The sequence below is a fragment of the Cyprinus carpio genome, chromosome B10 (assembly GCF_018340385.1).
Source record: "Cyprinus carpio isolate SPL01 chromosome B10, ASM1834038v1, whole genome shotgun sequence".
NCBI lineage: Eukaryota > Metazoa > Chordata > Actinopteri > Cypriniformes > Cyprinidae > Cyprinus > Cyprinus carpio.
The window spans coordinates 6,248,675-6,535,130 of record NC_056606.1 but is presented as its reverse complement, the minus strand read 5'-3'; the positions used below and the strand labels follow the sequence as shown (position 1 = coordinate 6,535,130).

Genomic DNA, 286,456 nt, shown 5'->3' with positions numbered 1-286,456 from the left:
AGCTAGCGCCAACCAAACGTAACCAGAGCTGCTCAAGCATTCACCTCCCCCCCCCCCCCCCCCCCCCCCCCCCCCCCCCCCCCCCCCCCCCCCCCCCCCCCTCCCCCCCCCCCCCCCCCCCCCCCCCCCCCCCCCCGCAACCGTGAGACACACGCAATTGACTCGTTTCACACGCTTTCAAAAACTTGACCGGTCTGAATAAAGTAAGTGCGCGCGCGGCCGGGGCGCTCTCTCTCTCTCGAATATCATCGAAGACATTTCAAGCTTTTAGGTAATGTTACATTTTAGATCAGCTTGGTAGAGACGGGCTTTGGTAGATAACAGATCGGATCTGTGGGTAAGTTATAGCTAGCTAGTTATCAAACGCAGCTACGGTTAGCCATCGCTAAGATTAGCACGTTTATCGAACAGACATACATTTCTATGTTATAACTTCCCGAAAAAAATAGCAAACATATAAAACAAACTTCTAGCGAAATACTAACAGCATCTTACTTACCAATCCAAAAGATGTTGCAAGAGTCGAACCTCATTTCTTTCAAGTCCATCAGTTGGTCTCCAGCGATGGAAAGCATGCCGATGTTTACTCTGGTTCGGATCCTTTTCTTATCGGATTTGATTTGTGATAGATAACTGAAATGAAAGTAGTGGGCTGTACCTTCCACACGATAGACATCAGATACGCCCACAAGCCGTGCGAGTTATTCGTGTATTGCAGGTTGGCTGGTGGTTATGGTTGCCCGCATACCGCCTCCCATGGCTGAAACTGGTATACGATGTCGGGCCGTGGCTAGTAATGCTAATGCTAATTAAGGTTGATATCTCTGCAGCACTATAACTTGACATTTTTTTTATGACATCATTGCCCTTATTTTTTCTCATTCTTTTGAAGTTTATCTGTGGAAATTATCCAGATAGTATGTATATTTAAAAGAAAAAGCCTTTTAAGACTAAGTTAATCTGTGGAAATTATACATTATTATTAATATTAAAATAAAGATACCTTATCATTTTTTTATTATCAAATATTACCAGTACATTATTACAGATATAATATATAGCTTGCTTATTAAGAATGTAGACATAAACTAAGGTTAAATATGTTTTGAATATGTTTTTAAACAGATAGATAGACAGACAGACAGACAGACAGGCAGACAGATAGATAGATAGATAGATAGATAGATAGATAGATAGATATATAAACTAAAAAATTAATTTTACATTTAAAAACATACATAAAGAACTAGAAAAGAATCATAGATAGAAACTAAAACATTAATTTTACATTTTATAACATGCTTTATGTACTTGCAAAGAATTTTGACTTTCAATTCTTAAATGTGACCCTGGACCACAAAACCAGTCATAATGGTCTTTTTTTTTTTTTTTTTTTTTTTTGAAATTGAGATTTATACATCATCTGAAAGCTGAATAAATAAGATTTCCATTGATGTATGGTCTGTTTGGATAGAACAATATTTGGCAGAGATACAAATATTTGTAAAACTTGAACAAAAGGGTGCAAAAAAATAAAAATACTGAGAAAATCGCTTTTAAAGTTGTCCAAATTAAAAAAATAAAAAACCATTACAATAAACATAAATTAAGTTTTGATATATTTACAGTTGAAAATGTATAAAATATCTTCATGGAAGTTAATATCCTAATGATTTTTGGCATAAAAGAAAAATCAATAATTTTGACTATACAATGCATTGTTGGCTACTGCTACAATATAACCGTGTGAATTATGACTGGTTTTGTGGTCCGGGGTCATCATTTTGAAATTGTATTTCAATTCACAATTTATGAAATTACAGAAATTATACAAATACATTTGTTATCTAATGCTAAGACACTTTCATCTTCTTGCAGTTTGCTCAGAGGTCTCAGATTCACTGTTCTTTTAGTTGCGTTGTGGACCATGCACATCTTGTCAAATAGCTATATAACAATCCAGTAAGGTGAGTATGATTGACGAGATGCACAATGACTTCAATGTTTATCAATCAGCTCCCAGACAAGCGCATGAATCTGATCCATCCAGAGCTCAACTGCATAATCCAATCAAGAGTATGAAAATGTGTGCATTGACAATAAATCAGTACTGTGATTGTTCAAGTACGGAAGGCCAGAAGGAATGCAGAGTAGTCCGGCTCTCAGAGTTCCTGTAAGAGCAGTCTTTTTGAAAAACATCTCCTTGGCTGTTTTAAAGCAAGGCCGGTCTCTCCAGTAGAGCAACATACCAATGACACAATCTCCACACACACATGCACACCGCTTACAGTGTTTCAATTCCTGTTCATTTAAACTAGGGCGTGTTTCTATGATACTACGAGTCTCTGCTTACGCACAAGAACAAAAGAGCATACTGTTTTTCATAAAATAACATCTGGTACTACCTGTGACGTAAGTAGACATTGATTGGCCAGACGCGTTCGAAAACGCCCTCACCCACCATTATTTAAAACACTGTGTAACATACTGCAAACACTGTTTCAACTTATTTTGCAAGTATGATGAACAGCGATAAATATACGGACGCTAAAGTGCAGGCACTTGTAGCAAATGTAGCACTGCCAGTTGTTGTTGGAGATTCTTAGTCCTCCTTTCTGTTCTATCAATCGCTTTACATATACGTCGACATTCCATGTTCAATATTGTGAAACCCGCGAGACACAACAAAAACACAGCTCCGATCACAACGTACTCCATCCTCCTGTTGTTAATGTTGTTCTTCTTTGTTAACGTTGTTAAGCTGTGCACAAATGATGTTGCTGTCGACCGGCTTACGCCACATCCTAGTACACACTCTCGGTGCGAATGCATCCCTTTAAATAGTACTGGGAAACAGTTCACGCAAAATCGTCCCAGTACTTTATTACTGTACATTTAGTTCTGGAACTAAAGCGGTGCGAAAGGCCTTATAATGCCCCAGTCATCTATCTAAGAGGTGACATAACCTAATAAGCATGCATGTTTTTGCATAAATGCATAAATTAGTGAGCTTCAACCTCCAATATTATAATCTGATTACACCAGATCTTCCCTCTGCAGTTTTATCAAATCAGCATCATAATGTTCTATGCAATAAAATGAAGATGAGTACCCAAATTATAGCTACCACCAGGGCCTTCCTTAGGTGGGTGCAACTGGTGCGGTCACACGTTTTTTTAGGGGGCCCCGTGGCGAACGGAGGGGTGCACAGATCACGAGCTGTTTCTCCCTCACCTTACTCGTTCCACTCTTCCTTTATAACCTTTGCTTTCTTGTCATTCCTTGTGAGTAGATTGTTTGGTGTGTTCTATCTTCACGTTGTTATCAGTGTTTTTATTCAAGCACTTCCCTTGTTTCACTGTACCCCAGGACACCTAGTGAGGAGAGACAGTCGCTCGTTGCCTCGCTATCTCTCTGGTCGCCTGTCCTGTGCAAACACTGGGTCTGGGACAGCTTCTACAGCCCGTGAGGTCTGCATTACTCTGCCGGCCAGCTCTGGAGTCCCCAAGGACTAGTTCGCTGTTTTTGTTATTGTTCTATTGTTTTGACTTTGCCTTGTGAGAAATAAATCTCTTTTTTGCACCTACTTCTCTGCATTTGAGTCCTCTGTTATCCCGGGGATCTGACAGGATGGGGGTCGAGATTTTGAAGCAAAATTAAGTGCATCCATTCATCATGAAAAAATGCTCCACACAACTCTGGGGGGTTAATAAAGGTCTTCTGAAGCAAATCGGTGTGTTTGTGTAAGAAAAATATTCATATTTAAAACTCTATAAAAAAATTTAATCTATAAACAGTGTTTATTGCGTTTGAAATATGGATATTTTCTTACAAAAACGCATCGATTCGCTACAGGAGGCCTTTATTCACACCCCGGAGCCATGTGAAGCTCATTTTATTATGGATGCTCGCGTTTTATTTGACGTCTTGTGGACTGTTAAAAAAAAAACACCCACCCACTGCAATGATAATACTTGGAAGAGCCAGGACAATTTTTAATATAACTCTGACTCGATTCGTCTGAAAGAAGAAAGTCATATACAGTACAGCTAGGATGCCTCGTGGGTGAGTAAAACAAAGGGTAATTTTCATTTTTGGGTGAACTAACCCTTTAACACCCATCAAACTCTTAACTCAGTATTTAACTTCGGTGTAACTCACTTCTGTTATGTACATGTTTGTGCTACTGACATGTACAGTGATAACTCAAATTTCATGGCTTGTTGAGGAGAGGTGTACTATTACTTTAAGATTAGACTAACAATGGACAAACTGATGGGAAAAAATTTGAAGAAAAGGTCTGATAGACTTACATAATTAAAGGAACCTGGGCTATATATGAAGACCAGAATATCATGGAGACTTGGGGGTTGATTTGAGCTAGTGAGCACCCACACAGTACATTCTAGCAATGCCCTAACTACTACCAAGAGCACCGCAGAAATGGCATAGCAATGCTCTGGCAACCACCCACAGCACCTTGGCATTGTGGCAGCAGGTATTACATCGGCAAGCACCACTCACATTTGTACAATGTAAAAAATCAATTTCCTTTTCAAAGTTGGAACAGTTGCCTACAAGGAAGCTTCCAATAACCAGCCGACTGGTTATTTTGGAAGTTATGTGATTGTGTGTGAGTGTGTCTGCGTCCATTTGTGACAAGCAGCGCTAGTCTCTCCACTACACTTCCATGTCTGGATGCCCAAGACTGACAGTCGGGTTGTCTGTCCCCATGGGGCTTCCATCCTGACCTGCCAAACCCAGAACATACAGTCCTCCTCTCGCCCCTACCTGAACACAGCAGGACAAAAGCGGCACAGATGGCCAGCACTCTCTCCATCCCCCTACCTCCCCCTTCCCAACCTCTCTCTCTTTCTCTCAATATGACCGCTTCCCTCTTCAATCGTATCACAACAAGCCTGACATTCAACACCGCCCTCAGGAGTTAGCTTTTATCTGTCCTTCTTGAGGAGGTTATGTGCAGGTGCACTTCCTGCCTACCTACTGACACCAGTTCAAGTAAATGCACTGAGAGGATTTCCACATAAGGGCCTTCTTCAATTCAGCCGAAAATCCAGCCAACCTTGCCAATTTTCCAGTTGCATCAGGACCATTCCAGATGACTAGAAATAGAGAGAGAGACCGGGAAAGGGGTAAGAGTGACAGCTGGGTTGCAGGCCACTTCTGTATCCTGACCTTAATGACAGGTGACCATTTCAAAGCTGAGAGCCTGTGGAAGCTGCATGAAAATAACCAGGGGACTAGCCGGAAGAAGATGCCCCTTAGAGGAATAAAGCCAATATACACATCTTGGTGATGTCATTTCAGAGGCCGAGAACGTTATTACATTTTGGTGAAAGTATACAGTGACAGATATTTTGTTGGAATAAGACCAGGAACGTGCATTAAGAAAGTTAAAAGGGTCAGTTTTGATTTCATGATGACTTTAACCTACTTTTGTTATAGATGCTCAAGAGAAGTATAAACAAGTTTAAGGTGACTTTTAGGACAAGCCCTTTACCATATCTGCATTCTTGTAATCAGAAAGAGAGGATGTTGGGGGAGGGGTGGCACATACACCACCTGGACATCCACTCTGCGCCAGGGCGGCAGGAGTCACGCTGACATTCACCAGATGGTAGTGGCCAGCGTGGCACGAGCTGTGGGCACCAGCAGCGGAGAGGTGCCGACGAGCTCAGCAGGTGGCACAGAGATGGAGACAGGGGCAATGGGGAACGAAGGTCTGCCGGGCGGCACAGACAGACTGTGTGCGTGAGAAAACAACAACACTCGTCTGATCCCCTCATCAGTCTCTGTTTTTAATTTCCAGCAGATGCACAGTGTCAACAACCTTCCCATTCAACAGGTCTGATACACAGTGTCAGCTGTTGGCAGTAAACGGACACTGTTTTGTCTCGGCATGATTGATGAATCTCTCGTCTCATAGGGCAGCAAGGCCAATAGGAAAAGAAAACTGAAAAGCAGGTGGGTTATTTGGTGCAATTCCTGAGTTTCTGTGTGTGGGTGTTAGATTAGACATTTTAGGATACATGCTTTGTCTATGTTTTCTAAATTACTTCTCCTTTTTCCCACTGTCTCTGTCTGTACTTCTTTCCTATACACACATTTACAAACACGCACACACATACACCTGTCATCTACTTTACAAAAAGTCTGGTTACTGAGTAAACCTTCATAATGAACATCTGTCACCATTAATGGATGAAGGCAAGTTGATAGTTCAGATCTTCAGACACAGGCATTATATTTCAGAACATTCTCATTAGCTCCTCCCCGCTGTCTTTTAATGACCTCATTTGAGAGACATTTAAAATTGACCAATCCCATTATTCTAAAAGAATATGTAAAGGAAAAAAAAGTTGTGTTCTAATTAGTTGAACCAATTTGTTGTCTACTGCCTATGAGTCTACACAGGCAACATCTTAACAGGAAACTGAATGAATAAGTGACTGATTCAGCATGCTCTATGCAAAGAGCAACACAAATAGCACTCCTTATGCAAAGTGCAAAACTCAGCTTAATATCAATAGAGTTTGACGTTGGCATGTTGGTATGCTAACAATGCAATGCTCCAGTTTACTTAAAAAATACATTGTTTAGATTTAACAAAACTTATCGATGTATTTATTTTCTACATTTCTCTCAATTCGTCTGACATCTTGGATAAATGTTTTCACCAAAAACTAATATCAATGCATTCTGGAATTTTAGTTTCTTGGAATCATTACAAATAGAAATAATTCCGAAAGAACAAAACAATAACACCAGAAGGCAATCACTGTAATCTGCACTTTCCTGTTGGGCTAGATCAGTTTCTGTTCAGGAAACAAACAGACCTTTAAAGAATGTGCAACGAAAGATGAAAGAAAATAACAGTCAAGCCACTGCAAGTTCCCTACCCTACCTACTCTAAGTGCTTGGTTATAGTACAAGTTTTTAGCAAAATTAGCTTTACAATACTATACCATACAGTATATATACATATATATAGTATTAGACGACTTCAGACCGAACTACACAGTGCTGAGTAAATGCATCATCTTACGCCAAAGCATTCTGAAATTGTACGTAATCTTGTTCTGCGTTCACACAGAGCACATTACCGGTAATTTATTGGTAATGTTACAACTTTTCATTCCAGTAAATTGCCAGAATTAATTTACCGGTATTTTTGAAAGGTCCTGTTCACACATGATATCTTAATTGTAATTTACCGGTAATTTACCAGTAAAGACTGTATGTGTAAAAGGGGCTTTTGCAACTACATGTCAACTAGCAGTCATTAGAGTAATAGTAGACTGTGTGCTTAAAGGGATAGTTCACCCAAAAATGAAAATTCTGTCATTAATTACTCACCCTCATGCTGTTCCAAACCTTTAAAGGGATACTCCACCCCAAAATTAAAATTTTGTCATTAATCACTTACCCCCATGTCATTCGAAGAAGAGCATACGCAGCATACGGTGATATGGAGAGACACAGAGGAGACTGTTGACAAAGGAATTGTTGAATAAAGTCTTTATTTTTGTTTTCTTCACTTACAAAAAGTGTTCCTGTTGCTTCATATAACCCAGATTGCACGTCTGATGACAGATGGAGTATTCTGACGATGACTTTCATACCTTTTATGGACCTTGACACTGTTATTTATTTGGCAGTCTATGGGACAGTCACAGGCCTCCTGGTTTTCATCCAAAATATCTTAAATTGTGTTCCGAAGACGAACAAAGCTTTTATGGGTTTGGAACGACATGGGGGTAAGTGATTAATGACAAAATGTTAATTTTGGGGTGGAGTATCCCTTTAAGACCTTCGTTCATCTTCAGAACACAAATTCAGATTTTTTTTTTGTTGAATTCTGAGAGCTCTCTGACCCTCCCATAGACAGCAAGGATCCTTACACAATTAAGGTCCAGAACCGTAGTAATGACATCGTTAAAATAATCCATGTAACATCAGTGGTTCAATCATAATTTTATGAATCTACAAGAATACTGTTTGTGTACAAAGAAAACAAAAATAACTTTATTCAACAATTCGCCTCCTCCGCAGCACCCTATAGCACCATTTTGGAGAGTATTTTACATTGCTGTTTACATTGTTTACGCTTTGATGTGAACGTAAATAATGTAACTGCGTACATACGTTGCATATGTTGTTTATGTATGTGATACTCTCCAAAATGGTGCTATAAGGTGCCGCAGAGGAGACGAATTAATCTTGCAAGAACATCTCCACTTAGATTTTTAATGAACTCTCTTATGCTCACCAAGGATGCATTTATTTGATCAAAAATACAGTTATACGGTAATATTGTGAAATATTTTCAATATATATACAGTTTATATATATATATATATATATGGTTTAAAAAAGTTGCTACTGGCAAACCTACACTATTAAAACAAGCTATTGTTGTGTTACTAAAAAGTTTAGTAGTGTGTGATAAAGAGAAAGTTTGAATCTCTTCCTGCAGGAAGTTGCACTGAGGAACTGAGGAGCTCATAGTTTGACACTGAGGTTCTGCCTGAGCATGTCAGTATTTTCTTGACCCCCTTTGGCTTAGCTTACCCTCAACTGTCGAGGAACCACCGCCAAACCCCCCTTCACCCATCTCCCCTATTCTACAAGACCGAAAGATCCTTTCATCTTTTCTTATTTATCCTCCATTTCTGTCTTTCTCTCAGGAGTCACTTCGGCCTTCAAGCCCACACGCTATCACTTCAAAGGACGAGCAAACAGGAAGGAGAGAGAGGACGGGGAGGGCGAGCGAAAGTGAGAGAGAAAGTGATTTTGATCTGACAGTCAAGCAGGAAATAAGACAATAAAAAACACACAACAAAAGCCCACTACTTCAGTTTCACAAACAGACTGCACTTGAAGAGTGAACACTTAACCTACATTTTCCAAAGAAAACTATTTATGGTTTTACCAATGACAAATACTGAAACATCAACTTACTCTCATTAGAGTATTTGTAGTCTTTTGTGATTTTGGTTAGGGTTAAAAGAATACGTTGAGTGAATTTCACCATGAAACTCCATTCACAACACATTTTACTTCTATAATGTGACATATTACTATTTAAAACCGTTCTTTTTTTTCTTTCTTTTTTTTTTAATTAAGAATATTTGAACTGAATTTATTAACTGGGAATATACTGGATTGTAAAAAGTATGCATTACAAACCAGAATAGAGCCTAAAATGAAAATGGTTATGAAGAATAATATTTATAAACGAAATAATTAAAACAACATAAAAAAAATTAATAATATATTATTATAATACGTAAACAGCATTTCTACCCAATATTAGAATATAAGAGAAACATTTTCTCTTCACATTTATTTGTAAAGGTTTTCATGTATTTATTTAATATTTAAAAAAATATTTTCTTTCTTTCTTTATAAAACACTTTCACACAACTACCAGTTGATCCAAAGTGCTGTACAATACAGCTAAAATAAAACAAATAAGAAACCACAAAACATCAAAACACAATATAAAAATACAAATGACATGGCTAGATAAAAGCTATTGACAAAAGATTTTTTAAGCAGGTATTGGGCGCAACTCTAATAGAAGCTGATAATTTGTTCCATAGACTAGGACCAGCAACAGCGAAGGCTCGATCACTTCTGCAGTGGAACCTTGATCTAGGAACAGAGAGGAGATTACTGGATCTTAGGGACCTATTTGGTTTATAAGTAGAGATTGCCTCAGAGAGATATGATGGGGGCTTGATTATGCAGAGATGTAAAAACAAAGGTTAAAATTTAAAAAAAAATAATTCTAAATTTGACTGGTAACCAGTTTAATGAAATAAGAATGGGCGAGATGTGATCGAACCTCCGTCTGCCTGTCAGCAACCTTGCAGCAGCATTTTGGACCATCTGCAAAACGCATTATAGAGGACTGACTTCTACCATAGTATAGTGAATTACAGCAATCTAAACGAGATAGAACAAACAAGTGAATAATCTGTTCAAACTGATTTACAGAGAGTAAAGATTTGATTTTTGATAAATGTCGTAAGTGGAAGAAACTTGGTTTGACCACTGCACTAATTTTTTTCTCAAAACCCAGGTTGCAATCAAAAAGGACACCAAGATTTTTCGGAAGTAGGAAGAGAGATGACCAAAATGAAGGCCACAGTCTTCGTATGACTTTAAACCAAACAAAATGATTTGGGTTTTGTTCTTGTTTAACATAATAAAAGTTTAGTCAATCCAACATAGGTCCTAAGAATTCTTTACTTTTATGCTGTGAGGGAAAATACAGCTGAGTATCATCTGCGTATAGGTGGAAGGACTCCATATTTCTCAAAGATAGCACCCATTGGTAGCATAAATATAGAAAATAAAACTGGGGCAAGAATTGAGCCCTGTGGCACCCCACAAGCACGTGGGTGTGAGGACAAACTATGTTGGCCAATGGAAACACTAAAACTTCTGTTTGTTAAAAAAGATTGAAAGCATTTCAACACCTTGCCATGTAACCCACCACAGCTTCCCAACCTGGAAATCAAGATACTGTGGTCAACCATATCAAATGCAGAGCTTAAGTCTAAAAGCACCAAAGCCACAGCATTCCCTTTATCTGTTTCTAGTAAAATATCATTTACAACTTTTAAAACTGCAGTTTTGATTAGCAAAGCTACAATATACAACTCTAAGAAAGATATTCTCAATCTCCATCTCCAATTATCTGAAAAACATTTGTAAAAAAATAAATTAATAAATCTGGAATATTTATTTTATAATTTGTTAACAGAATATCTACCCAATATTAGAATATAAGAGAAAGACTTTCAATACAAATATATTTATGTATCTTTTTACTGATGTTATTGTTTCAAAAAACAAAACAAAACTGGCATATAATTATGCAAGCTAATGAGGATGCTGTCAAGGAAAATCTCCCTAAAACAATAAAATTCTAAAAGTATTCAAATTATTCATATGAACATTTCAAAGGTGGATATGAACATTTACAAATAAATTAAAAATCATTTGTGATTTTTTTCTACGAAGGTGGAGGATTTCTTTATTAGAGTTGTATATTGTTGCTTTGCTAATCAAGTATTTAATGGGCTAGTCGAGGGCATGTAGTGGCCAATGCTGAACCACAGTTTCTCTTTTATTCATCCCTCACACATTAGCCAAGGTCTTTAAACACTCATAATCCATTAGCATCCATAATTACAAATCTTTTCTGTTCAACTTAATTCATGATCTTTGCCAAACCAGTTTATATAACCACAGATACAAACACTCATGTTCAAAATACATTTTTTTTTTTAAACTTTATTAAAATTAGACATCTCCACATGCACCAAATTAGGTCTTACACCTCAATGTAGCCATTGAGAGCATGAATCAGGCTCTCTGTGAGTGTGAGTACACCCAAACCCTGAATTGTGTGTGCCCAGGCATGAGTCACAGCGCTTAGCGTAGACCGCCGCTAGCTGAAGTTAGCTGTTAGCATACAGAAGAGCACTTAATCTTCCCGTCTGTGAATAACCATCATCCAGATACACACCAGACTCTCATCCAACCTACACAGAGAATTCTCTTCCAGAGAGACAGACACTCACTCACTCACAGGTCACGTTACGTTATACCTAGCCTCACCCTCAGATGGGACGCCTACTAGCCGACCGCGGATAGTTCACAGACTGTCTGATGCAAAGTTGTGTTTTCTAAGTTGCTACAATCAGCACTTCTGAAAAAAAGAACTACTTGCTACTTTTTGATGTTGTAACTTCATTTAAAGGGATCATTATCCAACAACAAACAAGTCCCAAAAAACCTTTACTACCTCCTCTTCCACAGTGGAACATAAAAGAAGGTATTTTAATGAATGTTTCAGCTGTTTTTGTCCATGCAACAACATTGGACCCCATTGACTTTCATTCGCTATATTTCTATTCACATATTTTTATGCAAATTTTGGGATATGGCATAAAAAAAAAAAATTAATGCATGTAAAACAATGCAAGATGCGCATAAAAAACGTACAGTATGTACTCAATTGAGGCAGATGTTTTATCCAAAAAACATGTTACAATGAAACATATTTACCGAAATAAAGTTTTTTTGTAATATAGCGAAATAAGCTTGCACAATTAACTTACGAATATGAATGGAGAAAATGGTTAAGGAAAAGTATCAGTAGAGCAGCAGAGAATGCTGTCGGATTGTGTTAGAATTAGGAGAGGAAAGATAACATTGTGCGTTTTACAATTTTTCACCTTCAAACCAAACGTATGATCTAAGCCGCCAAAGTTTAAATGCTGTCTGGTTAGCGCACTGTAGGTCAACAGGAGGGAAAGAGGTGGTTTTTAATGGCTGCTTGAATGCATTCAAGCACATGAGCATCTACACTACAAAAACAATCCGGTCGAAGGTGTTTTTGACCGCCTGAATTGGTCAAAAGTGGACAAGCTCACAACGCTTCAAACCCCACCTACTTTGATTGGCCATCTCTAATTTTGACACTGTCGAGCTCTGTTAGGATGCTGAGGCAGAAAAGCCTAAATATGTAACTTTTAAACCTTTTTTGTCATCCTAAAAAACAAAGCACTGCATAATGGAGGGCATTAGATTACTTAGTTTGGCTCATGTCCCAGCTGTTTACATGGAGAAGGTGGGATTTATGACCATTTATCACAGCCAGCCACCAGATGGCGATCAAAATGTTTTGGCTCCACTTTTCAGGTCGTATGTGGCACACTCGAGGGCAGCAGATTAGTGCAATAATTTTTAATATTTGCGACAATGTGTTATATTAATGCATTTTGTCTGCACGCTCTGAGGCACAGGGCATTTATTGTGTAGGAAAAAAAAAGAGCCACAAGCTTCCCTAGTTAATTATTTGAATTTTGCGGAAGTTTACTATGAAGTGACGATTTTGTTCTCTTGAACACATGCTATGGAAATGGTGCTTTATTTGCAAATGTTTTATCCAGTATTCTAATTTTCTGCTTAAGTTAAATTGGCAACTTTGGATGGAAACATAGCTAGTGAATGGACAAAAAAGAAAAAAAAATACACAGACTTTTTTTTGTGTGTTCCAAGTAATATGGGTTTGGACCGACATGAGTGAGTCAGTGATTGCTCACTTGTTGCCAGTCTGATGGTAATTTCACAAGGTTCCAATAGGATATAGCACAATCCTCTAAAAATGGGAAGAAATTGCCCTCCTCCTACATATGTGTATATGTGTGACGTACGTGAATACCTATTTCACACCAAGAAAACAGGATGACAATGATTTGCACTCAAGGGGGTGGGTTATATAGGGATTATATAAGAGCTCCATGATTCATATTTCACTTCTGTGCTATATTCTGTTACATCTCTGCATGTTTTACAGGTTTGCTGTGAAGAGACCTGCTCTAATTGAGTGCTGGTGAGTATTTGTGTTTTGTGTGGCTGCTCAAATGAGAAGTGAATCCTGGGTTCCTCTGGGGCCAACTGCAGGTATTATTCAGCGATAGGAAGCTAAAATAGAAGTGAGAAAAGAAGACAAGAGAAAACTGGCAGTTTTGGTGTGGAACATTCAAGACTGTGTGTGTGTTTGTTTGTGTGTGAGTGTGGGTGTTTAACCTAATCAGACCAAACACTGCTGGCAACAAAATCCTCAAAACAAATAATATGTTCATTAATTCTCATTAAAAAATTCTGTAGTCATATAAAAGCTTTGTATGCAGAACAGATTGTCATTTAAGTATTTATTCACAGGAAACATTCCCCTCAGGCTGCAGCTTTCAAATACTTGTGCATGTTTAAATAAGCCAGGCACATTTGATTCAATGGTGTTTGACATCTTTGGCGTCGAAAAAGGCATGCCACGTCTTGATGTGGCATAACTGAATACACACAAAACATTTTCTTTAATGGGTAATGTTTAAGTTAGTGTAAGTCTGCTGTCACTATAATTGGGTGAATCTCATTAAGCTTGCCAAGAAAATGTAAATCAATCAATCAATCAATCAATCAATCAATAAGGATCAATGTTGTATAAACAAAATTGAGCCTAGTTGTGTACATTTTTAATTAACACCTATAAATTGTTGTCCATTTTTAGATCTGCAATATGAAATTATTTTCACAATAAGTAAATAAATAAGTACATTAAAAAAGAAACAATATGATGTATTATTTATACAGACCTCATCATTTAGACAGGCTCCACTACTTAAGAAACCCACCCTCAACCCATCTCTTTTAGAGAACTACAGACCAGTTTCTCTTCTTCCTTTCATTGCAAAAACACTTGAAAGAACTGTGTTTAACCAAGTCTCTTCCTTTCTCACACAGAACAACCTCGTCGACAGCAACCAGTCTGATTTCAGAAGCGGACATTCAACCGAGACTGCCTTGCTCTCACTTGTTGAAGCCCTAAGACTGGCAAGAGCGGAATCCAAATCTTCAATACTTATCTTGCTTATTCTGTCCTCTGCTTTTGACACGGTTAACCACCAGATCCTCCTGTCAACCCTACTGACAAAGGACATCTCAGGAACCACACTCCATTTTTTTTATTCTTACCTATCAGATAGGTCCTTTAAAGTATCTTGGAGAGGTGAGGTGTCCAAGTCGCAACATCTAACTACTGGGGTGCCTCAGGGTTCAATTCTTGGACCACTTCTCTTCTCTGTCTACATGGCATCGTTAGGTTCTGTCATTCAGAAAGATGGCTTTTCATACCATTGCTATGCTGATGACACTCAACTCTACCTCTCATTCCATCCTGATGATCCGACGGTAGCTGCTCGCATCTCAACTTGTCTAACAGACATTTCTTGCAGGATGAAGGACAATCACCTTCAACCTTGCCAAGACAGAACTGCTTGTGGTTCCAGCAAACCCATCGTTTCATCACAATTTCACCATCAAGTTAGGCACATCAACCATAACTCCTTCAAAAACAGCCAAGAAACCTTGGAGTTATGATTGATGATCACTAACTTTCTCAGACCACATTGCTAAAAACTGTCCGGTCGTGCAGATATGCTTTATTCCATATTAAGAAGATCAGGCCCTTGGAGTTCACAACTCTTTGATGTTCTGTCCAGGCTAGACTTTGCAGTCTGTCTTGGCAGACCAGTTCTATCCATTGCTAATCCAGAAAGCAAGATTAATTTTTAATGACCGAAAAGAATACACACACCTCTGTTTATCAATTTGCACTAGCTACCAATAGCTGCTCGCATAAAATTCAAGGCATTGATGTTTGCATACAAAACCACCACTGGCTCTGCACCCCTTTACCTAAATTCATTACTTCAGACTTATGTGCCCTTTAGAAGCTTGCGTTCTGCAAGTGAACGTCGCTTGATTGTGCCACCCCCGAAGAAGCACAAAGCCACTTTTACGGACTTTTAAATTAAATGTTCCCTCCTGGTGGAATGACCTGCCATCTTCAAGAATCGACTTAAAACACATCTCTTCCATCATTATTTGACCCTCTAACTTTAGCATGCACTATTCTAATTCTATTCTTAAAAAAAAAATCTAACTACCTTTCTAATCTTTATGTATTCTATCTATTTTCTTTTCATTTATTATACAATTATAAAAAACAGCTAGCTTGCTCTACTCTTTTTTCTATTCTATCTGTTTTCTTTTTATTTATTATATTATTTAAAAAGCCCTTGCTACGTATACTGCATTTAGGCTTAACTGAGACTTGTTATAGCACTTATATATCATTGCTCTTTTGTTGTGTTTGATTGCTTCCATTGTCCTCATTTGTAAGTCGCTTTGGATAAAAGCGGCTGCTAAATGACTAAATGTAAATTTTATGTAAATGTATTTTATGTAAAAGTAAATTCAGTCTATTTGTGTAACTTTTTTTTTATTTATAAATTATTATTATATAGTATTACAATGTTTTATATTATTATTATTATATACTTATTATTATAATACATTATATATTATTATTATTATTTTCATTCAGTCAATCATTTTTTTATTTTTTATTTTTTTTATAGTTAAGTACATTTTCCCTCCAGATTCGGATTACTGTAATGTCTGAATATTTTACTAGTTTTTATTGCTTTTTAAATGCAGTAATGAAAACTTTCTGGAAAAAAACTGTTTACAAAATTATGTGGCAATGGAAAAAAAAATATGGTGCTAAAATAGTTCTTATGCATTATGCTAAATATGATTTATTTCTTCTTTTCTTTTAGTTTTTAAAAAATATGACCAGGACAAGATTCACCCAATTAATTTTATTTGAAAACAATACTAGATAATTGTTCAGGGTTATCAATATTTGGATTGCATTTTATTCTTTCATTTATTCTATTGAGAAATGAGAATGATTTCTAGCAATCTCATTCCAAAGCAATCTCTCAACACTTATTTACCCCCGGCCTGACTCCACACATACACACACACACACACACAAACACACACACACACACACACACACACACACACATACACACACACACACCTGAGCTCCCTAATGGCAGCTCTGGCTTTGGATCTCTTACACTTGATGAAAATGAGCATGGATATTTACAAACTCAAGATAATTCACTTTTAATGTGGCTGGGGCTTTAATCGTCTGGCTTTATTCGTGCGACTTGCTTGCCTTGTTTAAACGTGCTAATTAGCGCCACATTTAGAATGGCATGTGCTGATCCTCTACTGACGATGATGGAAAAACGGCGGAAGACACACATTAAATGAGCAAGGCACGAATCCAAAATAAAATGCACGCTTCAGTTGAGCAGACAGCTTGTTTGTCAGGTTTCACATTCACACAGGTAAGACAGGTGAGTGAGTGGGTGTCTTTAAACACACACACACAGAACACGGGTACCTCAGCATTAAGTCTCTTTCAGAATTTGTTTACTCCAGTAGAGCGGCTTTGTAACGTTAGCTTTGGCGTTCATTATGCAAAACCCTCAAGGCCCCTCGCTTTCGCAGCTCATTCTTCACCCCAGATTTGAATATGATTTTCATTCAAATGGGATTCTTCTCTTTTTCCTCTTCCACACACTCTTTTCCTCCCTCTTCTACCCTCTGCTACTCTCTCATTCTCTACTCCTCTGCTTCTTTCAAGTGTCTGCGCCACAGGAAGAAATAAACAAATGAACTCCCATCAGTTAAATGCTCTCAGAGAACAGAAGGATGCTGGCATGCGTGTCTGTCTGTGAGCATGTTGTGCCATATTAGCAAATGATGAGGTTTCTCCATCATAACCTGCAAGCAATGCTTCCACCACGTTCCCAGACTTATTTGAATTCCCAGATGAGCATCGGGAATTAACCATAATCCCACTAAAACACACACTCTCAGGCGCGTGCCTATCTTCTCTATTATCCACAGGACCTTATGCGTGTCTGGAAGCTAAACATAGCTGCCCTCCAGCCTCCCGCTGTCTGCCTGGCAGTCTCACTCCTGTCTGACCCCTCTGTCAGTGATGCTGTCATAATCACACCGGATGGAAGAGTCCACATGTACTGTACTCAGTTTGGGGATTTTTTCATTATGTTTTGTTATTTTGGAACAGTGATGCATGGAAATGCATGGACTTTCAGGGTCCTGAAAGGAATAAAAAATGAAAATTTGCTGAAAATGTATTCACCCTCAGGCCGTCCAAGATGTAGTTTGTTTCTTCAAGGGAACAGACTTGGAGAAATGTAGCATTACATCACTTACTCACCAATGGATTCTCTGCAGTGAATGGGTGCCGTCAGAGTCCAAACAGCTGATAAAAAACATCATGATAATCTACAAGCAATCCACACCTCTCCAATCCATCAGTTAATGTCTTGTGAAGAGAACATTTGCATGTTTGTAAGAAACAAATCCAGCATGAAAGTGTTTTATCTTAAAGGTGCTGTATGTAAGATTCTGACTCTACTACAGCATAAAAATACCATACTATAATATGTTTGCAGATATTTAAGAAACATGCTTAACATGCTAAACAAGTAAACATACTTGTTTATCTGAAAAACAATGCTACAGTCAGTTATTCTCCTTTAAAAATGTGCGTTCTGGGCTGGAATGTCAGACTTTGTTTTGGTTTGTGAAACCCGCCCACTGCCAGTTTATCCAATTGTATTTCAGCACCCCGGGTTGCCAGCTGGCAGAAAACACAGCGTATTTCATTTCATTCATCATCAAGTGTGCTCGTTCTTGTTGGTGTCATCAATCTGGCAACCTGTGTGTGCGTCAAGTCTGAGGAGGAGGGGCCAGGTGAAAAAACCCTCTCCAATATTTTGAATTTGGACTGCAATACCTAGTTCAACCACTCGGTGTCAATCCTACATACAGCACCTTTAAACTGTTTACTTCTGGACAAAAGTCCATGATCCATAATAACACTTCCTCCAGAAAGCAATATTATGGACTCATAATTTAAGCCAGAAACAATAGTTTAAAGTTAAAGGGGTCATGGAGTACCTTTTTAAAAATTATTTTGTACTGTTCTCTGAGGTCCCCTTATAATTTTATCAAGATTTTTCACATCAAAAACATAATTTAGAAGTAATAGGGTATTCTCTGTCCTGTTTTTGTCCCCCCCTCATCAGAACGCTCTTTTTGAATAGGCATGGAGGTTTGTAAACTTGGAAGTAAACACCTACTGCTATGATTGGCTAATAGTTGTATATGTTTGACAGCCTACATGCTTCACAGATTGACACTGCTGTGTTTTAGGTTAAAAACATACAAATACTCAGTACATATCAAACAATCTGTAATAACAGACAAAATAGAGATCACATAATGAAAACAGTTACTCACACTACTGCGACATTAATTTTGGATCCAATATCATCAGCACAGCATCATCTTTTAGTTTTAATATTTCTGAAAATCCTGCATTGAATTCTACCTTGTTTGTAAAAAACTAAACCATGGTAAAATGAAGTGAACGAAGGACCAAGTTCTTACTGATGCTGTCTGGCACTTTAATAAAAATAAAGTTCATCAAATAAAGTTTATGTTTGGTTTCTGCATAGACCTGTGTTTGCCTCTCTTGTTATTTACACCACATGGGTGAATCAGTGGGAGGGGCTAAATGCTAAACAGTGTAGAATCGGTGGGTGGAGCTAAACAAACATGTGACGTAGAATCGATGGGTGGGGCTAAACAGGCAGTGATGTAGAATTGATGGGTGGGGCTAAACAGGCAGTGATGTAGAAGCAGGCGTTGCTCTTCTGCAGAGGCAGTGTTTAGCCACGCTATTACATCATAAAGTGGCACATTCCAAAACCTGTCGTTTTGGCATATTGGCATCAATAATCTGTTTTTAGACTAATGAGAAAGTTTTGAGTTCTGAAACTTACAGAATGTTTTTTATAGCACAATGACCTCTTCTATATCAAGGATATATCAAGGAAAGATCAAAGAAATTTTGATTACTCAGTTCATCACCCCTTTAAAGGCACAATATGTAATTTTTCTGCTTTAAAAATAGCAGAAATCACTATATCTATGTTATATATTTTTTTTAGTTGTGTACTTACATTATCTCGACAGTTTCCACGAACTTTCAAATCCGGAGAAAATTATAGTTTAATTAAAAGACACGGCACGTTTCTTTATTTCCGTTTTGTCGCCCGTCTATGGCGTCATATAACCTTTGACCTCTCTAGTTTCTCTAACTTCCTGCAGAACCTGCCAAATACAAAGGTGAACACAGAGCCAACAGAAGCAAAGAACAGACGAAGAAGGAAAGGTAGTAGCTAGCCTTGATCGAGATTATTATATTTTATATCTATATTGTTTATATTAGTATTTATACCTCAATCAATCACTTACGTTAGTTATGGAACATGATTATGCTTTGCCTGCACGTTCTGTGAAGCGCAAACGAACGGGTGAAATAAATGACCCGAGAAGGTTTTGGGACAAGAGAAGAAACAAGACAAAGGTAAATATTGGAGCTGCATTTCCAAGATGGAGAGAGCTTCGTGACAAGCTGAATCTACAAAGAGATGCCGAACTCGCTTGCATTCTAATAAACAGGTATGCATCCATTCAGCTAACTAATGATGTCTTGTGTAAAACGCAGACGGACTAGCTCTCATATGTAGTATAATGTAAATCCACATTTGTTCTATATCTAGCTGGATAAAGTAGCTTCAAATGCAAAAAGTCCGGACAGTATTTCACCAGGACCAGGGTAGGAGACGCCTGAATACATTAACGTTAGTAGACTCATCTTACATTAGCTAACGTTACTGATAACTTAGCAAGTTAACGTTTTATTAGCTAACGTTACTTTGCGGCAATTTCATTAGAATGGCATTTCATGAAGTGAATAGCCATAACTAAACGTAACAAGAATAGAAATATAATACAAATAACAATACATTACCTTGTCAGTGAACATGTTTTCTGCTGGAGATGCTAGATGGCTGGTTGTCATTGACAGTAACAACAACTCCCATGAGCCCACGCTCTTTCCCGACGTCATCAAAGTACGTCTTTTTGTTATTATTTTGATTGAGTGACCCCTGGTGGCCAAAAATTACATTCTGTACGTAAAAATTCATTATATATGATTAGGGCTGGAACATATATCTAACAATCTGGTTGAAAATCTCTTCACATCTCGATAGCAATCACTAAGTTAAGTGGTCTAAATGTATTTATATGTATTTATATCATCTGTAGAAAGGAGTAGGACCATAAAATATTTGTAGAATCATATTTCTTGGTCCGAAGGCTAATATAGGTTGCCCTACCTGCCTGTCAGTGTATGTATTTGCGCACCTCCACGCACCCTGTTTGTGCGGAAAAGATACATCATCGGCGAGCAGACATGATACGTCATGACAGCGTTCATTGCACTGTTGCAGACAGAATGAGAATGGAAGGTGTTATTGCTGTAATATTATGTGCTTTGTACTGTAAATATTTCCTCAGTGGTGAATGAGACATGAGGTACTCTGACAGCACTGTATTCAACCCTCCACCAACGCTGTCTCTCATCATATAGCTGGTTAGCCTCAACTCTCCCTGTGTATGTTCATGTGTTTTGGAGGAGGCGTGGCTTTGGAGAGTGATTTACAGGGGGGGTGGGATATTATGCTTTCAAAGCTTAAATGGCCTTTATTTCATTACTACAGTAAATTATCTGCAGGTACAGTTTTTTATAAAATACACATTTAAGATTTGAAGTACACACAAACTGACACACATTTTAACAGTTCAAAATGGACCAATCAAAGGTCACTATAAGTATTCAAATAATCTCACCAATCAATCAACATAGAGATACTCCACCTGCTTAGCTCATTTATTCTGACATGCTTCAGCTCCACATTTTCTTTCCACAGTTCAGTCTAGCGGGACCTCTGAGCTTGACGTAATGTCTCATGCTTGATAAACTCATCTCCCCATTCCCTTGTCCCTCTTATGGATGATTTGAGCATGTAAATTAAGTGAGATGTTTGGTGAAAGAATTACGGATAAATCAATTAAGACTCAGACTAATGGGGAAGGGCAGTAACCCACTTAGCTCAGCTGTTGCAACTGAGGACTACGGAAATCTGATATCGAGTTTGACAAGGGCAACATCTGGTCTGCTGCACCACAACAGATGCAAGAGGGAGTCGGTACGAGAGAGGGAGAAGGGGAGGACTGGGAGGAGAGAGAGATGGAGATGGATAGTGAGAAAGCAAAGCAAGCGAGGAGAAAAACATTGTATATTTGGTGGTGTATCAGTGATCGACAGACACTCTGGCTGAGGTTCAATTCACACCTCTTGGTGATGATTCTATCTGAAGCTGACACTGAGATGTGTTACCTCATCAGCTCCTGTCTCTCTTCCTCACTCCTCTTCGTCTCTCTCACTCTGATAGAGTTTCTTGTTTCCCAGTTAAAAAAAAAAGGGAAAAAAAGAAACATTCCTTAAATAAGACAAATTTACCTGCCAAGCAAAGTTCTCAGATGAGCCGTTTTAGAATACATAGCCTATCTTAAAGGTGACCTATTATGCCCCTTTTTACAAGATGTAATATAAGTCTCAGGTGTCCCCAGAATGTGTCTGTGAAGTTACAGCTCAAAATACCTAACAGATCATTTATTATATAATTTAGAAAATGCATATTTTGAATGAAAATAGAAACACGCTGTTTTAGTGCATGTCTCTTTAAATACAAATGAGCTGCTGCTCCCCGCCCCCTTTTCCAGAACAGGGGTGTGCCTTTACAGCTTCTACCTCAGATACTCTGCTAAAAAACATCTGTTTGGTTTTGATTATCATGTCTATTGCACTGAAATCATGCATTTTAATCCATACGGTACACATCTGAAGCGCGTGCACAGAAAGCGGCTGTCACACGGCATGTGAATACTAAACTAAGTTCTCTTTCATGTCTTATTGCACTTAAACTGTCAAATACATACAAGTTTATGTTAAAAACAGACAAGTTTTTAATTCAGTAATCAAAGGAACGTTTTTGATTTTTGTGCAAACAAGCAACCACTAACAACCTAGCAACGCATTAGCTAGGACACAAAACCCAATCTTGCTACCACATAGCAATATACCAAAACCACTCTGAGCATGTTAGCAACTACATAGCATTGAAATTAAACCACTCTGAATATGCTAATAAGCACATAGCAATGCACAAACAACTGCAGAGCAGATAGATAAAACACTTTAGCAACTGCATAACAACACCCTGGCAACCACCCACAAAACCCTTACTACTGAAAGGCAACACTTAAGTTACCACTCGTTTTCCTCTTTGGCTTTCTTAAAATATACAATCAGGTATAGCGTGAATGTCAGTAAGACCGCCACTCTCTCAATCTCAACAATATTGTGAGGTGCTGGTGTTCCTGCAGAGAGACAGAAATGATCGCACACTTCAGAGCAGAGCTGCTGATATGACAGGCTGAAGTTGAGAATAAGAGCGGGAGGGTGAGATGAGAAAGGAAAAATAACATCTGAAGTGCTGAGCACTGCATCTGTGCTGGCTGCTGAAGAAGAGCTCACACATATTGTCATTAAACTCAAGAGACAGGCCACTGAGGTCAGAGTACTGGACCCTAATGAGAGACAGCAGAGAACAGATAGACAGACTCGCCTGTGCTGAGACCAGCTTACAGTACACACACACACACACACACACACACACACACACACTCACACACACACACGCACTGCAGTACACAGAGGAGAGCTTTACTGCGCTGTGGTTGCTCTTTCAAAGCCATAAGAGATCTTGGTTTATTCACTGAAGTATCCATTTTCTCTGAAAATAATCCCATAAAAAATAAAATATAGTTCCCATGGGACAAGTAGAGAATAAAACTATAAAATGAGAGTCAGCATGAAACTAAAAAAAACAACAACAAAAACAACAACAACAACAAAAAACATTTACTTTTTTGCAATGTTTCCTTGCACTCACTGGTTGGTAGTCACATGGATTTAAAAAAGCATATGACTTACCACATCTTTATCACTGAAATGTCAATTGTGTCCTGACAAAATAAAATGCTGCTTCAGCATTTAGAAATGCTACATGCAAAAAATAACAACAGAATATTCAGATTTGGTGGAAGAAAATTATAATGTAGTATGATATTCACATTTTTTAAAAGCTTTTTTTATTTAATTCCTTCTGACTAAAATGCAACCTCTCTCAGTTTCTCAGTTTCTCTTTCAAAAATGCTGTACCACATACAAATTTAAAATATACTGTAAACAACAGTTGGTGTGAAAATATTAATTTATATTATAAGACCTTTCAAAAGATATTCAGTAAGCATATTTAAAGTATTCAAAACATACAAACAAACAAAGCAAAGCAATGATGCATTCAACAACTAAATGGCTAATAGCCGTTTAGGAACTATTAGCTCTGCGCTACCCTCAAAAAAGCGGTATGTGCTTTTTTAAGAGCAGCACACTCATACACAGGAGACATTAGCATGAACACATGCTTTTACTGAAAGTGATAATGAGGAAATTCTTTTATTAGACCAAATCGACAAGGCAAGTTTTACATATACCCTCAAGAGAGAGCAGAGCGGCCAGAATATTGTCACACAGAAAGCCAAAGAATGTTCTCTCATAAACATCAATGACACACAGGCATGGCAGGAATCCATAGACGAGACAGCGATGGAGAGACCTGCTGTGGATCCTAAGAAGGTCAAAGCCAGAAATAAATTACACCTTCTTCACTGCCATTTTCATAGCTAAATAATGACAGTGAATAGTCTCAGTGACACCTCTGCTAAACGCCTCTCACACACACTCACACACTTCTGTCACACCTTTAAGTGCTGATTAGCCATAACATGTCCAGTCTGCACAGCCTGTCAGCACCACTTGTTTAGATCCCAAAGGGTGAAAAGGTGTTAAGTGTGTTATCTGACACTTATGGACAGTAACCACATTAGATTTCTGTTGTAGGTGCTGTTTGCTAATTCAAGCGTCACTGTTAGTATTACTCATATTTAGCTTTTGTGGACCCGAGAACTTGAACCGCAACCTCCTCGTGGTGGAGGGGTCTGAGTACCCAAATGATCTTAAGAGCTATGTTGTCTGGGGCTATATGCCCCCAGTAGGGTCTCCAAAGGCAAACAGGTCCTAGGTGACGGGTCAGACTAAGAGCTGTACAATAGCCCTTTATGGATTACCAACAAACAAGGACCGTGACGTTGCCCGGGATGGCCCACCTGGGGCGGGGGCTCTAATACGAGTGCCTGGTGGCCGGGCCTCCCCTCATGAGGCTTAGCCCGAAAAAGCAACGTGGGACCGACCGACCGTGGACCCACCATCTGCGGGAGGAATCGTAAGGGGCTGGTGCAATTTGAATCAGGCAGCGGTCGAAGGCAGGGGCCCTGACGGCCTGATCTCTGGACACGGAACTGGCCTTAGGGACGTGGAATGTCAGGGAAAGAGCCTGAGCTTGTGCGGGAGGTTGAGAGGTACCGACTGGAGATAGTCGGGCTCACCTCCACGCACAGCTTGGGTTCTGGAACCACGCCCCTTGAGAGAGGCTGGACTCTCTACTACTCTGGAGTTGCCCGCGGCTAGAGGCAGCGGGTTAGTGTGGGGCTGCTTATAGCTCCCCAGCTCAGACGCCATGTGTTGGAGTTAACCCCGGTGACTCCGTCATTCTACTGGGGGACTTCAATGCTCACGTGGGCAGTGACACCTGGAGGGGTGTGATTGGGAGGAATGTCCCCCTGATCTGAACCCGAGTGGTGTTATGTTATTGGACTTCTGTGCAAGTCATAGTTTGTCCATAACGAACACCATGTTCAAGCATAAGGGTGTCCATCAGTGCACGTGTGGTGTGATCGACTTTGTGATCATTTCGTCTGACCTCCGGCAGTATGTCTTGGACACTCTGGTAAAGAGAGGGGCAGAGCTGTCAACTGATCACCACCTGGTGGTAAGTTGGATCCGATGGCGGGGGAGGAAGCTGGACAGACTTGGTGGACCCAAATGTATTGTGAGGGTCTGTTGGGAATGTTTGGCTGAGCCCCCTGTCAGAGAGATTTTCAATTCCCTCCTCCGGCAGAGCTTTGACCAGATTCCGACGGAGGCTGGAGACATTGAGTATGAGTGGACCATGTTCTCCGCCTCCATTGTCAATGCGGCCACTCAGAGCTGTGGCCATAAGGTCTCTGGTGCCTGTTGAGGCTGCAATCCCCGAACCCGGTGGTGGACACCGGAAGTAAGGGATGCTGTCAAGCTGAAGAAGGAGTCCTACCAGGCCTGGCTGGCTTGCAGGACTCCTGAGGCAGCTGACGGGTACCGTCAGGCCAAGCGGGCTGCAGCTCGAGTGGTTGTGGAGGCAAAAACTCGGGTCTGGGAGGAGTTTGGTGGGGCCATGGAGAAAGACTATTGGTTGGCCTCAAAGAGATTTTGGCAAACCGTATGGCACCTCAGGAAAGGGAAGCAGTGCCCTGCCAACATTGTTTACAGTGGAGGTGGCCAACTGTTGACCTCAACTGGGGATATCGTCGGACAGTGGAAGGAATACTTTGAGGATCTCCTCAACCCCACCGACATGCCTTCCGTTGAGGAAGCAGAGGCCGAGGGCTCAGAGGTGGACTTGTCCATCACCCAAGCTGAAGTCACCGAGGTAGTTAAAAACTGTTAACCTGCACCTAGACGCCGGCGTCCTCAACTCCCCTTGTTTGCACGTGTCAATATTTACGAATAGATTAAATGAAATGGGACAAATTTAATCTTGACAAACTATATATCATTATAAAGATCTAAGCCTCAAGCATCGACGACAGATTGCTGTTTTTCAATGAAAAGCTTATAAAGAATGTTTTTGCTAAATTTGTGTAAGCAGTACACATCAAAACATGAAGAATGAAAACGCAGTTCATACCAGATTCGTTGTAATAACGAGTCATAAACACATCCACAGCTGTAAATCACGGTGACACACGCTCTGACGCACCTGTCATCTGATGGAGGCGGAACTTAGCGTTTACTGTGTAATCACAGCTATCGATGTGAACGCCATCTATATGAATAAAGTGTGATTTATTGACTTTATGGTGCATTTATATGATTACCATCTCTATAACTGCCCATCAGCACATTAGCACGTATTTTCATTGTAATTCATTGTAAATGCTGCATTTCTAGCAATCTCAGGATGTTCTGTAATTGGCATACAAAGTTAAATCTTTTTTATTTTTCTTATTTTTCTTACTCAAATTATTCTTATTGTATTTTTCTAGTGCTCAAATAAATCACTTATATGATGTCTTCTGTCAAGTTTCTGTCTAGTGTTTTATAATTGAAAAAAATATGCAGTGGTATGTTTAATGACTAAAATAGTTTGTAGAACCCTTCAATACAGTTGGTAAATATTTGTTATATTTGTGTGTGTGTGTGGGGGGGGGGGCTAGACATTAGTCTCAGAAAAATGGTTGCAGGAATCACATTTTTCATGGTATCTCCTTCAGATTTGAAACAGAAACTCATGAGACATTTGACTTTCAACCCATTACTTTTCTAGATTGCTCCAGGACTGATTTCATGTATTTTTATATCAAATAAAAAAAAAATTCAGTGTGGTAAAAAAAAATTCTAGGCACTTCAGCGTCTATAACCTAATATTTTTGAGCATTATCAACTATGTTTAATAAAAAGTACTGCCCAAAGGGTCTTCTTTCCAAAGACACCAAAAATTATGTGTGTGTCGGTGCCAATAGCCTTGCGGTTAGTGCGCCGACATATACAGCGCAACTGCGCTGACAGCGACCCGGGTTCGAGTCCCGGCTCGTGGTCCTTTGCCGATCCCGCTCCCCTCTCTCTTCACCAAAAAACACTTTCCTGTCTACTCTACACTGTCCTTTCCAATAAAGGCATAAAAAGCCCATAAATAAATCTTTAAAAAAAAAAAAAAATGATGTGTGTAACACACTGAAGTAAGGAACTGTTACAATTTTAAGTTAGGTAGGGCACTTTCAGCTGTGAGTGCCATAATGGGGGGTGCTGGCTAACAGGTTAAGAAGCTTCTTGGTGGCAAGGCACAAGGGGTGGATGAGATCCGCCCTGAGTACCTCAAGTCCCTGGATGTTGTGGGGCTGTCTTGGCTGACACGCCTCTGCAGCATCGCGTGGCAGTCAGGTACAGTGCCTCTGGAATGGCAGACCTGGGTGGTGGTCACTCTTTTCAAGAAGGGGGACCAGAGGGTGTGTTCCAACTACAAGGGGATCACACTCCCCAGCCTTCCTGAGAAAGTCTATGCCAGGGTACTGGAAAGGAGAATTCAGCTGATAGTCGAACCTTGGATTCAGGAGGAACAATGCGATTTACGTCCCGGTCGTGGAACACTGGACCAGCTCTATACCCTCACAAGGGTGCTGGAGGATTCATGGGAGTTTGCCCAACCAATCCACATGTGTTTTATGGATTTGGAGAAGGCATTTGACCGTGTTCCTTGCGGCCTCCTGTGGTGGGTGCTCCGGGAGTATGGGGTACTGGGCCCTCTGTTAAGGGCTGTCCGGTCCCTGTATGACCAGAGCAGGGGCTTGGTTCGAATTGCCGGCAGTAAGTCAGACTTACATGTAACAACAGTACATGTTGGACTCCGGCAGGGCTGCCCTTTATCACCGGTCCTGTTCATTACTTTTATGGACAGGATTTCTAGGCGCAGCCAGGGGCCGAAGGGTGTCCGGTTTGGGGACCACGTGATTTCGTCTCTGCTCTTTGCAGGTGATGTTGTCATGTTGGCTTCATCGGGCCAGGACCTTCAGCATGCGCTGGGACGGTTTGCAGCCGAGTGTGAAATGGCTGGGATGAGGATTAGCACCTCCAAGTCAGAGGCCATGGTTCTCAGCCAGAAAAGGGTGGCATGTCCCCTTCAGGTTGGTGGAGAGCTCCTGCCTCAAGTGGAGGAGTTCAAGTATCTTGGGGTCTTGTTCACAAGTGAGGGAAGGATGGAGCGGGAGATTGATAGGCGGATAGGTGCAGCTTCTGCAGTGATGCGGTCGATGTACCTGTCTGTCGTGGTAAAGAAGAAGCTGAGTTGCAAGGCGAAGCTCTCGATTTACCGGTCGATCTACGTTCCTACACTCTCCTATGGTCATGAGCTGTGGGTCATGAACGAAAGGATAAGATCCCGGATACATGCAGTCGAAAATGAGCTTTCTCCGTAGGGTGGCTGGGCGCTCCCTTAGAGATAGGGTGAGGAGCTCGGCCACTCGGGAAGAGCTCAGAGTAGAGCCGCTGCTCCTCCACATCGAGAGGAGCCAGCTGAGGTGGCTCAGGCATCTGTTCAGGATGCCTCCTGGACGCCTTCCTGGGGAGGTGTTCCGGGCACGTCCCAGTGGGAGGAGGCCCCGGGGAAGACTATGTCTCTCGGCTGGCCTGGGAACGCCTCGGAATCCCCCCGGAAGAGCTGGAGGAAGTGTCTAGGGAGAGGGAAGTCTGGGCGTCTCTGCTTAGACTAATGCCCCCGCGACCCGGCCCCGGATAATCGGAAGAAGATGGATGGATGGATGGACCCGAGAACAGCAACCAAAATATTCAGAATGAAAATTTCGGCATAATTTTCACGTTTCAGAACAATACATTAAAATGGCAGACAAATATCATATTCTTATATTTTCATCTTGTAGCTCAAACATTAGAGCATGATGCCTGCAACGTCAAGGTCATGGGTTTGATCCAATGCCATGTCGCTTTGGATAAAAGCACCAAAATCACCTCTTCGTAAAAAAAAAAAAAAAAAAAAAAAAAAAAAAAAAAAAAGGCCTATAAGTTTCAGAACTCTAAACTTTCTTGTTTTTCTAAAAACAGCTTGTATTGAAGGCAGTCTGCCAAAACGACAGCTTGTGGAATGTGCCACTTTATGATGTAATAGTGTGGATAAGCACTGTCCCACTCACCAATTTGTGCATGTAGTGTTTATGAGAGAGGCGAACGCATAGGTCTATGCAGAAACCAAATGATAAAGATGGCTCTGAAGAAAACAAGATGCTGTGCAGTGCCAAGCTGTGGCAAAAACAGTCTTTGCATTCTGATCCCGATGTTAGGAAAGACTGAATTAACTTTTTTTTTACAATTCTGACAGCATCAGTAAAAACTTTGTCCTTTGTTCACTTAATTTTACTGTAGATTCGTTTACAAACAAAGCACAATTCAATGCGGTATTTTCAGAAATTTTAAAACTAAAAGATGATGCTGTGCCGACGATATTGGATCCAACAGTAATGTCGTACCACATAAGTTGGAGTAATTGTTTTCATTACGTGGTCTCTATTGCTTTGTCTGTTAAACAGTTGTTTGATATGTAGTGATTATTTATGCATTTTTGACCTAAATCACAGCAGCGTCAATCTATGAAGGATGTAGGCTGTCAAAAATAGAAGTGTTCGTCAAACGTAACAGTGAGTCTGCAATCCTCCACACCTATTCAAACAGAGCATTCTGATGAGGGGGGTTAAAAATAGGGCAGAAAATAGCCTATTACTTTTAAATTATGTTTTTTTTTTTCATGTAAATAAAAAATAACATTATAAGGGGACCTCAGAGAACAGTACAAGATAAAAAAACAAAGGCTGTTCATGACCCCTTTACTTTATAGAGCATCTAGTGCTCATTTTAGGTGCTTTAGGGTTCAAACGCTGAGATTATATGACATAATAAATGTTATTTATTGAACAAGTGAATTCTGATTCTAATTACTAAGCATCAGTTAATCTCTGTAAGATGAAAACCAAATGAAACAGTTGTTGGACCCCATTGACTTTCATAGCAGGGACAGAAATACTATAGAAATCAATGGAGGCCATCATTGTTTAATTACCAGCATTATTCAAAATATCCTCTTTTATGTTACATAAAAAAGGAAACTCATACAGGCTATCCTTTAAAGGTGAGACTAATGCTCTGATATTTATTATGTTGTAATCTTGTAATCTAGTGGTTAAAGATCTGAGCTGGCAACCGAGAGGTTGTAGGTTCTAAGCTATTTTAGAGGGGAAAAAATTTGAGCAATAAGATTAGCTAAAGGTGAGACTAAATGCATTGTTTAAACCTGGGGACTTGTGTAAAGTGTTGTGATTCTTAATGTGTTGCAATCTAGTGATTAAAGATCTGAGCTGGTAACCAAAAGGTTATAGGTTCAAAACCATTTTAGGGGGAAACAAAAACGTTTTGAGCCATAACATTTGCTCAAGGTGAGACTAAATACATTCTTTCAACTCAGGAACTTTGTGTAGAGTGTCCTGAAATTTAATGTGTTACAATCTAATGGTAAAGATCTGAGCTGGTAACCAAAAGGTTGTAGGTTCAAAACCCACAAGGAATGATTAATGAACCAGCATCAGAGTGTCCTTCGGCAAGATACCTACAATGTGTTCGTTTCTAAAATGACTGTGTCAGTGCCATATTCCATGCTTCGTCCTTCGCAGGAGCATCATTGATGAATGTTGTGAGGGTCAAAACTAATGGTTATTTGGAACAAACATTAAAACTCATCTATCCAAACCAAAGAAGTCACTGTTACCTTCACAACGACATGCAGCACTCAATTTCTGTGAAGTTTTGTTAGTTTATTTATTCATCTGCATTTCTTTCTGCTATAATTGCACCTGTGTTGGCATCATTCATGACATTTGAACTAGACTGATATAAAAGTGTAAATGGCAAATTAATCAATTAAGGGGCTGTTAGGCATAATTTTTCAGAATTAAACCAATTAAACCATCCATGCACATGAAATGGTCTATAGCCATAGCTCTCCATAGCCACACGAGGACCCTCAAGGTGCTTTCACATAGATGGCGATTAAATCACTGTGCTGTTGGTTGCTAGTAGGCGTTCTTACTCAACTGTCTCTTTTCACCCTCAGGACCTCTCAAACAGCTCGTAATCACAACACCTCCAGAAAAACACTACAGCCCTCCATCAAAGAGAAACAGACGCAAAATGTGGCACAGAGATGAAGAAGACAGTGTCGAAGAGAGAAGGTTTATGTGTTGCAGTGAATGACATCCTTGTGCACTGGGTTATGCAGGTGGTTCCTGCAGCATACACAGTGTTCAGTTTCTCTGAACATCACTTCACTGCTGGCTCTGACAACTGATCGAAACCTGATCTCAGACCTGCGCTTGCATGTAGAAATGATGTTACTTACAGTACTCTAATCACCTAGTAACTACAATAAAAGCGTATTAAAATAGTCAGGTATTTGAATTTCATATAAAGACACAGGCAAATGTCACTGCATAATTGCACTGAAACATGCAGCGCTTGTACAGAACTGTCACACAGCAGTTTTGGTCCTACAATGATGCACATTGTGGTTAGGAGTTTAGTAGCTGCTTTAAATAGCCTTTAAATGTGTTGTTAACCAGGCAAGTGAAACAGCACAGCGTGTGACTCACATCACTACATGCAAGTATTCAATTACTGTATCTAAAAATCACTCTCATTCACTGTTCCCTACATAGTAAATGCCACGTTTGCTAAGTAGACCTATAAAGAGTTAGCTATAGCCAACTATCTTAGGCTGGTTTTAGCTATTTTCATCAGCAGGGATTTTGCTTAAATTTTGTCAAGAAAAATCTTACATCCTTTCATTTGACAAAGCTACGCTGCTACTTGTTAAAATTGTTTTGGTTCTGAACAGCTACTTATGAAGCTATGCTACAACCTTGCTACAGAGAAATGTAGCTTTGATGCTTTTAGCAACATTGCTGTCCTACACAACAATGGTTAAACTTTGTCCACTTTGTGGTCATGTATAATGTTAACTCGGTAGACTAGTAAATAGTCTATATACTATAGACTTACTAAAATATTGGAAAAGTTATTAAATTGTAGCTAGCTATGCTACAAAATTACTTCAGAAGTAATTTAAATTAATCAGAAAGATTAGTTACGCTAAATGCTATTGTTACAAAGTAGCTATACACTTCAGGCTGGGAAGCAAGGGAAATTTAGCTTTATGTATAACTGAAATATGGCACGAAAAGTCTAACATACTTTTATTTCACAACGCTGTGCTGCTACTTAATCAAATAAATCATCTACCAAAAATAACCACGAATAAACTACAGCATATAAAAAAATATAGAAAAAAAAATCATAAAAACTTTAAACTCCACTTTTGCCCTACACAACACTGGTTAACTACAATCGTACTGTCCCCTTTGTAGTTTTTAATGGATGATCGTTACTCAATAGACTAGTAAATAGTTAAATAATTAACTAAAATATAGGGCAAGCAACTAAAAATATAGTTAACTTTGCTTCAAATCAATCAGGAAAAAAAAACAGCAGGAAAAAAACAGCATATGCTGGTTAGGTATGTTTTGACGCTGGGATGCTGGTTTATGCTGGTCCTTTGCTGGTTTATGCTGGTCCTTTGCTGGTTTATGCTGGTCCTTTGCTGGTTTATGCTGGTCATTTGTCTTTGCCCTTTGCTCATGTGCTGGCAAAGGACCAGCATAAACCAGCAAAGCTAAATGACCAGCATAAACCAGCAAAGGACCAACATAAACCAGCAAAGGACAAGAATAAACCAACAAAAGGACCAGCATAAACCAGGAAAAGGACCAGCATGAACCAGCACATGACCAGCACCTTTGTTGCTAAAACAAACTGTAAAAAAACAAAAATTTATAAGAGAAGATACACACCAATGAAAAAAAAAAATATAATACTGATATAGGCATTAAATGTTCAGCATGCTTCCAGTGCTTTCTACATTTCTGACCAATGACACACATAAATATAATACTGATATATAATACTTTAATATAATACTTTCCATACATATAATACTGATAGCCAGCAGTGCCACAAACCAGACCTCACCGTGCGAAATGTCACACAGCAGAAGCTACGTCAGAACTGACAGTATACAGGAAGTGTGAGCAAGTCCAATATTATTTTTTCAGCGTTTGCTATCACACCACAGCAGCAAGCGGCCATCTAGTTTCACACGATCTGCTCAGGTAACAGACAAGAAGCAGGACAGTACAGTCATTTTAGCTTTCGCCTGATATAAGCGACACATAGAAATAAAATCTTTATTGTGTTTTGACAGTCTGAAGCAACCAAACGTCAATCGTTATACACAAGCTGTTCATGTGGTGAGAATAAATTGGCATATGCAGATGTCATTTTAATTCATTATTGCATGATGGCATATTCTTTGTAATTGCAATATTATAACCACCATTATAAAGGCCTGCTATTGTTTCTATTAATTCAAATTAAGGCAGTGCTTTAATGCTGTTAGGAGTATTACATACTTTTACACAGTATATAACAGTAAATAACACAGTAAATTATATATTTCCATATAAAAAATAATATGCAAAAATTGACAAATATATATAAAGGGTGTTCAGTACATCAGTACAACTTCCAAGTAGGGAAAAAGATAACACACAATTTGTCTCCAAAAGTGTGAGAAGGAAGAGAGAGTGGAAGGGAGGATGAGACACAGCACAGACACAGCTGTTAAACACATTAAACACTGAAAGAATGAAGAAACAAACTCACCGAGTGGCTGTATATCATAGTTACTGTACTTTCACAGGTGAGAGAGGGCGTTTTACAGAGTGGCATCATGGGAAATATTCAGCTTCGCTGAAAATAATGGAGTGACTGCACGGTGATATTACCAAGAGGAATGTGAGGATGATGAGGTCAGATACAAACAGTTGGCAGCTGAGACTCACAAAGAAATGTCTGGGTTATATGTTTCACAAAATTACTTTTTTAAAATATTTTATTTTTGTAATTAATTAAAAATAAAGAAATATTTTGATTTACTGGTACTCCAGAAATAAAATAAAATAATTGTATTAGTTATTTTTAATTGGACATATATTTATGTAAATTATAATTTATCTAAATATATAACCAATAAATTATAAATAATAAATAATAATTTACAATCTATTTTAGCCATATATTTTTGGCCTGTACTTAATTATAATAACCCTATACAACATATTATCAAAATAATGCTAAAAATAATAAATGATATTTCTATTTTGATAATAATTGTTTTATTTATAATATTGCTATATATAAGTTATGATATTTCTATTTTGATAATTGTTTGATTGATATAACTGTGATTGATAAAAAAAAAATTATAAAATACAATATAAATAGAGTTTGATTTTTAGTAAATTTGTTATGTGTTTTTGTCAATGTTATATTTTAAATTACTAGGTTTAATTTATATTATACAATATTATTTTACTTAAATAAAAAAAAAATTTATTTATATTATTATTATAATTAAATAAAAAAAATATTTAGTTATTTTAGTAAACAACAAAAAAATCATAAACTATTAACTGAAAAAAAACATAAAAAAAATATCAAAAATATAGCTATATTTATATTTTATTTTATTTCAGCTTTATTTCAATTAACAAAAAATGGTTGATAGTTTTAGTTTTTGGTAACAATAATAACCCCTGTTCAAGCTTGTCCATAATATGAAAGTGAAAAAGCACCATTTCCTCTGAGGCAATACATAACTTTGTGTGAGGAACAAACCATAAATGATGTTGTTATTTACTGAAAAATCTTCCCCTCTGCCATAGCCCTCATATCCTTTCATTTAAATTAAATATGTGCATATTAAAGTTAAGAGAACCTATGACAGTCACCAATGGCATATTTAACAACACTTGGTAATGCCTTGACATGCCATATCTAAATATATGTGGACATGAATGTGATCTGCGAGCTAAAAAAGATTTTTATGGTGCTTTTCTGTCATTTTCAAGTCTTCATTCACTTTTTTGTTCACCTTTCGATCTCCATGGAAGAAATAATGAGAGAATTTACTATTCCTCTACTGAGCTGAAGGGGAGACGGAGTGAAGAGAGCAGTCAGAGGCTGCCGTGTGCTTTAGTTCATCCAGTCTGAGAGCAGCTGTGCCTTCCTTATCACACTGTTTCTCCCTGAGTGGGAAGAGAGAGGTGAGACGGCTAATTATAGCCCCGCACAACACAGTATTCACACATTAAAGTGTGAGCCAATCGAACAGCAGATGATATTCTGCTTTAAAATCATTAGGTTTATTTCAACATCAGCTCTCAGCAGAATCTCGCACCTTTTTCGATTCTCATTCTCACTCTTCTTTCCCATTGTCTTTTCTTCAAGTCTGAGGCTTCATTGCTCTCTGCCAATGTTATCACTCTCACACAATTAGCATTGATTGGATTGATTTTGCCACGGTCTTGTATGCGATTGAGCTGGAGTTCATAAAACACAAAGTGAAAAATCTGCAAAGAGGCAAGACACAAAATCTAGAGAGAGAAATGAAGTAAACAGACAGATATTTGATGTGCAACACTATCGCCCACGTTGCTTCCTGTCTTGGTTTTCTAGTAGTTTTCCCATTCATATTCTCCAAAACATTCTTTAATAATAACAGTTCAAAGCTGTGAACCAAAACAACAAGCTCTTAGATGAATCAAAACACAAAAAACTTTGATCTGAAATATTTCTAAAATGCATTTAACTTCCTTTATGCAGAATCATGTGAATTATTAAATAAAAAATGATGAAACTACCGATTTTATGATATTGATTATGAATATAAAACAATATATTGCAAAGATGGATAATAATTACGGAGCCCCGCACATGGCATGCAGGAAAAAATAGTAGGCTAAATCATGTGCACAATTTACTTATTCGTTCCCTCGATTTGCTAAATCGTGCACACGATTTAGCAAATCGAGGGAACGAAATAGTAATCGTGTGCACGTTTTAGTACATTGAGGGAACGAATTAGTAAATCGTGCACACAATTTATTTATTTTTTCTTGCATGTCATGTGTGGGGCTCCGTAAATAGTATTTTATTTTGGTTTTTATCACACGATTTAGCAAATCGAGGGAACGCAATAGTAATCGTGTGCACGTTTTAGTACATTGAGGGAACGAATTAGTAAATCGTGCACACAATTTATTTATTTTTTTCTTGCATGTCATGTGTGGGGCTCCGTAAATAGTATTTTATTTTGGTTTTTGGGGCTCCGATTTAGCAAATCGAGGGAACGCAATAGTAATCGTGTGCACATTTTAGTACATTGAGGGAACGAATTAGTAAATCGTCCACACAATTTATTTATTTTTTCTTGCATGTCATGTGCGGGGCTCCGTAAATAATATTTTATTTTGGTTTTTATTTTTTCAGAGGAGAGAGACTGTAATTTTAAATACATATTTCTGATAAAAGCTAATTTTGATGTCGTTTCTCAAAATACCAGCATATAGATGTTAACCCTTAAAGCTCACAAACATTGATTAAATGCCACAAACTCAAATGTTATTTCTTAAAATGTTAATATATTCAGATTTTCACTATGCAAGTAGTTTAAGAGTGATATTTTCCATGGTAGCAGTGACTTCTCTGATTGGTGGATCTCTCTTCAGGATTATGGGTATTGTAGCTATACACTAGAAATTCAACAATTAAATAATTTTTATTTAAAAAGAATCTGAAATCATTCTGATCTGAGGCTTCTACAGAAGCAAATATTGCCTTAAGAATAAGAATGTAAAATGTTCAGATATCTACAGCTATGCAAGTACTTTGAAAGTGAAGGAACTTGGTTGAAAATTTTTGTGGATAATTCCTGTTTCCAACAGCTCCTTCTTTAAATTTGTGTATTTCAGCTATTAAAGGAATTAATTAATATTTGGCCAAAAAATATATATTTGGCAGTACTAGCAGACACACAAACATACATTATTACCTCAACCACACTTTAATTCCAGATGTCTAAAACATATGTTTCACACCATTATTGGGTGTTTTAATAATATAATTGTTAATAATATAAGTGTTCCTGTGGCTCATTGGTAGAGCATTGTGGTAGCAGCACAAAAGGTTGTGGGTTCGATTCCCAGGGAACACACATGGCAGAAAAATGTATAGCCTGAATGCACTGTAAGTCGCTTTGGATAAAAGCGTCTGCCAAATGCATAAAAATGTAAAATAATTGTGTATGTGTTATGTAATTGCATAATTACGTACAGTACATGAACTACTGAATTGTTATTTTAATCAGTTCATTAAAACAAACTGTCTGAAAGAAACCAGTTCACAGAGAAGATTCAGATTTCCTCATTTGTCTGAGACATACTGGTAAAACATACAAGTAATAATGTGAATAATGTTCAGTTTTTTGCACAGACAGATCATTTCACTTCGTAAGACCTCAATATAATGTCATGACTCACAGGTGTTCATTTTGTGTTGCCTGATATACTTTTTTTGACTCTCAAGTGACAGTAACGGTTGACTTGAATTTTATGAATCACCAAGGACCATAGTTTCAGCTAAAATGTTTCTTTACTGCTCCACTGAAGAAATGGCCTGAGGGTGAGTGAATTAACAGCAAATTTTAATTTTTGTGTGAACTATCCCTTTAAAGATCTGATGCTGAAATAACACCGACTTATGGCTTCTACAGAATGTACTGTGTTAAAAGATGTATACGTTATCTTTTAAATAAATTTCTTTATGGAGATAATAAATGGCATTTTTACTTTCAGAACCACCCTATAGGCGCATGAATGTTTTTTCCTGCTTACAATGCAAAGGGTGTAAAAAATTTGCTTTCCTAGTGCTTGTTTTTCTGACACTCTCATGTAAAATGCATTAGACTGGAGGATTTGATTTCTGTTCCACTGTTCTTCCACCTTCTCTGCCAAACCCTGTCTCCTTCTGTTATGTGTTGGTTCTCTCTTTATATCAACCTCGTCAGGGCTTGACCTTGACCGATTCCTCAAGGTCTCGGCGCATCTCCAGAGAGTCATTAGTGCCTGCTGCTCATCTTGAGAAAATGAAACTGAGAGAGAGAGAGAGAGAGAGAGAGAATATAGACAAGCAGCTTTTTAATTTTTTATGACTGACATTGTAACCACTTTTCTGACACTTACTGTTTTACAGCTACACGTGATAAATCTCTCATCTTTATTATTTCCTTGTTTGATGCTCTTTTTTATTTAGAGCTCATGAATTTTTAATCAAGAGTTTCAGAACACAATTCATAGTTGTGTTTTTTTTCCAGGTAGAAACCGAATATATTATTATCATGACATTGCGGGTGACTTTGGAAAAAGCACTTAATGAGAAAAAATGGAATAAAAATAACTATACTGTATAATACTGGAATAGTTCATCCCAAAATAAAAGTTGTCTTCATTTACTGATCCTCACATTGTCAAACCTGTATGACTTTCTGTCTTCTGTGAGACATAAAAACAGGATCATTAGATCTCAAATCTTTCAAAATCTGCCTAAACTCATCTGGGGTAACACAGATTCCCACAGTATTTCCACAGATTAAGAAAGGTTGCTAAAATGCATTAAGGAGAAGGCCTATTTTAACGCAGCAGCTGCAGAATATTAAAACCTAGCATGCGCTCCATTAAAACTACTCTAGATGTGCTGTTAAATGTGCTTTGCATATAGTTAATTGAATGAATGACTTATTAAACCACTAAAACAGACTGACTGTTGGGAGGCACTGGTGCACACAGCCACCTTCAGAGCTGAATATGTTGATGATGAAGACTGAAGTGGGAAAAACTGGGGCAGAGAGGGAGGGAGGGTGAGGAAGAGACAGATGAGGTGATATGGAGAGTAAAAAAGGGCACAAGGCAGACTGTTCTGGAAGGTGTCAACAGGGAACGTCTTCCCACCTTCATTTTCACCTCTAACACACTTTCTGTGAGCGATCGATGTCATGCGACAAACTCCTGTGTTCCCATTATAAACTAAGCTGTCTACACTTGAAGTGCGTTCACACTGATAACGATTTAATCCATGCAGTCACAACGTCACTTTACTGTTGGTTGTTATTTTTTCAACATTAAAAATAAAGCACTAAAAACTCAAAACACCATTTTATTGGGAAATTAAAATGCACAATAACGTGATTCAATTATGGTTAATTAAATTAATGACATTAAATAAAATAAACTATATAAATTTAAATAATTTTAATACTTTTTATTCCTCATACTATTTTTATTCTGCAAGGATGTATTAAATTGTTCAAAAGTGACAGTAAAACATTTTCAAAGGATTCTATTTCAAATAATGTTGTTCCTCAGACTTTCTGTTCCTCAAACGTTTATCAGAGAACCCTGAAAAATATCAGGTTTTCCAAAAAATTATAATAATAAATAATGTGAAGCAATACAATTGTTTTTAACATTGATATTAATAATACATTTATTGAGCAGCAAATCAGCATATTAGAATGCTTTCTGGAGGTTCATGTGACACTGAAGCCTGGAGTAATGATGCTGAAAATTCAGCTTTACATCAAAGGAATAAATTACATTTTAAAATATATCCAAATAGAAAACAGTTATTTTGAACTGAAATAAACAAAAAGAAACTATATCATATGAATATATAGACATGCAATCAATAGCTATGTTGCTTCCGCTATAATCAACAAAGCTGGTTATGTTACAAGTGAGTGTTCGATTACTTCTAGCACTTGATTGATTGTGATGCACATATACATGTAGTACACATCTCTCACTGATATATCACTTCCTGTCTTCTAGATTCAGTTATATACATGTGCACAATTGCTTAACATGGCAGGCTTATCTGTCCGGCCCTTACAGATAACACCGGACGCCCCACAGACACTTTACCGCACAGATCCTATTTATCTGCACTGAAATTCAATAAAAGAGCAAGGACACATTAGAAGACTGTAGAGAAAGGCCAGTTAATCATCGCTGGTGCATAATGAATGTGCTGGACACTTCAAATTCATACACTACACACGCTCACACACATAGGATGATATTACTGACAGAGCAGGGGTCTCATTTATAAACGTTGTGTTCGCACAAAATGGGCATTTTCCACGCACATATCAGGATTTATAAAAAATAAACTTGGCGTAAATATGTACGCATATGTACGGACAATTCTAGACCATGCGTACGCACTCTTTTTCCTGGAGTGAGAAAAGTAATGAAGTAAACAACGATTTTAAAATCTGTTTTCATTTGGATATACACATTTACATTAAATATTCCACCCTCATTACTAGAGATAATCACTGAAATTACATAAAGTCATTACGCAGAAGTAAAAAATGATACAAATTTAGGCATGTTTAGTGGATGCGCTTGATGACTTTTCGTGTGGCATGCTGTTTTAATGACAGCGAGGAGTGCTACTGTATATGTGCACAATAATTCATCTTCAAACTAAATTGCATATCTCATGTTATAAGAAAATATTTTAGTGAGAACAATGATTAATGATGCGCACTTCGATACTGTGGCGGACACTGCTGGATTCGGTGGAACTGTGTATATCGTCTGGTTTGAATAGGTCCAGTGATAATATCTTATTGTACAACAACAGCTGCACGGAGGCGTTGATGCTGTGTGAAGGCATCTCCACAACATTATGAAAAATACCACTGTATTTGAAGGATACAACTTGAAGAAAATGGTAATTTGCATGTTTTTTTATTTTATTTTTTGATATAATTATGCTAAAACATTAGAATACTGGATGATTTTTAGCAATTAAAACGGCATTTATACTCCGTATCTCATATTTCCTTGATGTCTTGTACCTTTAACGGTGTTAAATATGATGTCACGTGGATGGGAATATGCATGGAAATGATATGCAAATGAGGTTATGCATAGCAAAACTAGGCGTTGTAAGCTCCATATATGGTGATTTCGGGGAGGAGTCGGGGTGGAGATGAACGTACGCACATTTTCCCCTGACTGAGAAACTTTTGTGCGTACCCAAAATCTAGCTATTGTGCATATGTACACTTTTAGGATGAAATCTACGGAGAGTTTTATAAATGAGACCCCAGATCTTCAGTGAAACATTAGTGTGTGTCAGAATGTGTGTTTATCAATAGCTGTGTTCCAAAACCTAATGAGCTGTCTAGTGCCTACATAGGCAGCTACCTAATGAAGGCCAAAGTATACTTAATTTTTTATGCGTATGTGAGGGTCCGTGCATAATGCAATTTTTTGACTTGGTTTTGCACCAATCAGTTGTTCCACAAGGTGGCAGCACTGGCCCGGGCCACTCTTTCACACTAGAAAACAAAACTAAAGCGACAACAAAATAGCGAAGACTGCAACAGACGCACAAATTGACAAATGCTTGTGTGAGAGGGCTATGAGATAGTCGCAACTTTAGTTTAAAAGAGCACAAAGACATTTTAGAAACTCTTAACTTCATAAAAAAAGTACAGTAGAGACTTGAGACAGGTACAAATAGTCCACAACACAAACTCTCAACATTCCACATCACAAACTCTCAAATATCCCCAACTCTAAAATTACATACATTATACATGAATAACTGTATAGAACTTAACTATCAGATTTGCGTGCTCATGCAAAAAAACTGCAAATCTCGGCACTTAATCTGCAGCAGCAGCGCAGCAAAACGGATCAAATTGTGTTTAACATGTTGCCTTCTCAATATTAACTATCAGATTTGCGTGCTCATGCGTGGATATTCAGGAAAACAACAATCTTGCTTCTGTGTTATCTTATATAAAATACAAAAACGCATACAGGGTTATTTTTTACTTTCATAACTTGAATTATAGGGGCAATCTGCTTCATCATGCAGTAAATGCTTTCGTACTCTCAAAATGTGTTTTTGTTTATATAACGTTGCTTTATTGTGCCATCCCAAAGAGGCACAAAATCATTTTCACAGACTTTTACATTAACAGTTCCCTCCTGGTGGATGCCCTGCCCAACTCAATCCGAGCACCATCTTGAAGAATCGGCTAAAAACACATCTCTTCCATCTTTATTTGACCCTCTAACTCTAGCACTCTCTATTCTTATTCTATTCTTAAAAATAAATAAATAAATAAAAAACTTGTCTCTTTTAGACACGAGCACTTAGCATATGTGTACAGCCGAACACAGTATGAATTTACTGTGAAATGCTTCACTTTAGTATTAGTAGCAGCTTTTGTTACCATTTCTGAACTGCATATGGCAGACATTTAAACCTTTTTCTTTATAATGTTTTAAAACATTAATTTGGTGTAATTGTTTTTCCATTCACTGAAATAACAGTCATCACTGGTCTGCCATAATTGTTTGTCAGAAGTGAGTGGCAATTTACAGCTGAAGAGCTGCAAGCTTCTGCCAAACACTTGCAGCAAAACATTTCATTAGTCATAAATTTGCCACAAATTAGCTGCAAGCTTGCCTCAGTTTTTACAAGGGCATTGTTGTGCTCTGATAATCTCATTGATTTGTCCTTTAGTAATTCTATCTTCTGCAAGCTGTTTATGTGTGTCTGCTTGGCTGTTTCCCTGATCTCAGCAGGCTTCCTGTGGCTACATTCCTGCATACATTTACTTGGTTATTATATCGACATTATATCCTTGTTCCAAAATCTACTGAGTTGCTGTTTACTGCCTGCATAGACTGTATTCTAAGAGAACAATGAACCTCCAAAGTGACTAATTTAAAACTAGACACACCACTGATTCTGATAGTTTGACATTAGCATGTTGCTAAGCTAATAATGTGATATTCTAAAAAGCATAAAAAATAAACAACATTTGTAGGAACATTGGATGACCCGAGTTTAAATCCTGGCTTGTGGTTTCTCATGGCCTTTCTGATAAGCTGAGGCCCTCAAGTGGGTCCTGGGCCCCTGGTTGAGAACCACTGATCTACACTTTCTTATTCCACTGTCTTGTGTGAGTAATTGCAAAAAAGCACTTATATATTGGGTTAAAATGGTCCATATTTAAGTAGGTTTGTCAGTAAAAATTGCAGTAAATATACTTATAAATCAAAATGCCTCTGGATATTTTTTCATGCAATCCTCACACAACGATGTTGTTGTGATCACATTGATTTCTCCTTCAGTATTTTATCTTCTGCAAGCTGTTTGTGTATGTGTGTGTGTTTGGCTGTTTTCCTGATCTCGGCAGACTTCCTGTGGCTCCCGATGGCTGCACTCCTGCATACATTTTCTTATGCACATAATGTCAGGCTGTTATAAATGACACCAGCCTTTATAAACTAACAAATAAAGATTTATATGTTTATGGCTAAATATTTGTGTTCAAACTTACAGTAAATATAACTTAGAGAACATGTGGACAGGCAGATAGACCACATACACGCTACAAAACTGTAGGAATGTCAACTGCATTTAAATTTGGACGTGTTTTTATTAAATAAATTTAAATTTATATACAATATGTGTGTGATAATAAATGCAACACTTATATAACTCAAATATCTCATAATCTTAACACAAACACAAAAGACATATATATATATATACTGAACAAAATTATAAATGCAACACTTGTTTTTGCTCCCATTTTTCATGAGCTGAACTCAAAGATCTGAGACTTTTTCTATGTTCACAAAAGGCCTATTTCTCTCAAATATTGAAATATTGTTCACAAATCTGTCTAAATCTGTGTTAGTGAGCACTTCTCATTTGCCGAGATAATCCATCCACCTCCCAGGTGTGACATATCAAGATGCTGATTAAACAGCATGATTATTGCACAGGTGTAGGCTGGCCACAATAAAAGGACACTCTAAAATGTGCAGTTTTACTGTATTGGTGGGTTCGGGGCGATCTGAAAACCAGTCAGTATCTGGTGTGACCACCATTTGCCTCACACAGTGTAACATCTCCTTCACATAGAGTTGATCAGGTTGTTGATTGTGGCCTGTGGAATGTTGGTCCACTCCTCTTCAATGGCTGTGCGAAGTTGCTTTTTTAGCTTCCAGGAATTGTGTACAGATCCTCGCAACATGGGGCCGTGCATTATCATGCTGCAACATGAGGTGATGGTCGTGGATATATGGCACAACAATGGGCCTCAGGATCTCGTCACGGTATCTCTGTGCATTCAAAATGCCATCAATAAAATGCACCTGTGTTCGTTGTCCATAACATACACCTGCCCATACCATAACCCCACCGCCACCATTGGCCACTCGATCCACAATGTTGACATCAGCAAACCGCTCACGTCTGTCATCTGCCCTGTACAGTGGAAACCGGGATTCATCCGTGAAGAGAACACCTCTCCAAAGTGCCAGACGCCATCAAATGTGAGCATTTGCCCACTCAAGTCGGTTACGATGACGAAATGCAGTCAGGTCGAGACCCCGATGAGGACGATGAGCATGCAAATGAGCTTCCCTGAAACGGTTTCTGACAGTTTGTGCAGAAATTCTTTGGTTATGCAAACCGATTGTTGCACCAGCTGTCCGGTGGCTGGCCTCAGATGATCTTGGAGGTGAAGATGCTGTGTGTGGAGGTCCTGGGCTGGTGTGGTTACACGTGGTCTTTGAGTTCAGTTCATGAAAAATGGGGGCAAAAACAAAAGTGTTGCATTTATAATTTTGTTCAGTGTATATCTATCAAAAGTTGGGGTTGGTAAGATAGTTTAATATTTTTTGAAGATTATCATGCTCAACAAGGCCCTTGTACTTACGGTAATTTACATTTATGCATTTAGCAGACGCTTTTATCCAAAGCAACTTACAGTGCATTCAGGCTATAAACCTACAACCTTACCAACATCTAACTCCAATGGGAATCAAACCCATGACTTTTTGCACTGCTAATGCAATGCTCTACCACTGAGCCACAAGAATACAGTAATAATAATGATATATTATTATAACTCAAAATAACTATTTTCCTATGTAACTAACTATTTTAAAATGTAATTTATTCCTATGATGCAAAGCTGAATTTTCAGCATCATTACTCCTGTCTTCAATGTCACATGATCCTTCAGAAATCACTTTGATTTGCCTAGATTTGCTGCTATTATAATAATAACCTTTCTTATTATTATCAACGTTGAAAGTTAAAAATTTTTTTTTTTTTTTGGGGAAACCGTGGGGATTCTTTAACAAATAGTAAGTTCTAAATGACAGCATTTATGTGAAATTAAATTGAAATTGAAAACCCTGTCACTTCAATTTAATGCATCATTGCTAATGGTTTAAAAATTGTAAAGTAAAAAGCTGATCAAAGAGGGCAACTTTCTTTTCTACGGTGACATACTTATAAACAGGAACTTTGTGCACACATATCAAAAAGATCATCTAGCTATTTTATTCACTAATTAAACTGAAAAGGCATTCTCAAGTCAATTCTAAATGACATACAACACTGCCATGCAAATTACATGCACACAAATTCAACTAATGTACAAAGTCACAAAAAAAGGCACAAACAAACACACACAGGGTTTCTAATGAGGGCCTCAGAAAGCTCCTCTCACCACAAGGCAATCAAGCCACAGAGTAAATACGACCATCTGACTGCATGATGTGTAATTATGAATCAGCAGGCGGCACCACAAACAGCGACATCCATCACTCCCCAGTGTCTGCACCGCTTGGCCAGTGGGAGGGAGAGAATCACTCAGCCCAAAATCGAAGGCTTTCAACCCCGAAGAACAGCACTGCCCCTTCCTGTATCCACTTTAACCCCATAGCAAACCGTATTGATCATCAGACTGCAAACGCAAGGTTGTCCTGCAAGCAGAAACCTGCATGCAGCAAAGCAAAATTCAAGGACGGTAGGTCAGAGAGAGTTTGAAAATGATCAATATGCCATGAATTTATGTTTAATACAGTATCAATTTGAACAGTACTTAAACATTTTGCTCATCATTAAATCCATAAAATGCATTTCTGATATCCATTAGAAAATATATAAATTTTAATTAGCCTATTTTGAAACTTCAAAAGCTAGACAATAGCTCATATTCATTTCTCTTTATTTTCTTAATTTTGTTTTCTTTATTTATTTTTTGGATGTGAACTGTCTCTTTAACAATGTGACCATGATGGTCCACCAGCTAAACCAGCAACCATCGTACTTCCTTCTCCTTTCAGGAAAAACAACCTACATGCCCACATTTAGCAAATGTTTAAAAACTAGTCTAGAAAATATTGTATCCTCCACAGCAGGACTTTCCCACTCTCAGAGTTCCTGCTACCAATTCACAATTAAGATAACTTGACATTAAGCTGAGATCAGAATGAACTCCCTGATGCAGCTCCGCCATGAGGCCCCTTGGTCCTGTAGGCAGAGCTGCATGAGCAACCCTTGTGAATATACAGTTATGGCCAAAAATGATGTAAAGAAGGGACATGTGCACAATATTTACTTTTAATGAACCTACAAGTTAAATTAAGCCATCAAAATGTGAAGAACATGTTAGATTAGGAACAGGGAAAGTCTAAACCTGGTTAAGGTATTTAACTGACAAAACAATTTGGCAAAAAAAGACATACTACAGCTTATTATACAATATGGGTTTTATTTAACTATGCAAAAAAATAAATAAAAAATTATACAAAACAAAATCTCACAGTACAATATAATCAGTAATTAATATTTCATTGCCTGTGCATTCCTCAATATGTATGTTTCCTTGCATTATCATAAATGAAGCGTTAAAACCCCCTGGTCCCTGAGGCAGAGCTGCATGACCAGTCACCAGCCCCAGTAAATATACTTCCTTTCTCTCTCCTCATCTAAAAACTATTGTTGTACCCTCCACAGCAGGCCTTTCAAGCTCTCATAGGTACTGCCATCCATCCACAGCTAAGATTACTTAACATAGAGCTGATATCAGCATGTGCTCCCTGGTGCAGCTCCACCGTGAGACCCCCTGGTCCCAGAGGTAGAGCTGCATGACCATCCCCAGTAAATATACTTCCTTTCTCTCTCCTTATCAATAAACCATCATTGTACCCTTCACAGCAAGACTTAACAGCTAGACCAGCACCAACCATCATAATCCAGCACGGAAATTCAAACTAGGCTTTTCAGTAGCGATACCTTCCTATATTCACTTTAACCTGATAGCAAACCATACTTATCATCAGCAAAATAAATGCAAGAAGGCAAACTTCAACTCAAAGAGAGTTTGAAAATGATCAATATGCCATCAGTTTACATTGGATGTTGTAAAATATCAATTTGAACAGGTCTTAAACAAACATTTTCTTCATAAAGCATCAATAAACCATAAAAAAACGAATCTTTTGTAGCCGTGTTGACACATAATGCAGAACCAAAAAGCATCCGTGGCCTTACAGATCAATTCTTCACAAGATATCTCTCAGGTCTTTTATAAAAGACAATTTGCCGCCACGGTATAATTTTTGCAAGTGGTGGAGAGATGGTGGAATAATGCAGGCACATTGATTGACAGATTGATTTAGTGAGAGAGGGGGCGGGGCCTGGCTTCTGCTGAACTGCGGTTTTGCGATCAAGCTTCACGCCGGCCCTCTGAACCTCAGTGTGCTTATTAGATTTGCACATTAATGTTTGATGACTTGCTCATTCGCATCAGCACAAGCCAATCGGTTGCAGCCAAAGGCACTCAAGGTCAGATGGCGACGCATCACTTCCCCCGTGGAGGTGGGGGCAGGGGCGAGGTGTCACCTTTACAACCCATCAGCCAATTAGAAGCCCGGCAGGGTGCATTGTGGGAGTATGCAGGGCTCATGTGATCGTGATATATGATATACGCACCAACTCTACTTCACCGAGTCTGGAAAGGAGATTATGTGTTCGGGAGGATGGGCGACAAAACAAATGGCCCTATTTGTCCACTAGATTTAGTCAACACATTTCACGTTGCGTTGTGAAGTGAATGCTCTTCATCTTTATCCTGAAGTGAGAGAAAAGAGAGAGATGGATGAATGTTTGGTGGATATAAAGGAAGACAGAGAGCAGAAATTGGACAATAATGACGCACTGAGAATGCTGAGAAATATTTCTGTACTTAATAGCGAGAATTGGACCTCAAAAAATAAAGTGTAATCATTTTATTTAATTTATTTATTTTAATTATGTCAGTACTTAAAATATAAAAAATTTAATAGCAAATAACAATACTATTTTTTTTATAACACTCAAAATCAGTGTAACAGACTTTACACTAACAGCTATATACAGTCTAATAAAATTGTCTCCTATAGTGTAAATGAACCAAATGTGTTTTTTCTGAGGACAGTTCTTCAAAGCAAAAATGTGGGTTTGTTACCCAGGGGCAATGCTGTGCAATTAAAATCAGGGTTAAAGAAGCCTGGTGGGGACACCAGCATTCCAAAAACAACATATGCTGTTGACCGGCCATGCTGGGCTTTTTTAGCAGAGATTTGTCTTGGACGAGATGAAGGGGTTTAAGAGAAGAAGAGACAGAAGGAGGTATCCATTTGGAGTGTGCTGCACTTCCATCTTTGTCTTCAGTCTCCTGGCACTGGAAGCGTTTGGAGATGGAGATTTCCTTGAAGTCGTTTGTCAGCGCTCGCCAAGAATAAAGCCTCCATCTGACTCAAAGGTAAAATGTAATGCCAAAACGCTCCTGCAGACCAAGTCCTCAAAAACTTTAACACCACCCTGCTGTGTTGTGTTTTATAAAACTCAGACCATCTGTTTCACCTTTCTATATCTTTCTATCTGAAAAGCTGAGTTCAGCATGTGCTCCCTGATGCAGCTCTACTGTGAGACCCTCTGGTCCCCAAGGCGGAGCTCTTTGTAAACATACTTCCACCCCCTTTCAAGAACCTCAACCCACATATTCCCCATTGAGCAAAAGTTTAACAACACTCTCCTAGCCTAGAAACTAACATTGCCTCCTCCACGGCAGGACTTTCCCTTTCTCAGAGGTCCTGCCATCAATCCAAACTAAGATAATTTTAAAAAAGGCTGAGATCAGCATAAGTTCCCTGATGTAGCTCCACTGTGAGGACCACTTATCCCAGAGACAGAGCTCCCTGTAAATGTACCTCCTTCCCTTTTCAAGAAGCTCCACCTACAAATCCCCCATTTGGCAAATGTTTAAGAAACACTCCTAGCCTAGAAACTAACATTGCCTCCTCCACAGCAGACCTTGACCAACTCTCAGAGGTCTTGCCATCTATCCAAAACGAAGATCATGTAACAAAAAGCTGATATCAGCATGAGCTCTCTAATGCAGCTCCACCATGAGGCCCCATGGTGCAAGAGGTGGAGCTCCCTGTAAACATAGCCTACTTCCTTCCCCTTTCGAGAAGCTTAACCTACAAATCCCCCATTGGGCAAATGTTTAACAACATTCTCCTATCCGAAAAACTAGCATTGCCTCCTCCACAGCAGGGCTTTTCAGCTCTCAGAGGTCTTGCCATCTATCCAAAACGAAGATCAAGTAACAAAAAGCTGAGATCAGCATGTGCTCCCTGATGCAGCTCCACCGTGACCCATCCTGGTCTACGAGGCACAGCTCCCTGTAAATATACTTTACATCCTTCCCCTTTCGAGAAGCTTAACCTACAAATATCTCATTGGGCAAATGTTTAACAACACTCTCCAAGCCTAAAAACTTGGCCTCCTCCACAATAGTACAAACAAACTCCCCACCCAAAACAAAAATCACTTAAAAGGCTAAGATCAGCATGAGCTCCCTGATGCAGCTCCATCATGAGACCCCCTGGTCCCAGAGGCAAAGAGTACAATGCAAATATACTTCCTTCCCCTTTCAAGAAGCTCAATCTACAAATCCCACAGTGGATCCCATTCGACAAATGTTTAACAACACTCTCCCAGCCTAGAAACGTTGCACCCTTCACAGCAGAACTTCCCAGCTCTCATAGGTCCTGCGATCTATCCGCAGCTCAGATCAGCATGCGCTCCCTGATGCAGCTCCACCATGGGACTCCCTGGTCCCAGAGGAGGAGCTGCATGACCACAGTCCCTGTAAATATACTTTATTTCTCTTTTAAGAGGCTTGATCTACAAATCCCCCAGTGGATCCTATTGGGCAAATGATTAACAACACACCCTAGCCTCGTAATGTCACCACCTCCACACACACATACCAAATTCACACCCCATAAATCCTTCGTCCCTGTTGCCCGGCTGACAGGTATGTAGCATCACCTAGGGAGGGCAGAGGCAGCAGAGCGAAAGAGAAATAACACGGCTGCAGCTGCTTTCCACAGCCTCATCATGCACAATTACAACAACTGGCACCACAAAAAGGAACATGAGCTCTGAAATGTCAGCAGGCATCATAAATTACAGGACACACCAGAGAGACAGTAACTGATGAGTGCCTGTGCTCAGATGAGAAAAAATAGAGTGTTAATGGGAGAATGATCTACTGCAGTACTTGCTTTTGTTTACAGTATGTTGAATATTTGAAGAAGCAGCTGATTAATTTCAATTAATACAGACAGTTAATTGGCTAATTTAAATATACACGGTGCAGACCTGCTACAATAGATGGATATGTACAATGTAAAAATTATGATTTATTTTTTCTTAATCAGCATTTTATGTTTTAGTAAAATATATGAATATGTCAAAAACACAATAAATGTAAGAAACATTATTTAAAATGTACACTTGCTTACACATAAGTTATCTTGAATAATTTTTTAATTCAATTAATTATTTATTATTTGTTTTTATTTTTTTATTTTTAAGCATAAACACTACATTTTAGTAAACTTATTTCATAAAGGCACAGAGGAGCGATAACACAATAAAAAACGATGAGCAATAAAAACATTGACAGCCTCAAGAATTTAAAGTGGCAGACAAAACTACAGTACGTGCTTATAAAACAACAAAAAAAAAAAAACAGAACAATATTGCACGTTGGTACTGATGCTAATATAGTTATCATTATAGTTATCTTTATCATTACCAGTATGAAAAATATTTAGTATGCAAATATTACAATAACATCAATGTTAGTTTGACATTTAAAGGGATAGTTCATCCAAAAATGATTTACTCACCCTCATGTTGTTCCAAACCTGTTGAACACAAAAGAAGATATTCTGAAGAATATTGGTAACTAAACAGTTGCTAGTAATGTGAAAAAAAATAATAATAATAAAATAAAAATATTATGTAAGTCAATGGCATCCAGCAGCTGTTTGATTGTCAACATTCTTCAAAATATCTTCTTTCAAAAGAAAGATATTCTTACAGGTTTGGATCAACATGGGGGTGAATAAAAGATGATGAAAAAATTACCATTTGCTAAAAAGTCTAAATAGATAACACTCAATAGATAACAGTCAGTAAGTTTGAACAGCTTGAGCTAGATCAATGGCAGAGATGTAAAAATGTAGAGTTAAACCCCTAATGGGAATGTTTGAGAAATATCAATACAGTGCAGCCTTGCAAGCGTTGTAATTAAAGACTATTTGTCTTACCACTGGCACCAAACTCAATGCATCTCTCTTACTCGTGTGGCTTTTGACCCTTGAGTTACTGTGTCCTCTCCTGAGAAATCATTTGCTCTTCCACGTGTTCCTGCTCATGGCACTCCAGGGACAAAGACACGACTCTGTCAACACATCTGCACTCCCTTAAGAGCCTCCCTTCATCTTTTACAAGGCAAATAATATCAACTTCTGCATATGCTGTGGTTTTTCCCAAACATCATAGACTAGGATCCTAAGCCTAAGGCTTTTTTTTTTTCATCAAGCAGGTAAGAATTGTCTAGAGATTTGGAAAAGTATCAGCACAGCTTGTATGATTTGAGAATCATATCCATGGCACAAACAGCAGTTGAATTATGCGCCAACCTTGAACTGAAAAACCCCCAAGTATGATCAACAGTAATAGTTATGCTTGCCAACATTACTGTGAGTGCATTTATTACTAATTTCTAAGTTATGAGGGTTTTTGTAATTGGACAGCTGTGTTAATTTGCAAAAAGCAATATTGAACAGAGCTATAAACAAAGTTGTTGCAGTGGCAAGGGTGTAATTAAAAGAAAGAGCTCCATCATGTGGTAAGCACTGCAATACGGAGAGGAAAACCAGTCCTGTACAGTATACACTTACTATACAGTATGCCTCTCACATTATGTTACTAGTATGCTGCATAATAATAATATAAAAAAACAGGCTATTTCTTTATGCAGTGATAATTGCATCAGACACTACATAGTATGTCATTGTCACATGACCTTGTTACATTGTTTATTGGTGCTATATGTGTGTTTTTATGGAATTTCTCTCATGACAATTTTCTATTATTTATCAGATATCAATAAAATAGGTGTCTGAGATATTACATCCACCTCTAACAAATCAAAACACTTCAAGCAGCATTCAACCATCTTTCAACAATAATAATAATAATAATAATTCCATACACTTACATACAGCTTTGATAGGTCGGATATGCTGATATGTCTGAAGAGGGTGGGATTTCGGGGAGAGGTGGCAGTCTAACTCAGTGAGTACTGCTGAATTCAGAACAGCATACTAGCATACTGCTCTTACTATTTTTTATCAAATTGTTCTCAGGCAGGAATAATAGTATGCTATATGTGGTTCAAACATCTACTTAAGATGACAAAAGTTAGTGAGAGAGAACATCTCTCATAATAATTCAGCATATGGCTTTTAGTTATCATCAAGGAAATAAAAATGGTTATTTTACATAATTACTAACATTTAATTAATGAAAAAAACATTTAATTTAGCAGTCTTCAACAGGGTTATTATAGTTAACTAAACCATACAAAAAATGTTATTTCATATAAAATAAGTGAAATTTAGTATATATGGAAAAATAAAAAATGCAAGTCAAAGGTCAAGTCAAGTGCATTGTATGATATATATGGAAAAATAATCCATATATATTATTATTTTAAAATTACTTCCTGTTTCCTGCTTTGTCAAACTGCAAGTCAAAGGTCAAGTCAAGTGCATTGTATGGTTTTATAGAGAGACACAAACTTATAAACTGACAACAGTAAACATTCTCTGAATAAAAACGCTAAGACTTTTAAATATTTGTGACCTTTTAAAGTAGTTATTTAAATTCTATATATGCTTTTTACTTTTTTTCATATATTTGCTCTCCTTGATAATTGTTTGCCTTATAAGTAGTTATACTGCTGCATAAAGTTTAATATTTCTAATTGCACAAAACATGTAATATATAGTGTGTATAATAAGGGTGACAAATATGCACAAAATGTAAAAAAAAAAAAAAAAACAGGAAGGGGGCGAAAACCTTTTTAGGGCACTGTATATTTATATATATTCTTTTATATAAGTGCATTGCATTGTGGGACAAAGCGCTAATGCCATGTGCAGTTTGTGTATTGTTTACATCACATTTTGGCAAAATTAATATGTCACCTGGGTACTCCATCCATACAAATTGCAATACACCTTATACATACTGTATGCTAAAAATAGTAAAGGTAGTCTGCCAGTGTGCCTGAAACACACCCAAACACACACACACACACACGTTCTCTGCAGAGCTGTTGTGGGTGGAGTGAGTAATCTGACAGTCAATAAAGCTTGTCCTAGATATCATATAATTGTCTCTGCTCTGCAATAAGAGCTAATTTTCATCAAGTGCCCCTCACTAGAGTGTTCACCGCCTAGTGGTTTACGATTGGAGCCTTTATCTAAAAGGTTAGAGTTTTGATCATGAGGCTGATGAGATATGGGAATTAACCAGCGACTAAACTAATCTAAGATCTGTGTTTCCTGTATTAGCAGTCAGAGTCTGTGTGCGCGGAGAGACCCATGGCTCTAACATTAGTTTAAATGTCTCTCAAATGAATAATTCAACCCCTTACGAGCTGCAGCACACACACACACACACACACACACACTCGTTCTCTGGATGAGCTGTCTGCCCTGCAGAGAAAGTAAATGGAGAAACGTGTAGGTGGGTAACGAAGACATTGGGGGAAGAGACCTTTGTGAGGCATAAAGGTAATTTCCAATGTCACAATTATTTGCATGTAGTGTGAAATAATTATGTAAATGTGTGTTTGGTAACAGAGCTATATTTAGTGTGTTTATGCATCAAAGCATGCATTCTGGGCGGAGGTGGGACAAAAACACAGGAAAAAAACCTTTTGTGTTTCATCTCTTTACATCAGAATAAAGTTTCACAGAGAAAAATACTAATGTTGCCAAGCAAAAATAGCAAGCATGATTCACAGCAAAATATATATATATTGAATATATGTTAAAAAGCCCAAAACAACTACATTTTGAGTGTATAATATTGTACATGCATTCAGATATTTTTAAAGGGTTGAAGCTAACAACCAAACTAAACAACAACAAAAAGCTCTATCCTTTAAATGTGTGTTAGTGAGTACAGACAGATTTTATTACAGCTGTTTCATTCAAACAAACAGGAACAACATTTTATTGTATTATTATTTTATTTTATTTTTTTACTATAGTAACCAAATTAGGCCTAAAAATTCAGGTTTTTGATTTGATTTGATTGTAAATGCAATTACAAAAATTTACAAGATGTAAATGATTTGGAGAACATATGTGGAGAAATGTAGCATTACATCACTTGTTCACCAGTGGATCCTCTGCAGTGAATGGGTGCCGTCAGAATGAGAGTCCAAACAGCTGATAAAAACATCACAATAATCCACAACACTCCAGTCTATCAATTAATATATTGTGAAGTCAAAAGAAACAAATCCACCATTAAGGCATTTTAACTTATATTTTTACCGTTGCTTCTGGCCAAACTTTGGTTCATAGTTCATAATGGCACTTCCTTCATCTAAATCTTGGATGACCTGAGGGTTAGTGCATTTTTTTTTTTTTTTTTTTTTATAGAAAATCTTCATACTTGAAATAACACATAACTCAAAATTACCACTATATAAAACACATACAACAACAAAAATACTAAATATAAAATAAAGTATTAGCAATGTATCTTATTTTAATGCAATGGCTGTCGGAGCCACTATGTAAAGTGACGTGACATACATGTGACGTGACTATAAGTAACCCATACTCGGAATTCGTGCTCTGCTTTTAACCCATCCAAAGTCCACACACACACCATGAACACACACCGTGAACACACAAAGTGGTCAATATCGGCGCAAAAGGTGGAGAGAGCACTGTACATTTCACTCCCCCCAACAATTACTGCCGGCTCGAGTAGTCACGGGTTGCCAGGGGAAAGGAGCGCAAAGGAGTAAAAAACACAAAGAAAAAGAACACAAGCTGTCGAGAGCACATTTTGCATTTGTCACGGGTTGCCAGGGGAAAGGAGCGCAAAGGAGTATGAAAGAGGCAGATATCGAACAAACAGCATCTTTAATAAATCCACAAGCGAGAACTGGACAAAACAACCTCTTTACATGATGGGGACAGAACAAACAAACTGAAGAAAGGCAGGGCTATAAATACTAAACCAAACGATGGACTAAGAAGATAATTAATGAACACAGGTGGAAACTAACGAACTAATCAAGCAACAAAGGAAAATTAGGTCAAGGCAGAGAGAACAGAAACTCAGAACATACAGTAAACGTGACAGCATTTGTACAGATGTTGAATTTATCGCGTTCTCCCAGACATTGTCAAGAATATTCAGTAATCAAGAATAAAATAAGAAATTTTCTGAGAAATAACACATGCTACAATCAATGCATTTATCAAGACAATATCTGAAAATTTACTACAGTGCCTAAAGTAGGTGATGTCCTCTATAGCAATGACTTTGTCCTGTTTATTTCTGTAGCAGTTGGTCAGACACATTCATTATCTTAAACGGTATTTTGGCCTAAATCTCTTCAGAAGTATATTTGGTCTAGCTCACGTGGACGGCTGTCCTGAGGTCGAGAAAACATTTTAGTTAAGGTAACAAAATTCACTTCACTTCATTACCCTTTTTTCTTCCAGTTTTCCTTGCATTTTCGACCTCTGATCTGGGCCGGCCCAAGCCTTTATGGGGTCCTAAGCAGAATTTTATTTGGGGGGCCCTCAGTGTCACCAATATGACTGCTTATTGTCAATACTTGATTATTTGCACACTATAAATCTAACTCACCCATTATCAGTTTTATTTGTTGAAGCTGTGTTTTACCTTTCTATGATTTTTAATTGTTAAAGTAGCAAACCCATAAGAGTGGTCAGGTGTTAATTTGCACTTCAAAATTCAAAGTCTTACAGGACTAAGTAGCATACTAAATGTGGTGTACTGAAAGGTAGCTACATAGATCAGCAGACAATGCATTTACAGAGGAGAATGCTATTTTAACAACAAATGATTATACTCAGCAGCAAGCCATCTGTACATAAAAAACTACAAATCTTAATCTATAACTAACTGAGGCATAATGATATTGGAATATAATAGCAAAGACCCCAAAGTTAGGCTAAGGTAAATAAAGTTAAGCTGTTATTAGTACCAAGTTTATAGAATTTTTTTATTACAAAAATACATACCCAGGAAAGTTATTTTTACACAGAAGACAAAAACTTTAATCTAAAATTAGCTAAGTAAAATGTTATATTATAATATATCAGGGTTGCCAACACTGATTGCCTGGCTGGAGTCAGATACATTAAAGGAATACTCCACCCCAAAATGAACATTTTGTCATTAATCACTTACCCCCATGTCGTTCCAAACCCGTAAAAGCTTTGTTCATCTTCAGAACACAATTTAAGATATTTTGGATGAAAACCAGGAGGCCTGTGACTGTCCCATAGACTGCCAAATAAATAACAGTCAAGGTCCATAAAAGGTATAAAAGTAATCGACAGAATACTCCATCTCCCATCAGACGTGCAATCTGGGTTATATGAAGTGATGGGAACACTTTTTGTGTTAGAATGCGCTGTTTTCTTTCAAATCAAAGCTAAATACACGTAAAAACAGTGCATCCTTGTGGCGCGGATGATACAGAAGAGCATACACAGTATATGGTGACATGGAGAGAACAAAGGAATTATTGAATGGACAAGCAGTTTAAGCAAGAGGAGTCGCAAGGAAAGTTATTAAGGATTTTTATAATAGTCATAACAACAGAATGAAAATAAAGGGTTGCGCCCGAAAATAAAGGTCAAATAAACAAACTAACTAAAGCTCTAAACAAATTCAAAATACAACTTGACTTTCCTACATACCAACTGACTCCACAAAGAAACAACAGGACTTATATATTGGCTGATCAGACCAATTTTAACACACAGGGTAGGACTAACAACAACACTACTACATAAGCTACAAAATAACAGCAAAATCTACCTAAAAAATTATTCCAAAAGGAATATACTTTTACTTAACCTTAACTTAACAAAAGTACTCAATATAATATAAATCCAAACCCCAAAATATTGAAGGAGAGAATGAACTATCCCCCCCCGGACATAACAAACAATGGTAGTGTCCAATTAGGCCACCTCCCCTATAAAACTGCTCCTGCTCCAAACGCCACCCCTTTAAGCCAGCCAACTTCCTGGATCGCTCCCCGGGTATGGAATCCAACACTGGTAAGCTCAGAAACAAATAATTATGCAAACAGAATGACAATCCAAACCAGTAACTAATGGTGCGCACTCCCATACACTTCTGTATGGTCAACTAAATAAAGTACAGAACTATGTGTCTTGTGAGTTTTTGTACCTAAATAAATGTTGCAACAAATGTGTATGAACAAATATAAACTAATCCTAAAGAAAAAACAGCATAAACTATAAAAATATAAGTGCATGAGGTTACCGCTCTTAAACTGGTTGTGAGGCCATGGCTGTGGCCATCACATTGACAAAGGAATTATTGAATAAAGTCGTTATTTTTGTTTTTTTCGCTTGCAAAAAAACTGTTCCCGTCGCTTCATATAACCCAGATTGCACTTCTGATGGCAGATGGACTATTCTGACGACGACTTTCATACCTTTTCAGGACCCTGACACTGTTATTTACTTGGCAGTCTACGGGACAGTCACAGGCCTCCCGGTTTTAATCCAAAATATCTTAAATTGTGTTCCAAAGACGAATGAAGCTTTTACGGGTTTGGAAAGACATGGGGGTAAGTGATTAATGACAAAATATTCATTTTGGGGTGGAGTATCCTTTTAATATATAACACAACAAATAAATAAATAAATAGACACCGTCCTTTAGCCACTGTTTGTCTGTAGTGTAATTTATTTTTAAACACTTAAAATATTTCAAAGCCTATTATTCAACTATAACTCTACAGTTGTACAATAAAATTAATTGTAAAGATTCACTTTTCATTTATGAAGATGAAAAAGATGGCCAAAAATGTGTATCCTTGTGGAAAACAAAGACTTAAGATGAGAATGACATTAAATTACCGTTATAAGCAGTAGATGGCAGCAGAGCATCACTCATCAGCTCACTTGCCATTTCCGCTTCCTAGTTTTTTTTCATCTTGCTTTTGGATTTATTACAAAAAGGATTATTATACCTATGGGTGTACTTTTACTGTACTAAAGTATGAACTTAATTATTAATGGTATAATAATTAAATAATAATGCATTAGGTATTTTGTCTAGCTAACTAGGTATTTAGGTAGAAGCTACTAAATATATTATAATGGGAACATCTGTGAGCATGTTGAACGCCGTAAACTTGTGAAAACAATTGGTTCAGAGGAATTTGACTGGTTCGGATTCTGACTAACCTACAGTAAACACCTCTGATATGATTTTGGTCTGATTTGTGCATGACGCATCGCTATGGAAATGACAAGATGACACGTATAGATTATTTAACATTGCATTTACACAATATATCACCCAAAAAAGAAAAAAAAGAAAAAACTATTTCATGTACTCTTGGGGGCCCCCTGGTGGCCACGGGGCCTTAAGCAACCTCTTAGTTCGCTTATGCCTTGGGCTGGCTCTGTCTCTGATATCAGCAAGTTTGAGAGTTATATTAATGGCTGTGCAAATATCACCTCATTATAAAAACTATTTTGTGCATCTAAAAGATGTCCTCACTAATACACAATAATGCTAAAATTATTTGTGTTGAGGATAAATGACCAAATAAAAGCCCAGATGAAAACAAGAGTGAGTCAATAAAGAGAGGAGCAAAGATAGCAGTAGACGTCACTAAAAGCACACCTGCTCAGCTGCTGAGAGTGGAGCTCTGCAGGTCACCTTCAACTCCCCTGCTGCCATTCATACCATCTCAACCTTCATCAGTATCTCACACCTGGCCTGAACCATTTTGCCAACTGTCTTTCATGTGTAACAACAGCTGGGACACGCTATCCACACTAAAGAGGACAAGGGAACAGCTAGACCAATCTAAGCTCCCCTGACTTTCAGTTTTTGGCCCATATGGACACAAGCCTCATCCATCTCTTAAATGCGAGCAGTGACCACTTTCACCTCACCCCGGCCTCTTTATCAAATGCTATTTGAACATGACATTTTAATATCCTGACCGTAGGCTTACACTAGACCCAAATGATGTAAGAACAAGAAATAATCCAGGAGCAGATCCCTTGCTATTCAAGTAACACCATGAATAAGGAATTAAGACAATAAATGATCTTTGAGTATTCAATGGAAAGTCTGTAAAAAATAAATATTGCTGCTTAATATTCCCCCCAAGACAAAATACTTAACAAAAAGTTCAAAAGAACAGAAACAAAAATTTTTAATAACAATTTAAAATTCTTTAGTGTCATTTCTGATCAACTGAACATTCATTCTTAATAAAAGTATATAATATATATATATATATATATATATATATATTATATATATAAGTATATATATATATATATATATATATATATATATATATATATATATATATATATATATATAAAAATGCCTATTTCTCTCAAATATATATATATATATATAAATATATATATACACACACACTGAACAATATTATATTGTAGACTTTTTCTATGTACACAAAATGCCTATTTCTCTCAAATATTGTTCTCCAATCTGACTAAATCTGTGTTAGTGAGCACTTCTCCTTTGCCGAGATAATCCATCCACCTCCCAGGTGTGACATATGAAGATGCTGATTAAACAACATGATTATTGCACAGGTGTGCCTTAGGCTGGCCACAATAAAAAAACACCACACTATCAGCATTACAACATTATTGGGTCTGTCCGGTCTCCTAAAAAAACCAATCATCATCTTGTGCCACCACCATTTGCCTCACACAGTGCAACATCTCCTTCACATAGAGTTGATCAGGTTGTTGATTGTGGCCTGTGGAATGTTGGTCCACTCCTCTTCAATGGCTGTGCGAAGTTGCTGGATATTGGCAGGAACTGGAACACGCTGTCGTATACGCCGATCCAGAGCATCCCAAACATGCTCAATGGGTGACATGTCCGGTGAGTATGCTGGCCATGCAAGAACTGGGATGTTTTCAGCTTCCAGGAATTGTGTACAGATCCTTGCAACATGGGGCCGTGCATTATCATGCTGCAACATGAGGTGACGGTCGTGGATGAATGGCACAACAATGGGCATCAGGATCTCATCACGGTATCTCTGTGCATTCAAAATGGCATCAATATAATGCACCTGTGTTTGTTGTCCTTAACATATGCCTGCCCATACCATAACCGCCACCATGGGCCACTCCCCAGCTAACCACTCGCCTACACGACGCCTTACACGCTGTCTGTCATCTGCCCTGTACAGTGGAAACCGGGATTCAACTGTGAAGAGAACACATCTCCAAAGTGCCAGACGCCATTAAATGTGAGCATTTGCCCACTCAAGTCAGTTACGACGATGAACTGCAGTCAGGTCGAGACCCCGATGAGGACGACAAGTATGCAGATGAGCTTCCGTGAGACAGTTTTAGCGAAACAGGCCTTTTGATTAAAAATAAAAACAAAAACAACTTTTAATTCAACAAATTAAAAAATGACACAAAAACAAACAGACACACATCATAAACTTGTTAAAAAAAAATAAAAAACACACACACACACACACACACACACACACACACACACACACACACACACACACACACACACACACACAACACACAGCCTATACTGGTTACATATAAATAAAGACTTAACTTATAGAAATAACTTAAATTTCCCTCAGACATATTCAGTGTTTTTATATATGTTGTACGTTTGTGTATAAATATATAGATTTAAATAAAGCATTTACACCTTTTCAATATATGTTTTGATAAATTCAGTCTAAGTAGCTACAAACATTTATTCAGTGCCACTTGACTTAGCCTACCTGACGCTTTAACTTGACATAACTACACTTAAATATCCACTTTTCTTCGGATATACAACTCATAAAACACTTTCTAAATATCCACTCAAAAAATCGAGTATGTTGCATGATTTTCTCATTAAATTTTATAATAAAAAATAAAAAAAAAATCATCTTTTTAAAAAAATAATACTTACTATTATTATCTCCACGTGACGTTTGTCTTTCTGGTGGAACTTGACAAGATGTCACTTAGGGTCCTGCACGTGCGGAATGATCTCAGTGTTGGCTGGATTTGTTTTTATTAGTTCAGTCAAACATTGGCATTGAATACCGGTTTACTGATTTTGATTTTGAACAAATGTTCTTTTTAACTTTTTATTTATCAAAGAATCCTGAAAAAATGTATCAGAGGTCCCAAAAAGTATTAAGAAGCACAACTGTTTCCAAATTATAAATCAGCATTAGAATGATTTCTGAAGGATCATGTGACACTGAAGACTGGAGTATGATGCTGAAAATTCAGCTTTGATGATAAGTATATTAAAATAAAAAACTATTATTTTAAATTGCAATTATATTTCACAATTTATTTATTTATTTATTTATTTTTTACATTTTAATTAGATTATTTTTTTTTCAAATCACAGTTAAAACTGCCAACTGATATTTTATAAACGTCAGTGGACATTTGAACACATGGAAGAAGCCAATAATATTTTGACTTTCAACATATTGTGCAAAACAAACTTAAGATGGCATAATCCTCAAACCGTGTGGTTCTGTACACTGTAAGAATGACACGCTCAGCATCTGTGCCTCTGCAGGGTGACAGAGAAAGATGATGGAGTTAAATGGTCTGACTGGTGTAAGTGTGTGTGGTGTTTGCATTAATCCATGACTCACCCCAGCAGAGTTAATCTGGTGTAGTGTGGAGGAGAGTGACAAAATGGACAAAAAACACACAAACAGCACGCACACAAGAGATTATAGCAGTTAAACCACTGGGTTGCTCTCCTTTTAAAGATTACTATTCAACACATCCCTCCAGTCGCCACCTCATTGAAAACATCTGTCATCCATCTCACATCGGGCTTTCCCTCGTTATTTCTCAAGTAATGGTGATCAGAATTAATTTTACTGACTATAATAATAACTATAAAATGAGAAAAAAAAACTTTTGTTTTCAGGCATAATGTTTCTTTTCCTTGTGGATTTCTCTCTTTAGAAAGATGATTTGTGAGCAAAGAAAAGGCTAGCAGTGTGAATCTGATCCCACCCTCTGAGCTCTTAACACTTCCCCTTGGTCTGCCTCAGATCTTCATTCATTTCCTCACTCCTGTGTTCCTTTCTCAAGTTGTGGAAGCTAACAGTGGTTTAATATAAATGAACAATAGTTAATCTAAAGATAAATCTTTTATGAAAATGTACTCACCCTCAGACCAAGATGAAGATGAGTTTGTTTCTTCTTAGGAACAGATTTGGAGAAATGTAGCATTACATCACTTTCTCACCAATAGATCCTCTGCAGTGAATGGGTGCCGTCAGAATGAGAGTCCAAACAGCTGATAAAAACATCACAATAATCCACAAGTAGTTCACACCACTCAATTAAACAAATCCATCAAGACGTTTTTAACTTCAAACCTTTGCTTCTGGCCGAAATGAAAGTCCATAATCCATAATTACACTTCCTCCAGTGATAAAGTGTTTCTCCTGTTGTCCTCTCACATCACAATCCACCGTCATATTTGTTTAGAACTGTTTTTTGGTTATAAACGGTGTTTGATCTGTGCGTGTTTCTCTAGAGATTCAGACGAGATGGCTTTCTCACTGGAGAAAGCAATATTATGGATTATGAACTCATATTTAAGCCAAGTGTTTGAAGTTAAAAATTCTTTAATGATGGATTTGTTTCTGACAAACATGCAGCTTTTTGCTTCCCATGACATGAATTGATGAACTGGAGTGGTGTGGATTATTTTTTGTGTTTTTATCAGCTGTTTGGATTGATAAACTCTGACGGCACCCATTCACTGCAGAGCATCCATTGGTGAGCAAGTGATGTAATGCTAAATTTCTCCAAATCTGATGAAGAAACAAACTCATCTACATCTTGGATCTCCTGAGTGTGAGTACATTTTCAGAAACAGAAACATCAAAAGCTTTAACCTGTCGGATCCGATAGCCAATGAAAAGCATTTGTAAAGTGATAGTCATAGCATCAATGGTTTTTGTCACAAAAGAATAACAGCGCTGGACTCAAGCTTCCTCCACTGAGTCATACAGCAATATGTGTGTTCAGTCTGAGCTGAGCCTCGGGGAGCGGATGTTCCCTTTATCAGAGAGTGAACAATTTTACAAATTAGATTCATCATATTTGTTTTTTTTCCTTATCTTCATAGCTTCTGTTTTATCTGTTGATAGGAACAGCGAGTGACAGAGAGAGGAACAGTGGGATACAGTATGAATGGCCTGGGGAGGAAGAGCAAGGATTGTACATAAACACAGAGGCAGACAGCAGTAAAGTATTGTTACTACGCTTTAAAAGTACTTTTCAAGTGTCTGTACTTTACCAGTGTTTTTCTTTAGAGAACTTTACTTCACAACATTCCAAAACATAATATTGTACTTTTTACTGCACAAGGTTTCATATTAAATATCATTTAATGGTTGCACTTTATTTTACAGTACGTGTACTTACATGTACTTAAATACACTGTAAGTACACTGTATCTAAGAAAGTTCTGGTAATACAAGGTAACTACATGGGGTAGGGTTAGGTTTTGGGGTAGGTTCAGGGTTAGTACCTAGTTATTACATAGTTGTTGTAATTACTAAAATAATTACATAGTATGTACATGAGGAACAGGACTGTAAAATAAAGTGCTACCCATTTAATACTTACATTAGAAATCTATTACTTTCTTACTTTTACTCAAGTAAAAGTAATTCAGAGATTTACTTGAGTAAAAGAAAGTACTACATTTTTAAAGTTCTTAAGTATTAAAGGTAAAACAAACATCAACTTTTATTTATGAAATGTAGTGTAGTAAAAAGTATGACATTATGCTTTGGAATGTAGTGAAGTAAAGTTTTCCAAAGAAAAACACTTTTCAAATTTACTTGAGTAAAGTAAAAATACTTCACTACTGTCAGCCTCTGCATAAACACAGCAATAGTGCACACTAGTGAGTGTTAGATTTAAGCATTATGTCCTGTACAAGTTCCACAAAGAACATTTTATTCCCTATTCTCTAGAGTACATCTGGCGGGATGTGGCTCAAAGATGGGTGTGTGCCAAACACAGTATGTTTTATGTGATGAATTATTATGATACAATAAACAATTTTGGCTCGGTGTTAAATCACCACTCAAAGTCCAATGTGAAATTAGGCTCCTGAAGCCAAACAATTAAGAAACAAAAACTGGATAAATGCACATTCTGGAGTTTAGTGCCATTTGCAACACTGCTAGGCAGCCTACATCCAACAATAAGTCACTGATTATCTGTATTACTTATTCTGGATATTAATATTAATACATTCAACATTTTATGGTTTATAGTGAATTTACCACAGTTTAGATATGAATCTATGAGCTCAGACTCAGGTAACAAATATGTTTTCAGAACGTTTTGCTAATGTTCCTATTAATTTATAAAAAAATTATTTCTGAACCTCCAGTTTTTTCAATGTTTTAATACATTTACTTATTTATGAGACATTATGAGAATGTTACTTTTGAATGTTCTCTTAACATTCTGAAACAGAACATTTTAAAAAACTTAAAAAAAAAAAAAAAAAAACTGAAACATTTCAGAAGTAAAACGATTTTGTGCTAATGTTTTGAGAACATTATTAAAAATCAGAGAACTGAAACATTCTGTCCATGTGTAGGTGTACACGTGTAGCTTTAAATAGCCATGTTAACTGTCACCTATGAAGTACTTTCCATTACATTCTGTCATCTCCTGTGAATCAGACCTGCACATTTAACACAGAAATATATGCCGGGTTATTATGTCAAAGTTAGATGTTGTTGTGATAGCAGCGCTCTACGTGTCACTCTAGCCCTCTTGTTACTGTAATTTTCCCTTTTATCCCCTTTTCTGCATCACCTACCTGTAAGTGGAACTAAAGTTAGACATTTCACTTGAGAGTACATCCGGCATAGACGTTTCTGCTTTAAATTACACTTACTGCCTTATGTATGGTCTTAAATATAAACCTTCCAAAAAGGAGTTTTCACAGCATATGACATAAATAATAATAATAATTGCATTATTTTGTCAAAGCTTGTAATTGGTTCTTATAGACAAACAATTCTGGCGTCCCCAAAGAAGATTTCAGTAGCCCAGTGGAAAGGTTTCATGGATGTTTCAGATTCTTAATGGAATCAAAGATTTTGTATTTTTAAAAGTGTAATTATTTAAAAGAAACAAATATTTCAGCTCAAAAAGCTGTGCCAAAATACACGATACAATTGAGTTAATAATGCAATATAATAAAATATAATTATTTTTTGTTTGTTTAGGTGGTGAAATGTGCAAATAGATTAAGCGCTTAACAGTGCTGGGAAGGTTATAGGTTACAGATTACAAGTTACCCTATTCAAAAAGTAACAAGTATTGTTCCTATTTCAATTACTTTAGTAAAGTAATGTAACTGATTACATTTGATTACTTTTTCAAAATCCTTCTTCACTTGAATTAAGATTACATTCTTAAAAATAAAGGTTCCAAAAGGGTGTTTTTGCAGTGACGCCATAGAAGAACCATTTTTGGTTCCCCAAAGAATCTTTCAGTTCCTAAAATAACCATTTTGAAGGAATTTTTTTTAAAATCTAATGAATATATTTCGACTATAAAGAACCTTTTCTGCATTTGAAAGGTTCCATGGATTCCTCATAGAACCATTGATTTCAATAAAGAACGTACTGTGAAGGTGTAGAGAGGACTCAAACTTGAGAGTGAGGATTACAGTTCTTTAATCGTATCAAAGTCTGACCACAGGTAATCCAAAAATAAATAATAGAGATTGACAAACTGAAGAGACCCGTAGGCTTGGTATATTAACGTGAACTCAAGGCTCCTCTGTGGCAGGGGTGACCAGAGGTCTGGCGGGGCGGAGGCACTCGTCACCATGTTCCCTCTAATCTTGCTGAGCAAAACTTTTCTCTCTTTGGGTTTCGACCTGTGCAAAAACATCGTTTATACCAGACCTCAGCGCGCACACAAAAAAATGGCTTTTAACTTTAATGTGCTAGTATTTGATTTGACCCGGAGGCACTAATAAAACTTACTGTAATTTCACAAAATCTGTGAAATATTAGATTGCAATTTAAAATAAAAGTTTTCCCTATTTTAATATACTTTAAAATATAATTTATTTCCTATGAGCCAAGCAATTTTCAGCATCATTACTCCAGTCTCAGTGTCACCTGATCAAATCATTCTAATATGCTGATTTATTATCAGTGCTGGAAACTGGTGTCTGTGGATATTTTTTGGGGGACTTGTGATTTTTTTGGGGATTCTTTGATAAATAACAAGTTAAAAAGGGAGCAATATACACTACTAAAAAGTTTGTGGTCAGTAATTTTTTTCTTTTTTTTAAAGAAATAATTTCAGTAGTGTGTTTTAAATGGATAAAAAGTGATAATCAAGAATATTTTTAGAAAAGAGTTCTATTTTGAATAAATGTTTTTATTAATCTAAGAATCAAAGAAAAAGTATCAATCGATTCAAACACTGGTAAATCAGAATTAGAATGATTTCAGAAGGACAGGACTGGAGTAATGATGACTGAAAATTCAGGCTCCTCGGGAATAATTATATTTTAAAGTATATTAAAAACAGGAAACCATATTAGAAATTGCAATAATGTTTCACACTTTTACTGTTTTTTTTCTTCTGATTTTCGATAAAATAAATACATCCTTGATGACAGAGACTCCATTAAAAACAAGGTCAATTACACCTAAACATAATATAATATCAAAACAACTGAAGCCTGTAGACAGAATAGAAAAGAATAGAATAGAATAGAAACTGAAGCATAAACAATAGAATATGAAACTGAAGCATTTAAACTGATAGAATAGAATACCATAGAATAGAAAACTGAAGCATTTAAACTGATAGAATAGAATAGAAACTGAAGCATTTAAACTGAAGATCTGTAAGTTAAATATTTAAAAAAAAAAAACGTGAACGTCAATTCTTCTATAGCTATGTAAACTACACCTGGGTGACTGTAAATGTCTCTGAGTTTTGTTTACCGTTCTGTGCCCATCATCCGCTATTTCCAGCACTTAATCAAGCCGCTCTTCTTTAATTTCATGATGACGTTTTAACGTCATTGCGTTTGCGTCGGCGCACGATTTGAGCTATTTCGTAAGCAACCATTAAAATATTCGGTTTCTACCGCGATTAATTTTGCCGCACATTTCCTTTTCTATGAAACCTAACCACATTCACCGGTTTTAAACTCTATCGTGATATCAACTCTGTAGCAGTTTATCCGAGCATTGCAATTCCATTCGCTTTCGCAAATGGCTTTCCCAACTCATTTATGCGTGTGCGCGCGGCACAGTGCGGTGTGTGTAACCAAGGGGCAGAGGTCGGAGAGCAGAGAAACTGTGGCAGTCCTTACAGGTACTGTGGATGACAATGACGAGCACCGGGTAATTCCAGCAGTGGAAGTAATATCGTAGCACACCTCGACAGGACAAGACAGGACAGGACAGGACAGGACAGGACAGGAGTGATAGAGACACTGGTCAATACACTTCTGTGACATCTAACAATCTGACAACAAGACGGGGAAAGAGAGCGCCAAGATAAGAAAGCAACGTATACATGAGACGGGATGAGGAACAGGTGGGGAGGAACGAGTCTAATGGAAAGTGAAAACAGCTGCAGCAATGAAACAGAGAGTGATGGGGGAATAGTGCGTGTGTGTAACCAGCAGAGGGAGACAGACGTTACATGAGATATGGGAAATAAAAAATGAACCATTTTCTCCGATGATTGAAGTCTTTCAATAATGCAGTGTAACTGCACGGCCATTGGTTCGTGCAGTGAATAAAAAATTAACCAATGGCTCGGCAGTGGAGCTGCACAAGCCTATGGTGGTAAAGCCCACCAAAGCCCGCTAGAATTGGCAGGGTCATCTGGCTATATAAGCAGCACATCACCATAGGATCCTCAGATTACTTCGACTGTAGTGACGACTGAGTCGTGCAGCTACATAGCACGGCAAAGTACGCAGTACTCGTTCCATATCTCAGGGAACTGAGGTTACGTTAGTAACTGAGTACTTTTCCTATTCGATACTTCACACTGTCTTAGGCACCCAAGGGGGTCCAGAGGGACCAAGTATTTTGCAGGGAAGCTCCTCAAAAGGCAGTAGGGCTAAACTCAGAGAGGTTGGCCCAGCCTTGTATAATCATCCCTGAAATAGTTCATTACAGCCTCAGAACTCACTAAGGACCAAGACCGTACATGAAGGAAGCAAATGCCAAGCACTGGTTGTCATACGACAGAGTGCCCTGCTATGCAGAAAGGACCTGTGCCTGTAAGACCGGGACGTCCAGACTATAGAATCTGGCAAATGTGGTCGGCGAGGCCCAGCCGGCTGCCTCACAAATTTCTACAATGGACATACCGCTAGACCAGGCCCAGGAAGAGGCAACGCCTCTAGTTGTGTGGGCATTACTCCCATGGGGCATTGAAGGCCCAAAGAATAGTATGCTAGCATAATAGGTCAATTATCCATTTGGAAAGTCTCTGCTTCATAATCGGGCAACCCTTGGTGGGGCCAACGAAGTATATAAATAGCTGATCCGACCACCTGAATGGGGCGGAACGCTCAACATAAACTTTCAGCGTCAAGGGATGAAGATCAATGGACTGTACAAACTCAAATCTATTCATATCCATAAACACAAACACCATATCCAAAACACATACAGTGACAGTGATAGGTCGATTTAGCCTTATACACCCATACTCAAAATGAAAAACCAAAAACCTGACTTTTTCCTACCCACTGATTGGTCAGCTATAGGAGCATGAGTGGCTGCTATGGCTGCTACATAGACTTTGAGTGTGGAAGGGGAACGGCCCTAATCCAACAGCTCTTGCAGGAAAGACAATATCAGAGATATGTCGCATGAGATTGGGTCTGCACACGGGCTGTACACCAGGTGGAGAAGACAGACCATTTAAGGGCGTAGATGCATCTTGTAGATGGTGATCTAGCCTGAGAGATTGTGTTTCACAAGCTCCCATCGAGAGGCCAAAGGTGCAGAGCCCACTGCTCAGACTGGGGGTGCCATATCGCTCCGTTCGCCTGAGAGAGGAGGTCCTATCTCAGGGGAATAGGCCACGGGACTGCTGAGAGCAGCCAGCACAGCTATGCAAACCAGTGCTTGTTCCTCCAGAGTGGGGCCACCAAAAGAACCTTGCATCTCTGCTCCCTGATTCACCTGATCACTTCTGGAATCAGAGCGATCGGGGGAAAAGTGTAAAGGAGGAGGTTGGGCCAGTAGTGGGCCAACGCATCCCTGTCCTTCAAAAAGTAAGTTAGGCAAAGAAAGTTGTCTTCTGAGGCGAGAAGGTTGACCTCTGCCCCGCTGAATATCTCCCAGATTTTCTGAACCGTTTGAGGGTGGAGCATCCACTCCTCCGAGGGGACCCGGGTATATGCGCTGCTCTCAGTGAGTGCAAGTTAAGCTGAGCCCATTCCAAGTGATGCTCCACTTGTGTGAAGTGCAAACCCTCTGGAGTCGATTAAGCGTATACGCCGTTTTTGGGGTATTTTCTCCTGATAACCCCGAAAAGAACTTAAATTACACTTTACAGTTTTTGATCGTACAGATAAGTGCAATAAACAATCGAATCTGTAAAGGGTCTACTTTTTTTTTGTATACAGACATAATAACAAACAAAAACTTTTGTGCACTTATAAAATAAAGATAACAAACAAGGAGTGCTGTCTGCAGCCTTTGTCTGCGCTGATCTTCAGATACAAATGCGTCATTAAAATGAACTGTAACTCATTGAATACTCAACACAGAGACATGAGAGAGATATTAGAAAGGACGTGTCTACTTTTAAACTAAACAAGTGCTGCTGAAAACAAATATTCTGTGATAAGGAGTAATCCATATGAAAACACACGCGATGTCCCATTTTTCACGGTCCCCTTCTTATCTTCTAATGCGACAAAAGTTTCACTGAAGCGCGCGGCAATACGCCCACACAACAGAAGACAACGCAGCGAGATTGTTCTTCAAGTTTTTTTTATTTTAACTGTTGTGCTTCGCGATGAGGAGGAATAAGCATAATTCACCCCAAAAAGATGTGATGTGGTTGAGGATTTGAGATTTGGATTTCCTCAGAAAAAAGAATGAAGCCCTTTATTCAGCAGAGTTCATAACATGAGTACGTCTCTTTTTATTTTATTTATATACTTGTACTAGTTTTCCCATCTAACAAAAACATTTTACTAGTTAGACCTTTTTCCAAACTGATAATTCCTCTGACTTGTATAATCAAGTGAAATATGTGGAGTTTCATAACAATATACACACTATACCCATTCAAAAGCTTGATGTAAATAATACAAATTAACAATAAATGTAACTGTAACAAATGTAACAATCATTGCTGTTCTTTCAATTTATCCCCCTAAAAAACCTAAAAAAAAATATTCTCAGCTCTTTTCAACATTAATAATAATAATAATAACAATAATAATATTAACAATAAATTTTTTTTTTTTTATAGAAAATAAGATTGTTCAAAGGATTTCTGAAGGATTGTGTGACCGAGTAATGATGCAAAAAATTCAGTTTGAAAGTCAGCTTTGATTGTTCCTAAGAACTGTTTAAACTGCACTCACAAGTGAATATTAAATTATGTTGTGGGATAATTAAATACATTCTAAATAAACTACAAACATAAATTTATATACATTTATTTTGTCCCACATTCTTTCTTGTAACTCATCCCTCTCAGTGACACAGCTGACTGAATGGCTCATTATGCAGCTCATTATGCAGGCCTTTGTCTTCTCAGGTGTGAATTCATGATAGGTTGACGCCTACTACTCGCATATGACTTTTACCAACAAAAAGTGTCTTAGAAAATTTAAATCAATATATTGTTTTCTGTAAGTGAGTAAACAGATTGATTTTCACATCATTTAGAAAAAAAAAAAAATTCTCGGGGCTACAAAGCTCTCCAGAAAATTCCTGGGAACCAATTTTCGTATGCCCTTATGCAAGTGATTTAACATTTTTTAGTATTTGCACTAACACGCATAACATTTTTTTTCTCAAAAACGTAACATCCATGCTGCTCCATATTATTAGTAGCCTAGTTTGTGTTGATTACAGTGAGATTAGACTTTAGCCATTTTAGATATTTATAAGAAACTGAAAAAAGCACAAATGTCAGGGCATGACAAAACCTCCACAAGTACCAAAAAGCCCTTCAAACAAAAAAAGGTTAAGCTGAGCCCATTCCAAGTGATGCTCCACTTGTGTGAAGTGGCGCTTCGAGGAAAGACCGGCCTGGTGATTTATATAGGACACTACCGTCATGCTGTCCAAACGGACCAAGACGTGGTGTCCCATTAGGTCTGGCAGAAAGGTTCGAAGGCCCAAACACACTGCCAGCATTTCCATGCAGTTGATGTGAAGCCGGCCTTCCTTTTTCAACCAGAGTACAAAAGCCCATCATCCACCTAAAAACACTCACAAACCCGTGTTGGAGGCATCTGTCGAGACCACCTTCCTACTCAGACCATTCCCTGGGGCATGCCCTGTTCCGTCCACTGAGGATCTTTCCAAGGAGCCAGGGCTATTACACATGCCTGGTCTACCCTGATGCGAAGGCTTCCGAGACGCCAGGTGCTGGATGGAACTCGTGGTTTCAGCCAGTACTGAAGGGGCTGCATGCGGAACAGGCCCAACTGTTGTACAGAGGCCATGTGGCCCAGCATCCTCTGAAACACCTTGAGAGGGCAAGAGGCTCCTGAATGGCCAGCGCACATTTGGTCTCAGTCTAAAACTGTTCCCATGAACGATATCCATTGGCTGGGGAACAGCACACTCCTGGCAAAATTGACCCTGAGTCCCAGGCATTCTAAGTGGCTGAGGAGGAGGGATCTGTGCGGTACTAGCTCATCCTCCGACTGGGCCAGAATGAGACAGTCATCGAGGTAATTTATAATGCGGATTCCCATCTGTCTCAGCAGTCGCTAGGGACAGTCCAAAGGGGGGAATGTGTATTGATAAGCCACTCCCTTGCAGGTGAATCTCAAGAATCATCTGTGATGGGGGGCTATCTGGATGTGAAAGTAAGCGTCTTTCAGGTCCAGTGAAAAGAACCAGTCCCCTGGGCATACTTTTGAGAGGATCTGTTTCAATGTAATCATCCTGAATGGCCATCTCATGAGGGCACAATTCAGGTGCCTGAGGTCGAGGATGGGCCTTAAGCCGCCATCATTCTTGAGGATGAGGAAGTAACGGCTGTAGAAGCCTGACTCGCTCTTGGCTGGGGGAACCTTTTTATGGCTCCTTTTGCCAGCAAATTCATCACCTCGGCACATAGGACATATGCATCCTCGCTCCAAACCGGGGTGGAGACCACGCCACTGAAACGTGGAGGTCTTCAAGCGAATTGCAGTGTTTAACCTCGTTTTATTATCCCCATGACCCAGCTTGACACTCCGGGGATGGCAAGGGGCTGGATTGGTTCAAGCGGTGGGCCACATAGGGGGAACCTGATGCTCGCAATGATTGGAAGAGGGAATTTGATCTCTTTTTGAAAATGTTTGTGTTTTATTTTTCCCACTATAACAGCGGTTTGTTGTGTGGACGCGATTAGAATGGGCCCCATGTTCACAACAGTATTTCTGGTCACAAACACACTGCCATCAGCACCCGGAACTGAATGGGGTGCTTGGAAGCATAACATGGCCCCCTCCTCTTCCTGTCCCACAGATCAGGATGACGCCTGAGGCGCAGGGTCCAACACTATCTTGGGTCAGGGGCCCTGGCGTTTAGGAAACTGGTAGTGTCTGGCCGAGCTGGAGTGCTGGCGAGGTTCGGGCTTAGAAGCTGTGGCAGCAACTGCCGGTGCAGGCTTCGCGGGATGCTGAGTCGGCACATTTTTGGGGTGACTAGAAGCAGCCGTTGAGCTGGAGTGTTTTGGCAGGAAATGTCGCATTGCCTGGGATGACTTCTGTGCAGCGGTAAAATGTTCAGCGAAACCCTCAACTGCAGGTCCAAACAGACCAGTAGGGGAAACCAGGGAGTCGAGGAAGGGGACCTTAGCCGTGTCCATGATCTCCGTGAAGTTTAGCCATAGATGACGTTCAAGCACCACTCGTTTGTCGCTTCAGTCATCCTCATATTTTAGAGCAGTCAATTCAATTTGGAAAAGAAATCAATCAAATCTATGTGTGTGAAAAAAATATTCAGATGTAACCTCTTTTCATAAGTAACTGTAGTTTAATTACACACTTTTTTTCTCAGTAACTGTTACAGATTACAGTTACATGTATTTTATAATTAAATTAAGTAATGCCATTACATGTAACTAATTACTCGCCAACAATGGCGCTAAATAGGCCATCTGATGGGGAGGTCTTTTTGAAGGCCAGTGTGAGGATGGGACACAATCGAGTCTTTTAAACTAAAGTGAGCAAAGAACTCATCACATAGGTGCCTTACACAAGTACACAAAGTGTGCAGATGATGGTCACTTTAAGGAAGTAATTTTGTTTGTGATCACACAATCTTCGTAATTTATCATGATACTTGAAGTGTGAATGGGATTTTATAAAAGAAAAAAAAACCTCAATTGCTCAATTAATACATTTGTGTTTGAATATGCAGTGCACAAGTGGTACAAAAACTGATTTAAAGATCCAAAGAGGTAATATAGCTAAAAAGAGGTCATAATAGACATCAAGTTATTAGTAGCTGCCCACTAATTAAAAATAAATAAATAAATAAATAAAATGATCACCTTTAGCTCTGTCTCTGCAACTTTAGCAGTGCTCAATTTGACAGACTGTCATTTATTTCTCAAAAGCCTCCGGTCATGAAATTATTAACAGGCTTGTCACTTACGAGATGTACAGTAATGTTCCATGACTTAATTAAAGCCGATTGATTTTTGCCTAATTTTGCTCATAATTTGGTGCACATTAAACCAGCTCAAGGCTAATAGGCTGCTAATATATGCCCAGTTCATGGCTACTTGATCATTTGCACCTATTAAGCTTGTATAGTAGCAGTGTGGTAGCTGACGTGTATTTGGACCTGTAGTGCCCTCTAGTGGACAGATAGGTCACTGCATTTTTGCATGGTGTCATGGCTGTGCCCCAGTTTGCATACTGAACTAAAAGTTTGCTATAAATGGAAGACAGTATGTAAGAAGACAGTATGCCAGTATTGGATATTCACACACAGTATTTAGATATTTCCATCACCTCCTCCATACACTCTAAAAAATGCTGGGTTAAATACAACCCATCGTCAAGTAAAACATGGGCAAACCCAGAACTGGGCTGTTTTGACCTAGCATTTAAGTTACTACCTAAATTTAACCCAACTGCTGGGTCAAAAGAACCCAATTGCTGGGTTTGTCCATATTTTAGCAGTATTTACTGTTAACAGTATTTATGCTTCCATGTAAGAATTAGCAAGTATCCAAAAATAATTATTAATCTTAAAATTATATATAAAAAAAGAAAAAAAGTTTTCATATTTATTCATTTAAAAGATTAGTAATTTATTTGTCATTTGTCTTTTTTTTTATTTAAATACTTTTTTCTAAAGTTTATTTTCTTTCAGTTTTAGTTCAGTTACTAATCTTAGTAGGCCTACTTTAACTTACTTTATTTAGATGACAAGACAACATTTCAAAATCTTTATTTAGAGTAAATTTTCACATAATATTTATATTTTCCTTTTTCAGCTTTATATCAATTAATCTTGCATACTTGTGATGGATAATATGCAAAATTTTTTACACTGAGATATTTGGTGTGTCCTTTTTGCATTCAACTCACCAAACATTTGTACTGAAAAACTGCAAAGTGTTGAAATCAAGAGCAGCTTTATAGTGACTCATAACAGATATTATGTCCTTGGTTTAAACTAAAACTAAAAACACTTGTGGTATGATAAAATAAAAAATATTAAATGTGCAATCTATTAGAATGTGATTTGTGTGTCTATGTCTTTAAAATTCCGACTTGAGGGCCCTTTTGCTTTTATATGTTACAGTAAAAAAATAAAATAAATTACAGTCTCAACAGAAACCAGCGACACCCATTTAAACTTCTCACTTTCTTTCTCAGTATCACAAACGCACAGCCTAACACACAGCTCACATTCATGCAGGAAGTAAGCTTAAGCCAGATCGCAGGAAAGGAAGTGAGATGCAACACATTTATGAATAACACTTGCTGCTTTCGCAAATATATCTGGTCTGCTATTATATGTATGAAGATGAAGATAAGTCCTAAAACAATGCAAATCATACTTAATGCTTTAAGCATGCATTAATGTGCATCTTTTAGTGACAGCTCACTCCACAGAGAAATTAAATTTATATATATGTATTTAATAAATTTCTAGAAATATACAGTGAAGTGCATTGAAAATATGGGATTTAAATAAATATATAGATAAAACTGACATGAAGAAGAAAAGCCACTTACATTATATACTATCTTAATTACAGATGGTTTATTTTTGCCTAATTTTGCTCATAATTTGGTACACATTAAACTAAACCAATAAATAAATAATTGAATACATGAGTAAATAAATAAATAAAGTTATGACATAATGAAGAAGAAATGTCACTAACATTATGTATTGTTTCATATTTTAATTACAGACTGTTTATTTTTGCGTAATTTTGCTCATAATTTGGCATGCTTTAAATTCAACTCAAGGCCAATAAATGAGCAAATATATATATAAAAAAAGGTTATGAAACAATGAAGAAGAAATGTCACTTACATTACTTATTGTTTGTAACTTTATTACTGTTTATGTTTGTCCAAAATTGCTTATAATATGGTGCGCATTAAACTCAAGGCCAATAAATAAATAAAATGAAAAAAGAATAAATTAATAAAGTAAGTTATGACAAAATGAAGAAGTGTCACTTACATTATGTACTGTTTCTTAATTACAAATGGTTTATTTTTGCCTAATTTAATCTATTAAATTCAACTCAAAGTCAATAAATAAATAAAGTTATCTTGTAATGAAGAAATATTTAAATAAGAAGAGTCTACATTATTTCTAGTCACTAATCGTTTTACTTTGTTGTGCATTTGTACAAAAGGTCAGAGGTCAAGTTTAATTTTTTTATGAAGTGGTAGGTACAGCCTACATAAACAAAATGTTTTTATAATATAATATGATAATATAAATAAAGTACATCTTATATAAAGTAAAAAGATACATTTGTATTAAGTATTATATATTATTATTATTATTGTATATGGTGATGCACACTTTGTTAGACATCATATTATTCAGTCTTAGAATGACATTGAATGCAGATCCCAAGATACACTGGAGTCATGTCACCTTTGACAGAGTAACCCAAAAAGCTCTCCTGCATGTCAACATCGAGTGCTATTGAGTAAACACGGCATTACTGGTAAGTGCAGATCAAATGTATCCGCCCAGCAACCACAGGAAGTCCTTTTGCTGCTGCTGCTGCTGCTGCTTACAGAGCATCAGCCCTGTGCAGCGGAAGTGTACACTTCTGTCAACACACACACACACACACACACACATACAAACAAACCCTACAAGAGCCAGAAGAGAGGACTTGTGGCTCCCCGTCCCGGAAAAGACACAAGAGGACACAGAAGTCAGAGACCATGATCAAACGCAAACTGAGTGAGTACATTTGATTGAGGTCTTCCGCCATAGTGTGGTGCAATCATTCAGACTGGTATCACTTTGCCATGAGGTTTCTTATTGTGGTTAAAGTCTCTGGTCCGTTAAGCAAGACTATTAAAGATCAAAATGCCTTAAATAATGCCCCACTGTCCTTATCGAAGCTATCAGGGTCTTACAAAGGAGCAGCACTGTTGACATCATTGATTTCTATAATGGTCTTAAAGGCTAATGTTCCTCTCTGATGAAGGCAGCAGTGCATAGACGCAGATACATTTTTAAGAGGCTTTTTGTTGTTTTGCTCTACATGCCTTGAGGTAAAACCAAAGCCGTTCTGAGGACAGTGATGGGATATGGGAATACCGAAATGGCATTTGGGGATTCAGTTGCACAAAGCAAATGAATGTACTTCAGACTAGATCAATATGAGCTGAATTGAACATCGACCAATAGAAAGGAAGAAAAAAAATGCATGATGAAAATAAAAGCAGTTTATATTAGATTAGTTTGTGTATTATAAGGTCAAATAAGGGCAAAGTATATGGGATATATATGGATAAACTGCAACTGAGAGGAGTATTAGAATATTGTGTAATGCATGAGCAAATGCATATAAAAAGCAGTCATGAAAAAACACACAATGGCAGAAAAAGTTAAAACACAAGTGTTTTCCACAGATACACTACTATGTACATTCACTCAGTTCTTATGTTTAAACTAAAGTATAAAACCTAAACTATATTTAAAAAAAAATATTTCACTATAACTCATTGATGTTCACACACACACACACACACACACACACACACACACACACACACACACACAAATGCACGCATCTAAATAAACAATAAAATGTAACAGTATGATGATTAACAATTATTACTATGAAACACAAAACGGAAATATATAAAATGTAGAAAATATTAAATGTTTATTTTGATCAACATATACATTTTTATCAGTAATTATTTAAATAAACTGACTAAACAAAAACACAAACTTTTTTTACTATTATAATCAAAATATGTATACAGTAATATGTATCACAATTAGTAAAAAAAAAAAAAAAAATTGAAGTAAATATTTAAACATTTATTTATTAATATTTAAATATTGAAATACTGAAATTAAGAATTTGTGCTATTATTATTATATTTCACACTGACATTTGCCCCGACACATCTACTATCAATTTCCTGTAATCTCATAATCCAAAATGTAAGTGTAAATAAGATCTGGTGTTTTAATTATAATACATTTTAAGATTATTTGATTATTGTGAATGCAAAAAATTATAGTTTTATCTTACAAAACATTTTTTCTTCCTTAATATTAGTTACACTTTTGTAAAGCTGTGTTTCTTCTTCAAGTACTATATTGCAATACAGTAATACATTATGAACTTCATCACATTTAGCAGTCACATATGTTATTAATTTCAACTGTCTGATATCTGAAAATACTCAGTCTGGATCATAACACAAGACAAGAAACAAAACCAGAACGGGGCTAAACGTCGACAGGCCCCCGAGAGCTATAATTATTAAGATAAATGAACAGATGTCTCAACAGTGACAAAGAAAAAATTCAGGCCCTGACATCGAAGATCACGCTAGAAACATTACAAATTATGATAAAACTCTATTTTAAGAATTGCCTTCCAGTTTGCACAGTATCTTAATTTCCTCCCCCATACATCATTATCATGGGATTTTCACCAGAAAGAAATATTCTGGCTTCATTTATGAGAAGCTGAAATGTTCAAATTGTTGTTTTAGGGACTAAAGGGACCAATGAATTTTTCCCACAGATGAGGTCAGGACTCATGTTTACTTAAGAGGCTACATGTTTCTTTCTCACATTGAAGGAACTCTTGGTATGATAGGGAGGGACTCTGGGGTGCACAGTCAGCCCACAACGAGCAGCTTTTTTTTTATTTTACCAGTGAGAGGTTTAGTCTGAAATCCGTGCCGAGTTACAGCACACACAACATGTTTTCTCCTTTCTCAGGCTTCAAGTGGTTTGGTAGTCTCACCAGCCTCCGGCGGAAATCAGACTCTCAGAAGGATGATGTCAAAGAGGTGTGCACCGATGATATGGGCATGCATCCACGGAGCCCGAGCTATGCCAGCTCCAGTGAAATGTACACGCACATGGGCACCATGCCACGAAACCCAAAGAAGGACAAAAGCTTGAAGAAGAGCAAGTCCAAGGACAAGACCAACCTCAGTCAGAGTCAAAGCATGAGACCTCCACAGGACCATGTCGTTGATTCCCCACTTCTCAGCGTACTCTCCGGGAAGGGCCTGGAGGCCCTGGAGAACCCCATCTTGGAGGACAAGCCAGCTGCAGGAACCAGAGATAATCACATTCAGAATCGTGACCTTCCATCTCCACCGACTATGGATGGACACTCAACAAAGCTGGAAGATGAAGATAAGGAGCCATTAGTTGACTCCAAGCTACATGTTGATCCACCAAATGCATGTCTAGAATCTTCACCAGATCTAAGTGTGCCAGACAAAGGGCCAGACATCCAGCCAGTGCTGCCCAAGAAGAGACATAAAGAAGGAGACACCTCCATGAAGGACGCTGAGGAGCTCCAGGTGGATGGTAATTTGATTCAGTTACCTCTGAAACACAGCAGTCAGGTGGAGCAGAAGCAAGCAGTAGAGGAAGATGCTAAGATAAGATCAGACTGCAAACAAGACAGTCAGGAAGAGAAAGAGCCTAACAGGTAAGAATCGGTTTCTTGATTCTTGAATCATTGTTTGTTTATACCCACCCTTGTGAAAATTAGCCATGGTTTTACTGCAAGAAAAATAAAAAAAAAACATGGTTACAATAGTTAATCCATAATAACCACAAATTAACCAAGGTTTTACTAAACTAACGATAGTTTAACCATGGTATTTGTAGTATAACTTTGGTTATACAACTGTTACTACATTTTTACTATAATAAAACCTTGGTTAATTTTCATAAGGGCTAAGTACAGTAGCTGAGCACAGTACTTAACGTAAAAGATTAAATGCCATTCACAATTTATTTTAATTACATACTATTATTTATTTATACTGAATGTGTTTCATACTGAAAAACAAGTGCTATTAGAAAATGGATTTGTGTCGATATGTAAATACAGCAATGCCACATGAATGCTGTTCTGCCAAAAAGCAATGTGATTTTTACACAAAAATTCAACACACACAAAGTTAATATTGAGCAACTTACATTTTAGACACAATATTGCAGTTAGTTTCTGTTTTTTCCGTACCTCGATTTGTTCCAAACAAAGCCAAACATCACAACATTGTTAACAGTGAACGAATCGATTGAATGAATGAATTGACACTTTTACACAGCAGCAGAATATTTAAATAATCTCACTTGATAATATTTTGATATCAAATACACATACTTGGGGACATTTGTATTTGAATCCTTACGGTTTGATTCCAAAACGTTAAAGTCCGCGTGAATCGGAATTTGCTGTAGTGATGTAGCCTATTTCCAACTGAAACGGAATATTAAATAGAGGGCGGGATTTATTTTTGCGCTTCTCCTCTCTGTATCTCACTCCGCAATCTAATGGTTGGAGGGGTGTGTTTAAGGATATTCTGCCCGAGCCGTCAAACTGACATCATCAGAGAAGGAATGCCATTCCAGAGCTGAAGCAAATGTTCAGATTGCCATGACAAAATTTTTTAAAATTTTTTTTTGGACTAATTCTCATCTAACAAAATAAATAAAGTCAATTTTGATTTCACGAGGACTAACGTTTACAGGACTGACATAAGCAAAACCACAATTTAATAAACAAGAAGTTAATATTGAGTAACTTATTTTTTAGATTCAGTTTGCTGGTTAATTTGTGTATTTTTGCTTCACTAAAAAACACAGTTCTATTCCATACAAATCCAATGCTGAATGAATCTTAGTGCGTCTCGCTGCAACAGGTGTGATTCATTCCTGAATCATTCAGAATTTAGGAACAAAACGTTTGAATGAATGACTCATTGACTCGCTCAAAAAACAATCACTTATCGCCACCTGCTGGTGAACCGAATGTAACCCACAGCAACTAAAAAATATCCCAAATGCACAAGCGGAGTGATACAAACAGTGAAAAGCCCCAGTGCTGTTTAATAATGAAGCAAATTGAGACATTAGGGCAATGCAAACTGTTCACAGATAAATCAGGTAGCTGCACCATAGCGTCAGATGAGACTAATCCTCATGTCTGACTACATACCGTGACGGTGGTTTTGAGGTAAAGTAAAATATGATCTTTGCGCCTTTGTGACAGTTGTACATGTACACCTGGATTGATGTCACGCTTGAAATGTTCTCATGAGATAGAGGCTCCAAGATTAAGACCTGCTCCGTGCGATTCGACGTGCATTCTAATACAGTTAATCTCAAGGGCCCTAGACTCCAGTATATGGAAATAACAAAATACATAAAATATATATTTAAGTGAATTTCTTAATGTTTGGGATATGTAAAAGATTTTGGGCAATGATGGTGTTGGATATTCTCTTTTTACATCAGGCTTGTTCCTCTGCTTGGTTCAGCCATGTTTCCCATTTCGCTTCCTGGCGTGTAAATGGCTGGTAATGAGGTCACAGACCTGTGAATGTTTGATTAATGAGGTCAAACAGTGTCACATTAGTCACATTAGTGGGCAGCAGAGAGCAACAGGATGAACAGGCATTCAAAGGAAAGCTGCTGTTCATTCCTCTCAACTTCCCAAAGGGACTTGACAGACCCTAAGATGCAGACTGGGAAACTTGAATGAACAGTTTTAGGAAACTCTTCATCGTTTTGTTTTTGTTTTTGTTTTGTTTTTTACAAAAGTTTTTATTTGTTGTCTAATGTCTATTCATTCAGAAGTGTTGTTTGAGTATGAAGTTGAACAAGGATCTAAGGTGAGTTTGTCATTGTCAACATGTTGTTTGTGTCACAGAGTAGATGTCAAAAATTCACTATGGTTATTAAAATAATAATAATAATTTATTTTAAAAATCATTTTATTTTATTTTTTATTATATTTTGATGACAGATTGCTCATTATTGCTCAAATATCAAATAAATAGTGAACTTTAAAAAAATGAAATATTAATTTCCTTTATACACACTGTATACTTTGAGTTCAATTTAGCCTTTACAAAAGAGAACTGTGGTCATAAATTTTGTGGATATGGTATCCAATTATAATACTTTGAGATATGAAGAAAAAAATAAACATGGCATTATAATGGTATCTTGTCTTGATCAGTGTTTTAATACAGGCAAACTGCATATGCCACATAAGCATCGTCCTCTTATAAGTAGATTGTTTTCAGTCAGAGCTCATTATAAACGACACCTGGTTTGTTGTTTGCAAGCGAGATCTTTTGTAAATACGGCTGAGGAGGATAATGATGTGAGGTCAGCCGGCACAGCTGGAGGATGTGAGATATGTCTTCAGGAAACAGTGTGTTAATAGTTTTCCTGCTTTTGTATTCAGTGTCTTGAAGAGGACACTGCTTTAGCTTCACCTTTTTGTGTTTTAATAATAATAATAAAAATTAATAGTTAATAGGAATAATAGCTCATATTATATTATTTTTTATCATGGCCTGTATATAGAGATTTTCTTCAATGGCATTTTTGGTACTGTATGATTTTGCTTCCACACAAGATGTTAGTAAAAAATTAAATGCCTCAAAACTAATTTGGTGCACTTGAAGGCCCACTGAAAAAAAAAAGAAAAAAAAAATCTTCAAATGCTTAAAGCAACTTTGTTTCTCTCACAGAAAAAAAGGTACAAAAGCTGTCACTTTTTCATTTAAGGCACTAACTTTTCAAACTATACTAATATGTTCATTGGAAATACTAATATGCACACCTTTATGGTCCTAATACACACCCTTTAAGGGTTAAATAAGGTACAAAATTATACCTTTTGAAGAAACACTGCCTCAGTGACAACTTTCTGAGAGTGCATTAATTATGACCAAGTATTTTTGCCACTGGGCAATATATTGAGATTAGAAATCTCTTCAGCCCAGACTCTCTCTGTTATCTGTATTTCTCAGGGTTTATTTTAAAAGTCAATGTTTAAAGCGTTTGAACAAATTCACTGTTATTTTCAACAATAACACATTGGCCCATAAAAAGTTGGGGTAAGTTGTCACAGTCAGAACATACTGTTTATTGACATTTGAGAACTTTTGCTCTTTTTTTTTTGAGAGAGAGAATAATGCTCTCATTTACAATTGTTTTATTGGCTTAAAAAGAAAGACTTATTGGTTAAAAAAGTTTTTTTTTTTTATGTGTCATTTTAATAAAGTAATTATTTTTAATAATAGTAAAATTCATATAACTGTGTTCAAATGCTCTGTCTCTGCGCTTCCTGTTTTTGGTTGAAGCTCATTTCATCCTGTCATTGATGTGGCGTGCAGTAGGAGGAACGTAATATGCTTTTCACTTCCTTTGGATGTTAAAAAAAGTTCAAGTTCCTCTGTGACTTTTCTATCACATCCTGTGGTGTAAAAAATGCAACAAGAATAACTTATCTCACTACATATCTCATATGCTGTTTTTTAACGCTGAGGTAGCTTTCAACGTTTGTAAAATGCTTAAACATGTTTTATGCATTGGTCTGAAATACTTGATTCTGATTGGTCAGTATTTTTGTACTAGGACACTGTGTTACAACTGCTAATTTTCTTTCTTATCATATAAGAACATAATTTTGACTTAATTTTCATGTCAGTTAATTCATTTAGATTGCAATGTAAGTAGCTATGTATAAAGTGGGATCATTTACAGTCATATTTGTTTTAGAATTCTGATCAGGGTTTATTTGGCAATTATGACTGATTGAATGACTCTCTGTTTATTATATATGGCGTAATATATAATATTTTTTCTTTCTTTCTTTTCACAGACAGCTGAACGCCAGAGACAACCAAGGAGAATATGTGGAAGTAAGGCCTTTTTTCTTTCTCTTATAACAAGAAGTCATTTAAACAATCTAAATCTCTCATCCTTAATAAGGAGAAGCTTGAAGGAATTCTGTTAATATATCTGTGTATTACTTCAATCTATCTGTTCTTTGATTTAGGCTATTTATTTCAGGCTCAGTCCCTGACAACTTGCTGAATATGGTTATTTCATGCTTAATTAGGCACAATTCCTGTATTCATTAACTAAAAGCACCATTTAGAGATGTAATAAGAAATTAATCTAATGAGTTCTTTTAGTATGTGCTGATTTGGTGCAAATTAATGTTCTTCTTATTCCTGCCCTTATTTGCAGTCATTAAGATATTAGATTCTGCATTTAATTGCTGTGTAGTGACCTCCGCTGCCTCTAGATGGAGCTACAAACAGCTCTTTAATTCCTGAAGCTCTGTAAGTGAAGGTTAAGGTGTGGCCAGACCCACGTGACCCTCATGCCTTCAGAACGCACATTCTCATTTACACAAACTGTATAAAATATGTGTGAAACTTCCTCTTTATCAATGATACATTCACACACAATGACACACATGTGGCCCTGAATGTTTTTTTTTTTTTTCATGTATTTGATTGATTCATCTTAATTGTTCCATTTAATAGTTATTTTATTACTTTTGAGGAAGGAACATTTGGAAAAATGTTGAGCACTGCAAGTTGTTGCATATTTTGTAACACATGAAGGCCAAAAGTAGCCATTGTGAATGGACAGAATACATTCACAGTGTCATGGCATAATGTTTTTGTGACTGGGCATGTTTATGCATAAACCCAAGTAATAATTGAAAACTCTCATAAATCCAATATCTGTTACTTAGTGAAGAAGAGGAGAGAAATATCCTCAGCTGAACAGGGCTGCTCAACTTACATATTCTGTTAAAAATCTAAAAAGAGAAAAAGACATGACTGGTAGGAAACCAGTTATGAAAGTTAAAATTTATAGGCCGTTTATGTCAGGAGTGCATTAAGAGTTGAGAAGTTGGATGGTTGAGCTCCAGTAAGTTAATAATGAGGTGACTTTGGTGGTTACAAATTACACAAGTAAAACCCTAAACTCTAACACCAAGAACTATTTCACAATGTAAGAGTTCTCCAGGATGATACTGTTCTAAATAGAACTGTTAGTAATTGTAAAGAACCTTTAAAAACATTTCTAGAGTGTATATCCAATGGTCAACCTGCACATACATTATGCACCTGCTTGAGAGGAAATAACTGTCTATACCAGAAGGCGGCAGAAGTCAGTTTTCATCATTCAAAATTTAAAACTGCAGATATACAAACTGTCAGCAATGCAGCACATACCATTTTCAATATGAATCCTGCTGATCAGTTGGTCTTCACTTTAAAGTGTCATTATGAATGTGTTCCACATTGGAAGGTAAAATGAAGATGTAAAATTAGAAGAACTCTCTTGACTTCAATTGCTTGCTTGCTTTCATAACCTTCATTTTCCTTCTCAAATTCTGGTTAAGACTACACCGAGCTCACTGTTCTGTACATTTCAGAATCACTAAAAATAAATGTTTTTCTTTCTCTCTTTTTAATGAGTTTGGGAATCGAACTACTGTAGGCTATATAGATCCGGTTTTCGATTCCCACATAGATTTTACATTTGATGTCAAGTGGCACCACAACAGTACCATAATTGTTCATTGTACATTCTTTATCCTTTCGTAGGTTTATTCATGGTTTTTAGGCATGTCAAACACCCTATCCATGTTGCCATGAGCCTAATTTGACTAGTTGCAGAAGGTTATTGTAGTAGTTTATTGGATGCACAGCCTCCTTTCCCTCCACTTCTTGGATGCCATCCTTCGCTCTCTTCTCCACCACAATATGAAACTTTAATGGTGTCTGAGTTAAAAATGAGTCTGTGCCCTAAATGTTCACTGTAAGGGCAAAAAACAGCTTTTTCGACTGGAAACAGAGATGAACGACTGGTCTTCATGCCAGAACAGAATGTTCCCAGAGGCCCAGGCATGTGTGATCTCTTGAGGTGTTCATAATTGCATTCTACCATTCAGCCGTTGATGCTGATGTTTATTTTTTGCTGGGTTGTCATCTCATTATCTCGGCTGTTCCTAGATCTCACACCTTTCCAAGCACCTTGGGACTGAACTCCTAACCTTTCTGCTAGCCGCTAACACCAATTAGCGGTTTCCTTTTGGTAATTGTATTGCTGAAAATTCGACTGAAATATAACAAAGCTGATCTGCTCTAGCAGTACTACAGTACCAGTAGTAGTAATATTTTTAATTCAGTGTAATTCTATGGGTGGTTTTGCGTGTTTTTATTGTGCACCATGCAAAAATCATAATTCAGAATGCTTAGAAGAGTAACAGTGCAATTCTCCTCAACAAGCCACATGATTCAAGTTCTCATAGTTAGAGGTTTTAAAAATTGCAATAGTAATAAATAGTGATGCATAAGAAGACAAGAGAAGTAGAGAGAAGAACATCCAGGCTATGAATTGATGTAGACCCAGCTGGTGAAAATAGGGGTTGTGATACCCCTCTTTTTCCCCTACCTCCTGTTTTTCAGCATGGAAATACATACAGAACAGCCAGCCATTCTGTTTAAATCAAATTACTACACAGCACTGCATTGATTATGCCTATAAATTGACTAGGCCTCACTCGCTAAAATGCTTCTCGTGGTCTTCCATTACTGCTACAGATCAAACCAAATGACCAAACTGCTTGATCAGCAAAAGCAGTAAAGACTTGGGCAAGAGCCATACCACACGCAAACTAAAATACCCAGAATTCCAATGGGGCCAAGCCCATTAATGTTAATGGGAAAGGGGAGGTAAGCGTGTTCGGGCCCTGTAGGCAGATGGAGGTAGAGATGAACCCCGTCCACCTCCTCATTATCAGTTCGCTCACAGAGTCTAGCTCCTCTCCATTGTACCACTGCACCCTGCCTGCAGGACACTCACTGTGTAATTAATATTTAACTGAGAGAGAGATTCACTGAAAGATTGAGGAGGAGTTGTGAAGGAAAAGCCATGAACAGCATAGATACATACAACAGCATGAGACTGAAAACAAGAAATAGAGAAGGAACACAGAAAGTAGAGAACTAGGGCAGAGAAGTATGAAAGATGTAAGAAAAATTAAGATCTCTTTAATGGCTCAATTGTTTATCTCTTAGCCATGAGATTAAAGGGATATTTCACCCAAAAATGACAATTCTGTCAGTAATTACCCACCCTTATTTCGTTCCAATCCCGTTCAGTTTTAGAGCACAAATTAACATATTTTTGATGAAATCCGAGAGCTTTCTGACCCTGCATAGACAGCAATGGAACTACCACATTCAAGACCCAGAAAGGTAGTAAGGGCATCGTTAAAATAGTCCATGTGACATCAGTGCTTCAATCTTAATTTTATGAATCTACGAGAATAGTTTTTGTGCAAAAAATTTTAAATATGAATAGCAACTTTATTCAACAATTTATTCTCTTCCGTGTCAGTCTCCTCCACCATTCATGAGAGTACCACGACACATGCCTGTGTATTCCTCTGCTTGAAAGCAAGGCGTTGCATCTTAAACACTAGCACTAGCAATGCCAAAGTTATGGTTTCGATGGGATAAACCTTGAAGAATAATGACTGTTTTCAAACAATATGTCGAACAAACAGATATTTCCGCACCAATCTCATACCATTGGTTGAGCCATTATTGCTGTGTTGTTCTGGTCAGGACACTCAAATAAATACAGCAATGCTTTGATAGTACCACAAAGCCACAAGAAAACCAACCAACAAAAAGTCAATTTAAGCAGTAATTTCATCTATCTCACAAATATCTGTCTGTGGTCACCATATGTGTGTCTCCATGTGTGTGTCTGGGGGATTCCTCATCATATGTGTGGTAATAACATGAAATCCTTTGCTCATTTCATGCTCTCATGAGACATGAACGCACACACACACACACACACACACACACACACACACACCATAACACATGATGTTAACCCACGCACTGGATTACATGCTATCTTCTACTCTTTAATAGCTTCAACTTGACATTCATCCTCCCATTGTCTCAGGCTGATGAGCGTTCAACATGAAATGAACATGTTCTTACCGGATTATCTGCAAATGCACAATAGCATCAGTGAGATTTCTTTGCAGAATGGGTCTCGTCTAATTATATCTTTTGTTTTTTCATTGTGTGGCTTCCCTGGGGTGACACTGTAAGCTTCCTCACTCAGTAGCTAAGCTTTTTAGAGAACCATATATGCACATATATAGACGCAAAATGCTGATGTGATTCTTACAGCCATGCAGATGTCTTACCAGCTGTCTGGTTATAAATCGTGGATTTAAAACAGGAGTGTCCATTCCTGCTCCTGGAGGGCCACTATCCTGCAGAGTTTAAGTCAATAAACACATCTAAACCAGCTTATAAAGGTCTTCAGTATCACTAGAAACTTCCAGACAAGTGTGTTGGAGCAGGTTGAAACAAACCTCTGCAGGACATTGCTTTGAGTTCTATGGCAGATGGCACAATTTTCTGTAAATAACTGTTGAAATTTTGGTCTGTTCCTGTTTGAAACGATTTCAGGGTGAGTAAATGACTGAATTTTTGGGGTGGATTGCTTTCAAATCTTTGAGTTGGTTGCCATAGCAAGACATCCATTTTGATGTCACAATAATCCCCAGGGAGCAAATGCCACACCCTAGTCTGCTGTACCAGAGTCAGCCTCATTTTATCTTAAGTATGTGTGCGTGAGTGGGTAGTATCCGATAGGGAATATTCAAGGACTGAGGCTCATTAGCAGGTTTTTACTACGTTCCTAGAAAACATCATTTTATTTCCAAGCACATCTCACATCTAAATAGCTCCTGCATGCTCAGATTTACAACATCAACTCCATTTTTTTAAATACTCATACACCAACAGTTATGTGTGCCTGGATTTAAATGTTTTTTTTCTGCTTGCGTGACTCAATGGGTGTGGGAGTGTCTATAGACTCTTTTTCCCTGACTGCCCCCCTCATACTTTTCTTTTGCGGTCTTTCAAACCGGAATAAAAGGGAAAATTCCTTTGAGTAGGTGCTGAATGCGTGTGCCACATACCTCTTGCTCTCTGTCTCTCTCCCCCCAGCATTGTTTGGAGCCCTGGAGGAGGGGGTGGGTGGGGTCTTGGTGCCTGCAAGCATCTCTCTCTTTCTACATCCCTCCCTCTGTCCCTCCCCCCATCCACTGCTTTCATCCAAGAGCGATGAGGTAATCCCTGCCAGCGCTGTGAAGCATAGCAAGCGCTTGAGTGAGAGTAAGAGGCAGTGGAACTGAGCAGGAGAGATATATTGAAAGTCAGAGAGGGAGAGAGAGAGAATGAGACATTGAGAGCGAGAGAGAGGAAGCCGGTGCAGATCTGAGATGACACTGGCTCTGGTGGAACAGCGATAGCACTGATCAGTTGCAGCAGTGGCTTGTGCACAAGTGAACACAAGGAGTTAGGGACATGACCCGGGGCTTCTAGAGGACTTTAGGGGTGGAAGAGCCGAAGAGAGGAGGACAGGAGCCATGACGGAGAGATGCAGCCTGTGGAGTGCCCTGTCAGCCGCTGCCTGCTGCTTCTACAGGGGCTCCTTCATGCAGGTGCAGGTGAGAGGGGGATCAGCCCCAGAATATTTGTGTGTGAGTGTGAAGCTGCAGAGTATGTGCATGTATACGCTGCGTGGTGAGTGAGAAAAGGTGTGGATCTGGATTACATAATCTCTAAATATGCCTTCAGGAGTTCCTGCATGAGAAGTGAAAGAAGATGCATGTCACATTTGCAGTGTGTGTGGTGTATGTAAGCATACATATTGATTCTCGTGATTCCGTCCAGGGCATCTGCTTGCAGGGAAGGGTGCCCCTCAGGGCTCTCTGTTTGGCCCAGTGCAATTGTGCAACCCCAACAACTGTGTCATTCCACCAGCCTCCGCTATGATATCACTGCACCGAGTGTGTGTGTGTGCGTATGTGTGAGTCTGTGTGCCGACTGGGCTCAGCTCACTTTTGCTCAGCTGTAACACTAGTGCTGATGATGCACAGTTGGATGAGCGGGCAGGCAGGGCTCTGTTGTCACCCTGCGGTTATGTAGTGGATTGTAATGGGCTCAGGAAACAGGAGAATGCATCAAAGTAGCTCTGGAGGTCATGCTTTTTATATCTCAAAGTGAAGATATATTGTTTCATGCAAGGCTCAGAATACAAAAAATAAATGTTGCATTACTCTGATGAGGACCGATACATGATCTCATAACAATACATGATTTGGGTGGGAAGGCTGGAAAAGGGGAATGAGTGTCGTCTAATTGTCTTCTATTTCAGCCAACTTGGACTGGATAACAAGTACAATTTTGGCTCTGAGTTTGGGTGTTGCACTAAGCACTATAGAAACAAGCACAATACTTCTTTACCTCATCTACTTTTCTCACCCTCCTTTTATTTCTGGTCCTTTAAAAGCAAAACAGAGGGCGTTTAAGGTAATGAAATTATAGTGTTTTGTTCTCCCCTTTTTTGCCAGGGTGACACTGTTTCTCACAATAAATGCACAGTTGCTGGTGCAGATGGTAAGAAAAATTTGTCCCTATAAAAATAAATGTGTACAATACATTTAGTACACATTTAAGTTATAAACAGTTTACCGATTTCATATTCTAAGCCTAAGGATACAGTTAGGGTAACCCTTACCATTATTTTCTCTGTATACAGTAATCAATGTTTGTTTAATTTAAGAAACAATCAATTTGTGCATATCTAAGAGTAGGGTTAGGTTAGTTTATGTTTATGTTTATAGAGTATGTTTACAGTTCTCAACATTGCACAGGCAGGACACTTGGGTAGTATATATACAGCACAAGCTTAGAGAGAAACTTCTATACTGTATAAGCACACCTCACACTTATGAAAATTTGGCATATACTAAGAACAAAATGTAACCACTCAAATCCATGTAGGGGTCATAGATGTCCATAGACTGTCTTTAATGATGTATGTGTTCGTCCCATTGGCCACCTGAGCTCAGAGCTGCACTAGGAGGAGATGACAGTGTCCCAGCTGCAGATTGATAATAGTCATTCTGATTTGATATTCACATGCAGAAAAACAGACACCGGTGAATTTCTTTATGCCTTGAATTCTGTTAAGTACCTTAACCTTGTGTGTACCTTTGAGTTAAACAGATTTTTACTTTATGGAATTTACAAGATAGTGGTACAGGTAGATATTTTAGTTGTTATGGTAATTTGGAAATCCTAAAATCCAGTTTAGACCCATTCTCCCATTGATCTCAGATGTGTCCCTGCAGATTCTCATGTTGTTTTGCTTTTTGCGCCAATTCTTCAGCCTCATTACCAGTAAAGATGGTTGCCGTCTTGATTTTAATTGGGCTAGACTACTGCATGTTTATCAGGGACAGCATCAACCCCAAATCCTCCATCTGCCTCTTGCAGTTGCACTTTGATTGTTTCATCTTAAACCTCACATTCTCTGCCGGCTGGCAGCTTGGCAGTCCTTTCGTCTATGACCCCACTTGCATATGTGGTCATGCTAGTTTTAACCACAGGGGTCATGGAACCACATTCACAATGGGGGTCCAAAACTAATACCCCATTACCATTTACACAGATTCCAGACACATTAAGACTGATGTAATTGTCTGCTTTGGTGGGTCGTTTTTCTACACTGGTGCGTGATTTAGTTGCAAAAATTTCCCCCCAACCTCTCTACCTTCCAGTCATTAAAAAAAAAAAAAAAATTTGATAATTATAATAATAATATAATAATAATTATAATAATAATAATAATATATATATATATATATATATATATATATATATATATATATATATATATATATATATATATATATATATATATTAATTCTCTCTATATAAATTAACTCTCCCTCTCCCCTCTTTCTTTCTTTCTTCTCTTTTTCTTGTGTTTTCCTTTCTATCCTTTACAAATCCTCTCTGGTGCTGCTGTCTTTTCCCCAGGGCAGCGGCGGCTTAGCAGCTGTTTAACAGAAAAGTTCAAGAGTAAATCTGACTATCACTGAATGTGAGGCTAACCTAATTACACCGGGCTGTTTTCTCTCCTAATGAATGCTACGCAGATTTGGAGTGCCGGGATTTTTTTTAAATACCTGCCCCCAAACTGCTTCTGTACCGATTTCTTCTCATCCCTTTGATGAATGTGGCTGAACTAGAAGTCCCTTAGAGACTGGATTAGTCTTCATTCATATTGTGTATACTTCTCAGACTAATGATGTTTGTTCTGCTTTGCTTATCATGCAAATGAAGATACTGAAGTTGTCAAAAATGCTAAATTAGACACAGACCATCTGTGAAAAAGTTGGGTGTATTTGTGCATTACACTGCCCCAACAAATGTTAACATTTCTAAAGCTATCTGTTTGATTTAGAAAGTTATTCTCGTACTGCCCCAATAAACATTAGCAGCATGAGTTTTCAATCCTGTTCCTGGAGGACCACCTTGCTACAAACTTGCTCCAACACACCTGTCTGGAAGGTTCTGTTAATCCTGAAGACCTTAATTAGCTAGTTCATATGTGTTTAATTGGGTTGGGCTTGAACTCAGAAGGAAGGTGGTCCTCCAGAATCAAGTTTAAAAACCCTTGACCAACAAGGTTATCTCACTGATCCAACAAAACCTATCAACCGCATTTACTGAGACAATGTGAGCTAGGTTTTGGTCATCCTGAAATTTCACAAGGTAGTGATATGGATTTTCTTATAACCCTGGTCTTGGAGTGTACCCCAAACAGTGCAAATTTAGCTTGACTCTCTTATCTGACAACCCCTTTTCAGGTCAGTTTGGGTGTTGGGGTTGGAAACACTGGTTTCTTTGATCTGACATTTGACAGTCGACTGCTTAAGCAAAAATTATGCTCCTTTTGTCTTGATATGATTAAATAGAATGTTGCAAGCAAAGAAATCAATGTGGCTGAGTTCTTGATTTGCCTTAACCCTGTCAGTGCACTATATCTAAGAAATTATGGGCTGGTTGTGCGCTATTTTGTGCGATCATAGAGAGTTGAAGAGGCGCTTTAAGCTCATCTCAGTGCTGATTTCACAGTGTCTCTCTTCCATCCCTCAACTCATCCTCTCCCCTGTCTCAGTATCCAAGACAATCACGCTGTAAATCCAATAGGTCAGCGTGACTGGTTGTTAGCTCTGAACAGGAAGTGTCTCTGTCTTAGGCGTCCACTATCAGATGCTTCAGTGATAGAGGATTATCAACACCAGCAGGAATTAATTTCCTCTGAAGTGAAAGATAAGCCCATATCACGACAGAGATGTCCTAAAGTTTCAGTCCCTCAGAGGATGTTTTGAGCAGGTGGGTTTGGCCAAAGGAAAGGGGGCTGAGATGTGGTGTAGACTCTGATTCAGGTCTGTTTTGTATGTCCACTTGACCTTTATCCCAGCTTGACCTCAAGGGTCAATGGGCAGCAGCAGGCCCTTTTTCAGTTCACTGATACAAAGGGTGCATGTAAGTGATCTCCAACCTTCCTCCTCGAGAGTGACTATCCTGCAGACTTCAGTTCCCGCCTTACTCCAAGTCACCTGCCTGTAATCATCAAGGAACCCTGAATACTTTGATTAACTGGTTCAGGTAATGGTAGATTTGGGTTGGAGCTGAACCCTGTTGAAAAAAACAGCATATGTTGGTTAGTTATGCTTTGAAGCATGGCAGCTGGTTTGAGCTGGTCATGAGCTGGTTTAAACTGGTCCTAAACTGGTTATAAGCTGGCTATGATTTGGTTTAAGCTGGTCATGTGCTGGTCCTTAGCAACTAGCCCCTGCTCAGGACCAGCTCATAACCAGCTTATAATCAGCCCAAAACCAGCTCAGGACCAACTAAGGACCAGCTCAAACCAGATGCCATGCTTCAGAACATAGCTAACCAACATCAACAGGGAAATCTGCAAGATGGTAGCACTCCAGGAGCACAGTTGGAGACCCCTCTGCCTTTTCTTTTAAACTTTATTAGACAGAAGGGGGCTTTGTCATTACTTACTTGTTTTGGTCACAAGAGAGGGGACCACTTCAAGGCCACGAGTGGGGCCGCAGTCAGGTAGAATCAATCATGCATGTAGGATTCATATGATCAGTGAAGGCGGTTTGAGACACAGCTTGTCCTTTTGAACTTAGTCTGTTGAATCCTAGCTATTCCTGAACAGTGTTCTGTAAATGGTCTTATCTTGTGTTGAAAATATGGCCAGTATGTGACTTGGCTTTATCCGTGCACAGGGTTTAGTTACATATTCTTTGGTCTTTATAGTTTTGTATGAGGTGCTGTTATATCCATTCACAGTGTTGTTGCAGTGTTGCATGAACCTGGGCTGGTGTTTATCTTGTTTGAGCATATGTTTGACCAGTTCAAGCAGGGACCATGCGTTTCCTATCTCTGTGACATTTGAATGAGTACTAGTCACTTGCTAGACTTGTTAGTTATTCCAGCAGGACTCCAACCTGTCCCTCTATGCATCATTCTGCATTTCCGTAGCACCCATCACTTTAGAAGAGCCACTACAGTGAATTACCATCGACAGTAGAGAATTATGCTATGCTTGGTAACACAATACATCAGAACAAGCATAAAAATGCATTTTATTGTCTGAGACTGAAGAGATACCACCCACCACGCAGCAACCAATTCACCCTAAATGACGAGAAGGAAAGATTAGACGATTGATTGCAGTAAATTAATTCAATTCCATTTCAGCTGTGCATTTGTGAAGCGTGGTGATAACAAAATTGAAATTGCGGCAAAAACGCCATAGCTGGAATCTTCTAAGCTTCTTTAGACTGTTGTGTTGTCTGGATTGGATTAGTTATAGACTCGTGTAGAGCATGTAATCTCCAGTTTTGCATTGTATGTTAAACTGAATTAACCTAGTTTGCTAGTAATGCACAGGGTGGAAATCTAGTCGAATTCATTGGCACATTGATGGAGGATTGTCTACGAGAAAAGTAGGGGTAGGAGAAAGAGAACTGGGAATCATAGAATGGATTTCTCCTCAAAGGTCCTGGAAGGAGTCTTATTTGTATGCCTCTGCAGCAACTACAGAAAAACGATGACATCATGTACAGGGTGGAGAACGAGAGAAGACAGAAAGGGACTTTGACATCGCAGTGGGATATTGCTGGCTAATACCTAGTGTGTGAAGTACACTTTAGCACATGCTGAGAAGAGCTAGTGTACATCCAGTGGGAGATTAGCTAAGTGGCAACAAACACGCACACAAGCAGTCTGGTGTGTGTTTATCTGTGTGTAAGGGAGTTCCCCAGCACTCTCTATCTCTGCTCCCCCCACTCCAGGAGGAGTGCATCATCTGCAGTGTCGCCATGGTGACAGCCTCACGCTCCACCCCCGTATCCCAACCCCCACTGATTAGGCTGCTCCCATCCCCATGTGGCTGTGTGTAATGAATGTGTGAACACCGTTAAGCCTGCTGGTGCATGTGTGTTTGAGCACACCTGAGCTGTATGAACAAAGCCCTGGGCTCCATCCTATTATAAACTCCCATTAGCACTTCATTCGAGTGTACGTCTGAAGTATCATTGTGCCGGGAGAGTTTAACTGTGCACCGCTACAGTGCGACCCTATCTGAGAGGTCACGGGCCACCCGCCAATGCATGCCCCTCCCCAGCTGTACATGAATGAAAGTGAGATCTCAGCACTCTGCCACCGTCTGCGCTGCCAGCCAATGGCATACACCAATGTGGAGCTCTCCGGAAGAGATGACATCATCTCCAGCCAATCGTAGCATCGCTCAAGGGCTGACTGCTGCAGACTCGACAATGCAATAAGATATACAGAGAAAGTGTCTTGCTGATGTGAGATAGAGAGAGAAAGGTGCAGAAATGCAGGAAAGCATGTTGCGATATCCTTTCATTCAGTGCAAACACCAGATATGTTGAAATGTCCTCAAAGGCATTCTGCCTTCTATCAAGGGTGGATGACAGAAGGACAGTGTGTGTGTGTGTGTGCCTGACATTGCTATCTCTCTGTGACCTGCCAGCCAGCATTATGAGGCAGATCTTCTTGCCGCTGTGTGTGTGTGTGTGTGTGTGTGTGTGTGTGTGCATGCACATTCCTATTGGGGTGATACTTCTTTGCCCTGAGGTTGCTGACCAGACTACATGTTCAATACACAGCAGCTATTAGCATTCAGTAAATACTCCATGACCTAAGCCAGAGCGGTAACATTTCCATATGGCAAAGAATAAAAACAGACCTTGCCCTTTTATCTCTCTTTCACTCTCTGGGACTGAAGTATACTCTGCACAGGTATACAAAAGCAAATGTGAATGCTTAGCTAACTTATTGCTGTCATCCAATGGTAGCTGGGGCTCTCACTTGGAAACTCTTATTGACAAAATAAAAGTGCTGAAAGTTGCTGTTGGTGTGAATGATGCTTTAATATCTTTTTGTTTTGTTTTTTTAGCTTTTTTTTGCATTACTTAGGCTTGTTACAAACAGTTGTTGATTGGTAGGAGATCTCCTTTGTAGTTGATTGTAAGAAAGGGGTGGAGTTTAAGTGGGCTAAATGATTGGAGAAATCCGCCATACATCATGAGAGATGCATGTAGTTTCATCAGAAGACCCAGTTATGACATTTTGATTAAAATGTATATGCTAAAAAAATTTTACAAATGAAATGCATTGATGAATTATTCACAATAAGATTAGTAATGTGATTTTAGGAAATAGTGTAAGTGTCCATTTCATGCTTTAACTAACATGTTCGGCAGATTATTGTCCAACTGCTGCTGTACCATGTCAGTAGTTCATCTAAAAAGAAAGCTGAATGGTAATGTATGTTAATGCTAGCTCTAGCACCCCTTATGGTATTGTTGAGAACACACTTTTATTTTATTAATTGCATTCTGACACATTTTGTAAAACAGCTAGCTATCTGTGAAATTGAGCTTGCATTCACATGTCTCACTTACTCTTTCGCTGTCTTTTCTTTTTCTAAATAATGTGTATGTGTCATCCTGAAATGATTAGCTGTGTTTATCTTTGATGTTAGGACTGATAGGTCATCACTGCTTGTATAGAGTTTGTGTAATGTGCTTAGTGTTTAGGGACAGTTTTGAAACAATAGTGACAGCTACAAATCTCTGATGTCCTCCTGAAGCTGGTGTGTGTGACTGTGTAAATGTGTGTGTGTATTGATCAGAGAAAGTGATGAGTATGTATGTGTATGCATCACCTGTTTTGTGGCTCACTTGATAGACATCACTTAAAAAGAGCGTTTTTATACATAGACTGCATTCACACTGCAGTTTAATGTGGCCCAATTATCCAAGTGTTTTGGATGATAGTGTGATCTACGAAAATCAATGACAATTGACATTTTCAGTTCTAATCTGGCCCTCTTTCATTGCAGTGTGACTTCATTGTGAAAAGATCTTTTGGAATTCATGTGCTTTGACATTTAATGGAATACTCCATCCAAACATAATTTTCTTTATTTTTAAATCAATAAAACTCATTAAGACAACAGATTTAAGTATAAAAATGACAAAGATTGGTCTGCACTCCACATTTTTATTATCATTATTAAGTTAAAACAGGAGAAGTTTTGGCTAACTGCCTTTAAAAATATTTGACAAAAAATTATTTCACTGATAAAGTGCAGACCAGTCGTTGTCCTCTTTGAACACCTGGCACATTTGGCACCTAACTAGCTGGGAGAGTGAGGTGAATGCATCGGTTGGCAAGTAGTTTAACTGTTACGCTTTAAGTACATTGTTGTTGTGTAAATGTACTCTTAGGTACTCTTTATGGAACTAATGTCGCCAATAATGTTTATGTAAGTGCCTTGCAAAAGTATTCAGACCCCTTCATTTTTATTTATTTATTTAATCACATTTTGTTATGACCAAATTTGAGATAACTTCGTACATTTATTAAAATTAATACATTGAAATAATTACAATGCATAAGTATTCAGACCCTTCTGCAATACTTAGCTAATTTTTGTTTTTTTGTTTTTGTTTTTTGAGCAACCTCAAAACCTGCACACAGAATTTAACAAAGTTTTAAAAAGCACAATTGCTGAGTGAATTGCTCCAGTGACACACAACACATACACACACACACACACTCAGAACAACACACACACACACACACACACACACACACACACACACCAGTAGCATTGTGGCTCCATCAAAGGTCAGAGAATGGTCCGTTAACATTTCCTCAAAGCACAAACACTGCCAGTGCTTGACATGTGCTTCCTAAACACCGTCTGAGCTTTTTCTGCCACTTCCTGTCATCTTTTCTCCTCTGTCTCTCTCTCTGTCGGTCTGAGAGATGGATGCAGGATGTGATGGAAGATGCCTGTAAGCTTACACTCATAAATTCACTTGTATTGACCTTTCAGAATGCCCTTTCACTTTAAGGCAACACAGCGATCCGTTCAAGTCCAGAAATCCAGAAACAGATGAACTGGATTGAATTTAGCTTTAGTTTTGCTGCCAATCAGATGAGTAGGTCCATGTTTATAACCCTTTTACTTGTATTATATAACTGATGCTCCCCAGAAGTGCTGCCCAAAGTCTTTTATTGAATTTGGTGTCTTCATAATTTCAGCCGGTACATCTTCCAGGCTGTGTAATTAATCTACGGCGGACATTTATTGATTGATCAATCGGACATGTCTTTATATTCCTTTGGAAACTTCCCCCCGCTGCAGTTTTCTCCTTTGGGGCCGTGCCCAGTGCGGCATTGTGGGATGTACGGTTTATTTGAACATAAAACAGCCCCTGGCCTTACACTTTTACACTAGACTAATACACAGATCTGCTCTCACACACAAAAGCTGCTACCTTTCATAGACAGAGATGATGGATTCATAACAGTTTTTGATGGGGTTATATTGTCGTGTCCTAAGATCCCCCAGTCCACCAACACCCCAACAGTCACTTAACCCACACACCCCTCAAATCCTCTAAAAATTCTCCTAACTCTTAGACAAACATAGAAAAACAGGATATTGTCCTTTTCAAAAGCAGAGGTGTCTCCGGATGGCAATGGCTCATTGTGACAGTTCATGAATATTAATGCTTGTGTGGTCAGGTCAGGTGACTGTCAGTGTTGCAAAAATATTGCGTCATTTAAAAAATTATTGTCCTTTTCAAATCTGGTGAGCTACTTTGCTGTCTACTGCCTGAAGAGGTGCTCGCTGCATTTGGAACAGGTCTAATGAGTCAATTCAATTACCATTAATGTTTTTCTAAAGGCTTGCCTATTGATATTTGCTTTTGCATTATTAAAACAATTAGTGATAGATCCTTCATTCTGTATTGTGACGTATATACAATTTTAATAGATCATTAATTGCGGGACTTGGTTCAATCCGTCAGTTGTAGATTAAATGGAATCAGATCTGGACAAATCCAGCATAAATGACTGGAGAAATCCAACATGCATCATCAGAGGGAAAGCCTGTCATTTCACCAGAATTCAAATTATGATATTTTGAAATTATAAGGTCGAAAAATCAAAGATATGCATGAAAAAATCATTCAAAATAAGATCGATAATGCACATTTAGACCATAGCCGTCTTGATACACAGCTAGGCACAAGCTATTATGTTTGCTCACATACATTAGCACGCTAACAGTGAAATTACAGCAGATAAGCAGTTAAAATGTCAGCACTTAAAGTTAACCACCACAGTCATTAAATATGCTCTGAACATTGTTTTTTTTTTTTTTTTTTTTTTTTTTTTTTGGTACTCTTTGTGGGAATTAAAATTTTGAATGAGGCTCCCGCTGTTTCTATGATTTCAGCTTTTTGTTACACTCTCTTAATCACGGCACTGAGATGCTATTTGGCTAATACGGATGCCGTGAATGTTGAGGCATTTATCTGCAGAGATGTGTTCTCTCCAAACCCGTGATGAAAGATAAGTCATGTGTGTTTTTCTGTGGTACTTGCCCCCCTCTATGACACCATATGCCCAAAACCCTCAGAAACACACTTGCTTTGAGCTGCTCCCCAAACACATAGGGACCAAACCACCCGTAGACCCCATATGGCCAGTTTTCTCTTGCTGCCTGTCCTCTCTCTCTCTCTCTCTCTCTCTCTCTCTCTCTCTCGTATGAGACGGAGGGAAGAGGGTAATCAGGATGTTTCTCCTGTGCCTGACAATGTAACAGGCCCATGTGTCACAGAGCCACATTACAAACTAGCAGAGGCACACAATAGTAGCACAAAAGAAAGTACACACAGTTTTATGGGCCCAACTGCAAACCACATGAGACGTGGCCTTGCATACAAGTTGTGATGTCATGCATGAGCATTTTAACTCAGGTTAAATAGCATTACCATCGGAGACCATTGTCATTTCAGGCAGCTGAACCTTCCCTTTAGTAGTTTTATCCTTATTTTGCCTTATATGTCATTTCTGTCTTTCTGTATTTTTGGAGCTTTTAGACTATAACATAAATATAAAATGTTTAATGCATATACTGTACATATACATTACAGTTTATTACTTAAGTGTGCAGTTTGAAATGGTTGTATTTTCTTTTTTTTCTGTTTAAAAGCAATTTTGGATAAAAAATAAAATATAAATATATAACACTACTGCTTCATTTATTAATCTTCATTCTGAAGGCTATTTGAAATTATTGTTGTTATTATTATTTGATAATATTACTGTTTATTTTTTGTTAAATTGCATTTTTTTGTATTTCTCCTTACTTTTTAGATTAAAAAATGGTAAAATTACTGTTTCATTTATTAATCTTCTTTCTAAAGGCTATTTGAAATTATTATTATTATTATTATTTAACAATTATTTTATAACATTACTGTTGATTAGTAAATTTCATTCAATTAATAATAATTTTTTATGTCCCTATACTTTTTGTATAAAAAAATACATTTAAATGTTTTTAAATGTTCTTTTTAAATGCTATTTGGAGAATTATTTTATTTTATTTTATTTTCCTAGTGATAGGAGTAAAATAATAATAATTACATGCACAGCATTTTGTTAATTATTTTATCACACTCAATGTCTTTATACATAGTATAAATGGGTTTTTTTACATGAAAATAGCTACAGCGATGTGTAAATGTTGTCTCTATGTAAACACGCTGTATATTTACAGCTTTAATGTGTTAAAATTGTCTAGATATGGCTAATTTGCCTAATATAACTGACTCATAAGGTCATGAGGGAGTCATGGCGAGTCTCGCATTCTGTACACAAGTGCAAACATCTCCACAAACCATCACAGGAAAGAAAATAATGAGCAAATCCATTTTTAGACAGCCAATCACGTGCCATTATCCAGCAAATCCTAGTAATTCCCAGCATTCTTCAGCTGAATTAGAAGCGTGGAAGCTAATTCATAATTGATGCTTAATTATCAATCTCATTTTGTACAATCGTTACCTATGCATAGGAAATCATTCAGACCCTGAGGCCTGATGGGCCACAGGAAGCACTCAGGCTTTAGAGAAATGCTTGAACTGGAATGTATGTCAACACCCAGAATTCCCCACACGCCACAACAGCAGATCACTGGCCTAATGTTGCAGACAGAACAGCTGGCTGATGGGGTGTCGTCCATATGCATCCACCCAGAATTTCCCCCTCATTTCCCCAAGACACATCTCACTGCCCTTGAGACGTCCCATCAGAGGGACCAGGCGGCATTTCCATGACAACAGCACGATCAGGTGTTTGCTCTCTGAGTGTTGAGGTCACAGTCTTGGCACATGAGACGTCGGCCCTTTTCACACACACACACACACACACACACAGAGAGAGAGAGAGACCCCGACCCTCGGGTGAGCACAGCAAAACAAAATGCCCCCTGTGGCACGCAGCTGACTGATCGTGTTTGACAGGAGTCAGTGTGTGCGCGAGTGTTTTGACGTGGGACTGCCTGTATCAAAATGCTAAAGAGCGCTCCTTTATTTTTAATCGGTCAAGAGGGTTGCCAATAACAGGAAGTGCAGAGTGGCTTTGAGATGATCTAATTCCTGCTCTGCGATGAGCTGAGGGTGTGCTGCACTCTTCAGACTTCTGATGCTAATTATTTAAAGTGGATTGCAGGTGTATGCCCATCCCTATTGAGTAGTATAATAAAAAGTACCATGGTTCTTGGGGAAAGTTACTTTTGAAAGTAACAAATTACAATATTGTGTTACTCCATAAAAAAGTACATAATTGTGTTACTTAGTTACTCTTTATGGAAAGTAATGCATTACATTACATTTGCAGTATTTTTGTCACCCTGACTGGGTTAGCTTAAAAAAAAAAAAAAAAAAAAAAAAAGTTATATTTTTAGGCCCTTTCACACCAAAAGTGAAATTAATAATCCTCCGGTTGAAGGAAATGCCTCTGTTCATTTACTCCCGATTTCTCTCAACATGGGAACAGGAGGGCTGTCAGTGAATAAATGAGAAGACAAAGCAATTTATGTTACTTTTTTGAAAAAGTAATTCCAATATTCTCTTGTAAATTTAAAGTAATGGTTACTTTACTAGTTACTTAAAAAAGTAATCTGATTACATAACTGAATACTCCAGTAAGTCTTCAAAGTTATGAAAGAGACTCACTTCTCAGCAACATTTTTGGACATGTCCCACAGTAATACCATAGAAAAATGACCATATAAATACATTCAGTGTACTGTAGTACCGCCACAGTCATTTTTTATTTCATGATGACATTACATAGACCCTCTGGCGAAGCAGATGGCAGCCGTACAGTCGGCTTCAAGACTGCAGACTTCACAGTCAAGAGTCATTGCGCCTAAATTTGTCTGCAAAGCGCAAGAGGGAGAAACAAGTGCAGTGAAAAGACAGAAGAAAAGGGGGAGGATAGAGAGATTGAGGCCTGATGCCAAGCCTGCTGAGATTATGCAAGAGGTTTAAAATGTCGCGCTGTACATTTGTAAACCTCGAGTTAACATTCTTATCTGCATACCCAGGAGGTCAATAACATTGACTGAATGAATACTGCTCATGACAAACTGACACAACATGACCTGTTTAATAACTGCTTGTTCATCTGTGAAAATGTCATCATGTAAGTCTACCCTGGCTGTTTTAGACAAATAATACAGTATCTTGTTTATTCCAGTTAAAATTGGGCTTCAGCCTGAGGTTTAAAATGATTATAACCCAAGGATGTATAGAATCCTACATGAGAAAGGAAAATGGCTTAACACACAACAAAACTGTCTTAGCTCAGAAATAAAATGTTGTTTCATGGGGTCTGATATCACACTGAGCTTACGAATCAGTTCGCGATTGAGGGCGCATCATTCCATGCATACTAAATTAATAAAATGTTCCAGATTCACTGGCCATGCAGTCTGAGCACAAACGCTCCGGGACAGTGAGCCAGACACTCGAAATATGGAGATAAGAACTGTCTTAACTTCACACTGTGTTTATTTACAATGACTTTTCCTTTAGCTTTTCTGAGACTCTCTGGATTCTAGGTTATGTAGTGTATTCTCCCATTAAATGTAGAAATGACTATGAATGTAAGATTTAGACTGTTTTGGTTTGATGTAATGAATAGTTACAGAAAATGATTCACTTATTCTATTGTCATCAATTTATAGTCCTAATTGTTTTTCTGAACACAAAGCTTGCTCTTGTCCATATACTCTCCTAAAAAAGGTACAGAAGCTGTCACTGGTGCAAAACCTTTTCAAAGGGTACAAATATGTACCATTTAGGTACTAATATGTACTTTTAAGGTATGCACCCTTTAGGAGTACAAATACCTTTTGAAAAGGTACTCCAAGTGACAGCTTTTATACCTATCTACCTTTCTTTTTTTTCTTCTTTTTTTTGTTTTTGACTTGTGCGAAAAAGGGTTAGTGCGAATAATGGGAGATTGAAATGCATTTTGTGAATAAATTCCTCCAAGCGCATAAAAAAAAAAAGTCACGTGACTTTGCACTATGGGACGACAAATCCTGACTAACCAGCAGACCGATCTCATTCCACAGCATCTGAAATGTTGTTATGGTCAGTTGGAAATTCCCGAACAAAGTCGGTCATCAAAGTATTTCTATATAATTGCCTTCCAGAACTGTTAAAAGACTGCGTTCCCAAACAGCAGCATCCACCTCCGAAAGCAATAACCGCATTCATTGTGTTTCGTCTGCTCGTTCTGAGGTGCAAGTAATTTATTATATAGGAAAATTATTATATTCAGTAGCTTCTCCTACATTTCTATAGTTCCAGTTTATCAGGAAGTGATGATTTTGTTCTCTTTGACTTGTTGGATGGAAACGGTGCTTGTTCGCAAACGTTTTGTGTGATATTCCAATTTTGCACATAAGTTAAATTTGCAACTTTGGATGGAAACCCGGCTACTGACAATTTTCAATTTATGGACAAAAGCAAAGTAAAAATTCTCTTAACATCTTCTTTTGTTTTCTGTGGTTTAAGAGGACGTCATATGATTATGAAACTTTGCAGTATGAGTGAATCTTTGAGTAAGGATACGTTTACACAACATACGTTATCCCTGTTTACATGGATCCACGAAAATGACAAAAAAAATCCTGTATTATGCATTGCAGGCCAGTAGTTGGAGATGTCACTTTGTAAAGTTGCACTACACTTGTGCACACATACACACACCTATAGACTGAACAACTAATTTGTGTGCGCATGACATCACTGTTTTCACAAATTCAGTTTTTGTAGTTTACTTGTAGACGATTACAGTATAGTTTTCACAAACTTGCACTTTGTAACATGTTTTTAAACATTTGCATTGTCATGCCCTCAAAATGTCTAAAATGCATAAAAATTCCTGTTTTTAGTTGAAAATGTGGTCATGTAAATGAGAATTTTCATCCTTGAATGACCTGTTTCTTTAAGAAATCAATGTCATGTGAACTTTTAGCCTCTTGTATTATAATTAAGGTCATCTTACTGTCCAAAGGAGCTGATCTGAGATCAAAAAATATTCAAATTATGTGGATCTGTATGTTCATGTAAACATGCTATCAATTTACATCTCTAAAGTATGCACAACATCAGCTTAGTATTGTTGGTAATAGAGTCATGTTTTCTCTAGTACCTCATCTGACCCACATATGTGCGTGTTAAACACCAGAGAGCGTGTGTGGGTGTGTGTTTGAAACAGAGACAGACAGACCGAGAGAGAAAATCTAAGAAACAGAAATCGTTTTAAGATCTAATATGTTGGGATGTAGGCCAGCAATGACAGATATGGGGATTTAGTGGAGATTTGGGTGGTGTAAGACAGCACGGATAGATGAAGGGATAATGCAAAGATGGTTTTCTGGGAGATAAGGCATGATAGGGGCATTAAGATGGATTAAGGTGGGATGAAGGGACAGCAGCACTGCATGGGCAGCAGATGGACAATGTCTTAAAATTGGGATCCCTGGGTCAACCGGAGGGAAAGGTCACAGGACTGGGTGTATTTATCTGTGTTGGTAGATGGACAGAGCTCAAACCTCAGACATAAATGACTCAAAGTAAAAAAAAAAAAAAAGTTTGTAATCCAAAATGTCACACTCACTTTGTTCGATTACCCACCTTTGAAGGCTTGACACATACTCTACACCAATGGTTTTACTCAAGGACAAAGACTTTATATTGAACATCAAATAGCAACCCAACTCAAAAATGTCTTTAAAATTAAAAATATAAAATCTAAATTATGTACAATTATTTGCTCCAAAAGGCATGAATTTGATGAATTTGTTTCTTCATGTCAACTGTGATGGTGGAGCAACAGTTTAAGGGCAATCTTGGTGAGCATGTTAGTAAAAGTTAATTTAAGGGATAGTTCACAGAAAAAATTAAGATTATGCCATCATTTACTCACTTTCCTCGGTTATTCATCTCTTTTGAAACCTGTACGGCTTAAGGTGTGGTCACATTTACCATTGTTCAGCCAATTTTTGTGGGTCATTTCAATTGGGAATTTAGCCTTTAGAGGTCGAAAGACTTCGCATCAGATTCAGTTGATCATGCAGGTTTGTCATGTTGCGACTTCTGTGTGGGCTAGGCAATAGACAATTCACATATGTCTATGAATTGTTCCCGAAACTGAAGAAATGTGGGAGGGTTTGTCCATTCAGTGACAGAATATTCAAACCATACCTTTAAACTGTTGTCTAATTTGTAGCTGGCAACCTAAATGGTAATACAGCAGACATTTAAAGGTACCTCTATCGCCCCCTTGAGTATGGAGGTTTGTTTCTACCACAGTTATCCAAGAGCATGCATCAAGTATGTACAAATGAACCAATTGCTTGCAAGGTGTGGGCTTAGCATTCACATCTACTTTTGAACATTACTGTAAAGTATTCTAAATCATCTAAATCAATTCAGACAACATCTACACCATCATCTCTCACATCACTCACACAATTCTCACAATGCCCAACAGGATTAGCTTCAATGCTTTTCCTTTCACCCAGCAGCTGCACTCAATCACAATCTGCTTTATCTGCTATATCTGCAGTTTGCGTCGGCCTAATGGTTTTTTGCGTCTATGCTTTTCCTTTCACCCAGAGGAGCAGCTGCACTCAATCACACGCGATCCGAGTGATTGCAAAGGCTCTTCTGATTGGTGGAAATGGAATTAGGTTTTGGTTAAATGGAATGTCGTGATTGGTGGAAGAAAAGAATGGGGGTGCTGAGTGAAATTGGGTGATGAATCATGCTGGATGTTATTCATGACAAGCCATGGGGGTTTGAAGATAAACTCCTCTGAATGGGTTGATGTTTGTGCATGAATTTACCCAGGGTTTTTAGCCAAATATGTCCCACAAGATGCAATAGGAGACCAAAATAGGAGACCAAGTACTGCATTGAACTATGAATACTTATGCATGGAAATTTTAGACAAGGCTGACATGACAGCATTGTCTGCTATGTTTCTTAGGTTTTAGGTCAGAGGTATTCAGTTAAAGTTTTAGGAGGTTCAGTCTCTACATTTCCTCTTTGCAAATATGGCTTAAATGCCTATTAAATGAAATGAGCAGTGTGCATTATTGTACATTTCAAAATTGGCAGCAAAAGTGCTTTGTAAAAATATGAAATAATAAATCCTACATAGACAAAGTAGTCTCCAAACTGGGGCTTAGTCTAGTATAAATGTGAAAATGTTTACTTGTTATCTTAAGTAGTCTTTTCTAATGAGTAAATACTCCTATATCTACTTTATTTTCAACAGAAATCATTTATATTAAAATTGTGAACACAAATACTAAAATTTGTTTATGAAAGTATTAATTTGTGCAAAATGATTTGCAGTCCATATGGAACTGGTTGGGGTCCAAATTCTACTATTAGGTAACTGTTCTGTTGAAGGTTGTGTCTGAGTTTCAGAACCCATGTTTTCTGGTTTATTTGTCCTCTGGAAAGCATATCTGATTGGATTGACATACAGGTATCCAACAGTATAACATTTAGACTGGACTAAACTCACTGAGAGATGCTGATTTTATATCACATAAAATTTACTGCCAGTGTTTGCTGCTAATGCCCTGTCATGTCCCAGAAAGTGTAATTGTTTTTCAAAAATCCATTGTTCTTTTGCTTTGTACAATGCTTAAGGGGTGTACATGTCTGTTTGTTGGTAACCAGAGGTACATTGCTGGTATCTGTGTGTGTGTGTGTGTATGTGTGTGTGTGATGCATGAGAGACATGAAGGCACCAGGCCGACACACACAATAGGAGGTTTCCATGACAACCAGAGCTTCAGTGCTGGGGGTGTGTGAGCAGCATAGGTCCCATCACCCCCTTTCCATCTCTCCTTCTATCTCCTCTGGATCTTGATTTTTTTTCGTCCCTGTGTCTCTGTAGAGGTTACATTGTGTGTTTGTGTGTGTGTGTTTGCGCAGTTGCGTGTGTGGTGTGTCATTTCCCCAGGGTGTGTGTTAGTGACTGCCAGAAGTTGTGTGTTTGCGCATGTGGTCAGGTCATTCCCCCAGCATGCGCTTCATTAGACTGCCAGAAGTGCTTTCTCTGTGGAAGAAGGAGGGCAGTGTGAAAGACATTTTAGCCCTCCAGGAGCAGCTCTAAGTGGCAGGCACAATGCATGCTTGACTGAAACAGCCCAGGTGTCTCTCTGGAGTCTTCAGACATCAGTGTTTGAAAGCAGAACGCAGCTTGATCTCATTCAGTCTTTCTTCAGGCTCTTTAATAAGTGAATCTCTGCAGAAATGACAATGCATGCTTGCTAAAACTAATCCAGAACTCCTGTCTCCTGTCTCCTTTCTCATCTCTTCTGATTTCATCTCGTCTCATCTCTTCTTTTAGTTTGTCACAATGGCTTCCTTCTATCTTCTGCTCTCATCATCTCCTCTCACCACTCATCTTCTCATCCCGCCTTTCCTTACATTTTTCTCTTGTCTCTACTCTCCTGTCTCTCCTCTCCTCTCGTCTCCTTGCTTATATCATCCCTCTTCCTCTTCTCTCTCTCTCTCTGCTCTGCCTCCTCTCCTCTTCTCTTCTCTCCTCTCCTCTCCTCTCCTCTGCTCTTCTCATCTCATGTTGTATTTTCTGGTCTCATCTCAATATAACTTCCTTTAATTTCTCATCTTGCCAGAATTGTCTTGCTCTTGTCTTGTCTCTTTTCACCTCTCCTTGTGTCACCTCAAAGTGCCTCATCTCGACTCACCTCTTCTCATCTTATCTGGTCTTTTCTCTTCTTCTCTCATCTCTTCTTTTATTGGCTCAATTCACCTCTTATTTTCGTATCTTATCTTGTTCTGTCTTCCCTGGCTCTTGTCTCACCTCACCCTAACTTTGTCTCATCTTTTCTCTTCTCTTTTCATCTTGTCTCATCTTTTAGTTTGTAACAATTTAGTTTTAACTCATCTTTGATAAATTTCTTGCCTTGCTTTGTCTCACCCTACTGTTTTTCAACTTGTCTTTTCTCATCGTGTCTCTTCTCGTTTTGTCTTATCTATTTTCTTGTCATGATTGACCTCTTCTTTTTGTGTTTTGTCTTGCCTTGCTGCTTTTCTTAGCTCATCTTATTTTTTTCTCATCTTGTCTCATCTCATCTGTTCCCTTGGAAGCACAGTTCCGGCAAAACTTCATAAAAACAACTTAACCCATTCCTCGAAAAAACACTAATAAAGTTGGAAGGGGCGAATTTCAAAAATATTGGAAAAGGGTCACCCATCTCCTGTGAGATGCACCTCTCATAAGTCAATATGAAGTACTCATATAAGCCTAGCCCTGTTATCACTCACACACTAGGTTTTCCCCATAGTCCAAAATCGAGAATATATGAGACCAGAATATTGTACCTTGTGGCCATCTTCAAGCAGCAAAAGACAATTACAGACGCCAATATGAGATTACAGAGAGGTCTGGTTAGGCCCAGGTGGTGGATTCAGCCCCTGGAGGCAGAGACAAAAGCAATAACTCCCTACACTTGACCTTGCCTCACTATCTTTCTACACTTCACACACATGCACACACAACCAGTAAAATGACATGGGATTGCTGAAGTCGAGCATCTTTTCCTGTTCCCATGTGTAAAAGACAGTCGAAGAGGGAAAGGAAGCAGATGTTTGAGAGAGGAAGAGACCATAAGAGATCTCCCACATTCACATCTCCCATATTCACCAACTTTGAGCCCTGTTAGTGCCCTAAGCTTTGTCTGTTGTCTTTTTATTGACTTCGTTACAATGCTGCCTGTGTTTGGATTAGTTTTCCTGTGTCACAGAGGGTCGAGACCTTCGCCTTGAACTGTCACGCTCATAGATTACACATTATTTCTACTGGACACAGAGTGCCATTGTCTAAATGGACACACTTTGTACAATTCTTTGAGTGAGACAAGGAAGTCTCATTCTGCATTGTGTATTTGTATGCTTTTATTTGTTTTTAGCAACAGGGTTGGACATTACATAAATTCTAAAGAAGAACTATGTGCAGTGAAGCTCTACGTGACTCAGATTACTTTTTAATTTCTCGTATGGATTGATATGTCAGTTTGATAAGTGAGGCAATAAACCTTACAATTGTTGTTCAAGAATGTTTTGTTTTTTTATAGTTTGCTGCATCACATGTTTCTGTGTTCATGAAGTAGGGCAGTGTGACTTATGTGCTGGTTTTGTGTGTTTTTTGCAGTTCTCCAAGGAGAAGTACCTGCTGGAGTCGCCCCCGGAGAAACTCAGGAAGGAGCTGGAGGAGGAGCTCAAACTCAGTAGCAGTGACATGAGGAGCCACGGCTGGTACCATGGCCATATTCCACGAGAGGTGCGTTTGTGGATCAAGATTTGCAACCTATTCTGGACCCTTAGACATAAAAAAACTAATGTAAAATGACAAAGTTCCTTTTGGATTTAGAGGTGGATTTGTGTCAAATTGGTTATACCACAATAATGAACCAGTAAACAAAAATTATGGAAACTTGTTTCCGCCACTGAGTAAAAGTAAAAAAGGTAATTGCGACTTTTTATCACAGACAATTCTGACCTTTTTTCTCAGAATTGAATTAAAGTCACAATTGCATGATATAAAGTGAGAATTGCAAGATATACATTTGCAGTTGTAAGAGGATAGTCAAGTCTTTTTTCCTCTGAATTGGACATTATAACTCCAATTTGCAAGTTTATATCTCACAATTCTGAGAAAAGTTAGAAATGCGTGAAAAAAAGTCAGATTTGCAAGTTTATATCTCACAATTCTGAGAAAAGTCAGAAATGTGAGAAAAAAGTCAGATTTGCAAGTTTATATCTCGCAATTCTGACATTATTTGTTGTAAGTGCGAGTTTATGTCCAGCAATACTGAAATAATAATTTGCAATTGTGTTTATATCATGCAATTCTGAGAAACTCACAACTGCAAGAAAAAATTCTGAATTGTGAGTTTGTCTCACCATTCTGACTTAATTTCTAGCAATTGTGAATTTATAGTTTAAATAATTATTTTTGCAGCGATATTATAGAAGAACCCCAAAAGAACGGATAGGACCTTTCAGTGAACAGTTCTTAAAATAACCATTTTGTGCAGGTGTAAGGAACATTTTAATAATTTAAAGAACTTTAAAGAATCTTTTGTACAATGGAAAGCTTCAGTTGATGTCAAGGGTTCTTCATGGTACATCAATGCCATTAAAGAATCATTATTTTTGAGAGTGTATAGTTTATTTGCTACTGGGAGCTTAAAAAAACTAAAAATAAATTTCAAAGATTTGATGGTAAGTGATTTATTTCATCCTCAAAAGTGCTTGTTGCATCATCCTGGTACCTTTTTATGTTTTAGGAAGACCATTGAAAACTCATGTGTCCTTAATCTTGGAAGTTGTGTTAAGATAGCCAAATCTGAACTATTGATTTCAGGCAGTGTTTGTGTGCAATATGCATCACATGTTCAGTGAAAGCATTGTCTGCCATCTATGGCTATGCCTTCCCAAAATCCCAAATTGTTCTCTCAAACAAACAGAACAATAGCAAGTGCCAGTGTTTCACCCTTCGGGAAACTGCCAACAAATGACTTCTAGTTATCTCTGCATATTAAGCAGTATTGGATGAAAGTATTTTAACTTCAAAAGGACAACACGCCTAAACTTTGAGAACAATGGACGTCGAAGGGAAGTCCATGCCATGATATACACACAACTGTGCAACTGGAGAAGTTGCTCAATAAAAAAACTTTGTTAGCAGTTTTCAAGTGTTTTCTGTGTGTGTTTTATATATTTTATTTTATATTTGCTTGTTTTGTGCATGTTTACTTGGGTTTTTATGTGGGTGTGTTTGTGAGAGAGCGTGTTTGTGTCCTTTTTGCACCATAGAGCCGTCAAACTACAGCCCAGACTCTCTCTACTATGAGAGAAGCCATGGGCATTAGCATAATGTATTCTCGCTCAAACTGGAATAAATAGAAACTCCAGCCCTCTCTATTTAAAAAATATAGCTAGTCGCCATGGCGATACACCCCCATGCTGCACTTCTGACCTCACCAAATGTACTGTTGCGCCATCTACTGGAACAGAGGCATGTGGCACAAAGCATCACATCTGTGGCATTTGATTAACTATCTTTTAAAACTTGTGTAATACACAAGATATTCTATTTATTTACAGTGATGTAAAAATGTTAACGCAAATGTCACAGAATGTCATTAAATCAAAAATGTAAAAAATTAAAAAAAGTAGCACATTTAGATAATATGCTCATGAGAAAAAAGGCAAAAATGTGGCATGTTGAGCTGGGGTGCTCATGTGGGAAATATGTGTTTGAGTCCAGCTCGCAACATTTCCTTTAATAATCCCTTTTCTTTTATTTGTGTCAACACAGGCCTCAGAAACTTTGGTTCTGCGTAGCGGTGACTTCCTCGTACGGGACTCCCTGTCGACCGTGGGTGACTATGTCCTCACGTGTCGCTGGCAGCAGGAAGTGATCCACTCTCGGATCAGTAAAGTCCTGGTCAAAAGCGGGCAAACCAAAATCCAGTACATGCTGGAGCATGAGAGCTTCGACTCTGTCCCCACGCTGGTCAGGCACCACCACGCCACCACACGACCACCCTTCCCACCCACCCAACCTAACCCACCTTCTCCGTCCAACCAACAGCACGCTGCCGCTGAGGTACTTGGAGGCGACGTTTGCTTTGGCCGGTGGGAGACCGGGATCTGCACATTCACCATCGACCCAGAGGGGGGCACACATCAAGAGACGAAGCGTTACTATGACGGATGGACTGACGACGGAGAAGATCATTCCTCACAGGTAAACCTTCATCATTATAACCATTGACTTACGTAATAATGTAGCAAACTCATACTACCTTTTTTGTTTTGTGACCACATGTAGTGCTTTTACTGACCACCAGGAGTTAAATTGATTCAGTCTCAAAATAACTTTTTTTTTTTGGTAACCATATTCATTTAGTATTTTTAGTGACACCAGGATTCAAATGGGTTCAGAGTTTCAAAATAAGATATTAAAATGTTTTGTTTTGTTATCATATTCATGTAGTGTTTTAGTGACCATCTAGGGTTAAATTGGTTCAGAGTCTCAAAATAATGGTTTGTTTTGTTTGGATTTGTATAGTTGGTTGTTTTTGTTGTTTTGTTTTGTAGCCATATTCATTTGATGATTTTCGGGATCATCAGGAGTTAAATTGGTTCAGAATCTCAAAATTGTTTTTTTGTTTTGGTTTGGTTTGGTTTTCTTACCATATTTATTTAGTGTTTTAAATTAAATTGAGTGACTCAAAGTAAGTTATTAAAATGTTTTGTTTTGTTTTGTTACCATATTCATGTAGTGTTTTTAGTAACCATCTGGGGTTAAATTGGTTCAGAGTTTTAAAATAACATTTTGTTTTGTTGTTTTTTCATTGATGTTGTTTTTTTTTTTTTTTTTTTTTTTTTTTTTTTTTTTTTTTTTTTTTTTGTACCAGGAGTTAAATTGTTTTAGTGAGTTAAATTGGTTTAGTCTCAAAATAACATTTTGTGTTTTGTAACCACATTCATTTAGTGTTTTTAGTGATCACCAGGAGTTAAATTGTTTTAGTGAGTAAAATTGGTTTAGTCTCAAAATAACATTATTTAGTTTGTTTTTTGTTTTGTTTTTGTTTCCTAACCATGTTCATTTAGTTTTTTGCGCCTCTGGTCAAGATTTTTTCTTTGATTATCATATTCGTTTAGTGTTCTAGTAACCACAATAATATAAACTGGTTCAGAGACACTTTCACTTTCAATAAAAGACTCAAAGTAAGATGTTTTTGTTTGTTTGTTTGTTTTGGTTTTGTTTTGTTTTGTTTTGTGTGTTTTTTTTTCTGTTTTCTAACCATATTCAATTATTTATAAACTGGTTCAGAGTCTCAAGTATGTTTTGTTCTGAATATGTTTTTAATATATATCCTAATCTTGAACAGGTTCAGATGTCTCAGGTCTGAGATCAGGCATATTATTAGGTCATATACACATGTGCCAAAGATGCAGGAGTGATGTGCTCATGTAGGATGTCTTGTATTATCAGTGCGACACAGTCTACAGAGCCAGATGAGCCTCAGACAGTCGAGCCAGAGGTGAAACCAGCGGAGGGCAGCAGCTGGTGTGTGTGTGTTTGTTTGTTCACAGCTGGCACAGACCCCCTCCCACTCACTTCTGTTTTCCAAACAGATTTGGCCACAGTGAAACCCTTCACCTGCTTCTGTGCATGTTGTCTCACAAAGCTTGTAGCTGTGACTTATAAATAGTTCACCAAAAATAGAAGCTGAAAATGCTGATTGTTTTGACATATAAAATGTGTTTTGACATGAAGAATTAAGGATTTAATAGCATGTTTTGTCCTTTCCAGCCCTTCTACAGTGCACCATAAGGATGCCATGAGGAACTGCGCCATGAGCATGGATCAGATCCAAGAGTACCGCTGCCCACTGTCTCCTGTGGGGGAAACACCTCTATCACCTGCCTACAGCTCCAGTGAGTCCACACATATGTCTGAATATTTAAACCCACTGATAGCACCTTTTAAGTGTTAGCTCACCCATATTGTAAAGGATAATATACATCCAGATGGTTGTTATCAGAAAATATATGTAGACAGGGTGATCATGACCTTGATGTGTGAATTGCTAATTTGATTTGAAATATGTTATTAGCTCATTAAACCCGAAGCTTTCCACAAAGAAAAGAGCAAACAAATTCAAACAAGACTGACATTTAAGGGACTTAATACACATATTGCACAGATGTTCGGCACTTAAATAATAATGGGGACATGAAATATTGATTTGAGAAGAAAATCTTACCTGTTTATTGTTTTATAATCCATTAGTTTTCATTCACACTGAACGCATTTTTGCTTTGAAAAACCTGAGTTGCAGGCAGTGGAATGGGAAAAAACACATGGCATTTTTTTAAAAGTTGATCTTCAACTTGAGCACCATGTTTTTTTACGTTTTGTACTGCGCAAGACGCTGCAAAAGACAAAAGATGCAAACACAACGGTTAAACATGTCAATCTAGAATGTTTACATAACCATAGGCGTTCTACTGGGTGTCATTCAGACAAAACTAATGAAAAGAAGTTAATCTCTAAACCTTGCATTTCACTTCCCTGTCTCTTATGTTTTTAACGGCAAAATGCAAAACAAAACAGAAAAATGCAAGGTCTATAGACAGCTTTATAAAAGTTGAACTTTTAACTTGAGTGTCATGTTTATAGTATGCCATGTCGTGTGCTGAGATGCTGCAAAAGTTTCAAGAAATAAGGTCAAACATGTCCATCTAGTGGATGTTTACATAGAAAAACATGCACTGTGTAAATGGTCTTTGTATTCCACTTTTGCAGCATCACACATTCTAAAAATTCTGAGCTCAATTTGAATGAAGTTCCATTTTTAAAAAACGTGTTTATAGACCTTTTTTATTTCACTACCCAGCACCTGACATTTTTAAACTCAAAAATGCATTCTGGTTGGTGCCGATAGCATCGTGGGCAGCACTCTGACATGCAGCATCGTTGCGCTTCGGGCGTCCTGAGTTCAAGTCCTGGCGTGCGGACCTTTCCCCGATCTCACCCCCTCTCTCTCACCCACTTTGCTTACAGTCGACATACTGTCCTTTCTAAATAAAAGGCACAAAACACCAAAAATAATCTTTAAAAAAATGCATTCTGTATGAACGGTTTTTGTATGAACCTCCAGTTTCATTTTAAATGCAGTCAATTACTGAGGGTCATGATGACACTAGCTATGTTTGAATGAAACAGAGAGAGCATGCCTGTTGTGTAATAGGAAAGACATATAAGAAGAGCCAGAATCAGATTGAGCAGTCATTATACAGTGTTGCTAATCACAGCGGTTGCAAATGAACTTGGAATGATGCAACTGACCAATCAGAATCAAGCATTTCCGAGAGCTGTGTAGTAAAATCTGTTATTTTGTTTGTTTCTCCAGTCTCCCGCCACAGACATGGCTCAGGAGGGCGTGTCCTCGCCGTGATCCCACCTTCTCCAGTGATGCGGCGCTCCAGCGATCCCCATCTCTCGCCATCCTCCTCCAATAACAACCTTCCCTGCTCAGACGCTCCCCCCAGCACCCACTCCATGCCTGCACACGGTTACCCATCCGAGAGTTCAGAGCAGGGTGGGAATTATTGTGAGCTGAGACCCGGTCAAGCCCCCATTCCTCCCTGCAAGAGCTACGTAGAGAGGCTGAGGGTGGAGGAGGGCCAAAGCCCGGGCTCTGGAGCCCCAGATGGGGTGGAGGGCTTCATGCTCCCCCTGGTGGAGACCAGCTCCTCCTTCAAGCCTGGGAAATACCAGTCCACTCTTCTGCCAGCCGAGAATAAACCTCTGGAGATGAGTGTGTTGAAGAGGGTAAAGGAGCTGCTGGCAGAGGTGGATCCCAAAACAGCCGCCAAGCACATCACCAAGGCAGACTGCACGGTAAAAAATGCAAATAAATAAGGAAGAACCTGACACTCAGTGACTATATTTATGTTTCCTTATATACATTACCAAATTTTATTAGCAGTGGTTCAATCAATGCAGTCACTGCGTTAATCAGGTGACAAGAACAATACATCTTTAACCATAAAATAAACATTTTGCACTCTAAAAAATATTTATTGAATTTTGGCCAGAAATAAAACATTATAACACGTTTCGGCTATTGGCCATCTTCAGTGCGTTGATTCACTGCTTCTCAGGAATTATATACAAAGCAAAGAGTATTGTTAAGTGTTTATAATAAAAAAATTCAGGGTTATGTAAGAATGAAGAAGGTCAATTAATTGAAGTGTTGCTAATACAATTTTAATTGTAAAAATTTTCAACTTTGGGTCATGTCAAGATTTTATTTTATTTTTTTCTTCAAGTTACTACATTTGCATTGGAATTTTATCCAGTGAACATACAGATGATTTGATGTGAGGCACAATTTTTTACATTTAATATAAATGTTTTTTGTTTGTTTAATAACTGAGTAAAAATATTATCTAGTTTCTATTAATTAACATATATATATATATATATATATATAATATATATATATATTATATATATATAATATATATATATTATGGGCTGTAAGTTGAAATCAAAGACGGCACCCCAAACCTTTAATCTGCCCACTCTCCCATTAACATCTAAACCTTCAGGGTTAATAAACTCTTTCCACACTGCTGTTTACCACATTCATCATGTGATGAGTTCAAGGCTAATTAAATGTCTTCTGCTCTGACTGTGACTATATTAGGATGGAAATAAAGGGGTGGGGTTGAATATATTGCTCTTGTAACTGTGTGGCCATCTGTAGGTTGCTAGGATACTGGGCGTTACCAAGGAGATGCAGAGGATGATGGGAGTGAGCTCGGGGCTGGAGCTGCTGACTCTTCCACATGGACACCAGCTGAGGCTGGATCTGCTGGAGAGGTGAGGAAACACTTACACTCATACACAGATAACAACATCAGGACACGTCACAGACTTCAGCTGTTCTGAAGGAATCAGCAGCCAATGATGTTTAATTCTGTCGACCAGTAATTAACTCTATTTCAACCAGCAGATTGGCATTTTTGGGTGAACATCAGCATATTAGAATGATTTCTGAAGGATCATGTGACAGCAGAAGAAACTTCGTTCAAAAGCTGTGTTGAATATATTTGAGTGATCAGCTTTGTCTCCTGTTCAACAGGTTTTACACCATGTCTATAATGATGGCGGTGGATTTGCTGGGTTGTACGGGAAGCACAGAGGAGAGAGCCGCCCTCCTGCATAAAACCATCCAGCTGGCTGCTGAACTCAAGAGCAACATGGGCAACATGTTCGGATTCGCTGCGGTCATGAGAGCCCTGGAGCTGCCGCAGGTGAGAACGCACACCTGTCCTCTCACACCACAGCATATGAGGTGCCATTCATGACATTCATGTTAAGTGTTAAAGCTTAATGCTCTATTTAAAGAGATAGTTTAAATTACCCCATTTATCACTCACCCTTGAGCCATCCTAGTTGTATATGACTATCTTCTTTCAGACAAATACAATCAGAGTAATGTCCTGGTTTTTCTAAACTTTACAATTGAATTTTGGAGCCGTGTGGAGCACTTTTTATAATGGATGGATGCACTTTTTTGGGCTTCAAGGTCTCGACACCCATTCACTGCCATTATAAAGCTTGCCATATATATATATATATATATATATCTATATATATATATATAACTATATATATATATATATAACTCCAACTGTATTTGTCTAAAAGAAGAAAGTCATATACTGTGCACCGGGCTTGAGAGTGAGGAAATCATGGGTCAGTTTTAATTTTTGGGTAACTAACTAAAACTAAATATAAAATGTGTATCAAAGTGTAAGTACTATTTAGATGCATTATTCGTCGTTTGCAACTTGTGATGAATGTTGTAAGGTTGCAGTTATTTCCAGTAAACACATAGCTATGAAGTAATTCTGGACACATTACAGTTATATATATATTTAGATTCTGTGATGTTTGTTGTAGATCTCACGGCTCGAGCAGACATGGATCACACTGCGACAGAGACACACAGAAGGTGCAATCCTCTATGAGAAGAAACTCAAGCCATTCCTGAAGGCCATGAATGATGGGAAAGGTAGGACAGAGTGCTTTAAAGAATCTTCTACAGAAGATTATTATTAGTGACATTAGCAACTCCTAACAACAGAGACAATGGTGTTTTTTCTTGATAGTGGTGATCGATATATCTCCAAAGGCCAATATTCGGCATTTTTAATTTATCTGTATTGGCTTAAAATTAATTTTGTTTGTTTGTTTGTCTGTTTTTGGCTGATAAGTGTCAGAAGGAGGTTTTATTTGACAGTGGCAGGACTTTTATTTTGATAGTGATAAGAGCAGCAGCATCTGTGTTCAGATATGAGGGCAATCTTTAAATTCATGATTTCAGACTATGCTGTGTTATATCCAGTTTGCTGTTATGTCATATTCATGTCATATGTCATAGTTCTGTTTGTAAAATTAGTGTTACTTGGTCTTTATTTGAGAAAATATGATTCCCAGCATGCAAAACTACTGCAGGATTACAGAATCAAAATGTTGCTAAATGTAGCATAAATCAGTTTATTTTACAGATTTTAATTATATTTGTAATATTGATTTATTTTTGATAAATATTTTTAAATATTTAAAATAAATCTAAATTAAATTGCAGCAAATCTGCATGTTATTTGAATTAAATTGAGACAAATAATGCACCGTATATTTTTATATATGATATTTGATTTACTGCTTTCTATGATATCGATATCAACATCGAAGAAATCAATATCGGTCAACCATTAATTCTTAATATTAATGGAATTAATATTCATTACAATTGATATTGATGTAATTTACTTGATTTATTGTTTTATTTATTAACATTACTGTATTTGAGTTCATGTCCAAGTAAATTATTTATTTGAAATACCTTCTGATAATATTTCATAGAAGAAATATAATTGATAATAAAAGAAATAAAATGATTGTAATAAACGATCAGAGACTATCTGGATTCTACTCATATATTTGTTAATTTTATTATATTATTATTTTACTTATCAATCTTTAATAAGTAATTGGTAATATATATATATATATATATATAGATATATATTAGATTTATTTATGTATGCAGGTAGGGAGGTATTTATTTATTTATTTATAACTATGTATTAATCTTTCAGAGACCTGTGTCCTCTCGAACACCTCTTTCCCTCCCGTGGTGCCGGTGTTGTCGCTGCTGGAGCGCGGTGTGGCGGCTGGGGAGGCGCTGGAGTCCTGGGAGAGTGTGGAGTCTGGAGTGGACGTGGTCATGAGTCACCTGGAAGCAGCACGAACCATCGCTCACCACGGAGGACTGTATCGCACCAACGCTGAGAGCAAACTACAGGGTAAACTATTAACAAAAATGTCAAATCCAATATTTATTATTAGACACAATTATTAAAGGGGTCATATGATGCTGCTAAAAAGAACATTTTTTGTGTATTTGGTTTAATGAAATGTGTTTATGCTGTTTAAGGTTCTCAAAAACACATTATTTTCCACATACTGTACATTATTGTTTTTCTTCTATGCCCACCTTTCTGAAACGCATTGATTTTTACAAAGCTTATCGTCCTGAAAAGCAAGGTGTGCTCTGATTGGCCAGCTATCCAGTGTGTTGTGATTGGCCGAATACCTCAAGTGTGTGATGGAAATGTTACGCCCCTTAACATACTGTGATGCGTCGTGTCCCGGTCAGAACACTCGTGCAACAAGACAAAAACAATAAAACCCATTACAAACGTGGCATTTGTTGCATCCAGTGGGGACATAATTACTGATTATAATGACTTATACTGTCTTTTTACGTGTTGCGTTGTGTATCGCGCCGCGTAAACATAAAACCATGTCTGCATTTGTGATCGGAAAAACGACAAACAACAAGCTCTACTCTACACTGCTCAAAACTCGCGTTTGAATCATCAGTGGCAAATCCTTTAAATATGAAAATGTACTAACAGACTGTGTGTCAGAAGCACCAGACTGTCCTTGCAAAGTTTTTATTGCCCCACTTTATAGAAACAGACACCGGCATTGTTGGCTATTCTCACAGGAAACAATCCTTGTCCTCCATAAAATGCACTGCATTTTTGGGTTGAACTGTTCTGGAACAGTGTTGAACCACTGATTTCTAGTTGTGTCCTCTTTTGGAAGGCCAAACGAAATAGCTTCGCTTCCACAACGAAACGCCAGCGGCAACAGCAAGAATAAAAGTTACACCTTCTTTCTTTGCGTGAACATTTGTGCGGCGTTATGCAAATCTTCCCACACAGTGACATAGACATGTGGAGGCGTGTTAGAATGAGCTGTTTTAGGTAGGAGTGGTTGACTCTTAACTTTTATAAAGAATATCTCTTTGGATTTGAGACTTTAGTCTTTGCAACTTTACAGATCTTCTTTATGAATCAAGAACTTGTAACACTCCAAAGAGAAAGGAAAAACTGAAATTGCATCATATGACCCCGTTAAACTGAACTTAATTAATAAAAATTTACTAATATTAGCCTAAAAAGCATGCATGGATGTACACTTCGAAGATATATACAATATAACATTCTTGCACATACTGTAATTTGCAGTGCACTAGTCCTATTTTCACATACTTTATGTGATATTCACAATCTGTCTCCACACAGATTTCCAGGAGCGGAAGGAGGTGCTGGAAATCTTCTGTACAGAGTTTCAGATGAGGCTTTTATGGGGCAGTCGTGGCTCTGAAGGCAGCCAGGCCGAGCGCTATGAGAAGTTTGACAAGGTCCTCACCGCTCTGTCCCACAAGCTAGAACCTGCTGTACGACACAGTGAATTATAGCACCCCTGCACCCAAAAATGTTATGATCCCTGACCTTGCTGTCACTCCTACTCCTGGACCAGACCATGCTTTTTTGGGGGTGGAGCCGCATGGGCGGAAATGGAGAACATTGACGGACTCACTCCGCAAAACAAGGCACAAAAACACGACAAACTCTATCATAACATCACACCACAAACAAAAGAACACAGTCGTGAACTGCAGCAATGGAATGAAATAAAAATCTAAAGCCAAAATCCTTTTTTCAGTGGTGACCAAGGGCACTTCCTTTTCAAAAAGAGAGAATGTGATGAAGTGCAAGTTGACTTTAACCCTAATGGGTCTGAATCCTGTTTTATGTGAATCCATAATTTAGTTTCCGTCAGCTTTTATGTCAACAAAAAGCAAAGATGTCTTGCAGAGGTGACGCGTCTCTGTACTGGAGATGAGACTGCATTGACGTAACATAGTCACGATTTATTGCTGGAATAGACTGAACAACACACACTCACTTTTCTGAAATGTCTGAATGTAAGTTGCCAAACCATGAATTCAAACAGATGTCTGCTGGATAAAAAGTCTTATTTTTATGCTAATTTTTTGGGTTCACTTCTGTGTTGTTGTTTTTTCGGTATTGTCATGGCTTTATCGATAGATATGGAGTTGACAGTTACTGTGAGAATTTGGGCCTTTATTTTTAATGAGTTTGTAACAGATGCTCACATTCACACTCTCTCCAGGTCTGACAGCATTGCCTCTCAGAGCGCTTTGGTGTCTGTATGTGTTAGAGAAGAAGTGTAAGATAGAAGACGTGCTGTTTTCTTTCCTCTCTTTCTGTCATTCTGGGGTTTTTAATTTTTGTCTGAATGGGTCATATCATTAGGAATGAGACTTTCCATTTTTGTTATTACAGAGTTTATTATTTAACTATCAGAATTTAAAAATCCAGAGCAAAAACAAAAATGCACTTATTGAAACTTGGCAACCCAAGCTCATTAACAATATGACTACCCACTTCACACATCAGTATGGCATATTGGGTGCGCAGTCATTCTCCTAAAACCTAGAAGAACTAATGATAAGAGTAAAATTGTGAAAGTGGTGAAATCCACCACATATTGTGCTGTTTTTGGCTGTGTGTAGCACCTACTGCTCTGCAGATCCTTCGAAAGTTGGAAACAAGGTCATTTACAGCGCAAATTGTTTTATGGATCAGTTACATGGGGCAATGCAAACTATATTAGCAAGCCCACAGCTCATGTGTTTCTCATTTCACATGCAAGAAGGGCATTTGCATAAAGTCTTAAAGGCACAGCAGCACAAAAACAGCCTCTTTACTTTGAACATCAAAAAGAAAAACTAAATTATGAACATTTGGACTTTAAGAAAATTAAAATTGCAAAAATCAAGATATGACCGCTTTAATATCTTTCATGACAGACTGTGCTTGTCAGCATGGCCATGGCAATGAGGTTTAGCTGATACGTAATGTATATTCTCAATGAGACTGGATCACAAAGAATGTCAGTTTGAATTAAATTATTTAAGAGACCCATATAGCTAAAGTTTACAGATCAAGTCCATGTCCAGATCATCTATTGCAAGTCAACAAAGACATTTGATTATTCATTCAAACATTCAAAGTAATGTTATGGCAATAAGTTACAAACTAATATATGGAGGATCATTGTGTAAGTGGTTTATGCTTATGCATATTGATCATATTTAAGATTAGGAATTTTACTATAACTCACTATTTTGATGCATAAATCATCCGTTTGTCCAACAGATATGAATTATACCTCATACAGTACAAATCTGTTAAGGAGGGTGGGCTACTTTTCTAAGTTATCATACATGCAGTTTTCACTTTGGTGGGTAATAAAAGACCTAAAAATCCCAGAGCTGAATAAGGGATTGGATGTGGACTCTTGATTTAGGCCAGTAAGTAGTCATCTAGCAACCAGCCAAAACACCATAGCAACACCCTATTAGCTGCAAAGCGACACTTTGACATCTTGGCGACGACTTTTGTATGAGTACCATTCTCATTTTCATGGAAAAACAAAGTTTGAAAGCGTTCAGCTAATAATAGCAAAATGTTCATTAAATTCAAATAGTCCAATACTGTTTTCATATTCTGGTAGATTTAGCCAAACAAAACCCAAAGTCACATACATATACCTCTATCAACAGTGTAAATGTTCTACCCTTATTTCTGGGTACCATAAAGAGAAAAGTTGTAGGTATCTGGTTCTAACGCAATCTATTGTGTATCATATACAGGCTGCTATACTTCACACCCAGTCTATCGATGCATATTTCCAGGGAATTTTCTGAAGGTATTTTTTCAGGTATTTTAATAAAGGCACATCTGAAAGTGGACGATGCTGTCTGTCATAGATAGGGGAGAATTATGGGATGAAAAGTGGATCATATGCAATTTCACTTTTAGCCAGCAGAGTTTAGTAAGCTGATAAATAATAAATGGAAGTAAGTTTTGAACCTTTTGGAACTTTTTTTAATGAGGCCTGCTGGTCTAGGACTGTAACTTGTGTTTGGTTTCTCTACTGTAAAGGTTAATGTTTGACTATTTCGTTTTGTAAATAGTTATCCCTAAACAGTCGATGATAGACGAGGTGGACGAGGTCATGTGATTGCATCCTCTTATTATGTGCTGTACATACTGGTATGTCATATGTTTTGCACTCTTTTTTCAGAAAATAAAATACAGTAAGCTTGTGTTTTTGTGCTTTTTTGCTCTAAATATTATTTAAAGAAGTAGAAAATGATAATTCAGTCATTAATTCCTTACCCTCATGTCGTTCCAAACCTGTAAGACCTTTGTTCATCTTCAGAACACAAATTAAGATACTTTTTGATGAAATCCGAGAGCTTTCTGACCCTGCATAGACAGCAACGCAACTGAGACGTTTAAGGCCCAGAAAGGTAGTAAGGACATTGTTAAAATAGTCCGTGTGATATCAGTGGTTCGACTGTAATCTTATGAATCTATCAGAATACTTTTTGTGCACAATGAAAACAAAATGAATGACTTTATTGAACTATTTCTTCTCTTCCATGTCAGTCTCTGCCACTGTTCAAGAGAGTATAACAAGGCATGCGTGTGCATTCGGAGGAGAAGAAATTGTTGAGGTTATTGTAGATGTGAAAAAAAAAAAAACTTCTAAAATGAAATCACAAAAAAAGTTTAGGAAAACATAAAATGCAACAATGTAAATATTAAAATTTCACATAAAAATTATATTTTACTAGAGTTGTAGAGTAACCAGCTACATGTAATGGTGTTATGTAATTTAATTACAAGATAAATGTAACTAATCCAGTTACTGAGAAGAAAAATAAAGTGTAATTAAACTACAGTTACTTATAAAAAAGTTTACAGTGGGGGTTACATCTGAATATTTTCTACAAAAAGCTAGGAAATGTTGAATAATATTATTTTGTTGCTTTGCCTGTTTTTGATGTGCATGATGCCTCCTGCCATTTAAAAGGCTGTTTAGTAAATCAGTGCTATTCTGATGTTTTTGATTGGTTCTCTTGTTTGAATTTGCTGCACAGAACATCAGCCAATTACATCAATTCACACTGTCGCTGAAAGCTTTAGGCTACAACCTGTATTGAGAGTTGACACCACGGCAAGTGATAAAAATGCATTCCAGTGCTGGAAATTAAAAAATCAATTAACAATCAGAATGATCTCAAAGTAAAAAAGAGGTGTGAAAGTCTGATTTTGTGGTTGCTGTGTTTTATAATTAAATTATCATAATCTTAATTCAATTGATGAAGGATTTGGAAAGTCTGACAGTATTCAGTGTGGATTACTGTAAAGGTAAAACTGCCTGGGTTGAATGTTTGAAAATGATTAACAGTTGAAAACATTCATTAAAATTTAGAAAAGTAATCAAATGTAATCAGTTACATTAATAAAATAATTGAAATACTTATGCTACTTATTACATTTAGCATAGGGTAACTTGTAATCTGTAATTTCCAAAATAACCTTCCCAACACTGTATTTTTCAGAACTCTAAAATGGCTAGAAAATCGGAACAAAAAATCTGAACAAGTTCCAAAATTTGATTTTGATATCTCAAAAAATAGCTTTCTGTATGATTTTGCAATACCAAACTTTTCCACTAGATGACCACCAAGCTCCATTAGTGACCATGGACACCCCATTTCCATCTGTAGTTTCATATATATATATATATATATATATATATACATATATTTCCAAATCCATCTATAGTTGTGTGTGTATATTCACTGATATAAGCACTTTAGACCTTTTAATATATATTCTCATACTTTTTACAATATTTATGAAGTAGGCATCATATTCTAACAAACATGCGGCGGGAACCCTGCTTGTATATTCACTGATATAAACACTTTAGACCTTTTTAATTTTTTTTAACTTAAAAAATAAAATGGATACTATCTTTGAAAATTATTCATAATTTTACATGTGCATTGCTATTTCAAAACAGAGGTCAGAGCTCTCTGACTCTGATGAGTACTTTTGCCTGAAATTCAAAAATTACGGTCGCTTCTTTAAAATGAAATATATATATTGGGAAAAAAATAAATAAATAATCCAGTCACAGAATATGAAAACCAGAGTCTGTAAAGGGATACTCCACCCCAAAATGAAAATGTTGCCATTAATCAATTACCCCCTCGTCAGAATAGTCCATCTTCCATCAGTGATTCAACTGTAACGTTATGAAGTGACGAGAATACTTTTTGTACACAAAGAAAACAAAAATAACGACTTTATTCAACAATTCCTCTCCTCTGTGTCTCTCCAAATCAGCGTAGCACCATTTTGGTGAACATCCGCTGAACACAAACTGTGTACGCTCTTCTGTGTCAGCCGCGCTGCACGGATGCGCTGTTTTTGTTCAGATCAAACTGTAAATACACGTACAAAACGTATCCTTGTGTCACGGCTGACACAGAATTCTGATGATGTCTTTCATACTTTCCTGGACCTTGACACTGTTATTTATTTGGCAGTCTATGGGACAGTCACAAGCCTCACGGATTTCATCCAAAATATCTTAAATTGTGTTCCGAAGACAAACGAAGCTTTTACGGGTTTGGAACGACATCGGGGTAAGTGATTAATGACAAAATTGTAATTTTGGGGTGGAGTATCCCTTTAAGCTTTCAAATTATACTTTTAAGTATATTATATTAGTATATTATACATATATATAGTTTGACAAGATTACTTTAGGTTTTGACTAAGATATTACTGTTATAAACGTACACAAGTGGGCTCACCAGTGGGCCAGTGAATTTAACGGGTTAAATAATAATATTTTCAATTAACAATAAAACAATATTTTATTAATATATATATAAGGGTTGTACACTTCCTGGTTTAGGACCACAAACAGACTTTAAACAGTGTAACTCTACAATATGAGCACAAGGTGGCAGCAGCGTCGAGCTCGAGCTCCAGTGAGACGGAGTGACGTCAGCATGCTGCTCTCACTGCACTTGACCCCCCACTCAAAACCACACTTTTGAATATGCTTGTTGTAGACACAAGTTTAGTATTATTATTACTAAACATAAACAATTCAAGGTTGGTTTAAGTGCTTTAAGTGCTGTTTCCATTCATAAAACTTGCATATATTCATCAAAGTTCATCAATGTATAAAGATGAAATACACACTTTGCTTTATCTCTCTCTCTCTCTCTGTGTGTGTGTGTGTGTGTGTGTGTGTGTGTGTGTGTGTGTGTGTGTGTGTGTGTGTGTGTGTGAGGATGCAGTTGTGAATGCACTGCGACACAGAGCATGCGTGCTGCCTTTGAGTTGTGAGTGCGTCAGGCTAAAGTGACTTCACCAAGACAAGATGGTGGCTTTGGAGGGGGCTGCAGCGAAGCCATGATGCAATCTCCCAGTGTGTGTTTGTGTGTGTATGTGCAAACGTCTGTGTGTGTGATGTCCCCCGCACAGCTGTGTCAGTCAGAGAAAGGTCCACCAGGCACGGCTGGCAAAGCGGGCACACTGACAGAGACACAGGGACATCAGGCTCTGAATGCCCACTCAGCACACAAAGACACGGCCGAGCTGCCCGTCACACGCCACTGTGCTCAAAATATCAGGGAAATGCAGATTAAAATCTTTTACTGAAGGCCACTGTGGTCGGCGAACTCAAACAACGAGTCACACAATAGCACACATACACAATCTGCTCTGAAAAGAGTATTATGTAATATAATAAGAGCACGTTTGTATGCGTTTTTGTAAACATTAACAATATTTCTTATTAGATTTCATGTGCACATGACTGATACTGCTTAAGTGCTTAAAAGTATCATTTATTTTGGTAACTGAGAAATGTTGCTCACCTTTACCTGGGAATACTGAGGTTGATATATTATAATGTATTTAATGTATAAGATGAAAAGATATTTTATTGAAAAATATTAAATTAATCATTATTAAAAATATTTAGGAAACTAAAAATAATGTAAAGTTGAATAAGTTGTATATATTTGTTTAAATTTAAAATATATATTATTTTATATTTTATACACACACACACACACACACACTCTCACTCACTCACTCACTCTGCAAGCAACTGTAATATTTTGAACATTTAAAACAAATGGAAGTTCAACGACAACCTCACACTACACCACAATAATAAAAGTAAGTGACTTTCTATTTGTTTTTCAGTTTGTGGGTGAAGTATTTTTCAACACAGCAGGGTTCTGTGGTTGGTATTACTGCTCTGAAAATACCTGGGAACAAGCTGTAACATGCACTTTTATACATAAGCAACTCATTTTTTCCCAGCTTATTTCGGCTACATATAAAATGTGGAGTCATTATGTATGTTAGCACTGATTTCACTCTTTCTCTTTCTTTGGGAGCTGATTTATGTACAGACGGATCCGCTGGTGACAGCGCAGGAACAGCCTGTCATGTCCTGAACGGCTAAGTGCATGTAAAGTGACTGGATTACATGTCTTGGTGCTTTAACACTTTGTCATCTAAATCTAGAGCTCATGCCGCATCCACCACACGCACACACACACACACACACACAGCACTGAACTCATATTACTGTCAGTCTTGTACAACCTGCAAAATTACCAGCTGTGCTTTTAAAGAAAACATAACAGAAGCCAAGATAAGTACACATCCCAGCCGTTTGCTTAATCATGGCTTTATCTTAAATATATATATATATATATGTGTGTGTAGTTTCAGTGTGCACACACCAGTGTGATAGTCCATATTCATAGTGATAATGGCATTTTCGGAAGACCCCTCATGTGACTCTCTGTGGCCCCAGGGCCCCCCTTGCCCCTCAGACTTCACATTACCACATGAATGGCCGGCTGCAAAGGGACAGTTCAGCCTCGGACGCCAACAGAAGGCTGGAGATTTGCAATTCAATCTGCTCCTGGTCGGGACAGACCTGTCACCAGTGTGACGGAGGCCGAGGGGGTGGGGGACCAGCACAGCACTCCAGCATACATGACAGCTCTGCCATCAAAGAGACATGAGCAGAATTTAAACAGTAAATCAATCAGGAAAAACAAACAAACATTTGTACTTTATGTCAGTGTGGTTCAATTATGAACTCAGAATTTTTTTATTTTATGTGTGTGTGTGTGTTTCATTAGAATAGAATAGAATAGAATAGAATAGAATAGAATAGAATAGAATAGAAGCACCCAAATGTTTCGTAATTTATCTGCAATTTAAGATAAATTACAAAAATATTTTACATTATTCTTATGCGATAACCTTACAATCAAAACATCTTGAAGTTCTTTATAATGTATAATGGAGCAAATACCCAAAGAAGAGCCAGAGGCTGTTTCTGAGTCAACACACACAGAAAAAGAAACGCCCTCTACAGCAAATGGGCTCCTCAGAGGAAGATGTCATTTCCGGTGAAGATAGGTGATTATTTCCGGGTTTTACAGCAACATGGCAGCGCCCTTAGTTCTGCACCTGGAGTTTGGGTTTGTATTTATCGCTTTGTTTATGATTCATCGCCTTTCCTTGTGTTCCAGTTGTTACAGTAATATATGTATTTAAATGAGAAGTCTTCAAACCCACTCGACTGAAGCTTTATCTAAGGGACTGGGGTGATAAAGACGGTTTAACGGCAGTGGTGACAAGAACAGGCGGTTTAAGTGAGAAAGTAACCTAATAAAAATGAAACTCATGTTAGATATTTTCGTGAAGCGGTGCGCGTTCACGGTGTTGTCAATCACGCAGGCGTCGCGTGCACTTGAAACGGACTGAAATAAAAAAAAATAAAAAACGGATTCATGTCAGAAAAAGGTTTGACACACTTTGTTTTTTAACAGTGCTTAAATCATACTGTTTATCAGAATAATACAGGTCTAATTTATGATAATAAAATAATTGTTTTTTCCATTAGTGGTGGATTATAGCTGCTAACTTGAACGTTTTGACATTTCAGTTTATGATCAAATGTATACTACTAAGCTTTGTTTTTTTTCCTTCCCATTTTGCTCCCTTTTTTATAGAATATATTAGAGAGGGGACAGGAAATGATGTGGAAAATTTATTTTTTGCATTTCAACATTAACAGAACATTATAGGCATACAGACCGAGACATACTTATTAATAATACATACTATAACAGAGAAACAAAACAAGAAATAATAAAAATAAAAATAAAAGACATACATAAACTTTGTAGGGGTTTAAACCAAGTAATACTGATTAAACAAATCAAATAATTTCCTGGCCTTATAGCCTCTCATAATCTTTACAACCTCAGGAAAAAGGGAAGAATGGGATTTGGAAAGTTTGCCAGCTGGATTCGAATCATATAAGCATCACAGCTCAGTATATCAGATCATGTGCACTAACATCGCCTAACCACAGCACAACCTCTAGACAGTAGGCTGTGTTTGGAACAGAATGCAGAATGCCAGGCTGAATACAAAATGTGACTTTGCAGTTTTTGAGCGCTTTGTATTGTGAAATACAGTATACAGTATCCAACATAGTACCCTCTGCAGCTGCATAATCCCAAAATGAGTTTAAAAAGATGTTTTGAGCGCATTGTATTGTGAAATACAGTATACAGTATCCAACATAGTACCCTCTGTTGTATGTATTGTATACCGCACTTTTTGACACATGTACTAGGCCATCAGGGTATACCATGCATACAGAAAAGTTGCATACTGTGCACAGTACACGTATTGTATAATACATAAATAATAAGTGTAGTATGGCGGTATGCTATTTAGAAACATAGGCATGAAGCGACAGAGAACATAGATAGCATCAGAGTGACAGAAAGAGCTTCTCAAAGCAAATCTTGGCCAGAATTCAATGGGTGCAGAAAAATTTTGCATTTGGCTTTTGGTCAAAGTCCTCACTGCTTTCAAGTCGCAACAGAGTCCTGTGTGACTGTCTATGGACAGAGGTGGTGTTTGTGAGTGGCCTTTCTGAGGCTGGCACACAGGCTGGCTTCTCTCTGTACCGCTAGAGTACGGGCATCTCGCCAGGCCTGGCGATCTGGAGGACAACTGGGCATTCTCCAGGAGATGTGAGCTCTCTTTATTGGGCCTGCACCTGCAACATGAGTCCTACTCTGACTTCATGTCCCTGTCTGATTTTTTTTTCCCACTGACATGCACCTTCTCTGGTTCTAACACGGATCTCTGTCACTTACGGAGTTGCATTTATTAAATGCTGCTTGACTGCTTGAATGTATACTGATCATAAAATCAGTTTTGTTTTAAATTTCTTTGACATCAAATGAGAAAATATGAAGGACGAGAAACCATAGACTAGATGTTAAGTCATTTAGAGCTGCATGGAGGATACTGCTAAATGATTTTAGAAACAGGAGAACATTCACTGGACATTTTTGTTGTTGAAGGTCTACCTGTAAGAGGCAATAACAGCATTATGCATGCTGTGTTTGTTCCTGTTTTAGAGGAGGAGCTGAACTTCTCTTTGATGGGGTCAAGAATCATCATGTGACACTCCCTGACCAATCAGATCCCTGTGAGTATTTAAAAATGTACCTTGTCTGTTGTGTTCATGGAGTTACTATTGTTCATAATTATAACAAACTCCTAAGTATTAAAAGCACAATTCACCCCAAAATAAAAATTCTGACATCATTTATATGCTTTAATGATGTTCTAAACGTTTTTTTGTTCCATACAATAAATTTCAAAATGCTCCAAAATACCATATAAAAAAAGTCAATGGGGTCAAAAACATAATATGCAAAAAACACTTAACCAAAACAACCAAAATTATTGTTCCACAGAAAAACTAAAGTCAAAATATGTTTGGAAATTACACGATGAAGGAATTTCCTTTATGGGTGAACTTGTCCATGTAACCTTAAGTCTGTAATGTATCGTGCACTGTTTGTGTTAGGGTGCATTCACACTTTGGTTTTCTTGGTTTGTTAGGTCTGGACCAAAAAAAGAAAGCGATACATTTGGTTCTGGTCCACTTATCGTTCACACTGGCATTTTTGACAGCGAACCTAAAGATACCAAACCTAAAGGCATAGTCATATGTCCACAACCTGATTGGTTGGGTTGAATGACGTATATTTTCTGACGGGACTTACTGAACACCCCAAACAATTGGCGTTTGCTGTCTGCTCATTTTGTTTTGCATACACCGCTCGTTCCACGTTGTCAGATTATGTCACATCTTGTCATTGCATCCTGTTTTTGTTTCGTTTAGATGTATTTGGTCAATGTTGCATTCATATTTAATTCGAACTGCACCAGAGTTTGTTTGGAAGTGGCCCGAGACCCATGTTTTTTGTTTGGTTCGCACCAGGGTTCAGATGGCGGCGTTCACCGTTACTCAAATGAACCACACTAACAGAGCAATCACACCACAGTTCGTTTTAATCACACCAAACATGACAAGTGTGAACACACCCTTACTGACATACCTTTTATCATTTGACTTGTTGAGGACAGGAAAGTAACCACCAAGCAATGCTCTAGATACCACCCAGAACACCCCAGCAACCACAGCAATGTATCATTATACTGAAGTGATGTCCAGTTGTTTAGCACCTTTTCTATACCAAGCCAGTGCATTACTATTCCCTGCACTGATGACTTAATCAGCTGCAAATATCCTCTGCCTTTCTCTCCCAATACCAGAGATTCGGAAGTAAGATTCACTTATTGGCCTTATGCCCTGCTGGAATTAAAGGATGTCTTTTTTCTCTGCTACTCCTATAGAAGAGAGTCACACACATCATAGCAAATTATGTGGCTCTTTCTCCACATCTGTCTTTTTTCTGCCTTCCCTCTGTCTGATGCCCTTTTCCCATTCGCCTCCTTTCCTCCCCTGACCTCTGAGCCCTGGTTCACACGCTTCCCTGGACACCTTTTCTTCTAGTCAGTCCTGCTTTCACCCTGATGCTGGGCCAATGGCGAACCAGCACCGGCTTGCCATCACAAATCGAGTTTTTTCCCCCTCCACCCACCCCTCCCTCCCTCAGCAACAATGGAGCTGAGCCCCTTCTCCATACATCCCACCTCCCCCTCAACCACAAACATCTGTGAGCCTCCCTGCGCTCAGCCATTCTTCGCCTAACTGCTCCATTATTGGGCCCCTTTCACTTGTAAATGCAGCCAGTGATACTGTTGATGGATCTTTTATGCCTAGTTCTGGGGTCACAGGAAAGGTATGGAGAATGGAGGGCCAGTAAAGGAGGGAGTGACAATTGTTACAAAGCACTAAATCCTTTTTGTGTGCAGTCATTTTTTGGGATTCCTGACAGTACAAATGCCTCACTCCTACAAACACCTTGCGTTCCTACAGCTTCCTAGTGGGACATTTGGGTGAAAGTGGTGGGATGTTTGGTTGTGGGGGAGCACTTGTATTGCCCCCTGTATTTAAGCACAGAGTGGGTAACATGTTCTCTGCCATCACTGTATTGGAAGGCAAGTAATTTGAGAGTCATTAGTGCAAAAGATGGATTAGGAAAGCAAGACATTATACCCCGTGCACATGCTCAGAAGTGCCTGCATGGAAGAATTGTAGATGACATTTTTGATCAGTAGATGATGGCGATATGTTGAGAGCAGGGAGGAGATTCACAAATTTCAGCTGACTTATTGCTGTATCAATAGTTATGAGACATTATCATTTTTCTTACCATGAGCTTACCATGTGGCTCAGTTTCCAGTTTCAGTTATAGAAACTTTTTTCCCTTCCTTTAAGGGATAGTTAGCCCAAAAATCCAAATTCTTTCAATAATTACTCACCCTCATGTCGTTACAAACCTGTAAGACCTTCGTTCATCTTCAGAATACAAATTAAGACATTTTTGATGAAATCCAAGAGTTTTCTGAACTGCATAGACAGCAATGCAACTACTACGTTTAAGGCCCAGAAAGGTAGCAAAGACCTCATTAAAATAGTCCATGTGACATCAGTGGTTCAACCGTAATTTTATTAAGCTATATTATGGTACTCCCGTGAACACGCATTGACGACACAGAAGAGAAAAAATTGTTTAAAAAAAGTCATTATTTTTGTTTTCTGTGCACACAAAAATTTTCTCGTAGCTTCATAAAATTACAGTTGAACCACTGATGTCACATGGACTATGTTAACAATGTCCCTATCACCTTTCTGGGCAGTTCAGTTGCATTGCTGTTTATGCCGTATCAGAAAGCTCACGGATTTCACAAATAAGATAGCGAAAATATCTTAATTTGTGTTCCAAAGATGAACAAAGGTCTTATGGGTTTGGAACGGCATGAGGGTGAGTAATTAAAGACTGAATTTTCATTTTCAGGTGAACTATCCCTTTAGACATAGTTCTGCAAGGAAAACTTTGGTAACTCAAGGATAATCCAGCTGTTTTGTTGGAGAATCTGTTTGGGACAGACGTTCAGAAAATATTTGGGTTTGTTGAGATTTTTGTGGTAGCCTAGCAGTAGTACTCTTAATTTATAGCCTGTCACTTTACCTGCCTTAGTCTTTCACTTGGGGTCTGAGGTGTATTGAACAGAAATAGAACTTTTGATCAAGTGTGTTAGTATTTTTGAATCCCTGTCCCAGCTCTGAGGTTGGGAACATTTGGATATGCTTGTACTTTGGTGGCCTTTCTAAACAAGAGAAAGGTCAAGCTCTGTGGCACCAGAGTATCCACGACAACCTGTCCACAAAAGTGGACGGCAGGAGGGAATGTGGCCACTGAGACCTCGCAGGGGCCCGGGGGATGACCTTGGAGCACTTTTAAGGCCCATAGACCATACGCAAGTTTGTGGGCATGATTTGAGTGTGTCACGGATGACTGGCTATGATTGCTAAGGCTGACACTGATGCTCAACACTAATCCCGCCTAAATTTTCTGTCCACTGGTCCACAGTGATTGATGAGTAGTGCTGAGCCCCCAGCTGCCGGACACACACACACACGATCGTCACAGAAATGCCAACCCTCATATCCCAAGCAAGATGAATGACTTCATTCCCTCCCACCCACAGATAGTGGCGATAATGATGATCGTCATGCAAAGAGAAAGGAAACGAAGATATTCAGCCTAATGCTGCACTACACAGACGCCGCCACCCTCCCACGCATTCCTTATCCCAGCATGCACCTGTCTGCGGTGACGCATACTCCCCCCTCCCATTCGTCGTCTCCTACCTCACCATGACCTATCCAGTTCTTTCCGTCTTCCATTCTGTCTCGAATGAGGGCGAAAGAGACGTGGGGCATCTTGTTCACCCATCACTCTTCACCCCTGACGCACATAAACCACCTTTTGTATGAGAAAACGAAGCAGAAGACTCTCGCTTCATTTTTTTTTTTTCAACTTCCCCCAATCAAAGGACTGATGTGGCTGAAAGTGATCACGTCTGTTTTTTGCCCCTGCTTTTGGTGCTAGTCAATATTCATTGCGGTAGCATAGCACTGAGGCAAGCATCACTCTTCTTTATAGGTTCAGGATTGTGGGCTAGCCGAGCTGCAAGGTACAACGATCGTTACACAACTGAAGAGGCTGACAGCGATCCAATTAACCTGAAACAGCCTCTGATGCTCGACCCCTGCTTCTCGCTGAGAAGCACGCCACACGCTTACAAGCGCACACACTTGCACGCATTGGTGCTGACATCTCTGAAAGCTTCAGTTCTGGTGGAAACTTGCCCAGTCGAGAGTATTGTATAGACCCGCACTCCTGCACCCACTTGCCCTCTTCTTTCGTCCTCTTACTAATTTGTCCTGGTCTAATTATACACGCTTGCATAGCCAGTTAGCTGTAGCACAACTCCACAAGCAACTACATCTACTAGTGATCATGTTTCCTCAAACTCATCAAGGGTTTCCCAGCCTCCCTTCACAGGTTCTCTGGTTCTAGTCACCATTGCCCACCTAAGACCTAAATGTCCATCCCTGCTTCTCGAATTGAGATTGAGGTGTCAATAAAATCCACCTCCACATGCAGAGTGCGAGAGGACGGTGTTCAGTGTTAAATGTTGCCAAACGCCTCAGTTAATGGAACTCCTTTAAAAAAAAAAAAATCTTCCCTTATGGGATTTACAGCTGAGATATATGCTGACACACGTATAAGAACACCTACACAGACATTGCCAGCTATCCTGTAATGCCCCTTCAGATACGTCCTAGGATTCAGGTAAGTTATAAATGTTGTGGATGTTTATTCACACAAGGATTAAACATATGCACAGGATTATATTGCAGAACAGGGATCAGCAGCAGTATGGATTTTTTTTTTTGTGCAGGTGATTCCATGCATGTGTTTGGATAGGGTGGGCAGTGCAGTAGCTATTTTTGATGTTTTTCAAAGCGCCGTCTCTGATGTCACATTTCTAATAAATGTAACGGCCTTTCTTATTGAAGATGTTCAAGAATACAAAATACGCTAATTTGCGTGTTCAGTCTTAACAATGTCAACCACAGCAAACTCGCGAACAATAAATTCAAACTCCTCCCCAGATCAAATGAAAGCATCTCCATCTCTGGCTTTTTCTTTTTTCTCCCCCGTCTTCCTCACTCTTTCTCCGTCTTTGTCTCCACCACCCCTCTAAGCAGAAAACTGGTACGTTCCAGGAATGGACGCTGATGATACAATGTAAATGTTGAACATACCGACTTGTCCGCCATGTTGGACAGCTGGACTTCATTGCTTACATGTGCAGATATAAAACAGTTATCCATCATTGCATGCTAAAACTAAAGGCCAAACTTTAATGTCCTTCAATTAGTGGAATAACAGCCAGTAGCTTTGATTGGATAATATTTGCATGGCCAAAGTAAACTGTGTAACAATCAAGCAAACATTCCAAGCAAAAATGTAGAAAATTTCACGCAGACTTTTTATCATAGGCTTACAATGGTCGTCTGCCTAAGCACATTTTGTTTTCATGGGGGGTGTGCAGACATCCTAGATTTCATTTGAATTCACATAGGATTGCTGGGTTTATATCCATCAATCATTACCCCCCCCCCCCACCCCCACCTCCATAGATATTCAGCTTTTCGACGCTATCCTTATAACCTGCCTATACCAGTCACGTTATCTGGTCGGTACTTTTGGGCTGATATGGCTACAGTCGAAGGCGTTTACGAATCTGTATTTAAACCGCATCACTGCTATGTTTTCAATGGCACGCTCAAAAATGACAGTGGTCGAGTCTATTCTTGATATACCTCCTTCAAACCTCCCCCCACCTTGCATTTGAAGCTCTGTCGCGTCACATCGACCATGGGGCTGGCTCACTAAACTCTGACCTGTGACCTTTGACCTCTATGGTACTCTTACAGGGGACATGAAGCAGCTGCTTGCGTGGATTCGAGGGAACATGCTGAAGGAGCGCCCAGAGCTCTTTATGCAGGGCGACACTGTGTAAGTACACACACGCAGACGCACAGTAAATACGTTGCAGATGCAGGATGATGCTCGGGCAAACATACACACGCGCTGTAGACACACACTCGTAATAAATGCAGTACTACGCGTTCGATGCAGAATTGCTGTGAGGTCAAGGAGGCAGAATCACACCATGCTCCCCGGTGCGACGCGTTAATATTTGACCAGTGATAAAATAATTATTGCATTACATTGCATTAGTAAAGGTAAATGAAATGTTTATTTAAATGTGTGTGGTGTGCTCAGAATTAGTACGGTTAGTATAGTCTTGCTTTCTCAGCTCATACTAAACAGGGGTTGGATTAAAAAAAAAAAATTATAATTCTGATACAATCACTTTATCCCCAAAATTATGCTTTCGCATTATCCAACAGTTTTTTTTTTTGAGAGATTAGTCATAAATGACCTTTATTCTTGCCCTGACGTAGCTGTAGCATGGACTGGTTACTGAAAAAAATGAAATCAGCTGTGGATAACTGCAGTAAGCCTCTGGAACACAGTGTTGTTTTTAATGGCGTATGAACCACACCGTCGACTGTTTAGCCGTAAGGAGCCACCCTTTCACCTAAATTAGCACCTTAAAATCTAGAATAAAATACAAAACATTTTAATTTAAAAAAAATTTTTTAATCTGATTAAGCAGGTATTAATGGACACTTAAAGCAAAATCCAAAGTGATATTATGGTGCTATATTGTATATAAAGCTGTATTGTGTTATTGTATTGATCACTGTAATTTTATATTTTGTGCTAATCTTTGTGAGAGGATGTTCTTCTATGCACAGCCTTTATTGTGCTTCATCTTGCACGTGTATGTTAGTACGAGAGAAGCTCATTAATTTAATGAACTGCAGATGCAAGGGTCTTAGAAAACCGCAGCACTGGCGATTTTCATTGTGTGTAAACAGGGCTGCATTATATTATCAGAGAGCTGCTTTACTGTCATGTTTTCAGTGTAGCTCACATCACTTACATGAGCTCTTCTTCTTTTACACACACAGTAGACCCGGGATTCTCGTATTGATCAACGACGCAGACTGGGAACTGATGGTAAGAGTGTGTGTGTGTATAGTTCCTCAATCACTCCTTCCACTCTCTGCTTTAATGACGTGCTCATTTTAGGTCCAGTGTAAGCTTCTCTTCATTCATCTAATGTACGTAAAGGTTGTGCTGGGTTGATCTTTCAGGAAAACATGTATTGGCATCAGGATGTAATTTAAAGAAACACAATCAATGGAAAAAAAAGTCAATGTTTCAATAACTGTCAATGACCTGCAAATCATGTGTTGATTTAAAATAGAGGTTCTTTTTAGTATTTCCCACATTTTACATTAAATGTGTGTGTGTATATATATATATATATATATATATATATATATATATATATTTCGGTATCTTCAGAGTGTAGATCATTTTCTTTTATTATGTATGCATCCCTTACAGGGTGAGCTGGAGTACCAGCTTCAGGACCAGGATAATGTTGTCTTTATCTCCACACTTCATGGAGGCTAACGGACTCTAAATGAACACCACGCCCATACAGTAGCCCTTCCACCCTTCAATAGGTCAAAAATCAGATGATCTATCAACAACGGCATCGGTGGCTGATTTCAATCCCAGCCTTGGGTTTCTCGACCAATCTTGTGAAAAGACTTATTTTGATTTTAAGTCTAATAAAACCTAACCTCATCGGGAATCTGGCTGTGGAGGGGCGGTTCACTGTCCCCTGTACCTTACAGGAGCGTGGTGGGGTTACGATTGGGAGCAAGGGCTCATTAGGAAGGTCACTCTGTCTAGCCAGTGTCCAGATGGATTCTCCTGAGACGCGCTGGACCGGTTGCCCCATGTCAATTGGCTCCTTTATAATTTTCATTAATTTTCTGTTCGATGCCTTTAGAGCTATCTATTGTATGTTTACTATGTAAATACTTATATTTTTTTAAATATCTGAATTAATAAAAAAATTGTCACAATATTGTTTTATTTGTGGTTTTATGTAGTGCAAAAATGCAAATCCAAATTAGTTTTGTTAGTATTTAAATAAATTTATCTGCAATATGTATTAATGTTTTATATTTGTCATAATATCAAATATCAACCTGCTAAGCTTAAGTATTTATCTGAGGACAAGGGGTTTTTAAATTCCCTCTCATCTATAGACTGCTAGTATACCCCAGAATAGTCCTAAATGTACCTCTAAATATTATTTTGTGGTTTTGGGACAAAACATTTAGCGTCATCACATCATACGGAGAAAAAAAAACAGTTCTCTAGTGAAATGATGTATTATTTTTATGTTGCAGAATGATTTGCGCAGACCGCCTTGTCCTAGGGTTCACCTATAGAATATTCATTAGAATAAACTATAGGAGCACAAATCTCTCTTGGCTATAGGAGCACAAATCTCTCTTGGCTGAAGACTCGATTTGCCACGGAAACCCGTATGATAATAGTAACACTGATACAGATGCTAATGCTGTCGAAGAAGAAATGCGTGATGTCAGTGTGTGTGTGTGTGTGTGTGTGTGTGTGTGTGTGTGTGTGTGTTCTCATGCTTCTGGAGTGTGACCTGTTGGGAGGCCATGAGTCAATTTCTCTTTTATTAAAGACACTTCCTACTAAGATTTAAACTAGGCTTATTTAGGTAATCCTCACTTTTGATTTTCGCCTGATTTTCAAAACGTTATTTAAAAGGATTAGTCTATATATATATAACTGTTTTAGGGCATTTTATTTTAGCATAAACGGATAAAATATGTTCTATAAATATTGTTATAAAATGTGTTTTGTCCTAATTCAATTAATTCAAGGACATTAGTTAAAAATAGGTCTTTTCCCCATTGTTTAGAGTCTAAGCGTACAATTATTCTAAATACTTAAGTCAACATTATAACGATGCAAGAGATTGAACACAAATTTACCCGCTTATGCTTAGTTTTATTAATAGTAAACAGGCTACACCAAGGTTTATAAAGAGATTTTAATTTCACTGTAGTCTTTTTCTCACGATATAATGAATACAGGCTCGTTTTAGTATTCTGTTATTACGAGTTATTTTTATACAATACAACTATTAATTAATTCTCAAACTAAGCTTGACAATTATGAGGCTTTATGTAATTTTAACTTTATACATTTTAGTAATTCACTTCATTAATTTATAACAATATTAAACATTTTTTAAACATTTATAACAACGTCAAAGTATCAGTTTTAATGCTTTAGCTTGTCTTAAATCAACTCGGCTACCTGTTTACAAATTGTTTGGAGACGATATTAAATACACAGATTTTACAAAATGGTGCAGGCCATCTTGCCTCTAAAAAAAAATATGAGAGCAAACACAACCAAGTGTTTATCGTTCAGGTGTTTAATATCGTAGTAATAAACGTATCGTAGCAATAAAAATATCTTTCTGTCGGACATTTGAAAATGTAAACAACGCGTAGGCCTACTTTGTAATTTTGCAGCGCGAATTAAGGAATAGGCCTAATTAAAATATTGTTAATCTGTCCATGTAGACTAGCTTATTTTTTTATTTTTATTCTTCAAATACATTCAAAATATGGTTTTCTCGTTCATTCAGTCTATAATTTTAAAGTGTTTTCTCGTTTTATACCAAATAAATATATATTTTTTTATTATTATTATTTTTTTTTTTTTTGGCGCGCACTCAAGTTCAGGCCTGAATTCTATAGGCGTATGCTTAAAGCTTCAAATAAAGTAAACATAGCCTACTGAATGTTTACTACCTCTCGTTTGAATCCACCGGTCCGCCAGGACACGGCTGTATTAGTATAGCTTACTACAGGCATTATGTAGCCTACTTTTAGTATTCAGTTATATATTTTGGAACCCCGTGCTTCCACCGGAACTAGTTTAGTTAACGGTTCTGCGTCGATGACCGTTAGAAGTGCGCCATCGACAGGCACGGTGATAGCATTTACAAGCTTATCAACACAACAGTGACAGAAAAACATATCATCCACATTTCTTTTTAGACATCTTGCAAACACATATTCTGTTGAATTTCGTTTAGACGTTATGTGGGCTACAGTCAATCTACAATATTTTGAAGCCGCTACTTTGAGTTGACCGTGTATGGAGAATGTGTAATTGTATAACTTTTTGTGATTAAATTTTTCGTTAAACAATCTAAACTGTCAATTTAAGATAGGCCTCGCACGAACCATTTGGTTCGCCTTAGTCATAGGTTTAAACAATCCTGCATGCAGTCTAAAACGTTATTTTTGTCTGGCTTGTGTTCCTCCAACAATACACAATGTGATTAGATTGCTACTTTTAATATAATTTTATTATCAAACGCTTGCCTATAATGCAAAGATTTTGTGGGGCCCAGCAGGCCCTATGTTTACCTTTTATTACAATGCACAAAAGATAAACTTAATGGTCAAACGAAGGAGTACATTGAAATAAGTGGTAGAGAGTACACGTGTTTCTATTTATTTATTTATTATTTTAATTATTCCCTTTAATTTCTGAACCACACGTGGTGCAGGTGCAGAGGTTTCATTCGAGCTCAAGTCAATGCTTCCAAATCTTAAATAAAATACCCTCAGTTGGGTCGTCTTGGTGTTGTGTTTTTCGTTGTCAAAAACGTCACTGAAACTACTTTGTAGTGTAATTAGCAGTTTATTGATTAAGCAAGTGAAACGTATAGTTACCAATACAATCAATCGACCGTCTGAAATGGAATATCAAACCAAGGCAAAACAACTATTTAGCGACAGCTGCCCCGCTGTTAAACTGCATTTGGCTTAATGATTGAAGAAAATTCAAAATCACCTTAAATTAATTTTTAGTGTTTGTCCTCGAGATTCAGACAGCGCGCGCACACACACACACACACACACACTTTTTGCCTGACCCTGTGTCTGTAATGTATACAGGCCTGCAATGTGCGTTGAAACACATACAGACAGTAAAATGCTAAATTAAATAAAAGCAGTAACCAAAAAATGTGCAATCTCTGCAGTGATACGTGTAGCTTAATAATTCAGACAGAAAATGGATTTAGTAAATGGCGCTTGTTTCTTTGAGAAGTCCTTCGCCATGCAGCTTTGGGCAAAAGATGGCAGTCTCAGTGAATGAGAAACTCAGGCATGCTCAAAGCATTTTCCCACCATGCTTTTATAATCAGCGTGACGTTTTATTCATCTACCATGCACAATGAGAAAAGCATAAATACTATTATGAACAAAACATCATGAAAAGTCTTGCAGTCAACGAATTTCGTCTGGGAAATTGTTGAAAATATAACTTTAGTAAACAACATTCATTCATATAACCGTTGCAGTGCTACACAGACTACACACTGTTCTTTTCAGTGAAAATAGACAATATTAAATTTCCCAGACGAATATGTTCAAGGATGCGAATGTATCAAACAGAAGTGTTAGGATAATTCTTTTATTTCAGTGCGTTTATCTAGGGAACGTTATTGGAAAGTAAATGTGAATAACAGGTAAAAATAATCGTCCCTGTATCATATAATGTGCTTCTTACCTTTAGCGAAACTTTACGAAAATGAATAGCCTATTTAGTGTAGCTACAGTAAGCAGAAAGCATGGCCTGTGTGTCCTCCAGAACGAAGATGTTGAATCTCCAGCAACAGATGTCCAGGCACAATTCTTGGATTTAAATTATATTGAACAAGAATTGCGTTTGGACAATCAGTCTCTGGGACCCTTTGAAAAGCTTATTTTTCAACTCCATGGAAATATAGTCTATGTGTAAACCAAATACAAACTGAAATCTCACACTGTGTCCCTGTGGCTGTTGGGCCTATTAGCCTAGAAGATTTTCACACAAAATGTTATTCTTTTATAAATCTGTTTAAACACTTACGTTCCGCATTTCTCATTATTTTAATGCCTGCATTTTACTTTAAAATGCAAAAGTGTATCGCGTTGTTTGCTGTAATGAAATAAACAGAAAACCGATGGTAGTTTATAGCTCTGGCACGTATATTTTACCTCAGAATTAACGAATAAGATTTCTGTTTTCTTACTTTTAAACAAAAAGTTGCAACCGTTCTTTCAAAAAACATAAGTCAGATATTCCTAAACGGGTTTTAACTTAACCACAAACTTCATTTTAATCGAATCCAGAGTAAAAAAAAAACCTGACCCCTAACATATTTTCCTTTCAGAAAGCTTTTCCTTTAAGAAGAGGGTTAAAAGTTTGACGCGCGTTCAGTGAGCTTGTTAAAATCGGAATAAACTAAACCTCAGCTCACCACGTAAAAAGAAACACTTTTGAAAAAAAAAAATAGAGAGAGAGAGAAATCAAATAAAATGAGCTAAGGAGCAGTTTCGTAAAGTCCTGTTTGTTAAAGAAGCAGCCCTTCGCCATTTCTGCACCTGTAAGGGCGCACATCCTTGTAGTTCCACCTCTCGACGTCAGGCACAGGAATATCATCTGATACCAGCAAAACCCGAAAAACTACCAAAAACCATTTCCAGTCGAGCCATTTCGATACTTTTGTTGCCCGTGGTGTGGTGGTGTTAGAGCAAAGCCTCTTCTCTCAACGCAGTGCTGATGAAAATGCGCGGAAGCCTGTGTCCTGCGCGCGCGAGCGCTGTATCCTCACTAACGCAAGCGGAGAAAATGGTCAAATGCAAGAAGGAGGGCTGCGTTGGGTCGCTCGAAGATCCCTCACGCCCTCAGTAATGCCTTGATGGGACGGTTCTTATGGAATGGCACGGACCAACGCGTTCCTATGAAGGCTTTTCTCAGGCTCCCGTAACAATACCGGTGTTGCCACGACGGACGGCGAGAGGGAGTGGGGATGATCTTCGCTTGGTACTGAATTTGAATAACACCATGGGGTGATAAATGTCCATTGTGCTGTAGAAGTAATGAATCTCCACTGTCTTCTATTGCACACAAGCCAGCAGCTGCGAGCGAGGGACCAGCAGCCTCTTAAAGACACAACAGCCCCATTTTCTCCTCAAAAGTGATCACAATCCGTACTCTGTTTATTCTGTCAACACACACTGCATGACGTTTGTTTTCTGGACACCTTTACTTGGGTGAGGAAAGCTAGTACAACGCTGTAACCAGGCACTTACGTAAAATACATGACCACTTGATCATTTTAAAACAAACCAAATGTCCTCTGTAAAAAATAAATAATTAAATAATAAAAATAATAATAGGCTAAAATTAATAATAATAATAAAAAATTTATTGTTAGGCTATTATTAGCTCATTATTATTATAAATCAATACTATAGCCTACATGTTTAAACACATTTTTGCTGAAAAGACTTGCTGAACTAAAAGCGAACTAATGTATAGGCTATATTCTACTTTTAAAAAATATTTTACTAACGTTATCGTCTATCTGTTGTAGCCTAATTGTTTAGCAAAAACACCAATTTACTTGTTATCGCCACGAAAACTTATAAATATCTCTAAGTAGCCTTATAAAAACCTGCAGTGACATCACTGCATATTTTTGGTGAAAAAAAATAAATAAAATAAAAATAAAAACTGTGGCATTTCACTTCACTAGTATTTTTTCAATCCATGTTTCCCCCCTTGTATATTTGTGAATAAACCATTTTGTGGTTATAGATAATCTAAATGCATAACTATTTCTCTAAAGGTTTAAAAAAAAATGTTAGCCTACATTATGTATATGTTTGACTTAAAATCCAAAACCCTAAACGTTTTCTTAGGACATCAAATATAAACATATTTTAGTACACTCACTGTTTCACCTCAGAAAGCGCGAAAACACTTTCTTTTCTTTTCTTTTCTTTTCTTTCTTTGTTTTTTCTAGGATGGATTTGATACAAGTACTGATACTTGAAATAAAAACAAAAAAAAAATAATAAAAATACTACCAACACACCTACAAAAATAATTACAAAAAAAAGAATTAAAAACCAAAATACTGAGGTAACATATCCAAAACCTATCATCTAACACGAACTCCCGCTCGAGCGCTCGTCCAGTCAGCGTGACTAGCGCGAGCTGAAGGATCCCCTCGCCGTCCTCTTTCTCCTAATAAATCACTCCCAAACTCAAACCACCTTACCCCTTCACCTCCCTCTGTAAGTAAACCAATTTAAACCCCCTCAAAAGCAACCACACGTGTAAAAATTTAAGGGGCGGTCACACTGCACTTTTCGTTCCATTGACTTCCATTCATACGTATGCGAATGCGTCAGACCGGAAACGCAAGCTCATGCGAAAAATTTCGCATTTCGCTGCGTTCCAAAGTTCAAGTTTGGTGAACTCTGACCTGCGAATTCGCATCACGTGAAGACGGGGGATCAGTAGAATGTCAATACGTCACTGCGTGACCTCTCTGTACAGAAATTCAAAAAATTAAGGAAGCGCTAATTTTAGCCATAGCGCAGCATCCTATTTTACATAACACATCTTTAAAAGATTATTAAAATAAAAAAAAAAAAAAACCTGCATGGTTCGCAGTGTCAATGGAAACAGGAACAGATGGTACATTTGAATGAGGACACATTTTATAATTTTTATTGCTTAGTGTGTATGTATTTATATAGAGAGAGAGAGACAGACAGAGAGTAAAACATAATAAAAACACTTTCGACGCCGTCGCAAAAGGCACAGTACAAGCACATTAATCCATGTTGTGATAACTGAGGGGAGACCGTTACCTGCCTTCAGTTCCGCGGGGTGTCTCGCCCGCGAAAAAACCTCTCACAATTAAAGTCTAATATCATCAATTCCTCAACCTCCCATTCACTCCCGCTGTCTCTCCCGCCCGCATCCAATCCTCATCTCATTTGGCGCTAAAAGCGTCTTTCCCGCCGCCGCCTTTTCACAGTTAATGCACTTGAGAGGGTTAACCGCCATCCAGAGTAATAATGCTCATCTAATACGAGCATTAACAGAACCCCTCTGACGTTTAGACTTAATTGATGGCTTTTACGTAGAGCTTAATGGAAGATGGTTGTGCTTTGAATTGCATTTTAAAGAGAAAGTCGGTGCTAGATGACACACTTTTCATGAGCGAATGTTAGGTAGGGTAGGGTTATTTCTGAAAGGCAGTTATATATAGACACACGTCTTGACTACAAAATAAAAGCTGTTTAACTTCTACACCAATGTTGAGTTCACTGGATAACTTTGTGTGATGACTCTCAGTGTGTGAAAACACCACTTTAAAAAAAAGATTTGCACTTAGAAATTGCTAGATCTTACAATTAATTACAACGAAACAGCAAGTAGGCTAGCTAACACTGAATTAAACATGGAGTTTCGTAGTAGAAAGACTGAAATAGTATTTTCTTGTAAATCATAATCAAAAAAATTTTTTTTTACAGTGAATATATGAAACAGCAGAAATGTAAATGTACAGTTAATAAACTGCAATAAATACATAAATAACTAAACAAATAAATAAATATAGCCTAATAATAATAATAAAATAGAAAAAATAATTTACACTCTTTAAAATAATGTCTCTTTATTTGTATCTTTGGTTCCATGAAGAACCTTTAATATCCAAATATATCCAGAATTTTATTTATTTAATTATTGATTTTATTTTACTTTATTTAATTTTCGAATCGTACTCCAATTGTTTTTACAGTGAATATGATATGAAACAGCAGAAATGTAATTGTCTAAATTCTAGTTAATAAACTGCAAAAATAAATAATAATAGTAATAATAATAATTCATAGGATGTACACTCTTTAAAAAAAGTGTTCTTTATTGGTATCTTTGGCTTCATGAACATCCAAAAAATCTTTCCATCGCACAAAAGTTTCTTTATAGTGGAGAAACAGCAAGTAACACTGAATTAAACACGGAATTTTGAAGTAGAAAGACTTAAATAGTATATATTTATTAATTTTTTTTTATTATTCGTTTTTGATAACCATACTCCAAATTTTCTTTACAGTGAACATATAAAACAGCAGAAATTTAATTGTATAAATTCTAGTTAATAAACTGCAATAAATAAATAATAAAAACATACATACATAAAAGAAAATAAATCTAATAATAATATTAATATTAAAGGATGTACACTCTTTTCCAATGCACAAGAAGTTCTTTATAGTGGAAAAAGGTTCTTCAGATTATTAACAGGTTCTTCACGCAAAGAAAAAATGGTTCTTTGCCAAACCCAGTATGGTTCTTCTGGCATTATTCTATGGCATACTTATGATGATGTTTACAATTGGAATTACATTGGAATATAATTCACAAACATAAAGACATTTTGAAACCAGCAGTTTTACACCAGTAAGTTGTTGCTTTCTAGGTTCTGGATTTCTAGGCTTAAAAAAAGTGGTTCTTCGCATTGTGGTACTCAACAAATTTGAAACTCAGATGCAACAAACCTCTAGCAGGGAGAAAAATACACAAAACTCAAGTTGCCCAGTGGGCCAGCTGGGCAGGATATTGTCATGTCATGCACATCAGGACAGTGGGAAACATTGATTTGTTTTGGCACTGTGCTTTCCCTATTCACAGATAAATGTTTAACCCAGAAGCTGAAAGGAGCAGTGGGGGAGAGGAGTCCAGATCCACAGGGTAGGCAATGAAACTGGCCCTCTGAGGAAAAGAGGAGGAGGGGAACAATGGGCCAGGGAGATTTAAAAATAAGCCTCCCCAGATGAAGGCATCTCAAGCGCGCTATATACTCTAAACAAGATAGTCTGGATCAATGTACACCTCCGACCATCTGTGAGAAGATGCGTATAGAGGATTATGAGCTAAAGAAACTTTAATAGTTTATGTTTTATGACTGGCTATATATTACCATAAAGGACAATTTGTTTGCTTTCATTCATTATTGACATTTTTCACTTGTACTCAGGCTAAATTCAGCCAACATATAGCAAGTATAGTCGACTCTAACTGTCAATCACACCTAAAGTGACTGTGTACGATGATGAAATGTTTTGTTGCCGGAACTTATGAAGATTGCTGTAGATTTCAGATTTGCTTGGTATTTGCTTGTGTTTTATCTGGGTGACTGAAATTGAAGTTGTCACATTTAAGTTATGTGTGTCTAAAGATGCTCAGTGTTGTTTCCAATAAAATAATATTCTTCGTGCTATCATTATCACAGTTTATATTTCATTGCTCGCCATTGGCTTCATTGCATCACAACTGCGCTATAGATTTTCTTCACATAAGTGCAATCTATAAATAGTATAGAGTATCTGCCTGGACTGGATATATTATAGAAGAAAACGATGCATACAACAGCCCCGGGATATCTTCTACACTGGCCATCTTCATGACATCTGTGATTTCAGAGGAAACATCAATTCCTCAATGGATTCGCAGGATGTTTTTTAGTGAAACGCTTCGTTTTTATTATATCAGATTTGAAAGACTAAGTGATGTTTTCACTGGTTAGATGAAATTATAGTTATAACTATTATAACTATTATAAATTATAGTTCATATAGTTGCTAGTTTGCTGTTCTCATTTTTTTATCATTTACTGCATTACTAATCCAAGTATTATTGCTCTTTTTTTTTAAATGCCAACCTTCAATAGTAAACTTAGGTCCTGCATCACTTGTGTTACAGACACAAATCGTGCAGCTTGTTGAGATGTTGATATTACTTTTCAAAGTTATTATTTCCTATGAAACCATATAGATTTGCATTAAAACAGCCATATATACAGTACACATTACTATTCAGAATTTGGGATATAGGTAAGATGTTTTTTGTGATAATATTGTGAAATATTATTGCAGTTTAAAATAACTGTCTTTGTTTGAATATATTGTATTATGTAGTTTATTTCTTTGATCAAAGCTGAATTTTCAGCATCATTACTCCAGTCTTCAGTGTCACATGATCCTTCAGAAATCATTCTAATATGCTGATTTGCTGCTTAAGAAACAAATCTTCATGTTAAAAATAGTTGTGCAACTTAATATTTTTGTGAAAATGGATAGATTTTTATTTTCATAACATTAAGTTCAAAAGAACAGCATTTATATTAAATATATATTTTTAATAATATAAATAAAATATAAATATATAAAAATATAAATTTAATATTTTATATATATGTATTATATATTATTTATTATTTGAACATTATTGTATATCACAAACTTTAAGAAGTGATTGTAAGATTCAAATTCAGCACACAGAGACAATATTATTTTACTTGTAAATTTTGACGATATTGCACAATCCCTATGTGTGATACTGCGTACATGTCGAAATATTAGAGTGTTAAATATTTGATGACATCATTAAAGCTAATGACATGAAGTGTGAAAGTGTGCCACTGAATTAATTTTTGGCACTCCTCTTGTTTCCAGCATTCTGGACGCTTCTTGTTAACTTCCGGCACCCCATGCTTAGTTGGCAAACTGTGGAGGGGGTCTGTATACAGTCTCATAGTCTCTCTCACACTTTCTCTTGTTGCCCCTTCACTAAGAAAAGAAAAAAGGCACACAAATTCTTTCACTGTGGTTGGCTGGTTGCCAGGCAACACGGACAGTAAGTGAAGCAGCGGTGACTTGGGTTAAAGAGACTACTGGGAAATTCATTCCTTGTTGTAGGTTTCACAGAGCCACGGTGCTTTAAGTACACACATCCACTCTCAACAAAGCCACAAAACACCTCAACAACAAGAGATACTGGCTTTTCAAAATGATTCCAACTCTCTCTTATCAGTTCGCAAGAGTTAATGGTTCATTCACAGAAATCAAAAATCGCAGTGCAAATAAAACTTCAAAGGAATCGTCAATGAAGTGCTTTTATTTTGAAATGAACGCCGCTGGACAGTTAATTTAAGCAAGCTGGCTGCAGCTACTGAGAGGACTTAATTAGGCCATAATACCATTTGCCAGCTGTTAAATCATAGAGAAAGTAATAAAGCAATAGAGAATATGGCACTATTTGGAGTCCTCAGGTGCACTTGCTCTCACCGTTAGGCAAACTGCACTACAGTCTGTGATTATGTTGTTCAAAGAAGCATAACCTGTCTGTCGTTACTGTTGGAAGTTAAAGGAACAATTCAAAGTCTGAAAATAAAGATTATTCACCATTATGTCGTTTAAAACCTTTCGTTCTCGTGAAGAACAAAAAACAAGACGTTTTGAAGAATGTTCAAGCTGCTCTGTTCCTGACAGTGACTCTAAAGAGCTGTCGCACTTCACAAGTGACAAAAAAACACCATAAACCACCATAAAAACAGACATTTAAAGTTCATCCCAAAAAAAAAAAAGATTGATTTGGAGCAACATGAGAGACAGAATTATCATTTTTGATTGACCTATTATCTACTTTATGTGTTATTCATTAAACATTTGTCTCTTTGTTGTAGATCTTAAAGTCACAATGAAGTGGAAGTAGCAACTAGATTTTTGAAAAAGAGATTAGTGAAAAAAAAGGTCCAATTGACTCTTTGCAAAGACCCGCCCCCCTTAGTTACTGTTGCTTTGTCTGACAAGCCATGCCACTCTCACACCACACATCATGTTCTCACGCAGTGAAAAATACAGCGTGGAGCAAAGAGGAAACTGAAAACAAGCCAACACACAAGACATTGCAGGTCACTTTGGGCATAAAACAAAGTCTCAGCTTTCAAAAGTTCGAATTTTTAAGAAATTCAAAAAATAAATACAATTTTGTGGCTCTTTAATGTACATTTCATTACAGTTCGCTGTAGCGCCTCAGTTCAAGCGGCACGTGAACCAATCATCTTTTCTTCTCTACTAGTTATAGCACAAAGTAAACATGAACGAACATCAGAAGGTATCTTGTTTTAACAGTGGAAAGAATTTTTCAAGTTATAATCCACAAATGTGAACATTTATTAATAATCAATTTATATATATATATATATATATATATATATCTATATATATATATATATATAATATATATATATAATTATTCAACTAAATAAATGTTACTTTATTGAACATAAATGTTAATTTTCAACCTTATTTTGGGTTCATTTTAAGCAATAGTTTAGGTAAATAAAACAAAACGTAATTTGAACGTGCAGGGAAGACAGAAAGTCATACAGCATTTAATTGATCAAAAATACAGAAAAAAAAATATATATACAGTACAGACCAAAAGTTTGGAAACATTACTATTTTTATGTTTTTGAAAGAAGTTTCTTCTGCTCATCAAGCCTGCATTTATTTGATCAAAAATACAGAAAAAAAATATATATTGTGAGATATATTATTAAATTTTAAAATAATTGTTTTTAAATGTATTATACTTTAAATTATTCATTTATTTCTGTGATGCAAAGCTGAATTTTTTAGGATCATTATCACATCATTCTAATATGATGATCATTATCAAAGTTGGAAAACAGTTTCTGCTGCTTAATATTTTTTCAGAACATGTGATACTTTTTTAGGATACTTTGATGAATAAAAAGTAAAAAAAAAAAAAACAAAAAAACTGAAGCTATGTTTTTTTTTTTTTTTTTTTTTTTTTTTTTTTAATATAAAATATTTTGTAATAACAATATACACTACTGGTCAGTAATTTGGGGTCAGTAAAATTTTTTTTCTTTCTTTTTTTTTTTAAATAAATCTCAATACTTTTATTCAGCAAGGATGTGTTAAATTGATAAAAAGTGATAGTAAAGAAAATATATTATTAGAATATATATTATTAGAAATTATTATTATTATTTTTTTTATATAAATGCAGTTCTTTTTTTTAACCTTTTATTCATCAAATATATTAGACAGCAGAACTGCCAACACTCATAATAAATCAGAATATTAGAATGATTTCTAAATGATCATGTGATAGACTGGATGTTACATGTGACACTGAAGGCTGGAGTAATGATGCTGAAAATTCAGCTTTGCATCACAGGAATAAATTATTTTTTTAAAGTATATACAAATAGAAAACTATTATTTTAAGTTGTAATAATATTTCACAATATTACTGTTTTTTCTGTATTAAAATAGTAATGTTTCCAAACTTTTGGTCTGTACTGTATATATATATAAATAAAGCAATATTACTGATTTCGTTTAAATAAATAAAGCCTATATATATATATATATATATATATATATATATATATATATATATATATACTATTTACTTACCCTCATGTCATCTCACACTTGTATGCTGTTTTTTTTTTTTCACACAACAACCGAGTGGGCTGTGGTGGTGCTGTGTGGATGTTGATGTTGCGATGTTTGGTTAGAAAACACTCAACAACCAATGGCATTTGATGTTATTGAAGTCCAAGACTGACAAAGAATAATGACTTAAATTTTACTGTTTCTTATATAAAGCTATCATACGAGTTCAGAAGACTTTGAATATAGCACGAGTTATGGAACACATTTACAGTAAATTTATTGCACTTTTGAGGAATATTTGGATTAGAAATGACACGAGGATGAGTAAATAAGAGAATTTTCATTGTGCCTTAACATATTTTTTAAAATGATAATATAGAACAATTAAATAAATGGGTCAAGGCCTCTTGCAGACCAGCTGTGTTCATCAAGTGTTATATGGTGGGTCTCTATTCAGCACTATTACTTCAATATGAAACAGCAGTGGTTTACAGAAGTGTGTTAAGAAAAGCGTGTGCTTAAAAAGGTGTCACTGAATCCCACTTTACTGATGGAACAAAAATCACTGCAACTGCTATAGATTTACAGAGGCAATTTTGTCTAAGTGCTTTGGTCATCCTGCAGTATTGGCCAAATGGGAACATATGAGCTGCCCAGTGGTCTGATTACCAGTCAATTTATCTATACTATCAACACATCCCCAGTAGCTCTCCTTCCTTAAGATGTATCTTTTTGCTTTATCAGCCACAAAGACAGTAAATAATTGAAATGCATTTCACTTTCACAGTAGTGCTGGTGGTAATATTAGTCAGACTCAAACTTTTTTCAGCTTCAGAAGGTGGTTAGTATATTCAAAATGGCATACTACCATAAACTGGAATTTTTTTTTAAACCTTTCACTCAGAAATTTCTAGTCAATATCATAAACAATTCAGAAGTAGTAGTAAGTATTGGTGACATTTTAAATTAAATGAGAAATTTTGAAAAACATAAATAGTATTTTCTTGTAAAACATACTCCCAACAGTCTTTACACTGGACTTTTTTTTTTTTTGGCGTAAACAGCATGTATATTTCCCCTACATGAAATACACAGATGTCTTACAATGTAAAAAAAAAAAAAAAAGAAATCATAGGAAAACAGATTATGTCCTGGCAGAAAATTACCACTACCTTTTCTGTTAAAATTACAGACATTTCCTTCAACCGTAAAACATTACTAGTGCAATGCACAATTCAATATATTGTCTTACTAAATTTAGTACTGAATTCCCTAAAATGTGCAGTATACAAAAAGAGAAGAACACTGTATCTCATGATGCAATGTGCTCAGCTAGATTTGGATCAAGTAGCTACTCCCTACCATTGGGTAATGACACAACAAAAGTGCAATCTAAGTATGACTGTTTGTAGTATGAATGTAATCTGAACGCATGTCATGTCGCTTCACTGCCATTCAAAACTCTCTCCCGTGGCTTCATGGGACAATGAAGTGCCCACCAGATGTGCATTTCAGAATCTAGCCAGAATAAGCAACAGGTCCTTCAGGTACCTTTCACTTACTGTTTTTCATTTGGACATACTACTCTTTTCACATACTGTTTTTCATGTACTATGAAGAAGGAAAATATGCGATTTAGAGTGCAGTTTAAATGAGGTTTTATACTTTTGTGCTAATGAAGTTGATTATATGAATGTGCTCCACCTGTGCTGAATTGGTTGATTAGCTGAACACGCTCCTCCCAAACTTTGGTAATAAAACATCATTTAACAAAATTTGTATCCATCTCAAGTGCAACACTGTACCAGGTGAGCTACCAAGCAAGTTTACTGTATCAGAAAATACCATACATATGGATCTGTTTGTATGACGTAAATATCAAAATGTATTCATTCAAAAATCATGCACTAGGGAAAAGTTTGGTAGTCATAACATATTATTGTGCAAGGACCCATACAAAAATAAGCCTTTATTCATTGATAATTTACCCCTCTGATCATAATTTGTGTGAACCGCAATAAAAGTTGTTGGTGTTTTAATGTTAATAATAAATTGTGTGTATAAGTATGTTTTTTGTTTGTTTGTTTTTTCCAATCAGCCTATGTTGCATTAAACATGCTGTTGTTGCAGTATGTAGTATGCTTGCATTCCATTCAAAACACAGCTGATGTCTTTTTACGAACCAAACTTCCCAAAATGCTTCAGTGAAGATTCTAACTAATTTCACAAACTGACATTCATTCAGTGTTGGCCTGTCACTTCACGACTGCTGAGTAAGTTTGCGCGATGGAGCTGAGCATGGGACCGTGAGTGACAGTTATTGAGCTGATGAGCCGTGAGACGTCTGCATAGGAACATGTTATTGATTATCACAATGCCAAAAGAACTTCGAGGCTTTCCTATAGTGTCCCAGCTGCCCTTTTGGGGATTTTGACTGACCTGGTAAAAAAAAAAGACTGAGCGGAGGTGCTAGGACCAGTAGACACCCCCCCAACCCCCCCAACCCCTTCACTTGCAAGCCACATGCTTCGTATATATATAGATTCGTGACAGACCCCCCACTAGGCATGGGATAAAGTGGCTTAATCAAAGTTGTCCGAGGGGGGAAATGTCCCCACCTTTTCTGAATAAATGTTTGGGCCCGGACTAGTTGTCTTGTGTGCCCTCGACCCCCCGCCACACCCTGCTGCCCTGCTCCTCAGACCTTTGACCCAGCAGTGAAAAGTTAGTTGGGATGTTGGTGAACTCTCTCAGGGTTGGCTGTGCTGAAGGCGCTGGGAAAGTGCCCTCCAAGGGCCAGGGGTTGGAGGGGTAGGCGTGGGTACCACAAAACGACACTCCCTTTGACCCAAGTCTCCGGACCAGGTCTGAACACAGCGCTAATTTAATTGTTACAGGCAATGCTACTGGCCAATGACAGCAGGGCCACTTGAAAGCCTCTGAAATCAGTTTAGCTGGATGTCAGCTGTATTCCGTTTGCTCTCTCAGCGCCTTTATCTCTTTGTTCTTTGCAGGCTGTTTTCTTTTCTGATTACGCCCTCCAAGGTTTTGCTCTTCAGCAGCATCTCCTCATTGAGCTTCTCGCTTTCACTGGATCTCTCTGTGAAGAGCGTCTCAGCATTCATAAAACAAGAACTCAATAGTGTGGATGGCCAATGATCAATTTTACATGCCTATGTAGATAAACAATCAGTAAAAAATGGAATAATTATGGAGCTTTTTGAGTGGTTTGGTTGTAGGTTGTCCAAAAGATTTATCTATCTATCTATCTATCTATCTATCTATCTATCTATCTATCTATCTATCTGTCTATCTGTCTGTCTGTCTGTCTATCTATCTATCTATTTTAGCGTCGCATAATAAGGAAAAATAGCTCTTCTAATGTCAAACCAATGGAGACACGTCATATTGAAATGGCAGCTGATTCATTTGTAAAACAAGCTCAACAAGTCCCTCTTGTGGTTGTTCACTGTAGGCAAACGTTTAATATTCCTAGAACTTTGATTGTTTTGTAAAACATGAATGCTTTTCATCCAAGCAGTTACACATAAGCTTTGTTTGAAGTGTAATTGTTTGTTAATATACGATATCTGATTTATGTTGACACACTAATGATGTGGTTTCAGTTGATTACATTTTATCAAACTGATATTTCTTAATTTTGTTCTTTCAGAAATAATGTACATGAAAAAAAAAGCGTTAAGGAATTAGGAAAGTACTCTGGGAATTCGGACTAAACGTTACAAAAATTTCACCGTGAATGTATCTCTCATGTATCTCTATTATTGTCACTAATTTGGCTTGACAGAAAAAAAAAATCGCTAAAATGGCAGCGGTTCAAGACTCTTTCTTTGGTTGCCACAAAAACAAGAAAAAATAAAGTTACTGCTGTTCAGTATAATGAAAACCCCCAAATGAACGTCAGCATACTGCCCTGAAAGATTTTGGCTAGTGAAACAATGTAGCGAAACATTAACGCAACATTCAAAAATCTAAAATGTAACAGTTGGGCTTTTGAAAAGAACGTCGTGTTCCGATGAAACATTCTAAATCACAGTCAATGTAAACGTTACAGCGAACATAAAATGTAACATTTCGACGAACAAAACCTCACACGGAAGTTGTAACTCAAACCCAGCAAACAGAACACGTTGGCTCCTCCGGGGGGAACGGAGATTTTGAGGGGGAGTGTGAAGTTTAGGGAAGAGCCCTCTTTTCTTCAGCTGCTGACGCGGATGGGACTGTTTGTGCAACGACGCCAAGGACCACCGAAATCCAACCATGTTATCTTGGATCATAAGTGTTTGGACCATTCTTGTGGTAGCGCAATGTTACTTTTCAGAGGAAAATTATACCGAAGAGTCAAAGATGCAGATGCCCACTGTCGTTATAGCTATAATCGCACGGAACGCCGCTCATTCTTTACCCTACTACCTCGGAGCTCTCGAGAGATTGAACTATCCCAAAGAGCGCATCTCTATCTGGTAGGTAACTTCCTTCTCTGCCGTTTAAGCTTGCTGATGATCTTTCTTATTATTTGTAGATGTCAAAAGGTCAATCTTATTTGCATTCAATCACCTCCTCCCCTTGACTTTTTCAGACTTTCCCCCAAAACCAAACCCCTTCCCCCAACTAATAACGTTCGGGATGTGTGTTATTTTTATTTTTTTTTGTATTTTTTTTGTATTTTTTTTTTTTTAATGCACTTAAATGCGTTTATTTTTATTTCTACAGCATACTATTGAGAAAATAAACTGGGTAAAAAGAATGTAGTACATGATTAAGTAGTTTTAAATGTTTTTTTTTTTTCAGTTTAAAATGGACATGATGAGTCTAATGCTGCTTTTCAAACAGAAAAATTAGTTATGGCATGTTCGTTCTTGTAGTTAATTTGTATCACTCAGTATTTAGGTCACCTACAAAAAAGAGCATCCAAGTAAAAAAAAAAAATGGGAAAAATCTTTAAAATTTTACTTAAAATGTCATGTGGTGTAACTATCAAGAAATGCCATATTATCCTTATACTTTGAATAAATAAGCGCACACATCATAATTATTATTTTTCCAAAAAGTTTTTAGATTTTTTTTAGACATACAATGTATTTTTACAAACATCATGAATTATAAATTCATAAATATCATTACATTTTTTAGGAGTTGCACCACTTGACATTTTATGACCTGGACTAACTTTGCCTTGTCATAAAAAGGTCACTGTAATGAGGGTGTTTACAGGTCCACTCTATGATATCACTTCCTGTTGTTTTTTTCCTGCATGTTAATGAATGGTGATTGCACCACATGACTTTACAGAAAACATATAAATGCACTTAAATGCTTACCTACATATATACTTATGTGCACTTATTCCTGTCTCTCTGTTTATTGTTTCCTTTAGGGCAGCGACAGACCACAACATTGACAACACAACAGCAATCCTGCGAGAATGGCTCACTGTCATGCAAACACAATATCACTATATTGAGTGGAGACCTTTAGATAAACCCACGTGAGATGATCATCACACATCATGAACATATGGCAGATATTTTGTCCTGTTAAAACTGCACTGTTAAAAATGTTTTTTTTTTTTTTTTACGTTTTAGAAATTTAGGTGCTACCACTGAAGCTTGAATTGGTTTGTTTTATCTGCACAGGTCCTATGTAGGTGAGTTGGGGCCCAAGCACTGGACTAACGGCCGCTATGAGTATGTTATGAAGCTCAAACAGGCAGCGCTGAACTTTGCCAAGAAACGCTGGGCTGACTACATTCTGGTATGACCCAGTTAGAGCAAATACACCCCAATTCTGGATCACACATGCTCAAATATATATAAACCAGGAGTTAAAAAAATTCAACCAGGTCAAAATTCTTCAAAGTTCATGAAGGTTCAGATCTTGCTGTGGTCACAAATGTGAATTGTGCTGGAATGCACTAGGATTATTTTTGCTCATATCATATCAGTGTGTTTTATATTTGTTAATATCATGACTATCAAACTGTATAATTAGAATTGTGTTGTTAGGTGTCATTCTTTGTGTTTATTTCCTCATCTTGCAGTATTCAGACACAGACAACATCCTGACTAACCCGGACACACTGCAACTCTTGATGGCAGAAAACAAGTCAGTCATTGCCCCCATGCTGGACTCACAGTCAGCGTACTCCAACTACTGGTGTGGCATCACTCCACAGGTACAGTGCAATGAATTTCCAGTTTGGAAGTGTGTATGAGTGTGTGTACATGTGTATGTTCCAACAACGTAATGAGTGATAGCTGAGGTTTCATCTTTCAATACACAACATCAATAAAGTGGCCATATCTGCTTTCACTGTTGCTGTATAATACTAACAGCACCAGAGAAACTACTTTAAAGTGTATCTTCTCTGTTTATAGACTACTGGTGATTAAATTAGTCAAGCTAATGACTATAGTTTAATTAGTTGTGATTAAAGTAACTAACTTCATTGTGTGTGTGTGTGTGTGTGTGTGTGTGTGTGTGTGTGTGTAAGATTCTAATTCACAAAATTTTTATTTCACAAAATAAATATATTAATTTAAAGAAAACAAATAAATTAAAGTACAGATGCATTAATTTATCAGAAATGTCAGGTTTTAATAGTCAAGCCATTTATATTCTAAAAAAAGATTTGTATTTTAAATAAATGTTTAATAATGTTTAATAGTTTTTAATGCTGGGCAACGATTAATCGTGATTAATCGCATCCAAAATAAAAGTTTTTGTGTACATAATATATCTATGTGTACTGTGTAGGCTATATTTATTATGTATATTTAAATACACACACATACATGTACATATTTAAGAAAAATAGGTTATGTTTATATATTAAATATATGTATATATAATATGAATATAATTATATACATTTAAATATATCTAAATATATACTGTATGTTTGTGTCTTTATATATGCAATATAAATTTACACATATATTTTGTAAACAAAAACTTATTTTGGATGCGATTAATCGTGATTAATTGTTGCCCAGCACTACTAATTTCTGAGCATCAAATCAGCATATTAGAATGATTTCTGAAGGATGATGTGACACTGAAGACTAGAGTAATGATGCTGAAAATTCAGCTTTGCATCACAGAAATAAAATACATTTTAAAATATATTCAAACAGATATCAGTTATTTTAAATTGTAATAATATTTCACAATATTACTGTGTTTTTCATCACATGAATGCAGCATTTGGGGAGCATAAGAGACTTCTTAAACAACCCCAAACATTTCAATAGTAGTTTATATATACAGCATAAAAGGAAAGATTTATTTTTTTCCAGTAATTTAAATCATTTACGTAAATATTTACCTATTACAGCTTTCACCAAATATGTAACTAAATATTTTGCTACAAAAAGACATGAAATGTTGCATTGGAACTACTGCGTGGAAAATTAAATCTGTAATTATTTTTATTAAATGGGTTAATTGATTTATTAATCACATTTCACATAGCACACTATGCATAAACAGTGTGACAAAACAACTCCTCAATTCAGTTTAAGTGAGGATCTCCTAAGAAATACAACATCACATTTGAAGATAATAGTCCATTATAGGTCTGTTTGCTCAAACACTTTGTCCTTTGGCTGTGTTGTTCAGTTTTTTGTCTGTCTCAGGGATACTATCGTCGTACTGCTGAGTACTTTCCCACAAAACAGCGTCAAAGGCGGGGCTGCTACCCGGTGCCGATGGTCCACTCCACTATTCTGCTGGACCTGCGCAAAGAAGGCACCAAGAAAGTGTCCTTCCACCCCCCTCACAAAGACTACTCCTGGCCCTTTGACGACATCATCGTATTTGCCTTCTCCTGCCGAATATCAGGTATGGTGCCCCCTTCTGGACGACTCCAGCGTGTCTCATTTCTCTTACGCAATACGATGAGTTTAACATTTGGATTTAGTTTGGAGGGATTGAGAGGAAAATTCTAACCTGTATCCAACTCACTGTAACATTTTTTATGATTGACAGTCAAATAGCTTTGGAAAGAGATGGACTGAGTAAAATTACTGACACTATTTATCTGATATGATTCACTCTCTGAAACAGAGGTGCAGATGTATCTGTGCAACAAGGAGCGTTATGGGTATCTGAATGTACCTACAAAGCCTCATCAGACCGTGGAGGATGATCGAATCAATTTTGTCCACCTTTACCTGGAATCTTTGAGTGAGTTACACTGACATTTAGATATTCAATTATATTATTAGAATAAAACTTGTGCGATGACTTGAAAAATGTACAATTTCAGGATGTCACTTTAATAACAGCACTTAAGCTAGCTAGCATGACCTTTGTGAAAAAGAAATGCACTTGTATTAAAGATGCAACTATAGTACTTCTTTAAAGTACAGTAAAAAAGTATTTACAGATTATATAATAATAGTAAAATAAAAGGCCACTTAAATTGATTATATCTCTTTACAAGACTTCAAACACTAGATTTGAATGGATTTATTTATAACCTTTTGGGGTCTTTAAAGTTTTGGTTACCTGGACTTTAAATAGAGGGATAAAAATAAAAATATTGTCATTTGTGTTTCAAATACATACCTTGAAATACACTTTTATAAAGTGCACCTTTTAATAATGTCACATTGAGCATTTTGCTTTATATAAATAAAGCATATAAGTAAAATATATTTTAAATAATTGTCTTTTAATCATTTTTGTCATGCTTTGAAGAAAGACACTTTAGAAGTAAATTTTATTTTGATGTGTTGACTAACATACTAAGGCACATGTTAAGTACTTGACTATAATTTGAATTGTAGTGTATTATTTGATATTATATTTACAGTAAACATATTTTAAATGTATTAAATTGCACCTTTATCAATACATATGCATAATTACAAATTTATGTAAATACATAACATATACATTTCAATAGAAATGACTTTAAAGTATATTTTAGACAGTAGAAGTACAATAGTACAGTAGAAGACAATAGAAGTAATTATGAAACTATAAATAAATATGTACATGGGTCAAAAAAACCTACAAATTTCAGCTAATTGAATCAAATATGAATTTAAGTTGTAAAACATTTTAATTTAATTGTAACTAACATGCAATTAAGTGTCTGAAAAATCTTTTAAAGTACATTATTTAAAAAATTTGCACACGTTTTAAAATATGCAAAAGTGTATTTCTTTTTCATAAGGGCAGCAACTGACAAGAATAAGAAAAAAACATGAGGGAAATTATGAGATGAACATTATAATATGAAATTGAAGTTACAAATGTAAGATATTAAGTCAGATTATGAGATAAATGTTGCAGTTGTACTTTATGGGATATGAAGTCACAATAACAAGATAAAAAGTCAAGTATGAGAAAAAGTTACAATAACTTTTTAATTTGAAAGGTAGAAACCTGCTTCCATAGCTATGAACTTAACAAAATCTGATGATCATGCAGCATAAAATGTCCTAAAGAGCTTCTTGTGTGATTTTCAGTGAGGTCTCAGTGTATGTGAAGATTGTACAAATCTGCTGCTAATTAGCGATCAGCTCCTTAATCGAACATCATTGTCAAGGATTTGTGTCCTAACTGAAGAAGTCATTTCTCCCACAGTCCACGGGCCGCCAATGTACTTGTCTCGCTATGTCCACGTTCCTCCTAAACAGTCTGATCTCATGGGCTTTGATGAGGTAAAGTTGAGCGCATACTCTGTATTCTACCATTGCTTTGAGCCACAACATTCAGCATGTGTGTTTGTTCTCCTCAGATCTACCTGATAAACCTGCGCAGACGTCCAGACCGCAGGGACAGGATGTTATGGTCGCTGTATGAGCTAGAGATTGATGCCAAAGTTGTGGATGCTATAGATGGAGCGTAAGTACAGACATTTACTCCTAGGAGGAATCTTCACTTTTTTAATACATGCAAATGATAATAAGAGCAATAATTGAGTTTTTTCACTGGCGTGTGCATGCAGAGCTCTGAACAGCAGCGATATTAAGATTCTAGGTGTTGATCTCTTACCTGGTTACTACGACCCTTTCTCCGGCCGCACGCTGACCAAGGGAGAGGTGGGCTGCTTCCTCAGCCACTACTACATCTGGAAAGAGGTCAGTGGCCCCTAAAACTATTTAAATAAACGCGACTTTGTTTGATATTTTTTTATCGCTAACACTTTACAATAAGGTTCCATCAGTTAATGTTGGTTAATGCATTCGCTAAGATCAACTAACAATGAACAATTCATTTATTACAGTATTTATCAAGCTTTTTAAATTTTGGTTATACAACTGTTCATTGTTAGTTAATGTTAGCTGAATAACATTATTATTATCATTATAACGTTATATTAACAGATACAACTTTTAATTGATGTATTACTAAATGTTAAAATTAGCATGAACTAAGATTAATAAATGCTTTAGAAGTATTTTTTTTATTGTTAGCTAGTTTAGTCAACTAATGTTAACAAATGGAGTCTTTTAAGTTCTAAAAAAGAACTTAAGAAATATCTTGAATTCTAAAGCTGAGACATAAAGGCATTTTTAAGCATGACTTAGTTGTCTTAAGTGTTGAATGTAGCTAGAATTTACAAAATAAAAAGTAAAAAGGTTTAATGTCTGGACGTAAAGGCTGAAATTATTTGATCAAAAATGGTGCCAAAAGCAGTAATATTGTGAAATATTATTACAATTTAAAATAACTGTTTTCTATGTGAATATGTTTTAATATTTAGAATTTTCAGTCGTCTGTGTCACATGATTCTTCAGAAATCATAATAATATGCAGTTGAAAACAGTTGTGCTGCTTCATATTTTTGTAGAAACTGTGATAATATTTTTTTCAGGGTTCTTTGATGAATATGAAGTTCAAAAGAACAACATTTATTTGAAATAGAAATCTTTGTAACGTAAATGTTTTCACTGTTACTTTTGATCAATTGAGTGCATCCTTGTAAAGTATTAATTTCTTTAAAAAAAAATCTTATTGACCCACAAACTTTTGAATGGTAGTCTATATTAAAATAATTCAATATGAAATATCATGCTGTGTTTTTAGTATGTCAAAATGATTTGCTGTTCTTTCAAGCATAGATGGTAGATATGCAGCTAGACAAGGCGTTGATCTTTGAGGACGACATGCGTTTCCAAGCCAACTTCAAGCGTCGCCTGATGCGGCTGATGGAGGAGGTGGAGCAGGTGGAGCTGGACTGGGACATCATGTGAGTGACACCTGTCTGTCACACGGTTGCTGTGGTAACTAGTAGAAACCAGAATCAGAATATTTCTTTTGCTGCAGTTATAAAAAATATTTTTTTTAAAAATGATTATATAACATAAATTTCCCATATCCATGTAAACAATTTCAAATTCTTAGATACTTAAAAGATCCAAGTGCAATCCTCACTAAACTCATCACAGATGTAGTGCCCTCATCAGGAGTCTTTAACTGTTGTGGTGATCTGTTGCAGATACCTGGGCAGGAAGAAGGTGAACCCTGAAGAGGAAGTTGCAGTGGAGAATGTGAGGAACCTGGTGTACGCCGATTACTCCTACTGGACGCTGTCTTACGCCATCTCTCTTCAGGGAGCTCAGAAGCTCCTTAACGCCGAACCGATATCCAAGATGCTTCCTGTGGATGAGTTTCTACCCATCATGTATGACAAGCACCCCAAGTGAGTAAGACAGTATTCAGGCCTAAACAAATTTTACATTAATAGTTCACCCAAAATGAAAATATAGTCACCCTCAGGCCATCCAAGACGAGTTTGTTTCTTCATCAGATTTGGAGAAATGTAGCATTACATCACTTGCTCATCAATGGATGCTCTGCAGTAAATGGGTGCCGTCAGAATAAGAGTCCAAACAGCTGATAAAAACATCACAATAATCCACAAGTAATCCACACCACTCCAGATCATCAGTTAATGACTTGTGAAAGTGAAAAGTTTTAACTTCAAACTAAAATACAAGTCTTCTATTCATTATCTTGCTTTCTCCAGTGAAAAAGTCATCTTGTCCGAATCAGGAGAGAACTCTGCACAGATCAAGCGAAACAAATATGGCACTAGTTTTTGATGTGAGGACAACAGGGGATGGATTTTTTCCACAGAAGGAATCGTTATTTAGATTATGGACTATATTTTAGCCAGAAGTGATTCAAGCGATGGTTTAAAAGTTAAAATGTCTTGATGGATTAATTTTTTACCTAAAATGCTTCCTTTCACTTCACAAGACATTAACTGATGGACTGGAGTGGTGTGGATTACTGTGATGTTTTTATCAACTGTTTGGACTCTCATTCTGACACCCATTCACTGCAGACGATCCACTGGTGAACAAGTGATGTGATGCTACATTTCTCCAAATCTGTTCTGATGAAGAAACAAACTCATCTACATCTTGGATGGCCTAGGAGTGAATACATTTTCAGCAAATTTCCATTTTTGGGTGAACTGTTTCTTTAAATGTTAAAATGATTTGTGGTGTTGCTAGTTTTATTTTAGTTGAGAAAGTATGTGTTCTCACCATAAAGACATATGCAAACTGTCATTTTCTCCTGGATTATATTATTTTCATATTTTTGCGAAGTAGGACTAACTGAAATAACACCACAAATGTGTGCTTTGGTACTCTCGACGTAGTTTCTTAACTATGTAATAGTCATTAGATTTTTATAGACAGAGTCAAGACTCAAGCCAAGAAGGAAAGCCAGATCTTGAGATGGCATTAGCTTTGATTCCTCAGCACGAGTGGTTGTGTGTGCGCTGTGGATTGGCGTGATGCCATCCATTTACCCTGTCCGTTTCCTCTTCATCTCTGACTCTTATTCATTTTGCTTGGCACGTCCCACCTGAAGCTCCTCATCCCCACAGAGACTGATCAGAGCAGCCTTATTCAATCTTTCCAGCAATCCAGTGTGCTGCTGCTGCCCCGCTGACGGCTAACCCTTTAAACACCCTGCCCTGTCTTTCCCGTTACGCATTCCAGCTAAATGAGTTGCTACTTTAGCCGGTTTTTGCTGCTTTGCTCTCCTTCCAGGTCTGACAAAGCCAAGGGCCCTCTGCCAGCGGGCCCAGTACACACGTACATGAAGTACCTCTTAAGAACCCCTCCAAAATTAATCTAAAATTAATTCATATTTTATTCATTTATTGTCGAGCAGCATGAGCCCTAAAGCGAGTCGGCATCTGATTTTGGATCCAAAAGAGACATTTAATAGATCAGCGGTGATCTCTTTCCTTTGAAAAGTTTGTAATGCAAGCATCTCTAGTACTTTTTAAAACTGGGATAAAATTATATTATTAGATATTATTAGTATTATCATTGCACTCATTGCCTGGTAATTATATTCTATTCTATTCTATTCTATTCTATTCTATTCTATTCTATTCTATTATATTATATTATATTATTGCTTACACTTATGGTTAGGGATTTTTTTTTTCTTCAAATCTGGAATAAAATGTGGATTTTTATATATTTATAAAATAGGATAAAATATTTTATAGATCTACACACACACATACACACAAATATATATTATGGTATAATTTCGTTTATTTACTTTTATTTTATTGTATTGCATGTTTATTATTTATATTTGAAATACTTGGGGATAAAATATAGATTTATAATATAATATTGCTCATACTGAGGGGTAGGAACATCAGGATAAAATTTGGATATAGTGTAAATACATATAGTATAAATATTACATTATTAGTATAATAATATTATTAATTATCTTGCCTGGTAATTATATTATATTATATTATATTATATTATATTATATTATATTAAATAAAATAAAATTTTATTTATATAGATTATATTATATTATATTATATTATTGCTTGTAATTATGGTTAGGGACTTTTTTATATTATATAATACACTTTTATTTATATAGTATAATTTTATTATTTTATTTATTTTAACCATAATATTTTAATTTATTTTATTTTATGTACATTATTTATATTGCTTAAAAGTATGATTAGGGAGTCTGGTGATGTCACATGTACCCTATTTTCTTAAGCCTATAATCATAAGAGCTCACCTTACTAAAGGGTTTTATTTTGGCGTTTTCTCTCAATAGTGAGGACTACAAATCCCATTTTCCCAATCGGAATCTGATGGCGTATTCCACACACCCCCTTCTGGTGCAGCCCTGCCATTACGCCGGGGACCCGGAGTGGGTGAGCGACACAGAGACCTCAACGCTGTGGGATGATGACAATGTGCGCACGGACTGGAGGGGCTCCCATAAAACTCTCAAGGGTTCTCAGCCACCGGCCGGCCTGCAGAGCGCCACCTACAAGGACGAGTTGTGAAGTCTTCCCCAAAACCACATGAATGGTCATTTTCTAAGAGCAGAGAGATTAGAAGGAGTGAGCAGCTCTTTATAAGGACAAATGTCTCTCATCATGGAGACCTCAAAAGTGGAAGAGACGAGGGAGACCTGGGACCAATCCTTAGGAAGAGACTTTCACTCTACAACAACAAAAATTATTTCTTACATCAGTATTTTTCTTGTTTTCCAGTAAAAAAAATAATTAAAAAAAAAATAATAATCTAAATGTCTTTAACAAGATACATTTACTTAGTAAAATAAATGATACTAAAATGAAAGATATGAAGACATGTTTTCATGCCAGCACAAGTCCAACAACGAGAAAATTAGAAAAATACATTTTAAAAATAGAAAACATTTTTATTGCAAAACAAGAACTGTAAAGGCAATTGGGTGCAATACATTTGATGACGCTTATATTTGACCACGAATTAAAACGATTTATTATACTGTATATTTGAGGGTGAAAGTTTTTGTCAATTTTTTTTATTATGGATTAAGCAAATTTTGCATTTCTATTAGGTTATTTTTCTTTATTAACTACATGAAAAAGGACATTTGATAGCTTTTATGGAAGTGGTGCATTATAAATTGTATTACTGGATTTTATACAGAGTTTAAACAGCTGTCATAAGGACTATCATGCTCGGACAATCAAACAAACAGAGCTTAGTTTATATTAGTTATTGTCTATTTTCTCTTTCCATCATTTTTTCTTTTTTTTTTTTTTTTTTTTTTTTTTTTTTTTGTTGCATTTTTGCTGTTCATGACAAATTTCTGTTCCCATCATTTGTTCTTATTTATTTCTCTTCCCTGTCTTATTCCCTTCTGTGTCTCTCCAAACTAAACAGCGGGACCAAATGAAATGGCATGATAAGAGTATGTATGGCAGTTTTGGAAAATTTGGTTGTTTTGAAATAAAAAAGAAAAGGTTTTTGAAAAATTACTATGTTGGATGTCAGTCACATGTATTTTTTCTTCTCTTGTCTCAGACAGAGAATAAATACAGAGGCAGTAAACCCATTACTAGTAAGGACTAGAATATAATCATAAGGTGTTATAAAATTTGACTAAAAGTTGACTTACCTACACATTCTGGGAAGTAATTTACTTAACTTCTAGGAGGGACAATAAAGACTTCTTTGTGTCCAGCTGCTAGCTCTACTGCGGTTCTATCGCCATCTATTGGTTAGAGAACAAATGTACAAGTACAACCTTTTGGTTTTCTAGAGTGCACATATTTTGAGCAAGTAATTAACTAGGGCTTTTTTCAAATTATTTGGTTGCACTTTATTTTAAGGTGTCTTTGTTATAATGTAATTAGACATTTGAGTACTGAGTAATGTTAATTAACTACATGTACTTGCAATATTGTTAGTTGGGATTAGGGTTTGGCTTAGGGTTACTTGCATGCAATTATGCATAATTTATTGTTATTATAATAGTAAGTACATGTGTAACAAGGACACCTTAAATTAAAGTGTTACCAATTATTTTTATTTAAAAAAATATATATATATTTTTAGAAATAGGCTACATTAAACTACCATTAAAATAAACATTAACTGAAATAAAATATATAAAATAAAATAAATAAACTTATTTCAGATAGTTGCTAAAGCCAACATTTGTAATTTTAAAAACTAAAACTTATTTAAAAAATAGAGATGTTTAAAAAAAAGAATATAAATGACAAAATAACCAAAGAAAATTACTAAAACGTTAACTAAAATGGAATTGAAAACATACAATTATGATAGTATATCAATGATACTAAAATAACACTGATGAGGGTGAATTTATAGTACATACAGTAGCTTGTACGCAAAGTTTACAAATGTTTGAAGTAGTTTGAAATAGTTGTTCTCAATCCGATCCTCAAACCTTCCTGATATTATTTACAAGAGGCAATTCATATTTCATGACATCAGTAAATAGACTTCTGAGTGTTTTCAGTTCCACATAATTTGTAAGCACAAGACAAGCACCACAGCACATTCTCCAGACATTAAATACCAGACAGGAAACAATCAATACAACAATAAAGGTAAATAATTTTTTTTTTTTAAATACAATTGCAGGATATAGAAGCTCTTGTTAATGATACAGAGTCCTGAGTCACACATTACAGTAATACTGAGTTACTCATTTATAATATAACTGTTTGAGGTGTTGAATTGTTGAAGGTGCAGGCTGAGGTTTATTTCATTTAGAGTAGTGCAGGGGTCATGTGACAGGTCAGGTGCGAGTATAAGGGTTCAGTGTCTGAAAGAGTGACTTTCTCAGCTGAAGGCATCTCCCCTCATGACCCCAGCGAACCCTGTTTCATAAGAACAGCAAAACTGCACTGCGTCTAGATTCGCATCTGAGCAGTTCATTCTCAAATGACACACAATCAATGGCTTTGCAGTGATTATTGCACAGAAACAGCAGTTTGAAATGTCTAATCAGATGGTTTTGATCTTCCAATGTTCTAGTGCTCTGTAGGTTAAACACTGCTCTGACTCTTCAATAAATAATCTCCAGTGCCTTAAATATCATTTTACAACAGTTTGTAAGTATCTGAATAAATGGACGCAGTAATATTGTGGGTGTTGTCACTGATGTGCTTCTGTCATTGCTTCATGCAGTGTGTTGTCATATTTCTCTGACCAGGGGGTGGGCTCACTAAACCTCCTCTGATTGGTTGTCTCAGATAAGGTGTCTAAAACAGAGTTTCCAAACTCTCCAGGATGTTTTTTGGGCTTGTATATAGAAATAGGTCAGCCAATAATGGTCACAGTTCATGGTGTCTGGAAAACACTGCTGTTATTCTGTCAGTGAATACAAAATGTTAATGGACTGTAAAGGAGTCCCTCAGAGTTCCGTGCTGGACCCATTTTTATCTCACATTGTTTGTTAATTAATTAATTTATTTAACACTCAAAAACCCTTTTATAGTCAACATAACTCATTCCTAAAATGTATTTTTTGTGTGAAATTAATAATGAAATTTGCATGCACTCTGACACTAATTTTATACAGTATATTCATGTTTGTGTTTTATAATGTATGTTCGAAGTCGGGATCTTTCTCCACATAGTTTTAAGAGTTATATCCTGTTATATTCCTCCTGTAATGCTCAATTATATTCTCAATATTTTCAAGGAGAAATGAAGCCACCTATAATCCAGAATCCTAACAGTAGAGCAGATGTCTGAGATCAACCCTTCTGCTCTAATTGTGATCTGCTCTGAGGGAAAACTAACAGCTGAGTCTCCACATGCTAAATATAAATATATAAATCAGAATAAAGCTAACATGTACACAAAATGCTTATACATTTAAACATACATAATGTAGTAGCCTAAATAACATTTCTTTCTTACTATTGTTTCTGCAGTCATACTGAACCTACTACAAATCTTGGTGGGTGGAGAGTTTACACTAGGGTTAACATGTCTATTTGGCTGCTTGCAAACCAATGGATCTGAGCTGCATGCAATTGGACATTTCAGCTGCAGTGTGCACTAAACAGCACATAACGTCAGCAACAGCAAAACCATTTCTTGTGCTTGTTGTTTTTCCCTCGTGGATTTATTCATCTGACAGGTAAGCAATGCATGTACATTTATTGAACTCTAACAAAACCCAAAACCCTCATCATAACTAATAACCAGTTTTTTTTTTTTTTTTTTTTTTTTTTTTTTTTTTTTTTTTTGGAATGACAGACTCCTTATTTTCTGATGTCACGTTAACTGATTGAAAACGTAAAGTTAGGCCACTTTGAACCCAATTTAAACGTTTCACACTTGTAATTTTAAATCCGAATTTGAAAATCCAAATTGTACACATTAATGCCAGAAATAGGCGAGCTGTTTCACAACAGACAACCAAACCCCTTTATTACTGCATTAAATATTCGTGCACATTCCGATATACTTTTAGTGTTTGAGGTAACGTCAGAAAGTTATTTCAGCTCATAAAAGTTCGTAGGATTTAAAAGTCTATGAAACTTTCATAAACTGACGTTCAAGCAGTTATTACAAAAGGTCGCGTGCTCACGTTACCCGTCTGACACCCAACGATATTAATTCCGTCAAAATATATATGCAAATAAGAAAGTCAACTTTTAAATAAATCCAATAAACCATCAAGAATTAAAAAATCATCACCTCGTCATAAAACACGCAGCACTCCCCTCCTCTTCTGCTCAAACCAAAAACCACACACACACACACGCTCAAACACACACACACACACACACACACACACACACGCATCTGCAGTTCAGAAGTTCGCCACTGCACAGCTGTGTTCGTCCACATGCTCTGTCAGTCAGCAAACAGCCATATTTGAGCACCAGTTGCTCTGTTTATGAACATATCTAACAGCAGTCTCACACTCTTAAGGAAGCAGTTAACAAACAGAAGACTTACGCTCTTTCAGTAAGTTTTATATAGGTGAGCGACGAACGCGAAGTTACTGCTGAATACTGACTTCACACACGCTGATCTGCTTTATGGTCATGTCTGTTTGTTTTTGTAGCTATTGCATGCCATCTGTTTTACAAAACGCGTGAATTGTGTTTGAAATGGTGATTGTTTTGCACATTATTGTTCTTTATTTAGTTGTCAAGTAGTTTACAATTTCACCGTGTTTGCATTGCATACGTTGAGAATCGCAGAAATGCTTCAGCATAGATTTTGCATCATGTTCTGCAAAGACAAGTTGGCCATTATATCTAGGTGATTGGTTTTGTTGAACAATGGCGGGAGCAAGGCTGTATTTTCTGTATTTAAAACATTTCAGAATTTTCAGTAAAACATTTCACATGACAAAGCTGCACTAAGACTTAATGTAAGCTGACTCACATGGTACCTGAATACTTGTAAAAGGATGATCAACTAAGTGTTAAAGGGATACTCCACCCCAAAATGAAAATTTTGTCATTATTCACTTACTCCCATGTCGTTCCAATCCTGTAAAAGCTCTGTTCGTCTTCGGAACACAATTTAAGATATTTTGGATGAAAACCGGGAGGCTTGAGACTGTCCCATAGACTGCCAAATAAATAACTGTGTCAAGGTCCATAAAAGGTATGAAAGTCGTCGTCAGAATACTCCATCTGCCATCAGACGTGCAATCTGGGTTATATGAAGCGACGGGAACACTTTTTGTAAGTGAAGAAAACAAGAATGATGACTGTATTCAATAATTCCTTTGTCAACGGTCTCCTCTGTGTCTCTCCATATCACCGTATGCTGTGTATGCTCTTCTGTGTCATCAGCGAAATACACGTACACGTTCTGACGACGACTTTCATACCTTTTATGGACCTTGACACTGTTATTTACTTGGCAGTCTATGGGACAGTCTCAAGCCTCCCGGTTTTCATCCAAAATATCTTAAATTGTGTTCCAAAGACGAACAGAGCTTTTACGGGTTTGGAACGACATGGGGGTAAGTAATTAATGACAAAATTTTCATTTTGGGGTGGAGTATCCCTTTAAGAATAGAATAAAGAGAAAGAGAAATTATACTTTTAGCATTAGATGAATGAATGAATGTATACATTTTTATTTTTTTATAGACAAGTAAAAATGCTATTTATTATAATACATATTATATAATACATTATTATTATTATAATTATAATATATATGTTTTTATGGTCCGTTGCAGGGGCCATGGCTTTCTTGGGAACAGCAGCACGTAGGGTGATGGCATGCCGACAGACCCTCTCGCCCCTCTGCCGTGCCACCACCCGCTGCTATAGCTCCCAGTCTACACACACCACAGAGAAGAGCGTCCCCTATGAGAAGATCCTCAAACAAGAGGATGGCCTCAGTGGGCCCACCAAACCGCTGCCGAAGTCTGCAGATGTTGTGGTGATTGGAGGAGGAAGCCTGGGTTGCCAGACCCTCTACCACCTGTGTAAACTAGGCATGACCAATGTAGTTCTGCTGGAGAGGGACAGATTGACTGCAGGCACCACCTGGCACACGGCAGGTATTGCACTTTGTGATTAGAGACTCTTTTGAGTAGAGTTTCTTTCTGTGCTTCAAAAAATTAAAAAAGTAAAGGCAGAAACACAGTTTCAGCACATAATGTGTAAAAAAAGAACCTAGGTTGCATGTGCACAGTGTAGAAAATTTAATCAATGTTGCAAATCAGATATAATTCCTCACTTGTACAGTGAGTGTAGTTCAAGAATTTACTACATGAATAGGCTTACAGAGTTGATTTTGTAATAATTAAAGCCAAATCCTTGGGCGTAGCAGTTTGTCAAATAATGAGCTCCAGCTCGTCTTTTGAATTTTGCTTCTGTTTGTATAATATAATCTTTTTACCTTTCCACAGGACTTTTGTGGCAGTTAAGACCTAGTGATACCGAGGTGGAGCTGTTGGCTCATACTCGCAACGTGATCAGCTCAGAGTTGGAGGAGGAGACTGGCCTCGAGACGGGCTGGATCCAAAATGGAGGCCTGTTCATTGCTTCCAACAAGCAGCGACTGGACGAATACAAGCGCCTCATGTCGGTATGGCACAAATACTAAACCACACAACATGCCAAGATGGGACTGTGCAGTAAAATTGCAAAAACAAATGGTTTTAATAAATTAATTGACTGTTTTTCTAGCCTTGCCTAGAAAATATGTAATTTATTAAACGTAATGAATGAAATGTGAGTGATTAAAGATAACCCGATAAGTGAAATACTCATATATTTTGCATTTCAGCTGGGTAAAGCGTACGGTATTGAGTCATACGTCCTGTCACCTGCTGAGACCAAGGACCTGTATCCTCTGATGAATGTGAAAGATCTTTATGGCACGCTGTATGTGCCTAAAGACGGCACCATGGACCCAGCGGGCACCTGCACCACCCTCTCCAGAGCAGCCACCGCACGCGGTGCCACTGTACGTCTCCATACCCTTTACTTTTTTAAGTTACGCTTGAATTATTCTATATATAAGCTAATGGAGCACAGGGTGAATTACTGTATTGTAATCCAGTGGTCTGGTGTACGTTATGACTGAATGTATGAACCATATTGATATGTTTATCACTGATTACAGGTGATTGAGAATTGTCCAGTGACAGGTATCCAGGTTAAGGTTGATGATTTGGGTGTTAAGAGAGTGAAAGCGGTGGAAACTGCTCATGGGACCATCCAAACACCATGTGTGGTGAATTGTGCAGGTCAGAATGATGCAGACTTCACCAGCAGAGGGCACTCTGTGATAGCGAAATGCCATTTAACACAAGCTGCTGTAAAAGTTTTTCAAACTATCAGTCACTTCTTATTTAATTAAATGATCCATTCTGAAAGTTGATTTTTAGATAATATTTGTCTAAATTACCTTAAAACTTAACACTCTTGACCATAGATGAAAAAAAAAAAACGCATTTAAACACCTTTGAATGGTTATACTATTTTTAATTTTGTGATTTTATGTGAATATCAACATTTGTGAGATTTACTCAGCTGAAAGGGTTTGGAAATAAGTCTCTTGAAAATAGTGTTCTGTGAAATGTCCCAAGTGGCATGTTGCTACTAGTGGTGTTATTTTTAAATGTAATATTTATTGTAATTAATGGGGTTATTATTTAATATTTCTTTGAATTAGATGTACATTTCAGACCTCTTTGCTTTTATTAAAACCTACAGGCTAATTTAGTGAAACCATTTGCTTTGCATTCATAGTGCTGCTATTCACATATTTTCAATTAAAATACCGGAAATTAAATATGTAAATATGCATACACCTGTATAATCAAATAAATCATATAATGAATTTACCTTTACTTACTGGGATTCTGCTTTGCCTGTTATCAGTTACTCAATTATTCATCTAAATTGTCAAATTAAAATTTTATATAGAATAGTTGATTAAGTATTTTACACTAAATTACCCTTTAAAACATTCAGAAATATTAATAAGATTTATATCAAACATAATTTATACATCCTGTAAATGTATAGCCAGGTAGTGGGTAATTTTATTATATATTTTTATTTAAATGAGTGTTTACTTATCAACTATTTTACGTAAATGTTTAAATATTTTAGGTATTTTTATAAATGGATTTCTTTACCAAATCGCATCAAATATCTGCTCAAATACTATATTTATACAGCTAAATCCTGTGTGTGTTTTTTCAGGTGTCTGGGCCACTAAATTGGGGGAAATGGCAGGCGTCAATGTCCCTTTGATTGCCATGCACCACGCTTATGTCGTCACAGAAAGAATCGAGGGAATTCAGGTGAGCTTTTAAGTGAGTCTCGCTGTCCAGTTCAGCACAGCATAGATCTTTAGAATTCAATGCACAGAACACAGCAGACACTCAAATTCACATCAAGGAGAGAAATGCACATATTACAAAACAGTGAGGCGGTAATTTGCATGATTTATTCATACTATGGTGCATGCAGGGAAACAGAGTCCAGCATCCATTATTGATTGATATTAATGATTATAAAAAGAAAAAAATTACAGAACAGTTCCATCACTTTAGTATGCGATATTTTGGTTCAAAACCCTGTGTTTAATTCTCTAAGCACCTGCAGTCCAGTTTAACCATGTGCTGCAATAGCACTGCTCCATATTTAAATGAAGTCATTAGCATTATATTTAGTGCAAATATGCGTCCTATGTTTTAATTTAATGGAAAAGGATTTTACATTTAGTCATTAAGCATTTTTATTCAAGTTATTTCAAATTTAGCAACTTGCACCATCCGACTAGTGCTGCTGCATTTTATGTCTTGCATAAGTGTTTTTGTGTCTTTACAGTGTCTATAGAAGACTTGTGCTAATTTAAAAATGTTACCAAGGAAACCAAGGAATTGTACTAAATTAAATGTGCTACCAAGGAAACCGAAGAAAATGACATGTGACAGACAAGCATCAGTTAGAATGGTGTGAGAATAGATCAGTAATGTTTCACACTAGATTACTGTTTCCCAGCAGCCATGGAGTTACATTTATGTTTTTACATTATATATTATGAAGACATTTTAAACACATTCACTGCTGTTCAAAAGTTTGGGATCAAGGTTTTTAATGTTTTTTTAAAATGGATTCTTGTGCTCATTAAGGCTGCATTTATTTGATCAAAAATACAGAAATAACTGTAATACTGTGAAATATTATTGCAGTTTAAAATAATGGTTTTCTATTTAATATGCTTTAAAATATAACTTATTTCTTTAAAGCAAAGCCGGATTTTCATCAGCCATTACTCCAGTCTTCAGTGTCACACGATGAAATCATTTTATTATGCTGATTTATTATCAGTGTTGGAATAAAAGGTTAAAAAGAACAGCATTTATTCAAAATGGAAAGTCTTTACTATAATTTTTTTTTTCTTTGCAATTTTAACACATCCTTGCTGAAAAAAAAAGAATTTCTTTCAAAAAAGGAAAGAAAAAAGCCTTTGAACAGTAGTGTGTATTGTTACAAAATATTTATATTTTGAATAAATGCTGTTCTTTTTAATTTTCTATTCACCAAGAATCCTGAAAAAGTATCCCGTGTTCCAAAAAATATTTAATAATATTGAAAACTTAAATGTTACTAAATGGCAGCAATTAATAACCAGACTACTTAAGATATATTTTCTAGACATCATGGCAACTGACATTTATTAAATGAAGGTCATCTCAGGTGCCTGAATCACAGTGAAGCTGTACACTGCTAGATTGCATTTTTCTGCATTATTTTCCTTAACTTAGCACTCAGAATCGACTAAAATTTTGTTCAGCACTGATTTTGTCACTGCATTCGTGCCGTTACCTGATGTCTGTAATTCCATTAGTGAATTGGTCATCATTAGTCGATGCACTTCAATCTTATTGGATTCTCCCCACTGTGTTGTGTTGTGTCCGTCTTTCTTTTGTCTTTCTTGGTCTGTTTTTGAGCCCTATGGGGGCGTCTTGCTCTATTCATGTTACACTGCAGTGGCAAAACACAACAGCGGCCGTGGCTTAAGCATTTAACTCACAGCCTCTCTGTGGATTATGTGACACTGTGTGTGTGTGTGTGTGTGTGTGTGTGTGTGTGTGTGTGTGTGTGTGAGAGAGAGCTTGTAGTTTGATGCATGGTTGATGACAGCCGTGTTACTCCTCACAGAGAGGCCAGCTAGTCATCACTGAGAATGAAGAGATGAACTGTTTGTCATCCACGTGATGTGCTAGTGAAGCTGATTGACTTTTTTGCTTCTGAAGGGACTGTGAAACCGAGAAATAAATATTGTTTTTAGCATTGATAATAATAAGAAATGTTTCTTGAGCAGCAAGTCAGCATATTAGAATGATTTCTGAAGGATCATGTGACACTGAAGACTGGAGTAATGATGCTGAAAATTCAGCTTTGCAACACAGGAATAAATTAAACTTTAAAATATATTCACATATAAAATAGTTCATTTAAATTGTAATAATATTTCACAATATTACTGTTTTTACTGCATTTTTGATCAAATAAATGCAACCTTGGTGAAAAGAAGAGACTTCTTTCAAAAACATTAAAAAACCTGGTAGTGTGTGACTGAGCACCAGGCTTGAAGCAGCATGTGGTGAGATGGAGTCATGTTGTTGTTTAGTAAAGCACCATATGGCTTCTACAAAAAGCCTTGTCATACATGAACATACTGAGCTAGTTTTGAAATAGAATATGAACTAAAATGTCTTTTTTTTCACTAGAATATGCCCAACGTCAGGGACCATGATGCATCAGTGTACCTCCGTCTGCAGGGTGATGCTCTCTCTGTGGGAGGCTACGAACAGAACCCCATATTCTGGAATGATGTAAGTTGTAGTAACTGTGTTTACAAATCTGACTCATTTTCGCAAAAGTTGCTGTTCTTTCCATATTTTTTGCTGTGGTTGTTTATGTGATATATTTTCTGTCTTTGGTTTGAGATCCACAACCTATATTTTAGTTCAGATATGCATGATTCTTGGATTTGATGCGCATTAGGTGCGTAACTGATGTATGTTTCTTGTTAGTGATTCATAATGTACCATATTGGTCATCGGCTGATATTAATGATTTTAAATCGGTCAATATTGTGCATACTAATTTCTGCCTATTTTTACATTGATATTGTTTATATACATTTATGATATTTATTACTATTTTGAATTATCTTTTATATTTTGTTTTCACAATTTTAGTTGTAGTAATTCTGTTAATTAAATAGTAGTAATTTAGTAGTAATTTAGTAGTAATTAAATATGTCTATTCAACTTTAATTTATGTCATTTTAAATTTCAGAATAAAAGTTGCGCCTTCTTTCTTTGCATAAACATTTGGGTGTTGTTATGCAAATCTTCTATGAGTCTTAACTTTTATAAAGAATATCTCTTTGGGTTTGAGACTTTAGTCTTTTGTATGTTGTCATTTCTGTATTTTTGGGGGGATTATTTTGAATATGTCTATATAGTTTTTATTTACGTTTGAGTTTATTTCGTTTTACTTTAGTACTTCAAATTAAACTTAATGAAAATTTAAATTATTTTAAGTATTTTTGAAATTTTATTTTATTTCAGTTAATGTTCATTTTATTTCAAGTAATGAATTTGGTTTTTATGGTTTTAGTTAACAATAATAAACCTTCTACACTAAAAAATTAAATAAAACTGATGGTGAAACAATTTTTACTCGGAAATTGCTAATAAATGTCACAAATAATTATAAAGAAACTGCAAAGAAACAGATTGAATTAAACATGAAATGCTAAAGTAGAAAGCATGAAATAGTATTTTTTGTCAAACATACTTACATACAGCTTTAATTCTATTTTTAGTGTATATACTGCATAGAATTCAAGTGTCTGAAAAAGTATGTAACGTTGTTCAGTCCAATCAAATACAAAGTAAAAAAAAGGTAGTTTTAATGTAACTAATATGGGGCTCATTGCACTAATATCAAATGTATTTGTCAAGAAAATTGCATACAGTGCACAATATACTGAAATTGTATTACTGTACAGTAGTGTGATATTCCATACGTAGCGTGTGTGTGTTTGTGAGTGCTTCTGTCTACAGATCTTCCAGTGTAGTGATATCTGGAGTCCAGGTTTTTTAACCCTGTCGCTTCCCATTTGACCACATTTACACAGCATTGCCTTTATATGATCTCCAGCCAGCAGTATTGTGTGTGTAACAAAGCTTTCTCATTAAATTCACCCTCTGTTAGCTCACGCTTTCACTAGAGAAAGCCACAGTCATGCTATGAAACAGCGGATCAATATCTTAGGGAAGTGTTAAGAATTTGAGAAATGTGTTTGTAGAAACGGTGGCGGTCTGAAACTCTTAATGAGACAGTGTGAAGCCTGGCCGGGTTCTCAGCACATGCAGCCTCTACAGTTTTATTTTTACACTTCAGTCTGCTCCACACCGGCCACATATTCTCTCCATTTTTGCGATCAGCATTTCATCAGCTGTCCGATTGCTCACACCGTCTGCTGCTTCTTTCCATCCCATGGTTTGGAGTTCATTGACAGTCCCCTGTGGCAGCGAGAGAAGACTGTGACAAGCAGAGGACTTTGCTTAAATTAAATTACAAATTGAGAAGTGTTCATGGTGGAAGCTTGCTTGTTGTGCCAAGAAAGTGAAGTTGGAGCTGTGCGGATAGTGGGAGGAGGTTCAGTCTGTTCCGTAAAATTAACATGAAATCAAAACTGACTCTATAAAAGTTCTAAATAGATGCCGTCTTATTCTGTAAATAATAAAACTGACTTCACTATAATATATATAGATGTAATAGATATATAACTTCACTTAATAGATATATATTGATATAAAGTCAGAATTTTCTAGATATAAACTCACAGTTGCAAGATATAAACTTAGAATTCAGAGAAAAGAAATCTGTATTGCGAGATAATTAGACTGAATTGAGATGTCAAGTCAGAATTGCGAGATGAAAATATGAATTTTGCGAGATATAATGTCCAAATTGTATGATATAAACTTCAAATTGTGAAATACTCAGAATTGAAATGTGTAAAGTCTGAATTGCAAGATATAAAATCTGAATTGTGAAACTAAGAATTGAGAAATGTAAAGTCTGAATTGCAAGATATAAAATCTGAATTGTGAGATATAATGCCGGAATTGTGAAATGTAAAATCCACATTGCAAAATGTGAAGTCTGAATTGCAAAATACGTCTGAATTGCACAATGAAATTATGAACTACAAGCTATAAAATCTTAATTGCAAGATGTAAAGTCCAAATTGTGAGATATAAACTCGCAGTTCAAAGGGGCAAAAAAGTCTGAAGTCTTTATTGTGAAACTCAGAATTGAGAAATCTAAAGTCCGAATTGCAAGATATAATGCTCGAATTTCAAGATGTAAAGTCCAAATTTTGAGATGTAAACTTGCAATTCAAAGGAGAAAAAAATGTGAATGGACCTTTTTCACATTTCCTGGTTTCTCAGCAGCAGAAGTCGTCATAGTGTGAGATAAAAAGTTGTAATTACATTTTTAGTTTTTTATTCTGTGGCAGAAACAAAAAATAAAATTGAAGACAAAAAAAAAATTATTAGTCTCTTAAAAAAAAGTCATAATTCTGAGTCTATATCTTGCATTTCTGTCTTTTGTGGGACTTTTTTGTGATTAAAATGCTGCAATTACCTTTTTTTATCCTGTGGCAGGCTTTTAAAACTCCAAACGCACAGACCTCCGTAGGGTTTGGCAAAGGGTCAATTGGACACCAGTGGTATAACATGATTGGTGGTACATATGTTGCATGTCAGTGACATATTATCATCCAGTAAGACCTTCCTCCTGAATCATAGATTCGGTGCTGGATTTATGAGCTTTATGAGATTCAATGAGCTCATTACTTCTGACCAGGTCACTCCATAACCTTCAACAAACTGAAAATTGTGTATGTGTTCTGTGATCCTGCAGGTGTCGGATAAGTTTGCCTTCAGCTTGTTTGATCTGGACTGGGACGTCTTTATGCAGCACATTGATGGTGCCGTGAACAGAGTACCTGCTCTGGAACAAACTGGAATCAAATCCACCGTCTGTGGTCCAGGTACATACACACAGACAAATGCATCAAATGCTCATTTGACAACATCTGTCTCTGATAAATTCAAAAAACAAACCACACTAGTCATGCTGTATGTTATTAAATGATTATGTGCTGTTTTTGAACCACTAAAAAGAACCTGCTGTCATTTTGTTAAAAAAAAAAAAACAAACATGATCAAAATACTCATAAAACAAACTGCACTAATCACCCCCAAACAAAATAAATCACTAAAACAAAACTGTTCATAGGAGACATTTGTTCAGGAATCAAATTAAATTTTTTGTCTGTTGTATGTTTTTGAATCGCTGAAAATAACTGGTTTATAGGAATAATTTGTTCGGGAGTCAAACTACATTTTTCGCACTGCATTTCGCTAAAAAGAACTGGCTCATAAAAGCATTAAATCAGGAATCAAACTTTTTTGTCACATTTTATGTCTTTGATTAAGAAAACAAAAGGCTTATAGGAGTCACATTGACTCCACGGTCTTAGACACATCTTTTCACATTGACAGATATTTTGTTCAGAATACATGTGATGCAGAATACAGATATCAGGCCCGGTTCTACGTGGGTGCTTGAGGGTGCTTAGCACCCCCAAACAAAAGCGAAAGCGCCCTCAGATAAAATTGTTATTAGCGTATAAATTTTCACCATCCATAAACACACAGACAAGTGCACACACATACACAAATTTGCAAAATTAATGCATAAACACGATCTTTCAAATTATGATATTATTTTCTTCATGCTTTCATGCATAGGCTGAGGGTGAAGCAACTCCAGGGTAAGGCTAAAACCAGACAAATCTATTAAATACAAACATCATAAACCTGTCTTTTTAGGCAAGAACCAGACATGGGTGTCATGTAAAATATGTTAAATGGGACTGAATTTGTATTTAATGTGATTACCATTTAATTAAAACATTAGAAATTGATAACGTTTCCTTCCCACGGTTTATTCAAATGGTGAAAAAAAATATATACAGAAATTACATTATCACTAAATTTGATCTATTGCACTCTCAAAAAACAAAAACTATCGTAATATCACCGAAAGCTGTCTACACTGCGAAATGAATCCCTTACTTACATTGTATGTACATCTGCGCTTTGTTGTTTATGATGAGAGAATTCGTGAATTCAGTCAGAGAACACATGCGCATTCAATAAAGCTGATGAGTTTCAGTTTTCAGACTCCTCTGAACGCCTCTGATTGGCACTATTGCATTCCTAAGCTCAACAGAATCGTGTGTGATTGGTAATAATGCACAACACTGTAAAAGCACCTAAAATTACCACTTTCTATTCATTTACACTTTGTTAGCAACAGATGTAATAGAATTAATTTGTTTGTGATGGGGCATTTTTGTCCAATTTTAGTGGCAATTTAGCTTAGAGAGCCTATTGTGTTTGTAAGTTACTTAATATTATCTTCTTGTTTATTCAAACGCAGTATAAAATCATTACATTTGCAGTCATGCTGATATTTGGGGTAAAACCAGCACTCTTTGTGTGATGCTAAACTATATGGTATATAAAAGAAGAAAAAAATCATACAGGGGAGGAGAATTTTACCCCCATATCTTGCTATCACACGTGCAAAAATGCATGTACAGTAGTCTAACCTATCACAGGGTTTGTGGCATTTTTTTTTTTTTTTTTTTTTTTTTTTTTTTGCAAAGTGACGGACATACTCTATCTACAGTTGAAAATTAGGATTTATATTATTTGTGAGCACCCTCACAATTTTCAGAAGCTCCCTCAGTGATTTGGTTCTGAAACCCGGGCCTGACAGAGAGTCATATTGCAGTGCAAAGTTTAATGTATTTCTGTAGTCATAGTATCTTTATCAGAGCATTACACAGACTTCATGAGTTTGATCTCAATACAGTGAATGCATAAAATACAGTGCAATCAGTTCAGACATCGCACAGTGCTCATTCAATAAATGCACAGCTAAACAGATTAGTTTTGAGTATAGATTTAAAAGTGGCTTATGTTTTAGTGTGAACCCTTGGTATTTCTAACTGACTCGATTCTACTGATCTGAGTGGTCAGTTAGGTTTATATTCAGTGAGCATATCTGCAATGTATTTTGGTCCTAGGTCATTGAGTGATTTACAAACGAGTAAAAGTACTTTAAAATCAATCCTAAATGTAACTGGAAGCCAGTGTAAGGACCTGAGGACTGGTGTGATATGCTCAGATTTTTCTGGTTCTAGTCAGAATCCTGGCAGCAGCGTTCTGGATGAGCTGCAGCTGTCTAATGGTCTTCTTGGGAAGGCCGGTGAGGAGACCATTACAATAGTCCACCCTGCTGGTGATAAAGGCATGAATAGCTTTCTTCAAGTCTTGACTGGAAACAAAACATCTAATTCTTGCAATGTTATTGAGATGATAGTATGTTGATTTAGTTACTGCTTTGACATGACTACTGAAACTAAGTCTGTCTCCAGAATCACACCAAGATTCCTGACTTGATTTTTAGTTGTTTGACCCCTAGAGTCAAGGTATGCATTCACCTTGAACTTCATCTTTGTTTCCAAATGCAATTACTTCAGTTTTCTCCTTGTTTAACTGAAGAGAGTTCTGGCACATCCAACTGTTAACTTCATCAGTGCATTGGCAGAGGGAGTCAATGGGGCTGTAGTCTTTTGGAGATAAGGCTAGGTAAATCTGAGTATTATCTGCATAGCTGTGATAGGCAATTTGGTTCTTTCTCATTATTTGACTTAGTGGGAGCATATACAGGCTAAACAAGAGTGGTGCAAGAATTGAGCCTTGTGGGACTCGATGTCCACTTACATCCACTTAGACTTATGCTCTCCTGTAGTCACATGATAACCTCTCCCTTCTAAGTATGACCTGAACCATTTGATTACCATCCCAGAAAGCCTGACCCAGTTTTCCAGTCTCTCTATTAGTATGTTATGATCAGCAGTGTCAAACGGAGCACTGAGATCTAGCAATACCAGCACTGATATTTTGCCAGAATCAGTGAATATCATTTATTATCTTAATGAGTGCTGTCTCTGTGCTGTGATGCGTTTGGAAACCAGATTGAAAATTGTCCAGGTATCCATTTGAATTTAAGTATAAGGCAGTAGTTGTTCAAAATGGTGTTATCAAGATTGCTATTTTTTCAGGAGGGGCTTAACAACTGCAGTTTTCAGGGATCAAAATGGTGTTATCAAGATTGCTATTTTTTCAGGAGGGGCTTAACAACTGCAGTTTTCAGGGAGTTTGGAAAAGTCCCAAGAAATAAGTGAGGCGTTCACCACTTCTAAGAGATCTGCTTCTAAACAGTTAAAGCACACTTTTGAAAAAAAGACGTGGGAATTGTGTCAAGATAGCAGGTTGACGATTTTTTAGATCCTGCACTATTTCTTCCAAAATTTTGCTATCAATTGCTTCAAAATAGACCATAGTATCTTTTTGATATGCGGGCCGAATCTGTGTGACCTCTGCATTGCTTGAGGATGTGCTAATCGCCTTCCGATATTAATGATCTTCTCAGGAGGCAAGAAGGAGAAGCACAAACGCCTTGACATTGATGTCTGAGAACATTCTACTGGGACACTCTGACTGGGGGGTTTTGTGCATTCATAAAGCTGGATGTTTTTCAGTTTTTCCAGACTGCCTCTGAACGCCGCTGATTGGCGAACTATTAGCATTCCTAAGCTCAACAGAATCGTGTGGGATTGGTTATAATGCCGCACAACTGTAAAAGCGCCTAAAAAAAATGAACATTTTTTATTAGATTTACACTTTGTTAGCAACAGATGTAATAGATTTAATTTGTTTGTGCAGGGGCCCATTTTTGTCCAATTTAGTGGCAATTTAGCTTAGAGAGCCGATTGTGTCTGTAAGTTTACTTTAATATTGATCTTCTTATTTATTCAAACGCAGTATAAAATCATTACATTTGCAGTCGTGCTGATATTTGGGGTAAAACCAGCACTCTTTGTGTGATGCTAAACTATATGGTATATAAAAGAAGAAAAAAATCATACAGGGGAGGAGAATTTTACCCCCATATCTTGCTATCACACAGCAAAACGTGCAGTCTAAATGCTTGTACAGTAGTCTAACCTATCACAGTGTGTGTGGCATTTTATTTTTTATTTTTTTTTTTTTTTTTATGGACAAACATGGTTGAACCCTATTTGGACATATTTAATGTACAGTTGAAAATTAGGATTAATATTATTTGTGAGCACCCTCACAATTTTCAGAAGCACCCTCAGTGATTTGGTTCTGAAACCGGGCCTGACAGATAGTCATATTGCAGTGCAAAGTTTAATGTATTTCTGTAGTCATAGTATCTTTATCAGAGCATTACACAGACTTCATGAGTTTGATCTCAATACAGTGAATGCATAAAATACAGTGCAATCAGTTCAGACATCGCACAGTGCTCATTCAATAAATGCACAGCTAAACAGATCAGTTTTGAGTATAGATTTAAAAGTGGCTTATGTTTTAGTGTTAACCCTTGGTATTTCTAACTGACTCGATCCTACTGATCTGAGTGGTCAGTTAGGTTTATATTCAGTGAGCATATCTGCAATGTATTTCGGTCCTTGGTCATTGAGTGATTTATAAACGAGTAAAAGTACTTTAAAATCAATCCTAAATGTAACTGGAAGCCAGTGTAAGGACCTGAGGACTGGTGTGATATGTTCAGATTTTCTGGTTCTAGTCAGAATCCTGGCAGCAGCGTTCTGGGTGAGCTGCAGCTGTCTAATGGTCTTCTTGGGAAGGCCGGTAAGGAGAACCATTACATAGTCCACCCTGCTGGTGATAAAGGCATGAATAGCTTTCTTCAAGTCTTGACTGGAAACAAAACATCTAATTCTTGCAATGTTATTGAGATGATAGTATGCTGATTTAGTTACTGCTTTGACATGACTGCTGAAAATAAGCTCTGTCTCCAGAATCACACCAAGATTCCTGACTTGATTTTTAGTTGTTTGACCCCTAGAGTCAAGGTATGCATTCACCTTGAAAATTTCATAATCTGAGTAAAGGCAATTACTTCAGTTTTCTCCTTGTTTAACTGAAGTAAGTTCTGGCACATCCAACTGTTAATTTCATCAGTGCATTGGCAGAGGGAGTCAATGGGGCTGTTGTCATTTGGAGATAAGGCTAGGTAAATCTGAGTATTATCTGCATAGCTGTGATAGGCAATTTGGTTCTTTCTCATTATTTGACTTAGTGGGACCATATACAGGCTAAACAAGAGTGGTGCAAGAATTGAGCCTTGTGGGACTCCGCATGTCATGGACGTCTACTTAGACTTATGCTCTCCTGTAGTCACATGATAACCTCTCCCTTCTAAGTATGACCTGAACCATTTGAGTACCATCCCAGAAAGCCCGACCCAGTTTTTCCAGTCTCTCTATTAGTATGTTATGATCAGCAGTGTCAAACGGAGCACTGAGATCTATCAATACCAGCACTGATATTTTGCCAGAATCAGAATTTAAGCGAATATCATTTATTATCTTAATGAGTGCTGTCTCTGTGCTGTGATGCAGTCAGAAACCAGATTGAAAATTGTCCAGGTATCCATTTGATTTTATTTGTTCAGCTGATTAAAAATTGCCTTTTCTATAATTTTGCCTATAAAAGGAAGATTTGATATTGGTCTATAATTGCTCAAAATGGTGTTATCAAGATTGCTCTTTTTCAGGAGGGGCTTAACAACTGCAGTTTTCAGGGAGTTTGGAAAAGTCCCAGAAAGAAGTGAGGCATTGACCACTTCTAAGAGATCTGCTTCTAAACAGTTAAGCAGACTTTTGGAAAAAAATGTGGGAAGTGTGTCAAGATAGCAGGCTGACGATTTTAGATCCTGCACTATTTCTTCCAAAATTTTGCTATCAATTTCTTCAAAAATAGACATTCTTTTTGATATTGCGGCCGAATCTGTCTGACCTCTGCATTGCTTGAGGATGTGCTAATCGCCTTCCTGATATTAATGATCTTCTCAGAAAAGAAGGAAGCAAACTCATTGCATTTGCTGTCTGAGAACATTTCACTGGGAATCTGACTTGGGGGGTTTGTCAGTCTCTCAACAGTGGCAAAAAGAGTACGAGTGTTGTTTAAGTTACTGTTTATAAGGTTTGAGAAGAATCTCTGTCTAGCTGTGGCTGTCTTTATAGATGCTATAATTAAATTTCAAGTTTCGTCTTCCGCCACATCCACTCAGCTTTTCTGCATTGTCTTTTCATAGTCTGAACTGCTGTTGATTTTCTCCAAACATATTTCTGTCTGCTAATTTTCTTATTGACTATTACAGGAGCAATATCATCAAATAAATTCTTAACTTTTGAGTTAAAGGAATCAAGGAGAATATCAACAGAGTCTGCAGAAATGATTGGTGTTAAAGATATAGCCTCCATAAACCGCACACTAGTGTTCTCGTTAATGCATCTCCTTCTGACAGAGACAGATCTAGATACAGTGGTAGCAGAGATCAATAAATCCAAGAAAATACAGAAATGATCAGACAGCGCTACGTCCTTAATAACAATGGATGAAATGTTTAGACCCCTACTGATGATTAAATCTAGAGTGTGTCCACCTTTGTGTGTGGGTCCATGCACATGCTGAATCAGGTCAAAAGTGTTTAAAACATTTTTATCATTTCTTTTGTAGTTTTGTTTTCTGCATTATCTATGTGAATATTAAAATCCCCTGCAATAGCAAAACAGTCGAACTCTGAGGAAATCATTGATAGCATTTCTGTTGACCTCTTCAACAAAGGCTGGAGAGTATTTTGGAGGACTGTAAATAATGATAAACAGAATGCGTGGAGCACCTTTCAGCACAATCCCTAGATATTCAAAAGACAAGTACTGACCAAATGACATTTGCTTGCATTGGTAGACATCTTTAAATAGAGCAGCTACACCTCCACCTCTCCTAACAGTCCTGCAGACACTCATGAAAGTAAAGTTAGGAGGGGCTGCTTCATTGAGGACTGTTGCACTGCAGCTGTCTTCTAGCCATGTTTCATTTAGAAACATAAAATCCAGATTGCTTTGGTTATTAAGTCATTGATTAGAAATGATTTATTTTTAGTGAGCGAATGTTTAAAAATGCTAACTTGATGGCAGTGCTTTGTGTCTTTACAGCAATCTTAGTGTGATGCATAATAGGCCGCAGATTAAATGAGTTAGCCCTTCGGCTTGAGAAGGCCTTAGACTTTCTATCACGTGATAAAACAGAAATAGAGAAAGCTACAGGCACACTGGGTTCCCACTTGTTCTGTAAACATTTGTGAATGTTGCTGCTATTATAGCGGGGACTCAACACGTATCACTGAGAGCTGCTATCAGTTGTCTAAATGCCAGTCCATCTCACCAGGTGATTGGTTTACTAGCCTGCCAGTCAAATGACTCTGCACTCTGATTGGCTGATTTGTCACCATTCCGGCTTTCTCTAGAGATTCAGTCAACCTTTACTGGCTGTAATAAAAGATGACAGGTGTGAAATGCCGCTAACACACTGTAGTGGCTGTTGGTCTGTTAGTGAAAGTTCGAGGAATTGAGACGCTTACACAGAGGTCATGTAGAAAACTCATTTACTTCAGAATAAAAGAAAGAAAAGCAGCGACAGGAGGACGTGACAGGGACGTGACACTTAATATGTACTTCTATTCAGAAAACACAATAATTATTTTGTAACAAAGGTTACAACATGGTCACTTGCAGACAGGTTTCGGGTCAGTGGATGAGTGCTCCTCAAATCACTTTAAGAGAGTGCTAGCAAAGACTCCATTCACGCACTCATCAGCTATTAAAAACCAGATGTTGAGCATATGTATAATTTTGCTCTACTATCACTGGACTTTGCATGAATCCCATTTAACACTGAATAATTATACCTTTTTGTGTGACCGCGGTGTCCCACTGCCCATTAACTGCATCCACTTTAGTCAAGAACTACACTTGAAAATCAGCGTTACGTGATTGAAGGCCACCTGTGTACAGTGGTGACTCACATGATTTCAGAATAAGTGTAGAAGTGTGTTTGCTGCTGACACTCACGCTGTGTCTCATTGGCCTGCTGTGACGTGAGTCAGTGTATCATGAACATTGGTCAGAGGTCTTGATTCACTAAACAATGATGATTCAAATAACTATGACACCATTATGTGGTTTCATAGTAAATATTATCAACAAATTGCTGTATAATATGATTACTGATATCCTTTGAGGTCTGGTCTGGATATTATTTGTTTTATCATGAATTCTTGTGTTAAAAACTATAGAATCATGAAATATGCAAGTGTTTTTGATTTCTGCTGTCTTTTATTTTATGGTGCATTGTGGGAATTTTTAGAAAAGGACCTTATAATACTATACTAAACTATAATAATAACTATAATAAAATTAAATAATTAAATGTACATATTTAATTAAATATATTTATATTTATTATTTAATTTTAATTTAATAAAAAATACAGTAAAAACAGTAATATTGTGAAATATTATTACAATTTTAATTAACTGTTTTCTGTGTGAATATATTATAAAATGTAATTTATTCCTGTGATCAAAGCTGAATTTTCAGCATCATTACTCCAGTCTTCAAATAAACATAACACTCAAAAAACAATCCAAAAATCCTAATTTAATCCTAAAAAAAGATCTATGATTATAAGTGTTGAAAATAGTTTTTACTGCTTAATATTTCTGTGGAAACGGTGACACATTTTTTTCTTTTTCTTTTTTAAAATGACCATTTACATTTTTTTTAATACAAAGAACAGTATTTATTTGAAATAGATATCTTTTGAAAGTCAAAAACGTATTTTATAAAAATATTTAAATCAAAAGTAAAAAATTTAAAATCAAAATGAAAAAGTAATTACTAATGAAGAAAATTTAAATTGAAATAAAAAATTTTTTTTATTGATATAGAAATGTATTTTTTTTAAAAACAACAACCTTGGACCACATTATAAATATGTGATTAATCGAACATTAACCATTTTTAAACTAAGAAACAAGATTTTGTAAAATAATAATTTGTGACAGATGTTTCGTTCATTGAAGCAGAAGTTGCTCAAATTGTAATGTTAATATAATAATAGAATTTGCAATTAAGCAATTTTAAAAATGATAATTTTCACTAATAATCTCACTTTTGGACTTCCTATATATCAACTCAAAAGTGTTTGGATGGTTTGATCGCACAACACATTCTCATTGGATCATGTGTAGTCACTTTCTCTTGCTCTTGCTGTTGTTGAAGCCGTGTTTGCTTTGGTCATTTCTCTGAGGCGATAGCGGTGTCTGTGTGTGTGTGTGTGGTGAAATATGAATAAGAGCAATGGAAGAGTGGAAGATGGATAAATAAAATATAGCTGCAGCCTCACCCTCTCCTTTTGCTCTCAGAGAGCAAATGATTCTGTGGAAAACACTTTCTCATGTGGAGTAATGGAAAAGGTGTGTCTGTGCTCTTCATCTCTCTTGCACTCGTGGCCTTTGTTTCTCCTTACACTTGTTCGCCTTTGCATTTCTCTCTGTCTCCGATGCTTTTGAGGGTCATCCCACAATATCTTAATACTGAAAGCTTTGACCATTACGAATAAACCATTAAGTGAGCGCTCAGCAGTGATACATTTTTAAAAAGCCTTTCAGAAAGATCTGATCTGACCCTCCGGCAGCACCATGTGCCACAGTTTCCCACCTCTCACCCTTATTTTCTTAACTTTTGTGCTTTAAAAGAGCCGCATTATAAACTCTCAAAGCAATTATTTTTCTTTCTGAAGTGCTTTTAAAGTGTTAGTCAAGTTTTCTTGCACCATAAACAGTCATAATTTCACCACATGCTAGTCCAGAATGTATCTAACTGACATTGTACATGTAAATACGTTGTTACCTCAACAATGTTTGTTGCTTAATGTAATATCCTCCTGTGTAGGCTAAATGAATATAAAACATGTCATAGTGAATAACATTAAAGGGATAGTTCACCCAAAAATGAGAATTTAATATTTACCTGCTTACCCCCAGAGCATCCAAGACGTAGGTTACTTTGTTTCTTCAATAGAACACAAACAGAGATTTTTAACTCAAACCGTTGCAGTCTGTCAGTCATATAATGTAAGTGGATGGGAATCACTCCTTTGAGAGTCATAAAACATACACAAACAAAACCAAATTAAACCCTGCGGCTCGTGACGATACATTGATGTGTAAAGACACAAAACAATTGGTCTGTGCAAGAAACTGAACAGTATTTATGTCATTTTTTACCTAATTTTCACTGCAATATCTGAACTGTTCTGAGTCTGTTCATGTGGCGCATCTTCTTCTTGCTTTACGGCAGATCGCATGTTTATAAGTGCATTACTGCCACCTATCTCTCAAATGGACCATTGACACTCTGTCTACAATCTCAATTAGGAGTGTCAATGGTCCATTTGAGAGATAGAAATTATCAGGAAATTTTTATACTGGAAGTGAACTTATCCTTTAATGATCTGAGGGGCAGCAGAGTTTTGCGTTGGGAACGTTAAAGTATACCAACATAATAAACTGATTTCTGTTATTTTAAAAGATAAGGTTTCTTCCTGTAGTTTGGGTTAAAAATACAGTGAATGGAAATGTATTTTGAAATGGAAGTGTATTTTTACTGTCTTTGTTGGTTTGTTTTCCTCCAGAATCCTTCACTGCAGATCACAAGCCCCTGATGGGTGAAGCGCCGGAAGTGAGAGGCTTTTTCCTTGGATGTGGCTTCAACAGTGCAGGTAAGAGCATGGAGCTTAAACACACATACAGTACACACACATGCACACACCTTTCTCTTCAACAGCTGATCAGTGCCAAATGAATTATTTAACCCTGAAACCCTGCAGAGTTCACATGCAAAGTCCAGTCCCACCCACTCTCCATATACACGCCACCTACTCAAGATCAACGCAACTTGATCTCTGACCCCTGCGTGTCCAGTACTTAAGCATCCAGTCTGCTGAAGTAATATCCATCTCTTCCTGTGCAGTGCCCAGTCTTTCACTAGCGACTGTCCTGGATCGTGTTGTTGCTTCCTGTGACTATTTTAAGTAGATTTTTCATTGTATTTTATTTGTACTGTATTAGTACTATATCACCAAGTACATTTAAATGCAAGATAAAAATTGCAAATGAAAGCATTTTGAGGGGAGTATTTTTGGATGCAGGTATCCCGTGATTTTGAAGGTCAGATGAAACTCAGTCCGGATCTGGAGTAATGCTGATTGTGCTCAGCTTGGGGCCGGGTCACCTTGCAGGCCTCAGACATGCTGACGGACAACAGGCCATGATCGTGTGAACGGATCAGAATACATGGCCATACGAATCACAATCAGATATTAGACGCATGCTTGCTTTTTTATGACACATCGATTCCTGACCTCAGCATGCAAAACTAATTTCCTGAAACGAAAGGAGTACAAGAGGCTGTGATTGGTTATGTTAGATGATATACAGTACCAGCCGAAATTCAGACACATTTACTCGTTCCAAACCTGACTTTCTTTATACTGCGTAGAGCTGTTTTTGTCTGGACCCCATTGACTTTCAATGTGTGGACTGTTTTTTTATATTTAGTATTTTTTTTTTATCTTTTTGTATACATTACCAGACAAAAATCAAGATTTTTTTAAATGTTTTTGAAAGAAGTCTCTTCCTATCAAAAAAATACAATAAAACAGTAATATTGTGTAATATTATTACAATTTTAAATAACTGTTTTCTATTGTAATATATTAAAATGTAATTTATTCCGGTGATCAAAGCTGAATTTTCAGCATCATTACTGCAGTCTTCAGTGTCACATGATCCTTCAGAAATTATTCTAATATGCTGATTTGCTGCTCAAGAAACATTTCATATAATTGTTGAAAACAGTTGTGCTGCTTCATATTTTTGTGGAAACTGAAACATTAAAAATGAGAGTTAAGTAGGATAAAAAAAAAAGAATACTTCATTATTACTTAAATTAATAATTAGAAATGAATACTTTTATTCAGTGAACATGCATTAAATTGCTCAAAAGTGACAGTGCAGACACCTTTATTACCAAAAGTGTATTTTAAATAAGTGCTGTTGAACTTTCTCTGAAAATCACAGTTTCCACAAACATATTAAGCAGCAAAAATGGTGATAACAATATTAGCAATACACCAATAATAATTGATAATAATTGAACATCAAATCAGCATATAAGAATGATTTCTGAAGTATCATGACACTGAAGACTGGAGTAATGATGCTGAAAATTCAGCTTTACGTCACAGGAATAAATAATATTTTAAAGTATATTAAAACAGAAAACAGTTATTTTAAATTGTAATAATATTTTACAATATAACTGTTTTTACTGTATTTTTGCATTAAATAAATACAGCTGAACTTTTATCAGTAGTGTAGGTCATGCAGATTTGGAATGACATGAGGATGATAAATGATGACATAATTTTCATTTATTGGTCACTATTCATTTTTGGACAAACCATTTTATCGTCTGTAAACCATTAGATAAACCGTAAGCCCATGATTAATTGCACATCTTTTGCTCTTTGAGGAAAACGGTGCATCTAATTCAGAGACGCTTATCCTATGAATGTCAAAACTGTAATGAGAAGTGTTTCAAGTGGGTATTAGCCTGGTACTTACAGCCTAAGATGTTGATCAGGGATTCTCCTTGGGTGTGATTGCATCAGAGCTGTGGGATATTATTATGTGTGTGTGTCCATCAGTATGCATGACCACGGAGATGTCGTCCTTCCATCGTGTCTGCACGTTTGTCTTCAGTCTGGCTTTTCCCTCTCTCCGTTCTCAGTGCTACTCTCACACCATTGAACAGGGACAGACAAATATGCAAGTGAAAGTTGTCTTGAAGAGTTTCAGGGCAACCGGTTAAATGGCCAGACTGTTGATGTGTACCTGGTGTGTGTGTGTGGTAGCAGAAGAGGTCAATCTGAGGCAGATGGTGGCCCATTGGTGATGTGATTGCTAAGAGCTGCTGCCATTCTGGAGAAAAACACTAGCGAATCAGCTCAAAGGGGAAATATGAATAATCAGTCATAACTAGTTATGATTAATTATAAATATTTAGATCCGCTGTAGGTATTTACTTGACCTCTCTGTGTCAACTGTCTGTCAATTCTAAGAACGTTAATTTCCTGGTTAAAGAAAAAACTTTCTTAATGTACAATACTGTTCAGAGGATGTAGCAAAAATCTGCATAATTAGGGACTTCAGTTATGAGCTAACAATGAACAACCTTAAGTTTGATAAAAGTAAGACTTTATTAACTACATAAACACTTAAACTAGTCTAACATACACACACTCGCAAACAGTGGGCATAGGAAAAAGGGTTAAAGCTTAAGCAGTAAAGAGTAGAGAAATAAAAACATGAAGCTATCATACAATTTGATATTCAGCAGATCTACCTCCTAAAGGAAACATCAGTTTCTTAGTTCAAACACACCTTTGTAAAAGGTGCAAATGATACTTAATGTATCAATTATTAAGACTAAGTTTGATACTTGCACGTCTCGCCTGTTTGAAAGGGGCTCCAGTTGGTCTCTGCTGAAGTGAGTTGATGAGAAAGACCAGTTCGAATCAGAGGATCTTGATGAATGGAAAGTCAAGGCTGAAGGCCTGGCACAAGCTTAGCATCGTTTTTTAAGGCTCTTAGCTCAGCATCTTCTCCTGAAATTCCTGAATCTAACAAAAAACGCTCTGATCCAGTGATCAGTGATCTATATAGGGTGATGATGTCACACACTCAGGATTTGAGTGAGCCAATGAGGAATGGTACCTTTTGGAGGAAAGTTTTACAACTCTTTGTCTCTAGTATGGTGTCTTGCATATGAAATTAGATTGGGGGGGTTCAAGAGAAGAATCTTTAAGATTCTTATAAAACTAATGTGTTGCATAGGTATCAACATGTAATATACACTCTCATTTAGATCATGAAAATATAAACTCATAGATACCAAACATCATATAGATGAGGTTATATTAACTAGTGATCTATCATAAGTATGCATAAAACATACACAATACACAAAAAACAATATACCAGAACATTAACAGCAACCATTGCAAAAGAAAACAAAATGCCCTGAAGTATATGTGTGTCCATTCAAGGAAACGTTTTTTCTATGAATTAGAGAAGAGTCGCTTTTTTTTTTTGGCATTATGTGTCTGTTTTTGATAGACTTGAGTTAAGAGTTGCTTTGACACATTCCTGGGAGCCATAAAAATAGTGTTATTAGATAGTGTGCCTTTGGTTGCTATGGAACCAGAGGCCTGTTCTGCCTTTTTTGAGGTGATAGTTGCATTTCGGGGGAAGGGTCCATAGACCCTTTGGTTAGATGAGGGGGTGTTAGATATTATTTGTTAAATATAGCAAATAGTTGTGTGTCTGATGCTGACTTTCCTACTATATAGCAGGCAAAAAATAGCTGTCTGAATTAGTATTTTTTTCTGTATTTATTGCTAATGCACCAAAATTTTGGCAACTGAAAATATTGGTCTGGAAATTATTTGAATTCAAACTAAACAATTTGGAGGGTGGAATCATTGACCAAATTATTTCAGTCTTTACTGTTTAAAAAAATCTGTAATGAAAACAGATTATTTTTTTTATTTTTTATTACAGCCAACAATTATTATTATTTTTTTATTTCAACAGTCAATTAGAGTAGAAACATAATTATATAATTAAAAAGTCTATATAAATACTGCATTGCTTTTTTATTATTATCATTTTTTTTTTTTAAGATATCACTCAGTTTTTGAGTTGTGTTTTTTAACTGTTGGTTTATGAATACATTTCGTTAACTAATTATTAAATAAACATTTTTAATAATTGTATTTTTGGTTTTGTTTTTCAGCTAAATGAAAACTTTAATTTGGTCTTGATGTTTCAGTAAAAAATGCATTTCGGTGAATCACTAGTATTTTTAACAGTAAGCTAAAATATACCCTGGTTATTCTCTGGCATTTCCTCATTAGCATTTCCTCAGTTCCTCAATAAATGTAGTACCTATTTAGACAGTATTAAATTTTAGATGCAGCTTCTGTTTCAAAACCTAGTAAGCCATCTACCTAGACAGCATTTACGGTAGATTTTGACATTCAGAAAGTATCATATTTCTGCCATGGCAACTCTCTGAGAGTTTAGCATGGTAGTATACATTTTACATTACATTTACATTTAATCATTTAGCAGACGCTTTTATCCAAAGCAACTTACAAATGAGAACAACAGAAGCAATCAGACCAACAAGAGAACAACAGCAGTATACAAGTGCCATGACAAGTCTCAGTTAGTCTAGCACAGAACTCGTAGCAAGGTTTTTTTTTTTTTTTTTTTTTTTAAGAATAGGATAGACAAGAAAAGAATAGGTAAGTGCTAGTATTAGTTGGTCAAGTGTTGGCGAGTCTTTAGATGTTTTTTGAAAATGAGTAAAGACTCAGATGTTCGAATTGAGATCGGGAGGTCATTCCACCAGCTGGGCACAGTCCAGGAAAAAGTCTGTGAGAGTGATTTTGAACCTCTTTGGGATGGCACCACAAGGCACCGTTCACTTGCAGAACACAAGCTTCTGGAGGGCGCATAAGTTTGAACTAATGAGCTTAGGTATATTGGTGCCGTGCCAGTGGTCGTCTTGTAGGCAAGCATCAGTACCTTGAATTTGATGCGAGAGGCTACTGGTAGCCAGTGTAACCTGATGTGGAAGGAGTAACGTGAGTTTTTTTTGGCTCATTGATGACAACTCTCACTGCTGCATTCTGGATCAGTTGTAGAGGCTTGATAGTACATGCAGGAAGGCCTGCCAGGAGAGAATTACAATAGTCCAGTCTGGAGAGAACAAGAACTTGGACAAGAAGTTGGGTGGCTGCTCTCTGACAGGAAGGGTCTAATCTTCCTAATGTTGTATAGGGCAATCCTGCAGGACCGGGTCGTTGTAGCAATATGGTCTGTGAAGCTTAACTGATGATCCATCGCAACTCCTAGGTTTCTGGCTGTCCTGGAAGGAGTTATGGTCGACGAACCCAGCTGTATAGAGTAGTTGTGATTTAACGTTGGGTTAGCTGGAACCACCAGCAGTTCTCTCATAGTAAGGTTGAGCTGAAGGTGATGGTCATTCATCCAGCTAGAAATGTCACTCAGACAGGCTGAAATGCGAGCAGCTACCATCGGATCATCTGGTTGGAATGAGAAGTAGAGTTGAGTGTCATCAGCGTAGCAGTGATAGGAAAAGCCATGCTTCTGAATGACAGATCCTAATGACGTCATGTAGATGGAGAAGAGAAGTGGTCCAAGTACTGAGCCTTGAGGAACCCCCAGTAGCAAATTGTTGTGACTTAGAAACTTCACCCCTCCAAGACACCCTGAAGGATCTATCAGAAAGGTAGGAGTTAAACCACTGGAGTGCTGTTCCAGAGATGCCCATCTTTCTGAGGGTGGACAGGAGAATCTGGTGATTAACCGACATGACAAAAGCAGCAGACAGATCCAGCAAGATGAGTACTAAGGATTTGGAAGCTGCTCTTGCCAGTCGCAGGGCTTCAGTAACCTTAGAGGAGGGCAGTCTCAGTTGAGTGGCCGCTTTTGAAGCCAGATTGGCTGTATACATGACAATGGCAATGTGTTTGGTCATGGTGGAACATATCTGCTACACTGCTGCCACGACAGCGCAAGTACCGAGACTTGCTACTGCTAATACATCCACAGATATGATGCTGTGAGCATGTAAGAAATACTGCTGCTGCACATATGTACAAAACCCCTGTACAAAACATATATGAAATTAACCCAAAGCAGATCTGTAAGGTGGAGCTGGGGAAGTGGAGGGTTACTGAAGCACACTGCAACTGCTAAAGCAAGCACTAGCCGAGTATTTGAATGTTGAGCAGCAAGCTCATTGACTGCTGATGTGAAAAGAAACCAATCAGCTGCACCATGTGATGTGATCATATCAGTCTGTGTCATTTAGAGTTTTATGACAGAACTTTTTTATGCAGCCTTTGGGTAGAAAGCAATCCTGAAATCCCCCAAGACCATTGGAGAAAAAAATCAGATGGTCAGCAAAGAAAAAAAATTAACAAAATAACAAGTATTGACTAAAAATAGTTCAGTGTAATAAACATTGGATAAGCTGTTAGCTTAGCAAAATGCTAACATTAAACTAAACTTAAATCAGTTGTGGGTTAAAGCTGCTATGGGCTTCATGTCATTTATTGCCTACAGTGTGTTAACCTTTTTGAATCAGTTCCTTCATGAGGTTTCATGGTTAAAACTTGCTGCAAAGTTATAGTATGAAAAATATAAGTATGAAAAAAACTGCGCAATGATACTGTTAGCGTTTAGATGAATATGTAAATATGTGCTGTGCCCTTTCCTCTCAATCCCACAACAAAAAATAACAAAAAGTGGCAAAAATGTTTTTTGTGTCTGACCTCGACCGAATGAGCGAACAAACTATCCTGAAAGAATTATGAGTCAAAGAAGGCGGAGCCACAGAGCCACACACACCTATTACATAAACCAATGGCATTTCAAAGGTGTTAAACAGTCAGTGGGAAGTTTTCCTGGAAAGTTTGTACTGGCGAGATGTTTCAGACCACGTAAACAAACCTCAAAACACCTGTTTTGGCCAGATTTAGTTTAAAATTGTCACACATTTTACTTGAAGTATGTCAGGGCCTTTAGGATGCTGTCTCTGAAGGCAGCTAACTATGTAGGCAGTTCTTGGTTTTGAAACAGAGCCATGTACACTCATTCACCTACACACACATTTATGTGATCAGGTTGTCTTATATAGCGCTCTGAAGCTTCCTTCTCTCTCAACCTCCTTCTCTCTTTCATTTTATTCCCCCTTGTTTTCTTTCTCATCTCCCCTGACATTTGCAGAAATACTGCTAGTGATTTAGCCGCTGCTTTGATGAAGAAAGAGTACTGGTGTGTGTGTGTGTGTATGTGTGTGTATCCTGAGAGGAAAACATAGACAGGAAAGTCTATCCACATGGTAGCATTAACTCATGGAGTGTTGAGCTCTCATTCCTGCCCCAACAGTTCAACTGTAGCTCAACACGGACCAAAGACTATCTGCTGTTGAGGCTCTGCAGCCATCAGGGAGGCTCATGTGCTGCACTCTTCATCGAGGACGTTTGTAGACTGATGCATATTGCTCACAAAATGGCAAGAGCTTGCTGAAGTCAGTGACTGAAGTCTGGTCGGTTGGCCATTTCTAGAGGTGTAAATGTTTTTAATGGTGTGTCACATGAAATGGATATTTCAACTAGAAATAAAAAAGAAAATTTACTCACCCTTGTGTTAATACAAACCTGTATGACTTCCTTTCTTCTGTTTTGTCAGTACAGTATAAGTTAAAAAAATAAAAGAATGGACCCCACTTTTATTGAAAGGACACAAAAACTGAGACATTCTTCAAAATATCTTCTTTTATCTTTCACAAAAGAAAGGAAGTCACGTTCGAAACGGCATGATTGTAAGTAAATGATGAGAATTTCCATTTTTGGGTGAACTGAATATTTAACTCAAAAATGCCTTGAGGAAGTTTCAGGGTTGGGTGGGAGGTTCAAAAATGCAAAATTTCACGATTTTCTAGCAGTTCTCAACAGAAACAGTTCTTGGTGACGTAAATAGCACGATGTGCAGGTTCAGACAGAAAATGTTTTTGCATCACACTGTGCTCCTTTTTTTCTTGGGGTTTTTCTATGTAAGCATGCTAAACAGTCGCGTTTGATCTTTTGCAGAGTCTTGTGCATGACGCATACAGGCTCTAAATTATAAACATGATCAAAGCTTTGCTGAAAAACCTGTTGTTCACAATCTTTCTGTCATTTGATTGATAGTTTACACTTTTTTAGAAAGTAAAAGGCCTTTTATTTTAATCGTTAAAACATCCACCCTTGATTTTATAGAGTAAACGTAAGAATAACTTTGATGTCTGTGGCAATAGCTTTGTGGTTAGTGCATCAACACATAGCGCAACTGTGTTTGCGACGACCCGAGTTCGATTCCTGTCTTGATGTCCTTTTCCGATCCCGCTCCCCTCTTTTCACCCAGTGCTTTCCTGTCTGCTCTCTACTTTCCTGTCCATTAAAAGCATAAAAGCTGATAAATATTGTTAGTAATCTTTCAAGATTAATATTTACTGGACTGAAGCTTAGGTTTAAATTTAAGTATCAAATATGATTATCAGGCTTTTGAGTAATGTTTATTTGTTCATCTCAAAATCATCTTTGTATTTCATGATATGTTTTGTCCCCACAATAAGAATACAGAATACAATACAATACTTTGTTCATGAAATAATTATTTAAATATCATTTTACTAAGAAATATTTTATGGGGATATATACATAGCAAACTGATATATGTAAGTAGTCTGTTATACTATTATAAATAATATATACAATAATTTTATCTTACTTTTTTGCTATATAAATATCAGTAACTGCACTAAATTGCACATTTTTGCTCAGTTTAGGTCTGTGAGTAAAATTTATGTTTTCTCCTATGAACTCCATATTCTGTGGAAGCCTGCTTAAAAAATAAAAAAGGCGATTGCCATATATAAACTCTGAATTACAGTAAAAAAAATAAGCAGAACTCATGCATTTGACTTTATTCTCAGAATTGTGAGATTTTAGGCCCATTCACACCAAGGATGATAACTATAAAGATAAGATATAGTTCTAAAAATCATTCTCAATATTAAAGAATAAAGTCCACACCACAGCTATAACGATAAAGGCACAGAGAAACGATATTGTTGGAATCACTTTCAGAACATTTTTTTTTTTCAGCTGACGAATGATAAAAACATTGACAGCTAATCAGAATCCACCCTGCTATAACGAGCTTGAGAATTTAAAGCGGCAGACGAGCGTGCGCTTGGAATAAACAGATGATATCGTTTGCTGGTGTGGACGCTAATATCTTTATCTTTATAGTTGTCTTTAAAGTTATCGTTCTTGGTGTGAACAGGCCTTTACTCAGTATTGTGAGATAAAAAGTCACAATTACGTTTTGATTTTTTTTATTCAGTGGTGGAAACAAGCCATAAAAGATGTATGAAATATGATGCCTAAAAAAAACATATGCTAAAAAATATTTTCTCTAATGGCTCAATAAATTGCTCCATTTAAAAAAAGAGAATTTTCTGACAGTTATTTCATGTGTCAGGCTTGACAGGGTTTCAAGAAGTTAAACTTTCAAAAACGTGTCTCTAGACCTTTTTCATTCTTTTTTAAACTCAAAAACACGTTCTCTGTCTAAGACAGTGCTGTAAGCAGCATCTCTCTGCTTTGTTGTCATGAGTGCTCTAGAAATGCTGAAGAGATAAAGCAGTGACGTGGCATGGACTTCGAGGCGGCCATTACTCAGCAACTCTGTGGTTGCTGGCTAATGTTAATGAAGTCATCAGCCAGCTAATGAGCCAAAAGTCCTTTAGAGACACCGCCAACATCTCCACGGGCGTTCGCCGCGACTCTTACACTCGCCCATTCATTTCACTCCCCATTTGATTTGACTCTCACTTCACAATGTCCTTCATTCCTCCTTGGTATTCCTCTGCTTCTGTTCATTATTCCTCTCCTGTCCGCTCAGAGCTGGCAAAGTTTGATTCGCTCTGACGGTGCAACTCTTCTGGGTCTCGTTCGTGATGAATTGATTGGCAGCTGTGAGTCACATTGTTTCTAGAGAGGTACTTTGTAAGTTGTTAAACACAAGTGTGATTGTCTGAAGTAGGATAAAGTTGACTGACAGTTCTGAACGTGGTGGGATGATGATTGACGTATGCTCTGTGATTTGATTGGCAGGTATGATGTTAGGAGGAGGATGCGGCAAAGAGCTTGCTCACTGGATCATTCATGGCCGTCCCGAGAAAGACATGTACGGATATGATATCAGGTACGTTTTGTGCAAACAAGCATTTCTCTGAGTATTACTTTATATTTACTGTGTTTGAGATGGGACTATCTGTTTTTGAGTTAGGCGTGACATACATAATTATTTGCGATTCAGTGAGTCAAGAACTATTCTTGGGTGCATATCCCAAAAGCATCATTAGCTAATTATGGTCGTTAGTTCCATTGAACTTTATTGGTAACGATGGAACTTGAGACCATAGTTGCTTTTTGGAAACACACCCCTGAACTATTCAGTGAGTCAGTCAGTTGTTAGATGATTCAAACCAGTAACTTTAAATCTTTCTCATTCATTTAATAAAAGATTGTGAAAGTGTTTAGTTCACAATTAAGTCTATGGCTGCACAAAATAAAGCCAAAATCACAATATGACTCAATGCGACTATTAAATCATAAGAGCTGCACATTAATGAAATATACACACTGCATGTTTTAGAGTGAAGCACTGCTTCATGTTAATTTACATGTGAGCAGCTCATGATCCTTTGTTTTTAGTCTTTTTGTTTGTTTTAGTCTCAGGTCACAGTAAACGATGCTCCGCACAAACTCGTCTCTGCATCTTATCCAGAGTTTGAGTTAAGTGCTAACCAGCTGTTGTCAATAAAAGAGAAACTTTAGAGAAGCCATTCATTCGGTTTACTGCCAAAATAACAGCTGGATGGTTTAAAAATTAAAAATGAAGAAATTAAGACAACCATAAATATTAGTAGAAATGTAATGTATTATTATTATATTTTTCTAAAATACTCTGTTATTTTACAGTGAAATTTGAAATAGTAAATTATTACCCATTATTATTAATAATTTAAATATGAATTATTAAACAATTAATAACATTCATAATTATTATTAATTAAATATTAATTAAATTATTATTAAAACTGTCACACTTGTGCAGCCCCACACATAAGCACAGCAAACCTCAAGCTTTTTTTTTTTGTTGTAGAAAGTTTCCAAAAAGAATATATATAAAAAAAATTGTCCAGCCCTAAATAAGACTATACTGTAATATTTTAAAATGGTGTTTTGTCCAAACTGGTGGAAGAATTCAGACATTTAGGAACCATTAACCACACCAAACATCATGAAGATCATGCTTTCTACTAAATAAGAACCAGTTCTTGATCGCCAACTCTTCTAGAGTCTGAAGGAGTATTAGAAACACCACACACAGGTTCTGTAAATCTGCAGTGTTCAGTGGCCGCATAATCGCCGCTGTGCAAGGAGCATCAAGACCCTGAGCTCAGGACATCAGATGAGAGGTATTACGTAGGTCAGCTGCATTCAGGACGCTCTGAACTCACTGTCCAGCCTGCGCTAGCATTCACTCCTGTGCCTTCAAAATGATGTTACGATCGGTATGTGTGTCTCAGTTTCTTATTTCATCTATCTTTTACTGTCTCAGGCGGTTCCACCATTCCCTGACCAACAACAACCGATGGATCCGAGAGCGAAGTCACGAGTCGTATGCCAAAAACTATTCAGTAGTTTTCCCATTTGATGAACCTTTGGCCAGCCGCAACATGAGGAAAGACCCCTTCCACCAGGTTCAGCCCTGCTCTTACTTCTCTTTATTCCCTTTTGAACCACTGACTCGAGATGTCTTTATTTTACTGTCCATAATAATCAAATACAATTTCCTATACATGCATGCACATTAAATGGGGCCCATCTGGGGAAAAAGCTTATTTTATCTAAAGGAGGAAAATGAATCTACTTGAAGGGAATCCACTTTTTGATAATACTGTATATGTCAGATCAGCAGTAAAATAAATAGTACCATAAAGGCTGCTACACAAATCATAAAAATAAATTATTTTGTTAAGGCTGGTCCACCTGAAACAGCAAATGTTGTCACCATGAAAAAAAAAAAAAAGTATATATACATTAAAACATGTATATTTATACATATACATATAATAAATGTTATTTAGTTATTTAAGATGCTTTTTTCCATCGTGTCCATTTCCATTTTCTCATTTGTAATGACAATTAGAAAGAATCTCGTGTTCATTACAATAATAAAAAATAAATAAATAAATAAAGGGGAAAAAAAAATAAGTGCCAGTAAATAATCAAAAAATTGTATTGAATTTTTGGGAAAATTCATGTTTTTGTTGAGCAAGGATGAATAACATTGATCAAAAGTGCCAGTAAAGACTTTAACAATCTTACATAAATGTACTTTATTTTTATTTTGAATAATTATAAAAAAAACTCTATTCATCAAAGAATCATGAAAAAATGTATAGCATAAAAAAATCTATGAAAAATAAAATAACAAACACAAATGTATAAATACAAAAATGTATACAAAAATGTATACATAGCAGTGGTAATTGTTATATGATGTATAATATATGTTAAATAATGTCTCAGTCAAAAAAAAAAAAAAATCTTAATGGTCTTAAAAGGTCCTTCATTTTCTATTGATTTTGTAGTGAAATATGACCAGAACTTATCAGGTATATGGTACTTTTTGCTGTTAGCACGCCTTTAGCAGTGAGCATAATTAGCTTTGTCAAGAGAATAATGTAGCTAAGTACTAATGGGAAACAAATGCGTCTTCCTCATTTTCTCTTTCTCTTTCTCTCTGTCTCAGTTTCCTGCTTTCTCACCCGTCTTCCTGTCAGTTTGTAATTGCTCGTATTGAGACTACAAACTTTCCACAAGCCTGTCCCGAGAACAAATTGTGTTAATTACATCAAAACGTCATCCCTTTAAGTGTAAATCATTATTTAAGTTGAGAAATCTCACAACTTGGCAACTTAGCTTACACTTAGCTAGCCAAAAGTCTTATGTGTGAATCTATTAGCCAGTGTTTCGCTGCCAGCATCTGTGGGGCTCGAAGGACTTGTTGCTAAGCTACTGCTAAAAAGATGATGTTTAAGTGTTTCCAAAAATACCGCTTTGTTCTGGCTAGGCTCCAGGCGTGAAGCCGCACAAGAAGACTTCATCCTTGTGAATAATAGCCTGCTGAAATATAGATAGCTAGCAATAATAACACTCTGCGTTCATTTAGACCACTGAGCCTCACTAAGATGACTATAAATTAGACATTCCTCCTGAATATTTCATCTGTTTCCAACTTGGAAATCTTCCTGAGCTAATCCAGCAAAGTGCTAGCAAAGGGATGTGATGCTGATACAACTTGGTTAAAAAGACGTCCGCCTTTCATCTAATCTCAAAAGTTAACTTTTCACCCTTCATCCATATTAATATGTAGAAACGGTGAGTTGTGTGGTGTTAGAGGAAAGATGAAAATTCTGTCATCATTCACTCACTCTCATTTCATTCCAAACCTGAAGACATTCTTCTGTAGAACTCTAACAAAGATATTTGAAAGAATGTTCAGGCTGTTGTTTTCCATTTTAATGTGTGTTTTTATTAGGACTGCAAAATATTGTGCGATTTTTAATTATAATTAATATTAATTATTACGTTTCATCAACTTGGAAGTCATTTCAACTTAAATTACATTAAACCGACTTAAAAAATTTAGTTGAATCTCATATACAAAAAATCTATCTATATAATATATAATTATATATGTATTATAAAACTATATATATTTTATAAATGTTTATATATTTATATTTTTGAAGTTATTTTGATGAGTTAATGTAAAAACATAAGTTGCCATGACTTACTGATCATATCATTTTTGCAATGTATATATAAATATGTGTGTAAATATATGCATGGATATTATGTGAAGTAGTGAAATCACAAGCTGCTCTTGTGTAAATGAATGTAGTGCCATGTTTCCCTCTGAAACTGGCAGCACATATATTTACATATGCAAACCACCAAAATAAAAGCTTGGTTTAACACTTGAAAATGAAAAAAGACAGAAATTTAGTATTGTAATTTTAAAGTGCACTATAAAATAAAATGATTTATTATTAAATACTCCTGCTTTTTATTCTACAGTGCAATAGTTGTGTTGCAATGTATTTATTAATTAGTTTAATATTTTTATTCCATAATAATGACAATAAAAATCTGATTATTTTATAATGACAATAAAAATCTGATTATTTTAAAGTCTATTAAATGGGTGAAAAACAGTGGGAATGCACCAATGAAAACCCAGGAATCGTTTTTTATTTTATTTTTCTTATTGTTTTTTTCTTATAAGTATTTTTGTGAGAATTCCTAAAAAAAATTATAATAATAATTCATAACGCAATATATATCACAGAAAAATAAATAAATAGATATGGCAACATCACTTTTTTCCAATATCGTGCAGCCCTAGTTTTTATCCATTTGTTACAGAAAGACTTTTTGTCATTTTTGGAGGTTGACCATCTCCTTTTGTGTCCCACTGAAGATTTTGACCAACATGAGGGTGAATAAATGATGACAGATTTTCATTTTTGTGTGAACTACTCTTTAAACTCCCAAGCTTTCTATTACTGACACAACATGATATCTTCAGGAAAGCAATCCAGCAAACCTTGACAGCATGAGGATCTTTGTCAGGTTTGTTTTTACCTCTAGATTCTTCTTCTCAGTCTCTACCAGCACCTAAGAGTGTATATTTTGACACACACTTCTATAAATTGCTCTGTTAAGTAATGGCATGGACAGCATGTACCCAAGTGGCTCATTGGCATGGCAACAGCGGCCAAATTAATTCCTGCAAATAATATTTTTAGCCTGAGCCTGTTAAAGAAACGTTAGCCTTATCATTATCAAAAACAATAAATAATAGTGTTTCATGCTGGATAAGACGATGAGCCGCTGTGCGTGACTCATGGAAAGCTCGTCAGCTCATACTTTACTCCAGGAGAATAATGTATGGACTTCAAAACCCTGGAGAAGGAGGGAAAATTGCCTAGCAACCGGTGTTTCTCTGGCCGGGGAGACAGAAAGAGAGAGTCTGGTGCTGTGTTGGGGGCCGGGATGGAGGGTGGAACAGTTCCTTCTTTTTGTTTTAGAGCTCAAGAATAGCTGGAGAAATCGTGACGGGTTATTTCGAGCGGTGCTAAATAAAAGCGTGAGGGAAGGATAGCACATCCAAAACTCTTGTGTGGATAAGTTTGTACTGCCTTAACTGCGTTTCTGCTCAAAACCAGGATTGATTTGGGTGTCATATCATTTTTACCTACATGATTAAGGACCCCTAACCCTCAGTAGATTTGTGTACAGACATGAATGACACCATAAATTGTGAAGAAAACAGTTGCTCACAACACCTTACCAGCTGCCTAGAAAATACTGGGAAAGTTGGCGGAGCATGGCACTGAGTTTCTTCAGAAAATGTAAAAAATTCCAGAGGAAGCTTTCAAAAATGCATTAAAAATATGATTTTGATGATGGCTTGCAAGGCATTTAATCTAAGTTAGCCAACTGATCTAGTTTCTGATGTTTCAAGTTGTTTGTAGTTTTAATGTCAGTGGGTTTCTAGTCAAGTGGAAAACAACATGTATTTTTTAGGGAATATAAAATCATTTCTGCAAATATTTGCCATTTAATGTATTAAAAAACAAATAAATGCAGAGTTGTTAAGAATTGTTAATAAATGCTCCATAAAATAAATAAATAAAAATGGTATAATTTGCCTTTTTAATGATACTGCAATGTTGCATGGGTGTAATTTTATCCTCAAAAAAAATGTATGGTTATAACATTAATCCATTTTAAGCATCAGTATTGGTCTCATTGATATTTGCTTTCATAGTACTTAATAAAAAGCACTAACATAAAAAAATTAAATATCAGATATTTTAAATACTGACTTTGTTCCCACATTAAGTTGAAAATCAGTTTGAAAATATATTTTATTATACATTTTAATGTTGCACTTAATAGTTTTTTAGTCGATCAACAGCTCTGGTATTTTTATATTGTTTATATTTGTATTTTTCATTACATGTTAAGTTTTAATGAAAACATTTTAGTGTTCATTAAACCTGTTGCTATTCATAAAAATGTTATTTATACTGAGTGTAAAATGTTATTTATATATGGAAATGATAGATCTAGCATTTTTTAGCACATTCTTACTGAAGTCTATTGCAAATGATTTTCGCAAATTCAGCTAAATTGATCTACGCTAGCCAGCTAGATAACATATCTTTGTGACGAATCAGCAGAAGTTGCGACGACAATGTAGAATACATCACAGATCAATGAAGATAAGATTTTCAGTGGTGACATAGCAATGAATGTAGCGCTACAGTGATTGAGGTTTATTTTTGGCCTGATATTTGATGGTTGTGTTGTTTAACAGGTGCTACAGGAGCAGGGCTGTGTGTTTCAGGAGAGACACGGCTGGGAGAGACCCGGATGGTTCAACAGGGGTGGACCTGCTCCAGTGAGATTTCAGCACACACATAAACGCTCCATTCTATAGGGCAGAAATGGTTCTGTGTTCATTGTGACACATACAGCCCACTCAAACCTCTGAGGTCTGTATCAGATGATGATCGATTGATTTGTCTGCTGAACTGGTGTTTGCAATTGTCCTTTTCTCAGGTTCTGGATTATGATTATTATGGTGCCTATGATGTTCCCAAGAACACTGATTACAAATACAGTGAGATACTGGGCAAAGAGTATACGTTTGACTTCCCTCCACATCATGATGTGGTGAGCATGTGTGTTTGAAAGTGTTTCTAGCATCAGTTGTCCATGAGAATATCTTGTCTGAATGACTACCCTTACGAAAAAGAAGTTTATTCAAGTGTGCTATTAGTATACTTATTTTAAACTAAAAATAGGAAAGTATACTTTTAGTTTACTTTTTATGTACTTCTCAGAAATGGGCTTTATGTACTTCTAAGATATATACTTATAATGACAATTAAGTATACTTGACTTATACTTACAAAAAGTCTAAATATACTTGAACTTTACTTAATAAAATAAACTTGAAGTATACTACTTTTTGGTAAGGGTAAACAGGTTTGTTTTCAGCATTTAATTGATTTTTGTTTGTTTGTTTATTGTTGTTGGTTTTTTTTAGTTGTTTATTCAGTTTCTTTTTTCTTTTCTTTCTTTCTTTATATATTTTTGATGTGCTTTAAATTTTTTTTAATGTAATTCTAGACCTGTAGGAATGCTTTATCTGTGTTTGATATTGTATTGTTTTTATTCATAATGTTTTTATGTTTGTGTTGTGTTTTTGTTTTGTTTTGCTTTGCTTTTAAAATGTGTTTTACATTTTGTCTGACCTGTTGGAATGCTGTAGCTGTGTTTTTTATTTAGTTTTTGGATTTTTTTTGTGTTGTTTTGTTGTTTTTTGTGTGTTTGTATTTTTTTTTATTATTATTTTTATATTTTTATTTAATTCTAGATTCAGTCTGACCTGTATCTATTTATTTATTTATTTATATAATTTGGAATGCTGTGTGTGATTTATTTTATTTTATTTAGTTTTCTGTTTTGTATTGTTTTCCATTTTGTTTTCTTTTTTGTATTTGTTTTGTTTGTCTTTTTGTATTTAAAATGTTTTTAAACATTTTTGTTTAATGCCAGATTCGGGACGAGTGTCTGAGCTGCAGGAATGCTGTTGCTGTGTTTGATATGTCCTACTTTGGTAAGTTTTACCTGACTGGTCCGGATGCAAAGAAGGCAGCTGATTGGCTGTTCACAGCTGATGTCAACAAAGCTCCAGGTGAGAATCTCTGTCTGTCAGTGCATGCATTTTCACTTCCTTTTTTCTATTCTTCACATATATTCATTGACATTAATTGCCTTGTCTGACTACATAGTTTCAGTGGTAAACCCAACTGAAGTGTAATCATCTTGACCGTTTGTCTTTTTCAGGGTCTACTGTCTACACCTGCATGTTAAACAAGAGGGGCGGGGTTGAGTCTGACCTCACTGTCAGTCGTCTGGAGCCAAGCCCTGCCCACCTCCCACTGACACCCGAATCTAATGGTAAACGACGTGATTTATTTTGTTCAAGGTTACAGATCTGATGTGTAAGGCATAGAAATAGGAAGTTAGAGGAAGTCCTGTGCGTCTCCTCAGCATGTGTTGAGGATGTGTGGAGTTGTATTCACCTCACTCTTGATGCGAGTGTGTTTGTCCTAGGTGAGGCGTATTACCTGGCCATCGGAGGAGGTGTGGCACAGCATAACTGGAGCCACATTCAGGCAGTGCTGCAGGACCAGGGTTTCCGCTGCACATTAATAGACCACACTGAGGACATGGGCATGATCAGCATACAGGGACCCAAGAGGTTAGCACAAGTACACACATACTGTATAAATAAGCTCTGTTCAAAACCATTCCATTGGGTCATTCCATTGTATTGCACAGAACTACTTATTTGTTTTCTTTTGTATGTATGGATTACTTTGGTTGTTACCAACATCTGGTGAAAATTTCATGTCAACAGCACCTTTAGAAATATATTTACTGAGAAAAATGGTGACGTGTGTTTACATATATTATACAACCAAAATGAGTATATATACAGATGGTAGACAACCAAAATGAGTAATGCCGCCGCGCGTACCGCCGCCGCAGGGCCGCGGCGTTAACTGCAAGTCAGTCGTGCGTTAAATTCATTCGCGAAAACTACCGCCAGGTGGCGCAAAGGTACGGATTGCGAACTGAATGTAATTGTAAAATGAGATAAAAGGAGGAGGTAAAACAACAATAACATTACATTAAAAAAAACACATTAAAAAATGTACAGTGAGTTAATTTCTAAATTTAGGATAGTCTTAGGCTACAGTCTACTCATCAAAAATTAAAAGAAGACCTTTACACAAAGGATCTTATGCTTGCTATTGTTATTAAAACAGTCATTAAATATAAGGCCTATATATACGGATAAAAAGCTAAATGTTTTCATTTCGGTTCATTCTTGGTTTAAAAAAAAAATCCTTCAGGTTCCATTTGCAGATAGAAATGAGAACGGTCCAGCATTTAGCAATAATTATGATTAATTCTGTTATTATTCTTGATTTCATTCAAACTGCTAACACTTTGCATTTTTGATTATGCCTTTACTGTGTGACCAAAAATTTTGTATTTTCTGTTTCAGCTGTTTGATCGCGCTGGAGCCTCGCGCACATTCATTGGAAACAGTAGCCGTTCACCGTGCCATCCAGCCAGCGCGAGCAGCGGTCCACTTTGGCATATTTTTGTTAATTATGATTTTTTTTTTTTTTCCGTCGATACTGAAACACGCGTGAACTACAAAGCCTATTTTTTCCTAATGAATAATAGTTGAGCTTGAAATAGGCAACATCACGAATATGGAAACGTTTGGATTTCTCCCGAATGAGAGCCCAACCTTACCTTATGGTTCGCTTTAAATTATTATTCATTTATTTTTTGTTTATTTGTTTATAGTTAAGCCTATATTATTATATACTGCAATTTTATTTATCCATTAGAATGATATATTTGTAATTATTGTTCTGTTCTGATAAATTTGTTACATTTAAAGGATTTGTTGTAAAAGTGAAGAGAACTAAAAATATCCCTGTTGGCACATTAGCCCAGCCGTTATTATTTCTGAATATAATAAAATGCAACTTATACATGACTTATATATTTTTTTTTCCTCTCACAAACTTAATTTATTTTTTTAGCCTGTTTTAAAAAATAAATAAATAAATAAATAAAATAACATGCAGCAAACGAAAATAGGCGATTAATCGGTTAAAATTTGTTACTGTGGGGTAATTATAATTATTATATACTTAGGAAACAGAGTCTGGGGCCTAATCTAGGCTATCCAGTGTTTTTAATTTTTTTATTTTCATTGCATCTGAAAATGACTTTGTGCAGCACATTAACTTCGCACGCTCAACCTGCCTCGCGCGTTGCTCAGCTGTGGACTATTTAAAAACAATGTTTGATATAAAGGTTGCTGTCCCATTTTATACAGGAATTGTTCATTAAAAAAAAAAAATCTAATTATATTGTTAGTTCTAATTATATTGTTAACACAAGTTCATTTAGGCTATTTAAAATGCACTGTGACATTTTACCCTTTTTAACTTATAAACTCCTTGAGATTTTAAAGTCAGTTTAATAGTATTGAAGTTCAAGTTTTTAAAAAAAGGTTTTAAATGCTTAACTTATTTCTATGAATTAATAATATGTTATCAGGGTTTTAATTGCTTAAATTATTTCTATGAATTTAATAATATGTTATCATGTTTATTCTTGTAGAAAATAAGTGTTTATTCTTTAAGAAAATAAGGGAAAAAATAAGGGACGATCCAAATATTATTCATATTTGTTTTGCTTCACCTATTTATTTATACCACCTATACAATTATTCTAAAAACAGTGTAAAAAAAAATAATGTCATTAAAAGTGCCATCGGCCTGAGTAAATTTGACCGTTATAGAATTGTGACTTTAAAGGTTAGTGATTTAGGAGGTGAAAATACTGTGAAATTACAAATGTTATGGGATTTTAAAGCATCAACAACTGAAGGTAGAAACGTTAGGCAATAAAGCATTTTTATAACAATGTTATTTTTAAACAATGGCACTTAAAGTTTTGAACTAAAATATTATTTCAAACCATATAGCCTGCGAATAAACAAAATGACTTTTCAATGAAAGAACACTGAGAGTTTGCTTCTGGTGTTTGGATTTGTACTTCAATATAATGAGCTCCACATTTAGGAATAGCCAACACGGTTTTTTTATTTCTCTCTCTCTCTCTCTCTCTCTCTCTCTCTCTCTCTCTCCTCTCTCTCTCTCTCTCTCTCTATTTAACTCTCTATTTAACAGCATTAATTTTACAATGAAATACGTCTTCCTCCAGGTAGACTGAATGTTTTTCTGTCTTGCCTACTTGCGGACTTTGAAGCTGGGTCAGTTAGCGCGAGTCCAGCTCGCTGTGAAAGCGGGAGCAGCTTGATGGAGGACTCCGCTTGGTCTTAAAGCCTTCCGCAAACGCTACGTTCACAAATAACAATGATTTTCGTAAAATAATGATTAATTATCAATTGATAATTTGTTATTATTATGGTGTTGTGAAAACAATAATATGGGCTGCGGGAAAATAATGAATAAAAAGAGTAGGGCTGCTGTGAGTGCAGGCATGTTCAACCCCAGTAACATGAGAACACAGCGTTCCTCACAGCCAACAAACAGACCGAATTCAGTTCAGCTGGAGGGGGTTGGGGTAGTTCTCTATAACTTGTGGGGTTGATACAAACTTGCAGAACAGGTTTAGAAAAGACTCATAAAGGTCTTATGAGGGTATCAAACTTGCAGAACAGGTTTAGATAGGACTCGTCATTTTGGTTTTAGGGCAACTTTGAAGAAAGGTTTTGATCCACTTCAAATGTTGACTAATGTATAGCGCAATATAGTTTATTAGTTTAGTATAACTTCAGAGGAAGTTGCCTTAACTCAAAAATAAATAAATAAATAAATTCGCAAACTGTTTAATTTTATTTTGTTTCGTCTAAACAATATTTTTTTTAGACTATGAAATATAAATTCTCACCGAATGTAGCCTATAACCAATATATTGAACCATCTCTTTATGTTTTTTCTAAATCCCAAACAGAGTCCAGACATCAGTATGATCCGTCTATGATGTTTTATAGGCTTTTTTAGATTTGGGAATACACATGCGTTACAGACATGACAAAAAAAACGTTTTGGAGTGTTTTTGGAGTCATTATTATTATTATTATTATTATTATTATTTTTTTTTTTTTTTTTTTTTTGGTAGCCTATTTACAATGCACAAACCAGAGGCAACAATATCTGCAGAGAAGGAATCAATTTTATTTCAATTTTCCGTTTTTGTGTTTCAGAGGAAAAAAATCAGTGTTAAAGCATCTCTCCATTAAAGAGACCGTTCTGAAAGAAGAATTTATGCAAAACGCGTATAAAATGCTTTTAAAAAACTTTAACAGAGATGTCTAGAGGCTATTTAATAGGTCTGCCTCCCATGTAAGATTTTTCTAGTTACTAGTCGTTCATTTGGTCATTATTCAACTAATAGAAGGATTATACTACATTTACATCTATAATCCATAATGAGCCTTAATATATTTCGCGCTCAAGCACATGCATTAGCAGAAGTAGCCCAATAATTGTAAAAAAAAGGAGACATTTTAATTATTTATTAATAAACAAATGTTTTCTTGTCGGCTGCAAGATGAAATTCACAGTGCTGACTCTCTCCACATGAACGCGCATTTAAAGAGAAATACAACCTTCACAGATTACATAATGCTTTCGTTCTGAATGATTTGTTTAAAAGACATTTCAAGCTTTCTGTAGATATATTTATCATGTATGTGAGACACCACAATTTTAAGTTAATTCATTATCAGGAAAAAATTCAAGTGATCTAGAGGGCGCCTCCTTGTCCTGCATGCGCATTAATAATTTTCGCACAAACACTTAAATATGATTAATTATTCACATTTTGCATGTGCATTACAACGTAAATTATTTTTACATGCAATTATCCAAAAATAAAACCAAACAAGATTTGTAATGAAGATAAAAACAAATAAGAATAAATGCTGCGCATGCACTCAGCATCACTCTTGCACGCAGACATTTAAATACAGCATGCATTTAAATGCAGCTGCAATTTTTTTTTTTTTTTAAACTTAAATTCTATGTAAGCAGTAACGGCGGCTCCCTTTAAAATCACTGAAGTTGTCTATTAATGAAGCTCTTTTTTACATCATTTGCACTTTGGTGATTATAATGAGAGAACTTGAGTTTAATCGTGAGGAAGTAGTTTATTAATCCGTCCATTCTTTAGAATTTCAATGATTTAGCTAAATCGTGCAGGTTTAATTTATTCGTTTCTTGTTTTAATTAGGCCTAAATAATGGGAACGAAATTATACAGTGCCTCACGTTTTACTAAAATAAAGAAAATAATTTATATAAACACGCAACAATTTCTTACAGACAAATTTGTTTTCCCAAGAAGTTGTCTGTCAAAATAAAGGACAGGTAACGAATAACAAAAAATGCATGTTGTTTTAGTGAAGGAATTTTAAAATATAAATTAAAATATAGGCCTAATATATGAGAATATTGACATTTGCATATAGATCCATGTAGCCTAGCTCACTAAAAATAGCCACTTTTAACGCTCTGATGCAAAGTAAACCACAAATTTCTTTTGAATAAGTAAACACATAATTCATATTATATAAATAATACTGCACACCTATTAAATGTGTCAAATCTAAAATATGGTGTAATACTGGTGTAGCTTAGAGAAAAATATAAGCACAGGCTCAGGCACAGACTTGACATTTATTGCTTGGAATTCGTTCTAAGAAATGCACATAACTGCATAATCACCAAACTTTCATCTGTGAATATAAAATATTTTAACTATCGTGGATTTTTCCCTGACTGCAAGCCGTCAAATGTAACACATTAGCGAGGTCAAAAACTGCGTCCTATTTGCGAAAAAAATGTGCTTTGATGCGCTTGTTTGAAAACTTGTGATTAAAGCGCCACTCAGCGGTCAAAACGCTGCAATGCACTTTACAGACGCCGCGGCGGCGGTCAGGCAGGTAAGAGCGGCGGGGCGGGTAGAAGTGACGTTTGGATGTTCTACTACTGTATATAGTCACCCGTAGGTTTCTGAAGAGCCTTTAATGTCTTTAATCATCTTCAAAAAACATAAAAAACATAAAAACATTAAAAACAATAATGATTTACCATCACTTAACCCACACGTATCTTACTGAAGATCGTTTTGAAGCTCAAAGTGGGCGGAGCGGGCCGACGCCATCTTGGCAGCGCATCACTCCTGGATAATTGAAAATGGTGCAAAGAGGCGGGAGCTGGTTGCTGAAGCCACGCCGCACCTAGCTCGATGGCGTGGTGACAGCAGCGGCAGTCCACTTACTCAAGTGGCCACGCACCTTAATTATGCAGAACTTTAAGGCTTACTTAATTTAAACGGTATGAGTTATAAAAAAAATTCACCCCCCTCTACAGTTGTCAACGAAGGGCAAAGAATTAGCTATATAGACACCTGAGCAAAATATCCCTCACTCAATACACTATCATAGAATATCTAACCGATATGACCTGTTAGTATCCGAGATTAACCCCCGCTGGTAGATGCTGTAGCCTGAGCAAAATATCCCTCTCTCTATTGACTATTATACCATAGTATATCTCTGTATTATATTAAAGTAACTATTTGCCGGTGCCTGATGCTCTTAAAAGCATGAGATTGACTTATTTTGTTTTCATCCCTGTCTGCTGACTTTTATCCAGAAAGTCTCTCAGAATGAGTGGTTTTTGCACCTTTATTTCAGATAAAGGGCTTTTTGACTCAGAGTTCTGAAAGTAGTTCTGAAAGAAAGGGAAATTAGATTTTTCATTATATGAGCCCTTTAAAACACTTGTGCTTTGCTTATCACGACAGTGTGTCCTTGGTCTGTGTCCTTCAGTCCTTTTCCTCTTATGTCCAGATGAAAGCTAGATGAAAGAGTGAGCAGCTTTGTGAAATCTCCCTCTTCATGCTCATCTCCTGCACTGTGCTCTTCATGGTTTAGGAGAGGGCCGTGGCTCCTGTCAGCTCTGCTCCGTCACTCCATCCTAATAAGAACAGCAGGGTTTCTAATGAACACTAGCTACTATCAGCTCCTCTGCTTCTCCGTCTGATCTCCTGGTCATCTTTCCAAATGTTCGCTCTCAAGAGATTCAAACAGCGCACCTTAAAATCCAGTGAGAATCCCTCAAAATGTGATTAACTGAAGTACGACAAATTCCAGGCTCAACATTTCTGAAACAACAAAGGATGTTGATTCATGAGCTTGTTCTCCTAGCATAAATCAGGCGGGTTTGTGATGTCTAGATGTTATTCAGGGGTGACAGTAGCCCCGCCAGCTCATAGGATGCAGTGTATTCGGGTAAAGATGTTATGAGCCACATTGTGTCTGAAGGACTGCATATTGAAATGATCCCGGTGTCATAAGGTAGTGTGATTTATGCAGCGTTAGCAGAGCAAGCGACAGTGTGCTTATGTGGACTCCTGGAGTGTGAATATATGCTTTGCCTTCATCTAGAGACATGCTTCTACATCTGTGTTTCTGTAACGTACTGAAGACACAGTGTGCTTGACTGAAGGGTGATGATTGGCAGTGAACTCATGAGACGGAATCAGCAGATTAATATTATATCAGGATGTTTTATCAGTCAAAGCAGCCAGATTTTGTTGTTTCCTACAAAGAAATTGTTAATGAAAAGTTCAAATTCATGTAATTATGTATTCACCCTTATGTCTTTCTGCTCTGGAACACAAAACGAGTTATTTATAGCAGAATGTCCAAGCTGTGGCATTTTACAAACAATGAAATTCAATAAAGAATTTCAAGGTGCAACTTCAGTTTTAGTCTGTTCTCATGCAAAACTTCTGAAGGTCTTCAGAACACTTAGTATATAGTGCACAAGCCAAATGGACTACTTTTATTTTTGTCTTTTCAAATAATACAGACACCAGACACAAACATATAGTCAGACTACAAATTATTCAGACACCAGACACAACTAAATGTCTCTTTTTGTGTTCTATGAAAGTAAGACAGTTACAGGTTTGAAACGTCATGAAGAAGTGTAAATGATGACAGATTTTGTGAACTACCCATTTAATTGAGGCTTGCTATGAAATATCTATTAGCTTGTTTGTTTTGTGCATCACATCTCCTCATCACTGAATGCTTTCGCTCAGGTAAATAGGGCTAATAGTGGCGTGGCTGGTGCAGTGGTTTCATCTGTTTCTGGTCTCTCACTCTCACTGGCAAAATTGTGATTATTGAATTGACACCAGACATTTGCAAGATGGAGAAAAACAGAAAAACAAATTTAATAATTTGGCATTTTAATAATAATAATAGTAATGAAAACATTTTATATATATATAGCATTTTGCTTGTCCTACTGTAATATTACATATTTAGAGTTGGTAAGATTTTTTTTTATGTTTTTTTGAAAGATGTTTTTGAAAGACATCTCTTTAAAGGGATACTTAATCCCAAAATGAACATTTTGTCATTAATCACTTACCACCATGTCGTTCCAAACCCATAAAAGCATCGTTCATCAGACATCAGATATTTTCTTGTTAATTTAAAAGTGATGCGTTACTTTACTAGTTATTTGAAAAATAAAAAAATAATTTATGTAACTCTCGCTACTTGTAGTGTGTGTGTACAAGGTGTGTGTGTGTGTAGGAATATATTTAAAACTGTGATTTTCTGTAGTTGAATATTAATTTCTTCATTTTAATGTAACCTCACACACAAATATGTTTCTTTCAGGACACGTTAGTAAATGTTCTGCACGTCATGATTTTCAGAGCGTTTTGGTTGAGTGGCTCGCTCTGTTTCTCATCATTTGTGCTCTGTGGTGAAAAGTGATTTCATTAAGACTTTATCTGATCCTTGCTTAACTGAAACCGCTAAAGGAGAGGCAGAGCGCCTAATTAGATTCACACACACACACACACTGTATAATTAGAGTGGTTGTTGGCCTCTTGTGCTTCAGTGAACAGAGTGATGTTTGAGTGGGTGGAGGGGAGGAGTTTTCACTTAATCACACCAAAGCTGTCCACACACACACACACATATGATGCTCTCCTTCAAAAAAACGTGGCATTCCACCTTCATCATTTCCATCCTCATACATCACATCACTCTTCTCCATCACCTTTCTAAACTGTTTCTTCCTCTCTTCTCTCTGCCCACACAGATGTCGTGTTCCTCTCTGTGGCTGTTCTATTAGATGCATGCAGGATGAAGCCCAACACACTCTTGTTCTTGTTCAACCCAAAACAGGCCAAGCTGTTCCTGTCACCCCACATGATGCAGCTAGAACAAGTCCATCACACCCACACACACAAACACACACACACACAGTCGCAGGGAAAGCACAGGTCAGACAAGGCACACACACACACCACACAAACACACACACACACAGTCGCAGGGAAAGCACAGGTCAGACAAGGGCTGCAGGTCCAAAATAGAAAGAACTTATGCAGAGGAGCAGTGGAGGAGAGAGAGAATAGGAAGGAGAGACTGATGGATGACCTGATCAAATGGAAAGAGTTTAATGGTGACACAAAGCCATTTTCCTGCATTCCATAAAGAATATATAATAATAACCAAGGCTCTTATATGAATTTGCTGCTTAAAGTTAGCTTTTCTCTACAGTAAGGCCACTTAGGTTTGATATTTTTATATCATGCAATGACATTTAATACAGTTTAAGTGGCTTAAGTGTCCAACTATGTGTGTGTTTGAATGTATACATGTATGTGTGTGTGTGTGTGTGTATATATATATATATATATACAGTGCTGTTAAATTATATATATATATATACAGTGCCGTTAAATGATTAATCGCGATTTAAAAAAAAGATTATTTGTTTACATAATATATGTGTGTGTACTGTGTATATTTATTATGTATATACAAATACACACACGTGCATGTGTACATATATGTATATAAATTTTCTTTTCAGGGTAAAATTAAATGTGGAGGGAATTAATGAATATCTATCCACGTATGTTTGTATGTATGCATGCATTTAATCATGTATTTAATGATTTATTGTTTTATCAACATTTATTTAATTATTTATTTTTGAGTAATCTGGCCCTCCATAAGTTAATACTATTTAAAAATAAAAAGTTTAAAAGTTCTATCATTTCTTCTAACAACTTAAACCTAATTTGTGAAATATTTTTCTTTGTGTTCTTCTATTTAAATTAAATGTCACGTGATTTAAGATATTTATGTATTAATGCATTTTAAGTGTGAATTTTTCGAGCCACTGTATTTAGTTTAATTTTACAAATTATTAATCTGTTTAGTTTTTTATTTATCTTATTTTCTTATTTATTCTAAAATGTAATGTTACCTTAAAATACTATTTTAAATGAATTTTAAGTGTTATGATTTTAAACCTCTTTTGTGAAATGCTTTGCTTGAAAAGTGTGCTTTTCTTTAAAGCAAATGCCACTAGATTTGATATATTTTTTAAAGTATTAATACACTTTAAGTGCGAATTAAATGTCCCTAGACTTTTGGGGCCATTGTATTTATTCTAATTTCACTAATTATTTATTTTATTTATAACATGAATACCATTTAAATGTATGAATACAATTTAAAATACATTCTTAAATTAAATTATTAAATTTGGAAAGCAAGACATTTACTAACTTTTAAAACTCATAAAGCTGATGCTGATTTATGAGGTATTGATTTTGTTGTAATGGTTCTATGCTGACTGTACGGGGCTAGTTTTCAGTGAACTGATGGTAAAGTGTGTGATTTGTGTGTTGACAGCCGTGAGCTGCTGCAGGAAGTGCTGGACTCTGACCTCAGCAACGATGCGTTTCCCTTCTCCACACACAAGATAGTGAACGCTGCTGGACACAAGGTAACGCTCTGCGTTTCTCCCTGTCCTCCATCTCTGTGCAGTTCCAGCTCTGTCAGACTCTCTCAGACTCATGTGCTTATGCTCTAATTAGTGGCGCTCGCTCCAGCAAAGCATCACTAATATTATTCATCAAGTTTTGTTATTTTTCCAGCCAAAAATTCAGCTCATAACTCACCCCACACCATGTGTCATAGACATGAAAGATGGTTCAAATCATGCTTCTTAATGAGGAGATGTGTGCTGATATACACACATTCACACATTCATTCATTCATTCATCCACATAATCATATATTTCATAATAAAACTTAATGCATTGGAAACTTTTTCTGAAACGCTGTATTGACCAGTCAGCACCCAGAACTGGAATATACTAATTTGTAACTTTAATAACATTAACTAATTAATTAATTAATTAATTTATGTATTTATATTTATATATATTTTTTTCATTTTTCCACTGCCCAAAATGTCTGTTAGTCTAATTGACACTTTCTGCATGTACTGTATGTGTTTGTGTTTGTTCACCTTTGTGTGTGTGTACATCAGACAGATGGTCAACTTCCATTCTTGTGACTAACATAGACACACAGCTCTCTTTTATCCCTGCTCACTCCATCACTTTCTTTCTCTTTCACACCTTGGAAGGTGGTCATTTAAAACTCTGTATTTCAAGAAAAGCAAAGAAAGCAAAGAAAAAAAAACATTTAAAAAGTTTGTAGTTTATGCAGTTAATAGAATCATTACTAAATTTGTTATTTATGCATATATTAGACATTACATTGCAGTAGATTTATTTTCTTGTAGATGCTTCATAACCAAAGACTTACACCCGACTAGCCAGGTGGTGAATTTAAACAACATAATGAAAACTTAATCAAGGAATAAAGACTTTGAGCTTGTGGTCAGTCTCAAAAATCATAATATAAAAAAAAAAATATCAATAATTTCATAATGACAGATAAATATAAATATATATATATATTTATGATTATTTTAAATTATTTTTATGATTATTTCTCATATATTATATATATATTTATGATTATTTTAAATTATTTTTATGATTATCAAAAAAACATAAATATAAATATATATATATATTTATGATTATTTTAAATTATTTTTATGATTATTTCTAAATCAAAAAATGGATCATTAAAAAGCGCAGTAAAAGTGCTCACCAAGACTGCATTTATTCAATCAAAAATACAGTAAAAATAGGAATATTGTGAACTATTATTAACATTTAAAATAACTGTTTTCTGTTGGAATGTATTGTAAAATGTGAGTTATTCCTGTGATGCAAAGCTGAATTTTCTGACTGTCTTCAGTGTCACATGATCCTTCAGAAATCATTCTAATTTGCTGATTCACTGTTCCAGAAACATTTATGATGATTGTTATAAACAATGTTGAAGACAGTTGTGCTGTTTCATGTTTTTGTTGAAACTGTGAGGATTTTGAATAGAATTTTGATGAATAGAATGTTCAAAAGAACATCATTTATTTAAAATAGAAATCATTTGTAACATTAAAATTGTCTGTACAGACACTTTTGATCAATCCAATGCATCCTTGCAGAATAAAACTATTAACTTTAAAAAAAAAAGAAAAAAGAAAATCTGGTTAAATACATTTTTGGTGAAATTTAGAAGTGGGTAAATCTGAAATCAGGGATATGCACATGCATTGTCCTACTTCTGTTTGTTTTAATCTAAACTTGAGGATCTTTCAAACTTTTCATACCCTGAAACTTGCAAACAACAAATCCAGTGGCTCTTCCTGAAAGAGCTGCTGGGAACACACCACCTTCACTCCTGCCGAGCTGATGAAGACCTGTGCACTCTGACTCCCACATACTGCATAAAAACAGCCAATCAGATTGGAACCAGCGGTTTTTCGACCAGCTTTTGGTTGAATATGCTTCAAGCGGCCTGTGAACGGTCTGCAGATGGGTTATCTGAGGCTAAGACTAGTGGATTGTGGGTAACAGGGTCTCAAGCTGTTGAAACAGTGTCTTGAATTAGACAGCAGCTACTGATGGCTAGAAAGGCTTACTGTATCTCCCTGCAGGTTACAGTAGAGAGCGCAGTGCTTGTTGCTGGCTGATAATGGTGTCCTTCACATGATCTCAGCTCTGCCAGATTGATTTCAGCCCCTCAGGCCACTTCTCTCTGCTCATTGCAAACACACAGTAATACACACACTCAGCTGCGTCTGTTCTGGAGAGCGGCCAGCCTATTATCTAAGTGACTGTGCTGTTTAGGGCTGTTGATTCTTCTTTGGCCCGCTGCTGTATCTTGATCCCTGGTTGGGTGTTAATGTGTGTTTGGTAAGAGCGAGAGGCAGGTACTTCAGCTCAGTTTAATGAACAGTTGAGCTGAAGTTGGTGGAGGCTGGACAGATGGATTCCAGGACGAACGTCTACTGAAACTGTTCTCACCTCATTTGTCACAATGTTCTCTAACTCTAATATGGAAAATACTCTGTTCATCATGTAACTCTTGTACTGGAATTACAAAATTTTTCCCGAAAATTGGCTTAAATCATCTTCAGCAAATGCTGGCAAAAAGGTTATCAAATGATTTCTGATAGACCAAACCGTTCTCGGAAAGCGTGTTAACGAATTTGACAAAATTTGCACAAAAATGGACATGAGGCTATATCTTCACAACGCTTTAGTGGATTCTGACCAAACTTTTACCAAGCATGAAATGAGGGCACCTGAGTAGTTTCGGCACAGTGCCATCTACTGGTCAAAACATAGAACAATTTTACTTTTTTGTTTATATCCAAAAGTCATAAGATTGATCTCTTTCATTTGGAGTGGCATACTGAATCAAACGACACCAAGTTTTTCTATGTCAGCTATTTTAAGGTGTGAAACCTTTGGAATTTAGTTGTAAAATGCTGTATTGTTATGAATCTTATAGAACCGCTTGCAGGAAAGTTATGAAATTTGGTACATTGATAGAGGACAGCCTCTAACCCAAACTCTTTAGTGCTACCAACAGGCCAAATTTGCACTGTTTCTGCTAATAACTTTTGAACCACAAGGTCTAAAAGAAAACAATTTTTTTCCTTTGTTTCCTTGGTTCTACAGGTTTAGCAATTTTGAATTTTGCAAAAAAAAATCTACTTTTTCAAACTCATCCTATATATTTTATTCGATGTTCACCTAAATTGGCGCAGATCACCTTTAGACAATGCTGGCAAAAATTTTATAAAAAGAAAACATATCAAACAAACCACTTCTCTAAAAAACATCAACAAACTAAACTAAATAAACACAAAAAAAAATGCACATGAGGCTATATCTTCACAACGCTTTAGCCAATTCTGACCAAACTTGGTACATGCATTTTTGTTTATTATTTCTAAACTTGACTCAAACTCTTATACTGACCAAACCAAATAGAACATTAACACAAAATACAACATAACCACATATTCCAACATATTTATGGATGTCATCATCCATTTTGAGTTTTGTAGTGAAATTCTGTCTTTAACAGGGGTCTCCAACTCTGCTCCTGGAGAGCTACCATGCTTCAGCTTCAACCCTAATCAAACACACCTGGACCAGTTAATCAAGGTGTTCAGGGCTGCTTAATTACAGGCAGGTGTGTTGAGGCAGGGTTGAAACTGAAGTCTGCAGGAAGGTAGCTCTCCAGGAGCAGGGTTGGAGAACTCTTGTCGTTATTGAGTAATTAAAGATAGCTCCTTAGATTTTCATTTTGCCTCTGTTGTGCTTGGCCCATTTATTGCTGCTTGCAGCTACATTTTGGTATTGTTTTTGCAATAATAAATGGCTGACCGTAAATTGAAATTGTTTAATTGTCTATCTTATGGATTTGTTTTAAAAACAATCATGATTAAGTATTCCAGAGAGCCGTGTAATGAAACAAACTACAGTACACTGGTGTAGAGACACAAACAAATGGATGCGGTTTCTGTTCTTCATAAAATCATAAAATTGTCCCTTCTCTTTTTTTATATATATATATTTTATGTGTGTTTATAGGTGAGAGCCATGCGTCTGTCGTTCGTGGGTGAGATGGGCTGGGAGCTCCACGTCCCTAAAGAGTCCTGTCTGCCCGTCTACCACGCCGTCATGACCGCAGGGGCCAAATATGGCATCTGCAATGCTGGCTACAGGGCCATTGACTCCTTGAGCATTGAGAAAGGTATGGGTTAATGCTATTATTAAGTAAGTAAGCAACCAACCTAACCGCTCTTTCAACCACACAAACACACACTCTGCAATGCCTTGGCAATAACCCAAGATTGTGCGACTTTTTGCTCAGGATCACACGCGTTTTCTTCTGAAAGCATAAAATGTAGTTCAGTAGTAAAAGATGACATTTCCACATCTCCTCATGCATTATGAGTGTTGGCGATCTGTTTCTTGAGTTGCTGTAGTAAAAGCATGCTTTTAGTGTGTCGAGATCAGTTAATTTACTGCGGGATTGTGTTGATGAACAGTGTTTGGGCCACTAGAGTTTTACTCACCAGATCTTGATTGATCTGAGATGCATTTTCTATTCACACCGCAAGCATAAAACATCATTGTATCGCTTTCCAATAGAGTCTCATGTATAATTCATTCTTAATGCTGCTTTCAGTTTTTCTGCAGCAGCACTGGACGAGCATACAGTCAGTGCACACAGGTGGAGATAATAGTTCAGATGTACTGCAGGTTGGTAGGCGTCCCTAATGCATTGAGCTCTGGAAGCTAAAGTAGTAGACAGTAGGGCACAATAAAAACTCATTACTGCAGCTGAACACTTCAGCACTTCCACTGCACTCTTGAGACTCAACTCAGATTCACTGTTTGTTCACTATGTAGGTCATATCTGCTAGACTGTGTGCTGCTGGTTGAAATACTCCACCTGAAGAATTAAGTCAATCATTGTTTATGTGAATGCATCATCATGCTAGTGATAATGGATGTGTGATTTCATGTTTAGTGTTTGGTTCAATGACTTGATGCTCTTTGGATCTATTAATTATTTAAAAGTATTTAAAAATGCAATTTATATAGACAGTGACATGAATGCACTTTTCATGATGAACGTGTTTTTATTTTCTAAATTAAAATGAATTTCGATACCTTTTGTGGGGTCAAGTTTAAAATGTTAAGATTATAAGAGATTGTAATAGAAAAAAGTCTGAAAAAGCTGAAACTCTTTTTTTATTATTATTATTATTATTATTATTATTATTATTATTATTATTATAATTTATTTTTTTGGTTTACAAAATTACTATTTCCTTTGAAATAAAACTTATACAATAAAAACAATATTACGTATTGTGTAATATTATTACTATTTTAAAAAATTATTTTCCATTGTAGTATATTTTAAAATGTATTTTATTCATGAGATGCAAAACATCATTTTCAGCATCATTACTCCAGTCTTCAGTGCCACACAAACCTTCAGAAATCATTCTAATATTCTAATATTTCCTATAATTGGCAGTGATAAAATTTTTGTGGAAACTATAATAATTTTTTTTTTCAGTATTTTATTTTTTCATTTTTTTATGATGAATAGAAAGCCCAAAAAGAACATATTTTTTTAAATCTCTTTATTCACTTTTGACTAATTTAATGCATCCATGCTAAATAAAAGTATTAATTTCTTTAGAAAAGAAATCTCACTGTCTTACTGTCATTCTGTTCAAAACATTTGTAAAATTATTAAATCAAACTTTTATTGACAACTGTAATTTAAAACTTTAAAACAAAATAGTAAAAGTTATATTAAAATAAATGAAACCAACATGAATACAAACATTCAATTTTCTAAGAACTTAATGAAATGGTTTTGAATCATCTCTCTCTCTCTCTCTCTCTCTCTCTCTCTCTCTCTCTCTCTCTCAGGTTACAGACACTGGCATGCAGATCTGCGTCCTGATGACACTCCACTAGAGGCAGGACTTGCATTCACTTGTAAGATGAAGACCTCCATTCCCTTCCTCGGGCGGAAGGCGCTGGAGGCCCAAAAGGCTGAGGGCCTGCGCAGACGAATCGTCTGCTTCACAGTTGATGAGTGAGTCCCAGCGCAACACAGAGAGCTTTCAACAAAATTACTGTTAACACTGTTATGAATGTAGACATAATAAAAAGGCAGGAATATTAAAGTGGTAGATTAACAGGAGGATCTGACTCAATTTAGAATCTGTTTTAGGGGTTATCCCTCTGTTTGCTTTAAAAAAACACACACAGCATGAGTGAAAAGTAAGAAGTTTGGCAGATTTACTCCTGAATGTGATCTTAGGGGATAAAGTGATAGTTCACCCAAAAATTAAAATCTGCTGAAAATTTACTCACCTTCAGGCCATCCAAGATAGATAATTTTTTTTTCATCAGATTTGGAGAAATGTAGCACTTGTTCACCAATGGATCACCTGCAGTGAATGGGTGCCGTCAGAATGAGAGTCCAAACAACATCACAATAATCCACAAGTGATTCACACCACTCCAGTCCATCAGTTAATGTCTTATGAAGCGAACAACTTGTGTTTGTAAGCAACTTGATTCTGGCTAAAATAAGAGTCATTTATCTATAATATTGCTTTCTGCAGTGGAAAAGTCATCTCATCTGAATCTGGTGAAAAATAGGTATGCATTTCCCTTTTGGGGTAAAATCTTTTTCACTGGAGGAAGTGTTATTATGGATTAGGAACTCTTATTCTAGCCAAAGCAATTTAGTTAAAAAATGTAAAACAACCTTGATGGATTTGTTTCTCACAAACACGCAGCTTTTCACTTCAAAAGATGTTAATTGATGGACTGGAGTGGTGTGGATGACTGTGAAGAAACAAACTCGTCTACATCCTGCATGGCCTGAGGGGAGGTTTGATTTCTTTTTTGGGGTGAACTATTCCTTTAAAATTCAAAGCACAGCAGCAGACTAATATTCTAGTCATCACTGGTTTCGTAGCCTCAGGTATTTGGCAAGGTTTTTGACATTTATTTACAAACCGTCTGACTTAAAAGTGAATAATCGCTGTAATTCTTGAACTAATGTTATTATACATCACCGTACATTTGACCGATGAGGTTTTTCAAGGAGACATCTGAGCTTGACCAACACTTTTCATGTCCACTTAGAGCTCCGTTCTGTCCTGCCATGAGTCTTAGTTACAGCAGTCTGATGCCCAAACAACTTCGTCAAACACCGTTTCTAGACGTTGAACTTCTAACAAATTTGGATTCAGTCATCTTAAAACTTTTCAGAAGCTTTTTTTCAGACGTTTCCGAAGCAAAGAGCCAGATCTGGATGTGGCCTCAAGGATCTGTCATGGATGGACCAGTGTTCATGTTATTTAGGGTCTCATTTGATCAGCGCTGATGTGTTGTTTGTTCTTCCTGCAGGAAAGTGCCAATGTTTGGTCTGGAAGCTATTTTCCGCGACGCCGTTCCTGTGGGCCACCTGCGGCGCTCCGAATTTGGATTTGCCATTGACAAGACCATTGGCTATGGTTATATTCGCAACCCAGACGGTGGAGTGGTGAGTACCGTACAACAGCTGTCTGCCTAAAACTGTATCTAGACACCATTTAAAACTGCAAGGTGCTCTGCCAAAACGTACATTTAATACAGACGTATGTATTACTGCCCATGTTGAGTCCAAATCAGACTATTACCAGTCTTCTGTTTTACTCACGCAGACAGATCAGACAGATATTCAGTCTTCTGTTTTACTCACGCAGACAGATCAGACATCAGAATATGAGAATGGGTCACTTCTTATCATCAACATGATATTTTCAGTATAACTGCACTTTGGCAAGTACTTTTAACAGATAAGTATTAAGAAGCCCTCTTCTCCTCCGATTTGTGTCTTTGCTGCATATGCACTCGTTTCCTTCCCTGCTGTTATGATTGAGGCTGAGTCATGCGAGTTGTTCCTCATATAGGCCTGTAAAGAGCGATGATTAGATGAAGGATACTGTGTGTCCTGAGCACATTTCTTCAGTTTTAATACTTACTCTCCTGAAATGAAAGGTGGGGTTGAGTATGGCTAAACCTTATATCCTCATTTGATCAGTGTGAATAACACATTGTTAGTTTTTGGAGGAATTTTAATGAAATGTTCAATGTTTATGTGTTGAGCAACCTTTAACATAAATAACCATGAAACATAAAAGTAATAAATAATAATAATTTATGTCACACAGGTTTGTCGAGGTCAAGTGTCAAGGTCTCTCGTCTATGTATAAAATTTTATATGTATTATTTGGTGGAAATATTTACAGGTACTGTATAATTTCTAAATATTTTATAAGGATACTTATTATTGTTTTAATAATTATATAAAATATTTTAATTATTTTTATTATTTGGTGGAGCTACACAAAAAAATTATAATTATTTAAAATAAAATAAAAAATTATTAAATGGTTTAACTTTATTTTAAGTTTTCCTTGTTACAGTGTATTTATACATTCAATCAATAAAAAAAATAAACAAAATACACTTACTAAATATAAAGTTATAATAATAATTTTTCTTTTCACATTTTTTTTTGTATGTATTAATGTTTGTGTGTGTGTGTGTGTGTGTGTATTTGTGTGTGTGTGTGTGTGTGTGTGTGTGTGTGTGTGTGTGTGTGTGTAGTTAATTATTTGGTGTTATTTTTAACCTTAGATTTTATTTTCACCTTAAAACAAAGTGTTACCTTTCTATGGTTTGTTGACGTGACATGGCATTTTCACTGTCCCACAAGATAAAAATTAATATAATTAATATTGTTGTTATTTAAAATGCAGTAACTGGTTAAACATTTCTTTGTCCTACATGGACCTGTTGATATAAAATCTTCAGTGTTATTCGATTTTTTTACATTTTTGAGCCAAATCTCAAAATTGTCGCATGGTGTCTCAAGCATGGTTCAGTAAATCACAACTTTTATAAATTAAAAAGAAAAGCATCAAAATGTTAATAAACACCTCCGGCATAATTGTACAAGTGTCTGTTTTAGTAAATGGCAGTTTTTTTTTTTTCATCCATATATTCCTGAAAGCGTAGGAACTTGATACATTTTGTCTCTGAAAACCATGTCCTATGGTGTGACACCATATCCTAAATTTTAGATCGGCCAATTCCAGAGAAAACTCAAAATATCTTAAAAAAACCTGTTGAGTATTGTAATGGGGGGATATATAAATATCTCTCATCTTAAAATTATATAATTTTCATCAGTTTTGAATGGATGACAGCAAAGTTTGTCTTGTTGTCAAAGTTTGTCTTGAAATTGTCCAACAAGTCATGGGGAAAAATTATGTTAAATATAATTTCATATTAAATAAATAACACTAAAATATAATAAATAACATATGAAAAAAAAGTGTCTAACAATAAAGGTAAATCTCTCTCATGCTATTTATATATTATTAAGGTTTTTTTATTTGTTTGTTTTGTTTTTTCTTAATTTTTGCTATGTCACACCATAGGACAAATTTATGGTACATTTCATTAAAATGTAAAAAAAAAAAAAAAAAAAAAAAAAAAAAACTGAAAGAATTGACGAAGTTAGTGACCCTTTATATTTTCTCAAAGATCAGACTTTACACTACAAATATACATTTCTTCTTTAAAAAATTGTCTATATATAATTGTGTGTGTGTGTGTGTGTGTGTGTGTGTGTGTGTGTGGTCTATAGTGTGTGTGTGTCTACATACTGTTATTATATATTAAAAGGGTTGAGAGTTATATATTAAAAGGGTTGAGAGGGTGTGTGTGTGTGTGTGTGTGTGTGTGTGTGTGTGTGCGTGTGCGTGTGCGTGTGTTATTGCACACAGTGGTGGCTCTGAAGTCGCTGTACTGTGAGTATGACATGATTCAGGGGGATGTGTACTTAATGCTAACTGACAGAGAGCTAGATGAGGAGGGACAGATGGGGAGGTAGAGCTGAGACGTCTCCATTCCACGGCACGGACGGCAGTGCTGTTGAACAGGGCTGAGCGCTGATCTGATCAGACCTTTACTCTCTCTGCTCACTGCATTACACACCACTGACACATCACAGGACATGATGTCAGAGAACTGTTATTCACGGCCCAGAGACCTCCAGACTTCATGCAGAAGACTTTTCAGAGTTTCTAGTTGAAATTTTAAAAGTTTCCAAACCCATCTGACTTTCCTTCTACTGTGGAACACAGAAGAATACAATTTGAAAAAATGTCCTGGTCATTCTGTTTCATGCATTAACAGTGAAATACAGAGTTTTCAAGCTACACAGAGATAATATTTTTAGTGAAATAACATCTGATACTTCAGCTGATTATCACACAAAACCTTAACAAGGGCTTCAATTTGTGACTAAAATGGTTGTAAATGTGTTAAAAAAAAATAGAGCATAACTTAAAATGTAGCCCACAAGCGGTTTTGTCAGATATCATCTCATCTCAGCCACGTAGCAGAGTTTTACTACATTGCCCACTCATAATGTCCATTCAAGAACAAATGAAGCTCTGCCTGTTCTTTCAAATAAGTCCAATAAGTCAAAAAGATTGATAAGAAAAGTTCGTTTTGATATAAATTCTTACAAAGGTGCGTACTTTAGATTTGTTACATTAGTGTATTTTCTGGCTGGTTGTTCATATGACAACATGTAAATAAATTAATGTTTTCAATTTTTAAGAAATTCAAATAATAAATGCCATTTTGTGTCTCTTTAATGTGTCGTGACAGATCACTGTAGCGACACTTGAACCGATCATCTCTTCCTCTTTACTAGTAATAGCACGTAATAAACATGAACGAACATCAGAACATATCTTGTTTCAGCTGTGGAAAGACATCAAATACTTATTTCACTCACTGAAATGCAAATCAATTTCTAACTTTTATATAATGTGTTTTTCTGGATTTTTTGGTTGGTATTCTGTCTCTATACGTTAAAATAAACCTACCATAAAAATTGCAGACCCTTCATTTCTTTGTAAGTGGGCAAACTTACAAAATCATTGTACAACATTTTGTGCTTTAGTTAGTGTAGCCACAGCCGCTTGCTTACTGCCTGATTCTTGGTAGCAATCAGTGGATATGTACCAATGTGTCCATTAAGACTGCAATGTGCCCACTTAAAGAGGTCAGGCTAGTTTTCCAGCCACTGCATCTTGATCTGGACTCCACAGGGTAATGCCTGCAGCTCGCTCAGATTTAATTAAAAAGAGATGCAAGCCCTGACAGAGAGAGAAAGAGAGGGAGGTGAGAGCAGAGCTCATTTCAATCTGTGATATGAATGAAAAAATAGTTGTAGTTTTAAAGCCTTTTAATTTCAATCATAAATCCATCTTAAACTTAGCTTGAATTGTTCATGTTCACTTCGCCCCCAGGTGAGCCCTGATTTCGTCCGCAGCGGTGAATTCACTCTGGAGAGGATAGGCGTCACATACAAGGCTACGGCTCACCTGAAGTCTCCCTTTGACCCCGAGAACAAGCGTGTGAAGGGCATCTACGGCTGAGCAAAGCCTAAATGTTTACAGGCCTTTATCCAACACATCAGCATTCAAGGACATAAACAAACACACATCAAACACAACAAAATCAGCATTCCAGACTAAACTAAATACTCTTCACTGTCTTAAAGAGATGATTCACCAGAAAGAGCATAGAAGAACAAATGTGAATTTAACCCAGTTAAACTGTGTAACAATGTTCAACATCTTCCTGTGCCTTGAAATTTCAGGAAAGAAATCATTCATATTTTTTTCAGAAAATAACATTTTAGTGAGCAATCATGAGCCCGTCTCTTACCTTTTTTGTACTTGATTGAATATTAGTGAGTGTTTTTGTGGAATAGCTGTGCATTGAAGATGTTAGTCTTGGTTAAATGTCAAATAACATTTATAAAAATAATAAAATGGTTTAATTACTGTAACGTTTTGTCAAATATAAATCTGTGGAATTAAATAAGATGTCTGTAGTGTTTTTTTTTAAGTGTTTTGTGTGCTGGTTACAAATCGTCTTGTATGCTGTATTTTCCATGATTTGTGCACGTTGAGCCTTCAGTTCAACCACATGTACTGTAACCGTTAAATATCATTTTACTGGATTTTAACTAGTAAAAAAAATTAACCAATAAATTACATTTCCTCATTGCTAGTAATAGCAATTCTTTCTAAAGTCTGGCCTTTAAGCTGTCTGCTGTTTAACTTTATTTGTTGTTTAAATGGAAAGTGTGAATTTGCAGAATGTATGAAGATTAAAACCCAATAAATTAATACTTTTAACTCTTAAAAACGCATTAAATTTACCAAAATTACAGTAATAAATTTTTTTTATTACAGTCAAGATTTTATTTTTTTGATCAGAAATTAATATAAATCTTTTACATTTGTATTACAATAGAAAACTGTTATTTTAAGTTGTAATAATATTTCACAATATTTTTTTATTAATTACAGGAATAAATTACATTTTAAAATGTATTACAATAGAAAACTGTTATTTTAAGTTGTAATAATATTTCACAATATTTTTTGATTAAATAAATGCAGCCTTGGTGAGCAGAAGAGACTATTATTATTAATCATTATTAAAATGTAAATGTTTAAAAACATTTTTTTTAAAACTTACCGATGCCAAACTTTGAAATTGAATGCACACTACATATTTTGTCAAATTTAGTAGCTCAAGTGTACAGTATAATGCTTTGGGAAAGTATCCCACAATGCATTGCACTCAAATTTCCAGTGTGGAGGACAAATAGTAAATAATGCCACAAACAAAACTAAATTCAAAATACTGTAGTTATTTAAAATGTTCATTTTATTTCTGAGATGTAACTGGATGACACTCGTGGAATCAAGAATTAAATGAGGTCCTATGACAATTTAGCATGCTACTATTTGAAATGTTTATCATTGCATAATTGCTTACTATTTTTAAAAAGTATATGGTATTCATTGTGTACTGCACAATTATGTGCAACTTTATCCATAAAAATGCTGTTTCTGTTTCCACTGCTGACATTATATACCGCACCTTCCCACATTAATATAACAATAATCAAAACACAAAACAGTGCTTGGGTAATTTATTTTATGTGATCACTTTGAAGCACACATGCTCCAGGCTGCTGCATGGATGTGTTGTTGAGAGCAGTAAAGGTTGATCTCAGCAGGAGGCAGATGCATGTGTGGACATCAGACGCTGCTGTCGGGCCTGACCTCTGTAGGGTTGTCATTCTCAGGGGACGCTCGATGGCTTAATTCACACGGGAACGGGGCTCTCTGGAGCTCCGCCGTCACCACCGGTATCTCCTGATGCTCCCATTCACCCTAAAAGAAAAGAGAACTCACCATTAAGCATTAATACAGAGAAACATCCTCATTTTAACATTGTTTAACCTGACATGACGGTGTTTTGTCATAGGTATGGTTACCACCAAAGCAGCTGAAACTGATTAACAACCCCTCTGCTGCTTAACTGACCAGATCTATATCTCAGGTGTTTTTATTGCTTTTTTATTAGATAGGACAGTAGTTGAGAGCAAACAGGTAAGTATTGGGTGGAGAGAGGGGGTCGGGATCGGCAAAGGACCTAGAGATGGGAATCGAACTCGGGTCACCATGAGCACAGTTGTGCTATATACACTAACCACTAGGCTATCGGCGCCGACTTGATGTGATTCTTCAGGGTCTTCATAAAATGTCCACAACATAGTTTGGTTAAAATTCCTCAATTGTTATGTAAAACAATACATGTGTCTTTTTATCTTGTCAAAAACTGTTTTTTTTTTCACTGCGAGCCATTGCATGTCTCTTAAAATGATAATGAGCTACTGCTCACCCCGCCCCTCTCTTCCATTTCTTTGTGTATTCAGTGGCACATTAACAGTGTTGCCAGACGTATGATAATTATCGTATTTGTACATAATTTTGACCTATGTATGATCAATAATAACAAACAATTACGATAATTACCAAATTTTGTGACACTTTAAATGATGATTGTTGTAATCATTACTCATTGATCGCACACACCTCAGGCTTTCAATGACGGCGACAGCGTTTGGACCTTCCCACTAAGTTATTTATCTATTGTGGTAATTTGCAGGTTGTGTCAAAAAATTGTTGGTAGATTAAAAGCTGTATTCTGTATGTTTGATTTGTGTACAATCATTTGAAACTTCTGGTACAAAACATCAACATTTGCAATCTGTCAACACTGTGCGTTACCATTAAAAAAAAAAAAAAAAAAAAACACCATGTATGTAAAAGTGAATTTTGCATCCAAGAATAACGTTTTAGTGCAAAAATATTGGTCATTCTCACCATGCACTCAAAGTTTATTAGAGGGAGATTAGAGTCTAGCTGAAAAAAAAAATCCAATAATTCAATGCATCTGAACTACTCTGGAAATAAAAGACTTCTGGTCTGTCATTGATCAGAGATGGTGAAAGGGTGGTTTAATGTTGTGCTTACAGGAAAGAGCTCAGCGGTGGATTGGTTGCAGTGCATTGAGATTGGAGAGGTGAGGTAGAGGGAGTTCAGCACCTCCCCGCTGAAGCCGTCCCAGGACAGCGAGGAGAACTGCTCTTCCACCGTAGTCCCAGGACAGCTGCAGCTCTCACGTCCTTGAAACCTACAGAGAGGACAATAAAATGAGACTTAATTTTTCACCTCATAAGGTGGTCATTTGGTTCCACGGCCACAAATTCACTTTCATAATCCATTATATTCCACTATAGCGTTGCTAAAAAAAAAAAAAAAATTAAGCTGGAAAAATGCAATTTGCCAGTACAAAGTGGATGAATACAAATTTGTTTTATTCATTGCTGAAGAAAACCTATTTCTGTTTTTTCCGTCTGATATCATAGAGGAAATTAAAGCATTCCTCTCGTCCTCAGGCAGTTAGTCTCAAAGCCAGATATTATTTTCATATGCGCTGGTTTTTGTTGTTGTAGGCTGACTGGGTCAGAGTGACGGCGGTCATTGTGAGGTAATGACTGTCTGGGATGAGTTAGATGCTCGTACAGGAAGGTCATGTTTGCTGTTTTTGGTGGTGTAGTTGATTTTTGCACCTGTTGATGAGACTGAAGTATTTCTGCAGGTAATCTGTGTCCACGTGGCTCTTGCACAGCTCCAGCTGTGTGCGCGGGTAGTAATGCACGTAATTGACACACATTTCTTCCATGATCCCAAAACCACCCTGCAGAAGAGAGAAAACAAAACCACTGGATTTGAAGTGAATAGTGGCTAAAATGTCTTTCTTACATAAACCTCTCATTCACACTAGCTTTATAAGACTTTGAATATAACATACATATTGTACAGACTGGCTTTGAGGCCTTTAACCTGTCATTTTGGTGCTTGACGGGTCCAGTCCTCTTTCACTTTTACAGAAGAAACATCATACAGGTTTGGAATGACTTGGTGGGGGGGGGAGTTCTTTAAAGGTGGAGGTACTACAGGCAAAAAGATTTGGCACAGATGTTTTTCTGTTCAGCCAAACTTCTTGGCATAAAATAACTAAAATGTTTCCTGGTATATTTGTGCCAGCTTTTGGTTCATAATGTAAAAGTAATAATTCATGTTTCACAATAAGTAACACTACTTTGTGAGATATTGCTACTTATTTGATATTGCTGAGGGTTTTTATTTTATTTCATTTGGGAAAAACTTATCTTCCTTGGCATTTTGCTTTTTAAGGGGGACTTAAAAAGCACATAAATGTGTTTTATTAAATTATTTATTAGGTGATGCATATGTATATTTTAAACCTGGGTGACAATACAAAAACAATTTAAAAAAAAAAGAAATATGACAAAAAAAAAGTTATTTATTAAATAATTTGTTAAATGAGCAACTGACAAAGGGTCTGAAAATTACCAACCAATGATATGCTGATCACGTAAAAAAAGGTTTTCTTGGGTGTTCAATAATACAATATAATATTTAACATTTACATATTTAATAAGATGTCTGTTTTGCATATTTAAAATTTTTACCTGGGTGAATACAAACTATTCAATATGACAGAATAATTATTTAATTTGACAGTTTATTGTTGATTTAAAAAAAACCTTAAGTTTAACATAAGTTTAAATGTAATAGTGTATTAGTGTGAGTTTAATTTACATTAAGCAGCTCTTTGTCTGAGAGTTGTCTGAGAGTTTTGTCCTGTTTGATTTCCAGCCAATCAATCTGTAACATCTAGATCAAACATCTACCGTACACCTCATGAGAGAATGTATTTGATTGTTGTTTTTTCAGTCGTTTCAGTCTTGTGTTGGACTGAGTCAGACTTACCACGGTAGCTTTGTTCCTGTCTTCAGTGTTATATGAGCACTTAGTGACGAGAGCGTCGCCCTGTGGGGTAGACAAAAGCACAAAGCAGCGATCGCACATGATCAGATGGGGTTTAGCACTCAGCTATTTGTAGAACGTGCTAGAATGAATGTCTCTTGGCAGGTTAGCATTAAACTGGCAGGCTCAGCCGTGTGTGTGGGTGCTGGTATTGACAGTCTAAATGCAGCAGATCTGCGCTTTTGTTGGTGGCTTGCTGGCTGCAGGCGTTTCCTGTAACGTCTGCAGCGTCTCTTTCTCTCATCTAAATACACTTCAGCTTTGACGTGTGTGACGAGAAACTTACTGGCAAAACAGTCACCATCTTCCTTAAAACACGGATAATCTGCACAAAAAGGGAGAGGTTACAAATGTTAGTATTTGCTTGAGTTTTCTTTTTAATATATGTAGTATTTGAACCAAAACCAGATATATCTGTTCACAGCTTCCTAGGATTGTGTCAGGACAGTGTTTTTGTGGTACTGAGATACTATAGTACAATCAGTGCAGCAGATGGTAATTTACATGATAGTCCTGGTATTTTAAAGCCATGGTACATATCAAAAATAGCATGGTACACTCTCAGAAATAAAGGTACAAAAGCGGTCACTGGGGCTGTACCTTTTCAAAAGGTACACTTTTGTACCTATTGGGCTCTAATATGTACACTTTAAGTACTAATATGTACCTTTAAGGTACCAAAATGGTACACAAATATGTACCTTTTGAAAACGTACTTCCCCAGTGACAGCTTTTGTACCATTATTTCTGAGAGTGTAATATTCAAAAGGCAGCACAAAAATAAACCACTTCATGTTTACATGTATTTCATTTAGGGATTTTTATTACAAGTGTGTGCATGAGAAATGGTGTGGGAGTGACAAAAGCATCAAGTGCTCAGGTATACCGCAGGGAATCGTGGGTAGTTGACATGTCTCAAGCTGTGAGCAGTGTGTCGCAGTGTGACTTGCTGTAGTTCATCTGAAACTGTTATAGACTGCGTTCATATCGACTGAGAGACTGAAAGGGACACCTTTACTTTAAAAGTATTTAAGCCAGAAAATTAATGGTGAACACTTACAGCATCTTAAATGTTCATAAATCAGCATATTAGAATGGTTTCTGAAGGATCATGTGACACTGAAGACTGGAGTAATGATGCTGAAAATTCAGCTTTTATCACAGGAATAAATTACACGTTACAATATATAACAATAGAAAACAGTTAATTTAAACAGTAATAATATTTCACAAAATGACTGTTTTTACTTCTTTTTTATCTAATAAATGCATCCTTGATAAGCATAAGAGACTCCTTTAAAAAAATGTTTAAAATTATTTAATTTGACCGGTAGCATATGTACAGTATATTTTAAAGTCAACATGAAACAACCATTCAACTTCTGCCATGTGACTTGTTCATGAAATTATGGAATCCCGTTCCTGCCACTGAAAAAAAAAAGTAATTGACTTTTTATCTCACAATTTAGACTTTATTTCGACATTTTTCTCAGAATTGTGAGATATAAACTTGCAATTGCGAGTTATAAAGTCCAATTCTGAGGGGAAAAGACTGATATTTTCTCAGAATTGCAAGTTTATATCTCACAATTCTGACTTGTGTTATAATGTCAGAATTGCGAGATACTGTATAAAATCACAATTCTGATTTTAAAAAAAAAGTCACAATTGCGAGTTTATATCTCACAATTCTGAGAAAAAGGTCAGAATTGCTTTTTTATTCAGAGGTGGAAATGGACTTCCATACTAAATGTAGCATTAAACTATTAATTTAATAGATTGAGAATTGATTGAATTGTGAAAGTGGGTGTTCCATTCCAAAATGATGTCGTTGGTGGGTGTGGTCTCTGTGTGATTGGTTTGATGATGTCAGTAGAAAAGAAAAGTTGTTTCAGAGGTAGGGTTAATATGAATCAAGCTCAATAAGACCAGGAACATGCACTGAAATTTGAAGTGAATGGCAGAATACGTGATTTGGAGGATAATAATTGTTGAATAAAGTCGTTATTTTTGTTTTCTTTGCGCACAAAAAGGTATTCTCATAGCTTCGTAAAATTAAGCTTGAACCACTGTCACATGGACTATTTTAACGATGTCTGGACCTGGGAATATTTCAGTTGCATTGCTGTCTATGCCGGGTCAGAAAGCTCTCGGATTTCATCAAAAAATTCTTAAATTGTGTTTCGAAGATGAACGAAGGTCTTACGGGTTTTAAAAACATAAGGGTGAGTAATTAATGACAGAATTTTCACTTTTGGGTGAACTAACCCTTTAATAGTCCAAATTTAAACTTGGAGTAACACTTTAGTATAGGGACCGATTCTTACTATTAACTAGTTGCTTATTAGCATGCTTATTATTAACATATGGACTGTTTATTAGTACTTATAAAGCACATATTCTGCATGACCATTTTCTAAATCCCTAATCCTACCTAAACTTAACAACTACTAACTATTAATAAACCGCAAATTAGCAGTTTATTGAGACAAAAGTCAGTTAATGGTTTGTTAATAGTGAGAATTGGACTTTAAAGTGTGACCAAACTTGGTAATACCTGGTAGTGAGTGCTGAAATGTTTGTCCTCCTGTACCACTTCCACCTCTCTGCCTCCTCGCACCAGGACGGTCTTCACCCCGAGTCCAGCCAGATGAGTGTGCAGCTGGGACGCAAAGATGTGTACACCACCTACAGGAAGAGCCTGCAGGACAGAAAACACAGCTTCAATAATTCATACGTGAACTATATCTTTATATTTTATGAAGAAAATGTGAGTAATTTTAATGCAACGAGCCACATGATTTGAACTATCTTCCAGTTACTTGTATAACAATATTTTTTTAACATTATTTCTCTAGATGATGAGTTTTTTTTCCACTGTGGGCTGGTTTATAACGGTTTTATTACACCCTAAATGAGAGTGTTTTTCTTTTTTAATGGGGAGTCTCTTGCGATTACTTAATTTGGTGAATATTGGCCTGAATCTGTTTTCAGGAAGCCACTCAATGTGTTTTAATTGAATTCAAAGGCTGAATGCAATTAGAACTGTATGTACTTGATTTATCTTAGAGTCAGAATATAGCAGCTTTGGCTGCATCTTGAATTTATTCAGCTGGCTTGAGTGAAGTGCAGTGTTTAGGAGTGTTTGTGAGGCACGCGGACCGTCTGTGTGCATTTGGCGGTGCAGTAGCCAGTCAGCTGGAAAGAGCGCTGGCGGGGAGGAATGGCCATGACAGGAGTGTAGACTAGCCCCAGCTCCATAATGCCTGCGTCAAACCTCCTCAGAGATGGAGTGTACCACAAACGAATGCCTGAGGAGTCCCTCCGTCCTGTGACAAACACACAGAATGAGTCAAAAGGAGATGTGCACTCAGAAATTAAAGGAAGTGGTCTGATGAGAAGTTCAGAACAGAGATTGGCAAAAACATTAGGGCATTGCTGCATACAGTATACAATTTGAGCACATTGGGTGTTTCATCAACTATAGGCACGTAAAAAAACTCAAAACAATTGGGTTATTCACTAATAATTGCATGGATTATTCATATTTATGTGAACAGGAGAAATTTTCAATTGAAAAAAAAAATGTGTTCTTAACCTCATTCTAATGGTAATGAATTCAGAGTGTAATAAATTAGTGACCGTGTGCTAATGTTAGTAATTTGCATAAAATGTGTCCAAACTTTGTCCATATAAGTACAATTAATGCTACCCAGAGTTTTTCTTTCTTTATTTTTTTATTTTATTTATTTCTGTACCAAAATTGTTATTATTTTTCATGCTTACATTTTTTTTAATAAAATGGCCTTCTGTGTTGTTTAGACTAATTTTACAATTAGCATTTAAAAACACACAATTACATTTTCTAACTTATATAATTTGATAAAATTACAGATGATTTACATTTTTTTTCTCCTTGAAAAACAAATAACATTTGAAGAAAAATATTACAAAACTGAAGTAGAAAAAAAAAGAAGCTGTTTGGTAAATGTTTATTTTACCCTCTATTTAGATTATTATAGTTTTAAACTATGTTAACTATTTTATGTTTTTATGTGCTAATTCATGTTTTTATGATTTTAAGATTTAAAGGTTCTGGGACAAGGGTAAAACAATATATACTGACTCATTTAAAAAGTAGCAGAAGTAAGCAATGAAGGCATGAAAATAGCAGTTTTAATCTGACCATCATATATATTAAAAATAAATAATTAACTGTTAGTTTTAATAAAAATCAACTCCTGTGAGACAAGAGTAAGTGTCAAAGTTGAAAAAAAAAATAATAATAATAACAATAGTGTAGAAAACCTGGATCCTATTATATTTGCACTCTCCAAAAAAATCTAAATGTGCCAAATACTGTATCCCACAATGCACTGAGCTTCACTGGAGGCAACATCTGCCACCATCTTCTTAATTTAGTTTAAGACATTTAACACAGAAGTAATTTAAAAATGCAAAATAAGTCATTTTATTTGATAACTGAAGTAAATACATATTGAGGAGATGAGATAACAATGTAGCATTCTAGCACTCTTAAATAAGTAAGGGATAATCAACGGTTAGCTGTGCATTAAATGATTTGAATGCTCGATGTCGAGGCGAAGAACCACCCGACGCGAAGTGCATTCAAATCGTTTAATGCACAGCTAGCAATTGATTACCCCGCTTATACCATGGTCATTTGCCAGCATTCACATTATAAAGATGTTAATAATATTTGCTTTGCAATTTTTGACTGGAACAATAAAAATGACGGTTATTTTCATCAGTTACAACTTGTGTAACTTGTGTTACAACCAATGTTTATAAAGCGCATTCATATAGAACGTGATTAAACTGACCTGGAACTACCTGTGCAGTTAAACAAATTTAATCAACACCTGCCAGCCAATCAGAATCGAGTATTCAGACAAACCATGTCATATTGTCTAATACTTCACATGCTAGTTTTTAAGGATTGGTAAGCAGTGTATAGTGCAAACTGTGCAGAATTATGCAGCATTCTGATCTTAGTTTTAGCCAACTGGGCTGAAGTGCATCTTTGACACACTTTTTGTGCTGCATACCTGATATAAGTAGAGGGTTGTGGTAATGAACTTCAAGCCGAAGGAACCTAGAAGAACCTTCTCCTCCCAGAGGCAAACCAGCATCAGCAGGATAGTAGAACGGCTGCAGACACACATACAGAACTTTATATGAACTTTAATAAGATTAATTGGGGTGCAGCGTAGCTGCTGATTTATGCATTGCAGGCTAAAAGATATTGGAGCCAATGCACTAGAAGCTTACTGTATGCCAACTCCGACTCAGTCAGAGCCAGAAAAGTCTCGTAGATCCATGACAGTTCATGACCAGCGGTTTAAACTTATGAAGAAGAGCAAAGTGGAAACCTAAACCCTTATCAGTCTTCTTTTAAATCTTGCGTGCGAAAGACATCTTTACGTAACCGTCCTACTTCCACCTCCAGTTTCTCGCCCCATTCCCGTTTCTCTCTCTATCACACTCTCCTGGCTCTCACCCACTCCCCCACTAAAAGTCAAAACTGCAATCTACTGAAGAAAAACATCTCATTTTTGCTACATAATCTCATCTCTCCAGCTTGACATTGGCAGCTAGCAGAACACATGATTTGTGTTTGTTTTACTCCCATGTAATCTCATTGGTGGCCCGTCTCTCTCTCTCTCTATCTCTCCGAGCTCGGCATCGGTCCTTGGCTCCATAACTGATTTATCAGGACGCCTCTGCTTTCAGATTGGCTCACAGCTCTGCTCAAACCATGACTGGCACCTACCTAGAGTGGGCGAATTGGCACAGATAAAGCCCATCTGTATGTTTGCCTCCTAAAATGGACTCCTAAAGATGCTCATAATCATATGTTCTGTTTTTAGCTCACAAACTTAGCACTAAAGAGAGAGAATCTGATGTAGAAAGTGACCTCTATCGATGTGATTCATGATGAAACATCGAAAGCATAGATTCAGAAAGGACAGCCATCAAAGTGCTATTAAACTAAAAGGGGAAGACCTTCATTTGGCTCATTTCCTCACATAAAGCAATTAAGTAGCTTCGGGAGACTTGATATATAGCAAATGTGACCACTTTTTTTGGTCATTTTACAGAACTTTTGTGTCCATTTTGGAGCTTGAGACACCCTGGTTATTCTATACTTTTATAGGAAAAGAGCATCATGAACAATTTCAGTATATCTCTTTTTGTGTTCTTCAGATGTAAGCAAGCCATACAGGGTTTGAATGACATAGTAAGCTATTTATAACAGTTTTTTCATTTTTGAATGAGCTGTCACTTTAATTCTGTACTATGTACTGTAAATGCAGTATGCAGTAGTTCACGTACCTCCGCTCCCATGGCCCAGGCAGCCAGAACGTGTCGGCAGTAATTGAGTTTGCGGGGCTTCATCTTTGAATCACAGGAGCCGCTGAATTGAGGCACAGTGTCCATCTGAGGAGAGCATTCGAACACTTCGATGTGATGAACGATGGCTTCGTTACCAGGAGTGATCACAGACTCGTACTGCAAAAAAAAACAGAAAGAAAAAAAAAGAGGTGAATTGTGCAGCATAAAAGAACGCACAATCCTTGGAAAATTTTGGAAATGTCAAACTTTATTTTTAGGTCCAATTATTGCTATTATTTTACTATTAACTATGACTTTTGCCTCTGAAAACTCCTAATTTGCTGCTTATTAATTAGTAAGTAAGGTAGTTGTTAAGTTTAGGTATTAAGTAGGATTAGGGATGTAGAATATGGTCATGCAGAATGTGTGTTTTATAAGCACTAATAAACAGCCAATGTTAGTAATAGGTATGTTAATAAGCAACTAGTTAATAGTGAGAATTGGTCTCTATACTAAAGTGTTACCAAAATGTTTTGTAGAAATGTCTGACTCTGAACCGAGATGCTTGTGTGTGATTCACAGAAAAAGTTGAGACGCTGTGCAATTATCAGAAATTTGTCTAACGTCTTCAAATAGAAAAACAATTAAAAAGCAGCATAGTAAAACAAAAATGTGTTACGTGTGTTGTTTATATTCAGATCCAATTTTTACATCACCACAAAGTGTTTTACTGAAGAGCATTATAATTGGTCAAAGTACCTCATATGCACAAATTATATAGGTATCGTGTCTCTGAAGGTCCACGTAGAAAGGTTAAATGTAATGTGCAAGACCTTAGGTTACCATGACAATGTGGTTCTTTGGCATATTAGGCGGGAGCTGATAGATGTGGCACCAGTAAGTGGTTTCCTGTGTGGGGATGATGACATCAGGGGCCAGGACCTCCAGCGTGCGGACATCTCTCGGGAGAGCAGGGGACGGAGCGTCTGGACGCAGGAGCAGCACTCGCTGGATGCCAGACTGGAGACGGGATATGTTGAGCTCTCGCAAAGATAGGATGGGCCGCTCCAGCATGGCGTAGATGATGTGCACAGTACCTTCCTAGAAATAAGGAATCCTGTTGTTATTTTTGTCATTATTTACATTCGCTTTGATGTTTTTCCAGACCCACGTTCATTCTATGGAAAAGTGCAGCCTGAACATTCTTTAAAACATCTAGTTTTGCATTTCAAGGGAAAAAAAAGAAAATGCTACTGGTTTGGAACGACATGAGAGCATATACTGTATATACATTTAATTTAGACTCTTTCCTAACACTTCCATTTAACATTTAAGCCAGGAAACAATACTACTGTAAACTGAGCACACAATGTTATTTTCTGACCCAGTATTGTTGTCCACATGTCTCTTTGTACTACCTCTCTATCTGCTATTCTGATTCATTTGTTTACTAACGCACCTCTATGATGTAGTCGTGTGGGTCGCAGGTGCTGAATGGTCTTTTGAAGAGCAGGAAGAAGCCTTCAGTCGACTGATGAGTCTCCAGCAGCTCATAGTCCTGCTGAGTGTCCAACATCACTCTGCCTTCATTATCACTCCAAGCATCCTAAGAAAATTAAATGCAATCATGAAAACATCATTTTGACTACATGTATGTCTCTATACCATTCAAATGTTTTAAGTCTTTTATGCGTGGAAAACCATTTTTCCTCAGAATTGTAAGTTCATATCTTGCAATTCTGACTTTTTCTCATAATGTGAGTTCATATCTCGCTATTCAGAGTTTATATATCACAATCTCCAAATTAAGAGAAAAAAGTCAGAATTGTGAGATATAAACTCAGTTGTTATATACACTCGCAATTATGAGAAGAAATCTCAGACATACTTACAATTGCAATTAAAAGTCAGAATTGTAAGATAAGAATTAATTAATACAGTAATTAATATACGTAATATTACGGAATTAATACAGCTAAAAAATACAGTAAAAAATAGTAATATTACGAAATATATTTTAATAACTATTTTATAACTATGTTTTAATATAAGATCCTTCAGAAATCATTCTAATATGCTGAATTTGACACTTTTAACTGCCAGCCATTTTCCAGCCCTACAGTGTTTTGACTCACTGTCTGTAACTCTTCTCCTTGACGAACGCTGTGGGAGGAAGGCTGAGCGGCTGGCCATACAAGATTTATTCAAAACAGACTGAACTGTGCAGTCCAAAGGCAAAATAATGAAATAAATCATGCATAATGAATGAAGGGGGGCCTTGACACACACATGACCTTCCACTATAAAGCACTTTATTTGGGGTGCGGCAGGCAAAACCCAGACGTGAGCTGTTCAGCTCGATGTTAGGAAGCAGTATTGCACTACACGACTGAACAAGAGCTCTATGTGTGTGGGTGTCTACTGTAGCCGGGCAATCATAACAAGATCCAGAAAGCAAGACTTTTCAGACTCAAGGGTAACAGAGAGAGCTTGCTCTGACACTGGGGTTAGAAATTTGTCATCAGTCGTTCATTATTGAACAACAAAAAAATCTCAAGTTGAGTGCAGCCTTTTAAATAGTTCACCCAAAAATGAAAATTCTGTAATCATTTACTCAACTTCATGTCGTTCCAAACCTGTATGACTAATGTTTCTTCTGGTCGAACACAAAAGACATTTTTAAGGCAACACACACAAACACACACACACACACACACACACACATATATATATATATATATATATATATGCATATGATAACAACATTTTAATTTTTTTTGTGAACTATGTTTTTACAAAAACACTCATATTGAAAAGATTCTATATTATGTTGCATAATTTTTCTGCTCATCTCAAATACGTATTTTGCAAAAGCACATAATCCTACACCATCCCTGGAGCAGATTTGCAATACCATAAAGCAAAAACCATCATAAAATCAAATCGTATAAACTATTCTTACCCCAAAATAGGATTTGTGACCGTCGTCCCACAGAAGGACCAGGTCGGCATTTGTGGGCTCTCCCCGATCGGACATGCCCAGCAAAACACCATGGTGGAGCTCTTTGACTTTCAGCTCCAGATAGACCTCCTGGGTGGGATAGCTGATGTTCCAGGACAGCTCCAGCTGACCCGTGGGGTCTAAGGGGATGTGGTAGGCCAGGGTGGGTCTGGAGTGAACCGCAGGAGCCTGGTAGGATGCCACCAAGAGCACCACCACAGTGGCCAAAACGGTGAGGTACATGAGGGTGACGTCTTGCAACCGAAGATCTTTGTTCAGAAGGCGCATTGCCTGGGTCGTCTTCTGCTTGAAGGCTCTTTTGATGTCTTTGGGCTTTCCTGAAGATATTCTCTCACCTCAAGTTGTAAAAACGTTTGGTTTGATTTTTTTTTTTACAGTGGTAGCATTCACTTGTTTCCCCTGCTGTTGTTCTTTGGCATATCTGTTGATTTTTCTTATCTTGACTTCAGATCCGGTTTCAGTTTGATGTCTCCGTTGGTAGATGTCCACTGGTCCTCGTCTTGGTCCACTTCTGCTGGCTGTGGACTCTCTCTGGCTTTTAAGAGCACGACCCTGTGACAGCCTCTACTTTATCCTGCCTTAATTCTATTAGCTGGGTTAACGAAAATTCAATTGTTTATTTTGCCCTCTGGTCAAACTTTTTTCCAACATCTGCTTGTTGTGAACGAGCAGGGCAGATTTCTGTAATGATAACTTTTTTCAGTAATGTAGATGTGAATAAGTACATACAGACATTCTTTTATTCCCACTGCTGTAAGGCTTTTAAATCTGTAAGATGTCAGAATGCTGTGTTGTTATTTGTTTTGTTTGTGTGTTATGTATGATGGTTACACATTTTATGCTGCACCAATAATCGCCCCTTTGTGCTTATAATAAATTTGAACCTTGAATAAGTATCATGAAAAATAACTGGCATGTAAAGGTGTTTTGTTATTATATATCACAATATTATATACACATGTAAAAAACACATAAAATTTTTTCATCATCCTCCTGTCTCTTTTCATGTACTTACTCTAATAATAAAAGTATAATTATGTGCATTTATGCAATTAAAAAATACAAGCAACTAGCCTAATCCTAAACTTAACCCTAAACCTATAGTAAGTACTGTACATTGTTAATTAATATTGTGCAGTTACAGTGTAATAATAGGTTTATAAGTGTAACCAAAAAGTATTGATGTATTAAGTTAATACTTCATGTTTTTATTATTTATTTATTTTTAAATAATTATAAAAAAAAATCTCAACTTGATAACACATATCAAAAATCCTTTATGGAAAATGGTACTTACTGTTTGTTGTATACAAAATTAAATACAATACATTTTCAAATGCAAAACTTTTCAAACTGATGTACAGATCTGTCATTTTTTATTCATAATTATGTTAATCATTTTTATTTTAATTATGATTATTACCATATAGCTATGGGGTCTCTGTGACTGCCAAAATGTGCTTTATAGTGCATAACAACAATTATGATTCATTAATATTGAGGTTATATCAGAGATGTCTGTTTGGTGCCTGGGAAGGATTTTTTTTCTTTAGTGGGAAATAAAAGGCTACACATTAGAGAGCATAAATGTCAAGTTATTACGGTAAATGGAAACAAAAACACCAATTAAGCTCTAAATGAATGTGCTGTTTGCTGCCTTCGTCTCTTTCAGTGATTTCCAATAGTGTGAGGAAGAGAGATTTGGTCAGACCATTAAACATTCAATAGCTGAAATATATAGACTTTAAATTTATTATTCTATTGCATATAATTTTTTTTTTTATTATTACATTTTTTATATATTTTTTATAACTGTATTTTGTAAGTATAAATACACACACACATTTAAATAATATGCATTATTGATGTATTTGTTTATTGTTATATTATTAAACAAGAGTGTATTTCATATTACAGTGTATATAAGTGTACATTAACAGTGTATTTGTATAGCTGGGCTTTATATGTGCACAGTATTATATAACAGCATGTGTGACAGACGTGTGCTCTGCTGTTTGCTTGGAGAAAGCCTATTTCTAATGGCTGTGCTTCTGGAAGGAGCCCTTTCACTGGTTTGTAAGAAATTAAAAGATATTGAGATGAAACACTTGCAATAGTAGCCTCCTTAACGCACATGCTCAAATGCCTTAGAGCCAAAGGGACACAGTGCAGCTGCTGCCAATTGTCATCTCAATCAAGAAACATGGAGAGCTGGTTTGAGGAATAAAGGTTATTTAGGTCCCTGTGGCAGTGGCGGGAGGCAGTGTGAATGTGGGAGGGGCGAGACAGGAACAGGTGCTGGTCTGATCCGCTAATGAAATGAAGTTGCAGGGGCAGAGGGGTGTTCAATGCCCCGGGACATGACTGTTCCTCGAGCTGGAGCAACAGATCATCAGGCCTGTGACACGCTAAACCCGGCCTGATCTGGACCCAAAATAAAAAAATCCAGGTAGAACTGGATTCTGGAATTGTGATTTTATGAAGGAAGTGTGAGTTGTGTTTGCTCGTGCAACAGTTGCCAGAGTATTGTGAGTGGCTGTCAGGAGAGGGTTTCATGGTTACCAAGGTGTTCTGAGCATTTTGTTTGTTTTGATTTGTTTTTGGTACAATGCTGCATTGCTATGTGGTTGCTAGGGTGTTATCTGTGATTTCTAGGCTTAGCTAAAATCAAAAGAGAGAGAGAGAGAACACCAAACAAATGAGAAAGAGAAATTAAGACAGGGAAAGTATAGAAAGAAAGGAAAATAGAAAACAAATACTTGAAAGATCCAAATTTGTTGTCCCTGAAATGGAAAATGTTTTTTGTTTGTTCGTTTTTGCTTTTGTTTTTGTTTTGCTTTTTGTTAGTTTGTTTTGGTTTGCTCTGTTTTGTGTTTTAGTTTTGCTTTGTTTTACAGATAAGGAGGATCAAATACTAAAAAGTAAAAATATAATGTTTTGCTTTGTTTTACAAGGGAGACAATAAAGAGTATCAAATATTTAAAACAAAAAGTAAATTTTTTTTTTTAAAGTCCTTAATATCATATTAAACCTATTTTGAACTGCACATGCTAAACACATTATAAATATAAGTCAGGAAATTTCCAAAACTTTCAAGAAAATTTCAGAAATTGTTGGAAACTTTTGGAAAGTTTCCACCCCTTTGCAACACTAAATAAAATATAAAAATATTATATTATTACATTGATTATATTATTATATATAAAAATGCTATAAAATTTATAAATATTATTAATGTATAATAAAATAAATGAATTATTTGAAATATTATGAATTTTGGCTTTTAACATTTAGATTATGATCTCTTGAATTTCTATGGTTTCATGTTCTCACTCAGTTTTCATTTCACAAAACCCATATTTATCAATGCAGCAAGTGAACATGTATGCAATGTGCATAAGTCTTTTATTTGTTTTTTATTTATTTTTTATAACCTGGCCTTGTTTATTTGTGCCTAATTTCGCTGTCATCTAGAAACAGTTGAATTTGCTCCAAAATGCTGTAGAGTTTAATTGCACCTCCACTTACGACAACAACAAAAGATAAGGGCAGCATTTTCCATCTTTTTAAAAAGTTTATAATGCAAGTTATTAACCTTTAAAAGCTATTCTGCCTATGCATGATTATATGGTTAGTTGCATTATACTAATCCCATTCTACTTTATTATTACCCTTTTCCCTGCTGTTACGATCAGAACAGACCTGCAGCCCATTTTAGGTCGTGCCCCATCAGTTTTAGTGTATATTTTGCATGTCGCACACACATGAATGTAACAAAGGCGGCTGAACGCATGCAGACACACACCATCGAGGAGTCAGATGGCCTGAGGCTCAAACTGACATTATCCAGCTTAGAACAGTCAGTCAGTCAGTATTACCTCAAACACATGAAACACAGAGAGAGAGAGTTGTTTGGTCGTGTGTCAGGAGAGGCGTATCAGACTCAGGGTGTAAGGAGGGGTAAAGGGCAGGAAACAGCTCTGGTCCTGTCACTTTCCTTCTGGTCATGTAAAATGCACAGCCTTGCACTATAATAGAGCTTAATATGTGAGAATTGAATAATTAATGCAATAAAAAGTACTTTTAATTTGTAAAACTGTCTTTTTTTAGAAGAACCAAGTGAGGACAGTCTTAGTGTTGAAGTGAAAACTCCTCTGTGATATGCTACTGCTGAAAACGTTGGGGTCAGAATGATTTTTTTATGTGTATGAAAGAAGTATCTTATGTTCACCAAAAACACAGTAATATTGTGAAATATTATTGCAATTTCAAATAACTCTTTTGCATTTTAAAATATTTTAAAATCTAATTTAGTCATGTGATCAAAGCTGAATTTTCAGCATCTTTACTCCAGTCTTCAGTGTCACATGATCCTTCAGAAATCATTCTGATATGCTGATTTGCTGCTCAAGAAACATTTCTGATTATTATCAATTCTGAAAACTCTTTTTTTCAAGATTCTTTGATTAATAGAAAGTTCAAAAGAGCAGCATTTATTTGTAATAGAAACCTTCTGTAACATTATAAATTATAATTAGAAGCATCCTTGCAGAATAGAAGTATTGATTTATTAAAAAACAAATCTTACTGACTACTAAACGTTTGAATGGTAGTGTAAACTAAATTGGTTAAAAGAGCCAGTGACCTTGTTATTTACTCTAGAATGTGCACACTGCGCTAGCTGGAAAATTTAGAAAAATAAAACTACAAATAGCTGGTACAACACACTAAATTCCACAAATAAACAAATCCAACTGCTTTAAGTGCTGTTCAGACAGAATGTGGATTACTGTTCCATTGTTCTCGTAAATGCGCTAAACAAACGCATTTAACTGTTGTGCTTACGTCTTTTGCAGTCAAAAACACAGTCTGTGTAAATGGCCCTTATTGTGCAATAAATAAATGAGGTATCATATACGTAGTTAAAAACTCATGAGAAACAACGTAACTATTTTATGAGGTGTTATGAATTTGCATACTGTGATGTATACAGAAACATATGATTTTAGAAAAAAGCATGAAGCTCCACCCCTAAACCTTAGTGTCAGCAGGGTTTAAGCAGACTGTATGAAAACGTGCAAAGGCAATCATACAAAATCATATGAATAAGCCACTAATTCACCAAATTGTAAAATAGTTATATTATTGATATTGCTAAATCTGTAGAGCAGATGAATACTGTTGTCCTGACAACCACTTAACTCAAGACAAACCTCAAGATGAAGTTATGACTAAAAAAGCTGGAGAAAAGGCTGGTAAAGCTTTGAACCTTTATACTGCACTCTAATGTCCACAACCCAACCCAACCATCAAACAGCATTGATAGTGACAACATTTCAATCTGAAGCTGCAGCAGAAAGAACTGGAAAGCTTAATGCTGTAATAGACAATATAGATGGAGAATCTGATGATCTGACTGTATCTGATAGCTGATTAATTTTTGATTGGTATTCTTGACTGTATAAACAAAATGCATTGTGGCCATTAATACACAGAGTCCATTCTGTGCCTTCAGATGGAGAAGCTACACAGTCCTTGCTGTGTGTGTATCCTACAAGTCATTATCATGTTGGCCAAAATCAATGAGCAGGCCTTATACAGATGGGCTACTGCTTATCTTGGCCTTCATCCACCTCCGCTGGGCGGCTCTTTTGTTCGGTCTTCAGAACAACCTTACAGCCAGATTTCAGCAGATAAAGAGTTGAAGGAAATCAGCGGCTGACATGACATGATCTACAGTAGATCTTAATTCAACATTTTGCGTGAGAGAAAGGCAGACTGTGAGGGTGGGTGTAATAGTCAACGCTCATCGCTTCAACCAAGAATTATATGCGCTGTTGACTGTAAACAGCGTCTGGTTCCAACAAATTGCAAATCGGGAAAGAGCAATCAATGAAAAATGAAAATATGACTTACACACCATTTTATCGCACTTCACAACAGCTGTCTCGGACCTCTTTGATGTGTCGCACACAAAGTGAAAATGTGAAACGCTGCATTTGTAAATGTAGCTGCCATTACAGTAAACACTTATAGAATAATCAGATATGCATTTTAAAATGTTCATGACTATAAATACAGCTTTAAATGTGAAGTGTTTAGCTTTTGGTTGTTAGATTTTTAAAGCTATCCCAGTCTGATATGCAAAGACGACTAATGTATGGTAAATATAAAGCTTATTTCCCTGAAAAGCATGGCATCCGACTCAACCAATGGCGTGTGTTTGGGGTGCAGCTCTGGGTAATTAACTAGAAGAGTAACAAAGTGCAGTAAATGTAAAACTATTTGCGCTTTAACCAGTGTTTATGAATAGGATAATATTAAAATAATAACAAATACAGTTTGCAATATCAAGCAACATAATATGAAAGCCTGTTTCTGCCACTGAATAAAAAAAATAAAAAGTTATTGCGACTTCAAATCTCACAATAATGACTTTTTTCGCACAATTGTGAGTTTACGTCTGGCAAATCTGACTTCTCAGAATTGTGAGAAATAAACTCACAATTGCTAGTTTATAAAGTCCAATTCTAAGGAAGAAAGACATAACTTATAACACAATTGCTTGTTATAACATGAGAAATGCGAGATATAAATGCACAATTGTGAAAAAAACATTTATAACAAATAAAAAGTCAGAAATGCGAGTTTAAATCATGCAATTCTGAGAAAAAAAATTAAGAATTCTGATATAAAATGTTGCAATTACCAAAATTCCACATTCAATTTATAAATGGTCCAAACTTACGTTAAAAATAAAGTGGGTAAAATAGCAGCTAAGGCAATAAAAGCCACCAGTATTCAATAAATAGCTTAAATGAGTAATAATAATCTAAATAAACATTTCATCTGGCAAATAATAGTTCATCATCCTAACCGTATACTGTTGATGGTTTCCACGCTCATAAACACCTGTATTTATCGGTTGCTACGGCTGGAAACCAACAAAAAATGACATTTTCTACCTATCAGATTGTGTTTTATTAATGTCTACACACACCCCAACCTTAAACCTACCCCTTACAATAATGCAAATACAGTGTTGCTGTTCAGCGTGACAAAAATTAAGCTATAGCCTATTGATGTGCGCATGCTCAGTATACTTCTTGCCTTAACCCTGTTTATCAGCATCTAACATCAATTAAGAACGCGGCTCATCCAATCAGAATTTAGTCCTTACTTATAGTTTATAAAGCGCTTTATAAACGTTTCTATTTATAACGCAATAGTATTAACATTAGCTATAATTAACATAATGTTTAATTGCACGGTTCGCCACATAATATTTAAATTAGGCAACTACTTATGTTGATTAAATAAGCAACAGCGTTAACACTTTTGTAAAGTGTGGCCCCAGAAAAGTTGAACATACAGTTTAACGACTTAATTAATCAGTGAGGCGGTATCTTAACGCCTTCCAGGGGCTCTGGTGAATTTATGACGCTTCTCTGGATTCGTTGAACTCGCATCACAGTTCCTGATAGCCGCATATCGTCAGTCAGCGCAGCGACCGGAACTGTAAAACCGTCTCGTCCCACTCCGCGCGCGCGGGCAGATTTACAGTGCACTTCAGCTGCGCGAGACAAACAGCAGCAATTATCTGGCGGGAAAGAACGCGACACCAAACACACGGCAGATCCGCATCGGAGAACAAACAAGCTGAGATTTCTTAGTCCGTGGTAAAAAAGAGAGAAGACGCTGCATCCGAAGCTTGAGGCGCATTGTGATATGGAGCTGCGAAGGGTTTCGTGTTCCGGTTGAGGACGTTTCACGGACCACTCTTCGACGCAGAACTAGTTTACGCTAATTTCCTCGAACGACGGCGGATTTGATTAGGTCTACCTACCGAAAAGGACTTTTGTTTACCTCGACAAGTTGTTCCTCTTCTAAATTACTACATTGTGCTCTCGGAGCTTCTCTTTTTCCTCACATCTAAGGAACCGTCGATGAAAAGTCGCTCAGGATGCTGGCAACTCCACATAAACGGATATGAAATAAACAATACTTTGATAACGCCGAGATTTCGCTTCATCTTAAGCGTGTGAGACTGTTAATACGCCGCATTTATCGTGTCCCCAACCCGCTTGCTTCACGTTTAAACCGTTTGTAGGACGCCAAAAGTCGCGGGGAAAAAACCGCCGAAAGTCGCTCCCGCGGATTCCGTAACAGTTCCGCAGATGTGCTCCGGATCAATTCTAACCATCGTGTAGGTAAGACTACAACACAACTGTGATTCATTTCGGTTCACTTGTCAACGGAATTGTTTTTGTTGTGGAGAAATGTAATGTGTTTTTTTCTCTGTTGGTTTGTGTGAACAGAAATCATTCCTAATTCGCGTTTAATGTCAATAATGCTCGCGGAGACATTCTCCAGTTGACATTTTCATTATTAGCACTTTAAATTAAATTAAATTAAATTAAATTGGGGCTGTTTTTCTTCGTGTAGCTTCAACTTGCATTCAAAGGAACGTGTTCTCTGTCCATGGTGCTGAAGTTATGGAAAGTTGACCTGCTGAACTCGATTTTATTCAGATATGTTGATGTTACATACATTTAGTATATCCTAGATAGATCCTTCTCAAAACTGCGTCAATATAGAAGTTTAATTCATGTCTGAGTTAATGTTTTTATCTCTACAGTATACAACTTACAGGGCTATAGGAGGTTGAATTCCAGGTAAAAACCATTCAAAAGCACATTTTCCCACTGTTTGTACTTAGATGCACCCAAAGAAACAGCCGTTGGTAGTTGTTCAATCTACAATGAGTTGTAACTGCATCATGATTTTGCATTATGGTTTTAATCATGTTACCAGTAAGGCCATCTTTCTCAACCTGTGCTCTTTTAATGATAACTCAAACGTTAAGAGGCATTGAACCCATCATGTCACGTGCAGTCAAGCAGATATGGCAATCTACACTCCTCCTGATTGGTGGATGTGATTTCCCATGACCCCTTGAAAGGTGCAAAGAGATTTTTTCCCCCTACGACATTTACGAGATGGGACATAAAGGGGGATGGGCTTTTCCAGCATAATAATGTTAAAGAATTCTCTCCACCCCCAGCCATGACCGTTCCTCCATCCTTGACCCTCCCCCGTCACATCTCTGTCTCTCTGTCACACACATATTAATTGCAAGATGCCCCCATTCCAGTGAATCATAGAGACATAGCATGTCTATTCCAAAGTGTCATCTTCAAAGGAAGAATAAGCCAGTGTCACATATGCAGAGCTTATTTAACCAAATCATCTTCAAAACAGCTTTTCTGTGGTGTAGCATTGGACATGTGGAGTTGTTACCTTTAAAGAGTTATTTTAGGCTGACCTGACATATAAAAATAAATTTCAGTAGTCAAGTTGGTTACGTCATAGTAAATCCTATTTTCTCATAAACCTCATAAATCATAAACCTGTTAAACAAATATTGTGTAATTGGTGTAAGATTTACATTTCATAAATCATTACAAAGAAACAGCTAGGAACACACTCAATTACAATGAAATTTTAGAGTAAAAAGACTGAAATAGAATTTTCTTGTAAAGATTGCCAATAATCTTTGTTTTATTTAAAACTTTATTTAAAATTTAAAAAAGTATTTATTTATTTATTTATGTGTCTACAGTGTGTATGACATTCTTCTATGGAACACAAAAGAAAATATTTTGAAAAATTAGTTGGATTTTTGGACCCCATTGACTTCCATTCTTGTAAAACATACACTAATAACCTGTTTTATTTAAAACTTTAAATTTGAACTTTTAACATTTAAAAAAAACATAGTATTTATTTATTTATTTATTTATTTATTTATTATTTATACTTACATACATACATTTGTGCATATATATATGGCATTCTTCTCTGAAACACAAAAAATATATATATATTTTAAAAAAAATGTTGTTGTTGATTGTATTTTTGGACCTCATTGACTTCCATTGTATGAAGTTGAAACATTCCTCAGAATATCTTCTTCATGTTCCACAGATGAAAGAAGTCATACAGTACAGGTTAGGACATAATTTAAGGGTGATTAAATGATGACAGAATTTTTATTTTTCATTTTTTCCTTTCAATGATGTTAACATATTTTTTTTTTAGGTTACCTGACAAACGTTTTTCATAATATAATATGAACGTGGTTCTCAGAGACTAAAATGATTTGTATTCTGCATGCAGCAAGGTTTAGGAATAATTACAGAATGTAACAATGACTTTAAATTGCATCACCTTAAAAAGTATCTAAATATTTTAATAAGCAACTAGCTGTAAAGTGCATTTAAACAGACAGGATTTTATTCTGACCATACAGCCTGTGAGCAGGAACGTTTAATGATTTGGATATTTGGAGCATCATTTTTCAGACTCTTTACTGCCATAACCTCCAAGCTGCCTTTCACACCGCATCTCCTCGCTACTCTTTCGTTTATGTCCTTCACTGTTCCTGCTCTCCTCCCTCACCCCCTCCCCCAGGCCGGTTGCTATGTCTCCTGCCACAAGGCCATGTCACTTCCTGTGACCGTAGACACCAGCATGGGCTTACAACACTCCTGCCACCCCAAGGGAGAACATGCCGGCCGCTGCCTTGCAGAATATAAACATGTTACGAAGACTGTTTTTACTAGAAGATGGAAGCTTGCTTTCACACCTCCCCAAACCTGCTTAAGCTGAACTGGAAAAGTCCCAAAGCAATAACAAAATGGATTATATCTCACATAGTTTGGTGGGGAGGAGGTTCCTCAGGAGGATCTTCTCCAAGGAGGGGCCATGAACATATAGGGATGTTCAATGTGAGACAGCAGCAGAATAACTTTTGAAGCACATAATGGTGGAATGATTCTGGATACGGAGTGGCCTCTTGCCAACTGGACAGGCAGAGATATAAAAAGATTAGGGCAGGAAGCAAAGTGGAAAAGAGGCTGGAGCTGTACTCAGCCGCCCTGCAGAAATAACTCTAAACACACACACTATGTTATCTCACAAAAGAGTGTTTTTATGTAAGTCCTGTAAACACTTTTATCCTCTTCGTGGTGATGGAAGAAGGCTGGAGGTTGTGTACATAGCGGCTACAAAAAATGCCTGAGTCATATGCTCACTCCGGCCCTCTAATGCAGACACAGTCAGTCGCCCCTGAGGCTCGAGAGAGTTGAACTGCCTGTTTTTCCGGTTAAACTGAGGACAAATCCTTTTGAAATAAAGAGGACTGTCAATTTAATATGATTTAATAAATGACCTTTTTAATATCATTAATGTTATTATATATTTTTTAAAATTTATTTAATTGAATTCTTTTCCCGCCAGTATTTTTTTAAAAAGTCACCAGCCACCGTCAACATTTTTGATCATTTCCACAAAAATTTCATAGCCCCTAGAATATTTTGTTGTATGAATACAATACATGAACATGCAATATGTCAAAACAAATAACAAAAAAACTATTTTTATTCTGACATAATGCATTCTTTTTTTTACACTTGAATGTGTTTCATTAAAAAAAGCTTGAACAAAAAGCTGAGAAAATCCAGGTTTATCAAAAGACTTTATTTTAATCACTTTATTTTACATATGCATCTGCTTACAGTACATACACTATTGCTTGTTTCTGCTTCTTCTTCACCTGTATTTTGATTCTGACATTCAGTACTCTTTCAGAAGATGTGTAATAGCGCCTCCTACCATGTAACAGTGAAAACACGGAGAGCCGGAAAACTCAGTCAATGGCAGGGAAAAAGTTATTTAATTGAAGTTAACACAATTAATTGCGTCTTGACCTGTATGAAATTTTAGACTATTTATAACCTGACACAGGGTCTTAAATCTTCAGAACACAAATTAAGATATTTCTGATGCATTCCAAGAGCTCTCTGATCCTCCCAAGGATCCTAACATGATCAAGGCTCAGAAACGCAGTAAGGACATCGTTAAAATAATCCATGTGACAGTGGTTCAACTTTAATTTTACAAAGCTACAGGAATACTTTTTGTGTGCAAAGAAAACAAAAATAACAACTTTATTCAACAATAAAGCTCCTCTGCATCACCTTATAGCGCCATTTTGAAGAGTATCTCATACGTAAACAACATATGCAATGTATGTACGCGGTTACATTGTTTATGTACCGGTCAAAGCGTAAACAACGTAAACAACGTAAACAGCGTATCTGTGAATGGTGCTTCTGACACAGAACAGCATACGTATGTGCTACTCTCCAAAATGGTGCTATAATTTGACGAATTGTTGAAAAAAGTCATTATTTTTGTTTTCTTTGCGCACAAAAAGTATTCTCGTAGCTTCATAAAATTACGGTTGAACCACTGATGTCACATGGACTATTTTAACTATATCCTTGATATATTTCTGAGCCTTAATCATGTTAGGATACTTGCGATCTATGGAGGGTCAGAAAGCTCTTGGAATGCATCAAAAACATCTTAATTTGTGTTTCAAAGATGAACGAAGGTCTTTCAGGTTTGGAACGACATGAGGGTGAGTAATTAATGACAGAATTTTCATTTTTGGGTGAACTATCCCTTTAAAAGTGCACATGGTGTGAGAGGCAAGATATGCTGCAAAAGACAAAGACATTCATCTGCATTTTTTGTAAAACAACAATGAATTAAATTTGCATGTGCATGAATTCATTTGGATTCATGTATCATCACCGGTGTACCTTATATGAGAATCATTTATAGTCAAACACCTGAACTAATATAGATTAGTTGTAATATAGATTTCAGTGGATACATTGGGATGGGAAGTGCTCCTCAGCTAGAAGATAACTCAGGCACCCTGAGGTGCAAATGAATAGTCTGTTCCACATTTAGCTCTTACAAAATAGAATTTGTTGGTTTGAAATGAACTGGATATTGATGTTTTCTTCAGGGAGTGCTGATAACCAATGAAAAACCTGATATATGTATGCTAAAGTCTTCTGGGTGGTTTTTGAAGTAGTTGCTATGTGATTGCTTATTAACCCAAGTTAAAAAAAAAAAAACCCACACACACAGTTTCATGTCTAAAATAAAATTGTGGTCTCTTGATATGATCCCTGCTTCAGTTAAAATGTAACAGAAAAGCCTACGTTTCTGTAATTTCCATAGGACACTGACTTTAGAATTATGTGTTTACATTTTCCAGTTCTAAATTTTTTTCTCCAAATTCTGAGTTCATGTCTTGCAATTCTGCTTTTCATTTTTTCACCATAGAATAAAAAATAAAAAAAGGTAATTGCAACTTCTTATCTCACAATTCTGACATTTTTCGGACAGCTTACATCTCACAATTCTGAGTGGGGTAATTTAAAATTTGGCCCATTTTTGTGGGAATTAATTATTTGATAGTATTTATATTTTTTGCCAGTTTATATTGCAACTATTTTGATATCTGTTGGCATAATTTTCTTATAATTTCCACTCTATATTGACTTATTCTGGTCAAGAACTACCCACTCAGAAAGGATGAGAACACTATAATATTCAGAATATCAGTTTGATTGGATTGCACAAACCTGACTGAAAATAGGTTAATCCTTTTAACATCTTTTTGTCATTCTGAAAGACAAATGATTTGATTTAGAGAGAGAGAGAGAAAAAATCATAAAAAGTCATAAGTACATAGTGCAACTCTCAGTGCCTGCATGAAATGAAGTGACATTCTGACTGAAATTCCCTGTTCCATGAGTAAATCTAATGCAAACATTTATTTTTATGCTACGTAGGGAATTTATACTTTACAGTATATAATTAATGTAGCTGTAAGCTTGAGTTAATGATATAGACAGTAATTATGCCTGAAGAACACGGGTCACAAATGGATGAACCCCAATGCAGAACACCTGCAATTTACAGCAGGAGCCATTTTAACCATTCATTTGTATGAGTGTGAATCACTGCGTAACAGTTTGCCGTTTCCATGGTGACAAGATGCCACTTTGTGCCCTTGAGGGATTTTATCTCTTTAGATGGTATAGGGCATAATGACCTGGACGGACAGACTAGTGTACCTGTTGTTTGTGCCGAAGTGTTGCTATATACAGTAGGCCTACTGTGAATTAGAGTTGCACGATTATGACAATAAACATAATTTTAATTTAATTCCATTGATATTGTGATTATGACTATTAACGTTGATGAATAGAAAATTCTGCCTGTCAGATTCTTTATTTACAGCAGTCAAAAAAACCAAACACCAAAATACTTAAATATATAATACAAGTGAAATATATGAACTTAATTACCTAAAATTATTTTGATCAAAAATAGCAAACACCAAACTGGTTAAAGGGAGAGTAAAAATGAAAATTCTGTCATTAATTACTCACCCTCACGTCGTTCCAAACCTGTAAGATCTTCGTTCATCTTCGGAACACAAATTAAGATATTTTTGATGAAATCCAAGAGCTTTCTGGCCCTGCATAGACAGGAACACAACTGACATGGTCAAGACCCAGAAAGGTAGGAAGGACATTGTTAAAATAGTCCATGTGGCATCAGTGGATCAACCGTAATTTTATGAAACTATAAGAATACTTTTTGTGCACAAAAAAAAACAAAAATAACCTTATTCAATCATTTCTTCTCTTCCGTGTCAGTTGACACACGTTCACAAGAGTACCATGGCAAATGCTACAGTATGTACTATAGCACTAAAGCACTAAAGTATAAACAGTAATAATGAATGATTTAATTATATAATTAACCAGTAAATTACATTGTAATAAAAATAAAAAAATTATTTACAAATTGAAAAAAAGTAAATACAGTAGATATAATATATTATATTTTACATCATGAAATGCAATCTCAAACATCCCTATGGACAGGCAATGGAGAAAAAAATCAGCTCTTTGTCCTCTGGCACATCCTGTTTACATTTTACACTCTCCCTTTGCAAACTTTGCATCATGAAAGATCATCCTAATGTATCAGAGTGCTCAAGCGAACCAGCTGGCCCATATAAAGCATTAAATCAGTCCAGACTGGCATTCGAGCGCGCCCGCTTTGGGTTTGTTTATCTGAGGTATGCATTTCTGCATATTCAATGCAATTCAAATCCAAGCTGTCCGCTGCAATCAGTTTACTTCCTGTATGCATGTGTTTGTGATACCAGAGATATTCTGCACATTAGGAAAAAGCAGTGTTTGTGTACTTTGGTAAGGGAATACATTTCCCGGCCGTCATATATTTGGATCAATGTGGGTTTAACGTCAGTCCTCTATAAACTCATGAGGAAGTAGCATGTGTTCATGGACTTCATTAGTGTGGGAATGAATTATCTAATGGCATACCTGCATGCTTCATCCCTCAACACACACATGCACACACACACACTATGGATCACTCAAATAGGCATGTGCAGTAGCCTTGGGGTTGCCAAGGGTAACGCTTTATTTGTCACAAACCACAAATAGAAAGATTATGCAGGGTGCATATGGCACTGCCATGTTTCATATCTTGAAGTGCTTTTACTGAGTTTGATGTGTGACTTGAGAATAAGAATAGGCTTTTTATTCTTCACGGTCATGTATGAAGACTTAGTCATGGAATTAATGTGGTATAAACAAATGATCTGCCACATTTAGTCCTAAACCAAACGTCCCTCAAAGGGAAGTGATATCGATATACCTGGTAACCTTCATAATGCATTTGTTTACTGTCAGCATTCTGCTTTTTTATGTTTGTTTGTTGATGTATGATGCTTTCAAGACTCTGTAACATGAGACGACTTATTACTTTTAAGTCATTATAGGCTATTTATTTCTTTTGGCCCATATAAAATGGTCCTTCAGGCTCTATATATTTTTTACTTTTTAGGCCAAGTGTGTTGTGCTTGTCTGAACATGGATTAAATCACCCTATAAAGTTTCTTCGTCCTTTTATCTCTTTGAATTTAAAGAAATGTAGTTTTTGACTGCAGGGTGTGTGAAACTTTTAGCTACAGTAGGTTACACTATAGTCTCACTTAGAGAGTTTTATTGCACTTACGGCACATTTTAAAGCAGCTTGTGCCTGTTGGTTATTTACACACTGGGTAAAATAGTTTGTCTGACTGTGGTTGTTGTTTCAGGTCTTTTTTTTTCAGATAGTCCTAGGTTATCTTGAAATGTTACATGTGTTTAATGGACAAAGGATTTTGAAGTATCATTTTTTTTCAAAGACAGTATTGTATGAATTACGTCCATTTAATAGTGTACTTATTCTCGCTAATACATAATGCTAAAAAACACATAAATATAAAAACATACATACTGCTAAAATATAATATGCTAACATACTGTTAACAAATAACATAACATGACACTAACCTAATAACATGCTAACATACATACTGCTAACATATGCATATAGTAACAACATAATATACACACTGATAATACAGTATATACTGTAACAACATAATGCTAACACACACATACTGTAACATAAAACAAAAAAAACCAGTGCTACTGCTAACACACATACTGTAACATGATAGCATACACACTGCTAACATACATACTGTTACAATGTTACTGCTAACATACACATACTGTTACTGTTACACTGTAACATGCATAATATAACATGCTAACATACATACTGCTAACATACACATACTCTAACAACATAACATAAACATACTGTAACAACATATACACACTGCTAATACAGTATATACTGTAACAACATGCTAACATACACATACTGTAACATGATGACATACATACTGCTAACATACGCTGTAACAACATAGCGTATACAACGCTAACATTCACATACTGTAACATGATAACACACACTCTGCTAACATGCACATATTGTAACAGCATAATAACATACACACTGCTAACATATACTTTAGTAACAATGCTAACATACACATACTGTAACAGTATGATAAAATACACACTGCTAACACATACTGTAACAATACGTAACATACACACTGCTAACATACACTTACTGATCAAAATGTAACATACACACTGCTAACATATACTGTAACAACAGTGCTAACATACATACTCTAAAAACATGCTAACATTGCTAATCTAAACATACTGTTACAACATAGCATACACACTGCTAACATATACTGTAACAACATGATAACCTACTGTTAACAAGCGCATACTGTCTGCTAACCTAAAAATACTGTAACAACATGCTACTGTAACAACATGATAACCTACTGTTAACAAGCGCATACTGTAACAGCATGCTACTGTACATACTGCAACAGCATGCTACATACTGCTAACCTAAAAATACTGTAACAACATGCTAACATACATTCTGCTAATATACTGTATTTTAACATCTGTGCTGCTAACATACTTACTCTAACAACATTCTAGCATACATATTGCTAATCTAAACATAATGTAACAACATGCTAACATACATGATGCTAACATACACATACTGTAACAACATGATAACATGCATAATGCTAAAATGCACAACATTTATGTTAACATACTGTATATAATGCAATTCACAGTTATAGAGTTAAAGGAGTTAGAAAGATAACAAATGGGATGCAACACAACAAAAGTTAACAGCAACAGACAATTAGTGGTATAAATCCAAATAATATACAATAGGTTATAGGTCACATACAACAACAATGGTTTTTAGAAAACCTCTGACACAATGTTATATTGAAGTCATATCAAAGTTATGGTGGTTCACACAAATAAGCAGCAATTTCTCATTTGAACAATATGTAAATGGACATCTGAAGTAGAATCAAGTGATCGTCTGCCTGCATTACTCAGTTTTGTGGGTGTATTATATAATGTGGCCTACAGATTGTTTTTATTTTGGATGCTGGTGCTAGTGTCACATCACACCTCTTAACTAGCCTAACCAGCAATACAACCACACAACACCAACAAACCTACCATACTACCTTACCAACCTACACATCCACACTTTCACCACAGCAACAGCAAGAAAAACTAGCATAAACCAGCCTGAGCCAGCATGGAAATGTATGCAGGTCTAAGGTGGTCTTGTCAGCAGGGTGGCACATCCATATTCAAAGCTCTTTGTGCATGCAGTCCAGATGTATTCTTCTGGAATTGTACTTGATGCCGTGTTGAGTCACAATGGAAGGAGTCACAGTCTTATCGTGTGCAGAAATGAAGGAATTTAGTTGCAGGTTTATGTTTCCACATTCATGTCCCCTGTCAGGTTGTTTTATCATGCTGTCACGTGAATGGACTTGCCTGTGTGCCCTGCCATGCTTCAGAGGAAAATGCTTTCTCATTATTTCCCATGGCACACCACAGAGAAATGTGCAAACTTCTGTGTCAGGAGTTGTTAAGTCCCTTTCACACATTTCACACCAGGGCTTCAATGCACCTTTGACCTCCACTCGAAAATACCACAGACAGTGTCACAGAAGAGTGATTTGATGAAGTTGCTAGCAGTAAAGAAGGATAATAAGCAAGGAAAATAATAAAGCAAACCATTGTGAAAAAGAAGTGTGCTTAATTTTATATACTGTAACATGCATTTGTAGTGCACTTCAAATCTAAATCAATCAAATCAAATATATAAAATACTTAATAAAAAATGTCATATTCATATTAGTTCATAGTGCTTTAACTAATGTTAACAAATACAATTTTTTCCTTGTTTGTGTAGTTTAGTGTTTATGTAGGTAGTGTAGTTTCATAGTTGACCATATAAGCTCCAGTACATTCAGCGATACACTTTAACCATATTTCAAAGACAATATAGGTAATAATTTTGAAATTGCATATAAAGATGTACTTAAAGTACTAATTAAAATAGATAACTGCATTTAATACAAATGTAAACTTTATCTATAATTAACATACAATTACAAGTATATTATTCTTGTAAAAAGTACTCTTTTTAAAAGTAAGGTGAAGTGTACTTAAAGTGTAAAATTACCTTTAGATTAGAACAGATACAGTTTTCATACAGTGAGAAAATAAAAGACCTGGCAAATATTGAATGTCATAATATGCCTTTAATGTTGTGTCATACAAATATGGTGTGCTTTTATATATATCTGGTGGAAATTCTACCTCAAACTGTTTTATATGCAACACAATCATGTAAAAATGTCTATTTTTCAATAATCTACTGACTAAAAAAATGGGACTTAATTTCTTTGGTATTCTTTTTTTTTTTTTTTTTGGATGCAAACCAAGAGATATGATTATTCATAACAAGGGAATGATTAGTCTGGCATCAGTACAAAACCCTCTTCACGTTATGTAACACTAGAGTTAAAATGAAAGAGTCTGTAATACATGAAAGAGTGATACATTATAAATATGTCTGGACATGTTTGAAGTCATTGTAAAATGCAGATATGTTCACATGCACACCTGTGACAATTTGCAGACCATTCAATTCAATATGAAAAACCTACAGATACAACATGCTTACGCCAGACACTCATAGCATGGCGCCAAATCTAGTAAATAATGCATTAAAATGAAAATTATTAACGTTTTGCACCCAGTGAGATGAAACCAAAAAATTATTTAAATATCTTTGGAATAACTATCATAGAAGCTGGTTTCCACCTCCAAGTAATACAAAATTAAAAGGTAATTATAATAAAATAAATCAAATAAAAAGGCACCCTTGTGAAAAGCAGTACACTTACAGCATACTTTTAAAAAGAGTACATATTATATACAATAGTGTACTTTAATATAATCAATACTGAACTGAATGCCATGTTTTCAAAGACTAACTGCATGCTATTTGTACTCAAATGAAAATGTATAATCGTTTAAATTTATATTAAATGCAATTATTTCAACTTAAGTGTGCTTTTTTTCTGACCCACTTAAATAGGACTTCCTATATTTCCATGTCTTTTGTCTGTGAAATGAGTTTAAAGTATAATGCATGCATTAAAATAAAAAATAAAATAAAAAAATATACTTTAATGTCATTTCTATTAAACTTGCATTTAATGTATTTAAATATATTTGTAATTTAAACCAACTTAACCAACTAAACTAGTACTTATGTATTACCTTTTCTTTTTCTTGTCTATCATATTCAAAAAAAAAAAAAAAAAACCCGGCTACGTGTTCTGTGCTATGAACTGAGAGAGTTGTCAGCACTTGTATACCGTTTAAACCTTTTTGATTTTTCTACTGTTCGGAGATTCAAAATTTAAAACCTTAATTATTAATCTGAAATATAAAAAACCAAACCTGTAATGATGGAGTTGCAATATTTTAAACCTTTTTTTTTTACTCTGAGGTGGAAACAGGCTCTCAAATCTAGTAATATTTTGAGGATTTCCTTCAACACATGTATTTCCCACAATACTATATGATTCAATAATCCTATATTATAAAAAAATATTTAAACATGGATTTTATGTGTGTTCATAAATTTAATTCTGAATTTTTAAACATAGATCTTGCTTTTTGACACATACTGCAGGAAAAAAACAACAACTTCAAAATACAAAACATTACACATGAGACAGACAGACAGTTTGTGATATGTTCAAGAAATGTTTTAAATTATCAGCAAAAATAAACCACACACAAATATGCAATATATTTTTAAGTATTTGATTTGTCACACACTGAATTGTCATTGATTTTGCAATCATATTTCATTTTTTGACTGTGATTTGTTTTGCAAAGTCGTCAGCAAGATTAATGCATCTCATCATATCAGAGCGGATGTGTTTACAGGACATTAAATATGATGAAACCTGCATGTTTGCATGCACACTTCTTCTTCTCCATGTCAGGATTTCTAAAAAGCTACAGCTACAGTCAATATTCTTGGCCTGCTTCTCTGTCTTTTATTAAAAATCTCAAAATTGTATTTTGAGTTGAACTTGCTTGAACTATGACCACTGCGTTACAAGGGTATGCTGCAGTGGCAGAGTGACTTGTCTGTGGTTGGCTGTGTGTTTCTGTGTTCTGAGCGTGTGTTTGCACACATCCTGTAATTAAAGCTACATGTGATGAATATGTTGTGATATGGCAACATATTCTTCATACTGTGATCTAATTTAGTGATCCCCATGGGAGGTTTGTGAGGTAGACTGCAGCACGCTAATGGATGTTTGACTTCATTGAATTACAGCTACGTGTGCACATGAGCGCTGTGCGTAAATGCTGGGTTTTGCGTAGGTTACACGCTTGAGTCTCTGTGCATGTAAAAATCTATTGAACTTTTGAATCACTGGGTCGCAGTATTACTAATATTTTTAGGTTGAAGGTCATGAACATTGCAAGCAGTAGTTTTTATAGGTTTTTTTTTTTTTTTTGAAGAAATTCCTTTTTTTTATGTAGATATATTCTGTATTTTGATGTCAGGACAGTTGCATACCCTGAAATATTTACTTTATGCCCCATAAAATATCAAAATAAATTTTAATTCAGAAACGAAAAACGCATATTCAAGTCATTGCATGTTTGAACTCCATTTTTAATGAAATGATTCTGTTTATGGACGAACAAAAAAAAAAAAAAAACAACGTCATGTCATTGACCCAGGGGTTAACAGACTGATTTCTAGCTTCTCCTGAGCCTAATATCAACAATGAGCTCTGACGTATTATTGATGTTCTCTTCTAGCTGCCTTTTTCACAAATGAAAACCAACAGCCCTGTTTCATTTCCAACCCAGATCGATTGATTGCATTCGGCCACTAGACGAATCAGATTACAAAGGCCTAATTTGATTTTTGAGAGCAGGTAAGAACTACTCGAGGACAGCTCAGCTGATTGGCTGAGACAGATGCCTGTCAAAATAAAACAAAAAGACTAGAATCCCACAGACAGTCACATTTTCTTTAAATCAAGGTAGTTGAAGAGGAAATGAGACTGGTGTGTGTGTGTGTTTCTCATCCCGACAGGACCCTATTATTAGAGAAGAGTACAGGAACCAAAGTTTTATTTCCTCCCCTCAGTATTCGGGACATAATGTTTCCAATCTGTTGTTTCTTAATGGTCCTAAAGCTAAATTCAACTAGGAGCTTGATGGAGGTCCATGTCTGAAGAGTGCCCAGTGGAGGAAAGAAGATAGATGAAGCTCATTACAGTTTATTGCCATTACACAAGATTACTTTGCTTTTGTCACTTCACACCTGAATTACACGCCATTACAGATAGTCTTATTTAAGCGTTATACCTTACAAATGTTAGAGGAGTTTTCTTATGCATCATTTTTAAAACCTTCAGTCTGAATCAAAGCACAGAAAAAAACTTTAAGTAAAATTTACTCCAATTTACTTTTGGAAGTAATTGTCAAACCCTTGCCTTTTTTATTGTGTTTTCCTTCCCCATGTGTTCTGTTTGACCTAGTTTCTGTCTCTGTCTGATTGTATCATTTGGTTCAGGTGTGTTTCATTAATTATCCTCATTTGCTAATGTATTTAGTTTTAGTCTGTTCCTGTGTTTCCTTGTCTAGTGTTAAAGTATACATTGTGTATGTGTGTGTGAGATTCCTGCCTGCCTTTTGTGAATACCCTGTGTGTGGATAATTAAAGACTGCTTACATTATTCTTCTACTTCGTGCACCTTCTGTACATCACAACCGTGACAGTAAATGCACTCAGATTTAAGTAAAATCCACAAGTTATTTAATAAGGCCTACATACCTTTTTTTTTTTACTCATTTTTTTTATTTGCGTAAGAGTTGTACTCAACTGTTTTATTCTCTTGATTTTTTTAACGTGAATAAAACCTATTAATGTTTAATGTTCTGTTACTCGGGACATTTAAAATGTTTTTGAAGTTTTTGCGGTTACTGTTGTTTGTTGATTCATTCAGTGATTAAATAAAATTAAATAAACACACACACACAAAAAAAATTGTGTAGAAACCATTTCATCATAAAAATTGCAAGCAAATTTCACAAATAATTACAAAGAAACTGCAAGTATCACATTGGACTAAATATGAAATTTTAACATACAGTAGGAAGACTGAAATAGTATTTTCATAAAAACAACAACAACGATAAAAAAACTTAATTTTAACATTTACTCTTCCAAATCAGTCATGCTTACAACAACAAAGCAGCCAATGTAGTTTGAGTTAATGCAACAGTAACATTTACGTTTCATTATAGTCAGTAAGCCAGTCGTGTCTAGTCATTTCCACAGCTCTCTTAACATGTGAATGTTGTTTTGCATGCTTCAGTAAGCATCATTTCTTACTGTGACAGTGACATTTGACTAAGGCTTTTGGGTCAGTTGACCTTGCCTAGCTTCACTGAAAGGGCATTACCTATTAATACTCATCTAACCTTGCCCGTTTCCAGTCATTCATTGAGCAATCTCTCCTAAAGGCTGCCTTTCATTCTCTTTCATGTCTAAACAAACTGGGTGGTTGACCTGAGGTCAAGTAGAGCTAGTTTCCCATTCACTGATTAGCCAGAACATTAAAACCACTAACACGTGAAGTGAATAGCATTGATTGCATTGTTACAACAGCAGCTCTCAAGGGGTTGGATATATTAGGCAGTAAGTCAACAGTCAGATATTACAGATTGAATCTGATGTAGCATGAGTGTCATTGTAATCACAATGCTGCTGTTGCATCACTATTTCTTTGAACAAGATGTTAAATAAGAGTTTCTCCTGAATTATTTTTTTCACCCTATGGTAGAATGTGCAAAATTATATTTGTGTGTGTTTGCTGTTATAGTAAGTCAGATTTCTCTTTAGAAATCACACTGTGGGTAGAATAAAAATGTTGCAATTTAAAATTGAGTAAATGTGATGGCAACTAATTGATATAACCATACTTTTCCAGCTGATTAGTTACAGTACATTAAGACAGTTGTTTTGTATTACAAGTTTCCTGAAATGTCATGTTTAAATATGCAAAGTATGCTTTATCTCATTAAATATGCAGTAATTTGCATACATTTCCATAATATATATCTCAATATTGTTTTTATAGAAGGAATTTTGGATATCATTCATAAATCAGAAAATATTGTCAACATCCAGAAAAAAAAACAGTCCCACTTTATATTAGGGATATCCTTTAACTACTATTTAAATTAATCATGTAATGCAGTGCACTTATTGTGCACATACAAATACCTGAATGTAATTACATATATATTACACTGTTGACCCATCCCTTACCACAAAGCAGCAAACCTAACCTTACAATAACACCACAACAATATAAGAAAAAACCTCTCTGCAAAACAAATATAAAAATACAACAAAAAACGAAATTTTTAAAACTTCAACAGAAATAGACATAAAAAGACAACTATAGAGATAGCCCTAATATATATAAGTGCTACTGAAGTGGAGATTGTTAGACTTCAATAGTAATAGACTTCAAATGTTAGATTTTGAGAAAACGCCTTTAAAGATTTGTGTTGTAACTGAAATCTACAGATGCAAATATATACATTTAAATTTCCCTAGTAAAAAAATAAATGTACTAAAATATATTAGAATTACATTTATTTTATGTTAAGTATTGTACAAATACATTTGCATATTTATGTGCTTAATAAAAATACCCTGCAATTGTACTTTTAGTATACTAAACTGTTAAAGTCTGCTAATTTGGAACAACTAATTTTGTACTTAAAGCAATAGTTTAGCAGATAAACATCAAATTTTCATTTTTGGGTGAACTATCGCTTTAATGCACTTTAATTGTGTGGAAGTAGCGCTGAAGTCCAACTAAAGATACACTAAGGTATATTTGATTGTGCTAAAGTGGAACTATTGCAAGTTTACTTCAGGTACACTTTATAATATCTTAAAGACTGATATTATACAGAAATCATACAATCTTCATTAATAGTGACATTTTAGGATTAATATATGCATTGTACACAAGTAGTACTCCCAGTAAAGTCTCGCATATTATGTCGGAAAATATGTTAATAGATTTGAAATATGCTTACTATGTAATAAATGTATTTTAAATATGACATTTTTGTAGGGTTGTCTGAAAGGAGACATGTTATGGAAGCAAAATAGACAAAAATCTAAAAATCCCAGTACATGAAAAACAATGTTTTTGCTTGTCGTGTCTTGATTAAACATATTTAATTCCATTTATTGTAAATACAACAACATAATGTATTCACAATGTGCCAAATGATGACTAGATTCATTTGTCAAAATGTTTTCTTCTTTATCATCCACATCTTGGTTTTTTGACCTTCTATATTGACTGTTGTTGTTTTTTGTATCAGTCATCTTGGTCCAAGGTTATCCCTCCATCATTTCCTCTTCTTCTGACCTTCGTTATCCCTCCTAGGGTTGGTTTAGTCTCTCTTTTCCTCACATTTGTTCTGCCTATTCACATTCATTCCTGTGATGTGATGATTTTGGCATTCAGATCATAGGTGCTGGGAAACATTTATCACACGGAAATGTCCATAAAATTCCTCCGGCACATTTGATTGAAGCTAATGGATTTCATTCGCACACACACAGTGGTGGTATGGCGGGTTATCTTTGATCATAAACAATTTTATATAGATGGTTCTCGTTAACCTAATGCCTTTCTCTCTTTGTTTTTGTTTTTTAGGGTGTTGATGGAGAGCCTTTCGAATGACAGCCGGGACAGTGGTAATCACAGGTGGAATTCTAGCTACAGTAATCTTACTGTGCATTATTGCTATACTGTGTTACTGTAGGCTGCAGGTGAGCTCTTTTGTTTCTGTGTGCTTTTTTCTCTGTTGGAGAACTGTCATATTTGTCTTTCAAGTATAATGTTTTGTTTTAATACCTTCTCTTCCCTTCGGAAGTAGTGACATGCTCTTCTTTTTCTGTAGCTGCTGTTAGATCTCATGTTTTCTGTAAAGGAAGTGACTGCTTGTCACAAACACGAACATGTCACGTCAGAATTGAAAAGACGGGGCACATCATGTTTTTCGGATGGTTTCTTGGATTTTGCACATTTGATTTGACACGGAAACAACTGGTTTTCACTAAAATTTACTGCCATAGCAGATAATCAAGTTGCATAATCTCATAGTGAAAAATTATGACCAAATTTATGTATTAATGAAATTCAGATGGAATTTTGTGCACGCATTTTCACTCTTTGCAGTGTAATTCAGTTACAACAAGTATAAAAAGCACTACTGGAAAAAGTAAGATTTTTTTTTTTTTTACATAAATTAATACTTTTATACAGCAAAGACACAAATTAATCCGTGAAGTCATAGTGAAGTTTAAAAGTTATTTTCAAATAAATGATTTCGATCTTTCTCTTCTATTCATCAAAAATGAATACACAACTGTTTTTGACTGATAATAATCAGAAATGTTTCTTGAGGAGCAAACCATCATATAAGAAATATCTCAAAAATAACATGACACAAAAAACACTAGAAAAAAAATGCTGAAAATTCATCTTTGATCACTGGAATAAATTACATTTTAAAATGTTTTACAGTAGAAAACTGGTATTTTAAATCGTAATAATATTTCACAGTATTAATGTTTATAAATGCAGCCTTGGTCAGCAGAAGTGTGTGCTTGTCTTGGTGAGCAGAAGACTTTTTTTGGAAAAACATTTAAAAATCTGTTGAATGTGTATTTGCTGTTCTTTTTTGAAATCATACAGAATAGAATGAAACTGCTACAAATGTCTTGGTGTTCAATTTTACATATTATACAACAAAATATACCTAAGTATTCATAATTCTATGAACCCCAAATGGATTTTTAAACACTTGTAAAATCTTTAGATTTTAGATGCTGTCAGTACTTTGTTATTGGAGTTTTTAATGCATTTACAAATGTACAAAAATGCATGTGCACTAGAACCACACTTTATGTATGAATACCTTTGAATACTAATGATTACACTGGTTTTGTGAGTCCAAGAGAGAAAACCTGAGAAGTACTAAATGAAGTTATAAAAAAGCTGTTATAATTTAATTTGCTATTATATATAGCCTGTGTATTTTGAATATCAAAATGTATTTAAATTTATTAAAATGTATTTTTTTATATCATATACTCACACATAAAAAATATATTCTGAAGAAAGTTTTTGCCCAAATTATGGAAGTCAGTGGGGTCCAAAACAGCTTTGATGGAATTTTTAAATTAACTATCCATTTCAGTTTTATACATGAACTAAAGGCCAGATTTACAGAACAGGGCACATTAGCATTAGAGCGCAATCCCAAAACAGCGCCAGTGGGCATGGAAATTTCTGCGGGTGATTTACTGACAGTGCACAAATTAAAGAACACAGATGCAACATCTCATTTATATATCGACCAACGCAATATACCAAGCGCAGCGCAAATTAGCGTAGTTGCAAATAAGCAGAGCCGATGCTCATCAGGTGTGGGTGATCTACTTACAACACAGGTGCAAAATAGTTTAAGACATGCTTTTTTGGGGCATTATAATGGTGCAAATACCAGTAATTTGCGAAAGCAAAGGTTAGTAAATCGCATTGCATGATTCATTTGAATACTTTCCTCCCATAAATTTTGCGTCTGAAAGGGAAACTCCTACAAATGCATATTAAATAAAGTCAGGTGCAAAAATAACTGTGTCCACGCCTTTTCAGCGCTAATTCTTCACTGCGCATTTTAAATTCTGACAGTACTATTCTAAAGGGTTAGTTCACCCAAAAATGAAAATTAGCCCATGTTTTACTCACCTTGAAGCATCCTAGGTGTATATGGCTTTCTTCTTTCAGATGAATCCCATCTGAGTTATTAAAAATTGTTCATTCCAAAAATTGCTATTCCAAGCTCTACCACTGCAGTCAGTGGGTGTTTCTGTTCAACAGTCCAAAAGACTACAAATAAAGTGCATGCATCCATAATAAAACATGCCTTACACAGCTCCAGGGGGTTAATAAAGGCCTCCTGTAGAGAAGCCATGCTTTTTGTATGAAAAATATCCATATTTCAAAAGTAATAAACACTTTTCTCTCACTTCTGTTGTACGCGCGTGCCTGTGAGATATGCTTGTCTCAGGAGTTTGTTTACAGGAGCAAAGGAAGCAAAGTTTCTTTACTTTAGCAAAGGAAAAACAGTGTCCTCTTGGCTTATATCGAAATCCTCCGTCATTTTTCTTTACAAATTCTCGGTTTGTACTTCTAATTCATGACCGGCATTTTGTTTTGTTCTCTCTCCGCGTTTGCCACTAATCACACAATGCTGATGTCATACATCATCCGCCGGAATGGCTTCCACATACCACAGTTAGATGAAGTGAGAGAAAAATGTTTATTACGTTTGAAATATGGATATTTTTCTTACAACAACACATGGATTTGCTACAGGAGGCCTTTATTCAAGCCCTCGGAGCCATGTGAGGCACGTTTTATTATGAATGTGCACACTTTAGTTGACGTCTTTTGGCCTGTTGAACAGAAACCCCCACCACTGCAATGATAACGTTTGGAATAGTCGGGACAATTTTTAATAACTCTGACTGGATTCATTTGAAAGAAAAAAGTCATATACACAACATTTTCATTTTTGGGTGAACTAACCTTTTAACCTTGATGCAAGCTGTTAGTACATCTGGCCCTAAGTTACTTGGTAACACTTTATTTTAAGGACCAATTCTCACTATTAACTAGTTGCTTATTAGCATGCACACTTCTAGCATATTGGCTGTTTATTTGTATTTATAAAGCATGTGTTAATGCCTTACTCTGCATGACCATATTTTAGATCCCTTAATCCACCCCCATACCTAAACTTAACAACTACCTTACTAACTATTAATTGGCAGCAAATTAGGAGTTTATTGAGTCAAGAGTTGTAGTTAGTTAATAGTAAGAACTGGTCCTCAAACTAAAGTGTGTCCAGTTATTATGTATATTTAAAATGCTAAGCTGACACAGTCTCTCTTTACACCCCTCTAGTACTATTGCTGTAAGAAGGAGGAGTCGGAGTCAGAGGAGGAGGAGCCTGACTTCGCCGTCACATCTCGTATGCCACCGGTGCATTCCAACCACAACATCCTGGCGGCCACTGTGCCAACGGCAACCACTCCCAATGGGCCTGCCCTCTTTACGCCCCCGCCGACACGAAAACTGACTCGTTCACAGACGTACTGTCCGTCCTGTACACATTACGACCTGCCGTTTTACCTGCAGCAGCCAGATGGCCTGCGAAATGGCGGCGAACGCATTAGCTACCGCAGCGTGCATCAACAGGATTTGGGGCTGCCCACTCCACTGCCTGCCCCATTGCCCACCCCGCTGCCCACCCAGCTGCCGACGCCGCTACCCAACTACCACAAACTAAACCTCAGCCGCTCGGTCACCATGAGGGAGATGTTCACGCGAAGCTGCAGCATTAGCACTGACGTGTAGCCAGCCAGAATTATATAATGCTAAATGCTTATGGCTAACTGCAACATCGAAGGCAACAGATTCAATTCTCATGGAAAGACATAATTTAGCATTTCATAAAGCTGTAGTGCTTGCCTGTGTAAAAAACAATGTCAACGATGTCCTCTGGAAACTCCCAGAGTGCCGAGCTTTTAGGAAGATGGCCCAGTGTGTTTGTTCATAACTGGAAACTATAAAGGCAAAAATGGGATGAGAGCAAATTTGGAGACCATCTCCCTCCCTCTGTGCATCTACTTCACTCCTGAATCCCTTTTTTTGTGTTTTCAGTAATTGGAAAGAGGATTTAGAAAATAAAGCTAAAGTTTTTATGCTTTCCTTACATTTTTCTCAAAAGACACACCAATACATGAAAACGCAAACTGACGTCTTGAATTTTTCAGTATATGGTCTGAATTGAAACTTTTCTATTGTTCATGTTGCTCGAGACATTTAGCTGAATAATAACTGATATAACCACCGACTTTGTTTTAACAAACCAACACATATAGTACAACTAATGAAAAGCCCTAAGTGGGCTGCAATAAAACTGTTGGGTCAAAATGATGTAAGCGTTTGATTATGAGGTAACATATGGGATGAGAGGCATTATTTTTTACTGAAATATTATTGAGTTACTGTGTGCGGTTCTAAATATTAATAGATGTTTTCACAATTTGCGGACTGTTTGTTCTGTTTTTGATGTTTAAATAATTTGTTCTTTATTCACATTTCTCCTATCTAATAAGGTACAGGTTTTTGTTTCACCTGCATTAACATCATTGAGATTTCCATTGATCTTATTTTACAAACCTGGATGTGAGATGGATATAAGGGCCGTGGATTCTTGACTTCAAGGGCTACATTTGCTCTTTCTAAACGCTGCTTGTTGGACTATGAACAGAACATCTTCTGCCAGAAGGGATTTTCTATCTCGCTCTTTCTCTCTCTGCTGTTCAAGCTTACAGAAGCGACAGTTAGCCTATTTCCTGCGTTGTTGATGTGAAAACAAGTAGGGCGTTGCACCAACTTTCTTCTTTTTAATAATGACAGTGATTATCAAGAATATTTGTTCTGTTTCTAGCCTGTTTGACAGTGATATTCTTCTCTCGCTGGGTGTGTAGCCACACACTACAATCCTGCAGGTCACTTTGACTTCTGTGATCACCATGTGGTTGTGTTGTGATTTCAGATTTCTCTCCTAGCTCTTCTTTCTCTCATCAGAGCCCATTTAAATCTCACGCTGTCTCTCTCATGTGCGCACATACATATTTCAGTGCCTGTTAATACCAACTGTATTATTATTAATATTATTATTATTTCTGAATAGTTTTTGCATCACTGCTTTATCACAGTATTTTTTTCAGTCATAGATCAATAATACTGTTTCATGTTCTAAAGTGATGCCGAAATGGTCCTGTAATTGATAATACAACTAAGAATACAATGTGGATAATAAATTGGTTGAAATCTTTTTGCTATGTGTTGAAGTGGAATACAAATTTAAAACCTACATTATTTGATATTTTTGTTTCAACATTTTGGTTTATTTTCCGAGAGATGTCTAGTCAAGTACTTGTAATATAGCGCAGTATCAAAGTTAGCAGGTTCAGTATTTTAGATATCCTGTATCTAATGATACATTCAGAACATTGAGCACATTATATGAATAGAATTAGAATTAATTGTGAATTTGAATGTCAACATTTTCCATTACATTTTTGGTTGGGAGGTTGACCTTTCCTCAACTCTTGCCTCAAAGGTTTTTCCTTGAAAAATTGTGTATATCATGTGATAAGTCACATTTTAGATGGCTGATGGCTTGAAAATCTAGGTCTTTTGTAACATTTGCCATCAGCATCACACACTAAGATCTTAAGGTGCATAAATTAACATGAATTAGCACAAATTTTATGCTACACTGAGTCAATCTATAGCAAATCTGATATTAATTTTAGTGCCAACACTTCATAATAAGGTTCAGTTTGTTAACATTAGTTAATGGATTGGATATCATGAACTAAGAGTGAACAACTAGTTTTACATAATTTATTTGTCTAGGTTAATGTTAAAAATATATATATATAGTTATCAGTTTGTATTGTTCATGTTAGTTTGTACAATGTGTAATATACTAAAACGTATAGTAGTATATATAATATATACTTGAACTGTTAAAATGTATTAGTAAATGTAAAAATTAACATTAAAGTAGATTAAAGGAATAGTTCACCCCGAAATTTTAATTTGCTTAAACTTTACTCAACCTCAGATGATCCAAGTTTGTTTCTACAACAGATTTGAAGAAATGTATCGTTACATCACTTGCTCACCACTGGATCCTTTGCAGTGAATGGGTGCCGTCAGAATGAGAGTCCAAACAGCTGATAAAAACATCACAATAATCCACAAGTAAGCCACACCACTCCAGTCTATCAATTAACGTCTTGTGTTTTTATCAGCAGTTTAGATCCTTATTTTGATGGCACCCATTCACTGCAGAGGATCCATTACAGAATATATAAATCTGTACCTATATAAGAATGATATTTTTCAGTTTCTATTGCTTATTTTTAACTCGTTATAGTTTGTGATGTAATGCTTAATTTCTCCAGATCTGTTCTGATGAAGAAACCAACTCATCTACATACCGGATGGCCTGAGCAAGATTATATTTTGAGTAAATTTTACTTTTTTGTTGAACTATATCTTTAAGAAATGCTGTAAAATTTTGTCATAATAATATTGGTCATTATCAGTTGAAAATACTTTTTTTCAGTTTCTCTGTATTTTATTGCTTATTATGCATGCAACAGATATCTAGGTGATGCATGCTTGCTTTCATTTCGTGGCATAGCAGTCCAGTGTAGAAACTGTGGTTGAGTATGTTTTGGATGAGCACTCTGTCAGATTGGACTGAGAGTATCTGATAACATCAATCCACTGTCTTGTGGGTTCACTGTGCTTCAGATCTGGCTGGAGCACTCAAAGACTTTCATATGCCAAAGTCACCGCAGTAGCATCTCTCTTGTAGAATGCAGTTTAGACAGATGTGTGTATTTCTAAATCATGTCTAATCAAGTAAAATTGGCACTCTAATCACGTTCTAGAGACAATTCAGTGATAATGGAGAAGTTAACTTTGAGAAGCTAAACTTTGCTGTGTCATAGTGAAGAGTCTGAATACTAACACCAAACTGAATATAATTATTGGAATATGTATATGATTATATTATGAATTTTCATGTTAGTATTCAGATTTGTGTTAGTATTTGTTCAGATTATATTATATTAATAGTTAACTTATTATATTATATTATTATTTATATTATATTATATATATATTATATTATATTAATAGTTAACTACATGAGTTAAGTTTAAAACAAACTTTGAATTCGGTTTGAGAAAGCCTAGAAGCAGTTATAAAATCATGAAGTTTAGTAGATTAGATAGATGTTGATAGAATGTTGCTAGCATGATTAAGAACATTGCTAACATGATTTAACATGTGGTTAGTATATTTCTAACACGATTAACATGTTTTTAACACAACTAGCATGTTGTTAACCTGTGTCTAACATAATTAGCATGTTTTAACGTGATTAACATGTTGTTAGCATGTTGCTTGCAGCATGTTTTTAGCATGTTGCTAGCATGTTTTAACATGATGATGTTGCTAGAATGTTTCTAGCATGATTCCCATGTTGTTAGCATGATTTGTATGTTGTTAGCATGTTTTAGCATTGTTAGCATGTTGCTAGCATGTTTTTATCACGATGAATATGTTGTTAGCATGTTGCTAGCATGTTTTAGCATGATTAACATGTCGTTAGCATGTTGATATCATGTTTCTAGCATGATTAGCATATTGCTAGCATGTTTTAGTATGATTAACATGTTTTTAGCATGTTTTTACCATGATTAGTTTAACGGAGGCCAGCAGGTAGGTGCTGTGCAGGTAAACCTCACTCCCCTGATCTCAAGAGACGCACTAGCGACTGACACTAGTGGCTGCAGTTCTTTAGTCTCCTTGTTAGTGCGTCTGCCTCCCACGCCGGAGACCGGGGTTCGAAACCCACTTGGAAAGTGAACAAGGTGTGGAAGGTGAGGACCCGGGAGAGCATGTGGTCCTATATAGGATAGTCATTAAAAGCTTTGCTTGTGACAGACAGCTTAAACACTGTATAAGTCTTACTGTACAGAAGTTTTGACCCCCTCAATGAAAGTTTATGGGACTTTTCATAGTTTCAATCGATGGTTTAACGAAAAACATAAGTTCAATCAATTAGAAAAGATACACCAAAGTCTGAAAGTCTGACCTGAGTTTGCTGGTTGTAGCTTGAAAATTCTGCCCAAATTTGGTCTCAAAAGAAGAAGAATAAGTTAAAAAATAGATCAGTATGTTGGCTTTCTCAAACCAACTTAATAATAATAATAATCCCACAAAAGTTTGGAAAAAATTAAGCTGTGTAAATACTTCATAAAGACTCTTTATTAATAACACATAAATCATTTATTTTATAACAGTGTGTATGTGTTTAGATCAGTTAAAACTCAGATGTGAATTTTCAGTAAAGTGTAGGAGTTTTTCCCGTGCTGAATTATGTAAGGCCACAATGTGTTCCCAGCATGCAGCTGTGCTGGCCGGCCCACTAGAGGAGTATTGATGTTTTATGACATGCCTTGAATTATCTCTCTCTGAGATGAACCTTATTCTCTCTGTCAGTGATCTCTCTGCATTCCCTCAGCTGCTTACAGAGCCGGCGTAGAGAGTGTGTGCCGGACGCGTGTTTTACAGTCACTGACTCAAGGGAAGAGTGTTAGATGCGTCTCAGAGGTGGGCGGCATTAATAACAAAAAACATGAAAAAAAAAAAAAAAACATGCAAATGTGTGTCCACATCTATAACTTATCCAATACGGACTGGACTGGATTCTGCCTATAAGAAGAATGCTGAAGGCAAACAAGATATATAAATAAAAAATAAAAAATAATACAAATTTTTATCCATGTTTTGCCATGCGCATATATATATATATATATATATATATATATATATATATATATATATATATATATATATAATAGCATGGCTTATAAACATTTATCCACTTATTATACAAAAAAATAGCATGGCTTATTAATTTGTAGCCATGTTTTATTCATTTGTTTCCTTATTTTAGTGAAACTGTGGCCATATTTAACTAATTAATTTGGTCAACAAATTAATAAAATAAAACATGGTCACAATTTAATAAGTTTTGGTTATTGAATTCATGTCATGTGTGCAGATAAGGAAAAGTTTTTTTCCAGTATTTTCAGTTGAGTAAGTAACGTTGTGAACATTGTTTGTCAGACTCAGATGCTATTGGGGGAGGGACATTTTTATTTGAGAGCATTTGATTAGACAAAAATCTATATAGTGCAGGATGAGTCATGAATATAACTGACCCATTTTCTCAACAGTGAAAGATGACTGTGGTATGTGGGAAAAGTGGATTTTGTCAACCTTTAAGTATAAAGTAGAATACAAATGACTTAATTTAACAATCAATTGTTTTTATTTCATCTTTAACATGTTTTATATTTGGGCAGTCTTTAGAAACGGTCATTAGACTAGTTTAGAGTTATAGTTCATCCAAAACTGAAAATTTGCTGAGAATGTATTCACCCCCAAGCTATCCAAGATGTAGATGAGTTGGTTTCTTCATCAGATTTGAGGAAATGTAGCATTGCATCACTTGTTCACCAGTGGATGCTCTGCAGTGAATGGGTGCCGTCAGAATGAGAGTCCAAACAGCTGATAAAAACATCACAATAATCCACAAGCAATCCACACCACTGCAGTCCATCGGTTAACATATTTTCAAGTAAAAAAACTTCATGTTCATAAGAAACAAATCCATCATCAAAGCTAAAATACGAGTGCTTTATGGATAATATTGAAATACTGAATCTGAATCAGGAGAGAAATGTGCACAGATCAAGCATTGTTTACAAGTGAAAACAGCCCAAAACAGTTGAAAACAAATTAATTTTCTGATTTTGATGTGAGAGGATAACAGAAAATTAACCTTCTTCATTGGAGGAAGCATTACTATAGATTATGTGATGGTTTAAAGTTTCTTACAGTGTTTTAATCAGCTGTTTTGACTCTCATACTGAAATATAAAACATAGGTCATTCTTATTACTTTTAAATTGCATGTAAATGAAAACAATTCATTCTTTATTCATTAATTTAGTGAAAACGGCATGGGAATGTCACTCGTTTTATGCTTTATTTCTTGCATAAATCAATTTTTTAGTACCAATAGATAAATATTGAGATTTAGAGTAATATTGTCAAGAGGTTCTTTGATCAGAGTTTCATTTCAAGATTGTTACAGCTTGTTTAATCTAGACTGTTTTAAATAGATGCAGTCATTCTCTCTGCATTAGCTTGCTTTTATTTCAGACACTACAAATTAAATACCACCTCAGGTCAAGAGTGAATACTGCAAAAACAATGCAGTAATGGAAATAAGTCAAAACAGACAGTACTGTGCTGATGGATGGACATTCGTTTCATTTAAATACTTATTAAAAGAATAATAAATAAAAAACAAAAGTTCTGTCATCATTTACTTCACTCAACAGCATGAGATTGAGAAAATTAGCAACTTTCATAAAGTGTGTTTTAATGTTACTATTGACGAGGATTGTATGATTGTCTTTAAATGCAAGATATTATAAAGTGTACCTAAAGTGTACTTGCAATAGTTCCACTTTAGCACAATCAAATATACTTCAGTATATCTTTAGTTGGACTTCAGTGCTACGTCCACACAATTAAAGTGCATTAAGCACAAAATTAGTTGTTCCAATTTAGCAAACTTTACATACCACTAAAATTGCAGTATTTTCATTAAGTACATAAATATGTAAATGTATTTGTAGTATACTTGGCATGAAATAAATGTATTTCAAATACATTTTGGTATAAAAAAAAGCCATTCATGCTGGTCTAAGCTGGTCTTGTCAGCAGGTTTTCTGCAGAAGCAAACAGACACAATCATGCAAATAAAATGTTTGATTTGTTTGGTGTGAGAAGTGAAGAGTCACCGCAGGCTTGTTGTTGAAATCTGGAGGAAGAGAGGAGGATTTTTTTATTCTGCCCACTCACTCTCTCTCTCCCAGCTCTTTGTATAGACAGAGAATAAATAAACACGGCTCAGGAGTGCAGGCCGAATGGACTAATTTGTCCTTTTCCTTTTATTTATTTATTTAAAGCCTTCTTCCTTTGACACTGCTCATTCAAGCATAGGCAGACGGCTCCTGAAATGGCCATAAGCTCACAGGATTTTTAACAGATATTACATAGATGTGTCCCGTGAATGCTGACTCAGTTTCTCTCAAACAGCCGTGAGCAAGACAAATCTGCAGCACACAGTAAAGCTACGTATTTAGCTTAGTTGCATATGGGTTACATCAGAAACCATACATCATACAAGTTACATCATTAATTAACACTGGGGAATTTCTATAAAAACATTCCATATTTAGTTTAGTTGTTTTCCTAGATTCATAAATTATTAAAGATGAAAACACTTTGTAAATAATTATTTTATGCAGTTAAATGAGCAAATCTCACAAAAACAAGTCCTACATTTATGCCCAAATTCAAAAGGGGAAAAAACTGACTAAAATATTGTTTATTAAAAATTATAAATTATAAATGATATTTATTATTCATTAATGAGATTATATTCTATATTAATAGCTGTAATATATTAATAATGTGTTAATAAAATTATAATTAATTAAAAAATAAATATAAATGCTTTAATTTGTAACTTGAAATTAGGCAGTAATTAAGTATATATACTTTTACTCGATTTTTATATAATAAATAGAACTGCTTTAATTTGTAACTTGAAATTAGGCAGTAATTAAGTAATTCTTATTAACCCAGACATTTTAGTTTCTGAGAGCTTCACCTCAGTAGTGTGAAGGATTCACAGAGAGAGCCAGAATAACAGAATTAACCATGAACTAAACTCTTCTGTCTCCTTGCTGTCAGTAATGTGATATCAGTAGTGATTATATCTTATCTCTAGTTCTCTGTCTAAAGGTTACGTTCTGTATTCCCTTCATCCATACTAAGATGCTGTCCTTCCACATTATACAGTCAGTTAATCAAATGAAAGGACATTTTAATTGTGTGCAGTGGTTTAGAAAGAGTAGGTGTCAATCTGATGAGGGCCGTGGAGGTCATGTCATTATTGGGATACAAACACCGTTCAGTCAGCGGACCACACTTTTACTTCTGCATGCTTATATAGTGGTGCTTTTTTTAAAAGAAGGTCTGAAAAACGTTTGGTGCATCGATGAGACATTTTTAACCATTTACAGTAACTATGACTAAACATCCCACAATCAATTCCCGTTTCTTTACTCATCAGAGATGAGAACATTTTTTGGTTCTTGTAAGCAGTGTTTTACTGGATCTGTGTTCTTTATGAACGCTGTTTTTGTGGTTTAATCTCTCATCTCTAACTTCCTACTGGGAAATTTTCGTCACCTAATATTCTAACGTACCCATTCTATGGTTTTGCATACATTGTGAAATGCCGCCATCTAACGACAAAATATGAAACTGCTTTATGGCTGCATTACTCATTTTCATATCTACAGGTGCTGGTCATATAATTAGAATATCATCAAAAAGTTGATTTATTTCACTAATTCCATTCAAAAAGTGAAACTTGTATATTATATTCATTCATTACACACTGATATATTTCAAATGTTTATTTCTTTTAATTTTGATGATTATATCTGACAACTAAGGAAAATCCCAAATTCAGTATCTCAGAAAATTAGAATATTACTTAAGACCAAAACAAAGAAAGGATTTTTAGAAATCTTGGCCAACTGAAAAGTATGAACATGAAAAGTATGAGCATGTACAGCACTCAATACTTAGTTGGGGCTCCTTTTGTCTGAATTACTGCAGCAATGCGGCGTGGCATGGAGTCGATCAGTCCGTGGCACTGCTCAGGTGTTATGAGAGCCCATGTTGCTCTGATAGTGGCCTTCAGCTCTTCTGCATTGTTGGGTCTGGCATATCGCATCTTCCTCTTCACAATACCCCATTGATTTTCTGTGGGGTTAAGGTCAGGCAAGTTTGCTGGCCAGTTAAGAACAGGGATACCATGGTCCTTAAACCAGGTCTGTGCGTAGTGGTTCTTGAAGCACTGACTCCAGCTGAAGTCCACTCTTTGTGAATCTCCCCCACATTTTTGAAAGGGTTTTGTTTCACAATCCTCTCCAGGGTGTGGTTATCCCTATTGCTTGTTACCTTTTTTCTACCACATCTTTTCCTTCCCTTCGCCTCTCTATTAATGTGCTTGGACACAGAGCTCTGTGAACAGCCAGCCTCTTTTGCAATGAACTTTTCTGTCTTGCCCTCCTTATGCAAGGTGTCAATGGTCGTCTTTTGGACAACTGTCAAGTCAGCAGTCTTCCCCATGATTGTGTAGCATACAGAACTAGACTGAGAGACCATTTAAAGGCCTTTGCAGGTGATTTGAATTAATTAACTGATTAGAGTCTGGCACCAGGTGTCTTCAATATTGAACCTTTTCACAATAATTCTAATTTTCTGAGATACTGAATTTGGTATTTTCCTTAGTTGTCAGTTATAATCATCAAAATAAAAAGAAATAAACATTTGAAATATATCAGTCTGTGTGTAATGAATGAATATAATATACAAGTTTCACTTGAACAGCTTTACTCTGGAGCAAAATGGATTTTGCGACACTGTTACAGCACAGATGCAACAGTGCTGCGAGATCCAGTGAGAAGCGTTTGAATTTGCCGCACAATGATAAGGTTACTGCAGTATCTAGTGAGAATCATTCAAATCTGGCACAGAATTCTCTGTTATAAACGGCGCTAACATAAATATAAATAAATATAAAAATTAGCATCTGTAGAACTTGGTGGCACTGGTGCCACTGCTCTCAAATGTTAGATTGGAGACCTGTATTACTTTTGTAATAACACTATTTCACTATAATGGGGTACAACGCACCTTTGATATTATTTTCATCTAAACCACTAGATGGCACAAAAACGTGGTGTAACACTTTACAAAACATCCGCTTTTCAAGATGCACGTGTATATTTGTGTGATCCTTGATGCGATCGTGCACAGCAGTGCAAAGTTGATTCTGTGTTTATTTAATCTAATATTTTGTTTTTTAAAATGTTGTAGATTTAAGTAGCAAAGGAGAATCAATAAAATTAAAGGGTTAGTTCACCCAAAAATTATAATTAGACTGTGTTTTACTTACCCACGAGGCATCCTAGGTGTACATGACTTTCTTCTTTCAGACAAATCCAGTCTGAGTTATATTAAAAATTGTCCTGGCTATTCCAAGCTCTATCATTGCAGTCAGCAGGTGTTGCTGTTGAACAGTCCACACCTCGTCAAATAAAGTGCACACATACATTATAAACGTGCCTCACACGGCTCCATAAAGTGAATAAAGGCCTCCTGTAGTGAATCCATGTGTTTTTGTAAGAAAAATATCCATATTTCAAAGTAATAAACACTTTTCTCTCACTTCCGTTATCTGTCATACGCAGAAGCCGTTTTTCTTAATTCTCTACACTGGAGAAAAATGTATGGATTTGCAAATGTTTACCTCAAA

General features: G+C 36.5%; 6 protein-coding genes across 10 annotated transcripts; 5 read left to right on the top strand and 1 right to left on the bottom strand.

Moving 5' to 3' along the window:
* Positions 1-77,390: 77,390 nt before the first annotated feature.
* On the top strand, positions 77,391-122,074 carry LOC109052552 (SH2 domain-containing protein 3C-like). Its single transcript, XM_042732253.1, is given in 13 exon segments — positions 77,391-77,537; positions 79,551-80,277; positions 84,478-84,517; positions 110,723-110,851; positions 112,895-113,122; positions 113,124-113,326; positions 114,902-115,026; positions 116,505-116,995; positions 117,867-117,982; positions 118,245-118,416; positions 119,069-119,180; positions 120,271-120,477; positions 121,768-122,074. Coding segments are annotated over 13 exon segments (2,745 nt in total). The 5' UTR covers positions 77,391-77,518; the 3' UTR covers positions 121,944-122,074.
* A 7,735-nt stretch (positions 122,075-129,809) lies between these two features.
* LOC109052539 (ubiquitin-related modifier 1-like) lies at positions 129,810-139,843 on the top strand. Of its 2 annotated transcripts, none has more exons than XM_019069966.2 (5): positions 129,810-129,947; positions 131,913-131,983; positions 137,765-137,846; positions 138,872-138,920; positions 139,314-139,843. In XM_019069966.2, the coding sequence occupies exons 1-5, from the start codon at positions 129,913-129,915 to the stop codon at positions 139,380-139,382; spliced, it is 306 nt and encodes a 101-aa protein (XP_018925511.1). In that variant the 5' UTR covers positions 129,810-129,912; the 3' UTR covers positions 139,383-139,843. The 2 variants fall into 2 exon arrangements, with proteins under 2 accessions (XP_018925511.1, XP_042588186.1); XM_042732252.1 differs by having other exon boundaries at positions 129,830-129,885.
* A 17,225-nt stretch (positions 139,844-157,068) lies between these two features.
* cercam (cerebral endothelial cell adhesion molecule) lies at positions 157,069-167,513 on the top strand. Its single transcript, XM_019069964.2, has 12 exons — positions 157,069-157,434; positions 158,349-158,459; positions 158,608-158,725; positions 159,012-159,146; positions 160,609-160,813; positions 161,039-161,158; positions 162,569-162,645; positions 162,723-162,829; positions 162,933-163,065; positions 164,050-164,177; positions 164,427-164,630; positions 167,057-167,513. Exons 1-12 carry the CDS (start codon positions 157,232-157,234, stop codon positions 167,289-167,291), a joined length of 1,776 nt encoding a protein of 591 aa, XP_018925509.2. The 5' UTR covers positions 157,069-157,231; the 3' UTR covers positions 167,292-167,513.
* A 3,232-nt stretch (positions 167,514-170,745) lies between these two features.
* Positions 170,746-232,220, top strand: LOC109052549 (sarcosine dehydrogenase, mitochondrial-like). 3 transcript variants are annotated; one of them, XM_042732249.1, is made up of 21 exons: positions 170,746-170,902; positions 172,976-173,302; positions 173,654-173,832; positions 174,034-174,213; positions 174,373-174,496; positions 175,461-175,561; positions 178,001-178,105; positions 181,221-181,350; positions 192,035-192,121; positions 202,223-202,313; positions 203,736-203,877; positions 208,572-208,655; positions 208,817-208,930; positions 209,819-209,957; positions 210,110-210,223; positions 210,380-210,527; positions 220,631-220,724; positions 224,752-224,914; positions 226,618-226,786; positions 228,115-228,250; positions 232,083-232,220. In XM_042732249.1, exons 2-21 carry the CDS (start codon positions 172,981-172,983, stop codon positions 232,209-232,211), a joined length of 2,751 nt encoding a protein of 916 aa, XP_042588183.1. In that variant the 5' UTR covers positions 170,746-170,902; positions 172,976-172,980; the 3' UTR covers positions 232,212-232,220. The 3 variants fall into 3 exon arrangements, with proteins under 3 accessions (XP_042588183.1, XP_042588185.1, XP_042588184.1); XM_042732251.1 differs by lacking the exon at positions 170,746-170,902 and adding an exon at positions 171,572-171,753; XM_042732250.1 differs by lacking the exon at positions 170,746-170,902 and adding an exon at positions 171,573-171,738.
* A 1,107-nt stretch (positions 232,221-233,327) lies between these two features.
* On the bottom strand, positions 233,328-247,197 carry LOC109052532 (dopamine beta-hydroxylase-like). The gene is made up of 12 exons (XM_019069960.2): positions 246,379-247,197; positions 244,876-245,022; positions 244,260-244,517; positions 243,417-243,593; positions 242,129-242,231; positions 240,222-240,388; positions 239,617-239,760; positions 237,346-237,384; positions 237,003-237,062; positions 235,775-235,902; positions 235,176-235,335; positions 233,328-234,029 (listed from the first exon to the last, which is right to left on the bottom strand). Exons 1-12 carry the CDS (start codon positions 246,703-246,705, stop codon positions 233,895-233,897), a joined length of 1,845 nt encoding a protein of 614 aa, XP_018925505.1. The 5' UTR covers positions 246,706-247,197; the 3' UTR covers positions 233,328-233,894.
* A 6,714-nt stretch (positions 247,198-253,911) lies between these two features.
* Positions 253,912-276,316, top strand: fam163ba (family with sequence similarity 163 member B, genome duplicate a). 2 transcript variants are annotated; one of them, XM_042732248.1, is made up of 3 exons: positions 253,912-254,644; positions 271,964-272,079; positions 275,285-276,316. In XM_042732248.1, exons 2-3 carry the CDS (start codon positions 271,987-271,989, stop codon positions 275,735-275,737), a joined length of 546 nt encoding a protein of 181 aa, XP_042588182.1. In that variant the 5' UTR covers positions 253,912-254,644; positions 271,964-271,986; the 3' UTR covers positions 275,738-276,316. The 2 variants fall into 2 exon arrangements, with proteins under 2 accessions (XP_042588182.1, XP_042588181.1); XM_042732247.1 differs by having other exon boundaries at positions 253,915-254,648.
* The last annotated feature ends 10,140 nt before the right edge of the window (positions 276,317-286,456 follow it).

Coding starts and splice junctions, on each gene's coding strand:
- fam163ba (XM_042732248.1), top strand. CDS start 271,987: ATGACAGCCGGGACAGTGGTAATCACAGGTGGAATTCTAGCTACAGTA. Junction 272,080..275,284: donor TGTGTTACTGTAGGCTGCAG/GTGAGCTCTTTT, acceptor ACACCCCTCTAG/TACTATTGCTGTAAGAAGGA.
- LOC109052549 (XM_042732249.1), top strand. CDS start 172,981: ATGGCTTTCTTGGGAACAGCAGCACGTAGGGTGATGGCATGCCGACAG. Junction 173,303..173,653: donor CACCACCTGGCACACGGCAG/GTATTGCACTTT, acceptor ACCTTTCCACAG/GACTTTTGTGGCAGTTAAGA. Junction 192,122..202,222: donor ATGTGGCTTCAACAGTGCAG/GTAAGAGCATGG, acceptor TTTGATTGGCAG/GTATGATGTTAGGAGGAGGA.
- LOC109052532 (XM_019069960.2), bottom strand. CDS start 246,705: ATGCGCCTTCTGAACAAAGATCTTCGGTTGCAAGACGTCACCCTCATG. Junction 245,023..246,378: donor GTCACAAATCCTATTTTGGG/GTAAGAATAGTT, acceptor TAATTTTCTTAG/GATGCTTGGAGTGATAATGA. Junction 244,518..244,875: donor CACACGACTACATCATAGAG/GTGCGTTAGTAA, acceptor CCTTATTTCTAG/GAAGGTACTGTGCACATCAT.
- LOC109052539 (XM_042732252.1), top strand. CDS start 129,845: ATGGGCTCCTCAGAGGAAGATGTCATTTCCGGTGAAGATAG. Junction 129,886..131,912: donor GTCATTTCCGGTGAAGATAG/GTGATTATTTCC, acceptor TTCCTGTTTTAG/AGGAGGAGCTGAACTTCTCT. Junction 137,847..138,871: donor TTTATGCAGGGCGACACTGT/GTAAGTACACAC, acceptor TTACACACACAG/TAGACCCGGGATTCTCGTAT.
- cercam (XM_019069964.2), top strand. CDS start 157,232: ATGTTATCTTGGATCATAAGTGTTTGGACCATTCTTGTGGTAGCGCAA. Junction 157,435..158,348: donor AAAGAGCGCATCTCTATCTG/GTAGGTAACTTC, acceptor TGTTTCCTTTAG/GGCAGCGACAGACCACAACA. Junction 158,726..159,011: donor GCTGGGCTGACTACATTCTG/GTATGACCCAGT, acceptor CTCATCTTGCAG/TATTCAGACACAGACAACAT.